This window comes from Falco peregrinus, chromosome 5 (genome assembly GCF_023634155.1).
Source record: "Falco peregrinus isolate bFalPer1 chromosome 5, bFalPer1.pri, whole genome shotgun sequence".
Taxonomy (NCBI): Eukaryota; Metazoa; Chordata; class Aves; order Falconiformes; family Falconidae; genus Falco; species Falco peregrinus.
Window position 1 is genome coordinate 27,193,827 of NC_073725.1, and position 288,358 is coordinate 27,482,184.

Consider the following 288,358-nt stretch of genomic DNA (forward strand, 5'->3'; position numbering starts at 1 on the left):
AAAGTGTCAAGACTGCAGGCCTAAGTTCACTCAAACCTTCTGTTTAAAATTTAAATACTGAATTTCCTGCTGCTGGGGCGTGCTGTTTTAAAAAATGCATAAACCTCTGAGAAACAATAACATGCCCAGTAATGGATGAAGTAATGTGCAAATCCCTGCTGCACAGTATTTTGTCATTCCCTTCTCTCTAAGTAAGAAAGTAGGCCATGTACCAAGGAAATATAACAAATGCACATGACTAAATAAACTAAAGCTGATTAACCTGGAAATATGCACTTGCCTTTAATTCCTTTCTCTGCCTCTATTTCCTTCCCTCTTTTTCCTCTCTCCCTTCATTCTATTGTTCATTCTGTTTTTCTGTCTTCATTTTCCTTTCATATATGTTCCCTCTTTCCACGCATAATTTTTACATTGTTATGACCTTCCTGTCATCCTGTGGACCAGCGTTGGTCTTCTTGCTTCACCAAAGAGTTCTACTGTGATTCTTGATTTATCCTCCTAAGTGGCTTTTGTTACATCTGCCTGAATAACAGAAATGGGTCTAGGAATACTTTTTTAGCCTGAGGCCACGTGGCATGACATGGCCTGCATTTACACACTTGAATTCTCCTTCCTCGAAGACACAGTGGTCATATACTGACTGCAAGGTGGTGGGCAAAGCTCTGACTCAAATTCATCCTGCAGGCCTTTGCATCTTCCTACTCGTTGTTTTTCTAAACCAGTACACATGCCACACTCTTCTCACTACTGCTTCATGTGCAATACCTCACATAACCCATTTTGTTGTAGGTATCACATTCAGCCCCTTCTCCCAAAGTCCTTCAGCCTCTGGGGATTGCTAGGTGATCCTGCATGTCCCATGCAGCTCCTGCCACAGTCCCAAATCCAGTGGTTCCTGGCACCTCTCCTGCTTGCTCTTCCACTGCTTGTGTTGGTGCCAGACAGCCTTTGACAACCTCTGAGGCCACCTTTAGTCTAGCCTTAGTAGAATACACAGAAGCATGTTCACACTAGTACAGCATACAACTACTTAGGACATTCATCATTTGCAAACCTTCCTCACCAACCCTCAAAAAAGCCAAGATTTCAAGCACTTGGATGGGGAAGAGGAGGTTGAAGTGTGGCTTGCTGGTATATATATGGGCCAACAGTTTAACAGGATAATGCTTGACAGCTGGGCCAGAGAAAGCCCACCAAATGGGCAGAGCCTTTACTAACAAGGATCATGCTATTCCCCCGACCCTGCCTGGAAATTGTTTTGGAGACTCAGGCTAGCCTGGACCAGAACCTTGCTGGGGCATATGCCAGTAATTTAACAGTAAGGGACAACTGCATGCCAGTGTTTGAAAATATGTTATGGCTTACTTTCATTTCCATAAATGTAGATATAGCCTTTTAGATTTGACTCCTATGAATTGCCTAGAGAGTGAATTAGGTGCTTCTCTGAAGTACTGGAATTCATGGTTTCTTAGAAAATAAATTCAAATAGGTGGAGGGACTTTTTTAGAGCCACACACTGAGGTGGATGTCTTGTTCCTATTCATTTTAATTAGGCTTCTGAGTCTCTTCAGTGGTTTTGAAAATCAAAGCCAATTTGTTCAGTTTGGCACTAGAGATAGCTTCGTGTTTCTCATTAGAAGTGTGATGTATTCTGTTTATATATAAACGAGAAAAGTTTTCATGATGCTTTAATTATGGGAAGTAACAGGCAACTTAATATGAAATCTGTCATCATTTCCCTCTGCATTCAAAGTCCATTTGTTATTTTTCACTCAATTTTCTTCTTTTTTAACTAATTATATGTGTTTACTGAAAAAAAATGTGGAAAAAATAAAAAATGGGGGTTTTATTTTAACAGAGCATTGGCTTGTTAATGTGGGTACCTCCTGAGTCTCATGCGTTATGCCAGCTGTGTGTTAGACTTCATCACCTGTGAACCAATATTAAGGGGTAACCAGATCCTGGGAATGTCCTTTTTCCTCTCTATACCTTCATTCAATGTGCTCTCGCAAGAGAATAGATCTAAGAAGTGTTATGCAGAATCTGTTTTGATGCTTCAACAGTGGGACTGCAAGGAGTGGTAATTTTTATGTAAGGCATAGTTGTCATGCAAGTGTGCCAGGATCCAAGAGATCTACACTGAAATTCCGACTGAACCCCAGGCTGAGGCATTCTTTCATTTCATTTCTGTCTGGTGTCAGTTCACTGCCTTCCTAAATCCGATCCCCATTCATTTCTGAGGGGGACTATTTCTTTACTGTTCCAGATAGTTGCCAGCTTTCCAGGTTGCTTACTTCAAAGCGCCAGTGTCTTTGCTTTAGCAGAGAACTGAACTCCTATGAGTGCCGTGATTGCCTACATGGATGTGTGCTACTGAGACACACCAACATCTACTTGAGATAGTTTATAGACCTTACTGAGTTTCTCAGATAGTTAACATCTGCCTTTCTGTTATCAGAGAAGAATGTATCTCTTCCCCACTTTCCTTCAGCAGCTAAGTCACTATAAAGTCTTGCCTCAGGAGTTCTAATCCTGGTGAGAGGAACCATTTTTCTGGTCTGACAATATTTATTGTCATACATTTGCTTGCATGTCTTACTCCAGACTGCTGAAAAGGCAAGGTGAGTAAGAAGGCTACTAAATGCAAGAACTAAGCTATGAAAATGTGGTTGCAGAATACAACAGGCACTGTGGATCTTCTATAGCACTTAGCATTTTAAAGGTGGCTACTGTGTGTTAGTAGCATGGTCAGGGTTTGTCCTAATTCTTCCTGTATCCCTACTGCAAAATGCTAGTTTTCATGCAGATGCATGTAGTATGTGCATCTGTTTGCTTTCTACCTACTGAGAAGGCCTGAAAACATCAGTCACAGTCAGTACTATAAAATTATATTGGGTCATACTATGTGCTACATACATATATAGTACAGGAAGTATATGTGGCACACTCGTGCATGTACTTATATGTACTGTATGTTACATTTATCATAGGCCATACTATACATAAAACCCAAAACCCACACTGCAAGAAGGGGGATCACTGTCATAAGAGAGGAAAGAAGGGATGCTGAAATATAGATTAAGGTGATCAGTTTTTTACCATACCCGGAGTTCTTTCTGCCTTTTTTTTCTTTTTATTCTCTTCATACTTCCGTTATTTGCAGTAGGTGTTGAAATCTGGCAGAAAGATCTTCTTTTTGTCTTATGAGACTCTGTTAGTATTTTGTCAAGAGGAAAAGTGACAGGAACAACCATTTTCCAGAAATCACTTTCAGATTCTGAGCAATGTGTATTTCTTTTTTATAAGATATATTTGAATTTTTACATTAGTTAATTAAAAAGGATTCATTAATAGCATAAATTCAGAATTTAACTGTAAGACTGCATAACACCATTAAAGCTGAATGTAAGAACAGAATTTATAATGAACACAGTTCTGAAGGTTGTGTGAAATGGAACCTACTCTTCCAAGAGTATTATAGGGTAAATTATAGCATAAATGTGAAAAGAAGTACAAATATACATTGAATGATTCTTAAAATACAGGTGCAAAATTTTCTACAAACCACTGGAGGAGTTAATTCTCCTTGGTTCTGAAAAAGAAGTTAAGATCACTTTATGCTGGAGAAGGCAGGTGGAAAATGGTTGAGATTTTTTGACCAGAGAGGAGGGAAACACAGATGGTGTGCATATGAAAGTCCTACTTACTCACCTTACTTTAAATGGTTCATTGAGCAAAGGAGCTGCTAAATGCCAGGGTCTGCCTCTAGAGAACAGGTGTTCCAGAGCCACCCATTTAAGCTGTTAAGGTCCAGGAGCAAAGACCTGATAAATAAAAAAATATGTGTGTGTGTGTATATAGCTATAGCTATCTATATCTCTGTGTGTGTGTGTGTATACACACATATGTATAGCAAAGGTTTGAAATCTCAAACATTCTAAAAAGGAAAGTGAAAAGAATGTGTTATTTAATCTCAAAAAAGAAGAGGGTAACACAAAAAAGTCAAGAAAATAAGATATGGTTTACTAAGGTGATGTGGAGCCTGAGAGAGAGTGGGAAGTGGGAGAGAAGGGCTAGGTGGATGGGGCAGGAGTCAGGCTGGAGCGGGGCAACATGGGGTATGAGGTTCCCCCAAAAATTATGAGTAGGACAAATTAAGCTATTGGACTGTGGCACAGCTGAAGAAACAGGGAGAAGCCATCCACGTGAACCTGAGATGTGGAGGGAAGCAGAAGAAATGAAAGCTGTGGTTGTAGTAAAGGCTCTGAAGCAGAGAGAGGAAGTACAGTCAAGGAAGAAAATGGAAAAGCAGAAAATGTGGATCTCATCCTCATCTTTTTTTTTTTTTCAACTCTCATTATACTTCTTCTCAATACATGCATTCATTGATACTAAAATAATGGATTATGAATTAATGCATGTTAAACTTAACACACACTTCTGGGTGCTTCTTTCCAAGCAGGAGGAGCAATATGTGTTCAAGAGCCTCAGAAGAAAACATTCTTTTTCATATGGTAGCATATTGAATTTTAGATAATTGACAGCAAAAAGCTACCAGCTGCTGATTTATGAGGCTAGGGCCCATATGTGGCAGTGCTCTTTTGGCATTACAGCTATCTCAGTTCTAACCTTCTGGAAGATCTTTGTGTTTCTTTTATCAAATAATGTCAACTGCTTGAATTATACAAATTTTCCACATTTTCCACAGCGTCTCTCTTAGCCTACTCTGGAAGTCTGCCTGCAAGACATAGTGGAAAGATACCTAAATTTGTTTTATTGAGAATGCCTGAACTAGGTCACTGATGGGCAGCATGAGTGTCTGTGCAGGGCCATGTCACAAGCCTACCCTAAGTCACAGAATCATAGAATCACAAAATGGTTTGGGTTGGAAGGGACCTTAAAGACCATCTAGTTCCAATCCCCTTGCCATGGGCAGGGACACCTTCCACTAGATCCAGGTTGCCCAAAGCCCCATACAGCCTGGCCTTGAACAATTCCAGGGATGGGGCAGTCACAGCTGGGCAACCCACACCAGTGCCTCGCCACCCTGATAGTGAAGAATTTCTTTCTAATACCTAATCTAAATCTACCCTCTGTCAGTGTAAAGCCATTCCCCCTTGTCCTATCACTACATACCCAAGTAAAAAGTCAGTCCAGCTTTCTTGTAGGTCCTCTTTAGGTACTGGAAGGTGCTCTGGGGTCTCCCTGGAGCCTTCTCTTCTGCACCCTGAACAACCCCAACTCTCTCAGCCTGTCTTTGTAAGAGAGGTGCTCCAGCCCTCCTATCATCTTTGTGGTCCTCCTCTAGACTCATTTCAACAGGTCCATGTCTTCATGTTGGGGACCCATAGCTAAATGCAGCACTGCAGGTGGGGTCTCAGGAGAGCAGAGCAGAGGGGGAGAATCACCTCCTTTGACCTGCTGGCCATCTTCTTTTGATGCAACCCAGTATACGGTTGGCTTTCTGGGCTGCAAATACACGTTGCCATGTCATGTTTTGCTTCTTGGCAACCAACACCCCCAAGTCCTCCTCCTCACAGCTGCTCTTAATCCGTTCCCCACCCAGCTTGTACTTGTGTTTGGTATTGCCCCAACCCATGGGCAAGTCTAAGCATCTTTGCAGGCCATGTCACAAGCTTACCCTAAGTCACAGAATCATAGAATCATAGAGTGGTTTTGGTTGGAAGGGATGCATGGACCTTGTACTTGGCCTTGTTGAACTTCAGGAGGTTCACACAGGCCCACCTCTCAAGCCTGTCAAGATCCTACTGGATGGCATCCCTACCCTCCAGTGTGTCAACTGCACCACGCAGCTTGGTGTCATCAGCAATCTTGCTGAGGGTGCACTCAATCCCACTGTCCATGTCACCAACAAAGATGTTAAACAGTGCCAGTGGCAGTCCCAGCCCCTGAGAAACACCACTCATCACTACCATTTATCTCAATAAATGCAGTCTATCCGAGACTGCAACAGTTCAGTGGAGGCAGTTCTTCCCATGAGTTAGCAGCAAATACATGAAGGAAAATGCTGCCAATTGCTTTGATGTGTCAAATTGAGCTTCTTCACTTTTAAGGCTGTTGAACAGTTACCAAACAATTTTTCTGTTTAAATGTCTGTGTGAAGTCCTGCCATGCATCTGCTATGCTCATCTCTAAGTTACCCTGAGGTGAGACACAGAAATGTACTTGTACACAGACATCCACATGCAAAAAATCTCAAAAAAAGAACTTCCAGGCTCAACTGCAATAATTTGCTCCTATTTATTGCTCTTTATTTTACTTAAGCATGATTCTTACATCTTCTAAACTTACAAAGATGGGCAGGAGTCTGGAAAGAGAGGAGGAAAACAGAAAAAACAAACACCACAAACCCACAAAAAATGAAAAGCATGTGATGTGAAAGCTTGACTTCTCACTACCATTAGTGCATCAACTGTCCTTTTCCCTCCTGGTTGTCTATTTTTAAAATAGAAAGCACAGCTATTTAAATGCATGGATGTTATGGTGGAAAATGAAGGTCACCAAATCAGTTTTTGACATGTGAAGAAGGGAAGAGATTTCCTCAGCTAAGAGTTCCTCAGCTTTTATGCTCAGTGAACACACCTGTATTTAAAAATTGACCCAGTAATTTGAATACTACGGAAGACCCAGATTTGCTAGAGGGGCTCACAGATGGTTGCACAACAGCTTTAAAAAGCTTACAACTCTTCCTCTATGGGCAAATCTCAGCTACCTAATCCCATTAGCAACAAACACTGAGATATCTTCCTTGAGATGCTGTAAACAAATAGCCTTTTAAACAGACAGGGTAATGCTAGAAATCCATTGAAATATTCTAGAGAGATTTTTTATTTTTTTTTTTTTTTTAACTACTAGACACTGTGACAATCCTGGTCACTTGGAGACTGAGAAGGACATCTTTGCGTTTTCAGCCTGAAGTTTGGTATCTGTCTTATCCCTAAATGATGACTGCTGACCGTGATATTCAGTCCTGATGTATTTAAAATACACTTTACAACTCCAGAGAGTCTTCAAGCTGCTGGACAAGCTGTCAGTGGATGCTAGACTTCAGCAGTAAGCAATAAGAGCTAGTGGAAGTGTGTGGTAGGTGTGGAGATTTCAATGGTAAGAGCATGCACTAAATTTAGGGAGCTAACGCTAACAGGCAGCACAATCCACTTTTCCTAAGAAGTTATTCTTAAATATTTCAAAAAGACTCTGAAAATGGAAAAGCTAACCTCCTCAATGTTGGTAGTGTCTGATTTATAATAGATGCTGCAAACTGTTCACAAATGGAAACGTGCCATGGTTTTGTTTCTCAGCAGAGTGCTTATTACAGATTACTCCTGGGTAGGAACTTGGCCATTTAACTGAACAACTTTATTCAAAAAGGATTTAATATTTAAAATAAGGGCAACTGCCAATTTTTATCTCCTTCAAAAAGACAGGAGACACTGAATAATAATGACCAACCAAATCATGCCTTACACTTAGGTTTAAGCTTAAGAGAGACTATGCAGTCAATCATTTTAGCTTTTCCTGTGGCCTGTTGGAGAAAGACAACACTAGCAGGCAGTTCCCAGCAATCGTGAGTGGCTTCTGCACTGAGCAGACTCTTGGAAGGACCTCTCCCTTACTGTGTCCTCCTACATGGGAATATTGAGAAACCAGCTTGCAAATGATAGGCAATAGATGAGTAGACAATTACCTGTCTTTGTTTATAAAAAGTACTACTGGTGGAGTTTATGGAGGCCAGGGAACGAGGGGTGTTGTGTGTTCTTAGGAACACATATCTACCATGGTCCTTTCAACCAATGCCAAACCTCACTCCCAAAGTGCCCAGAATTAACCCTCCCACACTCCAGAGTGATGGGTGCCCTTTGTGCACTACCACTAATAGGTTCCCTGGGGGTCTCACTGAGATTACATCTTGTGATGACATTACATTTGTTAAAGGTTTGTGTGTTTGGCCTCTTCCACTGATTTATCATGTATTTAAAAAACAATCTCAGAAGTTGTAAATATTACAGTCATTCCTGTAATGCACAATAAAGGCACACTGTTGTATGCTTTATGATATGGTACACTACATATAATAAATACACAATGTACACTGGCCTGTTGATGCACACACAGAATGACATTTTCACTTTATGCATGGTAACTGAGAGCCCTTATGAGGCATTTGTGTTACTGAAGAAACCCTTTCCCTTGTTATTGTGTGTGAGACTACAAGTGTGATGTGAGCTCCTGATTCCTCTGCAGATACCAGACTTTCTTACCACACATTGCTAGAAACATTCAAATACAAAAATGTAATACCCATCCAAATAACAAGCACCTTGTTTTGGGAATATCACCTTTAAATCATGAATAGACTTCCCTAAGTCAGGACAAAGTAATTTTTATATTTTGTTTGCTGTCATTTCCCCCCGTTTTCTCTATTAATCTATAAAACCATGCCCTGTATACTACAGTAGAAGAGTTCAGTAAAATGAGATTCAGCCCTTATGGTAGTTTAAGACATGCTATCACCACGATACAACCAAACCTCTGCAGAAATGTATCCATGTAACATGCATTAAATATAGTATATCACAACTGCACACACAATCTTTCAGCAGTGAAGAGGTAGGCTGCCAAATCAAAATTAAGTTTCAAACAAGGCATCTCAAGTCTCTAAAGGTTTTTTTTTTCTCCTTGTGGGCTTTCATGGAGTATGTCAGACCACTTTAAGCACCCAATTAGGAGTATTAACAGAACTGTTAATAATATATTTAGAAAACACCAGAAGCCAAGTCCTAAAGTTTTTATTTTTTTAACTTTACTTGGTTCTTCTTTGGGAGAAATAAAAAAAAACCAACAAACCAACAAGCAAATGACCCTCAGAGAAAGATTTATCTGAGGCAGAAAGTCAGAAAAGTGAGTCTGGACATCAAGCCTCAGCTTCAAAAAAATAAATAAATGGAACATGAGGATGGGCAATAGAAGCAGGGTCATATGAGAGTGTTCTTTTCACCTCCATGCAAACTAGGGAGCACAAGATTTTTTGCAGTCTGTCATTGTTACAAACCTCAGAACCCATAAGGCTGTATTTAAACAGTATTTGGTAGGACCTCAGTGCCCCTGAGTTTCTCAGGCCAAGTCACATCCACACCGCAGAGGCTACAGGGTCTATTCAAAATCAGCATTTGCACATAGTTAAAGGAATCAAGTACTCCTGCATGCCTAAATTGCCTCAGGAATGGAAGATTCCATAATCGGCCCATGCATCCTTCCTCCCTTTCCTCACACTTTCTAGGAATTTCTTGGTTGCTTTTACCCTTTCCCCTCCCACCCATTTTCAACACATACACAGACTCATGTGAAGGTCCCTGGTTTTAATTCCAGCCCAATTTAGAACCCCTACTACCCTCACAAAAATATATGTTCAACTCACATTTGAGATAGATCTTAGCCTAGAAGTGACATTTAATTTTGTCAGCACTGTAGGATCCGGTTTCTAAAATGTGAAAATTTCCTCTCATTCAGGAAACTCTAACTTTCAGCACTTCCTTTAGCCTTGTTCCTTTTGGCAGGGCTATTGGATACATGCCGGCCTTGCCAAAACACCACAGTTACGCCAGGCAAGTCAACTTTCAAGCCATGAAAAAGCTGTTAGTTACAGTTTATCTGTGGGGCAAGCAGTTTGTTGCAATACTAATAGGTGAAGAGGTTATGCAAGGGTTGTTTAACCTCCTGAAGCATTTCAATTAAGAAAAATAAAGGAACCATAAATGGTTTGCTTTGTTAATTCTTGCAAATGTATACACATACATATCAAAATATTTGCCTTTATGGGACAGATTACAAAAACAGTGCATGTACTATTTTGCAGTTAATCAAAGCATTCAGCTGCAAACACTGAAATTCTTATACCAATATGATTTGAAATTTGGCATTATTTTTTTGGCAGTGTGTATCAGGTTTTAACATACAAAGGTACACAGTTCTGCGTGGGCAGAAAGGCTGATACTTTTTTAAGGATTCCCTGGAGTTCCAGTTTCCTGAGCATATCGAAACTATTGATCCATGCAGTCTCCATGTTCATTAGATCAGGGCTGTATGTGCCCTGAAAGCTGACCAAATTCATCATTACAGCAGAACCAACTGCCTTTGAAATCAAAATGATTTTTTTTCTAACTTAAAAGAGAGTTTGACCTGATTTCCAGGAACTGAAATGGATCCAGAAGGAAAAATCAGACAAAAATTACATACAAAATATACAGACCCTCTATACAAAACAACAAACTCATTGATTTCTACATGATTTTGAACTGTCTTATAGTATAATCAAGTGTACATTATCAGAACAACATAAAATATGTATTTGAATCATTCATTCTTTAATTCTGGTGCTGTACAACAAAGAAGCTAGACCCAAAGTCACAAACACAATGAGAGATTAAAAAAGAGGGTAATATTATTAAGGGACCAAGGACGAAGTTTTGTCTATATCTGTAAGAATCAGGTCATGACTGGTTTGTTGTTTGTGGTTTTGTTTAACTCTTGCAAATAGTTTCAGTTTGATAGCTTTGATCATAGATCTCCTGCTTTAGATGGAGTATTGAGTGATGATGATGGGAGGGTTAGATAATGTCTGAGGACAGCATACCCATATGCTCATGGAAGCACCCCTTCCTCTCCATTTTAGTGCAGTGAAACTCAGCGTGGGATAGGTCTTGTAATAAGAGAATTCCTCACAAAGATTTATAGCGTACAATATTTAAGTAATCAAAGCACATTTTGTTACTATAGTAACTATAATCCTTCGCACACAATATGTAATTTGTCTAAAATAATGCATGCTATGTTCATTCCAGATGCTGACAGATAATCTTCTCAACCTTCTTCTTGTCCTCGTGTTTAGAAAAATTTTCTTTTAATTGTTTAAAGGAGCATCTCCTTCAGAGGAGATGACAGGGACTGCCTATTTTGCTATAAAATCACTATATGATTTTGCATGCTCACTCAACTGGTTAATGAAATTCAGTATCAACCTGGACTGAGAGCATATCAGAACCTGAAAGAACTTGTGTGACTTGTTACATCAAGTATACAACATCTAGAGCCTAAGTCGTTGTTTCTAATGTGCTTTTCATTATTATAGATTAGAAAGGTGCATTAAGGAAAAAAGATGGAAAGCATTGGGAGCAAAGAACTGTATTTCATCAACTACAGTTGGCACTTTCTCAGAAGCATGAGAAAATTAGGAGCTCAAACTGGAAGAAAATAGTGCCTTACATAAGGCGGGACTACTGGGAAATTAGTGAGATTCTGAATTTAAAATGCTGTAGCAATTCCACAATTCCCTATGTGGATATTCTTATTTTGCATTAAGAGTGCTAAAGACATTTAACCAAGTCCAATGCCACACTATGATGCTTTAAAACTCTGTCTATACTGCTCCCCTGATGCAACATTAGCAAGGAGAAGCCATCACAGAATCCTTAGTGGGGCTGGAAAACCTGGGAACATGAGAAGTCACAAAGCTTTAACTTTAAGACCCCAGTCTAAATTTTGCCTTGGCTTTCTTTCATGTCCTAGATCAGTGATCTCCAAAGTTGGGTGCACACAACCTAGGGAATGTGCAAGACAATCCATTGGGGTGTCAGAGGAAAATATTTGTTGTACCATTAATAAATAAGTAAGTAAAAATTGTAAATAGTGTTTAGTTAATATTTATCTCATCCTTTTAAATTTATATTGTTATGTATGTTCTAAAATGTACATGATGTATCAGTACAGTACTGAGTGTGTATAATTAATAAATAAATATACTTATATTGGGGTTGCTCATAGGGATGTACGAGCAAAAAAACATGGAGACCGCTGTCCTAAACTACACACATTTTCAAAAGCAACATAGAAAAACAATGTTTTAAAGTGACCCAAGATGATTCAGATGCAGACTGAAGAAGAAATCCTTGTTTCTTTGCATCACTTCCACTGCTATGACAGGACTGTTCTCTGTACAAGCACAGTCCTAGGTAGTCCTTGGGGCTATTTAAAAACAACACGCAAAACCAGCTGGACTTATTTCATCCGAAAGATGTGTTTATTCTCATGAAAGTCTTTTTCTGCAGGAGGCAAACTTAACATGTGTGTCACAAAAATTGCAGGGATGCAAAGCTGTGAGGTTTAAGGAGGTCTCACAAGCTGTGCAGGATGCTTAAGGACTGCATGGCTGACAGTGGAATTTCCCCAAGTCAGCATAAACTGGCAACTACACGGATACTTCAGAAAGCAAATGGTGGCAATAGTTTCTGCTTAGCCAATTTAGTTATAGAAATCTATGTTTCAGAAACATTGTCTATTCTTGCTTGAACACAATTTTGCCATTGTTAAATAGGTAACCACTTTGGGAAATCTGATTCTGAACTTTTATCCTATTTGAGAACCAGGCCTTCAGTCCTTGTCTGAAAGGAAAGCTGTATGAGGAAGATGCACTAGAACTGGATGACTTTTTCACAAACAGTAAGACTGCTGAAAAAGAGAGTTTTGTTGAACAGAGATTTTGTAAGAAATCAGATCAAACATTGCAAATATTCTTGGACAAAAAATCCCAAAGATGTTAACATGTTTGATTTAATTATGTCTTCAGCAATGCTTTGCTCTGTTCTGTAGGTAATTTTGAATCAAAACAAGTACCTCCTCCTTTTTAGCCTCCCGTTTCAGAATAATGGCTCTTATTTCAAAGTTGTCTTCCAGTTTCTAGGAATGGAAATGTTTTCAAAACCTAAATACTGAAAAAGCCTAACATATTTAATACCATGTTGAGATTATCTTTTAATAGACCCAAGCACATATATGTTCACATTATTAAAATTATCTTAGTTCAGCTTAAACCTTACCATAAATTCCCTGCAAATTCTCAACATGGCCAAAATCACACACCTCTAATATGTACCTAAAAAAGGCCCCATTTAATTAGTAATAAGAGCAGTTTAATGGGCTATAAATAAAATTCTGCAAGCTGTTAGTTTTCCAGTGGATGATATTCACCCACAAACTTGTTTCAGTGGTCTCATGAGATTCCAAAGAACCCCTCTCAATGAATATCTGCTTCTTGCTGTGATTAATAATTGCAGAATCAATTTTATATAGGTCTTGAACAAATTCCTGAACAAAAAAATTAACCTCTGGAGAACTTCCCATAATATACATACAGCAACCTTCAAAAATGGAAAAGGTATAATTCTGTCAAATGAAATATCTTCTGCTTTTTCTTATCCTTGGCCTTTAAAATACCTTGGATTTCTGTAGTTTCATAGCACAGATGAATACTGGTGTCAGGATAAATGAGCCTCATCAACATAATAGAATTTATGGGTCTCAGATGGGCTGTTGAAGAAAGATTGTCTGCAAGTATAGAGGCTCTGAGAAAAGCAATTGCACCCTGAGGCAACTTCAGCATCCCCAACTACCCTCTCTTACCTGGAGGGCTCCCTGAAAATTATTCCTTTTGACAGTCCATCATAACCCATGCATATATGGAACTTTCAAACAGATTTTACTAATTTTTTTTCTGCCTGCATAAGCCAGCACACTTTTTTTTTTGAGTGTGCATATGTGTGTGTGTTGCATAAAGCATCTTAGTAATTGTTATTAGTAGAAGTGTTTAAATATTCCTTGGGTTAAGGCTGGTTCTGGAGCTCTTAGCTTGGCTTAAACTTCATTAACCACACTCCTCAGTATAAGTTTGACCTATAAACCAATGTGGGGGAAAAGAATTTTTTTTAAAAAATAACTTTATAAATATTTTAAATATACCAGGTATTAATGTTTTAACACATGCTCTAATGCTGGTCTTTTCATGTGGGTGAAAGCTATTCTGCATCTCAGATGTACATCACAAGGCCTTAATTGTCTCAGGTGGAGCCTGCGTGGAGGAAGGACACAGTACCTTGCAGCTCCTGCTTTACCTAAACTTCTCCCAGGATGCTCAGAATGGGGACAGAAGCTGAATATCAGGGAAAAGAGGGCTTCAGCAATTCTGCCCGCAGCATGACCACCCCTAAGGAGGCAGAGAAAGGCTGAGTCTCTCCAAAAGGTGTTGCACTTTATCCAGCTTTGTGGAGGCTTCTGGTTCTGTGTTGTAGCAGGAGGTGATGATGGTGAGAAATGCCTACAGGGTACAACTGGATCTATGGGGCATGAAATCTTACTACAGCCACAGAGCATTAAAGATATTTACTCTTTGTCTGTGTAAATTGGAAATAGAAGTTATGGGAAAAAAACAATCCACAGGCTTTTCCTTTTACATCTGTAGAAACCAAGCATAATTCCAGAGTAAACAAACACCATAATCATGGTACATAAGTGATTACAGGAATGAAGGCTGACCTTAAATATCCACTTTCATTTACATTTTTTTGATTACGTATGTGTTTCATGATTAATATGATATGCTAGTGATGTTATTCTGAGTAATTAGGATTCTACTGCAAGACATTAGTGGTGAGATTCTTAATGAGTTTTCAATGGGATAAAAAATAACCTCAAAATACATGCTTACAATTAACTTCTTGCTCTTGGTTGCTAATTCATTAACTAATTCTAAATGCCCATCAATACAAATACAGAAAAAATGCATTTGGGAAGGTGGTAAAGGAGGAGATAGTAGTGGAGGTGAGGAGATCATGCTGTTTCCCTTGCTTGTACTGTGTAAGAACAAGAAACAAAACTTTTTCTAAAATCTATTTAAGTACAGGGACAGTCAGGATGTCATGGCACAGTGTGATAATCCTGGCATAGACCCAGTTAAGTTAAGGACCCAAAGAGCCTCTTGTTTTGGCCTGTCGTGAAATCTTATGTGGTATCTTTTGATTCTGATTTAGTTCTCCAAAGTCACAAAGATTTTGTCTTATTTTGCTTATCAGTATCAGCTGGGATTGTATCTAAGCAAAGTTTAAAAAGAAACGTACTGAGCAAAGTCAATTTTTTAAAAAAAAATTACTAAAAAATAATACCTGAACCACATTCTAGACTGTAGCCTCTCAGAAATGGATTAATTAATCAATATGGAATTCCAAGGCCAGATTGTGTAGGAAAGCTGGAAAACTGGTGAAATAACAGACATATAATGAGCAAACAAACAAAAGAGTCAAAACAAAAAAACCCAAAACAACAACAAAAAAACCCCACAAAAAAATCCAACTACCCAAAACCAAAACAAAACTCCATAAAATGATATGACTACTTCTATTATTTTATTTGTCAAAGAGCTTTATTAAATATAGCTCATTATTTTCCATCCATGAGGAGAAACTTGGAAATTAATTGCTACTTGAAGATACATCCTGCATTGTTTGTCATTGCTACAGGGTGTATTCTTCATGTGGATCCTCCTGGATTATTTCAAATATCATTAGAAATCGCAACTGAGTAAATGCTATATGACTTGTATGCATCCCTTCCTAAAATTAAGTACATTCTCAAATAAACCTTTACACCTTGCACGAGATACTCAGATTTTAGCTCTAGGGGAAAATAACCTATGGAAACAACATGTTCTCCAGGAAAAGATAAAACATGGCCTAAAATATTGGCCTGCATCCTTAGGCAAAACACTGCAGTTCAGAAAAAAAGACTGGCACAACTTCTCCTTAGTCAGGAGAAGAGCATCAGACTAATCTACAGATGTAACCTGAATCCTGCAGCAACACACAAGAGTGGCCTCTAATTTAAACTTTAGGTTTATGAAATATGCTTTATTACTCCTTTCTGACCGTTTAGTTAATAAGATGCTAAGCAGCAACTTCAGATTGACTTAACTGCTCCCAGCTATGTCTTGAAAAGCAATCACACACATGCTTCCACTCCCCAAGGAGCCCTTCCATTCTATCAATGACCAATCTGAGTCTCCAGCATCAAAGTTCAACAAGCACAAATAATGTGATGCTGATAGATTACACATAAATTCTGGAAGTAAAATAGACTAGAAAATTAATAATGCGTAGCTTCCCTTCCCAAAAATCTCCCTGACCAATGACTTCTGCCTCATTGAACCATTAAGGCTGATTATGCCCCTTCTTGTGAAAACAAATGCATTTCTTAAAATAACTTTTAACTGTATCTTTCTTCAAGAATAATACACATTTAGTTTTTCTTCTACACATGCATAAGAGGGACACCTCATTGTAAGAGGGACGTGTAAACAAAATAATACATTAAATATTACCAACAGCCTTGCTTGACTGTTGTAGAAAGATGTAATAGAGTTAATGCAGTAATAGCGACACAGAATACTCAGTTGGCCTAGCCATAAAAAGCAGAGGTGTGGGATGCAAAAAAATTACATTAATAAACTGCCCACAGATATTGCATTATTTCCCTAGTGATTAAACACTTAGCATATTCCTGTTATCAACAAAAAATGAGTACGTATATGTAGTCATTGTCCACACACGTACACAAGACTTCTGTAAAAAAGAAACATTTTTCAAAAGTGATTTCTCTAATACACATATCTCCTCTCTGTAGTATTCCCAATAATGGATTTTTTTTTAGCAATGTCATAATGTAGTCAATAGAATCTTTGTGCCTTTGAATGTGCCAACAGAAAATATTCTCATCTGAGAAAAGATAGGAGGAACCAATGCACACTTGCACAAGGACACGCAGATACAATTACGTCTACATTAAGGATAATATGGTGACAACAGCTAAACCAACCAGCAATCTAAGCTGATTTAACTGTCCTATCATGCAAAATTGTACCCATTATAAAAGAGAAATCAAAGACAGTTGCTAACATGATTAAGCTATGGTTCTGTAGAGTCAGAAAATAGTGATGCATGAGCAATTTTCAAATTATAATTAAACAGGCAGGATGTATAAAGACACTGCTGACCTGAATTTAAAGTATCTGGCACTGGAACTGTAGTGGCATAGGTATTGATCCCAGGCTGCTTGATTATTCCTCAACAGCAACTTGCAAACTCCATTCTATGCACTATGTGTCTGCTGCAGCAAAACATGTGCTTTATTTCCAATATGGTCATCTTTGCTGAGGTCAATAGACTACTCACTTCACAAGTACCTTTCTAAATCAGTCCTGGAAGATTGGGCGCTTGGATTAATGTTCTAAATATTCCCCTAACAGTTTCTCGCTAGTCAAGCAAATTTCTGTTCACTTTCATGGTAACAATAGCACTTAGAAAAATAGTGTAGTACTGAGGACATAATGTTCACTACATTACCTGATCTTTTACCTTTTGTCCTTTGTATCACTGCTTACGTATGCATGCTGTGTTACAAGATAAAATGCTTTTTCAACTGCAAATCAGAAAGTAAAAACATAACCTATATGGTTCATTGCTTGAAGTGAAATGAGTATCTGATCTATAAAATGAAACCCAACTTTAAGGTTAAAATTTTCAAATTTATTCATTATTGGTCTAATTCAGCTTACTCTTAAAAAAAAACAAACAAAAAAAAAAACAAAAAAAACCCAAACAAGGAAAGAAAAACTACTGTGATTTTCCCAATACTATCAATAACTACATTAAAAATAGCTTATAGTGTATCGTAATGTTGAATGCGCTGTGGACGGAGAAGATGCCTGATTAAGCTGATGCCTGACAGAAACAGAGAGCATTTAAAGTACAATTGTAAAATCTATGTTTCAATTTGATCTGTCATGATTCTAGATTATTTCCTCTATGCAGTTCTTGGTCCTGACCAGCCCTGCCTCTTTTTTAATTGTCCAGAGAGAGTTTAAATGTAATAAAAAGGGCAAGAAAAGGGCGATACCTCCTTTTCAGAAACTTTCAGCAATTCTGTAAATAATAGCTTCCAGATCCTACTGTTTGACTAGATTCATCAAAAGTCATCAACAATTTGGAGGTTGAATTCACATGTATTAGAGTCTTATTTAAAGACCAAACTTTGACCATTCCCCAAGATGACCTTCTGCCCTGTGTGCATCCACGGTCCTCAAATAACATAATGAATCTCCATAGCAGATTACTCTGGAAAATACTCCAGAACAAAGACAGTGATACTGTGTTCCTCTTAAGCATGTATTCTGAAAAGCTGGACAATACATGACATCTACATAAAATATCTGTGTCAGACACAGAGTAGCTGAGAGGGGGACAGCTAACAAAAGCTGAGCATTATGAGACGCATAAAAATGAAGCTTGTAACTTGGTCAATTTTGTCTTTCATCTTTGATGTGCTTAAAGGTTTTATTTTCATCCTGAGTTCACAGCATCTATAACACCCAGTCAACATAAAAACAAACTACTTGTCATTAAATATTAAATTCCTTTAGGGGTAAAGCTGTAAGACTTTCATATCTTTTTGTTCTTTTTCAGCCAAAGCTGGCACTACTCAAGGCTGGAAAAGCATTCAGAATCCATAAATCCCAATGAAACTAATGAAAGTGAAACTTGAGAAAGGACTGTTTAAGTAAAGCCCTGAGGATGCAATTACATGAGTATGCCTACATGAGACAACATAGTGTTATTCATAATGATCTGGGTTTTGCACCGGAGGAAAATCATAGAATCATAGAACCATAGCAGTTTTATGTTGGAAGGGACCTTTAAAGATCATCTAGTCCGACCCTCCTGCCATGGGCAGGGACACCTTCCTCAAAGCCCCATCCAGTCTGACCTTGAACATTTCCAATGATGGGGCATCCACAACATCCACAACTGGGCAGCCTGTTCCACTGTCTCATCACTCTCATTGTAAAAAAATTCCTCCTTATGCCCAATCTAAATCTACCCTCTTTCAGTTTAAAACAGTCACCTCTTGCCCCATCACTACAGGCCTTTGTAAAACATCTTTCTCCACCCTTTCTTTTAAGTCCCCTTTATATACCGAAATGCTACAATAAAATAAACCTTAGCTTCACCCAAGTATTCCACTGGCAGGTGTCTTTCATCTACTTCTTGCCAAGGAGTCTTCAGCTGTGCCTGTTGAGGGGTGTCTGCCCTCAAAGATCCTGCAGTAACTCCAACCCCACTGTCTTGCAGACTGACAAGAAGCACTTTGCAGCACCAGGGCTCCGTAAGCACATGCAGAGTTCCCAGGAGTCTCTCTGGAGACTTTTTTCTTCTGATTCATAGTTACCATGCAAGCAGTATTTGCTAAGTTCACCTGATTCACACTCTGACTCTACCACCTGACAGATGTGAAAAGCAGAAGAATGAAAAAACTTCTTCACCTCTTTAGTCTTAACATAATGGGCAGGAAGCAACAGGCTATAAGGAAAACCAATACAAAAGTGATTGTGGCATACACCCAGCTATGTGTAATGTGCGCTTCCTTCAAAGGTATCTTGTTTATAACCCTTTGAGGCTTTAGGCTTTGGTTTTGTTTGGAAAATGCTCATATCTTACACATGCTTTTTACCCTATGGAAACCAGTGCAATTATAGTTAACTTTGCTAATTTTTTAATCTTCAGTTATATTCACTTACCATTTTCCTTCTTTTTAATATCAAATGAACCCCTGATGGATCAAAATTTTTACTTGGATGGTGTTACAGACATCACTTCTTCTGTTGTCTGTCTTACCATGCATCTACCAACCTGCTTGGGAAAGCACACTAAGGATTTCCAGAAGGTTTAAGGAAGATTTCTTGAAGGTTTAAATATTTTGTATACTATAACAAGCAGCCCATGCATTGAACAGTATTGCCTGCACACATGTGTAACTTAGATTCCTCAGTGCTTTCTTAGCTTTTGACAAGTACTATATGTGGCTTATATACAAACTCTTGTCATAGACCTGCTTAGCAGTGTGTTATGTAGCTGTGCCCTGTGTGCAGTGAGCCACAAAGAGAATTTTGTTGTCATATTGGGTAAACTCAGGCTTGCAGCTTTCTGGTGTGGCATTCTGCGGTGAACTTCCTGAAATATCATGTCTGTTAACACACCTTAGCAGCTGACTATCTGGATCCCTTTGACTTAGCCATAACACATTTACTTCTATCTCACTATGACCTTGCTAATATTTCTGACAGAAGCTCAGGCATCAATAATATTGCATTTGACAACCTTTCTTTTTTATTTTCTTCCTGCAGTAATGTACTAGAAATCTGTTCCCTTATACAATAGGGACACATGGTTTTTTTTATTCTGAATATGATGCTAATGGGGCCTAGCATCATTTTCTCAATTAATACATGATAGCTGAGGTAGACAGCCTTGTAAACAAGGCTGGTGCAGCAGACAGAGTAGCCTTTTGAGAACAATTTTTGAAGGATTCTGTCAGAAACGAACAGTAGAAAGGCACAGGCTGTTATTATAGCTGCATTAAACATGATGAGAGATTTAAAACTTGATGATATGCTAATAGTTTAATAATTTTGTTACTGGTCAGCAACTACTGTACAAGACCCGAGGATCCAATTTAGTACAAGCAACACAGAAGCATTATCATCTGCAGGCACCTCTAACTCTCTGAGTGTCTAATAAATATACAGTGTCCAGAAAGAGAGAATATAGCTTCCAGAGTACAGGCAATCAATTATTGTAGACACTAAAAAGCACATAATATATTGCTTTAATAGACACCTTTTTTTAAAAAAAAAAAAAATAATGCAACGTTTAACAAAATACGAGGCTGAGTATTATTTCACCTCATGCAATCTCATATGAAGATACACCCAGGCCTGGATGGGCAAGCAGTTACCAAAAGAAGCAGGTATAGTTTTAAAAGAAATCAGACCCAACTCATGGAGTTAGCTAAGAGCCAGAACACAACATATTGAACTTTTATATTGTGAATTCTAATGTTTAAACTTTTTTGTACACACCTCCACTGATTTTCAAAACCCTCGTTGCCTTCAGCTATGAAAGAAATGCCAGTCAGGTACACTTAAAGGAAAGACTCATAGTTCATTCTAAATAGCCGCTAACGCGATATGGGTACATGCATGAGATTATTAAATTGCAGCCACAGTGTTTGCATGTCATAGCTGGAACATCTCTCTGCAGTACTGGGTCATGAGAAGGTTTGCACCAGGCCATAGCATTTCAGTTTGTGAGAAACCTTAACCCAGCATACTTCTGAAAAAAAAGAGACAGTACCAGTGTTCCCAGCACATAAGTAAGCCTTCTCTAAAAGTCCTGGGAATACCAATGACTTCAGTGCTACATGCAAAAGCAGGAGATAGGATTAAGGTCATCCTACTTTCCCATCCCTTGGTAGATAAACCCCACCTGTATACCTTAGCACACGTGTTACAGAAACGCAAAGACAGATACCAGGTTTGCTGCAAGCACTCTTTATGCATCTTAGATGAAAGCTGTTGAATAAATATAGAATGACTTCATGGAAATGTTACTGGAACCAAATTGCCTTTCCTGCAGGAGGTGGTTCTCACCACTGGCCGCAAACACACTTCCTGGCTCAAGGGCTTTCTAATTCTCTTTTGCCATGACCTTACTACTCAAGCCAGACTCAAAACTCTCACTATGCCACATGAAAATCCAACCTCCTCCCCAACAAACCTGATGCATTGCCTCTCTGGCCCTGCTTTTGGATAAAAGTGCTACTGTTTCATGTCAGCTCCAAACTTGCAGAGATACATCAGGGATGCTCCAACCAGACCCGCTAACTGGAGCCCTTTAGGTACAGCACTGCCTGATTTCCAGAAACAGAATGGGTACAAGCAATAGATAGGCTTGAAGACTGACAGGCTTCTAAGGACAGCAGAACAAGTCTGGAGGAACCCAGCTGATGAAAAGGTAGGCACTGACAAGGTGGAATGGAAATTTTAATAACTTCATTCTGTGACTTTTACACTGAAATTATACCTAAGACTTCCAAGTATATTTGAAAATGCTAGTAAGATAATTTCAGCCCTTGACTTAATTCAGTTAGAATTTCCCCTGAATTATTTTCAGTTACACTAGAGGTATTGCTAAGGGGACAGCATCCTCATGTATGTACTTTCAAAAATAACCAGGATGTTCTCTGTGTACTTCTACTTTGGTTAGAATCTAAAATTTCCTATTTCTTTCTCTTTTGACAGACACTGTGTCAGGAAATACACTGAAATAACTTAGGTGGAAAAAACAGACCCAGGAAATTTTAGTGGGTAGCAATACTCACAGCAATACACTAATAGTAACATCTTTTCTCAATACATATACATTGCCTGCATATATTTAAAAGTCTGCATGCACACACAGTCATACCACTTACATACTTAGCCATGTCCTTGTGTTACTTTTTTTTTTTTAATAATTTTTGACCTGATGTCACTAAGTGACTGATTAGTCATAAGTACTCTGTCCCCTCTAGATATTATTGTTTACTATGATGATTGTCTGGCTGAGACGACATGAACCACATGTGTTTGGTCATTATATGATAGTTGACATTGAAGGCCAACACTTAACTAGAATTCTAGAGGGTAAGGTTTCTGCCTTGATCATTAATTTAGGATATAATCTGGGGCTGCTCAATTATATTGTCTGTGCCCAGCTTCTCTATCTGCAAAGGCAGGATAACAGCACTGTTGAAAAACTGTCAGAGTGCCAATTCATGTAACCGTAGTGAGTACTAGGACCTGAAAAGCCAACTATCAACGGTGAATCAAAAATCTGCAATTAATTATGGTTTCAGTAATACCATTAACAGCAGATAAATGCTACAAGTAGGTCATGCAAATAATAGCCAATGTCTCACAAAATCCCAAACGCTATACTCAATATAATTCTTATTTCAGATAAAAAGGGATTGAGCAGAGAAGCAGATCAGAGCCATGCAGTGATGCAGTGATTTTGTGTAGTCATAAACACAGAATAGCAGTGATAAAACAGGATCCCACAAGCAGAGCAAGACTTGAGATAGTAAGAGTTTAAGTAAGGCTATAGTGATTGATCGCTGTAATTTCTGCTGACATGTTAACTCCATGATGTAAGACAAAAGAAAGAAAAATACTTACATTTGAGATGAATATTCAGCTATTCATAGAAACATTACCAGAAAGGATTGGTCTGTTCTGAGGACAATTGAAACCAAATTAATATCTCTTTCATGTTGAATGTTCTTGCTGCAGTTTTATAAGCTAATAAAAAGCTCTGTTTAAGCATTGTCTTAACATAAAAGGGATTAGTATGTGATCCAGAAAACACAAAAATCTAAACATGTGCTGATCAGCTTGTAAGCACACCAGCTTTTTAGCCACATTGTACATGTGCTAATGTTATGGCTGTTGCATACAAGCATCACATTATGGCTATAGCAGGCGATGGATCACATTAATCATATACTCCTCCTCTTTTCATCCTCAGTTATCTTTTTTCCACTACTCACAACTTACTGAAATCTGTATAGCTGGGAAAATCTTCCATGTTACCTTCTGCAAAAAATGCATAGCTGGGAGTCCAGGAACCTAATCAATGTACACTTTCTCTGTATTCTCTTTTTAATGGAATAAATAAATAAATAAATAAATAAATAAATAAATGTATCGTGAAAAAGGAAAAATACAAGGCTTTGGAGATTATTTGGATTTTTCCTCCCCACAAAAATGTATACTTTTTCAATGCAGAATTTTTAATATTAAGAAGATTTTAGCATGACAAAAAGTATTTTTTCTTGGGAACATCTTGCAAAACAAACTTACTGTAGGGGAAAGGTAGTTAGGTAGAAAGCAGTTGCTACAGTATCTTTCTTGGGTTTTGGCCCAGTTACCCTACATTTGGGAAAATTTAAAAGAACTGAATTGAAAACCCAGAGTAATTTTCAGGGTCCGTACCTCTTTGATAATGCAATAACTATAGAGTTGTTCCTGAAAACAGGCAGCATTCTTAAATTTGCCATTTCGCAGGCTGGAACACATGTTCCCTCCAGCATGCTGCAGTTGCACCGTAATGCTGTATACAGTTTATGATAGGTGAACTTCAAAGAGGTTACATATTTGGTTCAGATTAATTCAGACGCAATGCTGAAAATTCAGACTTCTCTGATCCAGACACCAGGTTGATAAATCATTTCCTTCATAAGATTTACAGCATGTCCTGGGTTTAAATGGCTCATAAATTTCTGCTAATGCATTTCCCACAGTCCATGCAGAGACATGCAGCTTAAATGATTTTGACACTACACAGTTCAGGTACAGTGTTCAGGGGCTGTACACAAACTCTCCTTGGAGAAATTTGAAAAGCACCTGTTGAAACTCAGTATGAAAGGTCTTGCCCTCCCAGAAGGCAGAAATGTAATTTTAATGAGCTCTTAGTGCAAACAGAAGATGACACAAAATGATTTTCAACTGCGATTATTCAAGATTGTCAGGTTGTGAAAGGATGAAAAAAAATTTACTCTTCAGAACTACCAGTCAGGCCAGTTTTGAGGTTAAGTCTCCTGGGAAATTTGAGAAGTGATTCAGCTTCCAAGAGCATTTATACCTGCCTTCCTTTGAACTAAGTATTTGCTAAATAGTACAGGAGAGTTATTGTCCACTGGGGAGCATGCTAAGATTGTCTAATTAATTTCTCTAGTAACCTAAACTAGATCCAAGTCCTTAGAGATGCAAACAAATCAAAGTAAAAAAAAAAAATGTGTTCTCTCTCTTTTTCGCTCTCTCTGCCTCCTTTTTAAGAGAAATTATTTAAATTATGAGATACTATTTTAGGTCACTGATGGAAAGCTAAATTTAATCTTCACAGTTAAGAATCCTTCTGTTAATCCCCTTTACAAGGCATGTTTTTAGCTTTCTCATTTTTTTTTAAAGAACCTAAAATTGCTAACATGCAAATGTTCTGCAATTTGGTACAGATTTTGCTTTTTTTTTTTTTTTTATGGTATCTAACTACAGCTAGCAGTTGGATAAATTTGTAAAAGAAAATGTGCTAAATTTTTTAACCTCCCAGTTGTTCTTTTTTTTGCTGAGACTAAAAAATTATCCAAAATGAACATGAATTTTGCTTTTATATGGAATAGAGTATTGTTGTTTGGAAACACTGTCAGGTGGGGTTTTTTTTAATTACTAGTATGATGCACTGATCTCTATGAAATTCAGGAAAAAACCCCTCATATTAAGACATTCTAGCTTTTTTTGTAGCTCAAAAAAGCCATCACATTTACGCTAAAGGCTAGATCACACATCAAAAGAATAATGAGAAGAATTGCCTAAAGATCCAAAATAACATATGCAAAAATATAAGCCTTCCTAGACACTAGTGACTGATAATCCTTTGCAATTCCGCACAGCTGTTTCCACAGGCCCCTGTGTTGTCCCAGGCAGCTCTGCCACCTGGCTGATTTGCCCAGATTTATATCAGAGATGATCCGTATTTATTTGATAGGAAGAAGGGCATCTCCAGAAAGTGGTGTAGATGGACAGTTGACTAACAAGATCACCACTGTGATCATCTGTGCATGCGCAGCCGAGGTGCTTGTGAATAACCTGCTGAAGCTGATTGCTCATCTTGAAAATCAGCTAAATATTTTTATTTTCACACCATTGCAAGTCTATTTAATTTTATATTAGCACAGAAACAGAGGAAATAGGAAAATGGTGTAATAAAAACTTCTTTTGGAAGAACCTCCGGATGAATCTCCAAAAGGCAGTCCTGAAGGGCCAAGGGGTCCAGGAACACTGGACATTCTTCAAGAAGGAAAACTTAAAGGAGCAGGAACAGGCCATTCCTATGTGCCAAAAAGACTAGCCCACAGGGAGAAAGGTCTGCCTGGTTGAACAGAGAGCTTTGGCTGGAACTCAGAGAAAAAAGGAGAGTTTATGACCTTTGGAAGAAGGGGCAGGCAACTCAGGAGGACTATAAGGATGATGTGAGCTATACAGTGAGAAAATTAGAAGAGCCAAAGCCCAACTAGAACTTAATTTGGCTACTGCAGTCAAAGACAATAAAAAATGTTTCTATATGTATACATCCACAGCCTTTCCCTTAGCCACTAAGTGTGTCATAGAAGGAGATCAGGTTAGTCAGGCAGGACCTGCCTTTCATAAACTGATCCTGACTGGACCTGATCACCTGGTTATCCTGTGCCATGTGATCTGAAAGCAGTAACTCTTGCTCCTTCCACCCAGTTGGGCAGAAATGTTGATCTGCGTGAGGGCAGGAAGGCTCTACAGAGGGATCTGGACTGTATGTGTCAATGGGCCAAGGCCAGTTGTATAAGATTCAAGTAGGCTCAGTGCTGAGTCCTGCACACGGGTCACAACAGCCCCGCACAACGCTACAGGCTTGGGGAAGAGTGGCTGGAAATCTGCCCGGTGGGAAAGGACCACGGGGTATCAGTTGCCACACAGCTGAACATGAGCCAGCAGCATGCCCAGGTGGCCAAGGCAGCCAACAGCATCCTGGCTTGTACCCGAAACAGTATGGCCAGCAGGACCAGGGCAGTGATCCACTGTACTCACACTGGTGAGGCTACGCCTTAAATCCTGGGTTCAGTTTTGAGCCCCTCACTACAAGAAATACATGAGCATGTCCAGAGACAGACAATGGAGCTGGAGAAGGGTCTGGAGCACAAGTTTGATGAGGAGCAGCTGAGGGAGCTGGGGGTGTTTAGCCTGGAGGGGAGGAGGCTCAGGGGGGACCTTATTGCTCTCTACAGCTGCCTGACAGAACGTTGTAGTGAGGTGGGTGTTGGTCTCTTCTCCCAGATAAGAAGTGATTACAACAAGAGGAAACAGCCTTAAGTTGCACCAGAGGAGGTTTAGATTGGATATTAGGAAAAATTTCTTAACTGAAAGAGGTGGTCAAGCATTGGAACGGGCTACCCAGGGAAGTGGTTGAGTCACCATCCCTGGAGATATTTGAAAGACATGTAGACTGGTGCTTAGGGACATGGTTTAGTGTTGGACTTGGCAGTGTTAGGTTAACAGTTGGACTTAATGATCTTAAGGGTCTTTTCCAACCTAAATGATTCTGTGTTTCTATGATTAAAGTGTACGTGTCAGTGTGATGAAAATTGTATGCAAAAGTATCTCTTAGGAATTTTCAGTTTCCTACCACATAATGATGTGTTGGAGATGGTTGAACCCAAGCAAACCAGGTTCCAGAGTAAAGAGTAATGCTCCCATTACAGAATAGGAATGTTGTCAAATAGTTGAAGAATCCAGACATTAACCAAGAGCTCTACCCCAGGAGCAACCATTGCTTTTCACTGTCACAACTGTCATAACAGTAAGAATAACAAGGGCCTTACTTGGCTTTTACAGTCAATGATGATGCAGCTAATCCCCCTCTCTAAGAAAAAGAGATGACTAGAAACATGTTGCAAAAACAACACCTGGCTTCCATCTATTTTTTCTAGATTATTGTATCATCCTTCTCACCACACTTTCTGAACAAATGGATAAGCAATAAAAATAGCATTTATCACATGGATTTTGAATATTTTTTTCTCCCCAGCCAGTCTGCAAAGAATCATATGCATGCAAAATTAGTTACCGTATGTTTCCATTTCTATATGTATATTTAAGTTGCAAGATACAAAATTAGATCTACTAGCTTTATGCCCTGAGAGAAGTATAATGCGGTTACTGGTGACTCTTCATTGCTGGAAGGAATTAATTTCCAAGTCTTGGCCCCCAGCCCAGCCAAGCTCTATCAGCAGCAGGGGGGAGCTGTCCTCCTGCTGCACACCTACATCATACAAACTAGAAAACAGCAACATGTTTGTTTTCTAGGACTGCAAATGAAACTGAAACAGCTGCACAAGAATTTCTTCCTTGTAATATAAAAATGGTTATTCTGGATAAGGCAAAGGATGTCTTTTAGACACTTTGTGTCTGATGGCCCAGGTGAGATTCTTAGGAGAAAAAAAATACAACAAAAAACAAACCAAACCAAAAAAATCAAGATGTGAAAACAAGGGAAGCATGGAGCAAACATTTTCCTTTACCTTCCCAGCACCCATTAATCAATGGATTGGAAACTCCTCAGCCAGAGTGATGCTGACACCATTGTTTCTCATGGAGAAGAATTTGAAGAATTTCCTCCTCTAAGATCTTGTCTCACTCCTTTTTCAAACCATTGATAATTTTAGTCTTTGTGACAAATGAACTCCAGAAATAAATTATTATATATGTTGTATGGAAAATTGCTTCCGTCTGTCTGTCTCAAAATTTAGAAGAATTCCCTGGAAGTATCCTAGTTCCTGTGGTATGCGGGGATTAGTAAAAAATCATTCCCTCTTTAATTCTTCAGTGCCATTCAAAATCTCTGTCCTTCCTCAACTTTTTCTTTTCCAAAGCATGAGTCCTAATTTATTTCACCTCCACTGGTAAAGATACAGGGTTTGATCTTTATTTGTCCTGACCACCCTCCTCTGTTGTTTTTTTTTTCTTCTTCAGCTAATATATCTGATTTAAGATAATTGACCAAAATCGCACAAAGTATTGAAGAAGTAAGGTGTCTACAGAAAAGGATGATACTTCCTATTTTTTTCCTCAATTACCTACCAAAAATACTTTCACATATAGCTAAAATTTGCTATGATTAAAAATCTCTCTCCTGAGGGGTAGTAACTCACCTAGAAACCATTTCCACATACTTTTTTTAGTATTTTTTCTATGTATATAACTATGCCTTTACTACTAGTTGATAAAATGAGGTGCACAGCAACCTTGGAGGTGCTTTGCCTCCAGCTGCCTGTTTGGAAGGATACAGAGCTCCCAAAGTCACACGGAAATGTACCAACTATGTGTGGATGCCTCAAATGGCACAAGACATCCATGTTTTGCAACTGAACTGAGTCATAACTACCATGCAAACCTGCTGCCACTCCCCACACTCTGTTTCGGCTGTGATTAAATAACTGTGTAACATCAGCAGAATTTGTCACCCAACTGTTCAGCTCCCTTTCGACTTACCATCACAAGTCCTAGAGCGGATCAGCAATGTGGGAATCCGCTCCCTGGTTGCCCTGCTGCTGGTTGGATTGGTGGGATGGGCTCTGGCTGTCCAGACCCTGCGATGCCATGCTCCTGGCCCCTGGGACCCCCCCCACCCCTTGCAGCACCCTGACACCAGGACTCAGGAGGGAATTAGACCATGCAACTTCCTTAAGAGCCCTCAGTCATTCTGCAACTCATTTTCAGTTGCCCGTGGCTTTTCCCTAGCCATCTTCTGAAGGGTCAGCTTGCCTTCCCAGAAAGCAAAAGGGTAGGTAGTTGGTCTAACATACCACTGCAAGGGGGGGGGGGGGGGGGGGGGGGGGGGAAGAGAAATACATTAGACTGAGAATTACACATTTGATGGATATATTATGAATAAAATGCTGTCATCACTCCCTCGTATAATTACATTTTTAGCTGCTCTTGTTCAGTACAGTAATGTCAACAGATGGCTTGCCAGCAGCACAGCTTGTTTAGGTTGCTGTGTGGTGACAATCAGGTCAAAACCTCAGCTTTTGCTCTTCGGTTTTGCAAGTGTCCCTCAATACTTTCTAGCTAATTTCAAAAGGAATTTGATTCGCTTCTTGGGAACCTACAGATCTCCAGTTACAATGCTGGATTTAATCTAGAAAAGTCTGTGTGCTTCTGGCTACATTAAAATTTAAAGATGATCTGATGAGAAGGTTTCCCCCACCTCAACAGTGAAGATGCAGAAACCAAACACTCCATGATATTACACCTCTTCCAACAGATTCCTGCCTATGCATTTTGTGGCTATACGGTGAGCAGAGAAACACGGAATATCTAAACACAAGGATGCATAAGGCTGAGGTGATGTTCTTGCACAGATGTTTCACTTACCACAAACAATATACATCTTGCTGTGAGTTAAAATTTTTAAACAAAACCTAAAACTAACTGGACTAAAGACATTTCACAAATCGCATTTTTTCCAGTATTATGATGTAATTTGAAATATTTACAGCCAAACTAAAACATAATCAGCTGCACTATTCAGATTCATTTTTTTCACCCTATGCCAGCAAATTAATTTTAGTGCCTGTGCACACTAAAAAAAAATCCCAATAATCTTCCCAGAATCTCCTTCCCTCTTTCTTTACACAAAGTACTCCATGTTGCTTTATTTCTGAGTGATTGTCAAAGATCACTGAAGGACATGCATACAGATTGCAGTGTCCAGATTCAGACTGGTGTCCTACTTCTCCAGCGCAAAAGGTACAGAAGAGAAGGCACATCCTTGGGAGGGTATTGAGAGAGTTGTCATTCCTTGTTGGTCTGAGTCTTTTTTTGGGGGGTTGGAAATAGCTAGACGGTGAAAATGGGGGCTATTGAAAGTGATTAATCAGACTAACATTACCATATCAGTCATACTAACATACAACAACAGTTGTTCATTTTTACATAGCTCTGTCAGTTTGTTTGAAAGCACATTACAAAAGAAGTCATTCTCATGTCCCCCTCCAACAGATAAATTGAAGCAATCCGGGTTACAAGGTACCTGTCTAATATCAGAATCAACAATAAAACTGTATTTCATGGATAATATGGCAGGGACCAACACCCTGAGCCACTTTTCCCCATGGACAGGGAAGACACCCCTTGAAATCTCACAGATTTCCAGATAAATTTGTGCTACTACATATTTATTAAAGATTTCATGTATTCATAATCACTTTAACATAAAGTTCTTTTCTGAATATCTGTAAGTCTAGAAACAAAGACTGTCAACCACAAAGAAAATCTCAGCCTCCCATACAGTGATCATCGTGCCAGAAAGGACTGGCAGTGCAATGGGAATGAGGACAAAAACTGAATCTTGCCAGGCTAGATAAACTGTATGGAAAAAGATATACCACCATTCAGTAAGGACAAGATCGAGATTCTGTAGTAAGCACCACAAGAAAACAGGTAGCACATGGTTGGGTAACAGTTCTGCAGTTCTCTTGGACTCAGAAAAGGTGTGAAACTATAAGGAGTCTAGGAGAGAACAGGAATGGCTGTGTATGAGAAAAGGCGGAAGAACAGAGTTGTTTACCCTAGAACAAATATGGTAAGTTGTTGAACTCCTCCTGTCCTAAGGAGTTGTTCTTATAGCATTCTCCTTCACAGCAACAGAGAAAACTACCATTTTTCTATCCCTATATGAGTAAGAAACAGGGAGTTGAAAGTACAGGACATTCTGATATCATGAACAGAGTTTACATTACAAACAAAGTAAGGACAACAAAGCAACTGAATAAGCTTTCTGTAGAGAGAATTTCTGCAGAATTTTCCATCACTGCAAAAAAGCTTGGAAAAAAGTTTTCACTGAAGAAAAATTTAGATACGTGCCAAGACATCGGTATACATTTCTGAAAAGGACCAGTGCTAAAGTGAATAAGTTACCAGCAAATCTTTAGCTGACAGGTTGCAAAGTCAACCAAAATATCATTGAAACTACTCAACCTTCACAGTTATTCTCAAGCCGCCTCCAGAAAACTCTCAAAGAGGAGAGCTGACTGCTTCTGCATCTTCACTGATGGTTTTGTAGACTTTTATGTAAATCTTTTATGATTTAAAATTTATTTAGGAGGAGTACAATTAGCCAAGGTTATATTTAACACAAGAGTAAATATAATGAAATTAGCAAGAAAAGATTCATCATAAATAGGAGGAGTCACGGCTACAGACAGCTGTGGCTGTAAACACAGCAGAGATCATAAATTAAATGCCAAATAAAGAAGCTTTGTAAAACACATTTTCACTACTCTTAAAAGCCACAACAGAAAGCAGTGGGTAGTGGGCTTATTTACAGACCCTGCAGAGCTCTCTGTATGACCTCTGATAACCTCTTCTCCAGCCTGGAACCTTCCCCCCCCGCCTGCCCCCCATGCATTCAATCATGCAAGAGTGCCTGAGTGGGTTTGCTATGTTCAGATTATAAATTTAAATAAATCAGTGTACAGCATATTGCAGCTGGCCTCCTCAGCCACCCAACCTACTTAAGACCCATCAATTTGTAAAGAAGAGGGAACAGTAAATGTGGGATGAAATGAAGAGGTGTCGAGCAAATGTGTAATTTATTAAGCATAAATGTGTCTCTGTTTCTAATCTTAATTTAGAATTTTTGAAAAAGAATTCAATGCTGTAACACAGCAGCTTTAATGCCATTGATTGGATATAAAGCTTCACTTTACTTGATGATTTTTGCATCTATGCTTTGTCCACCCCTATTCAGTAGCTTACCCGATGTACAAAGTTGGACTGCTAAGTGAAGGCCTTAATCAAGATGCCAGAAGAGTGTCTTTGTTCATTGGTGTTCCTCTCCATTAGACAAAAAAGACACATAAAAGATCCTCTGATGTATAGCTTTGCCTGAAGGAACAGAAAACACTTTAAGGGAGTCTTGTACATTTCCAGTACTAAAATAGATGGATCTGGCTCACTGTATTTGCATTTTCTGGCTTATTAGGTAAACTAAGCTCTTAGGAACCACTTGATATCTCCAAGTTCTTCTCAATTTAAATTGTCCATCCACATTTTGTCTTGCTAAAAGTAGAGACAGCTACCAGGAAGACTATCTATAATGGTATCCTTTGGCTGCCCCAAGGAAGATTGCTCTTTAGAGTTGGTTATCCATTTGTACAATTAGTCATTCAACATGAGATAAGCGATGAACATTTCAGGGTGAACAATGGGTTTAAGACTTAAACCAGAATTTTTCTATTGGGAATACACTCACTACAGGATGAAGACGATCAGAACTCACATGACAAAGGAAAAGATACTGAAACATTAAGATGTGTGCTTTTGTTACACTCAAAATCTTCTTATGGGTGAAAAAGAAACATACCGCATAAAGGCAAGAACCTAGTGTAATTGCAATCCAATAAAATAATAACAATAATGACAACAACATTATTATTACTACTGCTACTACTGAAGGCCTAAATATCACAGAAAATGAATATATGAGATAATGAACACACAACATCATTATTCATAAAAATTCTCATCCATAATAAACTTTTTATACTTCACAGTATATTCCCTTTTATTTAGTGTTAATTAAATTAATAATATGAACATAGCAAAGCCTGTCCTTCCCTGCGCCCTGCTCACAAGGTTAAGAGCACCGGTCTGAGTAGGGCTGGAAGCACAGCTTCAGCCTGCCTGAGCAGGTGGAGCGTACAGCAAGTTGGCAGGTACAGCGTGTTATCAGCATCTCAAGGGCCTTGCTGGGGATGCTGATGGCTCTTTCTTCCTCAACATGCAGTCTGCTTAGGGTTGCTTTCAATGTTTGCCAGCATACTCAGGCACCATGCTCTTTCTTTTTTGGCTGGCAAGTTCACATCACATATGGATTTACTATTTATGATGCATTTAATGTGCAGTAGAGGTTTTTATTTTGTTCTCTTTGTACCCCTGAAACGGGTTTTGCTCAGCTCCAGGCCTGCATTTCTTTCATTGACTACTGGTGAGTTGTTCATAGCTGTGAAGTTCCCCGTGTCAGCCTGTGTCATGTTTCTTGTCACCCCACCTGTGCTGCCTCTTGTGTCACCCCATTTCAAGGCTTCCACTGTCGTGCCAAACCTGTATTTCTCTCCATTGCATTGTTTGGCTAGAGTCATCGGTATTTCTGTGGACCTCTACAGCTTTGGGTATTCACGTTTTTATGTGATAGGGAACCAGAGTATTTTACCATTTCAGTATTTTAGGATAAAGAAAAACAGTGATTCATTTAAACAAAAGGAACAATTGCTGCTAGTTCCTGCACCAACTGCAAGAAGATTTCTATAGTTTCAGAAATAAATTAAATCTTTAGATAAACACAATATATTCCCAGGAGTATTCCAGGTCAGAGCATTTTTTGAACTATTACATGTCTTGCGGAAGTTACCAGGGGGTAAGAGAGGTTACTTTAATTCTCTCAAGCAAGTCTGTAAACAGAAATGCTAGAACTAAAAGAAATTATTGTTGTGTCTTGATTTACAAGCCCACAAACAAATTTTTGTGAGGAAATCAACACAAACTGTAATTTTCAACAAACTTAATGTGTTCCGTTACTGAGAATAGCCTCCTCACAGCTTTTATGTATGCTGAATATATTCAAAAACATGTATTATGTCATGCTTATATCCCTATGTTTGATACAGAGGAAAATCTTACTATGCTATCACCCACTTTGAACTTTCACTACTATCACAATCAGTAAAGAGAAATATTTTCTGTATCTCAGCAGAATGTCACTTTTATGAACTAGGAAAGGTGGCTTTTGCACTGCATATATTTTCTACCTGGAAAATCACACCAAACGTCATTTTAAATAAATATTAAAAAAAAAAATACCTTGACAAATCTTATAGTACACACTGTGTAGAATGTCATCAAAATTGCCTAAAATGAGACAGCCACAACGCTTTTCCAAATCAAGTCCTGATCTTGGTCTCAAGTTGCACGTAGAGCTAAGCAAAAAAGCACGTTGCCTTACAGGATACATAAACCCACTGCTAAATAGATGCAATTAAATGTGAACCACCACGCAAACTAATCCTTTTGTGCAATTCAAATAATACCGTTCAGTTTTATTTTCATGAGCTTAATTGATTAGCTTAATTTGGGCTATGAACAATGCTGGGATTGAGAAGGATTCCTTTTTAGGTCCAAAAAGGTTAGTCTGTCTTTTAAATATTTCTTACATACATGTTTTCACAGTTTCACAGTTACCTTCTCACTTCTCTCCTTCATTCAAATACGCACACTCTGATGAGTATATATATCTATATTTATAAAGATCTTGGCGTATGAAAGAAAGCTAAGTGGAGGCAAGTTTGCACATGGGGAAAAAACAGAGATTTTTCTGGAAAGTTCAAGGAGGTAACCAGAAAACAATCAACTTGGTGGGAAATCTTGTTGAAAGCCTATAAAATAATTGTTTATATACTTACAATAGGAGAGAGAAGAAAACTGTCATTAATAAAAGACACCAGAGAAGCAAAAAGAGCAAAAATGTTGGAAAGCCCTACCTGTAAACAATATAATTTGGGGTTTGCCTTGTCATTTGGCTGGGAACACTGATGTGCAAGTTATGCATGTAGAAAGCTTTTTGGCTGTGGTAGTTCAAGTCTGATCATTCGAGTGGCAATCTCAGTAAATCTTGATGGTAACACATATCCTAGGGGAAAATTCATCACTAATATCCATTTTAGCTTGAAAAAGACATTTTAGGACATACTGTGTTGCATGCCTGACTAATCCCAGGGTCTGAATAATTCATGGCCATTATGAGATGGACCCTTTTAAACTCCTGGAGTTCTACATCAGAATCAAGCACCACAGCAGCTTCACAGATCATTTTGTTCAGCTAGAAATAATCTGATGTTATGACTTCAAAGGAAGGTGGTTTTGTTTGTATCGCGGTGGTCACAATTCCATCTATTGAAACCTAGCATTATTGCTCAGCCAGAGACATTTTCAGTTAGCCAAGGAAGTGCTGAAATTAACAGAGCTTAACTGTTCAAAACAGTCCTGCCACTTCAGCTTCTCCAAAACCCTAAAAATCCCTGTTCTTCAGTGCTGTGACACTGAAGAGTAAAGCGTTAACCAAAGGGTGCAGACCCTGTCAACTACAGACTTCGTAGCCATCCATTGGTAATAGTCTTCTCCATTTGGAAGCTGTAATATCTGAGGATGCATTAGCATAAGGAAAATGAAAAAGGGTAATTGGGAGGCAAAAATAGATTAATTTAAAATTTCTTCACTTAGCATGAAGGTGAAGGACCCAGAGAAATTAGAGGTAGAAAAAGATTGTTCAATTGTGCATTCATTTGCCTCCTATGCAACATTCTCTAAAGAATTGTCCAGTCAAAATTTTAATGACTATCCACAACTTCTTTTACTTTTTCACATTGAAAAAAAAATCTTGATAGAAAATTACTGCAGATTGAACACATTATCTTCTTAATTGTATCCCCTTATTACTGCGTTTAAGTAGCATTAAGAGTTCTCCATTCTTGCGATCAGTTTCTGAAATATCTATAAAGAATGCCTTACACTGAGTTCTGTTAAAATACATAGGTTTAATTCTGAATTAAGACAACCCCATAATTAGATGTTTATTCAGTGCTTAAAATCTTATCTTCAATATTAAAATACAGGAACGCAAACCTGGAGAAAAGGGGAAGAAGCATCTGGCTGCCATGCAAATAATGACTTTTTTTTCCCTACTTTTTTCTCCCAACTCCTCATGCATGCAGTTTCTTCTGTTTCTTTACAGTGAACATGCCAGTCAATGATAATACTATGTGCTCACTGCATTTGAGGACTTCCCAGGTGAATTATTTCTGGGGTAATGGCAATTCCAGATTCCAAAATAGCTAAACTTGTAAAAAAAAAAATAATAAAAAAGGTTTAGCAATCAGAACAGGAAATGTCAGGCAATCTTATTAACAGGTGGCCTTATCAATCAGCTCCATTTGCTGTATTACTGCCTAATGACAGATCTTACTAATATGTGTTATCTGCATAAGTATAAACACTGCATACTGCAGAGTTACAGCAAAAGTGATGTAAAGACTATAATGGGCTAGATTAAGAAAGCAAGCTAGTGAATCTTGTAATAGGATTAACTAAATTTTATGCAATTTATGCCATTGACCTGGCTTAGGTATTATATTTTTGATTTTAAATAGGTCACTGATTTTTCAGACACAGTGCTTCATATCTTGCAGCACCCTAAATAATCTGCCATGTCTAGTGGAGATGTCTTTGAGAATAAAGTGTTATTTCCTATGAATAAAGTCTATGTATTCTGACTCATATTAATAACACACCATAATGGTCTGAAAACACATCCATTAAAGCTTTTCTGCAGTTGATGAGTTGAAAGCCTGTTTTGACTTCTTAATTATCATCACCAAAAATCTTTAGTGAGGATAAATTAGCGTACAGTTAATGTCTATCAGTAAATTTGTCTGCCAGTAGCAAGTCTGATTCTTAGGCAAGTTTAATTATATTAAAATTTTTTCCTATTGATAAATTTTGGCTTTAAGAATATCCTTCCCATCAGCAAGCATACCTGAATAGCCCTTCTAATACAAAACAACAGTAGCCATGGATCTTATGGTGCTAGACAACTCACTGTATAGAATTCAAGGTAAATTTAACTTGTTTATAAACCAAACAACATTACTTTTTACAGCCGCTTCCTAACAATACATCTGAAGATCAGCTGGGCAGCTTTACAACACGTCTGCTAAAATAATATGAAGAAAAACAGCTTTTAATGTTCTGTATCTTTACAAAAACTTAGTGATCCACCTGGATGATTAAATAGACCCACTGATGCATCTTGTTGTCCCTTAACCCAAGAAGCAGAAATCAGTCACACCCTAAGTGATGCAACCCACCTAGGAAGCCTAGAGTGAGGATACAAAGGTTACAGGTAGAAAGCAAATATTAATATCAAACATATGTATATGCATATAAAGGATCATGTATACTTGAAAAAAAACCCTGAATTAGAACAAAAGCTAATTTGAAGATGTTCCTTAAACTGTAACAAGTGGGTAAAAATGGCAAACTGACAGTCAACAGTCTATGGCAGATCTGATAAACCCCTGATTAGATAGAAAAAAAATCTGTTTTCTGCAGAGCATCTAAGAGGTTATGGTGAGTGACTGGTGAGGTGGGAGACTGAAGAACAGAAAATAATTTAAGGTCATATCCCAGCCTTATCAAGGAGCTGCATAACATCAAGTAACATCAGGAAAGCACTGTAATTAAGGTCCTTACAGGGTGGTTTTAGTTGTGATCAGATCTTGATTATTTTATGGTAGCAGGCACCCTTAATTGATACATCTTGTAAAGACTGTTGCTCTGTTCGTGTCTTGAAACAGCATGTGTTTCACTGCCTACCTCCTTGAAGAACAAACATGCAATGGGACCAAGTGTGTTCCTTCAAGGCACCAGTTGGGTGGGTGGAGAGGAGCAGTGTCAGTACGTGAGAGCCAACTATCAGAGACTGGCAGTTTGCTCTTTGTCATAACCTTTGGAAAATCCATTTCAATTATATGGAAAGAATGTTTGCTTAATTTTTGCCACTCTTCATAGGCTTAAACATTTTGTGGAATTTTTTTTAAGAATGGTTACTCATTCAAAATAAATTTAATTGAATTCTGTGAAGTTTTAAAACATTACTGTGAATACAAATGAAAATTGTTCAAATGACAATCTTCTTTTAACATTTACAACTAAAATAAAAAAATTAGTTTTACATGACAAAACTAAACCTTTGTTTTTTCCCCAAATCTGTGCTGTTCTAATTTTTAGTTTGATACTTTTTAGAAAATCCTACATTTGAGAATAGCTTCAATGGTGTAAATCTGATTATCAGTATGGATTTTTTAATTTATACTTTCTTCTCCCCTTCTCTGATCAGTACTTTTGTATTTGTATACCACCATGTTCTCTCAGTCCTTATGGTTTTATTAATATTCTGCAAGATAAATGTTCCCTATTCAATTCCAAACACTATTGATAATTGCTAGATATTTGTCTTTTAGTAGGTGACATCATGTTGTCAGACTAGACATTCCCACTTAAAAAAAATATGCCTTGCACTGCTCTTTACCGCGGATGGTTTGATTCTGAAGAAAGTCTTTGCCACTAGATGCTTTTATATACAGAGCTGAAACTGATAGTTGAAGTAGCAGATGTTGAAAGCGTGCATCTCCCATTAAACTCTTGAGCTTTTCATTTAAGTTAATTGTCAAAAACATATTTCACTTCTCTGTGGCATCCTGCTGTTTTCCACCCTGTTTCTCTAAGTTTCCATCCTGCTGTTATCAATCTTTTGACTAATAGCTAGCAGGCAGTATGCTGGACCAACACGTGCTGCAGAGCATCAAGCATTAGGCTGGGAAATACACCTCTCACCTGGGCTCCCTGTCCCATGAAAGGTTGGACAAGATGATCTTTCAAGTCCTTTCCAGCCTGGGCTGCCCTAGGATTCTGTGACTCTATGGTAACACGATGAACACAATATGGTATCTTTGGCATCACATGGAGCCAGATTTTTCACTGGTGTACTTCCACTGACTTCAACTGCAGATAACGAGACAAGGTATGCAATTTGGGAATAAAAAAATGCTTCATGTGTCCAGTGACTACTGGATCCTGCTCCATGACTGGGACTCCAGAGCCCAATTTCAATGCAGACAATGGTCACAGCAATCATTAGTATTATTTTTACTCTGTGAGAAGAAAAAATAAAACGCATGTGTGCTGTGAATAAGTATCTCCTTTTTCCTCTGCATCCCTTTCACTCCTCTTTTATAAAAAAAAATAAATAAAAATCATTCAGATAGAGAGATGATTCTCTGGTGTAAAGAATACTTCAAACATTTTTCAAATTGATTTTGCTCATGCTTAAACCCTGATACAGCATATCTGTATTTATATGTAGTTATACTTTCAGTTTCTCTAGAATTGATTTCCAGTTGAATTTTACCTTTCCACTCAAGCATCCAAACCTGTGTCATATTGCTGTCTGAGTATGTCAATAAGGATTAAAACTAAAGCTGACTAAGAAAATAAAAAGATAATGGCAATTCAGTCATTTCTTCCTTTTCAATTTTGTCTCCCCCTCCCACCCCACCCCCCAAAAAAAAGACATTTAAGTTTGAAGGACACATAAAGAGGCTTTTGAAAGCATGTCAGAGCTTTTAAGATTTGGTTTTAATTTCAAAATCAATTACATTTTTAAACAAAGTCTAGTAGAAATCTTCAGCTCTAAGAAAATCAAAATCACTAGTTTACATTAAGTACAGGCTAGCAGAGTCTTGATCAGTTAAAGATTTAATGCTCTTGAACTGAAAAAATTAAAATGAATGCTATCCAAGTGCAGAGAAGTTTTATTTAAATCATGGTTGTTAGGCTCAGCTTTCTGCTGTTTTTTCCAACATTTGAAACTGGTTCCTATGCCAATAATTTCCAGACAATAAATAAACTCATATCCAGGGGTACCTCAGCTAGTCTACCTGACCAGGAAAAGGTTATTTTTATTTTAAGCTTAACCCCTTTTTTCTTCCTGGAGAAAGATGAACAAATGCCTTGAGTGTGTGAGATCACACTGCAATATTTCTCCCTTTTTTTTTTGCTAACACCATTTGCCACAGTAACTGCCAATTTACTACAGTGAGTTTGCAGATTATCTAGAAATTGCTCCCTTTCTCTGCCCCCCACCCCCCACCAAATTAAAGCTGGTTGTGTCAATCAAGCTTATTTTTATTGGTTGGAATTAAGGCAGTAGAAGGTTAAAGAGCTTAAAAGGGACAAAAATAGAAAAGACTTTGGTGGTTGAAAAATGCCTCTCTCAATTTGCAGCTTAGCTTACAGAGGGTTTTAGCATGAGAAAACCCTCAGACTGGGTGGTTGGGCAGCGTAACAGCTGGCTCAGAGCACTGCTTTTGTGCTCTTCAGAGAAAACACTAATAATGGTTATACAAATAACCTAGGATAATATGATTTTGAGAGCTCTTTACATCCCAAAATATGAAAATTCCAAAATTGATTTACTATTGTGATTTAATTCCATTAAAAACCATACATCTGCCTAGTTTTATAATACTTTTCAGAATCAAAACCACAATTTGGACTTGGTTTTAAGCTTTTGAAAATACCTTTCTATGTGTATCATAAGCTCTTGATATTCATACTTAACAGCATAGTCTTTTGAGGCGTGATTGCTCTACTGTTGCTGCTCTGTAATCACTACCCTTGCTGAAAATTTGCCAATGGATGAGATAAATTTTAGTGCATTAGTTTATCATTCTACCTGATTTTTGCTAGAAGTTGCCTGAAACAGAACTACGTTAAGGTTTTAGGACATTAAATAAGTAAGGAGACTAAAGCACCATCAAGAAGTGACAGAAAGATGGCTCATGCTTAGCAGTACTAATTAAAGATTACGTGGAACTACCATGCAGACTTTTAGTTCAGAACATGTAGAATGGGAATAAATTTCTCAAGGAATGCATATGATTGGATGTGACAGCATAGTAACTTTCTTTTATGTAATTTTTAACATCAGAGCTGGTTCATCTGCAATAAAATTAGGTAATGAAACTAGGTAGAACTAGATGAAGAAGGTAAATAAGTAGAACCAGATGCATAGACATGCATCTCAGACCCAGTTCCCCAAATTAAATATGGTGTAAATCACATTCTCAAACAGATGAGTCCTGACTGCCAAGACATTAGAAATTCCTTGCTACATTCTTCCTTCATCACTACAGATTTTTCTTAATCAGTTGATTAGTATACACGATATTTTTATAAAAGAACAAAAGACTGAGCAAAAGATGATATATTGCCATTTAAATCAATATTACGCACACTAGTATTTGGCAAAACACAGTATTTTCCCATATGAAAACCAGGACAACAAATGTCACACTGTGCAGATTTCCATGGTACCATTAAGCATCTCTTAACAGCAGCAGCTCTTGATTTTGGCAACTGCAATAGCCATTCTTTGAATTCTTAATAGACCCTACTAGGTGTCTATTTTAAGGTTCATATATGGAAGGAGCAAGGTACTGGCCTCAGATCACAGAGTCTTTCTTCTAGACCATGGTATCTTACTGCCAAGCCCAAACTATTCACGATGTGGTATTGCTGTCTTTGGTCTTTTGTCTATCTGATCTGATTCAAAAGCAGTTTTATCATTCACCTACATTGGGTCAGTCACTCCCAGAACAGAGGAGCAGGGAAGCCAAAGCTTGGGGAGCTACAGGTGGGCACTCAACTTCTTCAACAGCGTTATAAAGAACGGAAAGGAGGAAAACACTGCAGAGAAGAAAAGCTTCACCATTCTTACCTTCTCTTTTCCAACTCAGGAGCTTTTCATCAAGAGCACTAGCATAATACAAAATTATCCTTAATTTTGCAAGTAATGCTAAGCCACTCAGCCCAAGAAACAAAAGTCACTGTAGAAAACCACCAAAATCTCATACTATTTTTCACTGTAAGAAATATCACACTGTGATATGAAACTTCCTGAGTCTATGTAGAAGATCTTATGGACTGTGATGTGTTTTGAGATTTTGGTAGCACTGGTTATAGATTCCTGAAACATTCAAAATAACTACCCTAAAACACCTTTCCTTTTTTTCCCCCTCACAGTCCTAAAAGAATATATTTTGCATAGTGTTTATATACTCACACATACAAACATACTCCTGTTCTTCCTATGTTACAGTCTGATAATGGCCATCAGTCTTGATACAATTATCATTGATGTGAACATAATGACAAACTGTAGGTCAAATAACAGATCCAGTGAAGTACAAGCAAATCAATTTTCTACTGCAAATAACTGAACTTGTGATTGTAATAGCTTATGATAAATATCTTTTTTTTTAAAAAAAAAAGTTGTTTATTTTCAAGCCAAATCCAGCGTCTCTTTGTTATTGTAGTGGGCCAAGCCCCACATACCTCAGTCCCTTGCCCTAGACCTCTTTCACATGTCTCTGGCCGCTGTCTAGCCCTATGTACATGCTTACCCACCCCTTCCAAATCACCTTTATCAACATATTCTGCACCTGCTCCCATGCTAGCTGGCATAACTTTGTCAGTGCCTGACTGCTTAATACTGAGAAAAAGAGTCATCTAGTATTCTACAAATGTGTAAGTAGAGATTTAGTAGTTACATCAGAAAATACAGGACATTCTTGGCAAAAAAATTGCTTAAAAAGGAGGGTTTGATTTCCCACCCCAACCCTCGCAGCTCCCTGGAACATTTTTAGTAATCAAAACAACTTTCCCTTCTAAAAATTAAAAGAAAAATAAGATCCAACCATGTACAAAAATTCCACATAGGCAAAGCTGTCTTTTCTAATTTATACTGTATTTAAATCTATCAGCTGGTTTTGTCTCTACACAAGTTTTTGGGCCCCACCAGAAACCAAAACCCAACACTGTCCAAGTATCCATAATCAAATGAGTTTAAAAACAAGCTACTTAACAACATTACATATATCTTGTGAAAAAGTATTTCAGTTTTTGATACTGGCTAATTGGACAACAACTGATATAGTTTGTAGTTGTGTGCTTTTGGAAGTTAGGGCAGAAAAAGATAATTTTCAATCAAATCCCTTTCTTAGACTTAATCTAGCTTCTCTACAACTGGGAAATTACTACAGCAGAGTTTTTAACAGGGCCAAACCCAAAAAAGACCATGGAAGTTAATACAGTATTAGTTTATTATCTGCTCAGTGTATTTCTCTTCTTACTCTTTCCTTTATTTTTTAAGAGCTGCAAAAATTAACATATTCCTCAGAACCATCACGCCTCACATACACTAAAAATTATTGAAAATGAGGAGAAAAGAGGTTAATACCTCCCCAGGGAAGTATTTTAACATGCTTGTTGAGAGCCAGCCTTTCTGAAAAAATCATCATATCTAATCTAACATTGCCCCCTATGCTCCAGTTCAGCTGCAGTTTGCTCAAATTTGTTCCTAGCCTGAAGTCTCCATAATCAATAACTTGCATCATGAATGAATTATGGGTATTTTCTGCCCTTGCCTGTATAATCTCCTTTGAAATTTGAAAACTATATTGAGAAGGGCAGAGGCCATTACAGATATTGATTCATTCATGACAATAATAATACATCTAATTATCTCTATAGACTTTCCCCTGCCTTCAATTCACAGAAAATAGCTCTATTCCAGTGAAATATGTTCTGGTACAGCAGACTCCTGATATTTCATGTTCTTAAAGAACTTCCTGTCTTTCTTATCTGTATGTTAAGGAAGAAGAAACTTATTGAAATAGAAATAATCCTGAACATCTGATTATGTACAGTGTACCCTGAAATTATGCACACAAACATTTATGCTACAATAGCAGTCCTACACTCATTAATAATTATGTTTGATTACTCAGCCCCTGTGAGGATTACTCTGACACCTCATTCTCCAAAACTGTTAAGACATTTGTAACCAGAATCCTAATGCAGCTTGATGTAAATTAGATAAGAAAGTTCTCTTGCCACGTTGTTAGCTTGTTTCATTAGGTGAGGCAGCACGATGGCATTAAATGAGAGCAAAGAAACAAAAATAGCACGAGAAAGTAAACGTGAAGTAAATACAGTGACAAGAAGAGACAAGCTTTGCCCAGCAAGCCTTAAAAAATCAATGTCATGTTTAGCTTAATAGTACTCAAAGGCAAACCAAACTCTCTTCCAACTATTGCCTAATGCTTTTCTCAAACTTTCTTGCTAATGATTAGTAGTCTGTACCAATCAAGAAAACACATCCTGATTTTGTGAATTGCAGTTGCTGAACATCAAATTGATGCATTTTTACAATAGAATAAGCAGATGCTACAAAAGGAAATTTCAATCATATTTGCCACCAATAGACAAAAACATATTCAGAAGTACTTTTATTATAACAACTCTTCTGTAATTGCTAATGGCTTATGCCACAGAGTAAATTATTGATTCATTAATAAAACAATGTTAGAATAAGAAATGAAGATAAAAACTGGTAAACCTAAATGTTACCTGTGCAGAGGCAACTAGTCTCGCAGACTTTCTTAGGACCATACCACATACAATTCAAGAGCACCAGTATTTCAGCAAAGATGCAAGAAGAAATATAAATTTGACTGATAATACCGAGAACAGGGAGAAGTACGCCCTGCATCCAGCTATATATCTTGCTCATTCAATAAGCTAGTTAAGGAGACTTTGGGACAGCTTGCTTTAAGCAGAATTACAAGCATCTATACCTGCTGAGAGCCTGGTTAGTTGGCTCTGACCTTGCACTTTTTTAGACCTCAGGATGTGGTTGTTTTCAAATAAATCATACTGGACTACAGAAGCAGCATCTGTCCAGCTCTCACCACCAACATTATCACTGCACCATTTCCAACGAGTCTCTCAGGCATCTTGAGCCATATTAGATGAGAAGGAACTGTAACATTGTAAAGACAAACAGATCTGACCAAAGCAGATTATGTGAAACACCTCAGAGAGCAAGAAATTCTTTTGCATAACTACAGGAGCATGTTTATCTTATGGGAAGCATAATGGCAACATCAATATCTCTCTTACTATCAGTTTTTTCTCTCTTGGCCCAAAACATTTTATAAGGTGCACTGGTTTTGGCTAGGGTAGTTAATTTTCTTCATGGTAGCTGGTATGGGACTATGCTTTGGATTTGTGCTGAAAACAGTGTTGATAATTCAGGAATGTTTCAGTTATTGTTGAGGGGTGCTTGCACAGCATCAAGGCCTTCTCTGCTCCTCACCCCACCCCACAGCGAGCAGGCTGGGGGGCACAATAAGCTGGGAGGGGACACAGCTGGAAGAGCTGCCCCCAACTGACTACACGGACATCCCATGCCGTATGACTTCATCCTCAGCATATTAAGCTGGGGGAAGAAGAGGGAAGGGGGGGACATTCAGAGTGATGGTGTTTGCTTTCCCAAGCCCCCGCTGGGCATGTGGGAGCCCTGCTGCCAGGAGGGGGGCTGAGCCCCTCGTGCCCATGGGAGGCGGTGGGTGAACCCCACGTTTTGCTTTGCTTGCATGCATGGCTTCTGCTTTACCTGTCTTTATTCTTAAACTATTTATCTCAGCCCACAAGTTTTCTTACTTCTCCAATTCTCTCTCCCATCCCACCATGGGAGGGATGAGCGAATGGCTGTGTGGTGCTGCATTGCTGGCTGGATTTAAACGACAACATAAAGAAAGACGGAATTGTCATTTTTTTTGTGTTAGACTGAGGCATAAAGAAATTATTAGTCCAATGCCAGCCAGCATATGAATAACATGGCCAAGATTTTGAGGGTCACAATCCTTGGCTCAGAGTGATCCCAATGTGCATTCAATGAAGTGTAGCTATGAACAGAAGCAGGAGGAAAGGATATATGTTTCAATATACGTTTCCTATGCCTACATGTCTTTTGACCAGATTCTCTCATGCAGTTTATTTGGCATCCCACCAATACCTTAAGTATACTCATTCATACCACCCAGCAGAGGAGACAGACAGCTTCCAAGATCTACCTTTCTGGAATCTCACAAGGAAATATCCCTTAGGAAGGAACACTGAAACTGAGATCGCTTAGCCTGGTATGCTAAAAAACACTGTTAGGACTCCAGATTACAGAAAGTAGCATTTGCTGTAACGGATTTGACTCTTTGGTACTCACTACAGCCTGGGGACTACCACAGGGAAGAGGACTGTAAGTGCAGACAAAAACAGCTGTAAGGCAATTCTTTTCCCAGTTAATGCTGTGGATCAACTAGTAACCATACCTAGAGCATTTTCTTCCATTTCTCCTCTTAGAGGAAGAAGAAGTAACAAGAAGTCATACAGAAATATTTTAGAAGAGACCCAATAAAAGGGGAATACTGGCAATAGTTCTCTAAAGAGAAGAAAATAAGTTTGAGTCATTCTTGGTATGGATCTCAAGGGCTGAGCTTCCAGCATTGATTTCTTTCAACAAAATGTACATCCATGGGAAAAGACCATAAAAATCCCCACATTTTCATCTCTTGAAGTTCCCCCTCTTCCTCAAAAAGAGAGTAAAATCTTCATATTGGCAGGACAACTTATGCATTTGTGTGAATGTTGATGAAGATCTTAATGGAGATTTCCCTGTCACAAGTTTGATTTCAACAACTTCCAAAATTTTAAGTCAAGTGATTCCACATGTGTAGGTAAAAAATAAAACACAAACAAAAACCTCAACCAGCCAACCACACAAATACACACACTCCCACCAGCACCCCATTTGCACACTTTTGTTTGCACATTAATCATGCTGCCAGCCTGGACTGTGGACAATTAAAACAGCAGCTCCTACTGCAAAGAGGATCAAATCCTCTTAAAGTTACATATGGCCCCATAATCTAAGCACTCTGTACAGAGGACTTAGTTCTAGTACTCACCCCACATGAATCAGCTCAAACTCTGTAACTGACCTCCTTTGGCATCTGTCAGAAACTAAAAGCAATAGCACCCAGCTGTTCACTTTAGTAAAACATACATTTGCATAAATATAAAACGCTAACTTTAATTGTTTGGAAACCCAGCATCACTGAGTGGCAAAAATTCAGTTGTTGGCCCTTTTTAGTTTTTGGGATTTTAATACCTTGTAAGCAAACCCTCTCCAGTTCCAATTCCTGCCCCAAAGATTTTCTGCTGTGTTTTCTCATTCTGTACTAAGAGTCTTTTGTGGCATGTGGAAACCTTTTCTTCCCTAAAATAGAGTCCATTTCTCAGGGAGAAAGAGCATGTTCAACGTCACTTATCACTGAGAAAAACATTCAGCAAGCTGTTTACCAGGGATTAGAAAAGGGACTTTAGCCCTTTGTACCATTTCTTAAAAGTTCCAGTTCCTTTAACCTACCTTGCTTCTGACCAGGAATGGTTCTTGCCTTCATCAGACACGAAGCACTGGTCAAGAAATAATAGATACAAGGGTCTTCCACTCTTGCCCTACTCTGGGCTAACCCACCCTAGAAGGAGCCTTCATAAATTCAGCAAGGAGTCAGATGTTTCCCACTGTAAAAAATAGGAATAGAATATGTTATCAGAATTGACATTTTGAAGCATTAAGACAGAAAACATCATCAGGAGAAAACAAAAGGTTAGGGGCAGTTAAAGAGGGCTGCAGGGATTGTACCAGGGAAAAGGAAATATAAGAGATGATAGTACTGCTGAGGGAAGCCGGGGCCCTTCTCCGCAACAACTGTGCCTGGCTGCAAGGGAATTAGATGCTTCATCAGCACTCAGGCAGGTCCACAGGAGGAAGTAATTTATTTCAGATACTAGGAAAGGACTAAGGGTGCGGTACAGACAGGCTGGTGGTATGAAAAAGAAAATAAGGGGCTAAAAGATGGGAATTCATGGCAGGAAAAGCTGCTAGGTAGGATAGGAGGGAAGTCAGACACTGACAGGGCAAGATGGATGAGAAGAGGGGAAGCCAGCAACAAGGAGCTGAGGTTTTAAAAGAGAAGAAGGATGAACAAAGCCCTGAATGGCAATTCATTAAGAAGGAAACTAGGAATGATATGGCAAACCCACAAAGTGGACTTTGAAAAGTGAACTGGTTTAAGAAGCCAGTAGTAGGACAGAGGCAGGACTGAGGCAGAAAAGCCTTTGGCAAGAAATGGCAGAAAAACAATGTATATCCTTAAAAAAAATCTACAGGTCACTACTTTCCAGATTGCAAAGAGGGATCAGAAATTCCTACACCTCCTGTCCACAAATCTCTCTAAAACCACTGTCAAAGCATGGCATTTATCATTAATCCAAATGGAGACTTTATATTAGCAATAGCTGAACTTTATATACTCAGCTTCAGTAGTAGGAATTTATTGATTCAGGTTAAGGGTGCCAAATCTTCTAAAGAACTCTGAAGGAAGAGTGCATTCAAAACATAAAATGGAGAAAGAAAAGAATGTTAGATTGCTTTTTTGCAGTGCAGAAAATTATATATAAGAATACAGAAGATTAATATGTATCTTATAGCACACTAAAAGAACATAACCATGATTGTAAAGACAAATGCTTCTGAAGACTAAAAAAATGCTAGAGCCCTTAAAGCAGTCTCTTGGTTAATATTATGTCATTGTATAGCATAATTTTTTACAGCCTTCCTGCCAATGTATTGCACATCCTGGGCTCCCTGACTCTTCTGATACTGCTGTAATGTCTTTACAGGTTTAAAAAGTGGTGACTATTTTAGTATGTAAATGTAAGCATTTATTTTTAGCTAATAAACTATTGCTACAGAAAGTACAACATGATAAAACATTTACTTTACCTATTACAAGTTACAGATACTTACACCAAAATTATCTCCACAACTCATTTCTGACATTATTTGCCAGCATTTATACTTTATTTTTAATGACCCATATGCAAAAATCAAATAAAAGCTGAATCACAAAAAGCAGAATAAAAATAGATTAGTTCTCCAGGTTCTGATAAAAATCAAACATGGCATCAACTTTACTCATAACAAAATTGGGGATGTTTTACTTGGGAAATCCCCTAAAAACAGTGAAGAAAATGTATATCATTATTTTAATTCAGTTTACCCATGCAGTTTTGGTATATTTTTTTAATCATAGCGTGGCTAACAATATAAAATATTCAGTTATAATTTCACTATGCAATGAAATTGCAAAGGAAGAGAGGCACTGTGAGCATAGATACCCACAGAGTGGTTTCCCTAGCAACAGGGAGCAGGAATGTGCTGACAACTTTCCATACCTTCATCAAATTACTGGTGGCTCACCACCACAGTCCATAGATGAGAAGCCTATTGCGCTTATAAAAGAGGCTCATTTAAAATGTAGCTGATGTTTCCCAGCCACATTCTCCTTAAAAATGTTTAAGAAAACACTCTCTGAGAAAGTTGTGCGCCTGGTTGAAGAAGCTTCAAGGGGCAAAATCTTTCAGAAAAAATCTGGGTTATTTGCTTGCAGAAAGTTGGACCTTACTTAAGCCTCCGACTTGGTGCTCAGAAGTTGTGGAGCTACCACACATGAATTAGCAAGGTTTACATGGCATAACGCAGACAGATCTGAAGGCACTCCACAGCGGCCACAATGCAGACCAAGTGCATCAACTGCACTGAGCACAACGCCAAACTCTAATGAGTAGGTGTTGCTCACCAGATGTATTAGCTTGGACTCTTGTGCCTCTTAAAGACAACCCCAGAGTTTTTAAATCAGAGATGGCTTGCCTGACACCAGGCTGGAGTGAAAACACCTTCTCACAACGAAAATAATTTTGGCTTTCTAAGGTATTTCGGTTTTACAGCGAATTTTCCTTACTCTATGCATACCTGCAAAGGGGGCAACACTTCCTTCTGTGTTGATCTATATCCATCTATTAATTTATGTTGTTCCCATCAATGTTTCATGGAAGCCTCACAACATCTCTAGGATCTAGAGGGGTCTTATTCTAAAGAATCTACAGCAACTGAATATGAAACAAAAGTACTAATCAGAAACAGCCGTCTATTGCCAAACCGTTCTAGCATTTTGCACTGCAAAACAAACTTGACCAGCAGCATCTCTTGTGTGCTTACTTATTTCACTGATTCTCAGTGTGGAAAGTAAATACCATACAGCATTATCATTGCCCATGAAAAATTCTACTAATAATTCAGGAATTTTTCCCTGAAACCACAACCATCATGATGGTTGCCTGACTAACTGCAAAAGGCAGCTCCTCTGCAGTGCAGTTGAGATGCTTATCTGATACCAGTAAATTCATGGAAAGCCACTCAGAGCTGCATTAAACTGAGCTTGAACTCAGTAAAGATAAATACATTTTTGTTACCGTTACAGGGATTTAATCTCTTCTACTTGCTGTTTTAGAACCAGAGTGCATTTTAAGTTTGCACCAAAATAATAAAGAGGGATGAAGAAAGTACTGTTTCAAAATGTGGTGTCATAATAGTAAGGGTCACAGAATAGGTTTGCCCCTCCTCCCATAAGCCAGACTCTCCATTCTGGATTTGCCCCACCCAGGGCAGCTAAATTAGGAATATTCCTTAATTTCCTCTGCAATTAGTGGTGAGACGTGCTTTTCTGGTAATCCATATTTTAGATGGGCTGAATCATCTTCTGGATAGGTCCTTCCTTCCAAACTCTAAGCAAACTGAGGAAATGCTTCATACAGGTGTACAGGTTCAATAGTGCTGCCACCACTTCATGCCTTTCTAAACCTCCATAAAGCTAGAAAAAATGTATGTCAAACCATTATGAAATTAATTAATGTTAAATTGTTTGCATTTGTATCCCTTTTATAGAGGGGCAGGCTGTGAAGAGAAAGTAATACAAGAGACAAAAGAACAATTGTGTTTAAATACTAATTTAGCCCTGGAATCTGTTACCTTCAAAGCGGAAGCTGGTGGCATTCAAGGCAATTATCCCATCAACATATTATGTTCTCTGATTGTGACAGTAACACAATGATGGCATTGCATTTGCAGGGATGGTCTCAGACAGGATGACAGATGGCATCTCCATTTCATAGGGGTGTCCCCAAAGAGATTTAAAAACCAAATGAGTAGTTTTCAAAGAAGATAATGTTAAAGAATAAAAAGTGATGATTATTCATGCAATTTAGACAGTGATAAGCTGCAGCCAATAGCAGTCAATCTTCACTGGAGCTCAATCTCAGTCCTTGAAACCCCCGAGCAACAAATCCATTTTGAAGATGAATCATGACTGTGAACAGCACCAATATCAGTGCAGCTAATATGTGAATCTATAAGACCTGAAAACTGAGATGTTTTCTCAGTCCCTTCTGCTCTCCAGAAAGTTTATACTTGCTGAAAGGCTTTTAAAATCTGTAGTAGTGGCGTGAATTACCTGGCTGTGGAATTTCACCCATGGAAAAGAGGAGTATGTCCGTCCTGTCTGAATACTAACTATGCATGGTGATTTGATAAACAGAAATGACATCATAAAGATCCATAGAGACCCAACATTATATTCAACAATAACTTATTGACAGAGTTGGCAAAAGCAGTATGAAGATCTTGCAAGGAATCATGCATTCAAAGCAAGTTTACCGAAATATTCCGCCTGCTACCCTTAGTCTAAATCTGTTATGAAGGGTTCATTTCAAAGCAAACACTTCTCTGGTTGATTTGGTAAAAAACTATAGAGGACTAGAAAAATTCTTATATGGGAAATATTTCCCAAATTTAACAGAATGTTTACTATTATACTGAGCTGTTTCCCTGTGATCCACAGCACTAACTCAACCAAACCCAGATGACTAGAGCAGTCTGGGACATTGCCACACTTTTGAGTGAAACTAGCTAGCTGGTTATCTCTGGGTAGTTCTGTGAGGGTAGAAACGGGCAATGAATCCCTTTTTTTCCCTCACATCTCAGCAACCTATACTCAGAAATAATTCCTTTATCTGCTGAGTGCATTTTTAGCAAGTCATCTGAAGAAACTACTCACTGGTGTGAATTAAGGAACAACAGTCCATTCCCTAGAAAGTTAATAGACTTCTCAGTGTTTTCATTCATTTCTAAATTGTGAGAAAAGGAGATCTAAAAACATCATAAATCAGGAAAAATAAAGATAATATCTTCCCAACAATTTTCAGCTTATTAGATTCAATATTCTTGATAAACTAGATATTTTCTAAGTAAGCAACAGGATATCAGCCAAGAATAAAACAATATTCTTGTCAGCATCTACCCAACACACCTTTAAAGGGTTAATACTTTGTACTTCTAATATTGCTCCTCTAATGCCTTAGGGAAAAAGCAAAGCATTAGAAAAACTAGTGAAGACATCTGAAAAATACTTTTAAAATCTATTTTGGTAAGTTTAAAAAATGCTTAACTCAACCTCATTGCTGTAGACTATCTACAGTTTTCCTACCCATCCATTCCTCTGTACTCAAGACTCTCCAGACTGAAGTTGTCTCACTTTCACTCAGTCATCTAAATGAGATATCTGAACTAGAAATAGGATCTGCTTTGATTCCCTTGACAGCTAGCAACATGCCCTTCAGCTGATACTGGCTTTCATTATTCAAAAGCTCCCTGAATTTAAAAATGTTTATCGTAACCCTGTCTAATGTCATCATTATTATGAAGTAACACTGATAATTTTAAGCTAATTCAAAACTACTTTAAAGCATGTAACCAATGGATTTTATGGAAAAAATCTTTGTCTTCCATAGAAGCAAGTAATGTTCAATGAATGCAGTTTATACCTCACTCAGTAATGAAATACAGAATTAAAGAAATTAGAGAACAATTACAGAAAGTTATCAAATGAGGCACTGGGGAAGAAATTCTATTTTGAAGCAATCTTTTTAATTGATTAAGGAAATATTTGTCATGAAAAGCTAAGAATCCACCTTAGTTCACTCATCATTTCACCTTTATTCTCGCTTACTCTTACCCAACCTCACAAAACATTAACTTCTTCTGAATTCTCTGAGATGATTTAGCAGCCTAGTAGTCAACCAGTGATGTTGAAGCCATTCAGTTGGAAGTAACAATAATCTAATGAAAACATGTTTTCCACTGTACTTTCTAAAGGACATGGCTGTCTTTGCTTAAAGCTGAAGGAGCTCAGTAAGAAGTAGCAGTGAGTAGCTAATCAGACATTCACTCACATGCATGAAGCTAAAAAGCATTATTATGATTCCACAACTAATTATTTTTATCTACAAGACTAAAGTTTTAAAAAATAAGAATCTCATTGCCACATCTTATGCAAGTCCCACATCTCACTGTATTTGACAATATATACTGAAAAAAAACCCAACCAAAAACAAACAGTGGAAAAACATCAGAAAATGTAACTGGGCTGTGTCCCTACATTATTTAGCCATTCTCTGCTGTACTGGCTATGAAGGTTTGATTACACTGGTCCCCGAGTCAGCTGGTGGGTTCCACAAGCCACCTAACTTCCAATGAAAAGAAATAGTGTATATGTCAAAGGAATCTGGTGGGTGGATTGATGAATGGAAGGAGGGAAGGATGGATAGATAGCAGCTCTGTGTCTGTATGCCCTTCCCATATTCCCAACAGCAGATGTTTTGCTCAGAACCTCAAACTCATTTTTTCTTTAGGATGAACATTTTCAGATCATGGTGGCAGTTTTCTGCCCATCAACTTGATTGAATAAATAATAAACATACAATGCATTATGTGAAGCTATGCAGCGGAGATTTCATGTGCTTATTGCTTTCCTTTTTAAGCTCTAAGCATTATTTTCATTATTTTAAGCTCAGTATGTATGAAAACAAGGCACTAAGAAAGGGTTTGTGCAACAGATCAGAGTAGACTATGATGATCCTTTCTCACCTTAAAATCTGTGAAGCAGTAAATGCTTGTCTGGTTGGTTCCTGTTCTCCCCATTGACCCCCAAATAAAAATGCAGGAAGTACTTGAGAGTTACCAAGCTATGTTCACAACATACAGACACTAGTATATCTTTTAAAACCACTGTAGCATGAGTTTTGCTATAAGTAGGATCAAACCCCTTCTTTTCTGTTTAGAGGTTAGGGTCTTTTAATAAGTGCTATCAAATCCACATCCTTATTCAGATTGCACTGAAGTCTGACATATCTCCTAAGGCTGTGTAACCACATTAGTGTTTCAAACTGATGGGACATTTCCTCCAGGGTGACTTAACCTTTACCCCTTGGGAAAAAGGAGAGGGACTCCACTATCCTCCCCACCCCTTTTCTTTGACTTTCCTGAAGCAGAGCTCCTGTCCCAGCTGTTTCCAGCAGGATTAAAGGGATCCTTTAAATTTACCTGGCTGCTCTGCCTTCTCAAATGCAAAACCCTCACATGCCTACCTCACAACTCCTACCGTTAACATTTCTTTCTGGGTTGGAAAAAAAAAAAAAAAAAGAAAAAAAATTGAAAAGAGAAAAAAGAGATTTCCATATAAAACATCCTGCACAAACACTAGTGACTACTCAGCTTTACCTAACTGTTGAAAATACCAATGGCAAGAAGAATATTGGGTACTGCTGTTAACAGCTTACTGGAGGACTAATACAGGAATTAGTAGCACTGAAGAGAATCCTACCAGGTGTCTTAAATAATGGACAAACTTCCTTTTCATGACATCAAAAGAATCAACTTCTTTTCCTAGACCATGTCATACCACAATCACTGACCTGAGATACAGGTGGGAAGATCTCCATAACTACCAGTACTTACTAGGTGCTGGTGCAGAAGGTGAAGGCAGGATGCTCATATAGTATGACAAGTGCTAAAGATAAAGTAAAACGCTGTCAACTATCAACAGTGATATAAAGACAGAGGCTTTTTGTTTGTGAACCTTGCAAAGGCAGGAGCAGCACAGGCTGGAGGCAACGTGAATTGTTCTGTAAGTCTTTAGTTCAGACTTTACTGAGTTACCAAGGGCTCTTCCTGTGAAAATATAGAAAAAAAGAGACTGTACTGCAGCCAGTGATGAACTGCTGTGGTCCACTCACAGCCAGCATGGGAACAGTGGTGCTGGTTTTGGTTAATGCTGAAGAATCACTAGGTGTTGTCTTTATTCTGAAAGGATGTAAAGGAGATTAATCTCTTTTCATTTCATTTTAAAGGAATGCTGACTGATGGAGCAAGTATTTTATAAAACAGCATAAAGCTTTCTTCCCTTCACACCCTTCTCCAAAATACTAGGGGGGAACAGTGAAATATTCAAAACTCAAACACTGAGATAACTCATTTTAAAACCATCACCATGTTTAAGAAAGGTTTTCCACTTTTTAAATTTGGACAATGACTACACATTGACCAAGAAGATTTTATTAAGATATACGATTTAAAGTCAAGCACAGGGGAAATGACCACTATTAATTCTTCATATTATGGGAAAAAAAATGCTTGTGCAGACCTTAGTTTTTCTGGGCTACAGCTTTCCTTGTACTACAGGTTGCATGATAAAAATCAATCATATGACATTTAGACACAAAGCTCTAAGACAGGCTCACCCTAGTTTTGAGTGGTCTGATAACGCCTGATTTTGCACCAAAGCTGCACGTGCAGTTCTAAGAAAAGCATGCAAACCAACACAACCCTTTCCCATACTGTCCTCGTGTGCTGTGCCAGTGATGGAACTGCTGTACTTGTTTGTTCACAGCTTATTGTGGGTGAATTTTAAGTTATAATTATTCAAAAAAACATGGCTCAACGAAAGAAAGTGATTAATCTTTCTTAATGGTATCTCAACAGGGAGGGAAGCCATTGAAGACAGGAGCAGATGGTCCTTCCTTAGAGAATGTGCTCATGTGGGAGAGGCACCTACACAGCAGGCTGGAGCAGGCAGAAATGAGGATGATGGCACAGAGAGTGCCTTCAGGATGAGGGCAGCTTGCAACTTTTCTGGGAGGAGCACTGCTCAGGTCTGCAAAGAGATGAATATCTACAAACCCCATCTGTGTTTCCATCAAGTGACATGGAGCCCAATGCCATGACCTTGCTGCAAGGGTTGATGGAAGAGGCAGGAGCAGATGTGCCACGTCCCAGTCACTGTTGCAGCACTCCAATGTCTCTTTAGTGCAGAGTGGGGTCTCCTTATATGTGACCTAAATAATGGCCATGTTAATCTGGCCTCCAGAATAACTTTGGAGCTGCTCCTCTGTTGCAATACAGCTGCAACTGCTTTTACAATGGCAGCATCTTGATGGCCCTGGAAAGTTTGCCAGGCAAGTTGAGAACCATCTAGTAGATTACAAGAGGATGAGCAGCAAGTTTATATGAGTTTGTCAAATACAATATCCAGTTCCTCCTGTGAGAGGAAAAGCAATTTAACCCAAATACCTTGCCTTCTGTTAAGGCTCTTGACTGTTTCATATGACTTTCTGGGAACAACGCAATGCAGTATTACAGAGGTTACAAAAAAAGTACAAAACTGGTTGAAAAACATCCCTTACTTATAATGATTACTGGCCATCATTATTCTAGAAATCCCTAAACGTGGCACTTCTCAGTACCTTTATTGAAAACTTGGATGGTGAAAAAGAATATCCTTTTTAAAACTGAAGATACTAAGCTGAGAATGACTATCAGGAATCTGAAGGACAGGCTTAGAAAAAGATTTTGTTAAACTGGAAAAATAAAGATTGCCCAGGAAAAAAAAAAGGAAGACACTTCTATATCATTAAAGATAAAAAGCCTATCTTACTAAAGAGAAAATAGGCAGGTAAACAACTGCCAGATAACACTTCTTCAGGGGAAAGAATGATATTATTTTAAATGGGAAGCTGAGCAAGAACCAAGCAATAATGTTGCAAAATATGCAAACAGTATAAAAAGCAAATAGATATATATACACAAACATATCAATAGGACACACAAAAACCTTTAAGCCACTAGAGCTTTGGCAAAGCCTCTGCTGGTATCATGCCAAGTTTTGGACAAGTAGAGAGCTGTCACAGCACAAACAACACTAGTAGTCTGCAACAAGGCTTTACCATTGAGCAGATTCTACTGTCCATGCTGTTTAGCCATCCTCCAGAGGCCAGACCACACTGCTCCTTATCTCTGCTTCATCCAGCCCCCCTCATCCAGGGACTCCCTCCCCTACAATCCTCAGTGTTATTTAACCACTTTGCAGGAACGAGCTACAGCTGCACATCATCCATGTCAATCAACCCACTGCCTTCATAGCAAGGCCACAGCTGCATATTATCAATGTTAATTGACCCACTGCCTTCACCCCTTTATAGAGAGAGAGAGCTAGAAAATGATAGCTGGGAACAAGGACTGAATTACAAAATTTCCTCATTTGTTCAAAATTCAATGTGGAGATGGGAAAAGAATGGAGGGGTCATTAAAATAAAACAGTGTTTTATGTGTTTCTATATAACTCTTACTAGAAGAGTGGCATTGTCTGTTCTCTGTGTTGTTGAGGAGTGTCAAATTCACAAGGGAATATTCAGATTTCCTGTCAGGAATATAAGGATATGAAGGGAAGGATAGAAGCTCTTTAGGAAGGATGGGCAGGGGAAAAGAGGAGGAGGTGTCGCCTTTTATGTCAACAGTCAGCTGGAGTGCATGGACCTCTGCCTGGGGATAGATGAGGAGCCTACTGAGGGTGTATGGGTCAGTATCAAACGGAGGGCAAGGGCAGGTTACATTATAGTGGGGATGTGCTACAGGCCACCTGACGAGGAAGACAGAGCAGATGAGGCCATCTATAGGCAGACTGGAGCTGCCTCACCGTAACATGCCCTGGTCCTCATGGGGTATGTCAGCCACCTCGATATCTGTTGGAGGGACAACACAACAGGGCATTAGCAATCCAGGAGGTCCTTGGAATACATACATAATACCTTCCTTCTTCAAGTGATAGATGAGTCAATGAGTAGAAGCGCTATGTTGGACCTTGTTCTCACCAACAAAGAGGGATTGGTGGGCAACGTGAAGCTCAAGAACAGCCTTTGTTGCAGTGATCATAAAATGGTGCATTTCAAGATCCTTAAGGCAGCAAGGATGGTAGACATCAAGTTCACTACCCTGGGGCTTCAGGTGAGCTGACTTTGGCCTCATCAGGGATCTTCTTGGTAGAGTAATATGGGATAGAGCCCTGGAGGGAAAAGGCACCCAGGAAAGCTGGTTAGTATTCAAGGATCACCTCCTCCAAGCTCAGGAGCAATGCAACCCACAAAAAGGAAGTCAGGCAAAAATGCCAGGAGGCTGCATGGATGAACAAGGAGCTCCTGGACAAAATAAGACACAAAAAGGAAGCATACAGAGGGTGGAAGTAAGGACAGGTAGCCTGGGAGGAATACAGAAAAATGTCCAAACAGTGAGGGATTAAATTAGAAAAAAACAAAGCCAAAGAGAATTAAATCTGGCCAGGGACATCAAGGGCAACAAGAAAAACTTCTATAGGTATGTCAGTGATAAAAGGAAGACTAGGGAAAACATGGGCCCTCTCTGAAAGGAAACGGGAGACCTGGTTACCTGGGACATGGAGAAAACTGAGCTACTCATGACTTTTTTGCCTCAGTCTTCATTATCAAGTCCTCCAGCCACACCACCCAAGTTGCAGAAGAGAAAGGCAGGGACTGGGACAATGAAGAACCACCCACTCTAAGTGAAGATCAGGTTTGGGACCACCTAAGGAACCTGAAGGTGCATAAGTCCATGGGACCTGATGAGATGCATCCATGGGTCCTGAGGGAACTGGCAGATGAAATGGTCAAGTCACTATCCATCATATGTGAGAAGTCATGGCAGTCAAGCAAAGTTCCCATGGACTGGAAAAGGGGAAACAATCCCCATTTTAAAAAATGGAAATGAGGAAGACCTGGGAAACTACAGGCTGGTCAGTCTCAACTTGGATCCTTCTGGGAACTATGTTAAGGCACATGGAAAATAAGGGGGTGACTGGTGACAGCCAACATGACTTCACTAAGGGCACATGATGCCTGACAAATCTGGTGGCCTTCTATGACGGGTTTCCAGTGCTGATGAATGAGGGAAGAGTGATTGACATCATTTACCTGGAATTGTGCAAAGCTTGTGACAGTATGCCACATGACATCCTTGCCTCTAAACTGGAGAGACATGGATTTCTCGAGTCAACCAATTGATGGGTAAGGAATTGGCTTGATGGTCACAGTCAAATAGTTGTGGTCAATGTCTCAAAGTCCAAGTGGAGAACAAGTGACATTCCTCAGGGGTCCATGCTGGGTCCAGAGATATTCAGCATCTTTGTTGGCAACATGGACACTGCGATTGGATGCACCCTCAGGAAGTGTGATGATGGCACCAGTCTGTGTGGTGCAGTCGACACACTGGAGGGCAGGGATGCCATCCAGAGGGACCTTGACAGGCTTGAGAGGTGGGCCTATGCGAACCTCATGAAGTTCAACAAGGCCAAGTGCAAGGTCCTGCACATGGGTCCAGGCAATCCCAAACACAAGTACAGGCTGGACAGAGAACAAATTGAGAGCAGCCTTCAGGGGAAAGACTTGGGAGCGATGGTTGTCAAGAAACAACATGACCTGGCAATGTGCACTTGCAGCCCAGAAAGCCAACCATATCCTGGGCTGCACCAAAAGAAGATGGCCATCAGGTCAAAGGAGGTGATTCTCCCCCTCTGCTCTGCTCTTCTGAGACCCCACCTGCAGTGCTGCATTTGGCTCTGGGGCCTCCAGCATAAGGAGGACGTGGGCCTGTTGGAGCAAGTCCAGAGAAGGATTACAAAGATGATCAAAGGGCTGGAGCACCTCTTTTATGAAGACAGGATGAGCGAGTTGGAGTTGTTCAGGGTGCAGAAGAGAAGGCTCTGGGGAGACCTTATAGCAGCCCTTCAATACTTAAAGGGGGCTTATAAGAAAGATCAGGACAGACTTTTTAGTAGGGCATGTAGCAATAGATCAAGGGGGAATGGTTTTAAACTAAAAGAGAGTAGATTTTGATTAGATATTAGGAAGGAATTCTTTCCTGTGACACTGGTGAGGTGCGGGCACAGGTTGCCCAAAACAGCTATGGATGCCCCATCCCTGGCAGGGCTCAAGGCCAGGTTGGACGGGACTGGGAGCAACCTGGGCTGGTGGGAGGTGTCCCTGCCTACAGCAAGGGGTTTGGAACTAAATGATCCTTAAGGTCCCTTCCAACCCAAACCATTCTATGATTCTGTAAGCATAAGAAGGATAAACAAGGCATTGCATTCTTGGGGAGTTTTGGGGTCTTTAAGCATCATTGATCTTTAGGGATGGGTTATGTAGAGGAGTGAAGGCAGTGGGTTGATTAGCATTGATAACATGCAGCTGTGGCCTTGCCTCAGCGGCAGTGGGTTGATTGACATGGATGATGTGCAGGTGTAGCTCGTTCCTGCTAAGTGGTTAAATAGCCCTGAGGATGGTGGGAGAGGGGATCAGATGGAGGAGGAGCAGTGTGGTGTGACCGCTGGAGGAAGGAGGTATGGTATAAAGCCTTGTTACAGTCTACTAGTTTGATTGTGTTGCAAGAGTGTTAGATGCCCCTTGTGAAGTACGATACAGCTAATGTTACACAAATGAGGCAGGGAGCAGAATCCATAGTCTTACTCTAGTCCTTCTAGACTGATATTTTTATGACTTATTTGGGGATGATTCTAAATTAAAAATGGTTAATACCAGTTTTTTCATCAAAAATCTAAAGCAAAGATTTACAGATTAGAAGTACCTATTCAAAGGCTTTAGGAGAATACAAGCACTATGATTTTTCTCCTCTGAAATGAGTCAGGATGCTAAAAAGACATTAAAGTTAATGAGATTTAAGCACTTCACTATCAAATCTCCTGAAAGATCTTCTAAGTTTCCCTTTTCTGTTACTAGTCAGTAGGACTAGTCAGCGTGTATGAGCTGTCCAAGAATGCTGTGAACCAAAGATGAATACATCAATAGAATAATGCATAATTCCATATAAAATCATCTTTTCTGTCTTAGTGAGGTAAATAGTAGATGTTTAAACTAAATGTCCTTAGCATATTGCTTGGTTTTCGTTGTTACTTCACTGTTACTGTAAAATAAACACTGAACTTGAATTTTATTGATCTAAAAGGATACTAAATACACAGTCATTTGTAATTAGCTTTCTTTCCAGGAAGGCACTTTACCATGTCCATTCTATAACTCTAAACCTGATTTTTCAATGTAATCTTTTAACCACAAACTTTTTTTCTAATTGTTGCCAAAAGTGTTTGGAAATGGCAAATGTATCTGGCTTGGGTTTATCTCTACCTTCCCACCCCCCCTCCCCCCATTTTCCCAAATCTACAAGTGCTCAGTATTGGTTTTTTTACCCTAAAAAATGTTGATATATGATTTGGATCAGCAGTGAAAATCAAAAATATTAGATAATCCCAAATCACTGAAAAATCCTGGTTCTTTTTTTTTCTTCTTATTATCTGTGCATATCTTGTTTTTAATATTTAAACACCAGTTTTTCTAGATATTGAGGTCAACAGAACATTTGCTAGTGAATTCAGTGGTATAGGACAAGGTTCTGCTTGTATCTTGCTAGGCAATCTGTCCTCTCCAAGAAAATTTGCACTATTGACACCAACAATAACAAAAACAAATCTTGAGGAAAATTCTCAGTTAGCCAGACTGAGAGTACAAAAGAAGTTCTGTTTCTAAGTGAGCATATAATGATTGAGCTTAAAATCTCTACCTTCTGAAGTCAATGGAAAATCTCTAGTAGACTTCAGTGGGACCAGGATTAGCCCTCCTTTTTTTAGGTGCTCAAAGATACTCTGAATTCAACTATCCTGAACACAGCTTCTCCTCAGAATTGCAAAAAAAGTTTTTTTACTTTCCTCTTTTTAATGAACAGAAACCTAAATATAGACATCTGCCACTGGTAAAGTTATATTCTCCTGAATCTTATCATTCACACACTAAAAAAGTATTTAATTTGAGCTGTATTTGGAAATAATCTCCCACAGTGATAAGATCACTTTGCCAAGCTTTAGCTCTGAGCCCATGAATACAACTGAATTATACTTCCTTGGAATAAAAGATCTATAATGGACATGCCGACTTAAAATTTACGACCCTAAACTACACTATCTCTGTGCAACTGTGTTGCTGTAATAAGACTTTATTTGATTTCTTGAGAGCTATAATAAGATTAAGGCATAATCATAAATTCCCCTGTGACAAAGGATAAACTACTTCTCATTGATCTCTCAGAAACCAGACCAATTTTTGGATATTAAATAGTCATTTACAGCAGCAAGAGGTATATTATTGTTCCAATAACACAACGTCAATGTCACTCTGATTTTCAGAGACACAGACTATAGTTGTCTCTTGAGAAGCCTGATTAAACTCCTGGCCCAGACAATAGGGAATAACAAGGATTAACTAATTGCTTGAGGGTTGTCTTATGGATTTTGTTTTGGTTTGTGTTGATTTATATAAACCCTTCCAACAGGCTTATTGGCATCTGTTAAGTGGGTCTCAAAGCTACATGGATTGAACGAGGACTTTTGTGTTTGTTATTATTCTAACATTCAGAGCAAGGTAATATTACTTCAGAAGTCTTTTGCAGCACCTTTCAATAAATTAACTCAATCCTTACTAATGCAGTCACTGTTTGTGTAGGCACAGTATCTTTATAATTAGATTAGATGAAAGGTATATAGCTTGGCAGTATTACTGAATGTGTCATTCCAGTTCACCCTCTTCAAGTTGTTAGGATGACTTTTAATGTGTAGTTATTACTATTAAAATTCCCTCTCCAGAGAGTGGTGCCATATTGTAAATATGATAAAAAACTTGCATTAAGAGTCAACCCATGAGCCAAACATCTTACAGTCTAAATATTCAGGAAGACAGAGAACAGTAGAGAAGAATTTCTACCCCATCTTGAGAATAAAGATTACAGAAATTAGCAGGGGAAGTGAGTTAGAAGCATTTGGTACCACTTCAGCTCTGGTGTTATTATGGTGATTTTCACCCAAAACAACTAGCCAATGTTCATACAGAAAGCTTAAGAACAACACCAGAATTAATTCCAAATTTCTTCCAGCTCTGGGCAGCACTGTAATGACAAGATCATCCTGCCCTTTCCTCTCAGATAAGACCATGTTTCCATCATAGCATCAGCTCTAAGTCCCCAAGACATATGTATAGATGTAGGGGATCATATTAAAATCTCAGAAAAACAAAATCATGGATGAGTTTAGTGTGATAAATTCTTCTCCTAGATAACAACTTGAGATAATGCTATGGAGTTTGTTTAGACAATATTGACAAAACACTTACTTTATTTTTAGACCAAGTGTATGTTTTTAAGGGTTGATGTCATTACTATTTCAGCAAAAGGCAAGAACTCTGGATTAGAGAGGTCACATGGCCATCTCTTTAAAGACTGAACTACTGAGCATGAAGAGCTTGAACTTCTAGAGAAATAAACTCATAAATTTGGAGATATGTTTGCAGGCATTCTGCTCAAAGGCTATTCTTTATCACTGAGGGAGAGGTTTTGCCTAAGGGAGACATTTGAGAATACTTAAGTTACTAAAGGTGGCTTCTGCATTAGTGTTTGGCTGAAAGCGAGTGGTATTTCACCCTCTTCTTTGGCTGGTTTGTGGTGCTCTGTCTACAGAGAACTTACAACTAGAGAATGCTGAGACAGTAAATGAGGTCCACTACCATGCATATGTCTGTAAAGCAAGTAGTAAAGTAAGAGCACATGGGGAAATGGTGGCACCAGACTGGGCCTTGTGTGGAATTAGCACAGCAAGTGTGACTCAGCAGGAGTATCAGTGCAAGTTCTGCCTCAGCTGCGTAATGCCTCATTGCACTAATTGAAAAATGGGCCTGCAGAAAGGCAACCCTGAAATGACGTCGCGTGGATACCACAGTCTTTATATGTTCAGAGACTAAACAGTAGAGACCTGGTGTTTTAATTGCAAACATGGAGTCGGTCTTCTCCAAAGCAGTCCACATCTAAAATAAACAAAGTACTTCTAAATCTCATTTCAGAGTGAAACTGATCAGGTGTCTCAACCTGAAACTAAAAAAAAAAAGTGTTTTGATGCAATCAAAATAGCTACCAAGACCAGTAGTGGGTGATTCCTTTGCTAACAGAGGAGTCATTAGCATAACATTGAACCTGAGTGAAGATTATGTTCTTAGTTCTTAAGTGGGATTCATTCCTGAAGTCAGATAGGAGATCTCTAAAAACCGATGATGTGATGAGATCCACACAGGGAATTCTGCAGCCTCTGTGAGCCACCTGTTCCAGTGCTTGACTACCCACACAGTATTTGATTTTCCTTAGATTTAATGGAAATTCTGCAATGCAATCTATGCACATCACCTCTTGTCCATCCACTGGATACCACTGAAAAGTCTCTGGCTCCATCTTCTTTACTCCCTCTGACAAGATTATCAATCCACATTAATAAGATCTCACTTGTCTCACCTCCTCTCCAGGCTGAAGTCACAGCTCTCTCAGCCTCTCCTGATATGGCAGGTGCTCCAGTCCCTTCATCATCTTCATGGCCCTTCAGTCAACTTGCTCCACTGAGCCCATGTCTCTCTTGTACTGGGAAGCCCAGAACTGGACACAGTGCTCCAGATGTGTCCTCACCAGTAGAGGGGAATAATCTCCTTTGACTTGCTAGCAACACTTCCTAATGCAGCCGAGGAGGCTGTTGGACTTCCTTGCCACAAGGGCACATTGCTGGCTGATATTAAACCTGATGTTCACTGAGACACCCAGAGCCTTCTCTGTAAGGCTGCCTTGCAGCTGGTCAGCCCCCAGTGTGCGCCAGTGCCTGGGGTTATTCCTCCCCAGATGCAGGACTTTGCATTTCCCTTTGTTAAACTTCATGAGATTTCTGTTGGACCATTACTTCAGCCTGTTGCTGCTCCTCTGATGCCTACAAAACCAACTGATGTATCATCATGGTATCTGGTGTATCCCTCCAGTTTGATATCATCTAAAAACCTGCTCAGGGTGTTGTCTGTCCCATCAACCAAGTCATTAATGAAAATATTGAAACACTGTTGGCCCTATAATCAACACTGGGGTACACTACAACTGACTGGCCTCCAGATGGCCTATCATAACCCTTTGAGCCCAGTTTTCTGTCCGCCTCACTGTTCACTTATCTAGTTTGTGCTTCATACTTTGCCTACGAGTATGTTATGAGATAGTGTCAAAAGCTTTGCTAAAGCCAGAGTAAACTATATCCAGCCCTCCCCCCTCATCCACCTAGCCAGTCATTTACTCATAGAATGCAATCAAGTTGGGTAAACATGATTTCCTCCTTGCAAAACCCATACTGACAATGCCAAATCACCTTCGTGTCCTTTATAAATTTTTAAATGGTTTTCAGGATCATTTGCTCCACCACTTTCCATAGAGTCATGGTGAAGGTGACCAGCCTATAGTTCCTCAGATCCTCCTAGCTCTTCTTCAAAGTAGGAGTGGCATCTGCTTACTTCAAGTCCTCATAAACCTTCCCTGATCACCATGACCTTTCAAAGATAATTAGCAATGACATTGGCCAGCAGAGGCCAAGGACTTGTGTCCCTTTTCTAATTGCCTTGTCAATGGCTCCTTCCCTAGAAAGTGATCCTAGCTGCTTGGCTTTCCTACCCTCTAATTCCAGGCCACTAGCCCCATTATCCCAGCATTGGAGCAGCCAGGTGATAATGTGTTCACCTGGACAATGGCGGAAATATTTTCAGATAACTTGTCACTCACTCAGCGACAGATTGAGTCATTACCTCGTGTTCTGTCTCTTCCTTCTGTTCTGCTTTGTGCTCCTTCAACTAAACGAGCTGGCTTTCCTGTCCATTTTTCCATGTGTATAGGAGCGGCTGATGCTGGCATGGCTTGGTTCTCTGGTTCGGCTGCAGTGCCTGTTGCAGGGTTGGAGTAGTCATGGTGTCTGTCACCTGGGTTGGGGTAGCTGCAGTGCCTGTCGCTTTGTCATCATATCCAGAGACCTTCTTATGCTCAGCAGGCATGGCCAGGCCCAGCACACAGCAGTGATTTGTGTCTCTGGAATTGCCAGGGTGACAGCATACTTTTTCCAAATATTTTATTAGTTTTAAATTCTGCACTTATTCAGAGGTGAAGTTCCAAAACACTGTCCTTACTTCTCCATACTATCCCATGCACCCTGCAACTCATAACTATCCAGGTAAATCTCTGAGTGGCATTCCTAAACAGTTTTTTAACCTTAAACAAGATCTGGGACACAGTCAGCAACTTGCTGGTTCCTAGCAATAGGGCCATGTTGTTACAACATCCCATGGATATTAAAATTTTTAAAATTCTCACGCTACTGTAATTAGTCTGGCAGGGAAGGGGGAAATGTGTAAGGTGTCTCCTCCATAGGTTGGCTCTGAGTGGAGAAGTTAAAAGGTGTAATTATTAATGGTTTCCAATAGATGGCTCCCAAAGAATGGAGATGACAGCTATGCTGACTACCAGAATAGTCTCACGACCAGCAACTTTACTGTATCACAAATGAGTGTTACAAATTACAACAGAATAAAAAACTCAGCCCAGCCCCCAGAGATGATAACAGCACGATAGGGAACATGTACAGCGAGTAAGGTGTTATGTAATGCAACTCTAAGAGCAAGCGCAACAACTCTGAGAGCAAAGAAATCAACACTGTGACCAGCAACTACTAAACTAATATAATTAAGGCTTATAGCAAATTTTTCTAACACATTCCTGTCAGATTTTTCATCATCTCAACCCAGTGAGCCCCATGTTTGGTGCCAAAAACGACTGTCAAAGTTTAATCCTAGCCAGCAGCTAAGTACCACGCACCTGCTCACGCACCTCCCCACCCCACTGGTGGGATGGGGAGGAGGATCAGAAAAATGGTAAAACCCATGGGTTGAGATAAGAACAGTTTAATAATTGAAATATAATATAATATGATGACAACAACAACAACAATTAGAATAATAATAATATCATGAAAAGGCAAGAACAAAAAAGAGGAATAAACCCCCAAAAACATAAGTGATACACAGTATAGCTGCTCACCACCTACTGACTGGTGCCCAGCCAGACCCCAAGCAGTTGGCTTCTTGGCCAATTCTGCCCAGTTTTTATACTAAGCATGTCATTCTATGGTATGGAATATCCCTTTGGCTAGTGTGGGTCAGCTGTCCTGGCTCTGCTCCCTCACAGCTTCTGGTGCACCTCTGCACTGGCAGAGCACGGGAAACTGAAAAGTCCATAACTTAGGGTAAGCACTGCTTGGCAACAACCAAAATATCAGCACGGTATCAACATTGTTCTCGTACTACATAAAAATCCACAGCACTGTACCAGTTACTAGGAAGAAAATTATCCCAGCTGAAACCAAGACAGCAGGCTAAATTCTAACTGATTTGAGCTTCCCCACTGGTGCAGGGACCTCATATTCCTGAAGGCAAATTCTACAGGTAGGGACTGAGCAAAGGTGGCATTGAGTGCTTCAGCCTTTTCCACCCACTTTGTCACTAGCTTCCCCACTGAGTCCAGCAAGGGGCTGGGATTGTCCCTAGTCTTCCTTTTGCTGCCAGTGTACTTGTAGAAGCCAATCTCATGGTACTTCCCATCCTCTTCAGATTCAGTTCCAAGTGAGCTTTGGCTTTCTTAACTCCACATCTCTGCACACTTGAACCATGTTTCTATATGTATCCTTGCCACAGTTACCTGAAGCAGCTTCGACCGCCTGTGTGTTTCTTCTTTAGTGCGAGTTTAGCTAGGAGCTGCTTGTTCATCTACGCAGGCCTCCTGTCGTCCTCTTGTACGTGGGGTTGGACATTTTTTTAGCTTGGCAGAGACAATCTGTGAAAATCTACCTGCTCTCCCTCTCCTGTAGTCCTTTTTCCTCCAGAACTGCCTCCCATGGCATTCCTTTAAGTAGATCCCTGAACAGACCAAAGTCTTCTCTCCTGATGTCAAAGCCTGTGCTCTTGCTTTTTGCTTTGTTCCCTCCTTTTCAGATGCTGAACTCCACTCCTGAACTCATGATGTCTGCAGCCAAGGCTTCCCTCAGCCTTCACATCCCTGGCCAGTTCTTTTTTTTTTTTTTTTTTTTGTAGGAATAAGGTCCATCTCCTGGCATCAGGTCCTTGGTCACCTGTGTCAGGAAGTTATCAGCAATGCACTCCAGAAACATCCTGAACAGCTCATGCCCTCTGTGTTGCCCCTCCATGAGACAACACTTGCCGCCTTCTTTGTAAGGGGAAGTGATTTGACCCTTTCTTCTCTTAACTTTTGTGGCACTTGAAGGAATTTAATTATCCTGGAGGTGTTCTTTCACATCTGTCAAATTTTATTGAAACTGTCCAAAGGGTTCACATTATTAGGAAGGACTTAAGAGGGTGACAAAAGACTTTTTACTTAAGAGACCAGATGGAAAATGTAGGAAGATTCAGTACTGCTCGAACACGGTCATTTGACCATCTCAAAATATGGTCACATGCATTGAAAGGTTTATCACTCAAAATAGCATTTTGGTTGTGGATTCCATACCTATTAAAAAGGATCATTTTGTCCTTATACAGGTCATCAAAGCTTCTTCAGCTACTGGTGTGCAAGCCCAGAGCCAAGGAAGCAGCCAACAAGACATTACCTTCCTTCAGCAATTCCTTCAGTGATGAATAAGGCAAAATCTCACTGGAGTAACAATATGTTCTGACCAGGTTAAAGGTACAGGATATAGTATATATCTGTCTTTTAGTCCTGCTAACATCCACCAACACGTGGTAGTCCAGTTGGGTACTGTTGATATCAGCATCTTAAAAGAATACTCTTATTTGCTGTAGAAGCTAAAGGCTATTTCTCTGAGCTGCCATTGTTCTTTACATCTGAAAATTAACAATGGTTTTACTGATGGGAGAGTCCTACTTGGTAACATCCACTAAAAAAAGAAACAGTGCTCAAAAAGAGCCAAAGGCAGTATATACACATACACCTGCCAAAGACAGGGAACTTATCTATATGATCAAGGGCCATCAAACAGTATCATCACAGAATCATGTTTTTCAGGAATTGGGATCTTGTTTCAAAATAGCAAGAAACAAATGTTCAGTACCAAAGACTGAATCTATACCAAAGGCAGACTAATTATTCAGCTGAGTAAACAGAACACATGGTACTGACAAGAATTATATTCTACACTTGACATTTTCTTCTATAATGTTTGCACGAAACAAAAGATGTTTGCATGGGCTGAAATCCTAGATCATTCTTCTTTCATTTGAGTCAGTGGGACCCAAAGAACACCTAGATATGTTCCCAGATTGGGAAATTTCCATCATATCTACTCCTAAGGTCCCTGACAAAGAGTATATGAGAGAAGGCTTCTGTAACGCAAGTATTGAAAACATGCCAGGCATATAATAAGTAAACAAATAAATAAATAAATTAACTTCAAAGAGTCATATTATTGGTTGTGAACAATGGTATACTGTCTTAACATTTACAAAGAATTTTCCCACACAAATATCTGAGATCTAATATCTCACCATCTTATTTTAAGTAATAGTGCCGCTTTTCACATTGTAATAAACATGGGAAGCACACACTGTTCCTTTGGACTCTCACACCTCTAGTTCCCAGCTTATCCACTAATACAGTAAGCTATGTTTAAGGATGACCACAAGTGTAATTACAGAGAAAGGTGTTATAGAAAAATTAGACTAAAGAACATATTGAACATACTGGGGTTTTTGGATGTACTGCAATAGTACAAGAAAAATACATTTTATGAAACACAGTTAAAATATATATTCACATTTGCAGCCTGAATTCTTCTTTAACATTTTTATTGTATTATTTCACTTCCACATTTACTGAGGGGGGAGGGGAGTGATCTTCCTAATGATAGGCAAAGGATACGTTTTTAAACTTCTTTTTAATTGCCTAGAAATAGCAGCTTTGGCTTTGATAGATGTAGATTCCCTGCTGTTTACCTTACCCTGGGAGACATATTTGAAATAAAACCACATTCTGCTATGCAAGGCACATCACTCACATTCTTTTTATGCATGCTGCTAGAAAATGTTTTCTGCAGTTCTGTCATAATCTTGGTTCAAACCCATTGTTTCTTTTCAACTCTCACTTAAAGAATATTGTTTATAAAGTAGTCTACTAAGCAGTTCACTTTAGTTCACTTATCCAAAGCAAGAAATGTTGTAAAAGGCTCCTATATCCAGCTGCATGAAATAAACTATTTTGATTAAAAATGCATTCTAATAAAATGTTTATCAGGATCTCTTCAGAGTTTGCAAGCAGGCTTTCAAAGCAGTGGAGTGCGAGACTTGATTAAATGCCTCTTATTGTGCTACATATCCATAGTATTAAGGTCAATTGAATTCTCCTCAGCAAAAGCTGGCAATTCAGATGAAATTCAGTGGGATTTAAGCAACAGCTCTTTGGGCACTGAAAGCTTACCAAATTCTGCTGACTTTTTCCCCCACTACAGGGATGTGTATATAGCAAGATATAGTAAACAATATGAATTAAAATCATGGAGCTTAATAGGCTTTAAACAGAAGAAGATGAACATGCAGCACCTATTGCCAAACAACATTAGTTAGACTGAGATAACCGATTAATCCCAACCACGTGTCAGCACCCACAAGATGCAATGCAAGCCATTGCAGAAATATCACGCCAGGTTAAAAAATCATTATGCTACGTTAGCAGTGCAATGATCCTAGCCCAACAAGCTGTGTCTCTGAGCAGTTGTAGTGAGATTTTACAACTCCATGCGACTACCATCTTGTTTCTGCTCCAAACTGGATAGCTGAGCCTCAGCAATGTCTTGTATTGCTCGAAACCCACCAGCCCTGTTAGTGTCCAGCTGCACCACCCTGCTGGGCAATAGACACATCCAGAGTACTTCTCCAAGGAAGGATCAGAAACAACAGCCTGATCCAAAAGTCCCTTGAAATGGCAAAGATCAGATGCAGGTCAATAATGGGATTTTTACTTTTTTCCCTAAGGCTGAGATTAAAACCATTTTGCTTTACGTTGTCCCTTCCTCTTTCAGCTTCGAAGGAAATGTCTGCAGAAAGGGTTGCCCAAGTTTGTCACCATTATTTTCAGCAATGTTATAAGGCAGAGAGTAACAGTAGAAGTGAATTAAGAATCCACACTGACATCTTGTGGGCACGGAGGTAGTGATGTATTCCTAAGCACTTGAACCCTGTCGTGTTGTTTAATCAAGGAGCTAAACTCGAATACTACAGGGAAAGGGAGAGGCTTTCCTGAAACTTGTTAAACCAGACACTTTATGGTGTGTACCGAGTCTGTACAGAATGATGTTTCACACATTAGATACTGGAAACTGGATCTTCCTAAAAAGATGTGCAAAATTTCATTTTATATTTTCATTCCCAATGCCCAAAATTTAAAAACAAAACAAAACAAAAACAAAGAAAACAAACCAGCAACAACAACCACAGAACCAAAGCACGAAGCATTTACAGGAATATTTTAGAGTACAGGCAGTGATTTAGCTAGGAAATTAAATACTATACTTACTTAAGAGCAAAAAAGGAAACCCACTGAAGCTGACATATGTATTAATGTGCAAAGTCTTCTGTTGCATGAACATTTGCAGACTGGCAGGCAAACACCACTAGTTTAAGTCAGGCCTGTTGTTAAACTAATAAGCTTTTATAGTCCACCAACTTTTTCAGAAAAAAAAAAAAAAGTAGTCTCTGAATTATATTGGAAAAAGCCAAAATTCTTGTCAACAGAAAGCAGAATTACAGAGGAACATGGCCTTATTTCCTGCCTTTGGAAGGAACAACATAAAGCAAAATGGCTTTAATCTCAGCCTTAGGGAAAAGCAATGGTAATTCTCCGTTTCTTCCAGCACTTCTCAATGCAGCTCATTTTAGACAAGACTACAGAGATGAGAAGGAAGCTTAAGCACTACTTTTTGCAGGACGTCCCATGAGAAAATTGCCTCAGAGAATAAATGACACAGAAACCAGCATGAAGCTGCTAGCAGGAAATAAAAACACATTGATAAGAGAACATGCCTCCGAGATCTTTTTTAAGTGATGATGTTCAGTACTGGGTCCAAGAAGCCCTCTAATATAGCTCAGTTTCATAAGAATTGGCTCATTTGATGACTGTAGATACAGAAAAAATCTAAAGTAATAATTGTATGAAGGAGAACATTCCAGGGAGTTACAAATCTTCAGCATCACCAAAGGCTTCACTCCAGAAGTAAGCATTTAATTAACTTTTAGCAACCCATCCTGGAAACCATGTGGTTCCAGTAATATTCATCTGGATCCCAAAAGACTGGTCTTCCTCAGGAGATCTTTATCAAATATAGGACTTGCATTTTCCTTTGAAAGACATTTGCTTTTTACCTTGGCATAGCCCAGGGGATCAAGACAAAACCGGGTCACTGCCCATTTGCACCATATTTAGACTATGTTAATCCCGTGCTTTTCAGCTGTCTGCAGAGTTCAGAAAAGATCCCTCCTATAACGTTCCTTTGATTATAATTATATTTATTATAATATAATTATAATTTCTAGATTTATTTTCTTGGGCGGGGGGAGGAGGGGTGGGTGGGAAGGGACTTTTCTGTGGAAATCACGTGCAACCGGAGACAGGATTTAAGATGATGGATCTGTCAGAGGCTTAGCAGATAGATCGGGCTCACTACCTCAGGCTTGACCCCATCACCACTTTTGGTATCTGAAGTCTCCAATTTCCTTGCTATTCTATTGAAACCTGACCTTTCTTGTTCTCTTCCTCTGGCACATTTCAGGTGTGGCTATTGTTTCTTGTTGCTTGATTTTAAACATTCCATAGCTGCACAATGTCAGGACATGAAGACAGGATGTTCCATGGATCCTTCTTGATTAAAGCTCTACTGCACAACTACCAGTGGGTGACCCAGAACTGGGCTGCAGGTCCCTGTCAGTTCCTTGTGCTTGTGTTGGTAAGAATCTCAGGTCTTCTCTCAGTTAGCATCAGTTCATTTAGCATTTGTGTGTGCAGCTCCTGCTGCAAAAAACAATACCCAGAAAAAGAAATAAGCACTTTGGGATTTTAACCTATCATCAAAGAAGAATGAGAAAGATATGGCAGCATTTAGCCTCAGATTATTGATTAGCTCATGAGGAAATCAAATTTCATTATATTAAACACAGCAAATATTCACTCCACTGGGGAAAAATAATGTAGCACTTGTCTTCCACATACAGCAATTACAGTTGACAGGGATCTTCATTCTGCACCATATGAAAGAACAAATTTAGCTTGTGTGTATAAAAAAAACCACAAATGAGTAATGAAGGTATTCATTTATAAATAGATGAAATCACATTTCCTATTTATAGCTGTACAAAGAAAAATAAGGGAAATAAGTTCTGCTCATAGCAATGGCTCTCTACATTTAAAAGTGCAATGGAACAGATTTGGCTTCAGCTTATCTCTGTTTTTAATAACTTAAGAGCCTGTGCTGCAAATAATTAATCTTTGGTCTCAACAGTTTTATATACAACTGTCTGGGCAATAATATGAAAGGATTCCATGACTTTACAACTAAATCTAGCATTTTCTTCAGATTAAATTATGGAATAATACCACTGTAGCAGGTTTTGCAGCCTCAAAAAAACTTAATGAGAGGTGCAGTGTTTCGTGTTGTTCCTTTTGCACTCTGAATGCTGCCTTTAAATATCTAAACAAGTAATTCTCTTCCTGTGCAAACATATCCATCTTGATTCTCCGAAAATTTAACCATGCACTAAATTTAAAGGACAAAAGCATTCCCATTAGATCCAATGGGGTTACTGCAGTGTTTAAAGCCTGGCATGTACTGAGAAATAGGTGTATGAGGAGATGAACTAAAATGATGGAAACTGAAGGTAGTCATGTTGAAAGGTTCAGTTAGACCAAGATATTACCTTCAAAAGCAGGTGGCTAGGGAAGGGTAAGACAGCACAATTAAGCTCCTCAGTATAATATCCCAGCTTTCATCTACTAAGGTTCATTTATAGCATTTCCCCTCCTCTCTTTCAATGGTCCAGACATTCTGATTTATTTTTTTAATTTCAAATATAATTGTAGATATGAATAATCTGGTTTCACTACAGTTTTTAAAGAAACCATTACCAAAATTTAAAGAAATGTATGGCACTATTAGCTTTTTATGTTTCTTTTTTCTCAGTACATTAAAGGTAAACATGAATGTGTATATGAGTTATAGCAGAAATTTGGTGTCTCTCTGAATTCTCCTCCCTCCCAACTTTTTAATTTATTTTATAGCTATACTTCTTACTTATACTAAAGAGCCAATCTCCCATAGACTTCATATGCAAACACCAAAGCTTGAAATGGTCATGTTTCATGTATGATAGCAAGGGTAAGCAGTACTTTTTCCAGGTATTGCATACACTGAGCAGTATCATATTATGATGTGTATAACAGCAGCTATGTGTAAAGAAATTCTGCTTCATTCAACAATGATAACTGCATGGGAAGAGTGGCAATAACAGAGCATAGTGTTTCAGATTGCAGAACAGACCACTGACTGGCTGCCTCTGCCTTTCCCTGAACTTTAAGTCTTTTGGCCAAATCATCACCGTGTCTGATTTTCTGAAGTTTAGATGAGGTTACAGGTTATTTGAGAGCTTATTTTGATAAAGCCCTTACTTAAAGGAGCATGGGTTATCAGAGATAGAGGATTATATATAAGAAGATAATATAAGAAGTATCAATAAAGTTGGAAAAGTGGTAGGTTTCCTCTGGCATTTTCCAGTGCTTCTCCAATGGACATGAAACATTTCCATTAGAGAGGATATCTCTAAGTGTCTGGATCAGAAAAACAACTGTATCATTTTACTCCACTAAAGCAACCATCCTACATGCAGAAAACAAATTAAAAAAAACCCACCTTTCAGCCTGTTGCTGATGACAAAGCAGCAGCAACATGCTTGGGTTCGTGTGATAAATCCCAAAATTTGTCATTTGCTTAACAAAAAAGCCTTGCAAAGATACAAATGAGACCAGCAGCACTGACCTGCTTACTTTTCCTTGTTTAAATCTTATTTGGATCGTAACTAGTCTAAGGAGCTTGGATTTCTGAAAGACTCCCTGCCTGCTCTGAAAGCATCATGCAAGTCTGTTAGCCTCCACTAAAAAACTAGTATTTCAGAGATATCAAAATCCTTGAAAACAAGATTATTCCAGTCATTCAGAAATTTGCATAGAAGTGAGTAGGCATTTAGGCACTGTCATCCTTTCTGCCTAGTAAAATAAATAAATACAAATATAAATTGGAGTAAAACAACAGTGAATTTTTATGTGTTTCACAGATTGTTACGCAAGTTGCAATAAAAGTCTTTCCAAAGAATCAGAAGGCTAGAATATTTATACAGCAGTGTACGGTTCCAGAATCACATTTTCAGAGAAGATGAAATGCAAGTCTGTGATATAAGCTAGCCTAACACTGAATGACAAGTCTCCACCTTCTTTGACAAGGAATACATTCAATTAAATACTGCCTACAAAATCAGCCAGATAATTTGCATTAAATGCATGGGAAAATCTAAGGCAGTCCAAATTGAAAAAATTCTGGGTGTCCAAGTAAACATAAGTAAGCATATCAAACCTAATGGTGATAAGGCTCATCTCAAAAAACGTAGACCCACCAAAACAAATATGTAAGAAAGCACCTACAAAGTAAGGGAAAAAAAAAATCTGAGATATTATTGACTTTCAGAAACTTTCAACAAATTCAGGTTGATTTGAATCTTGAGCATAGGATCTGTGAGAATCAGTAAAGAGAAAACTTGGCCTTTAATACCATGATTGTTAGGAAAAGCTGTTTTTCAAAATATTGTTATGTATTGCACAAGAAAAGAAAACCTGTACTATATTTTTTAATTAAATTTGATAGAATCAAAATGGAAAACCACAACATGATGCAAGTCAATCTCTGCTTTAAGTATCTTAACAGAAGAAAGTTTGTCTTACAATAATTCTAATGTGTTTTTACAGCTTATGAGAAGTTTACAAGCAACAGCAGAGGCTCATTAGACCATGACATAATGTCAGCTTCTTTTAAGAAAATCTATTTCTTAAATCTTTTCTTTTGTACATCATTATGTGAAATTTCACTTCAGTTAATTAAGATAGTGAGAAGCCCTAACTGAGATCTTGATAAAGGTAATGGGTCTTTTTTCTTTCAGTCTAATATTTTTCATTTGTGACATATGCTTAGTTAAACTAACGTCTTTCAGGAGTGAAATAGATATTTGTTACTGAAATATCAGGTTCATTATCCCAGGAAGAAACATTAAATCTTACATGAAAACATAAGCACTATGAATTTTACTCTGTTGCTCATGTTTAAACTACATTATTAGCTTATTATTGCTCATATGCTCAGGTTAATCAGATGTTTAAGAACTGTAGAAGCTGAACCTACAGGGCAGTTTCTTTGTTCGAAAAAGTGATCAGCAGAGCACATGGGACATATACTAATCTGAAACACCTTTGCAGCCTGTGAAATCATCTAAGGATTGATGTGGGCCACTGTCAATTGATATTTCCAAAGGTATCTGTGCAAAGTAGCTTCAGTATTAATTTCTGAATACTGAAGCCTTGGACAATGAGGAGAAAAAGACTTTTAAGTAGAATTTTTGCATCCTTCTGTCTTTCTGAGGCAAAGAGAAGCCTAGCAATCTGATGGACTCCCTGGCCAATGCAGAACGAAGAGGCTGGGTCAGGGGACATGGATTTAGCTCCGAACCACCAAGGGATGAAGTCTGCTGGCTCAGCCTCCATCGACGTGGCACTGCACCTCTTCTCCACCACAGATCTTCTGAGCTGCCTGAACTCTCATTCTTCCCATAAATGCTTTTCACCGCAACTCTGGAAATCTGCCTGAAACTCCCCGAGATAAGCTTTTGTTCTGACTCTCCCAGCTGATTCCCTTCATAAGATCAGAAATTAAGCTCATCTAATGCTAGCATAATTAGCAGGAAGAATATAGCTCTATGCCTTTCTCATAACTGGAAACAGACCTTCTTATCCTGAAACCATTTGCTTTATTCTTTCCCCTCAGTAATTTACTGCAGAGACAAAAACACAGCCAAGACATGGAATTGGGCTCTAGATCCACACAAACTCCTGAAACAAGATTTTCCAGACACTGGGGTCTTCACTGCAGGAGTTTGATACAAACCTCTTCACCCAGCAGCCATGTAACAATCAGCAGTTGCCTTTCTCCCCCCAGCTCCACCAGGAGAAGCAGGTGTTAAGCATTTTTTTCAGGGGATAGCTTAGTAACTCAGGAAGAAATTACTGAGCACAGGTTGTCTGGGCAGAACCTCTCTACCAGAGGCTTCCAACACCAGGCTTGATCAACAATTGCACAGCACCCTCTGAAGGAAACAAGAAAATTCCAATAGGAAGCAAAAATCACTTTAAATGTTTTCAAATTTTAAAAAAAAGTCAACTAGTATTTTTTTACAGCAGTCATTCAAGCTGTATTATTTTTATTATTTTAATAATTTTAATTTTATTAAAATCATTATTATTACTACTACTACTACTACTATTGCTACTGCTATTTTGGAAACACGCGTTGTGATATGCATGTGACGTTAGCAACCTCTGTGTACCACCCAGTATAAAATCTCTATGTTCTCATTGCTTAAATTGAAACACCTAACATTTTCACCAGCATGTAGGGAGCCTAGACACCCAGACCCAAGAGATGGCTTCCAACACGAGAGCCAGGCACCTAATTCGCTCTCACACATGGCCTCTATTATATTTTGCCCTTCAGCCTCAATTTTACCTTCTCCTGAAAAGAGGCAATTTTACCTTCTTTGCATGTATTCCCTACAAGGGATGGGGACAAGGAGCAGGGAGAGATCTTGGCCAAAGGAAAGCTTATGAAGGCTTTTAAACTGATGTCCTGTCCTGTATGAATTAAATTAGCACCCGCAAATGTGAGTGCTCAAGTCTCTGAGACAGCTTTCAGAGGAAATAATTTTACAGCCAAAGTTATTTTTGTAAAATGTTAATGTCTGTACCTATTGAAAACTTCGTAAGCCCAGACATATTCCCATTAATGGATACTATTAAATAGTCTTGATTTCTGTAATAAAAATATAACCTCCTGACATCAGACTTCATCTGGTCTTGACCTTTGGAAATGCACCTAAAACTGCAGTCATAGTCATGTAGGATTTTTTTTTTTTTAATCTTTATTGAAATGCCTAAGAAAGACCATAGATTTTTCTTTTTTCTCTAAGAAGCTCCTGAATAAGAATCATGTATCAGTGAAATTCTGAAATTGAAGTGATTGTATTTCTTTTCAAGAAAATTATGAGTACATATATTCCCCACATAAATAAGCACTAAAATGAGAAAATTATTTTCATAGCATCACTGCAAAAAAAAGTTGCCTTGGGGTTATTCTATCATAAGTACAGACATTCATAATTTCCAGACAAACACTCCACCGTCTGAATTAGAATTTAGGCAGAGAACACATATCGATAATCAAGAGGTTTAAAATCACTACTGGAAAAATTTAAGTTATCTGAAAATGAAGAACCTAGAAAACTGGGAATTATTTGGAATGGTGCCTTGGCTCATGGTAATGCTTCCTCACGGCCAGAGTGTGGCAGTGGATGCCAAGTTAATCACCTCATTTTCACCTTTCCGCTATAGCAAAAATCAAGTGACTTCAGACTCTCTTGTGCATGGTGAACACAGGTACAACATCAGAATCCACTCTATGATTTGTACCATTACATACATTTCATTTGAAGGACCATAGGTCTTAAAAATGGATGTACCTAGACCTAGCAAACACAAAGCTATAGATCGTAATAGAAAAACCCCATACCATTATAATCCATGCTGTTCAGAGGACTTCTGCAGAACCACATTGTCCCTCAATCTCTGTACTCCTTGCCACCTCTCTCTGAGCTTGTGACCAGTCTTCTCGGAGCCATTACTTGCCTGGAGCCACCGGCTCCAGTTTCACTTTAATCACTGGATGTTTTGCCAAGAATTTCAGTTTCAACAGTTCCTAGACTTTATCTAATATTCAGGCAGCTTTAAAGGATCTCAGAGGCTTTATCTTTTAATCTATGTATGATTTATGATTTGCCTTTCACAGGCACTTGACCCTCCATCATTACCCTTCACTTATTCATCACCATGCAGTGCTTAATGTTTTACCTCTTCAAAGGAAATATTTTATCTGTGATCAAGGAGGCTAAAATTAATCTGATTACACTTTACATTTCAACAGAACAGGACTGTAAGCATGACCACATATAATGTTCAACTAACAAAGCATCGAATGCTGACTGAGAGGTGGTAACTAGCAGATACAAGCCAGTTACTTAATCCATGCTGAAATGATCACTAATATTCACCTGACCATGCCTTTATTAACATTCATGAAATGTGCACACTTAGGAAATGAAGCTTTTGTGCCTTCAGGTTACTACGCACAAAATATTGCCTCAGTGTTGAAGCTGGATAAATTCCAAAATAAGGAAAGAGTATAAGTGAATCTACAAAAACTCTGAATATGATGTATGTCTCATGGCAGGTTAAGCAAGAAGATGATAACAAAGAAGTTAGCATTTTGGTAGGTAAATTACTTGATTCTGAAGGGAATAAAAAAGAAACAAAACCCCCACTACTGACCTCATGTTATTTCAGTTAAGCACTACACATTTCATTAAAATAAACGGCAAAAGGAACAACTCTGTCCTGGGACAGAGGGAAAAGGGGTGGAAGGTATTCAAAATGCACACAATCTCATTTGCATTAGCCTTGTAATTTAATGTATAGAATCATAGCATCATTTAGGTTGGAAAAGATCTTTGAGATGATCAAGTCCAACTGTTAACTCAGAACTGCCAAGTCCATCACTAAACCATGTCCCAAAGCACCACATCTGCACATTTTTTTAAACACCTCCAGGGATGGTGACTCCACCACGTCCCTGGGCAGCCTGTCCCAATGCTTCGTACACTTTCAGTGAAGGAATTTTTCCTCATAATACTTATGAGGACCAGGACCTGTGAACATGAGGCTGCTCCTGTTAGACCTCATTCACTCCCAGTTAGGTGACCTGCAGACACCCACTGTAATGTCACCTTTCCCTGTTCTCTCCTAGCACGTAAGCTCTTTGTCGGCTCCATCCCCAGACAGAGCTCTATGCTCTCCAGCTGCCCTGTCTCATAAAGGGCACCCTTTTCCCCACCTCCATTTTCCCATCCTGTCCTTCCTCAGAAGCCTGTATCTCTGCTATATCCCACTCCAGTAGTCATGGGAACCATCTCACCGTGTCTTGCTGGGTTCCCAACAATATCATAGCCCTGCCACCGCACACAGGCCTGGAACTCATCATGCTTATCCCCCATCCTGTGTTCATTTGCATACAGTTGCTCTAGAGAGGCACCCAGGCATGTTGGGGGCCTGGAGAGGGTTTGGAGGATTTCTCCATAATGGTGCCTTGTAGACACTTCTTTGCCTACACAGAAGTGCTGGAGGTGACCCCACTTAAGACCTGGTTTGTTGGTTTTGTGATCCCTGTCTGTCAAATCACCCCATGCCCTTTGCTCTCAGCCACCTTGTTCATCACTCCCTCACAGGACTTCTGGTTACTCTCTCCCTCCTCCCTCCTTACAAGTTCAGCCATCCTACTGGCAAATATAGCTTTGCTCTGCTTGTTGAGGTGAATCCCATCTCTCCTAAGCAGACACTGATCTGCAAACAGAGACCGATGGTCACAGAAACCAAACCCCTGTTGCTAGTGCCAGTTCCACAGCCATCTACTGTCCTGCCTTGTTAGTGCCCTTCTCCTCACACCCTTTCCCCTCACTGGCAGGACTGACAAGAAAACCACCTGGGTAGCCCATACCCTTGACTACCACTTCCAGAGTTCTGTACTCACTTTTGATACTGTCCAGGTTTCCCCTTGCAGTATCATTGGTACCTCCACAGGATAACAGCAGGGACTCGTAGTCAGAGGGCCAGACAAACTTTGGCAGTCCTTCCACAACATCCCAGATCCTGGACTCTGCTCAGCCTCTAGACTGTTGGTCAAGCCTCTGTCCCCTGCAGCAGGGATTCACCCATTACAATGACTCACTTCTTCCTGGTAGTCTTGCGTAGTTTAAGGTTAGGTAGACCAGGTTCTTTGCTTGTAGACACATTTGGCTCCCCTTCAGCATTGAAGGCAGTTGAAACTGTTTTGCAGTCATAAGCCCTCATGTGGTCATCAGCCTCCATCCTTCCTTCTCTCCAGAGGTTTTGCCTACTTTGATTATGACGGTAAATGTTGCTTGCTTCTTGCTATTCAAACCTATTTTAGTTGACATTAAATTAAATGAATTTTCCTCAAATCAAATCTGTTTTGATCATGATGGTAATCAGTAACTGATCCCTGCCTTTAGCTCAACCCTAAAGCTTCTTCACCTATTTTGTCCACATGATCTGTTGAGGAGGGGGACGGACAGAGCAGCTGGGTGAGTGGTGGCAGCCACCCAAGGTCAACCTGACAAAACAGTACCTGCAGAAACTGAATCTGATCATCTTTCATTTTTTCTCATTATTTCAAAGTCAAAATGAGTGCACACATGTAATGGGTAAGCTATCAAATTCAGAGCTGGCCTGTCAGCACCTAGCTGTAATTTGCATTTGCAGTTGTTCACTGTGGTACCTTATACATGGCAAGATGCAAATGCTTTAAACTTCATTTCCGCCTCTGGATCAAGTCTGTAAATCCTGGAACTTCAGGTCTGACAAACAAGTTAATCACTGCAAAACTAGAGGATTTTGTTGTCACCTCAACTCTGTGATTCACCAAATGACATGATTACATTTGTAGATCTTGAACCACTTCTGTGTTACGATGTCTGAAGAAGCAGATGAGTATATCAAGTCAGATTTACAAAATGACCAAAAATGTGCCTAAGACAGCATTCTAGCATTCCTCTCTACATGTCTAACGATGTGAGACTCTTCATTTCAGCTGGCCAGTGTAGGATGAATTGACATTCAGTAGAAAAAAAAGGATATTTTTTTTTTTTAAATCGTGGTACTCCATATATATTTTTGATATATGATATACATATGTGAGGTTTATTGCACCTTGAACCAAGAGGCACCCATTAGACATAATCACTGGGCATGGGTACTCTGAAAATGTCAGACCATCCATTGAATATCTGTTGGCATTTTCAAGTCCTATTGCACTTTTTCAGTGAAAAATTGCATCCTAGCTAAGACTGAAAGCAGACTGTGGAACTGCAGAGCAAAATCAGCGATCAATTTAAAATCACACTCCATTAACTTGAAGACATGTCTTTATAAATTGAATCTGAAGGAGAGAACTTCTCCACACTGCACACACCCCACACAACTGTAATTTCTATAGGACGTGGTGGTTACCTCTACAAACAAATTAATTAAACCCTGTAGACCCTGTCAGCTGCAGAATAACCAAAATAAGGTGGCTGTTATCCTGTGGCTCAGCTTCTGCATGAAGCTTACCAGCAGATGCCACTCTTACACAAGAGAAGTACAGTTACAACAAGCTGGTAACTATTTTAGGTAAGATTTAAAGCAAAATTATTTATTTTTTTTTTAAAGAGGTAGCCCTGAATGTAAGATAAACCCAATTTTGAAGAATCATTAACAAGGTATCCCAAATTATTCAATGATAACTTTGAATGTGTCTTTTTTTCTCTATATTGTTATTGCTTTGAAGCAAAAATTTTATCTGAAATCAATTGCTTCCTTTAATGTACACCACTGAACAGATTTAGGAATTTATTGTTTAAATTCAAAGTAATATCTCAGCTTAATCACTGGAAAACTCACAGGGATTCCTAGTACTCATAAAACAAAATTAGTGGAAGAGGATTGCAGGTCTACCTAGGCTTCATAAGGTAATGCTGAAAGTCTCTCTGAGTGAGTTCCTCTTGTATATGCAAATTGAAAGTCTAAACAGAAGGTGTTAAATGCAGCTTCTAAAATGTTCAATTTCCTATTTAAGTTTCATCCCCGTGGCTCTTACTCCTTTAAAGGACTATCTTTATGAGTAATTTTGCATGCTCTGATTTATGAAGATCTGTCTTGTACAACATCAGAAACACTTGATTTACACATTTTCACAGAAACACACAATTATTTTTGCCTTGAAACCTATACATAACATTGTCTCCACAGAAGTGAAATGTCATACTTAATTTCTTCCCTTTCAGTGCTGCAAAGGAGAGATTAAAAAGGTCCAGACAGTTAACTAATGCAACAAGTGAAACAAGTGAAGATAAAGAGCACAGTCTTTAATTTGCATAATTGATTAAACTACTAAAAATTAGGACATGAGATAAAGCAAAGATTATTCAACATTTAACTAAGCCTTTTAGTCTAAGGCAATTCATGCACATCCACTGTATGGTCAGGGAAGAAATGCACCTTGACAGAGTCCCTCTCCCCCAAAATGGAATACTGAAAGAGGCACATCACTGTGTGCGCAGAGACACAGGCATTATAGAATCAGGGAACCATGGCATGGTTTGGGTTGGAAAAGACATTTAAAGATCATCTAGTCCAATCCCTCTGCCATAGACAGGGACACTTTCCACTACATCAGCTTGGTCAAAGCTCTGTCCAGCCTGGCCTTGAGCCCTGCCAGGGATGGGGCATCCACAGCTTCTCTGAGCAACCCCTGCCAATGTCACACTGCCCTTATCATAAAGAATTTGTTCCTTACATCTATTCTAAACCTACCCTCCTTCAGTTTAAAACCATTGCCCCTTGTCCTGTCACTACAAGTCTTGGTAAAAAGTCTTCCTCTGCCTTTCTTATGAGCCCCTTTTATATACTGAAATGTTGCTCTAAGATCTCCCTGGAGCCTTCTCTTCCCCAGGCTGAACAACCCCAACTCTCTCAGCCTGTCTTCACAGGAGAGGTGCTCCGGTCCTCTGATAATTTTCATGGCCTCCTCTGGACCTGCTCTAGCAGGTCCACATCTTTCTTGTGCTGGGGGCCCCAGAACTGGATGCAGCACTCCAGGTGGGGTCTCAGGAGAGCGGAGCAGAGGGGGAGAATCACCTCCCTTGACCCAATGGCCATGCTTCTTTTTATGCAGCCTAGGAGATAACTGGTTTGCTGGGCTGCAAATGCACGTTGTCAGCTCATGTCCAGCTTTTCATCCACCAGTATACCCAAGTTGTCCTCCACAGGGCTGCTTTCAATCCATTCACCCCTCAGTCTGTAGTGATATTGAGGTTTTCCTTGACCTAGGTGCAGGACCTTGCACTTGGCCTTGTTGAAATTCAGAGGTCTACACAGGCCCACTTCCCCAGCCTGCTGAGGTCCCTCTGGGTGGTATCCCTTCCCACAAGCATACCAACTGCACTTTTCAGCTTGCTGTCATCTGCAAACTTGCTAAGGGTGCACCCAATCCCACTGTCTATGTTGTTGAGAAAGACAGTATTGCTCCGACTACAGACCCTTGAGGGACACCACTCATCTTTTTCTACTTTGACATTAAGACATCAACTATAACTCTTTAGATGTGTCCATCCAGCCAATTCCTTATCCATCTAACCTTCCATCCATTAAACCCCTGTCTCCCCAATTTAGCAGCAAGAATGTTATGGGGGATCATATCAAAGGCCTTACAGAAGTCCAGGTAGATGACATCCATAGCACTTCCCTTGCTCGCTTATGCAGTCACTCCATCACAGAAGGCCATTAGATTAGTTAGACATGATGTGCCCTTGGTGATGTTGGCTGTCTCTAATCACTTCCCTGTCATCCATACGTTTTGACATACCTTTCAGGAGGACCTGTTCCATGGTCTGTTCCATTGTGCCTTGACTGATGACTGACAAATTCTTGACATCCAGCTTAGGTTACCCATTTGACCTTTAGACGGCTAGAAATATATAGAATGATTACTATTAACTCATTCACTTAATGTCATAAGCTGCTCTGCAACTGAGTGTGGACAGAGCCGCTGAACAGAACGTGCTGGCCTGGATGTGAGGACGCGAAGTGACCTTACACAGCAAGAAACCTGCCCAAACACATCCACAGTGTTCCAAATGCATCTATTTATATTTGGCGTGACCAAATCTCCACGAATTAAACCTAATACATGGGGTTTCTTTTTACTTCTGTAGAACAGGGGAGAAATGATACAAGCTCAAAGAGGAAAGAGAGGTGCTAGAGGTGCTGTCTGGAGCAGATTCCTCGATGCCATGCAGGGGGCAGTGGGGAAGTTGCTGTGCTCTCTGCAGCTCCTGGCCGGCTGCGGGGTTCCTCTTCTCATCACAGCTGAACCAGCTGTGGGAGAAACTCAGTAAGAAGAAAGCTCCCAGCTGGGCACGTACCTGAGTTGCTTTATATGACTTCTATTAGACAGTGGTATTCCAATGTAGAGAACACCTTTAGTTGCATTTGAACAGTATCAAACCTGCCTGAAATCTAAAAAAATCTTCATATGTACCCTTACTTTTTAAAGATACTTACTATTAGTTATCTAAGTACAGACTTTAGTTAGAGACATACCAGAGCATAACAGCAGAATGTGATATAGGTAGTTAACAGCATCAAGCTTTGCTTGCAGTCAGACGTTTCTGACTTAGCCTCCATATGCAATTAAGAGAGACAGTTCTCTGGGAAATATTATTTTGCACCCAAGCTGGAGCCAGGCTCTGAAGTGCTCTTTGAAGCAGTTTTGCTTTTTTTGATTGAGCATAGAAAGCCTAGACTGCCAACTGGGGAACCTTTAATTTACGTTTCTAAAATAAGATGATTTGCATCTTCTTTTTGTCACCGTCAATAAAGCAATTACTTCACCACCTTGTTAGGTAAGATACCCTTGGGAGGAAACAAGGCAATTTCTAAGTAAATGTGCAAACCGTTTTGTTTTTTTTTAAAGAAGAAATTAATTTATTTTGAATGTGGCTAGAGCAGCCAAGGAATGCTTGACAAACAAACTAGATAGCCAGGGGTGGAACTCAAGCACAACTCAGTCAATCCATGGCCTTGTGAAGCCATCCTTATTCAGGAATGCACTTTAAAATTACTTTCATGAGTTAAATATATGGATTTTACAGATCAGTTAAACACACACTGAAACACTTGTAATTCTAATGCATTTCCTCTCTATTATTCAGAAGTTTCTTTGCTTTATGAACATAAATCTAAAGATTTTTATATGGAATAAAATTTATATGTCTGATGCTGGATCCTGCATCATTAGGCATTTTTGAAATAATCTCATTCAGCATAAAGAATCTGGCACAACACGCACTGTGTTCTTAACCAGAAGAGTACTTTCACAACCTTTTTTAAACTATGTTGTGCATATTTACAGTGGATTAATCTATCTCCCTCGGAAAATTTAGTTTATTCTTTTTCAAAACTGAAAAAGGATAAATAGATAAATAGACATGTGATGGGTCTTTCAGGTTTTTGGTTGGTTTTTTTTTTTTTTGGTGTTTTTTTGGGGGGTGGGTTTTTTTTTTTTTTGGTTAATATTGAGAGTTAATCTTTCAGTGGTTTAATTTAGTCTTGGAGAAATTTCTAACTAAGCAACAGAATATGACAGTCACTCGTGCATAACACCCATACAAGAAATGTGTGTGGACATAGCACATGGTGAAAACTTACTTGAAAATAACTTGATACAGTTGCTGTGGTGTTCTGTTCAATTACACACACAGTGAATGGGATCCATTTCTCTTTCCTCATTAACAGAAGTTCTTGTTCAAGTGCCAGTTTCTGCTCAGGGCTCTCTCTTTTTTGATGCTAACAGAATAATTATGTCAAATTAGTATCAATCTAATTAAAATCAGACCTCATACAACACACAAGAAAATACTTAGTATTATTCCTTTTTCTCATTTACCCAGTTGAATTGTGTTCATATCAAAATTTTAATTATGTTATAACTTTGCTCTGTGATGGGAGAGAGACTCTTGATTTAAATTGCAAAAAATGGCAGACCTATGGCAATTTATATCTGGATTTATATTAGCTGAAGATCCAGAGCTAGATATCAAGATGGCAGCGTTTAAGTACTGTAACCTACCCAGAGTCCTCAGAAAGCTGTACACTTGTACAGCGATATATTTGAAACTCCTTCTTTCCTTATTAACTACTCAGGTTGCAGAAATTGACCTCAGAGAGGTAACAGCGCATCTTTTGAATGCTAAAAGATAATTAAATATAGTGAAAAAAATACCTTTGGTACAGGAATTTTTACAGAAATTTTTACCAAAAGTGCAGTTTGGTAGGCTGGCAACTGTGCTCTGCTCCTTTCGGTTTTGAATCCATGTGCTTATTTACATCTGATAAATCATAACATGAGCAATAGATTATATCAGTTTTATGCCATTTTGTCTAAAGCAATCTTAGATAACATTAAATAATGGGTTTACCTGAACATCACAAGCAAATTTAGAGAAGGAAGGTAAAAAATTGTTATTCTTAAGGGTCTGATCAGCATAAGTAACAATCTCTTATGATATGCATAAACTTGCAAATTTGGTCAGGTGGCAATGTGGTACAGGGAACAGGATTCATGAGCACAGTTGATTAATATAAACATGGTCACATTCTGGACATTAATTTTATATCCTTCAGGTTGGGGAACATACTAATTTGCAATCATTTTCAATAGCCTAGACATTTAATTATTGTTTTGTTCTGTCCCTTCTCTATTGAATCATGTTTCCAGACACTCTGTACAAGCTAATATTTTGTCCAGGCAAAACCCATTCATTTTGAATCACACACAGACACACACACACACATTAAAAATAATAATAAAAAAAAAACAATCTGTAAACACTGTAATTGTGCTTAGTAATTTTGCTGAGCACTGAGACATTGTACTATTCATAACAGAAGGCCCAAGACCCTACCACAGCTTAAGAACATCACAAGAATGATCAGTGGCAAAACTCCCATGGACTGCAGAACTAAAGTGTCACCATCAGATATAAAATAACTACAAACAGCAATAAAATGGAAGGAATAATTCATGCAATTTTACACAAAAGTAGAAGTGGTTGCTAGAGGGAGGTATTGCAGTTTGCTTCCAATTAGATATAGCAGGTATAAAAACAATTTTGAAAAGCCTATTAAAAAATAAAAAGATCTCCCATGGCAGTGCTGGGAAGGAAGAAGGAAAAAAAAGTAACAAATAGCAACCAAACCAAAGGTATATGCAATTATTCATTGTATATTGGCTTTGTTTGTTATTCCTTTGTTCAAATTAAATTCTTTAGTAGATGGAAATTTTATTTGAAATTATCAGAAAGAAAGTTGCAGCCCTTCTTCATGTCCACTTCAGAGTCAGCTAGACCACAAGGGTTTTTTTTTTCTTCTAAGCACTGGGGTGAATGGTTATGTGAGATCACTGACACAGAACACTTGGGGAACAAATTCACTCTCAGCTCAGTTCACGGTGTTGACCGACTACTGTACATCAGCCCCTGCAGAAGCCCTCTCTCGCAGAGATGTGAAGTGGAACTTTGTCAAGCCTGCTAACCATGAGTAAAGCTGGAGCAAGGGTTGGCATTGCTGCACTAGCAAAGCTCTCAGAACCAAAGGGTAACCTTCTTGTTCCCAGATCCTCCCAAATCCAAAAAGGAAAACTCCAGCTTCCACCCTCTCTGCAACAGGTATGGAGATGCAACATTCACAAGAGGACATGAAGGCCCCCATACATATTTTTCAGAACACCAAAATTAGACCAAAAAAATGTGGTAAACTATATCCCATGATATTTGGAGGAGTGGAGGCAGGGCCAGCCCTGATTTATTCTGTTAGGTTTTTTTAATGTCTTTGGAAGGTACACAATTAATTCATCTAAACATGTGCACCATACATGTAGACCCTCCACAATTCTCTTGACTTCACTAACTCATGTTTTCAAGTGTTCTTCCTTTATAGAAATCTTCCACCAGTTGTATTTGATACAAAGCAGGTTTGGAATTGTTGACTTGGTGCCAGCAGAGGTGTGGTACAAAAGACTGCTAGATATTTCTCTAAAGGTTGAATTTCAGAAAAAAAAAAATAAAATATCTTAACATCCTAAACTATTTCTGAGGAACTGGGGTCAGAGAGCTAACCTTCAGCCTGCTGAATACCCCATAACATTTTCTCGCCTGTAGGCTGCTTCTGAAAACAATTCTATACTAATTAGGAGAAGCTTCTGAAACAGATTGATGTAACAGAGTATTTTTCTCCCAGATCTATGAGCACATACCTTTTACGTACTTTTAATGTATTACTAAATATGTGTTCATATCCACCTGCTATTTAATATTTAACCTACACTTTCATTAATTATTATGATCATAATGAAAATAATTCAAGAAGACTTACATTAACCTCCCAAAACAAATTTGATGATTTTCCCCAGGACAAAATACATGATTCATATGTGAGAATATGTAATGTCTGGGGTTTATTTCACTTGCAGACTCTGTTTTACAATAATTTCTAATACATTGGGGGGAAAGAAATGTTGTTTGAATTTCTCATTACATAGTAGCAATGCAATCAAACCTAAATTTAGAATAGCAATTCTGAATTCTACTCTCACCGTAATTTTATGGCAAATCAGTACAATACAAGTGTATCCACAGAATCTCACAGAAACAACATGAGAACATGAATGAACTAAAAGAAATTATTACTTTCAATTAGTCCCACTGTATATAGAAAGAGATGCTGCCACATTACTGAATAGAATTGTAGACTGGTATTGATAAATCATAAACCAGAGCTGTAATTGGGTGAGGGACCTGCCCAGTAATCGTGCAAGTGCGTGCAGCGTGCAAACAGGGAACAGAAGCATTTGGAAAAGAAGGAAGAAGTGCTTAAACAGCAGGCATGACAAAAGCCTTTCTGACAGCAACTTTGAGCTTTGCTGTAGGTGAGCCAGGGCTATCTGCTTTTTGTCACACTTCAGCACTGCTGCCATAGCTGCCTGGGGAGCAGATCAGTAAGCCTTTGCCTCCCGCAGTAGGATATCCCTTTGGCATACAAAAATGAGGTGGCTACAGCTCATTCAGATACTGGAATGTACTCCATATCTCACAATAACTGTAAGACTTAACCCACTTCTTTTCTTACTGGTGAGATGGCTTTTCACTAACAGTATTGCACAGAATTTCCTACTTTGTGAAAAATGCAGGGCCGTTTATTCCCAGGATTACTAGGAGACACCAGCTGGGAAAATGATCAGTCATGTTTGGTGCCCTGGTGAATGTAAGCCAAACAATTATATCTTAATAGATGCCCACTTACTATTAACTTCTAAAAATTAAGCCAATATTTGTATGTTTCATAGAAAGGAGAAATCTGGTAAAAGCTATTAAGACCATTTTACATAACACTTTAGAAGCTATGGGGTTTTTTTTACACGTAGGAAGTATGTGCAGATTGTTTTAATATGGCTCAGTTACAATACAGAGCTGCGTAATCTGCCTTAAATGTTCGACATTTGTATATTTTTTTGAAATATTTTCTGGCAAACCTGTACTGCAGCTGTCCAGGTCAATGGTGTTAGACACCATCACAGGGACCACAGTTCATGGCATGTAAACTCACTGTGAGCTGCTAAGAAAGGTTTTTCCCATTTTGAACATCCTGAAACAAGCCTTCTGGTTTCTCTGGCTGGGGAAGACAACAGAGGCTACTAGTCATGGCATCCCTTTCTGAAACTGTCTGCCCAAAAAGCTGTTCCTAAAGTGCAATAGGCCCAATGCCATCAACAGCCACATCAACTTCTGACTAGACTGCTGCCTGTTATTTAACCAGACTTGATTTGCTGATTTGTCTGCTTTGTTTTGGTTTCTAACTGATGCTTCCTTCGTTTTGCAGACTGCAACTTTCTTCTGCAATTACTATTTCAATAACAGTTTCAACTTCTTTACTTTCTGGCTAATGCTATGGGTACACATTGCATACTGATGTGCAATTCAGTGTTAAACATACCTTGCCTTAGTGCATGAAGTTTCACGGTCTCCAACACCTGCACCTCTAAATGGGAAAAATACACATGATTTTAAGCAACAGGCTGGCTACATAAAGGTTTCTTCTCAGCCAGGTATGTAACATTACACACTTTGGTCCACAAGGATACTGGAGACCCCAGGGCTATAAGCAAGCAGGTTTAGACTAATAAGTCTTTGATTGAATGTTTATGACTTCAACTACACTAACAATAATTTTTTGGCTTTGCTTAACAAGATTTGTGCACTTTTTGCCTGCAGCAAGACTTTGAGCATAATGAACAATCTGCATACCTAGTTATCACAGCTTGGAACAGCTGAAGTTCTTTGTTCTAAGTATGAGAGAGAAGAAGGAATTTACTATAGATGTGATGCAAAGTGATAGCTAGTGTCTAGTCACAAATACGGTGTTCATGCTATCTGCATCACATCTGTACTGGATTAAATGAAGCATCACTGGACAATTGTTTTGTCCATGCTAAAACATGTTATTCAGAATATATAACAATTTTCTAATTATACTATTTTTTCTCCATTCATATTTCAAAAATTAACAAGGGCACAAAAACAACTTTATATCTGAAGTTCAAACTAGTGGGAAATTGAAATCAAAATACATCATTCAAAAATAAAAATCCTAAATTCAAGAATTAACTGAAACAGAAAAATTCAGGGTTTGCATTTGCTGTGAGTGTTGCAACAAACATTTACTTTTTGCAAGCGTTCCCTGGGATACTCATTATTTTCATACTAGGAAAGGATTAGTGCTGTAACATGACGGGTGGCTTGAATTGAAAGAAATGGCAAATTGCTGCTGGGGTTTGTTTTTCACTTTGAATGTTAAAAGTACACTTAAACTACAGCCAGTGGACTTAAGTCAAAACCTCTATTTAAAAGCTGGTGTAAGAAGCATGCTCAAAGCTTCTGTCTGAGCTTTATCCAAAACCTATCGATGTCTGGGGGAGTTTCACCCCTTATAGCATTGGATTTTGGATCAGGCACTTGTAACAGCTACATATTTAAGTAGTACAGTGCCAAAGTAAAATGTTTATTATGTAAAAATGCATAACCTTATTCACAGAAATCATTTTATTAAACTTTTTTTAGGTAAACAAAATAAAATTTGAACATAAACTTAGTTTAGACTCAGGCAAAAAGGAATAGCACAGCTATTATTTGTGCTGATATATATAGGTCTAGGATTTATCATTTGTGACAGGTAAATGGGAAGAAAACAGTAAGGGCGAGTCATCAAATGATTCCATCATGCTTTGTTAGTGAAACTATAAGCCTCTCAGAAAGTTAGGAGGGTCAGTTTTCACCCAGGACTAAAATGCATACTTAAGCCTAATCACATGATTAACTTCAATGCATAGAGATTTTGGCAACATAAATGTATGCATCTTGAAGTAATGCAGGAAAACAGGCTTCTAAAATGATTTAAAAGAATAGTAGCTAAGTTCCTTAAGGAGAAAAATGTTCTCTCAGCTAAGTTTTCATTTATTGCATCAATTAACACATTAGCATAACATTGCTGGAATGGCATATCCTGCAACAACATCTCTCCCAGCAGGTCCAGAGAAATAAAACCATTCAAACCTTGCATTCTTTCCTGCCCACCATGCTCTTTTGTGTTTTACATTAAGGTAAAAATAGCCTGAACTTAGATCTTGAATTCCTTTCGATCACTTTTTAAACCTTATCAGATACAACCTTTGGAGTTAAGTTTACCATGCTATGTAAATAAAATTGCAAATATAGGAAACAGCCATGAAAAAGAACATTTCCAACATTTCAAAATGTCTCTTTTATAATCTTTGTACATATGGCTTCAGGAGCTTCAGAAATGGTGGAAATAGGGACTAATATTATTTAACATTCTTGATTTTATTTTATTTTTTTGAAATACTTAGTTTCAAGGCTGCTAAGATATTACACAAAGAGCAGAACTTTCCTGAGAAGCTGTCCACTCATCAAACCTAATTGCTTGGATGTAACTACTAGCATTTCACTTTGATTGACAGTATACAGAACATTTAACATATTTCTAAATAATTTCTGCTTATGAAGTTGATTACTCATGGGAATTTCAACAATGTTTTGTGAAAATCTTGTATAATATTAGCAAATGAACTGTTGTCTTTCTGTTCTATACACTTACATTTTCAGCTGTGGAGAAAGCTGCAAGGGAGTCTTCCTTGAAATAGAGATATATGCACACACACATACATATATGTGAGCTATATATACACACACATATATATATTTCTCTAGTAGAAATATTAAACATATAACTCTTTTCTCCTGTATCTTAGTCTAAAGAGTATAGATGGACAACTCCCCCGGATTGTCAAGATTCAGGTTACAAAAAACCCCTGTACTCTTACACTATTTCTTAGTCTTCAAAATTGAAGTTGAAGGGTGAAAGCAGCAGCAAAACATTGTCCTTTGAGAAGGCACTTTTGAATGACTTAATTAATGCCTGCTAAAACATTTCACTCTGAAAATCTAAAAACACATGACAGCTACAAAAAGCCTAAAACACATGGAGACATCTTATCTACTGAAAAAGGTCTACCACAGAATACATTGCTATGTTTATATGTAGCAGTATGAAGGCAAAAAGCATTAGGCAGATCTCTAAAAGTAGATCTTTTCCACTGGGGGGAGGGAAGTAAAAAATATTTTGCATTCATGCAGAGGGACCGGTTCCTTATGAGGTCTGGAAATATTTAAGAACAATCAAATTGTTACGCTGTGTAGTTTGGAGAGTTTAAACTCAGAGAAATCAGATTAGCCCTTGTAGGATACCTGAACTATTTGGATGAAAGAACCTGTGGAAGAGACATCAAAGGTTGCAGTAAACACTTCAATATAACAAGTCTGCTCTGTGTCAGACATTTTAGAGTGGTGCTCTATCAGTAACATTTCCACCACAAATATGCTATAGTTGCAACTCTTCCTGTTCAACCACTTGCTCCCACATTAAACAGGAAGGTTATGCAGGTACTAGGTCAGGCACCCACCACTTCCAGTGACAACATCTGATCATGCAAAATTTAGAGTGTGACATAAACAGGACATGTGGTTGCAAGTTTTCAAAAGTACTTCAGTGCTTGTACAGAATACATCCCATTGACTTCCAGTGAAACTTCACTCTCAAGTACCTAATTTACTACTGAAAAACACAATTTCATTTCTGAAATCACTTAAATGTTTTTAGATAGACTTATCCTACTTCCTTAATGTAAGCTGTTTGAGTCATCCTGTGGGAATAGACCAATGTAAATCTTTGAAACATAATAACATGATTATTCTTGGATCTCAGGAACAAAAATGAAAGTATATTACTTTATATCGACAAAGAATATAAAGAACTAAATGTTTAAAAATTATAGGAGAAACCTGAGTAGACACAAATGGCAATATCAAAATTACATTCTTAGAAATGTATTTCAAGTAAGCATTGAAAGTAAAGTCATATCACATACAGATGCAATTATTCAGCCAAGAAATATATTCAACCCACATCTATTGCATGAAAATAAAATTATTGGAATTTCCAAGACAATGGCCATGGATTATAACCAGCACTCTCCATGCATTATGATCAACAGCCTTGGGCTATGCTTCAACTAAGTACAGGTTCCTTTTAAATATTCATATGTGGCAGATTTTCAAAAAGCATTCCACCAACTAAAGTTGACTTATACATGTAAAAATATTCCCGATACATGTGGTAACAAGAAGACACTTTACTATGAGCAGTAGGACTGTAAATCACATGAAGGCATGAATCAAGTCTGTTTTAATTAACATATAGGAAGAAAATCACTAGGGAGAAACCTAGGGAAAAAAAAAAAACAAAACAACCCAGCCTACGAGGAATCAATTGAAAATATCTTTGGTGAAGCACAAAACAACACATCCTTTTTGGCTCTTACTTTTAACCTTCTGGGCTGAAGTAATCTTTAAGCATTAGATCCCAAAATGGTCATATGAAAATTCTTTCTGTCTTTTAAATTATCCTTAGGAATATGGAAGTCAACACGTACCAAAATTATACAAGAGGTTCAGTAGGTGTGCACACAGGCTGGCAATTACAGGAATACGAGCAAGAGCAGCATTCTACATAATCCAGGGCTTACATCTAATGAATGAGATAAAAATAAATGAAAAATGAGCTGGAAAGAAACGAGAGAATGAGGAAATAAAGAGAGGAAAATCCCCAAATATTTAAGTCCCAAAAATTTACTGTTCACTATACTGATTTATCTGCAAAATGGGGAAATCACCTCAATTAACCAACTGTGGAGTCTACAGTCCCTGTTCCACACTTGCAGTCCCTGTGGTTTGCTGCATGTTCATTGATCTTTCAAACCCAGGCATCAGTCAAGCATGTGGAGCACCAAGTGTGGCAAAGACAGCAACTTGCAGCAAAATCCCGTCAGTAGTTAGCAAATAAATGCAAATTATTTGGTAGCTATCCACAAAGGATTATTCCTATCTCTTCTTGACCACAAATCAAGCCTTGCTGTAGATAGAATTTGCCTGTCAGCAGATCTTCCTTGTCAAATGCAAGGGCTAGGACCAAATAACACATGCATTATAAGCATACTGCATGGCTCTAGAATATTTTCCTAATTCAATGTGGTCTCTGTTTTCTCCATAGTGGTTCCCTGAGCCTTTCATTTCCACTGTTCTGTTGGAACATCTTCTACCTCTACAACTCTCAACTTTCTTCCGTCAAGTTATTCACATACTACAGGCAAGGTTTTAGAATATGGCCTAGTAGATACTGTAAGTACCAAAGACAGCACAACTGCCTTTTTAATCTTCTTGATTACTCGGGTTTCTTACTATGACAATTTTCACCAGAGTTCATTCTTGGGGCATCATCCCACCTAAAATTGAACTGAGGATAAATAGCACGGGGTGTTTCTTGCTTTTTAACTTAGATTTGGTCATGTTTAGATTATCAGATGTGATCAAAAAAACAGCACAATGTAGAATCAATATTCCCTGCCATAATCCTAATTTTTAAAATCATGTTGGTTATACTACTGCGGCTGAGGCCATATGGGATTTTCCATGTGTTGCTGTGGGGTGTTGTGCAAAGAGATTACATAGATTTCTATGGTTTTTTCTGTAATAACATGTCTGTATTTTCTGGGTGGCTATTAGGCTTTAATTTAGGCCTTTGTCACATTTGAAGTTCTGTAAAAAGTGACTAATTTGCTCAGCTTCTAGCTTTAGCAGAAAAAGTAACTGGTACCCTGACCACTTTTGAGGTGCAAGAACTTCAAATGATAACTGGGAAAAACCAGTCCTAACTTTTTCCTGGGCCTTCTTGGAGTTGGGTTGAACTTGAAGAAGTTCTAGTGCAACAGGAGTATCGAAGAAAAGAAGTTCTGTCCTAGATGCCAGGTAGTTCTTTGAAATAATGATTTTTATAAGGTCTTGTTCTCCAAGTTGGATAAATTGCATGCCTGGGAAAAAACACGAATATCTTATGTCACCTATCTCATTGCATGATGAGAGCTGAACAAATCAAAAAGGCTGTGTGGTAACAATTTTTTATTTTTTTTTTCAGTATTGCCTCTGTCATCAGAAAAATGCTGCTGAGATTTTACTGGAAATTTTTCATGGTCTTCTCAGTTAAAGCTGTTTCAAGGAAAATCACTGCTGAGGCTGCTGAAGAGCTTCATCACTGAGTGAATCAGTCATCAGCTCTATCGTTACCTCTTTAAATGGCAACACTGACAGGTCTGTGTCCTTTTCTGCTTGTCAGATGCTGGCTAGTCAGGCAGAATGTCCCAAAGCACCTCAAATATGCTACTGCATTCCTGGCAGAAATAACACAAACCAGAGCACTCCCTCTATCTATACTGATCCACACACTTGAAAGCCCAATTATATTTCTTAGCTTTCCTTTCATTCCTCCCTTATATTTATTATTAATGATGCCTATTTTATTCTCTTTTCAAATGATTTTAAATAAAATAATAATAATAATAAAACCTGAAATCTGTCTCAATCAATCAATTTGGTTTATTCCAGCTATTACTCCATTCCTTTCTTTTTTTTCATTGTATGGGTTTTTTTGCGGGGCCAACAGGGCTAAAAAAATGTGTTATGAATTTTTGTTTCTTGACATATGAATAACTACAGTGTAAGAAAGGTAAAAATTCACCTTATTTAAGTAAGATTTTCACTTCTTTGAGGCCACTGATAACACACAAAGCAAAGTCAAAGGGAACTTGGTCATAATCTGCAGCAAAGGAAAAATTTTTCACTGTCTGGAGATGTAAGAAAGATTAAACATTAGTTGAAGTGCAGTTGAAACAAATATAGGCAAGATACAGCTTCCAAAACAGACGTTAAACCATGTGAATCTATGAATTCTCGAGGATAACTCCTTAAAAGGTTTCAAACATTTAATAAACCCCAGCATCTTAATACAATTACTTAAAGCAAACATTTAAGTTACAAATGGAAATGGTCTTGGTGATGACTACGAGTACTTATTTTTTGCCTCTGGTGAGCCTTGCAGATTTCAATAGCTCAAAACCAGAGTAATTCAGAAAGAACACAGTATTAACAAAGGACAGCATAGTGTAAGCAACGAAACATGTTTGTCCACCCTACACTGGCTTAATCATGCTTTTATAAACTACTACAAGCAAAATTAAGTGTGTGCTTATGTCTTGGGAGGATAAGGTCTGAGATTTTTGAAGTATTTGTTGCATTCTACTAATTCTCAAGCGAGTTTATTCCTTGCTCCAGAAGGGAATGATCACATTCCAGTGCATCCAATATAGTCAGTCACTGTGAGAGTATAAACAGACACCACGCTCTGTGCCATTCTAAGGGTGGACATTTTGCTGTCTGACAGTGAGGTATCCCAAGGAAGGGTGCTCCAAAACCTAAAAGTGCAGATGTCCCCCTCTTTTGCTTGGCCTTCTGTGGGTGTACAGAGAGTCTCTGCAGAATGTCATCCTCGTGATTCCCAAAATACCCTTCCATCTTGCTCGTATGGAACTTCACTGCTATGTTATGGATAAAACTATGTCGTAAACTCATAATTTTTATTTTATGCAAACTATAATTTGTATAACATATAATGTATTATACATTATAATAACAATAATAATATTATAATAATATATAAAATGTAATATAATTCATAAAAATAAAAACTTATAATAAAACACAAAAAGGGGACCTTTCAGAGTCACGCCTGGAGATTAATGCTGATCATATCTTAAATGCTACTGAAAGCTCAAGTGCGTAGAGAGGAGACGAAGGGACCATATTTCCAAAACTAAAAAAAAAAAAAAAAGGGGGGGGGGGGGGGGATTAAACTCTCCTCGAAAAGCCACAATGTTTCTAGATGCTCTTTTTCAGTGTAAATTACCTGAAGCATGAGCTTTATATCTCTGTCTGCCAATATTGCCTAACAATAAGCTCTGTATTTCACTCAAGTTTTTCCAAATATTATAAAAGGACTGTTTCAGGCATGCTAAACACCCATCCCCTCTATATTTTTACACGCACATCTAGTTCCATATTTACAAATTAGCTGCACATATAATGGAAAAAAGCCCAGTGGTTATTACATTAGAGTACTAAATAATAAATCAGAAGAACTTGGCAGGGGGTGTGGAAGAAGAAAACTCAATTCATCCAGAAAAAATAATCTTGTGAAAAATAAATATTTTTTATTGCGAACTACATCCCAAGACTCCTGAAGGTCTGTCTACTATGACAAGTGTTTTTGAGAAAATCCAGCATTTTTATGGCAATTCAGTTCTCCCAATATATTTTGGTTAGTACTGAATCTTGAAAGCAAACAAGAGAACTTTAGGATTTTTCAGGCAGTTTTTCCAAGAAAATTCCCCTGGGCTTTTGGACTACACAAAACCTTCTTCATAAAAAAAAAAAAAAAAGTCCCTTGCTGAACTATTATCTCCATTGTTACTTCTGTTTGGATGAAGGTGTGCTGTAACAAAGGAGTAAAATTCATAGTTGTTCTCTCTCTGGAGTTGATATTTACTCAGAGTGAGTTAAGCACAGTAATTCCCAATACTTTTTCATGTGCATATTTTCCCTTGCTTTTGCCTAGATTTTTTTTCATTCTTTCCCACAGCTTAGACTCTTGAAGCATTTTGTAGATACACAAGATTATGTCAGGGACACATTGCTCAAGCGTTTGCCTTCTACCCTGATATCAAGACAGTTTACGTATTTCATTTATAATTTAATTTGACTTTCTCCCATTTCATAACAATGCTTAAAAATGCCTGAAAACAAATCTCATGAGAAGACAAGGAGTAACAGCTGAATGGAAATATAGAGCAATTATGAGAAAGCTATGGTGCGGAAATTTTGGAGTGCATATTCCAAGCCCAAGAAGACAGAAATGGAATACACAGCTATCATTTAATTGAATATCAGAGAGTAGAAATGTAGCTTATGGCTAATGCTTCCAATATTTTGTTTATCCTTATTAGTGGAGCTTGTGAAAGGGCAAAGACACCATTAGGAAATTTTAAACAAAACAATACTATAATCCTTCCTCCAGTCTTCTGAATTATTAATATCTTTTATAGAAGCTCTACACAGCCACCCAAAATCACTAAGCAAAAACAGTATTCACATTTTAAGTCATTTGGTGCATAACAGCTGCTGTTTTCTGTAAACTGAGTTATGTTTTCCTGAATTTTCTAGACGTTTACACTACCCTGATGTACAAGAGAGATCATCCATACCCAACAACGTCATCAAAAGCAGTAGAGTAGATGTGTTTCAAAAAACGCCCAAACAATCCTTCATTTCTCCCCTAAAAAGATAGAGATAAAATTGAAATCTTTTGCAGAATTGAGATAATATTCTTTCTAAGGGAGGGAAAAAAAATCCATAAAAACCAACGAACACTCAGTCCCACTGAGATTTATTGTTTTATTTCTAATATAGCAAACTAGTTCAGATAATGCATATATATTATAATTTTTATATTAATAACTAAATTAATATTTATATAGAGATTTTATAATTTTATATAGATAAGTCACATTTGTGTGAGAGGAAACAGTGTTTCTTGACATTAAATATCCATCAAAGAGAATCACAAATGGTAATATTTTATTGGCTTTTGATCTCATCTTTCTTTCCTTTGCAATAGCTGGAATTGTTCCTTCCATATTTTGGAGGACTGAACAGTATGGTTATTAGAGTAATTCTAGGTATGAATATCTAGATGGGCAAGCTTCACTGTGTTTTCAGACACTCAGATATGCAAATTTGCTTTTACCAGTCTTGGCACAAAACTTTTCAAAGGTACAGGATTTTTATTTCATATTTTTATATTTGCTGTTGTCTGAAATTGTCATTAAAGTCAAATATGTTAATAAAATATTATTTATGACTTCTACACAGATCTAACAAACAAAAATACTAGGATATGAAAACATTTGATGCAAGTTCATTTGCTAGTACTTGTACAAATACAAGGTACTGGTGTGTAACATACTAAGACGTTGTGCATTGCCTATGATTCATGGTATGAGAAGTTGCAAGAGGCTGAGGACAAGTATTGCCTGACCTTAAGTAATTTCATTATTAGGTCACTAGCTAGATCTGTTATTTCCTGGAGAACACTGAAAAGGGAGTAATTGTCCGTTAGCCACAAAACTCCAAAAGACTGCAGTTCCTTAAAAAAAAGAATGTCTTTTACCAGCAGAGGTAAATCAGTGCTTGTGCAAAACCAGACTTCTACTGTGCGTTGTGCTGGAGGCGGGGTGTGTGTGTGTGTGTGTGTGAAAGGAATCAGGATACAATAAAGACTGATGATTTTGCTAATAACAGCCACAGACACTAGATGGGGATGGATGTCAAAACATAAATATTCCTTCTCAAATTTACTTTTGCTGCCAAAACCCTAGTTGATATTATATGTAAAGAATGATTTCTAAGTAAGTTCCCTGTGATTTCCACTTTCTTAATATTCATATCTAGAAATACTTTAAGCTGGGCTAATAAAAATTCATTATTTTCCTCTTTCTTTTTTCAATATACAGCCTCTACTTCATCCATTTCACACACAAAGCAAGAGGCTAAATAAAACCTTTGCAGACTTCCATCAGTAACTCTCCACAAAATATTAACAAGAGGTCCTCCGTTCAGCTTAGACCTCGTTGCCTAGTAGTGATGCTTGAGGCATTTTCTGCCTAAACGCAGTATTATCTTAAGCCAAGTTTTTTACATTTGAAACATAAGGCAGAAAGTAGCTTTAAAGAAAGCAAACCAAAAAGCTGTATTAATGGTTGGTAAACAGAGCAAGAGGCTTGTCACATGGAGGTAGGTGCTCATTTACCTACTTTTTGGAGAGGTTTAAAGAAGAGCTATGAAACAGGGTAGCAGGTCAACTCCTTGTCACAGGGTGTGGAGGTTTCTTTGTAGATGTTGGGTTTTTTTTCCTTGATTCCTCTTAATATTTGCCTACAGGCTCCAGCAAACAACCCATAGCAAAAGATCCCACTGTGTCCCATTGCCAGTGTACTTCCAGGTGCTGGGGCATCCCAGAAGGCGATATGGCAGGGATGTATCAGGGAACTAGAACAAGAAGGTGCTGCTTTTTGGGGAAAGTTCCAAGCCAAAGAGTCAGGGGAAAAGAATAGTTGAAACTTACCTTAAAAAAAATCTGGACTTTGTGTAAGCCTGTGTTAAATGTGTTAAATCCAAGCTGAATCCTATGCTTGAAGATGGGAAAAAACAGATGAGCTATAACAAAGACCTAGAACAACCATGAAAAGTGCATCATCTTGCATCCTGAATCTCAAAAAACCCTTCCCCTCTGAAATCAAGTCTACATACACAATAGACTAGATTGGTGTGACACCTTTAAAGCAGTGGATCTTGGATTTCTTTACACACATAGTGCAGAAATAACATCAGACATTGCTGAGATGAAAAAGTGTGAAACTTCAGGATAATTTTAGTACACAAGAGTGCATGCAATGCAGGTAGGATAGCTATCATAACAAAGAATTTGGAATTTTAAAAATATTTTTCCCTTAAATTTATCATGAACAAGATACCAGCTAGTGTCCAATGTCCAATGTTCTGAAACAAAAAGCATTGCAGAGAACTGAGCATTATTTGGATGAATTAAATCCCTACTCCAATGTTCAGGACAACAGTCCTTGAAATGTTACCAGTGAGCCATGACACATCCCATATAGAAAACACTTTGTATTTTCTGGAATGAGAGAAGGGAAGATTTGAGGTGGGTTGATTGTTGCCTCAGTGCTCACTGTCATCTGTGCAGAAGGTATTTTTGAGGTCACTGTCCAGTATACAAATTCTTGGCAGCAGAGGCAGCTTGTGCAGCCCCTTCTCCCCCAAGCAGCCATCCGTATTTCTCAGATATGCTAGAAAGGTGGGATCACACAAGCAACCATAAAGAAAATGGTTCAGATTAAAAGATCACCTTGGAAAACAGCCGGGGAAGTTGTGTTGCATAAACTAGCACTACGGCCAAATAAAAGTCAACATGTGTTAAGTCTGTGGGAAAAACTCAGGATACGCTGTTTTAACAGAGGTCAAATGTAAACAGAGCAGATCATTAAAGCTGTTCTAGAATAACTTCTTGGACTGAAAAATCTGGATGTGTATTTTGTTTCTAAGAAAAGTGAGAAGACAGAAAAATGATAAGCTGGCAGCTGCAGAAGCAACAAAGCATTTGCCACAGCAGCATGGCCTGATTCTTCAAAGGGAAACTTGCAAGGAAATGGTGACAAATGATTTGTCATAAACAGAACTCAACTAAATCACATTGTGGCAAACTAGTAAAAAAAAACAACAACAAAAAAAAAAACCAAAACCTGCGTTATATGCTTTCCTCTCAAATAGCAGGATTTGACTTTTTTTTTCTGTTTCAGAAAAAAAATAACGTTATCTGGTTTGGTCCCTACTATGCATTTTCAAGTTTACATCAGCTTTCCAAGCAGTGATAAGCCTCAGGAAAAGGTGAAACAACTAAATATGGAATTTTATGTAAAAAGTAATTCATATTAAAAGAGTCAATAGAAAGTGTATTCTTGTCTGAAGTGTCTGTATTAGAAAATGTTTTAGCATTTCCTTTTCCTAGTTCCATTCATATTGTTCTTCAGATTAATGCTGTGTGTTATCTGCATTAATGAATCAAATGCATATTAATAGTATTTTTCCGGAACAGGTAGACTTGGAAGGTTTCCAGGTTTCCTAAACCTGGTAATTTGTTTATTTGTTTGTTATTTGTTAAGGGAATTGGTATTCTCCATCTGCTGTTCCTAAAAATTACATTTTGACCCTTGGTGGGTGCATGCAAGTATGAGTACATAAGATTATAACTCTCTTTCATAAAAGATGGAGAAAAAGAACTAGCACAGATAGTTAATAATTCCTGTTTGAATCCTACTCTAGGAAAAACAGAAAATAAGGAATTGATGTCACAAAAAAAAAAAAATAATAATCAAACATGTTTAACTGTGCACATCATGGGATGTATGAAGATGTGACCCTGTGCAGCCTGCTCTAGGTGAACCTGCTTTTGCAGGGGATTGGACTAGATGGTCTCCAGAGGTCCCTTCCAACCCTGAACATTTGGTGATTCTCTGTTCATTACAGTACTTTATAAAATCATTACAAATTAGTCTTTTACATCCAGATGACTGGTTGGTTTTTTGGTTTTGGTTTTTGTTTGTTTGTTTTATGCATAAAAGTCCATGAAACCTGTGAGCTGCAAGGAAAAGAACCGCCTGCAGATGATCTGACTTTTTTGCAACAGCAACTGCACTTGCTCAGAGTATCATGCTACTGCCAAAACATCAAGACCATCTACAACGAAACAACATGAACAGGTCTGATTCCTTTCGTAGTCACAACAGAGAGAGTTGAGAGTAATGCCAACGAAGCAGACCTAGTTTATGTAAAACTTGGGAAGACTCTGCATCCTGATTTTCAGCTGGAGAAAAAACAATTGAGAAACGATGTCTTAAAGATGTCTCGACTGTTTTTTTCCAAGACAGTTTACAGTGGCAAGACTCAGATGAACACCACTGCAGTAACAGATCCAGACTGATTCACATCTATGGAGGAGCTGGCTCAAATCACTCTGTTAAACATCGTTAATTTTAAGCACTTTGCAGCTGTACTTTTGCTCAGAAAACTCAGACACCAGCTGTTTTCCAGCAGCTTTGGCCGCTGCCCTTTACCATTTCCTGTGCCACTCCAGGCCAACTGCTCACAGTTCAAGGAAAAACATTCAGGATCTAAAATTAGTACATTTCCCTAAAGACAGCAGAAACCTTTGAAACCATTTTCCCATAATAAGATGTGATGAAAAAAATATCCCAAGTTAATTTACTCTTCAACATTCATAATATGCCATCCTGTACTTATTGCATGCATTTGCAAAGTTCTTCAGTGACTGTCCCAGTGTCTCAGCTGTTTCTATGCCTTCTGCCTGGGCTGAGAGATGACCACTGGCTTAAGCTGGCTCCAAGCCTCACTCTGAATGTAAATCAACCACAGCTGAGTTACCCTGACGAACCACAGCTCTACATCTAACCCAGGGTTTTCTATCACTGTCAGCTATTTACTCAAAAAACATGTGAACAGCCTTTACCTCCAACACCTAATTTTTTAAGATCCTACACAGGACTTAAAGATTTATAGAAGCGGTGCCTGTGGGAAATCAGCCAGATTTACAGGGCATCCCAGGCATCAGGTCCTTTTATACAGCAAAGACTTTCCCTCTAGAACCTGCAAAGCCAGATACTAGAAAACTCCAAGCCATAACCTACAAAGACTGCATTGGCTAATAATAATAATAACAACAACAACAATAATAATAATAATAATTTCCTGTTTTACAACTGAACAGTATTATTGAAGTCCATGGAACTGCAGAAGTATAAGTGAAGGTAGAACACAAAGATTATGAAGATTAAGCATTTTTATTTGTATGGAATCTTTTGAACTGTAGGCTCTCTACATCTCATTTGATATACTTGCATCACCTTTTTGTGTACTATCCTTGCAGTATTTGTCTGGAAAACTATAGGGTTGTTTTTCAGGACACATTTGCCATGTGGCAGTTTAGTCTGCAGTAGCATTTTAATTTCAGGATTCCTGCACATTCAGCATTACCAACAATTATCTACCAGTATTAATTTAAATAAAGTACTCTTCACTTCTAAATCCATTTTTCCACTTCAATTTACTAATCTGTAGATGAATAAGCCCTGCTTTCTAGGGCATAACCAAAGTTTATCTCCATTTTACACATCAGTACCACTACGGTTCAAAAATTCTGAAGATGCCCAAGGGTAGGACAAATTTTATTGCAAGAGCTGACTTCCAAAATCCATAGTGTGACAAGCGCCACTTGTGATCCAGCAAATTTTCTTGGGCTGCAGAGCAGCTCAGCTCCAGAGCAGCAGCTGATCACACAACACTCTCCTGTGTCTCACAGAAACCTGCCAGAACCACAACAGACGTGTGCAGGTTTGTTGCATGTATAGGTATGGTGTATACACAACCCACGATGTAAATAGGAACTATTTAGTAGGGTTTTGTAATCCAACTACACCTGTTTCACATGTAACCATTTCTTATCTCTGAAGATTATTTTCATACGACACGCATAACTTTAAACCCAAGGGTTCAGCTCCAAACCCCCTTTAGTCAGTATAAATCACCCCCACTGATGCCAATAGACTTGAGATTCACCCCAGACACACCTTTCCAAGAGCTAACCCTATAGGATTACCCTCTAATGCAGCCTCAGGTCTCTTTTCCACCTTTGTGACACAAACAGTGGGTCAAGCTGATCCCATCGCAGAGTGAGGGCACTGGAGCAGAAGGAAAGTACCAGAATATCACCCAACACGTCTGAAATATGAGTTCAGCATTAGAGGGGATCTGAGGCAGGTATCAAAACCAACAGGGCTGTGAGTGCAACCAGGGGTCACCAGAACCCCAGACCCCTCTAGCGCAGGTACCCCATTCCTGGATACACTCCCTGTCTGCCAGCCAGTGATGTGACTACTTCTCAGCATGTAAGTCAAGACTACATGGGCAGAAAGACTAAAATACCACCTTTATGCTTTGAATGATCCCTTTACATCAGAACTGAGATGGTTTAGTGAGGATCTGTAGGAAATGGTGATGCGTTGTTGCCTAGCGTCCCTGTTCTGTGGATATATCTAAGGCTTTGATGTCCACTTCAGTTCCCTAGCACTAAAGTTTTTAAAAAATTAGCTAAACTCCACCTTAGCAAGGTGGCACTAAAGAACACATGATATGAATGTGAGGCCTATCCCTGGAAATTTAGCAATTCACAGAACATTTAAACATGACTCAAAGCTGCGGCACAAATCTGGAGGCACAACTAAAAGTAAATAGATAAATAAACAAACAAACAAATAAATAAATCCAAAGCATTTAAAAAACACCAAACCCCAGATACTTTTCTTAGCACAAATTTGAGACATTTGCATCAAAAAGTTCTAACATATGTAAATAAACATGCATAAGCAATTTGGATACCACTGCTCTATGTGCAAGGTTGCTCTATGAGATTGGTTGTGTATAGACTCTTCATAAATGAGAAAGAAATATTCATCTGTCTTTGGCTAGTTCCCCAAACACTTCATGCACAGTCTTAAAGCCTTCCCAGTGAGTTAAAAACAAATTGTACACTTGATGAATACCATACGCTGCTGTAAGTTATACTGATCCATCCCTGTTTGCACTGTATGGGCAATTTTTGTCAGGAATGGAAAGTCCCTGACTTTTTCAGTCCCTGTGAACACTCTTTTTCTCATATAAAATATTAACATTTTTCCCCTAATGCATGGAAACATTTCACAGTTGCAGATTACATTTTTTCTTAGCTTGTTTGGTAAAATAGCAGAAGGATTAATTTTCTCTTTTTTTTTTTTTTTAAATGACAAGCCTACTAGAAGCAACATGCCACAATAAGCCCTGTTTCTTTTTTTTTATTTTTGATGGTGTTAAACAGTAGTATAGAACATTTCATTATTGAAAGAATTGAAATTATGTGTATCTAAATATTACATTTATATTATACAAATAATTTTGATGCCTGTTTAGTTTTGATGTATTATTGTTAAGTACCAAACTGCCATTAGAAAAGTGAAGTTTTCAAATACTACCTATAAAGATATTCAGAAAAATACTATTACTGCTAATACAAGAGTATAAAAAAGTCCTCCAATTGTGCAGGACTAATAAATAATAAAATGACTGTATTAAACTAAGACCCACAAAAATTAACCTTTCTCTATTTAGACATCAGTGTCAGAAATCAGATCTGAAACCTGTCAGTAGTCATATATATACATAGATCTAAAAAACACCCAGTAAACAAGTAGGAAAACATCTTTAGCTCTGGAGAAATATATTGAAACTAAAATATTTTTGGGAAAAAAAAAGTGGACAAAAGAAAAGTGCATTGTTTATTAGTAGCATGAAAAATGGAAGTAAAAAAGATCCTTTTTATGGCATTATTTAGAATTTTACAAATGCAAAATATAAGTAAACATAAAATCATAAATTTGTTTGGGTTCAAAGAGTTCTTAAGAATCATTTAGTTCCAACCCCCTGCCCTGGGCAGGGACACCTCCCACCAGCCCAGTCCAACCTGGCCTTGAGCCCTGTCAGGGATGGGGCACCCACAGCTGCTCTGGGCAGCCTGTGCCAGCGCCTCGCCACCCTCTACAAATTAATTTAGGAATTCTAAATTAGAATTTCTTCCTAATATCTTATCTAAATATATCCTTTTTCAGTTTAAAATTATTCTCCCTTGTCCTGTCACTATATGCCCTTGTAAAAAGCCCCTCTACAGCTTTCTTGCATGCTTTCTATTAAAGTATTTTATGTGAATTTGACATATTACTTGAGTCTTTACAGGACTAGAAATATTTTTCAAAGATCTTTTTCCATCCAGGCCACCAGATATTACTGTGTATATATATTACTCGTCCTGACATACACATTGAGAAGGGGAGTTAATTTATGACTACATTTAGGAAGATAAATATTTGAAATACTGATATTTAATGAGTTGGGCATGCAAGAATGTGTTTATATGCCTTTTCTTGTCTGAAGAATGTCCTTCCAAAAGGTGTTTCATCTAGAAACTGTTGCATAATTGCATTTATACTGGGACTATAAAAGCTATTAATAAAATATATTTTGTTACAGTTTAAATGAAAGGGAAAAGTTGAGTTCTACCTTTGAACAGTCATGCTGTAGTCAGGACAAATAGCTCTAAGACTAGACAAAACCAAGAAATAACAAGTACATGAGTGACTGATACTGTAATGAGAGACAGAAATAAATCCAAAGTCTCTATTCAGAAGCATTCTCTATCCATTAGCCCCAAATTTGTTGCCTGTTAGGAACCTATGCAAATTAAGCAACATGGGCAGCGCTCTTCAAGGATGGTGAAAGAACTAAATGGAAACACAGGGTGAAAGTACAGCATGTTATATTCCAAAGAGCCACACAAAATCAGTTTACTTAGCTCTTTTGTTCTCCCAGATCTTTTGATTTTAAACATCAGTTTCAATAAAGGATCCTGTTTCTGAAAATAGGTTTCTATACTAGATAGTCTCTGCTAAAATTAATTTTATATTTCCCAGGACTGTAGAAAAGGTTGGTGCTAGATTCAGACTGTACATTGAGGAACATCAAGCTTGCTGTAGCAAATCTAATTTAATATTCTCAATTATGTAGGCTTTTCTTCTTTAATCCAGTGTTGCCAATACTGGGGAACCACTTCATTGAAGAAATTCCCTTTCTAGCTCCCTCTCCAGCTGCATCAGTATCAAGACTGGCCTGAATGTAACATTCATTGCTTCTAGAAAAGGGAAGAAATAGTATTATTTCACACTCTTTTTAGTTAGAAAAAGCTGAACTGCCTTTACACATCCTTTCCAAATTATTTCTCTTTGGGAAAAAAACAAAGCTAGTCTTTCCACTTTAGAATATCTAAGGACAGAATGGAAGACCTTAACCACAACTTGCTAGTGGTAATGTTCTGAATATTTAATATAAAAACGTAAGATATGTGCTCACAGATCCTTCACTGAAGTATTAAATCTGAAGAAAACAAGTTGTGTGAACTTTTCATTAGCAATAATCAGGACATTGGACTCAGCAGATGAATAAATTGAGTTATGAATTACAAAATGAGTTGGATATATGAGGAAGTTAACTATTGTACCAATACATGCAAAATACTGCTTGATGCTCAAACATATATGTTACTCCAAAACAAGTAAATAGGACATACAGTCTTGTGTTCGAATTATTTATTGAAAGTAAAACAGAGATAGGATTTTTTTTTTGTTTGTTTTTTCTTCTTTTTTAAATATATATTTAGGAAATCTAGATGAAATGCACGGTTCTGGTCAAATGTCACTTAATTTATGGGAAAAAAAAAAACAACCAAAAAACCAAAAAACAAACCCCCAAAACTCCCTGCTGTATATTTTTGATTTAACTAATACAGATGCTTATATTTTAAATACGAAGGTTGTATTAAACAGACATAGAAAAGTATCTATTTTATTGCCAACAGCAAGAATACAAACACTGAGCCATTAGATATATGAATTTCTACTGAAAGGTGACAGAACAGCCACAAATGACAACCTATTTCTGTAGAACTCTTTCGAAAACATGGAGAAAAAAATAGTAATTCAGATTAACTGCCTTCAGGTTACGCTTCGGAAGGCTGAAGTGTACTCAAGTTCCAAGAAAAGCAAAGACCATAACAAAGAATGAGGATGTTTTAACAAGCATAGTACCTAGTATTTCCAGCTTGGAAAATGTGTCAGCCTTTTATTTTGCTCCTCCATGGGATGGGTCTACTAGAGATTGCAGATACGACAGGTTAGTGACCCTTCTTACATTTCACCTGACTGGTTTCTCACTGGTGTGGATGTAACTGTGACTGTGGATAACTACTGAATGCATTGCCACAGTCCCATTAGGGACTGGGATTTTCTAAATTGCTATGAATGATCAAATATTTTAAGCTAGCCAAATAAAATATTAATTATGCCTCAAACAAATAAAACAACATGTAAGATAATCAGATATAAATTTTAAGGTTCAAATATATTATTAAAATTAATTTCATTAGGACCATCAACACTCAGGCACAGCAGCAACCACAGAATCCAGTAATTTTCATTCCAGTCTCCCAACATAAATATAACACGACACACTGTATCCCAAATATTCCACATAAAGTGCAAAAGAGATACTGCAGGTAACAGTACTGCTAGTGTGTTTGTTTTACAGAATAGATAATGCTTCAAATGTCCTCTAATGCTAACCCATTTTGTTATCATCAAGATAAAAGGAAAATTCTGTCATTACACAAAACTAGAGGTATAGTCATGTCTGTAATGCACATTAACTCTTACAGCAAATATGCAATAAGCTAGCTTTCACTAATGCTGATTTAAGGGATTATTATTCCACTGCACAGGAGCTGTTCTCCGTTGCACACAAAATACATCACATGTAGGAAAATACTATTAAAAGACAAGTCTATGTAATAATAAAAAAGGTACAAATTCTATTTTCTGAGCTGCCTATCTGTGCAGAAAGATAACAATGTCAGTGCATAGGAAATACCGCTCCATAGTGTAAGTATTTAAAACAATCGTTTAGTTACTGAATGACTGCAGTACTGTAATCCTCATTCTACTCCAAAATACATGAAAGGGAGAAAATCTAATCAGTACCTCTTGAGAAATACTCATAATATCTCTTTCCTGTTATAAGATTATGGAAATTCCTACTGAAAAAAACAAACCTACATTTCAAGAAACATCAAAGTCACACTTAAATTGGCAGATGGGCATTCATGAGATTTTTCTGCAGCCCAAACATCATGATTTGAAATTTTGTGGATGCTCTAGAGGAAGATGTCTAATCTTTCACAACTCTAAAAAGCAGCCTAAATGTCCCACTTTTCTGCTGGCTCCTGTGTCTCAAGTACAAAATACGTGAGTATTGCCTTCCCCCTCTTTTAAGCATAGAATGAAATGAAAGAAGCAAGTCCAAGGTGGACTGCCATGAAATGGGAATACTTCATATGCACATTCCTTTTTCAACCTACCAAGACACTTTAGGTTATTTGAAAAACTGTCCAATCTGAGAGAATCTTTCCAGCCCTATACCCAGGGTAACTGCATTTTGGACTACTTTAGTACTGGAAAACATCTTTCAGGTGGGGAGGCTGTTTGGTTTTTAAGATCAAAGGACAACGTTCTAGAAGACTGTGTATAAACAAAACTAAATTATTCCTGAATCAATTGCCTTTCATATTAGGGAACAGATATTTCTTCTCCCTTTCTTTCAGTAAGATTAATACAGTCCTACTATAATTTTGGGTAAGATTACAGAAAATGACAAATTTCAGAAAATTAATTCAGCTCTATTATAAGTTCCAAACAATGGCAAGACAAAAAAAAAATTGACTTTGAATTGCGTTTTCCTGAGGCCAGTGATGCAGGCCAACTTGGTATTTCAGGACTAACATTCCAGGTCTGTGGGAAAGTCAATGAGAACATACGACCTCTTTTTTGATGATGGTCCTGTTGTCTGGAGGGAACAGGGACTATTACAGGAGGTCCCACAGCCAGATGTTAATTTGGAAAAGAACAAGAAGGCAAATGTTGTGTTGTCATGTTCCTGTAGCTGTGCAAATTCATACATCCATAGTTATCTTCCCTTCTTTTTAATAACACATAATCTTTTGTGCCTCTCCTAAAGAGAAAAAATAATAGTGTCTTGTTTAGAACCCATCGAAAAACTCCCCAATGCAAGTCCTAAGTGGCAAGCAAAATCAATATATGCTTTCTAATAAATGCAAAATAATTGTTTTGTCTTTATGGGTGGCATTTATTGCTCCAAAAGTACAGATAATTAGAAGCAGATATTAAATTGTCCCATATAAATAAAATACAATACTATTGAAAATAATACTGCTTTCTTCAACATTATCACAAAATGTTGTTTTGCCAGTGGGCAACACACTTTGCCAGGAGTTGCAAAATGAAAAAAAAAAAGTAGTCCATTTGCTCTTTCAAAAAATACAGAAATTATTTAGCATATCATACAAATTAAAGGAATACATCGTGACAGTATTTGTTCAGCAAAATGATCTGACACTGAAACTGCTATCACTGGTAACAAGCTGGAACTGAATAATAAGTTGTAGCAGTCCAGTCTCATCCACTAGCTCTGTGCTTTTCTCTCATGCTATGTAACACTTATTAAACAAAGGGTTCAGATGATTGATTGTGTGATAACATTCATTAAAAACAGGAAGGAAAAACCAAACACCCAAACAAAAAAAGATATCTGTTAAGAGCAGTCTTCTACTCATGAGTCTTCCCAAGGCTCACTCAAAGTAATAACTATTTCAGCACTTTCTGATCAGAAGGACTCTGAGCAGCCACCCTTAGTTGCTTCATTTACTCCAGTGCCCTGCTTTGAGCTCTCAGCCCACTGGTATGGTACAAGCACAGCTTTTAGTAGAACAGTGTTAAAGCAAGTTACACACACCTCATTTGCCAGGTTGGCAAGAGAGCTGGGATGTCATTCCAAAACATGGAATGAAGGAGAGGAAAGATATTTCTTTCACAGAGAGGGATTTCTTTAATCTATTTAGGGGAAAAAAAAAAAAAAAAAAAAAAAGAAGTCACATTTGATTTTGCATTTGGAGCCCCCCCATTTAAATACCTGCCAAGCAACAAGTGATCATTTTATCCCAAGCTAGCATAAACATTTCTTCAAAGCCAAGCAGACTTTGCAGGTCTACATCTTGTAAAATTACAGATATATTCCATCTGGAAGTCTTCCACACATACTAATCGATCAAAATGAAAGTGATGAAACAGACCTTAATTCTGTTTTGACTGTTGAAGGAAACTTGTCATCACACCTGCCTTCCATTGCAACTAGGGAGAGCACTAGAAGTTTGGGCTACATAGCTCTTCAGTTTAGATCATTGACAAAACTCTCTCATGTCTGCTGGGAGTGGGATTAAATTCAAATGGAAAGGTTCACAATAATTCTATGGTGGCTTTCGTTTCTGTATCTTTGAGTTCCTGGGAAGCTGATGGTTAAAGACAGTTAAAAGCTTGAGGGTTTTTAATATGGTGTTTGCATTAAAAAACACACCAACATTTCATTTCCTCCCAGAGCTCATATCCATGTGTTGGTCGAGTGCAATATATTCTGTATCTGCCATGGGTTTTGGTAGGAATTATAATGTGGGAAAAACTGTCCCTCTCAGGATTCATTTTCATGCTTTCTTTTCTTGTGCCTACCCACATAAACTGGGTTTCTTATTGTTTCAAGTACAACTTTCAATAGCAAAATTATCAGTAGTATAAAATATGGCTAAGATATATATTGTCTCAACAAGCTGGGAAATGTCTGAAGACCAGATTGCATGCCAGTAAACAATCATTGCAGCCCCACTCTTTCAACTCAGATAGTCATACTTTCATCACCACAACCTAAAAAATATTCTAGCTCTCTGAGTCCACAAACTGTCCCAGATTTTGTGCCAGAATCCAGTTTATTACCTCTCCTTGAAGAGAAATCTCCTCTGCCTGTACAAACGGAAAATACAACCTTTTCTTCAGTTCAGGGACACGTCATCAGGAAGAGTTAGGAAGCTAGGGTTTTTTCTATGTCTGTCTAAATGTCTAAAAGATGAGTCTAAAATATTTGACAGTGCCATTGTGAGTGTTCTTAAAAATAAAGCCAAGAGGAAGATCACTTTTGCTTGCAAAAATCTCTCTCATTTAGTCTCCTTAGTGTCTTTGTAAACAATATCCAAAAGAAAACGGATTTTGCTTCTTTTTAATTATCTCTTTCATCTTACATAGCCATCTAATCAGAAGACATTCCTTTATACACATCAATAATCTGGGTGTCAATGCATTGCATAAGACTAGCAAAATCTTCAGACCTCTGGAAATTATCATTGCTGGGATCTTACCCAGACTTTAAAAAAAAAAAAAACATATATAACTTTTCTTACGCTAGATAGGCATGGAACGTGTCTTACCTGAATTTAATACTTCATACTAATAATTCTGAAGCATTATAAATGTACATTCTACAAGACAGAAAACTGTTCGCGTATGCTTTATACCAGGGGTCCTCAAACTACGGCCCGTGGGCCAGATACGGCCCCCCAGGGTCCTCAGTCCGGCCCCTGGTATTTACAGAACCCTCCCCCCCCACGGGGGGTTGGGAAACCAAGGAGCCGCAGATGACTGCCTGCCACTTCATCCGCACGCAGGCCCCCTGTTTAAAAAGTTTGAGGACCCCTGCTTTATACTGATCTGTTCCAGAAACAATGTTATTTGATTTTGAAAGTCCCAGTGTTTTGATGGAGTCTGGACATTATTCCCATTAAATCAGTCCCTATGTACCATATCAGCCCTATACACACTTATATTCACATGTATGAGTGTCTCCTTTAAGTTTTGAACTCAAAAAAACTTGTTATTATAATATTTATATAAAATTGCATAAGTGGATCAGAAAAATTGGTTTCTAAATTAAGCTGCTGCAATCCTGGCAGAAATTCTGTATATGACTACAAGGCTGCTTGACATACAGAAATCAGACCCCTATAAATTCTACTCTGTGTAATGTAAAACCAGCAGAAATAAATCCCATTTCTATTTATTTGTCTTTAAGACTTGGCAGTTAAGTAAAATGGATATTTCTTTGCTTTGGACAAAAAAAAAAAAAAAAAAAAAAAAGCTGGAGTTTATGACTTGCAAGTTTTAGTCTTTGTTTTAATCATGTGTCAGATGGTTTCTTGATACAACATTCATAAGCACCGAAGTTGTTACTCCATGTATTCTGCTGTTAATTTGTGTCTTAACACAAACTGAGTTCTTAACACTCAGTTTAACCAGGCCCCATTCTCAGTCACTACGAAGGATAGTACACAAGCAGCACAGCAGAACAACAGAAAGCCTACCCAAGATATCTTGCTCTGCTCTTATTCCTAGTCCCTCAAAGTAGGATTCTGGTGGGTATCTGTCATCACTTTTCCCCTGAAGCAAAAGCAAGACAATTCAAGGATGACAGGTGACATCTTAGGCTACTTAAGGGTGACAATAACCAGCACCTGTATCAGGGCTTTGGGCAGATGAATGATCAGAGGCAGCTCTGGTAAAGGTCAAGATGATGCTGCTATTCACAGGGCTCTGCTTCAGGAGGTTATCCTTGTTGGGGGACAGGAGGGAGGCCGTGACCAATGCTCTGCTGGATCACACCACAGACAGCTCTCAACTCACACCCTGGGGTTTTTTTTCTAGCTATTTAAAACTGGGATGTACAGCTGGAATAACATACTCCTTGCCATACCCCTTCTCCTTTTTGTATCAACCTCTGGCTGAAGAGCAAGGTCCAAAGCAGGAGACCGTAATACATGAATCCAAAGCTGGAGTTTATCTTTCCAAGCCACTTGCCAACTCTGACATTTTATCCTATGTTCTTAATATTAGTAAGAGTAAGAAGGGAGATTTTCTTTTTCTAAATCTCACAAAGGAGAGTGGGAAATTCAGCACAGACCCTGTAGTTCACCTTGGGGCTTGGCTTTAATGATCACACCTTGAGGAGGGAAGAATAAAACAAGAATACAATTGCTTCATTTAAATCTCTTATTTCCATGCTGAGGAAGCTCAGTTCTTTTTCCTCCAAGGCAATTTAACCGCTCCAGTAACCGTCCCATTCTATTGAAAGCTCAGGGGCTCTCTGAGCACGTCACCTGAACTCTGCTCTGGACCCAATACTCTTGCCTGACAAGCAAGAAACCTTGCATTTAATTTCTTCCCATGTTGCACTGGCTTTGGCTGAATGCTTGGACAATGCCAGTTTCTTCCACTTAAATAATCCCAAAATTTTTACATGTTCAGATACAATACCACTTCGATAGGATTTAGCAACCTGTCATCTTCTTTACACTGATGTGTCCTTCAGTTTTAAATAAATTTTGCTTATCCTTTCTCACTGCCCCTGAAGAGGCATTCCCTTTATAGCTTGGCTTCTTATTCCATCTCTGGAATCCTGTTCATGGTGCAGAAACCATATCAGTAGGTAACATTCTGCTCCTGAATTTTATAGTTTATTTACTCTGCAGAAAAACCTTGAACCATTGTATTCATTTGCAAGAAGACCCTTGAGGGATCATCTTGCAAAGAAACAAACATGAACTCATATTGTTGTGCTAATTACAGAGTTCAACATGAGAACTGCAGTGAGTGGAAAGCCTCTGTGTGGGCAAACCTCATTAAGATACAGCATTACTGATTAATTGTTAAATTAACTGAATTCAGATGGAAAGATAGATCACTTGCTAAAGCAGAATGAAGAACTCCTAAGAATAATTAGATGAAGTGGAAGAAAAATGACATTATTAGTTTATTTAAGTTTTATCCTTATCACTTTCATTTGTGTGTGCTATTGGAAGGACATGCAAGCAAACACTGAAGATTAAGAAAATTTTAGAGAATGCCAGTAATCACTTCCACACTTCCAATGTCACTGTTAGAGTCACATTTCTCATATTAATACCATTATGCAAATACAGTCAAAGCAGGAAAAGACACTGTCTGCAAATCAATACCAACTTTGGAAATTGAGCATTTACTATGGACTACGCATAAAAACTCAATGGTAAATGTTTTTCCTCAACTAACTCTTAATAATGAACAAGCTCAGAAAGTGAGCTGATCACAGATGATACAAAACAACAAAAACACACAACACCCAAACCTTTTAATTTTATAAATTATCCTTGATAGATCAGTTTCCAAGCTTTATATAGCAATTCCGCCAATTACAGTTCAGTAGGGTGTCTATCTATTGGAACCAAAGATACAAATGAAGGAAGAAAACAACATAATTTCAGTTTAGGAGAACACTAAAGTGCAATGGATGAATAAGCAACATGGTGCCCTGCTAGCTTGGATTGCTACAGCTTCACTGGTTTCTGCATTTATATCAGCTGGTTGTAGTTACTTTAGACACAAGATGTCACCTCTGCAGCCATCATTTCAACTGAAATTCAGATCTAGCCTTAGAGCAGAGATTTAACATTACCGCAACAGTGAGGTTTGGACAGTAAAAATCACTTTATGTTACTATAAAATTCAAAGTGCTTCTTTCTCTGTCACTTTGGTCAATGAGAAGACAAATAAGGACTTGCATTAAAAAGAATTTGGAAAGATCATAAATGAAACAGCCAACCTTCCACCAGAGCAGACATGAGTAACTACATCAGCTTCTTCCATGAAACATGAAGATGTATCTTACCAACCACTTTCCATCAGGGGTTTTGGCAGCCAAGGACTAAAAGTCAAAAGAAAGAATAAATATCTAGTGGAAAACAATTTAAATCCTTACATAGCAGCAGTGTCAAACAAAATTTATCCAAACCAACAATTCTAAAATAAGCCTTTCATTAGAGGATACGTATCCAGTTAACCCTCAGAGGTAGCCTCAGATTTCACAAGGCATCAGGAAGCCACCCCGCAGCACAGCTTCCTCACTATTTAAAGCCAGCCTGCATTAAAGGAGGATGTGAGTTCTTAATTCCCTCATTGCTGCATTATTCATTAATCCATCTAATACAGCCATTTAAAAACAAATTCTGTCTCACCTCTCCACCTATGATGTAACAATGCCAGATTTCTCACAGAGGTTTTGACTCCTTTGCAAACAAACAATATAGACCACATTTAATTGAGTTTTCTTTTGCTCTTAAAACAATATTATGAATACTTGTACAATCAAGAAAAAGAAAAAAAAAAGCAGAGTAAAGACATTTCTGCTTTCTCCAATTCATAGTCTAGGTCTCTAAACATATATCGAATGAGATAAACATTACACTATTTTTGTGGCCTCAGAGGATCTAGGAACCTCTTCATCCTCCATTTATGATCTATCTGTATTACAGTCATAAGAGAGGCATAAACTTTTGTGCTAGAACCTCTGTACTACTGTGAAGCTTTCCTACAAAAGAAAACAAAAAAGCCAATAGTCTAGCAAGTGAAATTTCCACTTTTGTCAAAGGGAGTATCCAAAAATGCTGCATGAGCTACCCACCCTGTTGAGAATGAAATCCCTTGCTAGTTCATTTTACTGAAACCACTATCAGCTGCTTATCTCATGTTCTCAGCACTTCTATACCGAAATTCTAGGGGCAGTGCTGGCTACAGCTTATCACCACCAGGAGGATCAATTAGTTACACAAACGTCACAGGAAACAGTCCGTTACGCAACTCCAAGGCTCCAAGCCCCTGCAAAAGGCAAGAACAGATTTTCAGCCCTTTGACAGAAGAGCTGAACACTTCTGACTAGCTGTCCAGTTGATCATCAAGTCTTAACAATAGGTGAGCCTCAACAATGCCCTAAACCAGCTCTTTAGAGATGCTGTGCTCTAAAGAAACAACTGCAGTAGCCGTATTTAAATATGTTTTAGAATTACTGTTCCTGACAGAAATGCAACAGTACGGTCAAAAGTATATGTGCTATGTTAACATGTTTAACTGAATCAAAACTCATTTGAAAGATCGTATTAGCAACAGCTAGTCAAACCTACAGAAGCAACCACGGTGGGAGAATATGGAGTCCAGACAAGTTTTTCTCCTACTCTCAATTTGACTCATACTCAATTGCATGTGTCACCATGCAAGGCAGAGCACCATGTGGTAATTTTTCTCAGATCTCCATACCAAATCCTATTAAGATATTCAACGGCTAACCTAAAATGAATAAATATATTTTTGCTTGGTGTATAAAATATTGTTTTCATTTAATAGCATTAGTTTAAATACATAGTTATAAACTTAATAATTGAGAGTGACTGTGAATTTCAGATAGGGAAACAAGACCTATGCTGCAGGGGAACATTTTATCTTTAAGCTATAGAATTACATCCCTCTAGCTGAAGTCTGAGTACTTTTACATATCATTTACCAATGCAAGGAAACTGATTCTTTACGTAGATTGTTAGGACAGTTATACAGAAAAGGAGAAGCAGGTTTTAATTTCTTTTTCTATCTGACTTCAACTGTAGATGTGATCCTAGAATTTCCACACCCCATGTATAACTAACAATCCTCTTTTCAGTTATGTCAAAGGTTTTGAAAGGTCTTGTTTTCATTCTGCATTCCTGTTCAGTATCAGAACACATGCAACCATTCCATATTTTTCCTTTTCTTTTCTTACCCTTGTTTTAGAAATCAGCAGCAGAAAAAATGGGGTACAGGAAAGGCAGAGCATCCAATTTTTTGTTTCTTTGTTTTACAGAAGATCTGCTCTTCACAAATAGCAACTTGTGCCACTTAAATGGATGTAATGATGTGTTTTCCACCTATAAACAATCATTTCTCCTCATGGATAATTTTTTCTCAGTCTTTAAAATGTGATTAGATAACTGTATTGCCTAGATGACAGTATAGCAAAGATGCTATGAAGTGGTAACTAGTAAAGGAATATGCTAGGTATCCTGAACTGTATCTTTGTATTAGGCCTGGATATATTACACAACATTATGCAACACCTCCAAGTTGTCAAACTGTACAAAATGGGCCAGAAACAAAGAGCAAGCAAATCAAACTTCTCATTTACCATTTTAAACCAAAAGTTCACTTCATATGGCAACTTTCTAAATCACAAACTACTGTTAAAAAAACTCACCTGCCTTACAAGGTTTTGCAGCAATTTAGTTACAAGTGAAACGGTCAAAAAAAACCCCATCAAATAACCATAAAATTGCAGCCTAATAGTTATATTTCACTGGCAATTTTTTGCACTGATAGAGTCATCCCTAGGACTTGTAGCCCTGCCACCACAGTGTATAAAGCAAAAGCAAATAAACTACACGTACTCTGCAGATAGGAAGAAAGGCTATCATGTTCCGCTCCCTCTGAGAAGGTTCAAGTCTATCATACATGGGAACCTTTAATTTAAATAGCAATAATTAAGTACGTATCAAACATTGCATGCTTGAGACTTAAGTTAAACTTCTTGCAGTTCCTGCTAGTTTTGATAAGTTATTTGTTTGTTACTGCATTACTTACAATAGGCCACCTACCTGCTTCTCTTGGGACCTGAACATGCGGCACACATGCCATTTTATCCATCACAGTTTATTATTAATTAAGAAAATACACTCATTTATATACACTTATTCCATATTCAGAAGATAAGGAGGAATCTTAGAATGGAATAAAAGAGGTGAGTTTGAAAGGACCTACAACGGTCATCTTGTCCAACTACCTAACCACGAGTTGAAGTGCAGCATTAAGGGCATTGTCCGAGTGCCCCTTAAACACTGACAGGCTTGGAGCATCGATCGCACCTCTCCAGAAAGCCTGTTCCCGGGTTTGACCACTCTCTCAGCAGCGAAACATTTCTTAATGTCAATGTTTGAGCCATTCTCACACCTCCTGGCACTGGCTACCCAGGGAGGTCAGCACCTCCTGCTCCATGTCCCCACCCCCCACGGCAGCCACAGTGAGCAATGAGGTCACCCCTCAGCCTCCTTCTCTCCAAACTAGACAAACCCCGTGTCCTCAGACACTCCTCAGAGGACATGCCTTCCAGCCCCTTCCCCAGCTTTGTGGCTCTTCCTGGGGTGCATTTCCATTTCAAATGGGGGGACCCAGAAGTGCACACAATACAGTGAGGCTGCACCAGCGCTAAATACAATAGGATAATCACCTCTTTGGATCGGCTGCTCATTCTGTGTTTGATGCATCCAGGATGTGATTTGACCTCCTGATCGCCAGGGCTCACTACTGACTCCTGTCGAGCCTGCTGTCAACCAGCACCTCCAGACCCCTTTCTGCAGTGCTGCTCTCCAGCCACTCCTCTCCAATTTAGATTTCTGCCTTGTGTTACTCCAGCCTAAGCACAAATCTCAGGTTTTGGCCTTCTTCAATTTCATGCCATTGATAATTGCACAATGCTTTCCAATATATCAAGGTCCCTCTGCAAGGCCTGTTTTCCCTCGAGAAAGTCAACAGCACCTCCCAGTTTATCATAGAATCATTTAGGTTGGAGAAGACCTTTCATATCATCAGTTCTAACCATGGACCCAGCACTGCCAAGCCCACCGCTAAACCATGTCCCTAAGCACCACATCTACATGTTTTTTCAGCTCCTCCAGGGATGGTGATTCCACCACCTCCCTGGGCAACCTGTTCCAATGCTTGGACCACCCTTTCAGCAAAGAAAATTTTCCTAATATCCCATCTAAACCTCCTCCAATGCAACTTGAGGTCGTTTCCTCTTGTCCTATTGCTTGTTACCTGGGAAAAGAGACCAACCCCCCTGCCGCATACAGCCTCCTGTCAGGCAGCTGTAGAGCACAGGAAGGTCCGCCCTGAGCCTTCTTTACTGCAGCCTAAACACCCCCAGTTCCCCCAGCTGCTCCTCAGAGTTTGTGCCCCAGCCCCTTCCCCAGTTCCACTGCCCATGTCTGGACACACTCCATCCCTTCAATGTCTGTCTGGAGGTGAGGGGCCCAACACTGAACATGGGGTTCGAGGCGTAGCCTCACCAGTGCTAAGTACGGGTGGACAGTCACTGCTCTGGCCCTGCTGGCCACACCGTTTTGGATACAAGCCAGGATGCTGTTGGCTGCCTTGGCCACCTGGGCACACTGCTGAGTCACATTCAGCCAGATGGCAACCAGCAGCCCCAGGTCCTTTCCTGCCAGGCAGCTTTCCAGCCACTCTGCTCCAAGCCTGTTGCGTTGCATGGGGCTGTTGTGTGTGACCCATGTGCAGGACCTGGCACTGAGCCTTCTTGAACTTCATACAACTGTCCTTGGCCCATCTCTCCAGCCTGCCCAGACCCCCCTGCCTTCCAGCAGCTCAACACTCCTGCCTAACTTGGTGTCACCTGCAAGCTTACTGGGGGTGCACTTGATCCCCTTGTCCAGATCATCAATAAAGATATTAAACAGGAGTGACCCTGATACCAAGCCCTGGAGAACACCCTGTGGTACCTGCCACCAGCTGGATGTAACTCCATTCACCACCACTCTTTGGGCTTGGCTGTCCAGCTAGCTTCCTACCCAGTGTAAAGTATATGCATCCCAGCCATGAGCAGCCAGTTTCTCCAGGAGATGCTGTGGGAAACAGTGTCAAGCTTTACTAAGGTCCAAGTAGACACCACCCACAGCCTTTCTCTCGTCCATGAGGTGGGTCATATCACCTTGTCATAGAAGATCAGGTCTGGTATCATCAGGAAACATGCTAACAGTGCATTCAACACCTGCACCCAGACCATTGATACAAATGTTGATCAGAACTGGCCCTAGAATTCAACCCTGAGGAACAGTGCTGGTGACGGGTCATCAGTCAGGTGTAGCCCCAATCACTACAACCCTTTAAGCTCTGCCCTTCAGCCAGTTCTTCACCCAGCACAGAGTCCACCTGCTCATCTCACAGCTGAACAACTTGTCCTGAAGGATGCTGTAAGGGACAGTACCAAAAACCTTATTAAAACTCAGTAAAACAGCACCCACTAGGGGGGCAACCTTACCATAGAAGGATATCAAATCACTTAAACAGGAATTTCCCTCTGTGAACCCATGTTGACTGTGCCTGATGATTGCATTCTTCTTTAAAAGTCTTTCAATAGCACCCAGCATGACGTTCTCCATCATTCTTCTAGGTCCTGAAGCAGTTTTGCACATAGAGTTGTATACCAGTTTTATATCTCCACAGTAAAGGAGCTGTTATAATGAATTAAGTGAGGTCTAATGATTCTATCAGACACCACGGATCACTGCACTTGCCTTTGTGTTCAGTGGATTGTTTACCATCATTTGAAATGATTGACCTGAAACCAAAAAACTCTGCAGATAAGTATTAGGTCCTCATATTTGAAGAAAAGCATATATTGGTGAAATCAGTTACATGAATGAAGCCTTTTCCCATAACTAAGAAATAGTACTTTTATTAAGTAATTACTTTGGGATTATAGGAGCAGAGTTGCAGTCTGTGTTTTCAGTTAATCTCCCTTTATTTAATTGAAAGAGACATATACCTGTTAAACTAGGAAGGAGAAATTTTTCACCAGGGCAGGGAAAGCAATCACCTCATATATTGAACCTTTAAATCTGATACTCCAGTTATTGTACTAAGCTATAAATCCTGTCAAGGCAGTAAAATCAGACATTCAGAGGACACACAGAATCTCACCTTGTTATCACAGACATTCTGCAGTCATTGCAGGAGCCACACTGGCTTTTACTGGGCAGCATTCCTGATTATTCTGTATGATTCCGTATGAGAGCGATATCTGTTTTATCTGATTAATCTGAAGGTTTGGATTATATTGGTGAACAACTCTTGATTTTGATAAGTCACAGCATGGTTGATTTCCAGTAAGTGCACCTCTCCAAATTCAGAATGGTGTGTTTGGCAACCACCCCATTCATAACTGCAATATAAAATCCGACAAAGAAATATGTCAGTGCAACTCTACAGGTGTGGAACTTTAAGGAAAAAGATACTACAGAGATACGAAGGAAGTCCTCTTTATTCACCTTTACATATGTCTCAGGTGTAAGAAATTAGGAAGTAAAGACTTTGATATTTAATACAATTCTCAGGGATGTCTGTCCTAATAGACTAAGTTACACATTTCCAAGTATTGCGTAACTGGTGCTAGAAACAGAGTGTTTTCCTCTTCACTAAATGACATCCAAAAGCTAGTTTAAACTAGCTAACTGCAGTTAAACCTAAACAAAACAGAGCAAAATGCTGAGAAATACATAAACACAGTTCTGAGCTACAGACAACATTAACACTTACTACAACAATATTAATTTTTATTACCTTTTGCTGTCCTCCGGCAATAAGAATTTCTCCTTAGTCTACACATGCTATGGTCAGCAAACTGAAAACAGATCTCATTTTTGTGGCCAACCAATTTTACAAGAATCCATGAGAATTACACCAAACAAGGTAAATACAGTTACAGAGGCTACTGTAAGGGAACCAATGTGTATCATCACACAGGACCACAGCAACCTGCCTATATTAATGCATTTTCTGATACTGAAGTTATTCTTTCATATGTTCTTGCAAAGTAAATGCTGTTAAGTCCTCAATTCAATTCCAGCTAAACTGCAAAAGGAGAGCAAGATACTCCAGAAATTTTATGGAAAAGCTCTCAGCTTTGATCTCTGCAGTGCAATAGAATCCACAGTCTCAGAGGAATGGCCTTCCTTTTCAGAACTGCCAATCTGTTACCAGGGAAATTTCCATCACATTGCCCAAGTACAAATGAATAACAACCACGGCATCTCTCTCAGCAAGCATTCAGCATACAACCTTAGAAACTGAACGTTAAAAATTATATCATAACTAACTACTGGAGATGGTCCAGCAGAGGGCTACAAAGATGATGAGGGGACTGGAGCATCTCCCATACGAAGAAAGGCTGAGAGAGCTTGGACTGTTCAGCCTGGACAAGACAAGACTGAGAGGGATCATACCAATGTCTACAAATATCTTAAGGGTGAGGGTCAAGGGCATGGGGCCAGGTTCCTTTTAGTAGTGCACAAGGTTCTTTTTAGTAGTGCCCAGCAACAGGACAAGGGGCAACAGGCACAAACTGAAACATTACAAGTTCCTTCTGAATATGAAGAAAATCTTCTTTAAGGGTGACGCAGCACTGGAACAGGCTGCCCAGAGAGGCTGTGGACTCTCCTTTGGAGACACGCAAAACCCATCTGGATGTGATCCTGTACAACCTGCTCTAGGTGACCCTTCTTTAGCAGGGGTTTGGACTAGATGATCTCCAGTGGTCCCTTCCCACCCTGACCATCTGGTGAGTCTGCGACAATTTTCACAACTACTGGTAAGAAAAGACCTGGTCAGTGATGGGATCTTCTGTTCCCTGCAACCTAAAGAACAGAAAAAAGGAGACACAGGTCTGTGTCAATAGAAACTGTTGGTAGTCTGATATCCTCTTTCCAAGTGACCTGTAGTGGGAGCCTGGAGAAACAGTACAAGAGCTGGGCAGATACAGAGTTTTTCTTTTCTGATACACCCTTCTACCAAACTGCAGCTCAGAAAGCTTCAAAGATACGTGTTGGGGTATCAAGAGCCACCTTATTACTTTCAGGCACATACATGGGCTTACTTTGTAGTTCATGGAGATAAACAAGTCACCAAGGCCACAGTTCACTTGTTCCCGGTATCTGTCCTTGACTTCCAAGTGCCCATGCCACTACCTTCAGGAAGGCTTGAGGCTGATCTAGATCTACTGCCGGTATAGGTCTCTGCATTGTAGGAGTCTTCATGTAGCCAAAAGTATCCAACCTTTTACACTGAAAAAAAGAAATATATATTTCATCTTTAAATTTATTTAATAATTTTCAAATGTAGTTTAAATACCTGTTGCGGGCAAAATTGCTATGCCTTTGCTTTTTAAGTTCAACATTTGGTACCCCTACGTTTTGTGCTGTGAGATGCAATCATTCCTTGTTAATCTTCTCCACACTATTCTATTTTACAGAGTTCAATTTCTCCTCTATGGTTTTATTTCTAGGTAAAAGAACCCTAGGGTTCTACAGTGCTTTTTCCAATATGGGCCAAAAATCTCCCAGATTTATAGCACTAAAAACATAGTTACATAATCACATTTTTGGAATGGCATAATTATGTTTTCTGTCTTGTTTACTATTAAATATTAAGCACTCTCAAGAAACACTCTTTTGACCTCCACTGAATATTAATCGCATATCTGTAGTATTACAGAACAATTTTATTGTATGAAATATGTGGTTTTCAAACTGATACTGAAAATAGAAATCCCTCAATCTGTGGGGTGGCTGGTGAACATCATTTTTATTTACATATCTAATTATATAAAATCATTATTTATCAACTAGCATTTTTAATTCTCTCACAGTCCACCTTTACAACAATCTGTTCTAACAAGGCAGCATAATCTTCAGATTTGAAGTTGAATACACACCATGCTTTTAAAATATTTGTATTTGAAGTTTGATAGTACACAAAGTGAACTCCATAATCATCATTATTATCCTGTATACTCATTTGGCCTGTTGTGCAGAGCAGAGAAAATGTCAGACTATTCCTGCTTGTCTGTAATTTCATAGTAAGTTAACGATAATGGCTTCATTTTTCACATTTTCTGTCATTAATGTGATTTTAAAGTGAATAATGAAAGAACAAACAACATTCAAACAGTAAGTGGTAGGAAAACTATTGGAAGTTTCTAAACTAATTCAAATTGTTGCTCTAAGTTCTCCTTGCTAATCTTCTGAAATGCTGTTGTCAATGCAATACAGTAGAAACCATCTCTGAAGGCTGCTCAGGGAGGTTTTGCACCAGGATCTCCTGGGATGACTCAACTTTGTAAAGATCTAAATAGCAACATTAGCCTTGCTCATCCAGTCACCTACCAGGCATTGCAAAGACATTTCTCATTTCCTGTCGCAGCACTCTCCAAACTATCAAACTGCAACAAAGTCTTTTACCATCTCATACCAACATACTCTTCGTACCAGTCCCTCTGCTGTCTTCTCCACATCTCTCCTCACCCAGAGCTCATATTCTCCTCTGCTTCTTCTTCCTCTCTCTTCTTTGGCTGCTCTCTCTTCATTGGCTCTCAACCCCTTAACAGAACCAGCCACAGCTGCACCTTACCTACATCAGCCAACCCACCACCCCTGAAGCCAGCCCACAGTTGTATTTTATCAATGCTAATTAACCCAGCTTCATTCCTCTACAATTTCCTGCATAGAAATGTCCTGAATCAAACACTTCTAGCTGACTCGGCACCTCTGTGAATCTGAGACCAGATACAAGAAAGCACTAGGTAAAGAGATTTTGTGGGCATTCAGGCTCTCTGTGTGTGGTTACTCCAAGGCTTACTGAAATAATTTCTGACTGAAAAGCTGCAACTGCACCTGATCCAAAGCTCACATATTACCATCCCAGAAACTCTTAAATAGAATTCTTCCTAAATTGTCATAAAAATACAGTTTCAAGATGGAAAACATAAGGTTGTTTCTTGAAGTGACAAATTCATTGATGCATAATATTACTATTTTCTATATAAATTAATAATCAAGGCGCTAGGATAGATGGAGCTTTGAGCAACCTGGTCTAGTGGAAGGTGTCCCTTCCCATGGCAGCAGTGTTGAAACTAGCTGATCTTTAAGGTCCTTTCCAACACAAACCATGCCACGGTTCTATGACTACATGAGTGCAGGATTATGACTTTTTATCTAGATTAGAATGTTACAGGGGAGAAGTATTTTTTTTTAGTTTTAAGTGATGATGTTTAACATGGTCAGATTTCAACAGAATAAATAAATCAATTCTGTCTTTAAAAAATTTGTATGTTTCCACACCTTTATGACTAGAAGGGATCACTACATTATTTTGTTTGATATGCCTGTGAATGATGGCCAGTCATGTAATTTCACTATATTACCTTTCCATTCAGCCCAACCAACTCATTACCTTACTTGGCTAAAACTTGGTCCCAGGAGGCATCCAGTCTTAATTTGAGGAGGTCAAGAAAACGATCAAAAAGATTGCAAGAAAAATTCATGCTACTTACAAGTTAAAAACTACAAGACAGAAAGAAACACTATTAATGTTCCGAGTTATTTATGTGTAATAAACAATACATGTCATTATATTGTACCACATAATTCAAAAACATTTGAAAAATCAGAGAAACTTGTTCTCCCACTCACTATACTTGACAGGTATTACTGGCGGCAAATGCTTGGACTATAATTCAGTTAATCCACAGAATGCTTTGCATTGTAGATGTAAAACACACATAAGGGATATTAGTCAACATCATTCCCTACAAAGAACTGTGTGCTTGCTTATGCTGATTTTTATGCTGAACTGTTTAAATAAAACACTCATCTTGCCGAGTGAAATTCTTTTACATATCAAGATAGTTTCACTTTGCCTGACTTTTTCTAGCGAATTAGCAGCTCAAAAGTCAAGTATTAAATTAGCGGAGCCGTATCTATTCCCCTGCTGCCTTCTTTCTCATACCTCCCTTGGGCATCTTTCTCTTTGACATACATCTTGCAACAATTTATTTTGCAAAATTGTGACTTTCCCCTTTGTATTTTTTTCTTAGTAAGTTTTTTCCTGACGTGTGTAATTTGATGACACATTTTTCCTGATTCTTTCCTGTCAAAATCAATCTGTCATCCTCATTAAAGGATTAATGGACCTTTGAGGTTCCATTTTTCTTTTCTTTTGTGTCTTAAACTCTTGTGCTTCAAACTGCCCCCCTAAGAGAAGCATATGCCCTCATTATGGCTGTGATTTTTATTAAGATGTGTGGACGTCATCTTTGCACCTATCCTTTTTTCCCCTCCCCCTACTCAGTTATTTTGACACTTTTGCCAGGAAGTAGAAGCTAAGGCAGTGTGGACCAACTCTAAATTGACAAACTTCCAGAATTTAAAATTATCTTAGAATAAGACCAATGTCTTTTATCATCGATTCTATATTTTAATCTTAGACCTGTTCACTAAGTAAAAAAAAATAATAATCTTTTGTTATGTTTGCAGCCAAGGCCATTTGTAAACAAATTCCAGCATGAAACACAAGATGAGTTCAGGATATTTCCTAAACATTATACAATATGACTAAGTGCATGACTAACCTATTATGGTTACATCCATTGACTAATAAAAATATACGATATGTAAAGTAACAAACAAATCAGTTGTCCAGTTAAAAGCAATGACACCTTGGCATCAGTTTAAAGGAAGTCTTCCTACAGAGATTAAAGTTTACAAGTTCAGCTACAGGTAAAGCTTCAGCAATGAAGTCCAGACAAAAACTGGAACTGTTCTTTATTGTTTTCATAATCTCTGCTGAAGCCATCATTCACGTTTGAGTTGGTGGTGGCTACCCATCTGAGAGTAGGGAGGTGTGCGGACAATTTCACACCTCAGTGGGTACTCACTGACTGAGTGTACTTCTTTTTTTAATCCCTAAATCAAGCAGAAACAGAAAAAAGCTAAAAATCTCCATAAGTGCATTGCCCCTTTATAGGCAATACTTCTCCTTCCTGTTCAACATTACTCCCTATCTTGATGTGACTATCAAGATGTTTTGGCTAGGATAGAATTAATTTTCTCAGCACCTCGTGCAGTGCTGTGTTTTGGATTTGGTGTGAGACCAATGTTGATAGCACACTGATGTTTCTAGTTGTTGCTGGGTAACATTTATACTAAGCCAAGGGCTTTTCAGTTTCTCAGGCCCTGCCAGCAAGAGGGCTGGAGGGGCACGGGAAACTGGGAGGGGACACAGCCAGGGCAGCTGACCCCAACTACCCCAAGGGATATTCCATACCATGGGACATAACGCTTGGTACATAAACCAGGGGGGCTTGGCCAGGGCTGCCAATCGCTGCTCAGGGACTGGCTGGGCACCGCTCAGCAGGTGATGAGCAATTGTATGGTGCATCACTTGTTTTTTATCCCTCCCCTTTGGATGTTATTCCTCTCCCCTTTTCCTTCATTTCAATAAATAATAATAACAACAAATAATTATTGTTGTTATTGTTATTATTGTTTTGGGCCTTTTCCTCCTATTTTATTTTAATTATTACATTTTTATTATCTCAGCCTCTGAGTTTTACATTCCTTTCTGATTCTCCTCCCCATCCATTGATGCCGGGGGAGGTGGGAAGGCTGGAGGGGGGGTGGGGGGGGGGTGGCGGTGAGCAGCTGCATGATACTTAGCTTCTGGCTGGAGTTAAACCACGACACAAGACTATGTTATCACTGAACATGACCACAAAATACTACTGAATTTTGTATTTTGGTTTTCTGGATATTTTCTTATCTCCTAAAATATATGACAGACCAAAGATACATACCCTGTTACTGCAAGAAAGGACATCATCCAAACGTATTTGATTTCTTGCCTCCAGAGCCCATCTTAGGAAACAGAGAATCCCACTATTCTGTTTCCAGCCTGTAATTATCAATGCTCAGTTTGTAACCATTTTTCCTCATGCCAACTCTCTTGCTTAATTTTTTTCCCTTCCTGTTGGTTACTTCCCAGATATATTTATATAGAATAACCACATCCCTTCTCCATACGCTTGCCAGACTAAACAACCCAAGTTGCTTTAGTTTCCTGTCTGCTTTCACCTGGTCATTGCAACAGCCTGACTCTGCAAGTCCCTATTTTGCTTCTTTCTTGTTTGGGTCCCACTATATCCAGATGACTATAAAGGCCCAAAAGCCACAGATTATGAATATACAACCTGAATACATTGCATTAGCATGCTTTATGTCAGATGAGTATACTTACATGAGGATGCATCAGGTGGAGGAAGCAGAATTAATAATTTCCTTTCAAAATAAATGTATCTCCTTCACAGAGGTTGAAGAGAAAGGAAAACAGAATCTGATTTCTCTTCTTGTTCCCATAGCTGAGTCTAAAGTCAAAACTCAAAGTAACTTGCCTGTATCTATGGCACTGCCGAGGTGGGACAGCCTCAGTTCAGTGTGGTACCACACAGAACTGAGGGGATATCAAGGGTATTCACATCCCAGTTTCATGTTCTCTAAAGGGATCCTACCGATATATATCACCTTGCACTCAGGACTGCTTTTTGTCGCAATTCAGATAGCAGGATCTTTATTCTCATATTGCAGTGAAATTAAAGCATACTCTCAAGGCTGCATCCTAATCCATGGCACCAGACTGATGTGCTAAGTATGAAATCTATGTTATCCTACCTACTTACATTTGAAAATCCACAAAAGTCAGCAGAAGACTTTGAGTGTCTTCAACAAGGTCCTGTGTAGAAACATTTTTGATCTTATATTTCTTGGCTGGAGTGACTACTGTTCAGTGACACCAAACTTCTCTATCTGAAACCACATTCCTGATTCCTTCTGCAACTAATCCTTACTTCCTAGTCAGCAAGTGCAAAAGCTGATTTTCAACGCAGAGAGCCAAGCTCAGAGCCTGTCCCCTGCACCAGACCAGGAGTAGCCTTGGTGGAGAGGCTATGCCAACTGGCACCATACTGCTATTTTCTGCCCTGGATTTCATGTAGGTTAGCTTTAGTTCCTTACATTTGTCCCAGCCCTAAGTGACCATACCATTGTGGGTCCTCATAGGGTCAGGCACCTTGCCATAAATCTCACAGGTGATCCAGCTGCAACCAGCCCTTCTTCCTCCTCCTGACTCTCTCCATGCTTGAAGTTTTTCAGGACGGGTAAAGCCATAGCTGACCTGGCGTACTGACGGCGACAGTCCTCCTTTGACGGGGAAGCTGGTCTAGGTGACCTCCAGAGCTCCCTTTCAACAAGGAGTTCTATCATTAAATGAACCATTTTCCTCCCTGCCCAATACAGCCCTGCTGTGCCTCTTGCTACAACACCAGTACTCATTCAAGTAAAGAGAAAAAATAATAAAGCAGTAACTCTGCAGCCTTTGTTAATGGTGTTTTTACCAGCATGTCCAAACCTGTGTCTGGTTTACAGTGCGCTGTGAGAGGCCATCTGTGTGTACTAGGCTGAACTGAAGGAATTGCATAAGACAGGGTGCAACAAGCACTCCCAACCTGGGCTGGACTTTGCCTTGGAGTTTTCTGGAAACATATTACTTGATCTAAGCAAAAAGCAGACCAAGGCTGTTCTCATAACTTCATAGTAGATAGTGGGCTTGGACCAGGCTTTGCTTAGTATAAATGTAGCTATTAAGTCTAGTTCCTTCAATAAATCTGTTCATGCTAAGGTTCAAATACACCTTTCTCTGCACCTTGTGGGATGGATATTACACTGAATATAAACAATGCTGTAATGTGTTTCGGGTGTATTCCACTGAGCTTCACTAGCCAAGTTTGTTTTCCAGCCAAGCTGGAGCTATTGCTGTACAGTCTCCAGCGCAATTACTCACAATGTTCTTGTGTTCTTTCCCCATCTCAGCGTGTTGCTTCCTGTGACATTTTCCATAACATCTTCAGCTAGTCCTTAGCCTTGTGGGAAACAGAAGCAAATCATCTCTCTGAACTCAGACCACACAAACAGAAGGCTGAAAACATTACAGCAAAAAGCATCTCTGAGCAAAAGCTGTTCAACATAAACATACTGCCATTCAGTTCCAGGCACAAAAAACTTCTCCTCCTCTTGCTCCTTTTCTTCTGTCCTCCCACCCTCTTGGGAAAAAAACAAAACCAAAACCAAAACAACCAACACTGTTATTTCTGGGAAAAAAAAGAACATATTTGGGTCCAAGACATAAGAAAAGGATTTCACCCAAAGATCTGCACTCTGGGAAACACAAATTACATTAGTGCACATAATGGAAACACACACATTGTAAATGTTACTACTTAGAGACCATACAAACTGTAACACTTGAGTCCTCAGAGCTGTCAGCTGGTGTTAATTACCAAAGCCCCACCAGTTCCAGTGGAGCTCTGCCGACTCACAGCAGCTGAGACTCCAGTGCTCAGCCACTGAGCTTCTCCTGGGACGCTACCCAGCTACAACATTAGGTACAGTGCTGGAAGTACTGGAACACGCTCCTGACCATGGCTTTGAAGCAGTACGGCTTTGGCTCTAAGCTGGTCAGAACTATTGTGTGTTCTGGGGAGATCAACAAGTGAGGCAAGAGCAAAAAGAGGCATTAGCACCCATTGACCTGCACACAAATAATAAAGTGGAAGGAATTATGAGATATAATTTTCCATGGCAGGATACTGGTCTTTGGAGATCAACTCACCTTACTAGTCACGCAGAATTTATGAGAAACACGGCACTATCACCTCTGGGCTTAAACCCACACAGTTATCTCCCTCTCCCAAAGTCAGGCAAGGCTTTTGACCAGGAATTTTGGAATAGCTTAAGAATTTTGCTGCTGTTAAGTTTTGTTCAAAAATATGGTCTCAGTGCTTGAAGTGTAAGGAAAAAATGAATTCTGCCACAGGTGGTGAGCTGTTTGCGTGCATTACCCAATTTTTACGGGTTATGTAAGTAATCATTACTGAGTGATACTACGCAGAAGGATGAGCCTACAGAAGGCAAGACTCAGGGTCATTGCCCTTCAGGGTAATCACCATCAGTGCTGTGCAATGAACCAGCCGTGCTGCCAGGTTAAACAGCACAGCAAGTCCAAATGTTTGGCTCTCACAACAGCAGGCTTGCACTTGTTCTGTAGTATCACACCAACTCCATCTAACTGCACGATTTCAAGAATTACTAAAAAAAAATCCAACAGTTGCCCATTTACCCTGAATCAGAGAGAGGAGAATTCATTTCATACATATCCTCATCATAATAACTCTGAGATGAAACCAAAATATAGTTTGAAGTAAAATTCATAGGAGGCACCCCAACAGATATTTTAAAATTTTGTTTGTAAACTTGAAACAAATATTTTAAACCCTGTCATAAAAAAAAAAAAAAAAATCCTGGCTAAAATGCAAAATCTTAGAAATTCACTGGCAATCATCCCTTTCTCACAACTTGTCCTCATAGAAGACTTAGGACATCTGCAGCCATAGGATGGTCACATTCATTCTATTCTGGTAAATACAGAAACTGCTCAGAATCAGACAACTGGCACTCAAAGTCATGTCTTATAAGCCCAGAAACAAGAAAGCTATTCAGGTAGGATGTGAACAGATGAAATTAAGTATAGCCTGCATTCAAGCGGCACGATTTATGAGACCAACCTATTATCACTTTTATTGGAACCTGTAAAATACAGAAAGGCAGATTTTGAGAAAAGAAAACAGTCTAAAAAGTTAACCTTTTTCTTTCCAGATATGATTCACAGAATTAGGTTTTCCTTAATCCTGTCAAAGGATTTGTTACCATGAGCTACAAACTCAGGTTTGCACCCCGGGTACCTGAGGGAAGCCACTAGTCAGGCCCAGCATAGCCATGGCATGGACAGCTACACAGTCCTAGCTGCTTCCAAATCCCACTGCTTGATATGCATACAGAAGCAAGCACTAATCCTGAAAAGAAAATCCACCCCTCCTCTTAGCAATGAAATGTTAACTTATCATGTTATACAACAAATTCTTAAATAAAAGTACTTAATTATGGACTCCCAGGTACCAAAGTCATTATACAGTTGATTAAACTTGTGCTTCTAAACATCTGGGACTGTTTGGTTGTGGCTTTTTTTATTTTTCCCTTGGCTTTGATCTGGCTCTATATCCCTCTGCCAAATTATTTTGTCTGAAGTTCCTTCAGTTTTGGTTCAAAATAATTCTTGCAGCTTTAGCCATTTAATCTTCATCTGAAATTTTCTTCATCTGACAAGACCATCAGTTATGGATATGTTCTTGTATCATTGCTCACAGCCTCTGCTGATATCTCAAAAAACTGTATTTTGCGTTTGCATGTATTTCTATATATTGCAATATATTTCATATATATTTAAATACTTAAGTTTTTCACTACCATTAGCAAAGGGGGTAAACCTACAGTAAAATTATTTTCATTTTTAAATAATTTTTTTGACAATACTAGTTCACATTTAAATAATTTCACTTAAAACAATTACAATTACATCTGAATCGCATTTAGCCATCTGTCTACTCCCTGTACAATTCTTGCTACACATTTGTAGTTAGTGGGGTAAGTGATATCCAGTCTTGCATTTTGTAAAAACAAACCCCCAACATAAAAACAAACACTCCTCCCATCCCCACCCCCTGAAAAAAAAACTCCAAACCCCAAACAAACAAATGGAAAAAAAACAAAACAAAACAAAAAACCAAACAGAGGAAGGAAAAGGTTTTGGATACCAAATAAAATTGAGAGACAAAAAAGGAAAGCCAGATGTTTAATAGGGAATGACTTTTGATTCATATCTATTTCTGAACTTGTAACTAACACTTTTCTTATTTACAGTAACTGTACTTACATTTTGGGTTAGAGTTTTTTTGTATGACAAGCCATGTCACCTACCTTAATCCTGTAAATAATAAATCCCTCAGAGCAAGGTTTACTGGGAGTAAAAAATTTATACCTTTTTTTTCCCAATGACAGACAACCTTTGGGAAGATCAGGTAACCTTATACAACATAAAATTTAGTAATATGTTCTACTGATACTTGCTGCATTAATGCAAACCAAAAATGGTAATATTGTCATGTCATAACTGTTAAAGGTTCCTGTTTTTCTATAACCCTTATCACAAATTTTTTTGGACATGAACAAGGTTGCATTCAGATATAGTCATTGATCTCCAGAAACAATTTGTATGTTCCCCTGAATAGGAAATCAGCCGTTCAGTAATTATGTGGACTATTGAAACAACATGTTTATTCTTAATATTACTCTTTTGAAACACTGTAAAAGTTTTTTTCCTTTTACAGCTGTGGATTTGCAGCCTGCTCTGTGTGGTGACCAACTATCTATTGAGGTAATAGAGAGGCTGAAGAAGTGCAGAATGCTAAGGCTTCCACCCGAGTAGCAAGAAAAAGATTTGAAAATTTTCTTTCACTGATTTTATGAATGAACATCCCCACCCTCCAGTGGGAGAGTTTTCACTCCTCTTTTACCCTGGCTAGTATCCCCATGATGTACCTACCTGCACTTGTGAATATGGATTGTGAGGCAGAAAGACAGGGCAGAACAGTCAAATGCTGCATGTGAAAAGGCTCAGGGAAGCTTGTTTGGAGTCAAAGCAGTCACGGGTGTTCAAATAAATTGGGAATTGGGCACTGATGGCTTGCTTTTCCTCCCGAGTAACTATTTGTATTATTCTGTTTTCCCAGCCACCAGAGCCCTAGTGCTACCCTGGTTTGGAGGAGCACTTAAGCTACTCACAAGCAACATGAAGCTCAAAAGCCACATGCTGCTTGTCTCTAGTCCTTAATACACACAAACCATGGAATGAATAGTCTAGACCTCAGTAACAAAGAGTTGATATGAACCACACCATTAAGAATTACATGAAAAATTAAAAAGAAAGCTTGCTTGCATCACAAGTATAAAAATAGAGGATTTAATCTTTACCTTATTGAAGACACAGAGTGTAATGATGTAAATAAGTTTCATCTTTTTACCTTGAAATTCCACTTTAAAAAAGATTTGAAGCAGAAAGTGATGGTCAAAATTTATTAGTTGAAGAAAAACGATCCATCAGACTGAAGAATGTTATTACTCTTAATCTTAAAATATCCATGAAAATAAAACAGAGGGGTGGATATTGTTTACTTTAAAAACAATTTCTTTTCAAGAAATACTTTCTGGAACTAATTTGCTAAAACAATGTGACCTTCTCTCATTTTTTCCTTCTTGGAAAAAGAATAAGAATTTTCAAATAGGAAAAATATGGGCCACTGAACTAGGGGACAAGACATGGGGATGAAAAGGAGGAATATTCTCCAGCCTAGCTTATGATGTCAAATATTTTCCAAAACCTAAAACCAAAGTTAACCAAATCCAGTCCTTAGGTCTGTGCACTGATATACTGCCTCAAACAAATACTTGCAGACCATTGAAGGCGCTTGGCTAACATCTTACAAAAACAAGTTTTAGCGTAAACTTTTTGTTTACACACATTTCCTAGTTTCAGAAACAAGCAAAGAGACCATTTTAAGTCTTACCTCCTCTGTAACATAAAACTAAATATCTATATTACTTTGTTTTTTGGGTGGTTGTTCTCCGATCATATAGTATATCTTGGGTTTTATCCAATCTTGACTGAATAAAACCAAAACATAAGAACGTAGTAGATTCTCATTCCCTTAGACATCCAGTTCCACTGATTAGGGACCTTCAGGATTAAATGCTGACTCTTGTTTTTCAATCTGGATTTGGCTTTTTTAACTTTGGGAATATTGGACCCTGTCAGGCCTTTTCTGCTATGTTGAAGTTCATTTAGGATCAAAAATTTCTTATGCACACAGATCAAAATACTTCACGTTTTTCCCTCTTGACCACACTAAGTTTGGCTGTAAAACCTATTTCTCAAATGCCCAATTGGTCCTGGCATTCTTTTCTGAACCCTTTTCACACTGAAGTATTTTTGACCTTTTGGCTTGCTGATATCTGTAATGACAAGGCCATAACAACACAGACAGATATAACATACCTTCGTGTTCCTATTCAATAGCCCCCTAATTATAACAGCTATGTTCCTTCCCTAGAAGATGGCATTGTGGTTATGTTTTCAGTCATCACCTGAAGGCCATTCTAGTGCACCTGGACTACAGGACATGGCTTTCTATCCTTTAAACATAGTCTACTTTCTCTGATGTATGAGCAACCCTCCATTCAAGTTAACAAAAATTTTTATTTTTTTTTCAAATAGTCCCAGCTAATGAAATTTCACAATAAGAATATCCTATAGAAACACAACACCCCAGTATCTTCTGACCCAACTTTCTGTCTCTTGCAAATTTAACCATCCATATATACAATTTATTAGCAAGAAAATATTGACACTAAAATGCACCTACAGACATCTACGTACGTGTTGCCTCTATCTGACATAGACGATTAACTGTACATGTACTGAACATGTTCTGGATCAGCCGCATGTGGTGCTACTTCAGTATCACATGGAGTGATGCTAAGGGCTGAGGAGGTGGAATTAATTTCCATATCTCTTTCTAACCACACTGTCATTATATATGTATGCTTGGGAATTAAAAACAACAACAACAAAATCATGTTTGTTTGACATGGTATATTTTCATTGATTATTTAAAGCTTATACTACCATCCCACAAGATTGTATTAAGTCCCATACTGCCATTTGCAGGATTTTGACCATTAGAAACAATACATAAAAGCTTCCTTCAAACTTCCTATGAATCTAAGTTGGCAAGGTTTAAGAACTGGGAAGTAGTTAGTATATGTAAGACATCAGATACAAGTTATGGACTAAACCCTGACTTCTCGCTCAAATAAAAAGCCCCATTTGTCTTATTATAGTTCCAAATCTTTTAAACTTTACCAACAAACTCAATGAAATTTGCTCTAATAAAATCAAGTTCACTTACTGCTTTTGGTGAAAGCACAGTTTTTTCTAGGTGTATTTGTAGCTTCAGATTCCCACAATTCCCAGAAAGTTTGCCTGTTTAAAAGTTGTTAATTGAACTAGAATTATTTCTGTTGGGTGGACATGGTGGACAGAATCACTGTGAGCAGCACAGATGGCCCATTACTTCCTCAGCAGTTTTAGGCCTGAGATTGTCCAACAGCTCTTCAAGCACCTTTGAATCTGGAACTGATCGTCCTGATGCTGTGACTCTCCAGCAACGTGTTATCACTATTGATCTTGGAGACCCTCCCCTATTATCTTGACTTTTTTAAGGCCAACAGATCTCACTTGAAGTGTCATTTACCCAAAAAACTTCCTCCTTTGCAACGAACCCAGACAGTGCATTTTCATTTACATTCAGAGGTGAGGAACGTAACAGAGGCCTGCTTCTTGCAGTGCTTAAGTACTATTTGAGAAATATCATCTGAGCAATACAGCTCACATTATAATTTTTCCCCAACCAAACAAAACTGTCAATGTTAACATAATACAGGAAGTCAAGCACACAAACAAAATATATGAAGTCATAGACCATTCAGTTTGTTTCAGGAATGTCCTGTGTTGATACACAGATGTTTGGAGACTGTCATCGTACCCTTCTGTTCTTAAAGGTCTGCATTACTTCAAGGCTGTCAAACTCAACTTTTCTGGTGAAATACTTGAGGTGCTAACCATAACATACACGGGGTTTGAGGAAACCCTGTCTTCCACAAACAGTACTCAATGTGCACATAAGCACATTCTTTCTTTACGGCACAAGCTGACAGATCCCAACAAACACCAGGCATAAAAATACCTTTAAGACTTCTTTCATTGCAAGTAATGATTTCTTCTGCTATAAGTTTAAAGTGGAGACTAGTCCTGTGGAAGAGGTCTTGAGTTTAAGTTTACAGCAACAACTCAAACTTAAATAGAAAGTATGTGTTTTTTAGTTCTGTTACAGCTGAACACTTGAAATTTGGTGTTCAAATGAACAAAATAATTACTATTGTGAAAACTTATGCAAATGGAAAACTTGACGCTTAGATTAGAATCTTGCCTTTAAAAAGTCCTGTGATTAAAATAAGTTCAATGTTACAAAGAGAATTAGTAAACATATGGCATTATTTAATTTGAAGCTATTAATTAATCCTATGAAAAACACACCATACTTTATGCTCTGTATCTGAGATACTATCATGCTGGTATATCTGCAGTACCTTGAGTACCTGGTGCCAGGTGCCAGGAACAGACAATGTTGTAGAACAGGTTTTCCTGCAATTTTAATGAAAAAATTATGTTTCTGTGCTGATTTTTTGAAGAGAAGACTCAATAGAACAATTGTGCCAAAAAAAATCTCCTTTTTTACTAAATTCAAGAAAAGCGAACTGAAGTCTCAGTCAAAGAGCTCCCCCACAATAATCAAATGAACAGTCTAACCTGTCTATGAACAAAACTTTGTGGAAGACTCCTGCTGAAGGCTCCTCCTCCTTTGAATCAAGCTCCTGATTCCACAGCTGAAAAATTAGTCAGTTTGAAGATTAGCTAATTGCTCGATAGATACTACAAAGCTGGTTGCAGCTGCCTTTGGGTATACAATTTATGTCCAGCAATTTTCATAAACTCAGACGTCCCTTTCCAACTTTGCAGTTGTGCACCTTATTGACCCTTGGCTGGCTGCAGACAGATACGCCTGTTCCACCCACAGTCTGAACCATCAAGCAGAACAATATGTTAACATGGTCTGGAGCCCAGCACCTCAAAACGTTCAGCACTGGTCTCAAAAAACCTGTTGAGCTTCATGACCTAATGTAGCTTATGTAGCCAGCTACTCATGAGTGGCGCCTGTCAGCAGGGACTGGTACAGGACATACTTTGAAGCACTAAAAGAGCAGATTTAAATTTTTTAGAGGAAATTAATTCACCAATCTATGTTGTATCCTCCTTCAGTAAGTTTGAGGTTAGTAAATAAATTTGTATTTTGAAAACAAACTGGAAGAAAAAAAAATAGCAAAGATTTTTGGAGGAGGAAGATATTAAACATATGTAACATCACATGGCAACATTTCAACATGGCAGACATGATGTTCAAGAAAGGCCAGTGTAGGTTCCTGCCCCTGGGGAGGGACAGCCCCACACATGTGCACAGGCTGGGGGTGACCTGCTGTGGGGAGCTCTGCGGGGAAGGACCTGCGAGCTCTGGTGGGCAGCCAGTTGCCCGTGGGCCAGCAAGAGCCTGTGTGGTCAAGAAGGCCAAGGGGATCCTGGAGGACATTAGGAGAAGCGTGGCTGGCAGGTCGAGGGAGGTGATCCTCCCTCTCTGCTCTTCCAAGGTGAGGCTGCATCCAGAGTGCTGTGTCCAGCACTGGGCTCCCCAGTTTGAAACGGGGAACTGCTGGAGAGGGTCTAGCAGAGGGCTACAAGGATGATCAGGGGACTGAAGCATCTCCCTTATGAAGAAAGGCTGAGAGAGCTGGGGCTGTCCAGCCTGCAGAAGAGAACATGCATACAAATATCTTAAGGGTGAGTGTCAAGAAGATGGGGCCAGACTCTTTTTGGCGGTGCCCAGTGACAGGATAAGGGGAAATGGGCAAAAATGGATACACAAGAAGTTCCTTCTGAATATGAGGGAAAATTTCTTCACTTTTGAGTATGACACAGGACTGGAGCAGGCTGCCCAGAGCATCTGTGGCTCTTTCTCTGGAGAAATTCGAAACCCACCTGGATGTGATCCTGTGCAACCTGCTCTAGGTGACGCTGCTTTAGCAGGGGGTTGGACCAGATGATCTCCAGAGGTCCTTTCCAACCCTGACCATTCTGTGACTCTGCGAAACATCAATATATGACATGATGCATCCATTTCTGGGAACCAAACCCAATACATTCAATTTTTATGGAGATACCAACATTTCTTAGTAACTAGACATTTCAAAGCACCCTACTTTTAAGATTCTGATTTTAAGCTGTGCACCAACAGTCAACTTAAATAATTCAAAAGCAATCTGAAAGAACATAGTTTCTGTTGCAAATTAATCTGATCAGGGAGGATGTTAGAGGATGTTTCCCAGAGGATATCCTATCTATTGTTCAGAGCAGGTGCTCTTTAGAAATCTTTGTTCAGAATATACACAAAGCTAAGATATTTAAAGTTCACTGAATACAATCATGAAAACCTGAACAAAACACAGAATGATAAATGTTGACTTTAATAGCTCTGAGTGTATAATTTTAAACTGGCAAGACCCATTTTATTGCATCACCTTATGCTGGTTTTTCTTTCAAAAGGATACTGAGTTTTTAATAGTTTCTGTTGTGCTACAGCAGGGGAAAAAACAAAACAAAACAAAAAAAACCCCACAAAAAAAACCATTCAGTAGTTACTTTGAGGAAAGATGATTGCAAACACCTAGAAATTTAAAAGTTTCAACAACATCGTTGTAGTCTCATTTCAAAATCTCAGTCAAAATGAAATATTGTTGCATACTTCTTCAGATCTGATGATCACAGCTGGTGGCATCTCTTCTCATTTTTGTTCTCAAGTACTAGAAAGAAGCTAAGTCAAAACCCACAATTTTTTTCATGGATAAAAAATGTCTCTGATATTTGGCTATTTTTTAAACTGCTAGACTAGGGGAAATACCTATGATATCAACATGCATGGACCCTTTCAACCAAAAAAATTTAAACGTGACCCCAATTTACTCCTAAGTTGAAAATTGCATCATTGATGAACAATGATGGACACAAATTAAAGTATGGTTTATCAGTATTAAACTAGTTATCTCTATTTAGCTTTCAGTTACCATCTTATGAAGTGGAAGAGCAATACAAAAGAAAGAGTTTTATAAAAATCCCATAGAACACCTTGTAGCATCACACTACAGTTTAGTACGGTCTAGTCCAATCCCTTACTCAGAGCAAGGCCAACTTGGATCCGTTGTGAAGGACCTTGTCCAAGGCAAGAATAAAATGATTATTTATTCAAGTCTCTCTAGCTTACTCAGAACCTAAAATCCAGATTTTTTTGTGAAAGACCTATTTATTTTTTAAATAAGTTCTTCACATTTTTTATCCCTTTTTTTTTCTTCTTTTCTAAGAAAAGGTTTAAAGAAATCATTTTAATTGAGTAAAAAAGATGAATGGGACAATCAAGAAATATTCAGTTTTAAAATACAGGGAAGCCCTAAGGCTGTCTATAGTATAATTGTATACAATTCAGTGAAACAGATATCATTCCACTGAAGATCTTTTAGAAAGTAAAGGAAGACTGGAGAAAAAAAAAATAATGTTGGAAAACATATGCCTTTAGGAAGAAGAAAAGAAAAAAGCCAAAATCTTAGTAGCAACAGTAATAATAGCTTTACAAAGAAGAGGATTCCTCTATGTAGTCTCTGTAGCCTCTCTATTTTGTAATTATTTTATTTCACAACTTTCTAGCTGTCCCATGCAGGTCATACTATTAGCATTGCTATGTTTAATTTTTCATGTGTAATAATGTTCTATTTTTGAGTCTACCCAGCTGTCTAAATCATGCTGTGTAGCTGGGAACTTTCCCTCATTTATTGCCTCAGCGATCATTCATACCAATTACAAAACTTCTGCCAAGAGAACTACATGTAACAGCAAACTGAGTGTGGTAGCAATACATTCATCTTTAATTAATAGCTCAGTAAGGTTGTAACTTCAAGATTCTATCTTGTCCTATGTAATAAATATGTCCTCTTACATGCTTGATACATGTGTGCTTCAATAACCAAGGATGTGCCTTAGAAAGGGAACATACAAGAAATAGCAAAAACACTCCACAAAAGATAACAAAACTGTAATTAAATATTAATTACTTGCAAACAAAGCTTTAAAGTCTTAAATACAAATTTATTTCTAAAAACATAAAATTAGTTGACACTGACAGTATAATTGAAAATGACAACACCAAAACACCAGTACAGATTTAAATCTGTTTGAAATATATATTGTTCTGTTTTGCAGGAGTGCTTTTTTATCAGATAGAAATCCTAAAATCCCAGTTTCAATAAAATCTGTTCCATCTTTCAATGATCACATGCAAAAAATGCTAAACATGTCTACTATACAACTTTTCTTTTTTTTTTTTTACTTAACCATAATAGCAGCATTAGCTTTTCCACTGTGGCATTTCCCAGATTCAAAATTAGTTCCTTTCTAATAGGAACATTCAGAAACAAATTGCCTGATAAATCAGATATTTGGCAATCAAAATAGTCTTTCCTGATTAGGGAGACACAGTCTTTTCAAGAGAAATAAATCACTCAGGCACTGAGTAGATGCATCTGCTCTTATCTAACTAGAAAGCAACAGAAAAAGTTGACATGAGGGTTGTGGACCTCTTGAGTAGAGAGGAACCAGCTGGTATTGTGTATGAAGAAACTTCAGCCACTGAAATTGTGGGAATGCATTTGCTTCAGCTAAGACATGTTTACCTTAAAACTCAGGAATATTTAACTGCTGAAGCTGCTGGAGAAGAGGGTCATGGCATTTAAACTGTGTAGCCTGACACACTGAGGTGCCTGTAATTAGCCAAGACCCTCTGAATAAGAAGCTTCACTAATACAAAGGGGGCCCATCTTTCATCCTCACTTTTTAGGCATCTAATTTTAGACTGGGTTTTAGCCTGCTGGTGCAACGCCTCCATAAGCAGCCAAGGATAGGAGGACAAAAAACTTAACAGAACACCCATTCCCAACTGAATTTCTGGCCTGTGAACAGAAAGATTGCCAGCATGTCAGGTAATGGCTACTGTGACTGACCTGATTACACTACAAACCCTAGTATATCCTTATGATTATCTCAGATAATAAACCAAAAGCCTGGACTTGTTTGTGATAACGTTACTGAATAAAAAGCAATATTAATATAGTTTTAATGAAGACATGGTATGTCAAGCTGATAAAGATTCAGCCTAAGTCATTACAGACATGGAAGTAAACAAGTTCTTCCATTTCAGTTCAGGTCATTTTCTCTCAGTTTTTCTTTGACAAATTAGTTCTGCCTTCTGGCTGTTGTGCATAGCTGCCAAGTCAATTTTCATACGATATATTATTGTACTTTTCAATATGTGCAGTGACTTACAGCACCAATATCTGGCAAAATACATAGTGTGAAAATAGGTGTTTGACCATCTTATTGATTGAAAGCAAATTCAGTATTCATTCATTTATCATTCCCAGGAGTCAATGGATATTGTGGCCAAAAGGCCACTGCATATAACTCACAAAACTCTGGTTCAGTTACAAGGTCAGTCCAAATCTTCTTTTGTGCTATGTTCTTTGAAATACAGTTTCATGACCTCAGAGGTGCTATGAGGACAATAGTTACAGCTCGTGAGGTCCCTAAATGCTGTAGTTTCCAAAAGGGGTCATGCATGCACATTTATACACAACCATGTATGTCTAAGAAATCTAGCTTTGAAACAGCTGCAGGTTTGTTCTCTTATTTTTGAATACCTTTTTCATTTTCAGACCTTCATTAGAGTGATACATAGTAACAATTCAACAGAGTCCCACTAGTTTATCCTAACTGGTTAACAGAGATAAGCGTACTACTGTGGTGACAAGAGAAGAACTATAAGTCACAATAACAAGTAAGTCTTACAAAACTCTTCACATGTGAAAATACAAGAGGGAAAAAGCTTGTTGCCTAATTCTTGGAGTGAATATTCATGTACATACAAATATACTACAAATACCTGAAGATTCAAAATCCTATGAATTCAGGTAATTCTGAATGAAGTCACTGCCTTGCAGAGACACAAGACCATAACCTGTTCTATTAAGCAATTTGTTGTTTAATATTTTTATTCTATATACTATGTCTTAGCTTTCACTGATAGCTTAGAAAATTTTTTACGCAGTTTATACATAAACTACGTGTAACAACAAGGAAAAGAGCCACATTTCATAAACTCTCTTGAAATCCCTCTTAATAAAAGAGAAAACATAAACAGCTTCCTTAAAAACTGGAAACCACAACTTGTAGGCTGACACATCCTTCATTTCATCTCCCTCCAACAGCTTTAGTGCAGCTCTGCTTGGATAGACAGAAGCCTGAATCTTGCTTCTCTGCAAATGTACATGTACTTTAAGTAAAGAACACAAGGCATCTGGCCAGGATTAAGCTTGTTCATAACCCAGAAAACATCTGTTTCAGTACTATGGTTAATCTAGCGTAGTTGCTGAGGGATGGTTCTGCCCAGAGCCCCTGCCCAAGTGCCCTGCATGATGCAGGCACAGTGCAGGGCAAGACTGATGAGAATTCCTCCCACCCTGAAGTTGAAACATCTCATCTCAAAGAAGTTGGGATATACTAGTGATTCACCTGCCACAATAAGTTAGTAAATGGCAACTTCAGCATTCATTGTCAGGGAGGTTGTTTTCCCCAGGAAAACAGAACCGAAGACTATCAGTTAAATTTAGGATACTTCACTTTTTCAACTAAACCCAACAGGATATCAAACACAATGCATAGAAGACTAGCTCATGCATAGGAATATTTAACTAATCTTTCAAAACCCTGATGTTTTGCCAGCATTTTTCTTTCTTACCAAAGACTCAACCTTTCTTCAGGGAAACCTATTACCTGCTATTTGAAAAGAGCCTTTATATAGGTACCCAATTATTTATTTGTTTTTTTTCTCAGTGCTTGCAGTTCTTAATGTCATAAACTGTGACTTGTGGTTCAAGACATTATTTTGTATGATAGTTAAATAAGAATGACCCTACTGGTCCCTTAAGTAACAGCATCAATAGTGGGAGGGGAAAAAGCAATGGACAAATTACATTATTTGTATCAAGGTATGGGCCATGGACATTCCTCAGTATCCTGGGTGACTCATTGCATGCAGTTGGCTAGCAAACAAAAATTTAAAGTTACAAAATCAAGTAGCAGCATCAGATCCTGCAAGTAAAAATAACAAAACATATTTTCAAAACTAATGATCCCTGAACTCTCTTTCCAGAAATTACTTAAAACAAATGAACTATGTGAAACTGCAGTAACTTGAAAAATAGGGAAAATCTGAAATATTAAATAGTGGAAGAGAAAGTAATTCTGTTTGAGAATTTAAAAAAAAATCTATGTAGTTTTTATCTTCAATTGTAACCAATCTGTCTCCTTTCCCAGTAAATAATTTTTTCCTAAAAGCTAGAAAACCAATGCCATTCACACACATAAATATTTAGCACACTTATATTAAAACTACCTCTACATACAATGGCAGTAAAACAGCTTCTGTACTGCAAAAAAACCTAACAAGAACTCAGAAAGGCCACCTCTCCATCTCCTGCTTTTTCCTTCTGAGCTGGAGTTTTAATGAGCAGGGGAATAAGAAGTAGTATGATCTGCCAACACACAAATATCTTCCTGATAAAAAAAATAAAATAATGTTACCTTCCTTCCTTTCATGAAGTACAGCAAAAAATCCACTTTTGATTAGTATTTCTCATACACTCTTTTCACATAAAGAAGGCATGAATATGACAATAAGTTTAGAGAGAAATAATGGTTTTGATAAGCAAGTCACACCAGAGCTGATAATGGCAACTAAACTAAAGACTTCAGTTATCAGCCTTCAGTTGCTAAGGAAAACCTGACAGATAATACTTTGGTGCATGTGAAAGCATGGAAGAGAAGGGAAAATAAAAAACCCAAACAAAACAAACAAGAGAATGCAGGGGTATTCCTTGAGAGTCAAGAAAGTTTTCTACTCCTTTGCACTCAAGGAAAAAATTTCAAGATCAATTCTATATTAAGAAGCGGGTAAAATTTTATGTGTTTGCAATTACATACTGTTTGTCTTTGAAACAAGGTACTAAGCCTTGATACACAATCAGGATTAACTTTTATGTGTGCTATCCAATCCAAAACCCTTGAGCAGTTTATTTAGTCCTATATGACTTTCCTCATCGAGGGTGTATCTTGATTTGACCTATATTAGAGCCTGGCCACTAAAATTTTTGTAGTGTTGATGCAGTTTGAGGACTCAGAATAATACAAGGAGCAAGTACAAACACAGTCATAACCCTAGGATAAACATGAAAGATTAGGGATACTCTTCTTCAGCTTTAACTTTTCAGAGCATCAGCCTCTGGAGAAGAGCAGATCAGAACGATGATAATGTGCCAAGGATATACTTTATGCTATCTCCGCAATAGAAATGAGGTTAACCAAATCAGAAATTTAGAAAACAAAAATTAATCCTGTGCTCTGCATAGATGCTTCCTAAATTTATTTTCCAAGTGTTCTATTTCCCAGCTCTCCAGGGTAAATTTATGTTTATCAAAAGTGGTTTTCCCACCTTCAGCACTCATAGCTCATGCAGTATGCATGAAACTTATTCCACAGCAGAATTCCTTTACTGTCAAATGTAGGTGTATGGCATAAAGGAGACAGCAATAATTCCTCTAAAGCTACTGCTGCTTTTGTTATGCCAGTGGTAGAGAGTAATTAGGTTGTTCATATATTTTACATTTCTTTCCACACATGAGGACTGATACAACTCACCACTCCTTGGACCGATTTTGCTGTGACCATATAGTTAGATATATTATGCCAAAGGTAAAGACTTACCCTAATCAAAGCCTGATAAGATGCACATATGCATTTTGTATGCAGATGGGGAAAAAAACCACCAACCCAACACAAATAAAGCCCACAAACCACTAGGTCATGCAACAGCCACAAATCAGAAGATAGCTGGAAACAAGGAAGTTAAATCCCAGCTCTGGATGTTTATTAGCCCTGTACTTGCTTTTTCTCCCCAACAGTGCAGCACTGCAGAACATGAGATATCTCCAGAAAAATGGCAGTTAATGCCCAGCCAGTCATTCACAACAAACATATGCTATTTAAGACATATGAAAGAGAAAAATGTAGCATAGCTTATGCAGTCCTGGAAGATTGGTTTAACTCAATGAAACAAGCCTATTTTTATTGCACTTGTTTTCCATGGTGTTATCACCTTTATTTTCTTAATATTTAAATAAAGTTAATTTAAAGTTTCAGAAAGGTATTTTTCTGTGTGCACCTAAAATTTGCAAATGAGAGGTTCCATATGCATTGCCATATCTGTCTAGAAATCAGTCAGCTTTATCACTGTTCAAACTTTTCTATTTGACCTGTCTTATAAGGTTCAAGAGATCATTTTCCCATCTTATTTCTACTTTTTTTAGCTGTCCAACATCTCAGCAAGACATTCTAGACCAAGACGAAGCTTGTGGGCAACCTGAGAACTGAACACAGACCCTCAAAGACCTTTAAAAGGATTCCCTTAAATGTCATCAAATATTTCCAAGTGACCAAGCTGAAGAACTTCTAGCTGGTTCCTTTGGGGCAGAGAGGATGCCAGGGCTATCACTTCCTAATAATTTTATTCCACGCAAGAAGGTAAAAAATTCACAACAATTCAGAGAGAGAGAGAAAAAAAAGAACAAAACCCAGAATCCCCTTGCTTGTCTTACTGTCTTGGCGGGTTGGAAACAAATGTCAGCAGGAAGAATAAAAGGTAAAATGTAACTAGATGTGCAAGTGCAAAACGACCATTTCGTAAGTCCACGCGCTATCACTTCTCAATAGCGAATGGCCAGACCAGCAGAACATGCTACAGGCCAGACACCCACAGACATTGCTGTGTAACTTATCAGGGGCTTGTTTTGCCTCCAGGCCCCTTCGTGACATGGGAGAGAGCCGAGGACCAGGACAGGGTGCACCTTCTGTATAACGCTGACACAGCCACGGTTTCCTGCTCCATTACTAATCTCTGTGTAATCTGAGGTTCTCTGCGTGCTACGAAAGATTATATATTCACAGACTTGACTAGAAGTCAGACTGCGAGGACTCTAAATCAAAATTGGGCAGTTACCTTGAGATGCCTCCCAGAAGCCCATCGTTCCTACACATCCAGGCTGCTGCTGGCTGGCTGAGCTAACATGCAGGCGATGCGGTTGCACACTGCTATTTCAAAGTGAAGTCAATGGGCAGAAGCCACTTTTGGAGTACCTGTTCTCAAGCTACCCACTATGATAACAGTCAAATACATCTTCATCCTTTATTCAAATCACAGGATTCACTGAACACAAAGTATTCTTGAAGCAGATTAACTTCAGTTTTTCTGAATTCAGGAAACCACTGTTCGCTCACTAGCAAGGCAAGTGTGATCAGCACCTGAATTTCATAGCACAGCATCTGTTTTTTCTAGTGCTAAGGATCCAGCCTGTTATGGTCCCAAGGTGACAGCAGGATGGATAAAGTCCTTTCACTTCTGAAAAGAATATGATTGTCTCCATTTCTGAAATCATGACACCTTCCAACAATAGTCAGGGTGCTGCTGACTCCAACAAGCAGACTATTTCAGCAGCACACATCTGAATGACATGAGAGTTAAAAGCACAGGGCATTGTGCTTCTTCAATTCCAGATGTAACTAGTGGTTCTGTCCCGTTTAAGTTTATTACAGTGGAACTAATAATGCAGCATTTTGTGCTCTTCCTTTCCCACAGGTACACGGCAAGGAATCCTCATTACATCATGTCCTTCCACCTACGCTGGGTGGGGGGAAGGTTATTGTTGTTCTGGGGGGAGGGTTCGTTGCTTGGTCTGCTCACTCAGTGCTCACAGCTTTGTGTGATTCTGCAATAGTCGAGCACATTTTTCAATGCCAAACCAACAGACTGCTTCTGTCTGCATCACGGTTCAGAAAAGAGGAAGGTAGGAGATAATGGGCTTGGAAATCTCTCCAGCATCCTGGTGTTATTCATGAGAGTCGTCTTAGCAGCAACTGCTGCACATCAGGCATAAGAACTGAGGAATGAGAAGTACACACTGTACCAGTACTAGTTTCCATAGCAACAGCAGTGAAACATCGCACTTTTCCAGTTTTGGAAAAACATTCCCAGTTTCCTCCCAGTCAGATGGTGCCATTAGAAATGACAAAATACTTTCCCAGTATCAGTTTGTTTTGTACAAACATTTCTTCATAATCATAAGCAGACAGTGTGGAGACTGTTCTATTTGACAAGGTTACTCTGGTGCGCTGCCTCAAGAGATGAAAAAGAAAGCTGTTTGAAAATGCAACAAGCAGACAGGCAAGACTAAAAGTGCCGTCATTCCCTGGCCTGCAGCAGGTCTGAGGGATCATCTTAGCACTCTTCCATTATTTTCACAGGCAGCAGTGAGGGTCTGATTTGCTTTGCAACACTGTGCTAAACTCACTGAAGGTTAATAAAATAATGAATAAATGAAACTGCACACAGCATTTTGTGTACTTCTGCAGACAAGGCTTGAACAGTAATCGTTCTAAATACAGAGGTTTATGCTTGAAGTCTCAATAATAATGTTGAAAACCAAGAAATCTGTCATTTTTCAAGAAGAACCATTGTGGGAAAACGTCTGAAGCACACAATCATCCCACCACTGAAAAACACCTGAATGCCAGCTGATATTTCAGCATTCCTGCTAGTGGTGTGGGATCTTGTAAGCCCCAGGCAGGCCTAACTCCTGTTGGATGGAAAGGTACTTGTTAAAGCAGAGTTAGAAGATACTGAGTGGAGACACCAGGATATGATTACTACTTGAAACCCTCAAGAAAGCATTCATCTTTCAGGTCAAAGAAAGGATTTAGCTTATACTCGGCCATAAAAAGGAGCTCAAATATACATGTGTTTCTTAGAAGCTATTCTGGCTGTCTTCTTGAAGAAAGGACACTTACCTCCTCAGGAAGATCTCCATTGGTTTTTTTACTGTTGTCAGTCACAAGCATAAAAACATTATCCATAGGAAAAAAAAAAAAACCAAAAAATGTAAACAGTTTTTGAAAGCAAGGATGCATAATCAGAACTTGATCCTTTTTAATGCAGATGCATCTGAATAGTCTTTTCTTTATTGCAGTATCAAAATTCATTCTGGGAATGACTCTTCCATCCCCTCCCCTCCTCCCTCCTGTTGGAAGAAGGGTTTGCCGGAGTCAAGAAGATGCTCAATATTAGTTATGCATCTTGCTCAACTTTATTAGTTTCTAACACTACTTATATAGAACCAATACACATGCATATTCGTAAAGCAGAAATATAATTGGTTATTAGTCTCTAAACGCACGCGGTTCTCACACCCCTAATTATCATGACTAAAATAAGCATTCTATCCATGTAGCTAATTGCTGTGCTTCAGCCTTGTAGTTTGTTACTCCCTATTTTCCCCTACTGCTCCCTATCTTTCTTGGCCCTGCACCTGCTTTCCCAGCAGCTGTAGCTTGTTACAGCCACGGCCTGTTGGCACAACATAATTACTTGGGCTCAGGATTCAAGAATAGCTCAAGGCTACCTTTCTTGTTAACTTCAGCACAGCAACTTCAGTACAATTCTGGTTACAGGCCTATTCTAATACCAGGCCTGGATTGTGCAGATCTTCAGACTCTAAGGCCGCACTTCTGCAGCTATTCTTCTACACCCTCCCAAATACTTCTTGCCATATAGTAACTCTGAATAAGGTAAGCATTATTCTCTTCTTTTCCCTGACCCAGACCATAAGACGATCAGCTGAAAAGTACAGATGAGTCTCAGTCAGGTAGGCTAGTCCAAATGTGAGGCAAGCCCAGAAAAAGTCTGAAGTTATCTGAGCCCTTATCTTAAACAACAACTGGACATCTTTTAAAAGGTAAATATCTGAATGTATAAGCAGTAATACCAGGAGACACATTGTACTGATATATAAAAATAGATCTGATTTCCAGCCTCTCAGCGTAATTAAGCAGTCAGATCAACCCACTTGGGATTCCCCAAACCTGAATAAGCTTTAAAAAACAAGAAAGGAGAGAAGAAAAAAAAAAAAAAAGAGAGAGAGAGAATCAACAGAAGGAAGTATAACCTGCTGTACTTTCCCCATATATACACAAGATGTATACACAAGTAGTGTCATTTGTATGACACTGCTGATATCATATGACCACCAGTAAACATGTGGGATGAAGTATTGTCTGACATTGACAAGTCAGTCCAGTTTTCCTGAAAATTCTTAAGTTTCACCATTGTAACTCCAAATACATAAATGGATATTTAAAGATAAGACAATTGAATTAGAACAAAAAAATCACCCTACTTCAACTGTTTAATACAAAGGGAGATTCACAAGTAGCAAAAGATTTACTGCTGCATTCAACATTCATAATAGACAACATAGGAAAGAAAACACACCTACCCTACTAGATAAGATATCTCCTATTACCCAAAATAATTGCACATGTCTGTATACCAGCTAATGTGGTCAGTCTCAGTCCGTTCCAGACTGAATCTGAAATCAAGTACCCCTGTTCAGCAGTAGAATTCCTTAAAGCCCTGGCATTACTTTCTATGATACCTGTATGTTAAATTTAATGTAGGCCACACTAGATTATAAAGACTTAAGACTCCACAACCAAAAGTGTCATGAGTGTACACATACATGAATCATTATGGTACTGTCCAAGCCAAAACTAAAACTTTTTCTTCCTTCATATCTGTCACATGACAGTGAAGCCTTCAGAAATTTCTCTGAACAAACTGTGGTTTACTGAGACTGGGCAGGAAAAATTTTGCTTAAATGAGCCTTCTGTTTTAAGCCAAGCAATATAACAGCCATCAAAATCCTAACAGATAATTTAAGGATTGAAAAGATCTTACAGGCAAGCTATAGCTCTTCTAGGTCATTGCGGTTGAGTGCTTTCAAATAACACAAGCTATCCACTTCCCCAAAACCAGAAATCTGGATTTACTTTGTGGATTCTGAGATTATGCACCCACAGACCAAAACATCCCAAGCCTTGTAAAAGAAACTATGTCAGTTTCCTCACTGGAGCTGGACAGAAAAATAAAGTTTTCATAATATTTCTTCAGTCTTCTAAATTAAATTTCTTTGATTCTCCATCTTTTCTGAACAAAGCCAGAACTAGTGAAATCTTCATACTTCATGATATTTGAAAGCCTGTACATGGCACATGCTAAACTACAGGCACAATCAGAGATGAAGAAAGAGTGTCTTTTCTTTCTTAATTCAAACAAATGGCAACCTTGTTGGGATGCGTATAAGCCTGAGCAGTTCCTGAGAAAGTGAACAAAAGAATTGCCAAAGGAAAATAACCCATTTCTAAAACCATATGGTTACCAAACCATTTTTAAAATAAGAACATTTTGTTACCATCAGCTAATTAGTAAGCCTATAATATCTTATTTCATTGCTTTTTCATATGCAGCAGACATTAAATTGGCTACTGGACCCCAGCACATACCAATTAAAAAAAAAAAAAAAGACATCATAAAATTTGCAAGATGACAAAATAGATTAGTCCATATGTTTACTGTCCTCACAGTAGTCTAGAGAGTAGCTGAGATACCAGTAGTTAAATACAGTATGTTTTTACACTTCTTACAGGTTTACCAATCGTTACAATTGGGCTATGAAATGGGAGAAATTGTTTCAAAGTTAGATACAGTGACTGCAAATCAGGTAACTCCCCAACCATCCACCTTACTGGTGTCCCACCACGGCTCATTTAACCATCCTTCCACTAACCATTGCCAGCACCCCATTTTTCTGCCATTCAGCCTCCACATTCACAAATCAAAGGAAACAACAGTAATAATTATAACCAAAGTGTAACTGTTCAGGGTAGGGCAGCTCTAGATGAAATATACGGTCTTTCATCTCTTCTTCCTGATACATGAGAAGGTGAAAGGAATCCTGATAGATTCCTTTCAACTTTTTGAAATAATTAAAAAGGTTCTTTGAACATATTTCAGTGACTGCTGTGATGAGAATACTCCAGTATTCTGATCTCAGAGGATTCTTCTTGGACTTCTGTGAGAAGAATTTTGCGCTCTTGATAACCAGAAAAAAATGCACAAGGAATGGTGAAGTTTAGACTACTGAATTACAGATAGAAACAACCCCCCAAATAATGAATTACTGACGGTTACAAGGAGCACTAAGAGTCGTTAGCAGTCCAACCTTCTGTTCAGCCACTCTTCTGTTCTTCAACTCACTGTAAATTTGGATAATGAGACAATGACTACACAAATAATTATGTTGGGAAATTGTTATCTTGTATTTGATTTTAGATGAAGTTATATCTGACTTTAAGAAGAGAAACATTTTTCCAAGAACAAAAAGATAGATGTGCACTATAGATTGTCTCACATATCATACGGCATAACACCATGCTAGCATAAAAGCAAAGTTCAAGATACTGTCTTTAAAACTCAAATGGACACTGAAAACAAGTGGACATTTATTCATACTATATTCAGATTGTGTCAATCAGATAATCTTGAGTAGAATGGATGTAAAATGTAAGCTTAACTGCTTATGATAATTTCCATTTGGATGAAGAAAGGCCAGGTTAATCAGGTCTTTCCTCTGATTTCCACATCTTTGAATAACACCTTTTAAAAAGATGGTACAAACAAGAAGAAAAGTATTTACCCAGCATTGAAACCTCACTTCAACGGTTGTGATTTAAAGCTTTAACAAACTTTTTTTGTATTCCTTGACATTTAGGACCCATCTATATGTCCATCATTTCAGAAACCCTGAAGTCAGCAATTCAAAGAGGGTTATTGAACAGTTATTTCCCTCACTCTGAGACCTGTTACAATCTTCCTTTTAGTAATACATGTTAAACTGCAAAAAATAAAGAGAATATATATTTACATGTACTAGGCCTAAGACCAAGATTCAGAAGACAAGATGCTTAGCATTCTAAATTTATTATTCCAATAAACAACCTTAAGGTAGGCTTGGTTGTATGGTTTCAGGTCTTCAATTTCTAAACTGATTTTAAGCTGACACCTGCAGGACCATGTACCAATTTAAAAACATGCAGCAAAGATATGAATACATCTCCTAGCACCCTCCCTTTGAATAATCCCATGCAATGTGCTGTGTAGTACAAAGGGCTTCATGTCAAGTAGCAGGTCATTATTTCTGATGGTTGCATTTGTATAGTAATAGCATAAACAAGACATTAGGTTAATTCCCTCTCCACACAAAGGCAGGGGTAATCCTTGGTTTGGTATCTGGATTTTCTCATTCCTGCCCTTCAGTAACTGCCATTCATCTGTTAGTCTTGATTTCAAGCAGAGATTGTTCAAATAATTGTTAGAGCCGTAAATAACTCTTGAGATAGAAGGTTCCATACCTGGCTGTTTCAACCTGTCCTCATATGACCTCCTAATCATGTAAATCTAAATCCTCTCTGCAAACACAAACAATATGTGATATAGAACCCCTGTCTTAAAAGACAGAAAGTTTTGAAGACACGTGAAGATTCCAATTAAGAGATTTGCTGACACTGCTTTCCATCGTGTTTGCACTGAACCCCTTTGTCTCGGTTCGCTCTCACAGAACAGATCATGTGAGCAAGGGAAAGGAGTGACATTTTTAAAACTTTGCACCGAAATCATGTCTGCTGGAACTTTGTGGGGAACAACCTATAAAAACTGATTGCTCATCAGAGTGAATTTATTCAGGTTGGATTTTGGAATAGGAAAGTTAAGAACCCGAGTGATTTATTACTTTACTAGAAAAATAGGAGAGTTAGAGAACACAGCTGCAAGACCATTCCCATTGCTTCCGTTCATACAACAGCTGAACGGTGTTAATCCATCTGAACAAACGCAGGTTTTGTGTGTGGGCACTAGGAAGCAAACAAGCCACCAATGTGAGTCTGGATTGTCAGGGTGAATGATGAAGGAAGCACTCTCCTAAAAAAAGGAGAGTTCATGGAAAAAAAACAATGTAAAAATAGATAAATGAAATTAACCTATATATATTTATCTATGAACTGGTTGGCGGAGAAATTTTTCCCCAAAATGTGTAATTTCATTTGGGATTTCCTGTTATTTGGGTAATAATGCCCATTGGATGGACTGAAAACCTTCTGTTCTCTTAATTATTCAGTTTTACAGTTACTATTGAAAAGGCTGTTTTCAGAAGCTAGTCAGCAGTTATAATAGTTATATAGTAACTTATGACAGGAACCTGCTCTTTTTAAGGGATTTCAGTCCTGGTTTTAGGCGCAAAGACACTGAGACATAAGAGGAAACTACACAAGAATTTTGAGACAACAAAGTTACACAAGCAAATATTTAAAACAATGAGAGGATGATAATTTTAGAACACAGCACAGAAAGATCCAAGTGATCTCTCTCAGGTCACATAGGTGAAGTGAAGCACAGCACAATGTTCTGCGCTCCTTAAATCCCAGGCTGCCCAAGATTTGTTTAGTCTCTTTTTTGCATTTTACCAAATTCTCATCTGTCCAATACTCCAAAGGCTGTATTTAGATTGCCAGTGCCAGCTGCAAATAAGAAATAGTGAAGTCTTAAATACCCTTTTGCCCAGCCTCAAGACAAATTCATATAGGTCAAATGGCCATAGTGGCTGAGTGGCAGTGTGTATGACAGAGTTGCATTGTCTCAGAGCAAGGAAGTGGGTTTTTTCAGACTATTTTTAAAATACTGTGTTTTGCAGAATTTAAGCAAGGCTGGGCTCATACAATTATCCCAAATAGCAGAGCTTATAATCTGAAATTTCTGTGATCATGTTTTGTATACTACTCATTAGCAGAGAGGCCACCTGTATTTGCTTTACCATACAAGTGGAAGGTCTTTAGAGCTCCTACTGAAGTGGGTATTTCTATCAACTTCTTTTATAACAAAGCACATCCAGTGAGACTCCACTGCTGTTTACAGGTACAATACAAAATGCCTTTGAGAAGACACAAGTGCAAAAGTCTGAGATAATACAAAAAAAGGCAGCACAATAATATCTCACAAGCATAAAGTCTGAAATAATATAGAAAGGGGAACAGTGCAACTGAAGTACATTAAAATTTACAGCTCAGCCCTCTTAGCAGTCAAATCCTCTGTTGCATTGCTGCTCCAGAGACACTCAGGTATGAATGAGGAAGAAAAAGTAACTTTAAAATGCAAGTGCTAATAACCAGCATTATTAATATCCTCTCTAGAAAATCAGGTGAAATTCACTGAACCCTCAGTTTAAAATAGCAAGCTCCACGAAAAAGATTCATGCTGGGTCAAATGAAACCACAAAAATAGTATCTTGAATGTAGTTTAGCTGTGCGAGGGTATGCCTAAGAAGGCCCCCCTGGGAAGTGTTTCACAGCAAGATAATATTCTAGTACACATTTTGCTAATATTTAATCACTTATGTAATTTAATATTTAAGTGTTTTGAATAAAAGGAAGAAAATGAAAAGACCTACTCTCAAATTCTCAAAAGGAATATTTTACTGTTTTTTTTAAGATAATCTCAAGTCTTACTAACACTTGTGAAAGGGAGCATGTTTCTCAGGTATATGCTACCTATTTTCTTCATGTTTTTTTAAATTACAGCCCCAATGTAAGTGTGACTCATTATTTGCCAAGAATGGCACCAAAGTAATTAATATACACAAAAAATAAGGGTATTAATTAAAATTGCATTTAGAATTTACAAACACAACAATAAATAAATCTTGCCATTCCCTGTTCTGGAGTAACTGAACGCAGGAAATGCATCTCCAGCTTTCTCATATAACACAGGAATTCTGACTCATCTTTGGGTTGGAAACTCTAGTCCAGGTCTATAAACACTGATGTTCGGTGCATTCTTTGTGAAAGTCTAACTCCTAGAATTTCCTTTCCTCTCACGTCTGAATAATACTAGAAGTTGGTCTTGTTAGTCAAGACAATATATGCAATTAGAGTTCATATTGCCTTATTTTCTCTTCATGAGGTGTCTGCTTTTGCTGTCTAAAGTTTACATTGTTCATGGGAAGGTTTATTATATTTATTATAATATTCACAGAAGTATTGCATTTCTTAGCAATCCAGAAAGAGCAACCTGTCAAGCAAAGCAACTGAGTTGTAGTGCTTGTTTTACTAAGTCAGTATGCAGAGATGACTCAGTTACATAATCAAGCTCGCATTACTGGTTTTAAAGTCACATACACTCACAACACAGGAATACATTGTTCAATACTAAGAAAGAGATATTCCTGGTAAAAAGCTTTTATGATTCCCAAGAACCAGAAGTCACACTGGGAATTTACAAAGGAAAAGCAGAGGCGTAGTCTTCAAGTTGTACATGCTGTTAAGGTATATTAGTGCTAACCACGTTATGGAAGACATTTGGCTGTCATTTCTTAAGAGGGAAAAAAATGCCTCAAAGCTAAATTATTGAGTGATCATCAAATTACCTACTAAGAATTATTATTTTGCTGTTTATAAAGAATGGACAACAAAGCAGAGATTTGCAGACTGTTTAAATTGCTTGGAATTTTCATCAGAGAAACAAGTTGAAAGAAAAAATAAATCAAACTTTTTCAGAAAAAAATTATGGCTGTGGTAAATATGCTGATAAACAGACCATTGGAAAACTGTTTTCAAAGTTGATTTGAAAAAAAGGTTTATCACTTTTGTTTCCAATATGTGTAACAACCAAACAAAAAGCAGAGGGATAAAGAGTTCTAAATCATACTGAACTGTGAGTTTGGTTTACATGGTCTCCACTAGCAGAAGGAGAAAAACAAATCAAAAGAGTCTCAAAGTACAGCCAAGATCTTTATCACCAGTAGGACCCCTTAGCTTATCAGTTTCTGCTCTCCTGTCCAGGCTGCCCAACCCCACAGGGGATTCTGGTCTATTCAGGGAGTGGGGAAAATAATAACTTTTGCAGCAGTCCTGGGCCATTTTACCTCCTCTGGATTAGAGTGAAAGATCAGGAGCTACCCAACTGCATCAGAGCTTCTCACTCTTGAGAAAAGAAGATATGAGAATGCTTTCACAAGCACAAGGTATCCATACTAACAGAGTCATCTCAAGGCAAAACTGTTAGTGTAAAGATCTTTTCAGGTGAGACCTCAGGTCTGGACCTTCAAAACTGATTGCCAAAGGATAAGACAATCCAGAATTTTACCAAGTTTGCATACAAAGTTTACTGCTTAACCAGAGACATACAAATTCTTACATGTTTTTATACTTGGTGTCTACTATGTCTATTCTGATGTGAATGAGATTGAGACATTACCAGATTGAGACAGGAATGCACAGCTCTTTTGGTTTACTTGTTAGACTTAATGACCTACATCCACAAAAGAACCCAGAACTAACCAGAAACAAACAAAGCATCATGACACACATTTGTTTCTCTTTCTTCAGAAATGTTTCATCTTGTGTTTATTGCCCTCTTCTCCCTAGAGTACACAGCATGTAATTAATCAAAGTTTCTGCATACAGAAAAACTTCAGGACTGATCTTGCAATATGTTTCCCCAGCTCAAACCCACATTAGCATGTACAAATCAATCCAAGGGCTATTTTATTTCTTGGTGACTTTTTATAAGTAAGTTTATGTCTGAGAACAGACGTTACCAAAGAATTGTGGACTGCTGTATGCTTAAAGGGAACGTTTTGGCAGTTGGTAGCAATAGTTCGGATCTGCTGTCACTATCAAATCACAACTGACTTTGCCAAGAGTTCTCAGCTACAGGTGAAGTTGTCTTCCCCAATTACAGCTGTCATTCTGTCAAATACAGATTGACCAGTGGGAAAATACTCCAGCATCAAGTGCACAGTTTATACAAAACTACCATAACACATACATGTCATGACCTGATGACCCCCTCTGACAAGAGTTGTATGTTGGTTTATACATATACTTTGCTAAAGAAAACCGGGGTTCAGTTGACAACTTTGTATATTCTTTTTTCTTATGCATAGTTTATTCTTAATTATTTTCAACTGCAGTAAAGGAGAGGATTAACTCAAAAGAAGTGAAAAAATAAATATTTTATCCTGTATTACTGTGATTAATTTTATATAGTCTGGAACATGAGATTTAACCTTTATCAAGTCCTATTATTCATAACCAATTCCGAAAAATATCGCACATCTGCATAGGATCTCTCAATCTGAGATTTAAGCTTCTTCCAGGGCTTCCCCTTTAGTGTAAATGCCATAAAGGTTTATCTCCTCATGTGGATATTTTTTAAATTAAATAAAAATCCTTTTGAGTGAAGTCCCTATTGCTTAACACTCTTTAAAAACAGAGAGTTGCTTTACAGAAGACTCAATCAAAACTAGCCACTGACAGCTGTCAGGTGAATTGCATTAGACTGAGGGACATTACTACCAAAGGTCCAAAAATTAAAAATCCAGCACTGTCAGTAAAGAGTAGTACACTCAGAATTTCTTGATCCCTCTTCCAAAGTCAGCAGAGTAACACTGATTAATAGTACTCCTGCCCATTAAGTTCTGTTCCAATTCAAAGACAGTGAACAAGACCAAAAAGCATTTGCCAAGGAGAAACAACAACAACAACAAAAATATCTGCTATTCTTCTTACTTTTATGGGGCAGAAAGAAGCAATCTTGAAAGCTGTATCAGGCCAGCGTGAAGAAACCATTACACAAATTATCATCATACAACACCCATGTTGTGGTCAGGCTTCAATGGGAAAAAAAGATTTGCAAGCTATTTACTGTTTTACTACTCAGAATAGCCTTTAAGCAAGAATCCAATTATTTAAGCAAGTCAAGCACATCTTTCCTGAAGAAAAGAAAATATGTCTGATATAGGCATGTTAATCCTACATTACTATAAATTCACTTAAACAAGAAAATCCTTAGTTGTCCGTAGCTGCTTCGTTTATGGGACAGTTATACAGATTGTAGCAGAAAGAAAGGCATAAATGTCCAACCATAAAGAACTTTTCTTGAGTAAAATTAAAAAAAAAAAAAGCTTAAATGTTTATTTCAATATCTTATATACAGAGTACTATGACGTGGGAGACCATGTTGTGAGCTGACTATCTCAGAGCTTGTTTACATGCCTGCCAAGCTTGAGGCAAAGCTACCCGGTGGTTTAACCGAACTCGGCACTCATGGACCAGAAAAGGAGCAAACAGCACCTGGAACCAGACATTGGTCAGGGTCAAGGAATGGCCACATTGTTTTGGAGGACATATCCAGACATGATCAAGCACCTCAACCTGCTGAGGCATGCACAGTCCATGACAAAGGACTACATGGCTGTCTCGTGTGCCCCTCGGAACCAGCATACCAAGATGGGGAGCATGCATGGATGTGTAGTACATGCTGTGTCAGGGAGACAGTCTCCCCAAATACCCTATAAAAGACTGCACCATCGAGCAGTAAGGGCATGATCCGGAGACCTCTCCTACCATTGGACAAGGAAACTACGGACCAACAGGATGCCACTGTGTCCATGGTGGTGACCACCTCTTCCAAACTCCATCCCGACTGCTTGCTAGGTTTCCTTCTTTTCTATTCTTTCCTGCCTTTCCTATTGCTCTTTGCTTACAAACACTCTGTTCAATAAATTTTCCTCATTGGTGGCATTTGACCTCATTTGCATCTTCATCTTATTTCGGGTATAACATCGAATCTCCCCATCTCAGGCTGTCCTGGACCAGAACATGTAAGTACTGGCCCAAGACACAAAGTATATTAGTATTTCAATTGTTTCCAAATCCCATAAGTATTCACAAGATTCAAACTTGCAAGGTACAAGCAAATAGCTGTATAATCTATTAGTTATCTCTGTGAGACTGTAACATTTTTCAAGATCCTCGAATTTGCCTGCTGTAGTGCAATCATCAGAAAAGTATCTCAACCTTCCTTGTCAGTGTTTGATGATTTTATACATAAATAGTATAATAAAATGATTTTTTACCTCCACAGGGAGAGGCAGTTTCATTAAACCAAATCCACAGTATTTTATCGCCCACATAAACCCCCCACATTTCTAAAGACTGGCATGGTTAGCTTACCATTGTTCTTATTATTTCATCTACTTGTTAAAACTAATTTGTTAATGCAAGAAATGAAGCATACACACATACGTTTCAGACAAATTCCTTTGGCACTAGAGCCTATGAAAAGCCGGATATAATTTCAAAGTAATAAATCTCTTTACATTTTGGCTTAGAATGATTTTTGCAAGCAATGCTAAATCAAACCTGCATTTGTTTTGCAAGATGCATATTGTAAAGTGCAGCCCAGTGCAAAAATACAAGGAAAAATATTATCTTTCATCAGTATATACATCTTCCTTAGGCTTCCTTACACCATATTGCTTTTCAGGAGACATGTTCTGCATTTGACTTTGAATATGTTACAGGAACAGTTTAGAGTTTAACATGTTCATATCAGCAGTTCCACATGACATTTTCCCTCATGTATAACCTATCTTCTATGTAAACCAACTGGTCCCTGCCTAACAACTGACAGTTATCTTCTGTAGTATCTCAGGACATGTAAAGAAACCAGAAAACAATTTTCAACATAGCTTGACCAGCGCTTAAATAGAGGAGAACTTCGCAACAACAAAAATTAGCTAATTATTTCTCTCATCAAACTTTTCACAAGCAAGTGATTTTCATAGAGTGACCCTGCAGACAGTCTGTAATTATGGCATGAGTATTGCCCAGAAATACTTATCTTTGAAACTTTATTATTCCCCTAGAGATTAGGAAGAAATACAGCTGGGAGGGTCTGTTTCAGATGTTCTAGCAGAAGTGTGGACTTGTCAAAAAAAAAAAAAAAAAAAAAAAAAAAAATCAAGCTATTATGAGAACAAATAAGATTCTGTAGATAAAAAAAAGCCCCACATATTCAGAATACTCCCAGTCAAGAAAACAAAATAGCAGATGTGTTTTTACTCCTCAATTTCAAGTGATTTGAGCAACCACTAAGAATGAGGAGACTCCAGTTCAAACGGGGTGCTCCCATAACCCATGTCTCTCAGAATGACTGTGATCACTAAGATTTTGGTTTCATGAAGTAGGGAGGTTCAGTCATACTCTCTGATAGCCAAAATCTCTATCATGACACAAAATGATAGTTGCTTTCAATTATTGTGCCTTTTCATTTACTGTCTTCCAGAAGCTACTCATACAGACAATAATTAGATAGCATTTTACTCCCATAGTAGTAATCTCAAGTTCTTAAATGTGCATGACACTGTGCATATCGAGGGCCTTACCATATGATAATAACTTGGATCCTACAAATTCTTGAACTGTTTGGACAGGCAACACATGAAGTTACGATCCTGGGAAATAAGACTTCTAAAAGAGTTACTGTACTGGCCTCATCCAACATGCTACATATTTGCTCCTCTTTTAAAGATTATCTTGAAGTACTTCATGTCAAGCTAAAGCCATTCAAAAGTGACAGCAGTAACAGTTTTATTGCTTGACCCATGTGGCTGCTGGTCCCAAGCTGTCAGGGCCACCTCATCTCTTGGCTTGGCTAACTTTGCCCAGCTCCTCTGTGATGCTCCCCAGCAGCTAATCCCACACACTGCTTGCAGGAATGTTCAGGTTTGGCTGGATAATGGATTATGATTTAGTTTCATAGGAAGGTTTCTAGGCTGTTTGTGGCAGATGGACCAGTTGCAGCTGCATCAAATGTCTGACCTCCTGCCCAGAGGGTGCTGCCACCCAGCTGTTTGCACAGAAGATGCTTGCTTTTCTGTTCCAGTGCAGGAGAAAATCAGAAGTCGCAATACACTTGTCAGTCTCAGGGCAGATCTGCTGGTCACGGATTTAAATTCTTGTGGAAGCTACTTAAAAGACCCAGAGTATCTGTCCTACCCAAAACAAAAAACTTCAAAAAATAGAATTTGCTAGGAAATTTAAGAAAAAATGGATGGGGATATAGGGTTGCATGGAATTCTTCTGTACCCAGGGCAGCAGCACAACTTAAGGGGGACAAACCAGCGCTGCTCTGCTGTCAGAGCCCTATCCACCACTCTCTTCTGTTTTATCATATCTACATCCTTAAAAAGCAAACCCATTTCAGAGCTTTTTAAAAATAAATTTCACACTTTATGATCCCAACACAGACACTTAGAGCCTTTTATTTTCATGAATTCTATTCAACTTAACATAAAATTTAGCCATTGAAAACTGAAACTTACTACCATCACATTTCTTGACATCTATGATCAATTATTATGCATGATAGAGGTCAGGATACTGCATAAGAACATGTAATGCTGTCATGTTGTTTTATGAGGTCACAGCGCAGTAAGAGGACAAAATGCAAAGCCAGAAGCCAAATAATCAGTCCCATCAGGGAATGGGACTATTGCCCCATAAGAGCTGTGCAATGGTATTACATTTGCTCTTGTACTGCAACATTTAAAATTAGGTTAAATTATTTTTTTTCTCAGTTAAAATTCTTTGTACTACTTTTCTGCACTTTTTCTCTTTTTAAGAGGCTTATACAAACATTGAGTAAATAGGCAACTAAGCTTCCAAAAGGGCAGCCAGGAAGGCTGAGTGTTCCAAAAATTATCTCATTGTTTGGCTTTACACTGTTCTAACCTATATTAGGAATTATGAACCTGAAATATGCTGAAAAAAAATTCCGAAAAAACCCAAGGAAAGTGCAGGAATGACATGGTCAAAGGCATAATACAATCCTCCAGGTAAAGATGCAAGGGACATTCACAACAGAAAGCAGCTCTTCAGCAGGCCAAGTCATTAATGTCAATGCACTGCTTGCATCATAGCTCCTGTAGAAGTTACCGGTTTATTCCTGAGTTCAATTCAGCAGCAATACCAGCTCTTTCACAGTTGCCTGTGTTCATTAGATGAGTGATTCAGTGCATGAAAATTATGGCACAAATCAGGAGTTTAGGGATACAGCTTCCTTAAAACAGGAGCTCTTTTTCCCTTCCCTCTTTTTCCCATGGATCTATGTAGCAGTTCAAAGAAAAAAGTTGAAGGTGTGATTGGGTTTCCAAGTACCATTTGGTTTCCAGCTGAGAAAGTCTGATGACAGCAGTTCATTTCCAAATGCTGAATAACAAGGAAGAGAAAAATGTTTTAACTAAGTAAGCTCAGCATGAAGACTAAACATGTAGCATAACAATTGGAATCTTCCATTAGTTTTCAATTGCTGTAAATTCAGGTAATTCAGAGCAGACTAGAGCAAAAGTAACACTTGAAACTGGTATAAAGTCATATCCTTTGCCATTCAGTCATTACTTCAAAAACTTATACATAAACAACACATTTCTGTGTTCTATATTACATTTGAAAGTCCTCTGTGCATATATCTGCTTTTGACACGTTTCATCTCTTAGTCAGCTGAGATGATGATTGACAGGAACAGAGATGCAAATTTTCCTTTGCACACAGAAATAATACTGTGACTAAATGCCACTCATTTTTTGAATCTGCGAAAGAAACAAAGGAATCTAAAGAAATAAAATGTCAAGATTTTGAGCTCATGTTCTGCATTCTCTAGAAACTAATTCCATTATATCCCTGCCTTTCACATCAGGAAGGAACAAGGAAACAAAAAAGATGACTGAAATTCTAACAAGAAAATCTTAATAACCTTGAGTCTTTCTGAGAACACTGGAGATGTACAATCATCCCAATTATTATGCAATAACAGGTAATTATAAATAGTAAACTAGTGCTTACTTGTGCACAAGTTCAGAAACTTTCACTTTAACAATAAATTACAAAAACATAAATTTATTTTTAAAACCTACATTTTTAAAAAATCATTTCCTAATTTCAAAATAATTATTACCCTAGAAATCTAAGTGAAGGCATGAGCTTTCTGGCCATTATGAGATACTGCAGAACTCACAGCACTTCCAATACAGCAAGAAAGAGTCCTCTGCATTCCCATTTTTACATTATAGACCTCGTCAGCATTATCCCATTAAAACTTCACTAACAAGTTCCAACCCTGGCATATGCATTTACAGACATGTTTGCAAAAAACTCTGCTATCACCTCCATATTCCCCTCTGCATTTTTAGTCAAGATCTGAAAACTTGCCCTTCACTCTCCTATATTTTCTCCTGTCCCTCCCCACTGTCCCAAGTTTCTCTCCCATGAAATGTACACACTGTTTTCTCTTCTGGCCAGCACTTGAGTACAAGGACAACACACACGAGATAGCAAAAGCCTTGTTGAGGACTCCCTAGATGTCTAAAAGATACAAAGAAAAATAGGTTTTAATGTCTTTTTAATGCAGGATTTAGACAGAACCTGTGAAGTCTCACAGAAAAAACTCTTATCACAAAGATTGTCACGGTCCACTCAGTGGACTCGTGATGGTTCGTTAACTATGATCTCGAAGTGCAAAAATCAAGGCGACCATGCCAAGGGGTTATGCTTCAATCAAACAGCACAATTTTATTGCTTGCCCGTAAAGCGGCGTGTGATAGGTAGAAAGACAGAAAGTGAATAAAAGTAAAAAGAAAAGGAAAGAGGATTATAGCTACCATCACGGGTCCAAGGCGTCCCTATGGTCCCAGGTCCAGGCTGCATCCCACCGGTCCTTACGATCATCATGATCCTTGGTGGGGAAGATCTCCAAAGCTCAACATTGTTATCAGGACCACGTGGCAATGATATAATCCTCTAAGAGGGGTAAAAGAGGACAGGGAAAGAAAAAGGGGAAAGGAAAATGACAGACAGGAAAAGAAGGGGAAAATAATCATCTTTATATCAAACAATTTACAATAATCAAATGCTATTCATAAAAATGACTAAACATAAATCTGTTTAGGTCTTATACAATTTTCCTTGTGTCAATAGATTTTGGGATGTCCACATTGGAGGGGATATTCAGCAAGTTATGTGCATTGATTACAGATGTCAGATATGTCAATAAATGGTCAATTTACCATTCTCCAATTTAAGACATACAATATCATTGACAAAACAAGACCATTCAAGACCAATATCAAAAGGATAACAATAGGGTGACACAACTTTTTCAAAATGCCAGTAGCAGTCGGTGACCATCCAAAAAGTGTGTCCCACCATCTATGATCTGCATCTTTTCTCACTCTTCTCAAGACACGGTGTATTTCTTCCACATTGTGATGGACAGTTATCAAGGTTTTCTGTCCATTTTCTCTAACCTTTTCCAGAATCTTGATCAAGTCTTGATGCTGTAACAGTTGTTTTACCAAGGTGAGATTCATTCCAATGGGTACAGGCTGCAATTCGTGAATCAGTGTATAATTAGATTTCAAGAGCTAGTGAGATGTAACTGGGTCTAAATAGGAGAAGTCACATCCAGTGTTGTTAATAAAATTGCAAACGCAAAAATTTGAATGATTCTTAGTATCTACAATCACTGTATCTACAGATACAGAATTACAAGCAGTTCTCAAACATGCACAACCTTTGCCAATATATACAAGCACTGTTTCACGGTTATCGTCAGGACGAATCTCAAAATGACAGATATTCTGTGTAGTGTCTAAACAAATGTCCTGAGCTCTGATTGTGTTGCCTTCACAGACAAATCCTTGTTGTTCCCGCACAATACAAGATTCCAAATCTACAGTTTGCCATTTCTCATCCACCTTTTGGGCCCGTACTCTATGCTCGAAAGGATAGAGTATGGTTCCATTGTGGTTCAATCCTAAGGCAATAATGGGGTAGATTACATTTATTGACACATGGGATATCGTCAATACAAAAGTGGTGGCAATGTTTGTGGTGAGGTTATAAGTAAAGTTTACCAAATTCCACCAGGATTGGAGTTTCCTCTCAAAGTCGGTGGCACTGTCCCAGACTACTTTCCGAATTTCAGTGGGAAAAGTGCCTCCTGCACCTTCTTTAATAATTGAGGCAGCCACTTATTGTATCTATAATTGAGCCTGGATACAACTAAGAGCCAGAGAAAGGTTATTTTGGATTATACCAAGTGCATCTACAATCAATTTGTGATCTTCCACATTCACCTTTTCCCATTTTGGTAGCACATCTGCTAACTGCCACTAGTTAGTTCCCAGAGCCAATAGAGAAGATTGCAAAGGTTGTTGCAATCCTGCCAGATCATTAGCTGTAGTTGCCAATTTTTTCATTAATATCTCTGAGTCAATGCCATTCAGAACCCCCGGTCCTGTTCCCAAAACACCAGTTAGGTCTCTCCAAGTCCATTTCCCAGGTGTCCGTTTCCGCATCCAGGTTATCCATCCCTCGTAAGAGGGTTTTAGGAAAGGAGAGCAGGCTGGCTGAATATCTGAAACATTAGCTTGCATTAACAACTCAACTCGTTTAAGAGACCATGCTGAATTAAACATTTGTTGCTGACCTGTATTTCTGATTATGTATGGTCCAATTTCAAAAATTTTTGGATTTGGTACAGCCATTGGTTGAGTGGTAGGTGTAATGACATCTATTCTGAGTTCCCCCCAATATCTCGTCTTGTTTATGCCACACAATCTTATAGGGGTACTGCATTGCAGTCAAATTCAGCCAACAATCTTGGCTTTGGTTTTTACATGACAAAATAGAACCACGGGGTTCAATTCCATAGCTGTTTGTTGGCACAATAAGGGATTCAGTAATTAATCTGCATCATATGGAGATGTTGTCACCCTGAGCCACCATAAAAGGGGGTAAAACTTTATTTTTGTCATTCAGCGTGAGGGTCATGTCCATGCCATGGTGTGTGACTATTGCAACAAACATCACTGGGGTTTTAGTTACAGCATTTATTTTGAATTTGAAGGTCAGACTCAATAGATCTGATTGGTTTGCTGGATTGCTTCGGCAATTACACACCACATAAACAGGTCTCATCAAGGTGAAGTTATACCAACAGTCAGTCTTGTCATTTTTACAAGATTTAGAGATCTCAACGTTGTTGGTACTTGGATCCAGGGTGGTATAATTGCCAACGTGCTTTTGGTGACAGCACATAAGGGATTCTTGCTTATCACATTCCCACTCAGCAGTATGACAAAGTTTTGCTGAAATACTGGGGTGAATTCTGGTTGTTAATTTTGGATCCAAAAGATTCCCAGAGACGGTAATTAAAGAGGCCTTTTCATAGAGAAGTCCTTCCACTTTTCTACATCCTACCATAATCTTTTCTCCAATTATTCCAGTTAAAGTTCTTATCCAGTCTTTCCTATCCCACTCCCATTCAAGTGGGGAATAGGCCTTATCATCATGCAGTACTACAGTGGCCAAATTTGGAAAGTGATTCTTGGGATACTGCCCGGTAAAACCAGTATACCCGACAATAGCTTTAGACCAAGGCCATTCAGCACCCTTTTGGTTATGCGTAAAGTGGGAAAATACAAAAAAGTAGTACCAGTCCAATTTTACTATTAGTCATTTTAAAAATTAGGGCTATGAATTTTCATCTATTTATAGTTCATGTTCTCAGTGCCCCTCAGAGTTCTCCTGTAAAAATAAAACAACAGAGCTTGCCTCCTGAGGCAAAAAGATTTAAAATGATGGGATTATCCAGCAGGTATTTATCTTATGTTCCTTTCCCAGGGCATCAGAGGCTACCCAAGCACGTGCATTCAGTGGAGTTTTCAGTACCAGTGGTACGTTTCCCACAGTAGGTAGTGCCACCAAAACGGGTTGTCCTGGGAAGTGAGCTGGTTTTTTTGAGTCATTTGATCCCTTTAACGAGGGAATCAAGGAAGGAGCCATTGGGCAAAAAGCGGTTATTTTGGGGCATCCGTTTACCCCCCATCTATCATTTACACCTTTAACAGCTTCCCACAAGCGGACATCCCAATTTCCCTCATGAGGTTTCAAAAGTCATTTTAAGGGACCATTGGTCCTTTCTACAATTCCATTAGCTTGCGGGTAATATGGGGTATGAAACACCCATTTAATCCCTTTGCTTCGTGCCCAATCCTGTACAATTCTGGCAGTAAAGTGGGAACCGTTATCAGATTGTATTTCTTGTGGTTTTGGAAAAGTTCCAAACCATTCAGGCAGCGCTTTCACGGTGTTCTCCCCTGTAGCCCTGTTAAAGGCTTCTGCCTGGACTAGTCCTGATGTTATTTCCACTCCCACCAGCACAAAATATTTTCCTCTCGATCTCTTAAAGGGACGAACATAATCCACCTGCCAGGCATCCCACAAGCCTTTACCCTCCCTTAAATGCAGAGGTTCATCCTCTAAAGGGTGCCTTTCAAGTCATCTTCGACATTGTTCGCAGGCTGATATACAGGTTTTACTTATTTCTCTGGTGACAGGCCAGCCTCGGGCAAGGGCTTCACAGTACAGATCTTTAGCTCCTGTGTGTTTGTGTTTTACATGCAACCATTCTAACAGGCATTCCTAGTCTTCTGAAATCTGGTCCTTCTGTACAGGAGCTAAGCCTTGCTAACTCATCAGCCCAGTTATTCCATTCTCCCGCTGACCCCCCATCTATCTGATGGGAAGCTACCCAACCTACAGCAAAGTTCCCTCAGCTAGCAATACTTAAGATGTCTTGCCATTTTTCCTTCTGCCACACTGGAATCTTATTAACCTGCCATTCATTTTGCTCCCAGAAAGGAAGCCATCCGGTACATCCCTTAAACACAGCATAAGAATCAGCATAAATGTAAACAGTAGAAGTAGTTTGTGCTTCATGTTGAATAACGCTTCATACTGCAATTAATTCACCAACTTGTGCACTACCCTCTCCCTCTGTTATAATTTGCTCATCGGAAGAGGTATGGAGCACTACTGCTTGGTATTTCCACACTTTTCCTTCTCGTTTGGCAGAAGCATCAGTAAACCAAGCACTAACTGACTGTTCACAGGGAAAAGGAGAGACCACCTGGATGACTGAGGCAGGTTTGTCTTGGCCCTCGTCCAGGCTCTCTACTTCTTGTATAGCTATTTTTTTTAAAGCTCCTTCAGATACAGAGAAAGTGTTACAATAGTGTTCAATCTGAGCATACCACTTTCGTACTGAGGCTTTCTGGGCCACCCCGTCAGGGGGAGGGGTCCCAGTAGTGACTGTTTTTATAACTTTAAATGGGCCTCTCAATATAATGGGTTGTTGTCATACGATTTTTTTCTACTTCTATGAAAGCCAAGCTAACCACAAACCTACCTTTCTCCCAAACAATGTATCTTTTCTCAGCATCCCTAAAACCACGGGAGTAAAATCTCTTACAAAGATTTTAATGGTTTTGCTCATATATCCCTAGCAGAGTTCTTAATGATGTTCCACACTTCAGTTGTTCACTTAGTATTCCTCTCACCCCTCACCTGAAACAGCTCATTATTTTATTTCTAAATAATGAGCTTATCAACACACTTTCTTAAACAGAGCTTTCCTTGGCAGAATAAAGGTAAGCCTTCCTTGCTAACGTGTTACTGTAATACACCGCACACTAATTTAGAGAGACACCTGCAGTCCTCTAAGCTGTTTTGCTATAGGTTTCACACTGCAGTCAGAATAAATACATCTGGAGTTTTATCATAGTGCATTAATATAACTTTAGGACATCTTATTTTTTTCCAGTAATCTCAGAGGAAAAGAAAACAGTTCCTTTAGGGTTTAAGGAGACCTGGGCTTGCTTTCCTTCCTAATTTACTTCCTGATGAGGATAGGTATTTTAGGCTTAAATTTATCTAATGAAAAGTGGGCCAAAATTTACCTACAGTTGACTGAAAACCTTGTCCATATTTTACATTTTGGTTAAAAACATGGATTAAATATACATTCATGTTCTAATTTTGCCAATATTCTCAATAAACTGAGTAATAAAATTGTATGTCTGCATTTTATTCAAAATAAATTTGTAGCAGCTAATTTTAAGGAATCCATTAAGGATTCCTTCCATTTTAGGAACCTGCAAAGCAGCAGAAAGGAATTATACTGAGTAAGGCTCATTCACCTCTTATGAAAAATCTCATTTTTTAAGAAGTCATTAAAAAACCTTTATGAAGTTTCCATGTTCAAAATACCTAAGCACAAAGTAATTCTCCTGTAAGTTGACTCTCAGGTATGTCACATATCATAGCCACTTTTCATTTCACTCTCATAAAATTATTGTCGAAAGGGTCATTTGCTGTGGTATTAAATGCAAAAGGATGTAAAGAAGACATTCTAAGAAGATGACTTTATTCACCACAGCTTTCAGGTTGCATGCACCTCAGTTTCCAAACTACTGTACACTGCACGTGCAAAGTTCAAATATACGAGGAAATTTCAAAAATGAAACTGGGTATGGTAAACTGAAAAGTTGATGCTGATATTTTTAAACTTGTTATAAGGTGGCCCAACATAACAAAATTATAAACAATAATGGCTCCAATTTTTTTTTTTCTTAAAGCCTGAGCAATCTAAGAAATCTAAATGCTATCATGTTTAGGCTTGTCACAAAGTATTGGAGCAGTGTTTCAAAAATAAAAATTTGTTTTAGAAAGAATTAGAGTCAAGTTCAAGTATAGCATGTCACCTGACATTTACAACAATTCTTTAAACTGTTTTATGACAGCAGGTTTCTTAGAGATGCTGTAAAAACATAAACCAAGATTGTTACCGACCTAAATAGCTCAGGATGAAATGCAACATGCAGCCCTGTTTCCTTTCATTCTTATAGAAAATGTGCTGGGAAAGCTAGATCAAACTGTTCTGAATCAAAAGTCATTGTAGCAAAATGCAAGTAGGCTTGGGTGAAAACACAGATGGCCAGACATTTTTACTATATTTTGAATCAACTGAAAATTAGTGGTTATATATGGATCTTAACTTTTGCATTATTTGTAGCCTTATCAGTATTGCCAAAGCAAGTCATAAACATCCTTATCTGCTATGCAGTGCTAGTGTAGACTAAGAGGATTATAGGATTTGCTTGAAGACACCTTCTTTGATCTACCCCAATGTCTTCTAAAAATTCTTTTCCCTCAGGAAGATATCATCAGATTCAACCTATATGTATTGTCCAATCTTATTCCTACTGAAGTCAACAAGAATGTTACTCATGCTAAGCAATCATATAGAAACAGAGAGGTATTTGAGGACTGTGGTACTGTATTCAGATATGGGTGGTGCAGCATTCCAATAGGTGTGAACTTCCAAGATGAAATGAACATAGGTGGTGGCCCTCATGCTTCTGCACTGTGAGAACATGCTTCCAGCTATTAGAGAAAAGGCACCTGATATTTCCAATAGATTTATTCAAAAGTTCTACAACAGTTACAGGCATTAGTAGGCACTGCAGACCAGGAAAAAAAAAAAAAAAAAATAATCAATATTTTAACTAGCTCTGCCAGACTTAATATTTTATACCGTTGCTGTCACATACAGTAACCGAGCATCCAAGTACAACTAAAACCTCACAAATTTGAACTATTTCTGATTAAAGAAAAATCTTCCACTGACTTTCTTCTGCACAGGCTGACAACAATTTAAACTCTGTTCTGCTATTATGTTTTTTCCCCAATATTCATACATTTAATTTGAAACCATTCAAAGATAAAATTACATAACTACATACAATTATTTGAAAACTGCAGAAGGCAGCAAAATGAAGAAAAAAAACTCTAATTGGGATTAACAAGAAAAAAGAACATATTTTGAAAAACCCCAAATGATATTTTAAGAACTTTTTCTCATACTAACCAACAATGCTGAGAATACTGCCTGATTACCTGTTACCTGATGTTTCTCATTATAACACCCTAATTTCAATATTTAATATTCGAGAATGTAGTGTCAACTTAGACTGAAATTTCTGTATCAAGCATCTGTCTGAAACCATTTTTCAATCAAATCAGGTGGGTTTTTTTTTTTCTAAGAATGAGACTATGAGAAAGCATAGTACTTCATGACAGGTTAAAAAAAACCCAACCTGCTGATTGTTTCGCTGAGTGACTGATATTTCTGCCATTTACAGTAGAGATGTAATTTTGATAAAGATGTCCTTTGAGAAGGATGGGTTTGTGTCACAGGCTCCACCGAGTCTTTCAGGAATGTAACACCAAGTTAATGCTCTGCTCAGCTATTCATAGCTGGCGTGCACAGTCCTGGACTTAAGCAGCAGTTTTCCTCCTATTATACTTATTATAATTTGAACTTCTATGGCTTCCTATGCACCCAGAAAACTTCTGAGACCAAAGATGTCTTTCCTAAAGACCCTCTACCCATACACCCAGCAAGCCGTGTCGGAAAAAGAGCACCCTGAAGCAGACTTCACCAGGAGAGAGAAAAACTAAGACAGCAGAGAGAAAGGAATCAGGACTGATGTCTGGTATATACGGAAGCAGAAACGGGTACAACGCATTACCAGAGCAGAGGACAGACAGAAGGGAGAACAGGGGTGCATCTGTCCCATTTCAAGGCTGGAAGTAACAGTCCAAAGAGACAGATATCAGGAAGTGGTGACACAAGATGATCAGAGAGCCATATAGGAACTGGTAATGCCACATAGTAAAACCAAAACAAATAAGGTCTTGTTTGGGCCAGGAACTAAGACTACGTAGAATATTTAATATGACACTGGATGTAAGACATATAAGGAGTCTAGATGAGAAGAGAAAGACAGGACTAAACAGATCAAACTAAAATACTTCTGTCCCAGGCTAGTACGTGGCCTACAAGAAGATGTCCCCCTCAAGAAACATCATCAAAACCCATGGTAAAGTGAAGGGGGTTATCACATTTCCCTCTGGAATAGGTCTGTGTCAACACTGTTATCATCAGTTACATCATTAGCTCAACTCACTGTGACCTGTGAGAGATCTGAAGAATCAGACCTTACTCTTATATGATGTTACATGATATAACTTCTGAGGGTGAAAGGCAGGTTGAAGAGTTTGCTTCTAAGGCTAGGAATTATCAGGTTTAAAGTAATCACCCTGCACTTAATTCATCCCCTTTTCTAGGTATTTTGTGACTAATACCACCTTGGGAAACTTACTTTCCTTCTCTGCTGTAATGTTCTCCTTAAGACTTCTGCTGGGGGGGGGGGGAAGGATTTTAATGCCTACATAAAAATGCTATTTCCAAGTGCAATAAGGCATTGTCCCATAATTTGTTTTCTTCCAGTCTAAACTATTTACCTCCCCTAAGGTGATTAGTCCAGCTGTCTTTACAGCCATATTAATCTCTTCCTGCTCCACAGTCACTCTTTCTCTAGGGGAAGAAGATGGTGTGTTTCTCTGACTCTCATTTTGCTAATTCATGTCTTTTTAAAAAGGCACCAACATGTGGTGAAACTGACTTTAATGAAGCAGAATTAATAAAAATTCCAGAGGAAGTAAAATTATAGTGAGCATGCATTTCCAACATAGGGGTTCCGATACAGACTTGTGACCTGCTTGAAAGAATTTTGGGGGGAGAGCATTAGATTAATAACATGAGAGAATGGTCGAAAGGGACCAACTAAAGTTTGTGAAATGGTAAGAACATACTGAGCAAGGCAGCAACGAGCAAGGAGAGGGGGAAAAAAAAAAGAATGGTGGTAGAAGTCTGAGTGGTAAGTAGAAAAAATATCATTGATGACAAATATATTCCAAGTAACATTATTGAAAATGTAAAAGATTATCTACAGATTGAAAATGTTAAAAATCACTAGCTGGAAATTATGAGAGAATGGATAAAAGATGTGAAAAAAAGGAATCACTGAATCTGAGACATTGCTGCTTGTTTTAGCAATAGCAGCCCCTCAGACCTTCACTGAATACAGCTGAAAATGGTAATAACAAAGGGCAGGAGAACAAAAGCTGCTTGTAATACATGGAAATCGTTGCATTTTCATGGGAGAGCTCAATTTAGCAGGTAGTCAGGAAGTCTTGCCAAGAGAGAGGTAAAATGTCCAAGTTACCCACCAAAATAGATATTTTTCCTACTGTTAATGGTATATTATGCAACTGTAACACAAGGTACCTACTTCAGATTTTTAACCTAAATCAGTTGACCAGTGGCCTGAGTATGTTTATTATGTGAAGTCAGTGATCATGACCTCACGTTCAATATGAGGAAAATTGAAGAAAAGTCTTTAGCAGCAGCAGGAACTGTGATTCTAAAAGTTGATAATCCCAAAGCGCAGGGAACGTAGTAGTGAAACAGATGATGAGGACAAATATTGATAGAAAACTGGTACAGATAATCAGGAATCCTTTAAGAAGAACAATCCAGTAACTGTGACTCAATGTACAGCTTCAGCAAGAAGCACATACTAATTAAGAATGGAGATAGCACTAAGAGGGCCTTTTGTGCTTTTCCTCATATTAAGATGGGTAGGGGATAGCCACGGGTACCGTTACCACCTGATGACCTGTATTAACACAATTCTATATCAGTTACCAGGTCTGAGGAGTTCATTCTGTTTAAAAACCAAACCAACCAAACAAAAAAACCCAAACCATCCACCTTTTGAAAATTGATTAAGGTCCTTGCCACCTTGATCTAGAATCTGGAAACTGCGACAGCTTAGGAAATAACATCGTATTTTCTAGGTATTTGATATTATCACCCAACTAAAACTGGTGTTCAAGTATTCTTTTAGGTGTCTCAGTGTTCTTTCCAATTATCAATCAGAAGTCTGCATTAAAGCTTGTAACTCCAGTAATAGGAGTAACTTGTTAAGAAGTTAACAAGTACTTGAGGAAGAAGCTTCCAAGCAAAGGAAAGGGAGGCCAAGCTTTCCGTCAGGCTGCTAGAGGTAACTGCTGTGCACCAAAGGAATCTGGTGTAACAGACATTCTCATTTGGGAAGCAGAGAAACCAGAACAGGGCATCCAAAAGAACAGCCCAGAAAGAAAGAGTAATTACAGCTTTCGACAATTTTGTAGATACTGTACAGTGTGTAAAGTCAAGCTTCAAATGCCTGACTGACAAGAAAAGAACCAAAAACCAGAAAGTAAATCACCACAGAGCACACCTCTTTCCAGTGAGCCCACTGACACCAGTGAAAGAGGAAAGATCCCATGGAAAAGAAATGCAATTGGATCCAGTAATAAAGAATTTACAGCTAGTTTGAAAATTTACAATTCCTCTCAAAACATTAAAATAGGAAAAGGTCAGCACAAGGAAACTGATCAGAAGGCAGCAGAAAGAACCCACCCAGCTACAAGCCCACCCATTTGGTACCTGCAGGTGTTCCCCCCCAACCTTGTGACCTCCTTCCCTTCAGAGTACAGCCCAAGGCTGGATTGCCAGACCAGCTTCCCCAAGGCACAGGAGCAGCCATTTTGATGGGAATCAAGTGTCGCTGAAGGACAACACGGATGGCCAGGGGACAAACATCTGAGGGAGCTCATATGGAAAACCAGGAGGTATGCAGAGACAGAGCTGGGGCAGGCTGCCCAGGAGGAATCCAGAAATGCTGCCCAGACTTGCAGCGGTGCAGTTAGGAGAGACAAAGCTCAGCTGCAGCTGAATCCCTCCCTGAGTTGCAAGGGATGTGAAAGGCAGCAAGAAAGATTTCAGTAAGTCCATCGGTGGCAACAGGAAGGCAGAAAAAAATGCAGACCCTGCTCCACATTACCACTGCTCAGTGGGATGGGGGACCTAGTGACAGAGGTGTGGAAAAGGCTGGGGTTGTCACTGCTTTTAGCCTGGGCTTCTATTTGATAGTCTGCTCTTGGACCTCCTAGTGGCAGAGCTTCTGGGACTAAGAGATCATGCACAGAAGAAAGATTATGTTAGGAAGGAAGTAAATCAGCTGGACAGAAACAAGTCCCTGCCACCAGGACACCAGATAAGATGCACACAGAGGTGCTGAGGGAACACTCTCTATCATCTCTGGAAGGTCATAATGACCACAGGAGGCTCGTAGGGACTGAAAAAAGGCACTTAATTTCAAGATGTTCAAGAGATTATCCTGAGGAATACAGGACCTCCAGTCTTCCCTCCATTCCTGGGAACATAATGAAGGAAATCCCCCTAGATGGAGGCACACAAAGGCAAAAAAGATTAATTAAAAAAAAAATTATAAGGCACTGCCACCATACATTTACCAAGCACAAATCACAAATCTTGCCTGACTCACTTTATACTGTCTCATAATGAAATAACCAGCTTGGTGGAAGTGTAGTGAACATTATTTACCTTGACAGTAGCAAGACTTTTGACCTACTCTCCAACAGAATGTTTTAGCAAACTTGTGGAATATGGATTGAATAAAGTGTCCAGTGGGGGAAAAATTTTCTGTACTGCCAGGCTCAAATTATTGTCACCAACAGTACAAGGGACTCAGTCACAGAATGGCTGAGGTTGGAAGGGATCTCAGGAGGTCATCTGGTCCAAGACCCCTGCCCAAGCAGGACCACCTACAGATGGTGGCCCACCAACATGGCCAGGTGGCTTTGGAATATCTCCAGGGAGGGAGACTCCACAACCTCTCCAGGAAACCAGTGACAGTGCTTGGTCACCCTCACAGTGAAAAAGTGTTTCCTCAGGGAATCTCCTGTGTTTCAGTTTGTGCCCATTGCCTCTGGTCCTGTCACTGGGCACCACTGAAAAGAGCCTGGCTCCCTCTTCTTTGCACGCTTCCTTCAGTATCTATGCACATCTATTAGATCCACCGCCTGCCATTGAGCCTTCTCTTCTCCAGGCTGAATGGTCCCAGCTCTCTCAGCCTTTCCTCCATGGAGAGATGCTCCAGTCCCTTCCTCAAATTTGTGACCCTTCATTCTGCTCTCTCCAGTACGTCCACGTGTCTCCTGTGCTGGGGAGCCCAGAACTGGACACCAGTACTACTCCAGGTCTCACCAGTGCTGAGTAGAGTGAAAGGATCATCTCCCTCATCCTGCTGGTAATATTTTGCCTAAGGCTGCCTAGGATACCATTACCCTTCTTGTGGCAAGGGCATATTGCTGGTTCAAGGTCAACTTGGTGTCCACCAGGATCCCCCAGGTCCTTCTCTGAAAAGCAGCTTTCCAGCTTTTCCACAACACTGATGTCAACAGTATAAATGGTAGCCAGAGTTAATAGTAAATTTTAACCAATTAGAAGTGTTTCTATAGATGCCAATAATACAAATTATTCTCTTTGAGTTCTATTCCCACATACAATTTAGCTCCCAGTGAGGAAGGCAGGGATTACACAGTCAGAACAGAGTTTGACCAGAAGCTATACAAAGGGGGTTTTCCCTTTTAGGCTTGTTAAAAACAGGAGTAAAATGACTGTGCAGAACTCTAGGACTCAACTATTTCAGTTCTGAAGTAGAGCAAGACAATTATGCAGTTTAGCACTAACAGGACAAATTGCCTGGCCAAGGCCACATCTTCCAAGTCATGAACCTTTGTGGTGAATTTTCTCTCTAATGCATAACAAAGAGGAGTGGACTGGGTCTCATGACAAGAGAGGAGGTCCCAACGTTGCAGTTTGCCTGAGGGCACAACAGCCAACAGGGCAGGCAGCAGGAATTTGGCTTTGCCTTCTCTCTGTGGACTGCATAGGCGGGCAGGTCTGGCAGCTCAAGGGGGAAGAAGTAATAAGGATTACACATTCACTCGGTAGCAGAAATCAGTCATGGTCTATCTGCCTGCAGCAACACAGTAAGTGGAACACGGTCCCATGACTTAAGTAAACAGGAAAAATTGGCATCTTTTAAATACTTGAGGATTAGGAACATTTCCAAGTGAAGTGGTGCTGCAGTGTGTTTCAGTGCTATAGCAAGTTCAATAGGGACTTTAGAAGTTCAAAGCTGAACTTCTATTAGGAGCTACATAATATGAAATATCCCTGCTGCTAGATAAAAAGAACTTTGGAAGAGAAAGGCAAGTCTGTGGGAAACAGCAAAAAACTTCATTTTAGGGCTGTCTGTTTGATAAGCCTTAAATAAGCCAGACTTTCAGATACGTTGAGTAGCTGTTCTGAAAAATAACCACATTTCTATAGAGTAGTTAAAAAACCAGAAGAAAATGAGAGAGATAATTGGGGTTACTAGCTTTTTTTTCACCTTGGCTACAGTTTCTAGATCCATAACCTTAAATTTAAAGTAAAAAACCAAGCATATCTATTTGCGAGTACGGAGCTAAGAAAAGCAGATACTACATCTTGATTCATCCATGGATAAAGCTGTTTCTACTCTCATTTGTGCTATATTCAAGCTTGCATATAATCTTGACCTTAATTACTGTGCGATAGTGCTTTTTTTCAGGCACTTCCAAGAAACCCTTTAAGCAGCTGCCAGGATTAAATATTTGTGGTTGTTTATTCTCCCCATAATTAACAGCACAAGATTTTTGTCCTCTCGCTCTCTGCTTCTGGGAAAGCCGAATGCCCCTCTCTTTGTCTTTCCCCTTTCTATATATAAGAAGATATTTTTTCTTAGGAACAGTTTGCTCCTGAAGTTTGAAGCTGGTGTAAAATTTTAATACATGAACCTACAAAAGTTTCCTTTGTATTAAATAAATGGAAAACAGAATTACTCCAAGACCACTGTTAGCATTTGCTTGCAACTAGGGAAAAAGTGTCTTGTTCTTGTAACTCAATTCAGCTACATAGATCCATGCATTACAATGCTCCAATTAGTCAGAGCCATCACAGTTATTACAAATTTTATTTGTGCAGTAGACCAGACTTTGCTCATACAATTTGCCAGAGACTAGTTCCACTTTCCACCAAACTAAAAGGAAGAATAGGCTATACATACTTCCAAATCATTGCTAGGACAGAGTGGATTTCATAAGTATATATATTGGTATATTTAATAAAAATATTTTAGATGCCAGAGTGGTAAAGCAACAGCATGATTGTGCATGGAAAACAACGTTTCTCCAGATATTTACTAATTAGATTAGAAGTCTGACTCCATCACTCAAAGGCTGCCATCAGAAACATCCAAAACCCAGTACTGCTACTGACCAGAGGGCTTTTGTTTTAAACTTCAGATTAAAAGCGCAAGTTCATTCATGGAAGACAAACAGAATCTGAAATCTTCCAGAAAGTTTCTGTGTTATAATGTTGTTACTATTCCTTTCCAAATATTTTTTTTTTCTTCTTGCAATTACTAAGACATGCAAGCTTGATGGAAAAATACCGCAGAAATGTGTATAAATAGGACATGTGCAATAATGGTCTTATGAAGTCTCACTGAATTAACAAGTAGGTGACGTGTTTTGTCTTTAAAAGTGACCGGAAGCTGCTGATAGGGGATTATGCATCACAGAAATAATTAATTGCAGAATAAAAAATAATAAATGTTAAGCAAAAGAAAACACAGAGTATAATAGTCTGGAAATTATACACACCAAGGAAAAAAAATGGTTTGACCTTTAAGACTGACTAACACCTTTGCAAGCTCTAAAACATCTAAGGTTTACAGTGCTGAGGCCATCAGAATGACTAGAAATACAGGACAGAGACAGCGTCTAAAAAATTCGGGAATTTCAACCACACACACAGTTTCAAAGCTTTTATCTTAAAAATATTCACATACTGGGTGCTGCTGCTCAGGTGCCAGCAAGGGGGTCTGCTGCCTCTGGGAGGGGGGATGGAGAGGGGAGAGAGCAGGGAGAGGCCGGGGCTGCCCCGAGCCACAGAGATTCCCCCAGAGAGCCCTCAGCCGGGCAGGGGGACATCTCCGGGGGGCTACGGGGAGCCCCTGGCAGGGCAGGGGGATATCTCCTGGGGGGCTGCAGCCCATGATGACCTCCGCCAGGGCAGGGGGGTGATGTGAAAGGGTGGGAGTGGTAGAGAGGGGCCAGTAGGAACTGATTGCAGCCCCCCATTGCCCATCCCCCTGCACCCCTCAGAGTATAGGGGTTCAGGTAAAGGAGCTGGGAATGAAGGAGTGAAGGTGAGCCTGGGAGGAAGGGGGAAAGCTGTCATTTCAATTTTGCCTTTGTTTCTCACCAGTAACTCTATGATTAGCTGGCAATAAATTAAATCAATTTCCCCCCAGTCACGTCTGGTTTGCCCTTCATAGTAGATGGCAAGTCTTTATCTCAATCCACAAGCTTTCCCTCTGTATTTTCTCCCCCTATCCTATTGAGGGAAGGTGAAAGGGTGGCTGGGGGAGGACATCTGGCAGCTGGCCAAGGACAACCCACCGCAAGCCAAAATGCAAACCCCAGTCACATACAGCTCCATTCATGAAAGCCTGCGAATAAACATACCCAAAGCATGCACTCTTTTGCCTGTTTTGCTTGGAAATCTACCACTGAAGTCCTGTTATCCCCATTGAGAACTTTAGAGTTGAAAATCCAGAAAAAAATATAATACAAAATTAGAATATTATTATGGCACTGCATCAATTAATGAGTACCACAGGTCACTACAGCTAATTAGATCTATTACATGATGATAGTTAGCACTGTTGGCTTAAGAAAAGCTAACAGAAAGAAAAAAAACGTAGTAGAAAGAAAACACTAGTAATACCTACTGTGAATTTCTTTTAGTTCACATTAATTTCATCACAGGGAAAAAACTGTCAATAAATGGCTGATGGAGTAACACAACAGAAATCAGCCTAAGAAAATTGTAGGTCATGACCTACAGCCTGAAAGCAAAGACAATCAGGTAAAACCCTCAGACAGAATAGTACTGAGTAGAATGCATTGCTCGTTTTCTGGAGGAGAAAAAGTGTTACTGTTTTTAAGCACACTGTCATTACTTGTTAACCCTGATCATCGGAGGCATCCTTTTTCCAAAGGGAGACAACAGCAGTGAAAATCTAAATGCAGCTCCACTTTTACAGGTGGTTTACATTTCAGACTTTTTTGCTAAATATTTGTCACAATATTTGGGACATTTTAATAATACTATTATAGCAACAGCAGCATTCAGAAAGCTTATAATTTCACCAGCAGGAATGCTGCCAAGATGAAAAACAATTCCTAAACTGTAATAATAAATATAGCTACTTTTATTAAAGCATTCTGAAAAACCCTTGATCTGTGTATCTTGACCAAAAGAAAAAACCCCAAAAACAAACAAACAAAAAAAAACACCAAACAAACCAAGTTTCAGATCTCTGCAAGATTTAAAAACTCAAACTTTGGTGAAGTAAAGTGGAAGGTATGGCTTGAGAGGTTTCTGTCAGATTAACATTCTCCAGAAGCCTCTTAAGTAGGAGAATATACTTTCTAGGCAAGTCAAACATGGTCCATAGCTCACCTATGGTGAAGCACTTGCTTCTCCACAGCACAGGGTCTTATTAGTAAAACTGAAGAATGCTAGAATCACAAAAGGGATTCCAGGATGAACAAATAATAAATTTGCTATAAGTAAATAACATGTAAGGGAGTTAGGGAAAGAAGAGGTATTGAAAGGAAAGGTCTTGAACTGGAGGAAATCATACCAGCTGAGTAATTTCATAACTTGTTTTGAGATTGAAGCTACCTACCATTTTCACTAACAGCCCTGCCAAAATAATAGGCAAGTGCTAATTACATGCAAGTGAGAAATCACTGATAACACAGACGAAGAGTAGAGCAGAATAAAAATTAAATGGCCTTAAGGAGAGGAATAAGGCATGCTGAACAGTCAATTATTTGAAGTGGAAGTCTTTATTAGTAATCAATATAAAGGGACTTCCTACTGTAAATGGTAATCTCCTCAATGGGAAATAACTGAAGAGGAGATGGGTTTGCATGTATTGGTTAGCCAAGGAGAAGTATGAGCTACCAGAATAATATAGCCCTGAGAAAGACAAATACAGTGCTAGAATGCATCAGGTGAAGTCTTCCTGGAAGAGGTAGGGGTATGTTCATCCCCACAAGCAAGGCTTTTCAGTATTTCTCAAGGCTGAGTTTGTATCATTACGGCAGATACTTTCCAACGGATATCAGTATACAACAAACCAAAGGAAACATTCCTTGTCTTTTCCCTTCTCAAGGTGAAAAGGGCACAATTCACTGTGACTTTACAAAAAATACACATGCAGAAGTAACATGTATGTAGTGTCCTCCTCTGGTACTTGAAAGACAGGAAAAAGTTACTGCCCTGTGTCAGGGAGCATTGACATACTTGAGATCAAGCAAAAAACCTGCAAGTGCAGTTTTGCAGACACATTTCTCTCATCTGCCTTCCTCTAACCTTTTAGTTCTGCTCTGCGTCAGTAATTTGCTAGTACTTTTGTCACAGTGCAAATAAAATTCACAAATACTACAGTTCTGCGAGAGCCCTGCTTTGTGATATAAGTGAAGGGCTTCTGAAAACAAAGCTATGTAGTGTACACGGGCACAGTTCAGAGACACATCACAATTTCTGCTCCAAGTAAACAATTTTCAGCCATGTCATTGCAGTCAACAAGTTATATTTAGAGAACCAAGCTTCAAGTAGTTTCCAAGCCGACTTACCACCTCTAAACCATGACAGGGGCTCAGCTAGGAATGTTCTCCCTTCTCTTGTTAGACAAAAGCCATTTTTTTTCGTTCAGGTTCGGAGCCTGCCTACCTCCCACCCCCAAAGTCTTACAAACTTTATAAATAAGGATGCACCCTACTCCATAAAAATCACAGCTAATTTCAGATCCCAAGTGGTAAACATCTCAGTTAAGATTATATGGTCCCATTTAGCATTATTAAATGTTGCACATGATACAATATTGCCATGGAGATGTGTCTGAAATACCATCTCTCTCCAATATTTACATGCTTCACTGCAATCCTAAATTCAGCACATGCTTAATAACAGCTCAGGACCTTGACACAATTTTGATTTACAGGGGCCACAATACAGCTTTGAGCAGCAGTTTCCAAAGCCGCTCATAGTGCTTTCTCCTCTTGCCAGCCTCTCACCTTACTGGCCTCCTCAGCTGGTGTTTGAACCACTGCTTGCTCCTGCCTTTATCCAGAGGCTGCGGCTGTTGCCTGCTTGCTGCTTGCACCACCTCTGTCTTCTCGTGCTCCTCAGATGGTAACTCACTTTACCTCCCAGAACAACCTGACTACTGAGAAGCCTGCCTTACTCCTGCTAATGCTTTTTTCAGTGTCTGTTACAGCACCACAAAGGTAACATACATATCGCAGGGAGTGAATAACACCAAGTGCAGAATGACACTATAATCAAGGGCACTTAGTTCTGAAAGAGGATGTAACCTAAAAGAACATTGAGTTATACTCAAAAGTGCATGACCCATCAACTGCCAGAAAGAGCTCCAGCCTTTTGCTGTTGAACACTCATTTATCTCAGAACTGTATTTACCATTGACCTAGGAAAATAACTTTTCTCTCCCTCCCATTTCTGAATTAACCAAGACAATCTCAGTACAGCTATAACCACTTAATAGAATGCGAGTCCAGGGTCAGCAATAATAATTTACTCATAAAGGTGAGCATCAGACATTTCACTTGCAGGAATTATATAATGAAGGAAACTAAGTTAGTAAGCTGTGAGACAGTGTTAGAAGAGAGCATTAAAGATCCCTTAGGACAGGATTAATTAATGATCCTTCGTGCTTCCCCACTGTGTGATACAGTGTGTAGGAGAGTTCAGCTACAGGGCAAGTTAAGCAGGGAGGTTTAGTGATTTCAAAGCACTTATCAACACTCCCCCAGCTGCATAGTGCAAAGAAGAGATTATAAGGACAATCACGTTACAGGTGTGCTCTTTGTCCTTTGAGCAGAAAGACAATGTCTCAGACATTGTGGTGTATAGATCTGATAATTTTTTCTGCAGTCACAGTGCATCAGCATCAGGACTTTCATCAACGTGGCAGGTAACAAAGAAGAAGCTACTGACAAACACCTTGCAAGCTGCAAACTATTGCCAGGATGTTCCGTCAGAGAAGGGCAATTGTACATCCAAGAGATACAGAGAAATGTGACAATTCTGCAGACCTCTCGGATGTCCAAGCGGAAACATGCATATCAAGTATTTTCTAGTTGTTCAGTGTGCTTGGCAAAAACTGCTCACAAATAATTGGCTATCAAGATAAGAGAATCACACTGCGTAGTAGGTTCCCATAACAAAATCAAATCCAACCAAACAAAAGTTCCAGAAATTATATGGTCAGAACATTTGTGTTAGCAAAAGAAGATCTTGTCCTGTCCCTGGACTTTACAATCCCTCTGCTTCACCATCACCACTTGAACTAGCAGTATTTCAAGTATACAAAATCGTGAACTGGACGATATGCACATCTTCAACCCTAGGTTTTGAAAACGGACACTCAGTGTAAATTTTGAATAACAGACATTTAAATCACTATACATGCATTCAGCTTACACAGTAAATGAGTTATGATGCTCAAGCATTTTTTCTCAACAGAATCCTAAACTGCACAGTTTTACTGGTCTTCCTAAGCTCAAAAGTAGAACTAACATTCATGGGGATTAATCTTGGTCTCATTGTATGAATTGGACTTCTTCTGCCTCCTTTATCTTCCTCAGACTGTAATATAATTTCATCAGTGTTCTGCAGGAAACCATTTCTGTGGGTAGAAAACCAGCATTTTGAAATCTCTCTCTTTCCAACAGTGAAACTAAGATCTCATTTTTTTAAACAAAAGGCAAAAATCACAAATGAAAGAGTGAATGAAACTGAGATGTTTACACACACACGGAGTGTTTCTTCATACCATGGCTAGTATATTCATGTGGCATCTTGCCAAAGAACATCATACATGTTAGAAGTTCATGCGAGCTCAAAAGAGTCTAGACTAGTGCTGTAAAGAGAAAACCATTGAAAGCTACTAATAACCAAGAAACATTCATCTCAGGAAACCACTGAACCTGAGAGTGTATCACATCACCAATATTTGCCTGTCTTGTTATTTCCCTCGGTGTCTGCCACTGTTAGAGACAGAACGCAGCACCAGACCTGATCTCACACAGGCACTGTGCTCTTCAGCAGTGCTGACAAAGTAACCAGGACATTCATCTACTGCTGGGATTGCTGTGCCCAAATCCTGCGCTGCAAACTATTTTTCCCACATCTGCAGTAAATGTTCTGACTACAAGAGTACTGCCTATTCTGGGACAAGTCTCCCTCTCCCCTTTGAGTTAGGAAAACTACCCTGAGCTGACGTTTTGTAGAAATTACTTTCCTGAGGAACATTCCAGTTTCACTGAAAAATTCCTGTTCAAGTTTAGTGACAATACCACACTAAAGTGTAATGGGTAACGCATGAGGCTGTACAGCACTTAGCAAATCCATATTTAAGTTTATTCTGCTCATATTTCAGACTTGTCTTTCCCTCCTTGTGGAAATAGCAAATAATCAATACATTTTTCATTCAAGAGGGCCAGTTAATGTAACCTGTGTATTACCAATGCCTTGATATTACCTTGGATCAAGACAAAGGAGCCTCAGACAAGTCAGTCTCAAAAATTCTCTTTACAGGCAATTCTTTATTGTATAGCATGTAGCTTCTACTTTTAAGGTAGTTAAAGTGAAAAAGTAGTTCAAAGATCAACAAGTTTCTAAAATGTAAGAGTTATGAGACAAGTGTTCAGACATAAGATTCTCACTGAGAACAATCTTAATTATTAAAAAGAAAAACCAAACCAGCCTCCGACAATTTTAAAAATAAAGGAATTCAGTTTACACTGGTTACTAATGAACGCTGAAGTATTTGCACTTTTGACATGCTGGGATTAAATGATTAAAGTAGGATATTTCACATTGTCTTTATTGCATCCATATTACAGGAAGTATTATTTGCTTTGTGGTATTGGTTTGTTCCACCCCACTTTGACTTAAACATGACATCTAATGTAAAACTATTTAAACTGAAACACTATGAACTTGTCCTTTAGTCATCTCATTTTCCTATGGAAAGGAAAAAAATATTATTTAGAAGCTATACTAAATGTGGACTGCTCAAGAATTAACTTACAGTGTTAGGGAAAAAAAAAAAAAAAAAAAGCCTTAAGGTGATATCCTGCCACTTTCAGATCCCAGCTCTGAAAAGGAAAAGAATTGCTGCGTACACAGTATGAAGCTAAGTGACAGGAGATACAAGGAAGAGGACTTTTCTTCTCTAGCAGATGAAAAAAGATGCTGAATTAGCTCAATATTTAGCTCACAGCATTATCTCATGTCTAGCCAACATTGACTTCACCCATGGTATATCCTCAGGAGCAGCTGGGCTGCATTATGTTGAAGACCATAGGATATACAGTCTTAATTTTGCATGTGAGTTGTCTTTACTTTTGTTTGTACTGTTTTAAATACATCTATTAATATCTATTTGTTTCCAGCTTCTTTTGCCACACCGCAGCTTATGCTGCATGACACCCAGAAGTCCCATTTCTGGAACTTACTTCAGATTTCTTAGTGTCTGCAGAAGCAATATGAATTATTAAAACATGGAGTAATTGCAGGGCAGAAATCAGGTAATAAACTGATAGCCTAGTTAGAAACACATTCCTCAAAAGAAGCTGAAAGAAATGTGATGGAATGTACTTGGTTTTATTTGATGTATTTTCATGCACAGCTCTCTTAAATTCCATTATGAAAACTGGGTGAGACCAGTAATGAAAGGAGGAGAGATATTCCTTCCCCTGTGTATGCTAGTGAGGTAGACGGCCAAAGAGGTGATGGGTTGCAACTAGCTCAAGAGATGCAGCACAGATCTGGAAGCTGCTATTCATGCAGAGAAACCAACAACCTGTTGAATTGTCAGGAAGGTCCCAGCCAGGCCTCAGAGAAGTCCAAGAAATTTTTTTAAGACTAAAGGCAACTAAATCTAAGAAACTGAATTGGCAGGAAGAAAACACTTTCTTGCAAGAACAGAGTGGGCATGGAGTATTCCAGCTCTTATTTAATAAAAGTGGTTTACAGAAGTTTAAAAACCTTTTCTTTGATATCTCAGTATAATAGTTCAGGTAAACTGAACTCCAGAGATCAGACCAGCTTAAAGCAAGTATGTCTTAGGTTTCTTTCATATTCAGTTTATTCCAGTCCATCAGCAACTCCTTCAAACTTAGCTCTGATCACGGAGTAGATGCTTTGAGCCTAAACTTGGAGTCAGACTACATCTTTACTAGACCAGAAAACAGATTGAAAGCACAAGGATCTGGCAGGCTTACATTCTACCTTTGCCTCCTTTGGGCATGGTCATAACATGCAGTTGACAGTAGTCTTGGGGCATCTGGATCCAGCAGACCAGGAGTAATATTGAAGTTGCCTACAGGAACACACTTGAATAAGTCTGCTCAATATTTTTTTTCTGTTAGGATGAAATTAAATCAATGCTCCAGAGACATTTGAAAGTGAGCTCAAGAAGAAAATAAAATGGTCTTTGGGATGGGAAATGATGGTTTCCTCAGGACTGACTTTAAAGATAAAGGCAGTGAGCAATACTGTGCAATTCAGTTTTGTTTACCTAGGAAAACACTGACAATGGACATGAACACTGTGGTTAAGTGTTTGAGTGCTCACAAGTGCTTCATGGAAAATGATCAAGAGGGTCATTATTCCCTGGCAAAAAGGCTATCTTCAGGCAAAAAACAAGTCTTCTAACCCTGGGTCCAACAATGGCATCTGCGTCCTTGGAGGTGTACTCAGTGTCACTACTCACATCTGCAAATAGGCTTACTACTCACTTTTTACAAAAGTGATGAAAAGCTGTGTTTGAGCAGACACAAACTCCAAAAAGGCGAGTTATTACTTCTCAGTACAAAAGTGCTCAATGACATCAGCATGTATTTTAAGAAACAGTTGGGGTAACTTTTGTTCTTATATTACAGCACACCAAATTGCCCACAGGTTTTAGGATGACCCAGGATAGCAAACAAGCCTGGCCTTAGGAGAGGCAATTATAAATCAAGATATTTATTCACTTGTTTATGTTTGTTTCCTCACAGCAAATAAAATACTTCATTCAGCAAGTAATTCAGTACTCAAAACTTTCCTTCTGAAACTTAAAAGCCTTTCAGCAAAAGCACTCTAAATTTCTGCTAAAGCAAGGAAGTTCATAAATCATCCCTATAAACAGGAACACCAAGCAACTTCTTAGAGACTAAAGTTGATGTTTCAGTTTTTTCCCCTCAAAAACTTACTAGTAAATATCCATTTTGGATCAAGTGCATCAAACCATACGCACAATATTGTGGTTTTAAAGATGAAGGCAGGGTATCAACAAAATTATATGATACGAGATATTTAAATGCACCCTGAAACACAAACTATATAATGAAATGTTTTAAGTGCAGACAGCTTGTAAATGTAATCTGTCTGAAGTACCAGCTGAAGTGTACAGCTTAAGGCACTGCACCACATTTACAGTTGGACTGAATCTCAAAGTTCATATAACTGTAGATTATTGCGTGGACGCAAGCTAGGCAGCAAATTGTATTTGCTATGGGGAAAGCTGTTTACATACTTTTAAAAATTCTGCAATAGTTCATGATAGCCTTATTATTTGAACTGACAGATAACAAGAATTTTAACTCAGATGCCAATAGCTGGAAATGAACAAATGAAGTTTTAAATGTTTTTCTTCTCCAACACCTCTAGAATTTTTCCAGTGGTGTCTTGGACCACTGTAAAGTAAACATAAGCCAGCAGCAATGTTTTGCCTCTCTTGCTGTTTTTCTGCAAGGAAAACAAGGAAACTGCTCATCATGCACTAGGATATCAACAAGACGAAGGTCAAAAATACTAATTAAGGTACAGAAGAAATCAGAATATCCCTTCTGAGAAGCAGAGATAAATCCTGAGAGTGACAGCTAGGAGGGAAAAAAAAAAAAAAAAAAAGTAGCGGTGCAATCTATCTATAGCTGTCAAAACTCTTGGATTTTAGGGCAGTAACTACATGGGAATTTGCAAGAATAACTGTTCAGATGCAAAGTGATCCTCAAGCCTATGTATAGTTAAAGTCAATGTAACAAAAGAGACTTACAAAAATTAATACAAATGTTTTACCTTTTTTATTTTCACTATACATTTCACCAAAGAGTAAAAAGGCAGGAAAGCCAATTATACGTAACAAGAACAACAAAACAAAACATCTGAGGAAAAGGACACTACAGACCAGACTGATAGGTGGTACTAGATGAGCGATGTTTAGGTTTGTCCCCTTGTAACAAGACAAATGAGTACATAACCAAATATGCAAAATGCAGCAGAAATTCAACGTGATTATTACTAGTTTGGGAAGGAATCTGGATCAGGTAAAATTATCAGACCTGTGACTAGGAAGTTATAGTGTGATATTTTTTACACACAAAAGATTAAATTGCAAAGTCTAAGGAAGTCGCTTAACAACATTCCTGGAAAAGCAAACCCACAAGAGGTTATGACCTCCAGACATTTTTAAGGAACATTGTGCTGTTTCATGATAATACTGTTATAAAAAACTACTGTAACACATTGATAACTGTATTATAGTCCTTTATATGGGAGTTTACATTAAAGTAAGGACGGCATGCTACAGTTGAACATTTTGGGAACTCCTGCATTGTAAAAAAAACCTTGGCTTTATTTGAGTAAAACCAAATTCACAGACCTGACAGCTGTTTAACCCTATATCTTAATCTACCTCCGCACAAGACCACAAACAAATTGGTTGCATGTGTGTTTGGTCATGTTAAGTTGTGAATTTCTGAATTGTATAGATGTCCAGCACAACTAGATTAAAAACTTTTCTCTGCTGAGAAGAAAAAATACCTTGAATTTTTTCCTACCAGAGTTAAATATATATCGTGTAACAGTATGTTTCTAGCTGACTAAGGAAGATGTAAGCAAATAAACAAAAAGTGATTGAAGAAGTAAGGATGCATAGATTAGAGTTCACAGGCAAATGTCTATTTCTTCCATCTTTAAATACATCCACACACTATACAGGAGACATTGATTTCCTCCCTCTTCCAGCTTAGCTGGAGTCTCAGAGGAAGGGTTTCACTCTGTCAGGAAGGTACATCAATAAGTCAAGAACAGTGCAAAAACCCACTTTTTTTTTAGTTATGTCTAGCTCTGTCTTTAGACATAAAGCACTGGAAGATGTGTTGCAATGCTATAAGCACTTGCTAAGCATGATAACTGCAAGATCTAGCTTCCTGATGGGCAGTAAAGACCACAAAAGCAATATTTCACCCACTATTGGTGTGCAGCCACTTTAAAAGCAAAATGCAACCAATATTTCCATAATAACAGTAACATCCATATGCTATATCCAGCTTCCAACAGGGGAAGAGAAATTCAAAAACATCAGCAGAATATCACGGACAAATGTTGCAGAATCATCTCCCTTCAGGAAGTCAGGATGTGCTGCCCAAACAAGTTACCATGACACAGCCTAGCGTACATATTTACAGGACATTAGCCATTCTGAAATAAACGTCTGTAAATTGGCAGTTATACCCGAAGCAGTCACCAGGGAGTGCCACCACCACTGAGGCCACCTCCATGGCACAGTACCTTCCAACACGAAAGCTCAGCAGACGCTTCAGCCACCACCACAGGTAATGAGCCACCCTGACATGACAAGTTTTCATGCATCTCTGACAAGGGACTTAGTTCTTCCCAATCCTATTCATTTTAATTTAGCAGTACCAGGTTTGTTTCTCAAGCTTTCATGCTTCCACAAGGCTACCAAACCTTTATAAGTCATGTCGTCCAATTTTTGGTAATTGGAGGGCCTTCAAATTACCTGAAGAAACAAACATCTGTGAATGTCTTTCTTCTGCTCCTGCATGGAAGACAAGCCTTTCGAAACAGACTCTAAGCAAGCCCAGTACCAAGGTTCTTTGCTAGTCAAAGGGGAAAATAAAACCTGTGCATAAAGATACATTAGCCTTTAAGTTTTTCAGCAAATAAGTATTACAGCCATATTTCATTTCATATTTCTTATATGTTTCTTTGAGTATTCATTTCTCTACTGACAGACAGTGAACAGAGTTCTCAGGAGCCATACGTTAGTTTCTTACTTCCATCTGGTTGTTTAACACCTCTATGCTAAATTTCATCTTAATTATCATCAAGACTGGTCAAAACCTTTTATTACCATCTACAAAAAAAAAATATTTCCCCCTTTTGCACCACTGTCATACTTACTGCCACTGCTACTATAGGACTAAGTCCTTTATGGATTCATTTAGTATGACTGTATACCTTGGCTATTCACGTTACTGGAGCCTTCAGAAATTACTTCTGTTTTGCAGGTCTAGATGCCTACAGCACAGTGGAAAGAGAATCAGTCTAAATGGGAAAACAATGAAGTCTTGGCAATATAGCAGGAAAATTATAGTTCATAGTGTTTACAGCACACCAGTTTGCAAAGCCTGGCTTATCTTGGCATAAGAACTTAATTAGAAAGGTTCCCTGGATGAAGCTAAGCAAACAGAGATGCAGGTGACATACTGACCATCACTAGGTTGAATGTAGGATGCTCAAAAAAAGGGAACTTGGAGCTTGCAAAATCCAATAAATCAAACAATACAGGCTTCCAAACATAAAGAAAACTAGCGATGATGTTACAAAGAAAAATAGATATGCTGTGCCTAGAAGAGCTTGACTTCCTATCATACATCAAAAACATTCCTGGAGACAGATCTCATTGTCTTCTTCTATGCTTGTATATTAAAATATTGTTCTTTCCTTTTAGAAAGGTATGTGCTATTCAGACTGATAAATTATACTATTTCCATCCATTCCCAGCAAGGCAACTAATTTGTCAACATGGCAGGAGGGAAGGAGAAAAAAAATAAACAAAACAGAAAAGCAGAAGCAGTTAAAAGTAAAGGATTTACCCTAATAATGTCAATGGTTTCAATAAAATGCATTAAAGTAAGTACAACAAGCAGAATAATAGATAGATAGATAGATAGATAGATGACACACTAACCTTTTTCACATTAAATCCTTGAGGTCACTGCAAGTATTTTCAGCCCAGTTCTGATCCGTGTCATCTGACTGCCAGCTCTCTTCAAGCTAACAGCTGAGTGAGGAACCGAGGAACACCCTCAGCCCAGACCTATAAAAAGAGGTAACCACTCATTACATTCAGCTGCTCTTCCACCTCTCAGTCCTGGCACCAGCTTTTCTGTGATCAGAGGAGCTGCAGAATCAAGAGGAGAGACTCCATCCTCAACTTCTCTGCTGGGGAGCACCCAAGGTGCTCAGCAGCTAGACCGTCAACAGAAATACCATCCAAGAGAGTCTGGGAAGCAGGAGGCACAGCATCATGCTGCTTACAGGCTCTGCACCGCTGGCAAGGTTGCCCTGTCAGATCATGGCTCTTCAAAGATGATTTCTTGTGAAATTTTTCATCATCTTGAAATGCTTCTGTTTTAGGGGATTCAGAAGGAAACTTCTTCCTCTATCACCACCCTAACGTTTTTATTTAAGGAAGTCAGAAGGGTTTTTTTCTTAATAGGAGAGCAATAGTAATACTGCTATCAAAAAAACCCCTCTTTTTCTAAGAAGATGATATTATTACAGAAGAAAACCCACCTTCAGCACCAAGAAACAAACCTCCACTACAGGTAAGGGGAGCCAAGAAACCGTTGCCCAAGCAAAGAACCTCAGAGCTGTATGTGACCCCCTCCTCACCATCACAACTGCTTCTCAAACCACCAGCCCTTTCCCTTCAGCAGAAGCAAAGAACTCAGCCATAAATGGCTGCTTTGCATCTTCATTGCCAGAAACTCACCACCTGTCAGTGGCATGGACACGGGAGATGCACCGGCAGGCCAAGGGCGGGCAAAGCACAGGCTGCTTCTTGGTACTTGGAAGTGAATCTCGAGGATGGAGCAGTGCCCTATCAAGTAGAAATCCAGGAGAGTCCTGTGCTATTCATTGCTTTGTTTTGCATGGAGAATGGACATGTGTACAGCAATAACAACCACCAGACTTGGGGAAAAATGTCATTTTCAAACGTATTCTCCTTTTCCCCAGTGGGTCCCGTACTGAGTGCATTCACATCACCTTGTTACTCTTTCATTAACACCTTGCAGAGCCCAGAAACTCTTTTGAAGGAATAGACACCTGCTTTTGAAGATGCTTAACCACAGAATATCTTAACGAAAATCAGCTATACATTGTTACAGACTACACAGTGGTTCTGTAGTGATGAGATCCAGCCCATCTTCCTGAAAAAAGCTAATTAGCAGCCTGGTTAGATTTGTGACAGTTTTATCTGCACACACACCTTCCATAACAGGGCACAGGGGCAGTGTATCACTGGATTCTCAAGATGACTGAAAAGGCAAGACATTGTTGCAAGCAAAATTCCAGCTAATTAATTTGACCATCTCTGTTTTGATGTGCAAAATATGGGAGGGGGGTGGTGTTCAAAACAGATGGCAAGAGTTATTTAATAAATGAAATGATTGCTATTGGGTGGCAGTCTTGACAGAGAGGAGGAAGAGAAAATAATACAAAATTCTAACAAAAAAGTCAGCATGTAGTAGTTTTTAATCTTAGAGCTGAAATCCAGCAGTGGTTCCTTTCGTATACAACTCTTTTTCTGAAGTGAAATATGCTCTCCTTGCAATTCATGGCAAGTACTGACAGATAGACTCTAATGGTCCATCAAGCCTTGTGGATACTGAAGGTGCCTCCCTCATGAAAAGGGGCAACACAGGAAAAATGCTGAAAGAAGTGTACAAGTCCTATCCAAAAGCTGCAAACTCTGAAAATCCCACCTGTAGGGCAGACCAGATGTTAAGACCAAAGTTCAGCTATGGATCCCAGAAGACCTAAGCGCTTCCATGTGAGAGAAAAATGCTTTTGGATTCTGTACTAAATGCAAAATTTTCAGTGCTGCAAAATTTCCATTACAGTTCTTTCCCAGCTACCCAGCTCTCAAAGCAGGAAGGACTGAAGCAAGCTAAGAGGCCAGCTCCCCAGGGAGCCTGGAATCTCTTTGCTCATTTTTTTATCAGGAGAACTGATAAAAATAATGGCAGATACTGAACCTCAACTGTCTTTCATCAAAAAGATCATAACAGTGTAAAATACTGAGATCCCTTCAAAATTTTTGATACTGGAATAATATTCCCCCTGAACTATTATAACCATCCCAGAAAAAGATTTCCAACATACAGCAGAAGAAAATACCCCTTGAGTGAAGAGCTACAATAAAATTTCCAATCAAATCCAAAAGTCTAAGAGACTGAGTGGAGAGCAGATACCAATTTTACCATTTGGGAAGCAAAAGAAGGCAGGTTCTGTACAACTAACTGATTTGTTTCTTCTAAAACAATCAATAACGAAGTAGTGCACAGAAATTGGCATGTATAGATTTCAAGCTGAAATCTCTCACTGGGAGGAGAGGACAAGTGCCACTTCACAAAGCTGAGATCAGGATGGTTTCTATATGAACTCAAAAAGAAAGTTCTTTTAAAAATAATCCTAGAAAAATCTTCATAAGAGTGAAACAGGAGTGCCAAAGATTCTTAGAGTCTTCAAGTTGGAGTGCAAAACCACCCCCATTCTTGCTCGGGAACACATTCAAGGACACATCCAAGATATTTCTCACTGGAGCAATTTGGAGATCTTGCTCACATATATGCTGCAATCAAGCAGAAAGGTGTGGGAAAACACAGGCCACTGAATATTTTCAACATATTTTCAGAGCAGGAAAGTCTGTAAAGCAAAGGATATGATTGTAGCAGCAGGAAAATAACTTGTCATTTTAACAATACTGCAAACGGTGCAAAGAAAGGTATTCATCATACATAAACCTAGATACCCATCCATGTTTTTATCAAGCTTGACATGCCCAATCCCTCCATAAGATTTATCCTGACAAAGATAAAATCACAGCTATGACAAGGTCCTTAAATACAATGTCATTAAAAAAAAAAAAAAAAAAAAGGGAAAACAAAAGTTAGTTCAGTTGCAGATTCCTATTCCTGAATGGGTAAATACTGAAGGCTGTGTATTCCAGTCCCATTACAGTACCTTGAAGGCTCAATTCACCTGCTTTAGACAGTTACTAAGAAAAGGGATTTTGCAAGTAGGAGGGAAGAAATTACGAGGTGAATAAATAGATAACTCCCAGAGATTTGCAGGAGTAACTCTGGAGATGCCTCACAGATACTCTTTTGCCTTCCTCGTGAGTAAGGATCCCTCCCTATAGGGAACTCAGAAATAAAGTATGTTTACTGATAATGCAGAAGTATGGGTTTAGCTCTGTTGGGAATAGTTCACACCAGAGTGGGTGAGTGCAGTAGATTAGCTCTCAGGCAGGGTTAACAATGTAGGAGGCTCTGTACATTTGCCTGCAAGGGGGGACAGGTGAGAATCCCATACCAATCCAGTTCTTTATACTTCTTGATACATATCTTCATTACAGTATGCATAGTCTCTTAGGCAGACTTTGCTTTTAATCTTGTACGCTTGGGCTGGTGGCCTTTCCACCTGAAGGAAGGGGGCAGCCTTTACTTTATAACAGAGGGCAGCACCACGAAGACTTAAAAAATGGAAAGGCTAAGCCAAATGCCTTTCACTTGGGCTAACTCCGTGGTAAATGCTAGAGATGTCACAGCCCTTGTTTTAAAACACTTACCCTCATTATGATGGATTACAGAGAGAAGAAACTTCTCTTAAAAAAAATACCTAGAAAGGTCAAAACATGGAGTTAATGCAAATATTTTTTTTAAGGAAGCTGGAAGTCTCTTGAATGTAACGTTCACAAGTCAAAGGTTACATGCTTTGGTATGCTGCACCGATGCCCTTTACATTCTTCAATTGACTGGTTGTGGGAGGGCTTCCCGTTGTGTGAAACATCACCGGTCAGATTTTTCTCCTTGTTCTTTCCTATGCACTCTTCTGTAACGCAAAGGTATTATCCAAACCACACTTTAAATTGGTAATACCTGGTCAATCTAACCAAATATCTAAAGGCTTCTTCAAAGCAGAAAAAACTGATATGGATATTTCCTTTTTGAGGTAAATTATGCAGATCTGCAGTTCAATGAAGCACTTGTCTGAGTCTCACTCAAGCCATTAGGCACTGGAGAACATGCTGAAGAAATAAACATAAGCCTCTGGTTCAGCTGAGCTGGGCACCACTACTTTATTCCTGCTGACTTGCCTGTATCCTTGTGCAACTGGAGACCTTTGCAGGGGTAAGAGGTCACTGTTCCAAAAGAAGCAACCACCTCTTTTTCTCCAGTGAAAAAATTTAATGCAATGGCTAAACAACAGGAATTTGGAAAAAAAACAGGAGAGTAACTTTTTGCTCTGCAGAGGACTTTCTATACAAACCTATCCAGAGCATAGAAAAGGCGGATTTGCAGAGCTGTTTATAGGAGAGATTCAGCTTGCTTATTCAGAGGCACACTGTGCTTTTTGACAGTGCCTAGGGCATCCCAGGCACCCACAATGTGCATGACAAGGCTTCCCAATCATCTGTACTCTTCTGGAGTGCCGGCCACACAGGCTACATGGTGCCTGAGGTGACATCAGGTATCTTAAACAGTTGGCCTCTGACTTTTTGCAGCCTAGTTCTGCCCTAGCCACTCTGGGTTCCTGAATGAGACACAGATTCTACCTGAAAACCAAAGAGAATGACAGCAACCTCATCTGTGAGAAACTTGCTAGAGCTGACCAAAGCCAAATGCATTGCACGAGCATGTGTTAAAACTGGTCCTTTCCTGGCTCAGTAAAGTATCTAAAGTGTGTGGAATCTATAGAGTTTTGCAAAAGATCAGTGCCCCTGTTTTCTGTCTCAAAAACCACATAGGCTCACCTTAAAAAAATGCAGTTGAGTGACAGTGGGTAATAGGTATGCTTCCCTTTGATATGTAAACAGTGTAGTTAAGATAGCTATACAGGGCTAGTATCCAGATCCAGGGTTTGGGCCAGGGCTTGAGACAACTTATGCTCCCTTTCTGCTTGTGATCACTGAAGCCTAATGAACTTTCATTTCTTTCATAAGCAAAGCTACAGCCCTGGGCAGAAGCACTTCCACCCAGTCAAGCTGGGGTCTCGATATGCAAGCCTGCTCCCCAGGCAAGTGTGAAGGTTAGAGAGAACTGCACCTGGGTCTCCCACATCCTTTAAATTGCAAGTTTTTTAGAAAAAGCTATGAACCTTACTTCCTCCCCTATTGTTGTTTGTTTTTTTTTTTAAAGGGGGGAGGGAGGAGAGGGAAGCACCTGCATCTTGTCCAGGAGAATGCTTTTTGACTGTGTCCCTCAAGTGACATTTGCCAAGGAATACCATTTCTAAACCCAGACCAGACTTAGATGTGAACTAGGCAAGGAGCAGATCCCTTTGGTCCCTATCAAACCTCTGCACAAACCCCAAATACCAACTTCTCACTTACAGAGAATAGGAAGACCAAACCCCACAATACGAACAGGATATTTCTGGCAGCAAAGCAAGATTTTCATGATCACATGTTGGGATTCAAATAGAACACAGATGCTTAGATGCTGTCTGTGTGACTGTTACTGGAAGCTGTGAAAACAGCTAATTGGGTTAAGTACCTATCTCATGTAAATGGCTCTGGAAAATTCATCAGACATCTATCAGCATCTTTAGGCAATTAACTGACTTATTGAATCTGTCTTTGTTTATTTAGAGAGAAGAAGGAATAAGAACTTAACTATGCTTCCTTATGTTACTGAAGTGATCTTAGAATAAATGTCTTAAAGATTTAAAAAAGCTATATAAATAAATATGAAGGGTAGATGACATTTATTTAGCTATAGAGGATAATCACTCTATGAATCAACATGCTTATTTAACATCATACTTAGGAACTCAGTTCTAATTGTTTACACTTTTAATCAATAATTGACTAAACTAGTCAAGATTCATTAAACCTCTGATAGAGTTATTACCACAGAAAATACAAACTAAGTTTTCACTGGGAATAGCCTTCAAAAAATAACAGGCACTTTCTTATACCATCAGTTATAAAACAATATGTATAAGCCCTAGCTTTAAATCAGCAGCCAAAACAAAAAGCATGAAATGGGAAGGACTGCTATAATCACTCTTCAGAAAGTGTCACTCTTGCTCACTAATTTCTCCTCCTGAATTTATGAGCTTTCATTGCACAAGAGCACAGATTGTTCCACTCAGGCCTCCTTGCTTCCCAAACTATCATCTCAGTCCTCAGCTGGAAACTGCCCAGCTCTTGGTTTTCTACAAGCTCACAGACCCAGCTAAGCCAACTCAACTTTGACCAACCTCAGTTTAATACAGCAGAATTGTAATGTAATTACTGTTCTCACTGTGCTCCAAGAAGCTTACAGAGAAAGACTGATGGGTTACAGCTCACCTATGTGCATGGATGGTTGCTGTTGTTGATAAAGGGAGGTCTAACACTGAAGTTACTTGGAGTGTCTTTGCTCCACCTGAAAATAAATTTTTGCTCCCTCTGAAAATAAATATTTCTCAGGCTGTTCTAAGGGGAAAAAGCAGGCACAACGCTAAGAATTACATTAGAGAGACTAGGTGCACATACAGTAGAGAGAGTCAGATTTTAAGGGTTCTGGATTAAATGTATTTAGGAGAGAAATTGTAAATACTGTGGCAATTAATAGCTAAGTTTTGTCTGATAAAAACCTAAAGTGTGCTATTAATTTAGCCCAAGGGTATAACGCAGGCTTTAATTCCCTCTCTGCTCCATGCCATTGTCCAGTGGGTCAGAATAATTGAATTAAAACAAACTTATTAACAATTAAAATAAAATAAAACCAGGTGTTGTTTAAAGAACTGAAAAAAGAATGTAGCACCATTCTTTTTTATGCCTAAAACCACAAATAAGAAACGCAACTATGCAGACAATTAACATCCTTCAAGTGCAGAATCAAATACTTAGCAGTGGTGGAAGTAATGGTGGGGCAGGGGAAGACCTTCTAAACAGGTATAACTGCAAGGAATCTGACACTACAGATAATAGCTAACACGTCTTTAAGAATAAATACTGCCAGAACACATCTCTTGATCAAATTGTCATACAAGTAGAACAAAAATATATGCCTTGAAGGATAGAATTTGCTTGTAAGTGGATAAAGGATTTCCTGTGTTCCTTGTAATACATTAGTGAAAAATTAACTCCAGCTAACAATAGTATGTAATTTATAACATGAACTGTAAAACCTCTAGAAGGCTCACCAATGTTCTAAAGGACTGATAAATAATAGCCCAAGTCCCAGATGAAAAATTTGTACAAAATGTCATAAAATTTGTTACCAGCACTTCTGTAAGTCGTTTTATGGAGACAGTCATTAGAAACAACCTAAATTCACTGATGATAATCTATGGTTTGCCATGGACTAAATAATAATGCAAAATGCCTGAGGACAGACATATGAACAGGAAATGAAATAAAATAAAAGTCAGTTTAGAAGCCGTGTCTAGCTCAAAGAAACTGTATACTCAAGGATAGAAGAAGTACCTACTTGGATAATGGTAACAGCTATAGCAGCCTATATGCTTTAAGGTACTATAAAGATAGAGTGAGCTAAGCGTCTCAGCACAGAGCAAGGAAGACAGATGAGAGTAGAAAGAACTTAGAACTTATTGAGGACCAAATTTTCAATCATCTCTCCACTACAGTAAGGACAAGATAGACACTATTATGCTTACTTAGTGCCCAGTAGCTTTTGGTTCATCAGTCTGGCCTTGCTCTACCGTGTAAACACAGCCTTAAATCCTACAGGAGACCTTAGTCTGAGGTCTGGGCTTTGGTGTCTGTGACACCTGTCACGGCTGACAAGACACTCAAACCAACAGTCTCATTGCAAAGCAGGGACCAGAGCATCTGCCTCTGCCACCTGGGGAAACGGCCCGAGCCCCAGCAGCGGGGCTGTCACCTCTCTCCAAAGCTGAAATCAGAGCTCACCTCCTGGACTGGTGAAAGACCACTCCAAGAAAAAAGTGAACTCTGAGCCCAGATGCACCTATGTTCCCTTTTCAGCCTGTTCCTGGGAGGTATTAATGAACAACATCCCTCCCTTGCTTCAGCCCACAGTTTCCCAGGAGTTGAGCTGGGCAGAGCAAGCAGTGAGCTCCACCCGCAGCTGAAAAGCATAAGCAGGACCTTGGGGCTGCCCAAGAAATGCAGGTTCTCCCTCAACTTCTGTCCAAACTGGACATCATTGTGAATAACCCTTAATAATAATAATAAATACAGAGCTCCCGAGGTTACCACCTCAGCTTAGGGCTTCACAGTCCCACTCCAGGGTTTTACTGTGAGACAACAGTGAGTTAGGATCAGACCTGAGCTCTGACATACCGCACAAACAGTTTTTGCTCAGCTGTAAGTTATCCCTAAAAGAGCATTCCCTGAAGGCAAAACCAGCAATACATGCAGTAGTTCCGTGGCAGGAGGGTGCCACCAGCCGCTCCGCTGGCTCTTGGAAAGGGCCACCTTAGGGAGCCCTTCTGAAGAATCCAGAATTTCCTCCACCCTGCTCCTAAGGAGATGATTAGACCAGAAATATGGGTCTTTATACTGTAGGGAATCTGGCATCAAGCAATTTCAGAGGAAGACAGGAGCTCGTCCATTATATCTCAACTCCCAACACAACAGACCACACTTTGTTTCCCATATTTGAAGGCAACACAGCGTGGAAGCAAAAAAGCAAGAATTACAAGTCACCCAGGACTATATACAAAAGACAGCATGCCCTGCGACAAGTCCTCTCTGCATGACCACAGGCATCGATTATTGTCTGCAATTCTGGGAGCATCAATTTGAGAAACATGTTTTTTAACAATTTGCTCTGTAGAAGCCTCTGTCACAAGAAGCAAAAATTTCTGAATTACATACACTACACTGGGTGGCACAAATGAGAAGAGAAACCACTGACAGAAATGAAAAAAACATGCCAGCTCTTATTGAAGCCCGTCATTTGGCTCCAGGTCAGGTTGCTGGGCAATCAGATGAAGTAAGTAAAGGAGCCTGACAATGCGAAGCATGTCCTGTGGCATCCACAACCAAGGACATACTGCAGCTTGCTCCTACACGCCTGTAACCACTGCAGTTTCTTGTCTTGCCTGACCGAGGCCATAGGTATTCATACAAAGCAGTACTTATTCCTCAAACAGTGCAGTGAATTCAGCAGGAAAAGGTGTGAAATATGTGTATCGTTTCTATTTTTTTTCTCTAAATGCAACAACAAAGGCCTTTACATCCCTTCTACTCTTATTATTTCCCCCCTTATTGCATTCATCTGGTCTGATAAGACCTTCCTTGTTAGGCGGGCTGTAATTCAAGTTTGTCTTTTCCTTATTTCTACTATTCTTACCTCTTAATATTCATATTTCTCATCAGGTCATCAAAGAAAGATGATTCCCATGTCAGTTAGGGAATATCACATCATTTCAACCTTTGTTCTGTTCAATTACTGTCACCTTTCCCTCTTCCCACATTTCTCAAAGTCTTGAGATAGATATCTATCATTTTGCATAGTGTCCTATCCATATGACATTGCACTAGATGACCTCTCTTTTGGCCAGAGAGAGGGTCTTCTAATTATTGACTTACTTCAGACCACCTGTGAAGGCTTGATTCATCGTCTTATTGTTCTCTGATTATTTAGCCATTTTTCCACCCTGCAGATAGCTATCCACCACTGCTTTAATGCAAACTGTTAGTATACCTAACACCCATCACTCCTGTGTTTTGCATTTCACAATTTGACTCACTTTTCAAACCGTTCTGTGATGGCAATTGTCTTCTTTTTGTCTTCACTCTGTGGGTGTTTCCCAGGACTCTTCTGTCACTTCCTCACTCTTTTTCTCTTCATCCTTGGCAACCAGCATTTTTATCTCCATTCACGGTACATGTTATCATTTGTCAGATGACAAACCATTGTATTCTGCTTTTCATTCTTTCCCCTTATATAACTTTAATTTTATCTTTGCTTTTTTATCACACACACACACATTTTTCTATGGATGAAAAAAATGGCTACCATAATTTGATTTTACCTAAAAACATGTATTTTCATGGCATATTGCCATATGGCATAGAGAAACCTGACTGACCTCTGAACAAGCCATCTCAGGACATGGGAGAAGAGTAGCTATGCAAATGCAGTTATATTGGTCCTGATACCCAGCTTAACTTATTAAGAACTAGGTACATGTCTACAAAACATTGTGCTATATACATTCATGGACTCATGTAAGATGTAGATATCTTGTTCCAGACTTCTCCCATCCCCCTGTGGCTCATGTATCATCACAGATAACATCTCTAGGTAATGTATCTAGTTAAACTACTACTAAGATGATTGATATAGGACAACAGAGTAGAAATCTACACTCTATTCCTGAATGAAAGTACTTCCCACAAGACTCATTTACTCTATTCTGTCGTGGTCCATCATTTTTAGTCAGAAGTTAATGTTATTCAGAATGTTATCAGAACAATTTAAACATCAGACAGCTGGGAAGACCTGGGTAAATTATTGCAATTGTGGTCATTTGGCACTTGAGCTTTCTCCAGTGAGGCTTACTCCCTGCTTACTTTAGTAGTTAAGGAAACCACACTACTCAGGCAGGTTTCACACCTTTGTTACAGTAGGTTGCTGTCTGTAGAGTCTATCTCACATCTTTAGTTAAGCCATAGTAACGACACTAGTTTCCTTCCAGCTTGGCCTTGTTCTTTTCTTCACCATTGTCCAAAACATCTGTGTAATCTTTTCAGTTTAATATTGTTGCCTTCCTGTTTACTTTTTTCACAGTTGTTCTCAGTCTGCTTATAAGGTTTAATTATTCCCATGCCATTTGAAATCACCTCCCAAGAGCAATAACTAGCTCAAAGAAACAGCATGAGCTTCATCAGCTGTGATTGTTGAAAATGACTCAGTAAAGAACTAAAAAATATGTAACAGAACAGGTTTCTTCTGACAAGGGGATGCTTAAGAATGACATTTGAGTTTCTGCCCCAAGTGATTTCTTGAAGCGATGTTTTAAAAGATGCATTGGCTAATGTATCCTTACAGAGCCAGTAAGCTTCCTCTCCATTCCCCCTTCAATGTCCCCTTGGTAAAACAGGGCTAACGCTAATCTGCCCACATAATAGAGCTAACAGTGACATTAGATGCTGACATGAATGCTTTATACTGACAATAGTTTGACCCAAGAACTATGTGAAATATTATAATAAGTACAACTGCCAGTCTCTCCACTAAGTTTTCTGTGCCTTTTCAGAAAGACAGATGTCTGTCAGGTTATATATCCAACACACACATCAGATAAAAGTCATGGCAGACTGGTGAATTTCCCAGTGACTGAAAAAGGAGAAACACAACCCCTCTTTTTTTTTTTTTTTAAAAAAAAAAAAAAGGAACCAAAAAAGATGACCTAGGGAACTAGACAGGCCACCAGTTTTACCTCTGTGCCTGGCAAGGTCATGGAGCAGATCATCCTGGAAATAATGTTAAGGCACGTGGAAAACAGAGAGGTGATTGGTGACAGCCAACATGGCTTCAATAAGGGCAGCTCATGCCAGACAAATCTGGTGGCCTTTTGCGACAGGGTTACAGCACTGGTGGATAAGGGAAGACCAACTGATGTCATCTACCTGGACTTGTTTGATACTCTCCCACACAACATCCTTGACACTGAAATGGAGAGAGATGCATTTAACAGGTGGACCATTCAGTGGGTAAGGAATTGGCTGAGTGGGCGCACTCAAAGAGTTGCTGTGAACAACCCAATGTCTGTGTGGATACCAGTGATGAGTGGTGTCCCTCAGGGATCCATATTGGGACCAGTATTATTTAACATCTTCATCATGGACATGGAAAGAGGGATTGAGTGCACCCTCAGCAAGTTTTCAGATGGCACCAAGCTGAGTGGAGTGATTAATACTCTAAAGGGAAGGGCTGCAATCCAGAGGGACCTTGGCAGGCTTGAGAAGTGGGCCCGTAAAAACCTCGTGAAGTTCAACAAGGCCAAGTGCAAGGTCCTGTACATGAGTCGGGGCAATCCCAAGCACAAGTACAGGCTGGACAGAGAATGATTGAAAGCAGCCCTGAGGAAAAAGACTTGAGGGTGCTGGTGGATGAAAAACTGAATGTGAGCCAGCAGTGTGTGCTTGCAGCCTGGAAAGCCAACGGAATCCTGGCCTGCATCCAAAGAAGTGGTGGAGGCGGGTGATTCTTCCCTTCTACTCTGCTCTTCTGAGATGCCCTCCATGGACCACTGCCTCCAACTCTGGGGCCCCCAGCAGAACACAGATATGGACCTGTGTTAGATTGGGTCCAGAGGAGGGCCACGGAAATGGTCAGAGGGCTGCAGCACCTCTGCTGTGAAAACAGGCTGAGAGAGTTGGGGAGAGCTGAGAACTGAGTTTAGCCTAGAAAAGAGAAGCCTCTGGGGTGATTTTATAGGAGTCCTACAGTTCTTAAAATCACCTACAAAAAAATGGGGATGGACTTTTAATCAGGGAGTGTAGTGATAGGATGAGGGGTAATGGTTTTAGACTGAAAAAGGTTAGATTTAGATTAGATATTAGGATTAAATTCCTTATTGTGAAGGTGGTGAGGCACTGGGACAGGTTGCCCAGAGCAGCTGTGGATGCCCCATCCCTGGCAGTGCCCAAGGCCAGCTTGGATGGAACTTCGAGCAATCTGATCTAGTGGAAGGTGTCCCTGCCCATGCCAGGGGAGTTGGAACTAGATGATCTTTAAGGTCCCTTCCAATCCAAACCATTCTATGCGTCTATGATATTTATTGAATTGAGTAAGAGACAGCTAAACACTATTAACCACTATTTTACCCTACTTTAAAATCCCAAGTATTTTTTGTGTCCAATTGCAAAATGGAAATTTCCTTACTTGTTCAATAAGCTATGACCACTTAGTACAATACATACCATGTCTAGATATACATAGATGGAAAAAGCGCTGCCATCCAGAATCATCAGTTAAGTAGTAATTACTTTTTGCTTAGTAAAGAAGGAAAGAGAAAGAGAGCTACTGGATATGTAAGAGAACATGCAGATTAAGGAAGTAGAAGACTCTTCTGACTCTATTACAGGTTTTCCTGTGATGGTGTATTTGTTGGGGGGTTGTTTAGTTGTTTTTATTCCTCCCCTAAAACCAAAATGAGGTTTTTGCAATATTTCATTAATATTTTTGGAGCATATTGATTAAAAAAATCAAAAAGCAATTAAAGATACAAGGTCCCATCAGCAACATTCAACGTGAAAAGAGCCAAAAGTGCATTGCAATTTCAGTCAATGTGGTATACCATCACAAAAGATAACAATTATGCATTTAAATGCATTAAAGATATAGTAATGAAAATGGGAGTCTTAGAGTTAAAAATGGAAGAAGTCAGGACCCATCTGGAAAGGGATCATCTGCACAGCACAGCGTTACTTTGGTGAGTCATGGTCCCACTGTGAATAGCTGATGCTTTGCATGAATGCATAATTTGATGCTATCAAAGCAAAATTATGTCATGATAATTTCTTATTTTATCATGGTTTTTCATCAAGTTTCTTATAACTGTGCCCCTTTAAGCCTTAATCGGTGTGAACGGATTTCTAAAAGAGGTTTTATAAACAGCATCTTAAAATGACCAAGTAGCGGATTATAAAGATGGGGCATGATTTAAATATCTTTGTTTTAAGCATGTATACAGTCATGAAGCCTGTATAGAAACTGACCTGCCTAACAAAAAAAAAGTTTCTTCTGCACATAGATACAACATAAAGCCTGACGTGTTATGTCAAAAGTAAGTGCTGAACAGAGAACTGTTTCAACAGTACAGAAGTTATTTTCAACAGCTGGAGCTCGGTGTTCTGTTAAAATCCATATTACCTGGTTACAAGCACCACACTTTTCAGCACAACTTACTATCTTCAAGAGAAAAAAATGCTGGCAGCTTCTCCGTGAAGAGGAATAGATCAAGGGCTTCTAATTAACTAATATTTTCGTAGATAACTTGCTGCTAGTGACCAAGTCAGAGTGCTAGCCTTTTATCCCCCATGTAGGCAAAAGTGTTGACATTTCTGGTATGTAGTACTTAAAGAGAAGAACCATCAGGCTTGGACGCTTTTCAGCAGAACCCAGGTCCGACCCAGCTGCTCCTCACCTCCCATCTCTCTCTTGCCTCAACAGCAGAAAGATAGTTTACCCCTCTCTGGAGTGACCTGCAATGAAAGATCACATAAAAAGCAGATGGTTCAAACAAGTAGTACAAAGTCCAAGAGTCTAATGATATTCAGCAGTGTTTATAAAGGAAATGTGACTCTAAGTAACATTCTGTTTCAGCAGGACTTGCAGTACATGCTCGCCCCAGATGACCCACTAAGATGTGATGTTAAAATTAGGACAGCAGATTGCAAATATTCTGATTAAAGATTTTTCCACGAAGTTTGGGGGTTTTCCCTCCTCCACAAAACCATGTGAAAGCACCTGCTTCCATAAAGAGTCTTGCTAAAAAGAAACTCCGAATTCAATTTATTTTAAACAAAAAGGATTTGGAAGTTTGTGTGAAATGTTTTTTCATTTTCAAGCATTTTTTCCTAGATGGATTTTAAAAGTATTGAAACATTAAAAAAAAAAAGAAAAAGAAAAAGAAAAAAAATGAATGAACAATCCACAAGTCAATCTGGGAGCAAAACATTTTGACTTTAGGGGTTGAGGAAAAACAAAAGTGTCAAAAACTCTTTCCCACTTAAGTCTGATAATTACAAGATGATTTAACTCAATTTGCTAGCAAATAATACTGAGTCACTTTTAGCTCTATAATTACCAGCAAACTGCATGCACTTTCTCTGAATTCTACACACACACACGCAGCTCCAATCACTTTCTCCCAGAAAATCCTGGGTTTCTGAGCCAGCAATGCTCTTATTTCCATTGCTTTCCACTTCTCCAAGTGCTTCCATGTCAAAACTCTTTGTCAGGTTGCTTCAGATTCGCAAAAGGGAGATTTATGGCCCAGTCCTTAGAATTCTCCAGAATAGCCTCCCATCTCCACAGCCACTGGCCAGTGTGGTGTGTCAGCCCAGGTAGAGCTCAGGGATCTACCTCCTTTTAACACCACAGACACTGAGGTTTCCAGCACACACTGCACTGTCTCCTATATGTCTGTCCTGGTTTTTGGCAGGGGCAGAGTTAATTTTCTTCCTAGTAGCTGGTACAGTGTTGTAGTTCTGGATTCAGTATGAGAATAATATCGATAACACACTGATGTTTTAGTTGTTGCTAAGCAGTGCTTACCCTAAATCACAAACTTTTCAGTTTCCCATGCTCTGCCAACAAGAATGTGCACAACTAGCTGGGAGGGAGCAGAGCCACGACAAAGGGATACTCCATTCCATACCATAGAACGTCATGCTCAGTATATAAACTGAGGGGAGTTGGCCAGGGCCTGCTGGTCACTGCTGGGGCTCTGACTGGGTCAGCGGGCGGTAAGCTGTATTGTGCATTACTTGTTTTTTCTTGGGTTTTATTCTTCTCTTTGTTATCTCCCTTTTCATTACAATTACTACTATATTTTACTTTATTTCAACTATTAAACTGTTCTGATCTCAATCCAAGGGGTTTACCTTTTTGCATTTCTCCTTCCTATCACACCAGGGTGGGGCGGAGGAATAAGTAAGGACATGCACAGCACTTAGTTGCTAGCTGGGTTTAAACCATAACATCCCTACAAAAATAATTTCTTTACATATTTTTCAATTATCTGTAAATTGCTCTGCTCTTTGCAAGAGGACGCAGATACAATGACAACCTCTTCCGCACGAGGCACACCCAGTGGCCGATACCATAGGAGGAGCCTCTCCCTCCGAACAGACTGCCTGGTGCCACCAAAGACAGACAAGCAACTTTCTTACTAGCACAGAGATTATATAAGAAAATGCAAGCAAGTTAAAAACTAAACTAAACTAAAATCAACCAAAAAAACCCAACCCCAGGTACTGTAAGACAAGAGTTGTGCGTTTTCAGCTTAAGTTCACCCCAGTACCACCACCCGTTTCTGATGTTCTAGTGCCTTTCATGGTCCAGCAGGTAGCTGAGGGTTTCCACCAGGAGAAGAGGTCCTTAGCTGACACGGAAGCAGCCCCCCTTGTGCCTATGGCCATAATGGCTTTTCTGGGTATGAGGGAGAGGTGCCAGCTGGCAAACTTGGGAATCGTGGGCAACTGCTTACGTGGGTGTTATGCCTATCAGCACCTAGGCACATGCAAACTGTGAGGGTGGAATTCATGACCACCTCTCCTGGGGGCCTCTCCGGTTCTGCCGCAGTGAGTTGCCTTTAGTCAGCATGCTTGCAACAATCCAGTCTGATTGAAATTAAATAAAAGGCATGCAAATGTGCTGAATTACAGAGAAGAGCAGTGCTGAGGAAGTATGCTTCCACTGAGATATTATTTATTCAGATAAAATCCAGAACCCCAACTCAAAACTTCTTAATCCCCACCAAGCACCCTGCAACTAAATCCTTAAATATTAATTTATGAAAGTTTATGTTTAGATTTTAAACCCAAATTTATATTAACAACCTGTTTTGGATTAACATAGCATATGAACACTTGCCACTTCATTCTTCATTCAAGGAATTTTTATTCATTAAACATATTTCAAATAAAGCATGCTTCTTGGCTTCTTTTCCACTGTGGTAGCTTTACAGTCTTACAACAGACTATCATCACTAATGGCAATAATTCAGAAACTAAAATTAGTGCCTCATTATTCAGAAAGCTTTTAATATTCTTCCCCGTGCTACAGCAAATTGACTTGTGGAATGATTAGATTATTCTATGGAATATCAGAGCCAATTTCTGCTTCACTGTACAAGAAGTATTAAAATATAAATGGATTTTAGCCTTCTGAAATACTTCAATTTGTGGTTTCCTCCCTACTCCTCCAACTCACTCCAGGCCACAATGTATTTAGCTATCGACCTCCCTAAAAATAGTTTGTTTTTCCAGCCACAAGTATTGCATATACTGGTAAATCCATGTGTTTTCTTAATTTCTTAATACTGCAGAATTACCTCTGAAAGCAGCATACAACAAATGACTCCTCCACAAAAGATAACTGAGAGAAAGTCATTTCTGTTTTTAAGATTAGACTTAATGTGTCACTCCTAAAGATCAAAGTTATTGAAGTTTATAAGTGCTCTTTATTCAAACTAAACTCTCTGGTTACCTTCGTATGTCTCAAGTTCAGAAACTCAGGATTTGAACATGCAATTTATACAATAAAATACAGTAAAATCCAGAATTGAAAATTGTTGTAGGCAGGACAGCAGAAATCACACAAATCTTTATCTTTCTGTCATCTGTTAGAAATCATATGAGATATATCGAAGACTCTTAGTAATATTATGCATTTGCAGTGTTTATAACTCAGGCAAGGCAGGCCATCACTGAGGAAGAAATGGTCTCAGGCTGGCAACAGGAGGTTTAAAAACAACTAGAGACTGGTACATTTGCTTTAGAAGCACAGGTTGCAGACCAAAAATATGCTGTGGGATGAAACTTCCTTTTCTTTACAGCATTAATAATATGACAATTATTTTATTCTCCGAGAATTCTTGGACACTACAAGACAAAGCAATAGTCCTACCTGCATAAAGAAAAAGCTTACAGAGGAATTGCATGCCAGCCTCAGAGGGAGGAGAGTAAATTATCCTGGTGTTATGATAATGGTTCCCAGGGTTTGCCATAGGAGAGAAGGGGAGAATTTTTTTCACTTTGTTACAACGAAAAATTTGTTCCCCAAAAGACAGACAAATAAAGGCCAGAGGCAAGAAATTAGTTTTCCTTTGACCTTCGTCACAAAATCCCTGGAGACAAGTCCTTATAATGACCTTATAGTGTCCTCATAATGAAATCAAAGCAAAGGTGGTCTCTGGGTAAACAGGACATTTTGTATGGACATTTGCCAGGAATTACGTCAGGAAGGGTCAGGAATACTTGGCAATCAAGACACTATAGGAAAACAGATTTTCATTTGTATCAAATCTGGAATTCTATAGGCCAGCATATTTTCCATTTATAGTTTTCTTACTATAACATAGGGAGAATGTTTTATAATATGACTTTCGGTGAGAAACTCTCCTAAGCTCATGTGGAGTGTACTGCTAAGTACATGTGGAAATTCAAGGTGCATTATATTCCAGGTGCATTATATCTGCTAGACCAAGGCATAAGGCTCTATATTCACTTCTGCAGAATAAAGACTGGAATTTTTCAGGTTTTTTTATTAAAAAAATCCACATATATAATTGCACAATGGAACTTTTGGCTGATCTGGAACAAGTCATTCACTATCAGTGTTGAAAGACCTATTGTAAGAACATACCTCCTATGGGGTAGCCCTGAAAACTGGTGTTAAGTTTTTCCTAGCTTGTCTTCACCCTGGTTCCTCTCCAAACAGCCAGCTTATGTTTTTCTTTCAGCTTTCAGGAAAGAATCCAGTCTGGTGGTAGCTTCTCTCATAATCAGACTACAGCATTTTCAATTTCTCCAGCTTTGTGAATGATCAGTTTGCCCTGGCTTATAAATAGCTATACATGAGGAAGCCAAAAATCATTTTTTTCTTACTATATCATGTCTTCCTCTCTACCTATCCTTTATTTTGTGCTTTTATATGTACTGTATATCATGCATTCGAACTTCCTTTCACCACAGATGCTTTGTCACAACCATTTATTTGATCTAATCTTGTTTGCCCTTAAATGTTCTCTTGACCCAATTCATGTTCTCCCTCAAATGCCACTCATTTAGCTACTCTTACTTCTGCTCTATCTTACCTTCCCATGTCTGAAATGTCTCCTGCAACTGTTAGAACCTGCTCACTCCTATGACTATAATGACTATGAAGACACTCCTAGTGATATTTTTTGTGTGTATACTAATTCTTCAGTCATCAAACTAACTACATATCTTAAATATTAACTCTCTGATTAAATCCCTGAGCCTGTGTTTCACGGAGCTTTTGTATCAGGCACCCAAAACATTACTGGAAGTACAGCACAGAAAAAAATGTTCCCTGTAGCTGAATACCTACTTATATAGGGGTACATGTTTGATGATATATTTTATTTCTCTGAAATTTATGGATAATGAATGTTTCATTATCATTAAGTCATGGAACAAGAAAATAAAGCTATTAGGATTCTATAAAACTTTGTTGTCTGGCTTTTTTGAAGTTCTTTTTCCCACTTGCAATGGGACATCTGAAGCTGAGGCCCCCAAGAATCTCAAACCTAAACATTAAGGCAGAAAGACATGCTTATAATCATGACAAGAGATTAGGATTTAGTTGGGGTTGGTTTTCTGTCACAGAAGAGATTGTAATAAAAATTCACCTGTAATACAAATGGCATCAGTAAATGCATGCCAGTCAATATTAGACAGGCCACTTCTTGAAACTGAGACACACGGAGATCCCATCTCATAAGGAAGAGTCATTCAGCCCACTGAGTTTGAATTTTGCAATTTCACTGCTACTAGAAGGCAAGGGAAGAAGAGAAAAAAAACCACACCACCACAACAAAACAGAACTTTAAGACATGTTCCAAAACATATAATTACTATATGACCTATTAATTAGTTGAGTAATCTGTAACCTTATCTGTAAAGAGGAAAAAAATCACTGAAACTAAACCACTGATTTAACAATAATCTTGCACATCTAAATAGTTATGAACCCTATATCAAACATTAATCATGTCTCGAAATTACAAGTATCCTGACAGACTTCATACTATTATGAGCTAATAATATAGATGAGATTTAAAATCATTTTAGTACACAAAAAAAGAGCCTCCAACATTCTTCCATAAATCTCTTCCCATTTTCAGGGAAGGGCTTTGATCAGGGTTTTCTTTTCTTTTTCTTTTTTTCTCCTCCAGTCTAAGTAGGAACGTATTTTTCCTGTATTTGCTTTGTTATAGCACAGCAGTTTCATCCCAAATTCAGCAATGTCTTGACATCATGTGGAGTTATGTTCTTTAGCTGGAGGTTATCAAAAATACTAACTCATCATGACTATCACAGATGCTGCTCTGTCAGGAAGCCCAAAAACTGGGACAGAAGCACAGGATGAAATGTGACCGCAGAGCTGGCACCCATCCCTGAATGATACTACTGACATGATACCCCTGAGAACTCATCCAGCTCGTGCCTCCTGAACTCCTCACTCTCAGCTTCCTCACCTGTCTGTTTAACAGATAATTGGTTTATCCCAGTCTGTGCAATGATCTCTGCATTTTTTACCTAGAGAAACTGTGAGATCCACTTCTATCCCAGGCAGGATCCACCACAGAAGTGTTTCTTTTGACTGTGAAGTGTTCAGCATAGCCTGAGTTCCTGTTAACAGCACCTGAAGACATCATAGCTAAATCCATCACAAGAATAGGGGATGCCCTCAAGGACTTGAAATTTCTTAGTCAAATATTTACATCACATTTTAATTGGTTGTGCTTTCAGTGGCAGGACTTTGGAATCTTGCCATACACGCTGCTAGAAATTTTAGAAACTAGAGGCTAGCAAAATATTTAATTCACTATATTTCAGAACTTCAGAACTGTTCAGTTTTATGTAACCAATATAAAATCTTTCATCAGTGTTCATTTATAGTAAACTTTAAAGGGATTAATCAAGTTTATGAGTAAATCAGCACATATAGGAGGCAATGAAGGCTGTCCTTAATTCTTGAAATCTTGTCCCCACCCCTACACAAAATGTTATTGCAGTTGTCTACTTTCCTCTGTTTAGCTTTGTAGGTGTTCCCCTCTTCCTGGACCAGAGTACCTACTGCATATACATGCACTGGTGTCCTTTCTCCTTTGGAAAATTTTCAGGCATCAACTGATCAACTTCACTGTGGGTTTTACAGTTATTTTGACCAAGATACCATATCCACTTCCCCATGAGATGAGGATGTGCCGAATCTTTCAACTATGTTCCTTATCATAATTAAGAAAGCTCAGCATATGCATATCTAATATAGTACCTGTCAGCCTGGATAACCTGGCATCAGTTGCAGTTCTGTTTACCGTATTTGCTTCATTGCTGCTGTAATTTTTAATTAATTCCTCATAATGTATTAACACAGAACTTAGGAATCTGCACTTTTCCATCTAGTTGACAGAATCTATTAAAAAAGCCCCAAACAAATCAAATTTAGTGATCGATGAGGCTAATTTCCTTAGTGTCAAAAATAAAATATATTCTGTACTATTTATTGGACAAAATTAAATGTATATTAGGGTATAAAATACACATATTATTTGTCTCATTCTAAACTCATTAAGGAATTAGCACAGTTAAAGTCTGAAGTGAAATCTCCAAAAGGCATTAGAACTCTTAGTTTCAAGCTGTCTTATAAAGGCTGGAAAATATCCAGAGGGGGGCGGAAGGGAGTGTGTGTGGGAAGATAAGACAATTCTCTTTATATCTTCAAGGGAACTGATCACAGAATCCTTTGAAAGATCAAGTTTTAACACTTCAGGTGCACACAGATAATGCATGTTCTGGTGCAAACACTCCACGACAGATGTTGCAAAGATGGAGGATGAAAACGTTTAGGCCACAGTATCTCTGGTTTACAGTTAAAATAATATTATTAATAATAATAATTAATTTTTATATATATATATACACACACAGACCACAGTATCTCTGGTTTACAGTTAAAATAATATTATTAATAATAATAATTAATTTATATATATATATACACACACAGACATGCTTCACGTGACCTCTGGAATGAAGCAACAGATCAACATTAATTAACTGCTCAGGAATGCAGCATTATACAATGTGGGATTACAAGGAAGAAAGATCATGTCTTTCCTTTCACCTTTCCAATCCTAGGAACCCTGTAAGCAAGCCTCACTGAAGTGGCACTGTGTTGTAAATCAGCCTTGTACTACTTGTACTACAAGTTACCGCATGTTGGTTTTTTTCCAAACCCATTTAACCCAAAGTCAGAACCATAAATAGAAGCAACTATTCCAGGTATTATATTGTTTTTAAGGTCCATATCCATTCTTGCTGGAAACTGGACTAAGAAAACTCAGTAGCTTGCCATAAGATACCAGAAGTTTTGAAAAGCTGATGGTTTAAAGAGCATTAGAAAACTATGGCTGATTGGTCCCAATAACTCAGGAACATCAGCCTAATGCAGTTCCTTATGCTACATGACCTCCCTGCTGTTCCTAAGAAAATATGTTTGTAAAAACTCTATTTTAAAAAGTTTCATGCTTTTTGCAGTGCAATGTATGAGTTCATCCCAAAAGGCCAGTTAGAAACTAAATCAAATACTGAATTCAGCTAAAACATTCTCACAGCCTCACTGAAATGAAGTGATTGGAACAAAGACATTCTTGACATACCTTTAACTGCTCTGCTTTATTAGTATGCAGGATATTTGGATTTCCCCAACCTGGTCCAACAGACTAAATATGAAGTAGGATTCAATCTAGATTTGAACTATGATGATAAAAAAGTAGAGGGTGCTATGACGTCGTACTTGTGTCTCATCTGAAAAAAAAAACCCAGACCAACTAAACCAAATACGTTTGGGATTGAGGCAACTATTAGGTAAATAAATTGTATTTCTTTTCCCTGATCTTCTTCACATTGAATCCCATCACACCCAACCCAATTCTTTACCACAAGCTGAAACTGACTTTTCATGCCGAGATCCCTGAAGCAACAAGAAATGAGCTTCACCACAGCATCTGTGGTTCGAGCATGTACACGTAACTGGAAGGACAAAGTCCCAGATTAAAATGAACAGCCCAGAACTGATACCAGAATGAGTAAATAAGGTACTAGAATAAAGAGTCTATTTGCACTGTCTGCTCACATTTGGTGCCTTGAATATTAGAGAGTTGCTAAATAAAAACAGATAAACATTACAGGTGAAGCCAAAACCAGAGCAGAAGTCCAATAACATTGTTTCGAAAGTTTGAAAGAAACATGTTGACAAGTCGTTAATTTCAGTCCTTATCTCCACGTGGGTCTGGAAGCAATAATTTAAATCACTCTACCTGGTTTTCCACAATCACAGGCAACCACTTGGTATTATACCATGTGCCCTTATCAAACTATTTTTAAAAAGTCACACCACTGCACCTCTCAGGCTGGAAACTGGGAAACAGTTGAATTTGTTCGCAGTCATGACCTTTTAGCTCTCCTCCACCCTGTTTACTTCTTCAAACTAAGCCAGCTGTACACTTTTCATCTCTTCTCACCAGCCAGGGTCTTGATGACTGCCCCAGCTGCTGTTCCAGGCTGAGCAAGCACTTCTGGACTGCAGCAGATTAGATTTACTCAGTATTCAAGCTAAGGTCTCACCAAAGCACTGTACTCGGGAAATAATTGACTTAAAGCTGCCCTAAGATTGTGTTTGCCTTTTTAATGGCCTTAAAAAAACAGGTAGTTTATAGTTAGGAGCTTAGTAACGGGCTTTTAAAATCCATATTTCAAAGCTAGCCAAGTCATCACGGACTAACTCTGACTCTTCTAGTTGCTTGATGATACTTTGTCAGCTGTTTTCTTGGCCACATACCCATAATACTGTAGTGCACATTGGTTTAGGAATGTGGGAAAATTTACACTACCACTAACCATATGGTTTGTGTTCCCTGAAGAAAAAAAATTTGTCTCCAGAGTGGTTTCCCACTTTCTAAGAGTTATGTGTTTTCCACTGAGAGAAAGTCTATCTATACCCTTTCATCACAACTACTTTACAACTAGGCAGAAATTACTGTGCTGCAGTCACAAATTACAAAAAAAAATTGATTGAGGACATTATTAGACACCCCAATTCACTAAAAGTTTGCAGTGTCTCGGTCTTTGTGCTTCTTTAAGTGTGCTAAACCCATGTTTGATTATGACATTTTAAATCTCAGAACTTTTTCTACTAGTTGGTTTATTTAGGAAGTACTTTTCCCCTTCATTTTCAAGAATTTTCCTTCAGTAATTACGGTTACATGTGTCTTTCCTTCAGTTATAAGATCAACATTCCATAGGGGATTTTTTTTAATTTTGTCTTAGAATTTTAATTATTCTCAATGGAGTAAGTCTTTCTGGTCTTGTGAATTTTTCATTCTGTTTCACATCATGTGATGATTCAACTAGAGAGGTGAATATTTCTTCAATGGAAGTTCTTCTCTTCTGTAAGTTTGTTCCCTCGAGGCCAGCAAGAGCCAGGTCCCATTTCCTGACCAGTTTTTCATCTTAATCGGTTAGAGAAGGTGTGGGAGACCATCTCTTCTGAGCATATTTTAAGGTAAAAAAGGAAAGAAAATACACCCCAAAAGGCAACCCAAGCAACCAAGACCAGGGAACCCACTTCAGACTAGCACGGCAGTTCACATGGGCTCCAATCCCAAAGCTATTGCTTCCCTCCACAGTCAGGAGGGAGCCCTGGTTTCTGATAATAATTGCCTATAGGCTGTTTTACTGCCAGGATTGCATCCCTGTCTTTTTTCCCTGCCCTCCACCTGTCTCTCAACTCTGATGAACCTCAGGCTGAGCATCACACCCCTTCCTGCTCACATCACTCAGGACCATGTGTGCCAGGTTGTGAATGCCAACTGCTTACACGTGCCCCAGTACTCTGTATGCCACTTTTTAGTGTCTCTTTTAAACATGGAGTAGTTTCTCATTCCTTGAACACCCCCAGCAAAGGTGACAACATGCATTTTCATAGCGGCCTGATGCATACCTCTTCAGGCAGCAGGTATGCAGAACGCTATGGGAAGTAGAATGCTTCGCCAAAGACACAACAAGCTGGTTGTGTCATGGATCACCTTGTCCTCACCTGTGACCTCTATTAAAAGTATGCAGGTATTCCAGCATCTTATTTACTCATTCTGGTTTAAGTTCTGGACTGTTAATTTTAATCTGTGACTTCCATTCCAATACAGTATAATAGTAATGAAATTAATAATAAATAACTTCCTCCAGCATTTTACCAAAAGTCGTGTCTTGTGTGCAAAGGTATTCAGGAGGTCTAGAGGCTGCTGTCATCCCTGTTGCAAGTCTTATGTTGGCCATGGAAGATGATGGCCAGAAGGTCTGAATCGGTGAAATGCCACTGAAGTAAATAGAATGATAATTATTTCCTCCAGCTAAGAATTAACCTCAGGTTTTTGTACTGCATTTCTTCATCTGTGTTATAGGAAGAATCATATTTCCTTTATCTTCTTTACCTATGGAAAATCCAAACTGTGGAGGATAGGTAATATGTCTTACTAAGTTTTAAGATGACATCGAGCCTAGCACAATCTTTACATTTGTAATTTTCTCATAATAAGGCTAGCAGAAATTGTAGTTAGGAAAGTATTCCCATTCACAGGAAAAATATGAAATTTTAAGCATCTGTTTATTCCATAAATCAGTCAAATACCACTTTATTTTCCCTAGGAATAAGAACTGCAATTTCAAAATGAGATTTTTTTTTCTTGGTATTTTTAGTTCTTTTTTTTTTCTTTACATATCTTTAAATGAGATGTCTGGAAATCTGACAGCCTTTTGGAGAAGACACACACTGCAGGAACACAGAGCTGAGCACTTAGAAACTCTGCAGCAGCATCTGTGTAGAAATTCCCTGAGATTATCAGCCTGAAAAGAGCTTTTGGAGCTATATTCCATTAAACTCTAAAACATCAGATTTAACAACAGACCACAGAACTTTACATCAAAGATGTTCCACTAAAAACTGTTCCTTTCTAAACCATCAAAATAGGTTACCTAGAGTATTTCAGCTTCCATAAAGTAACAATTTCTTATTATTTTCCAAATTGAATAATATCCTCGAGATTCCTAAATGACCACAATCAGCAAAATAATTTCATAAAAGTTATCTGTAATACATCACTGAAAATCCTAAAAATATAAGCATATATTTGCATTTACATGGCAAAAATTCTTCAGATAAAGTCAATGAGCAAACTAAGTCTGGCAGTACTAATTATTTTGGTGTGGGACTTGACAATTAAATGTATCTATAAAAGTCTGATGCTTACTAATGAAGCAGGGGACAAATTAGTCATTATGTTTTTAATCCAAGTGAAAATATTACTGAGCAGAATGTAGCTCCAAAACCTCTGTGACATTCAGATTACCATGCACCAGAATATCCTTGTGGCACTCTGATGTAGAAGTAGCTGGTGTAGAAGTCCCAGCTCAAGAATCTATGACACTCCTGGTTCTCTGCCTGCTAATACAGTGGTCACAGAATTACAGGATTAATTAAATATAATGTCATGAGCCCACCAGGCAGCAATAGACCATTGCAACAAAAGAGGCCAGCAGTGCCCTGGGCTGGAAGGAGAGTAGTGCTGCCAGCAGGTCAGAGGTGATCCTTTCCTTCTGCTCAGCACTGCTGAGGACACACCTGGACTGCTGTGCCACTTTCTGGGCTCCCCAGCACAAGAGACACATGGACACACTGAAGAGAGTCCAGTGAAGGGCCATGAAGATTATGAGGGGACTGGAGCATCTCTCCTGTGAGGAAAGGCTGAGAGAGCTGGGACTGTTCAACCTAGGGAAGAGAAGGCTCAGGGGGATCTCATCACTGTGTATAGATACCTGAAGGGAAGGTGCAAAGATGCCCCCTCCTCTTGAAGACAAAGCAAAATAAATAATAATAATAATAAAAAAGCATTAAAAAGTTTGGATTTTCCATAGATAAAGCAGATAAAGGAAATATGATTCTTCCTATAACACAGATGAAGAAATGCAGTACAAAAACCTGAGGTTAATTCTTAGCTGGAGGAAATAATTATCATTCTATTTACTTCAGTGGCATTTCACCGATTCAGATCTTCTGGCCATCATCTTCCATGGCCAACATAAGACTTGCAACAGGGATGACAGCAGCCTCTAGACCTCCTGAATACCTTTGCACACAAGACACGACTTTTGGTAAAATGCTGGAGGAAGTTATTTATTATTAATTTCATTACTATTATACTGTATTGGAATGGATGAAGATATTACTGCAGCATTCTACAACTACAGAAAAAAGGGATTAACCATTGAATGTATTGCTAGGGCTGCTTAATTGGCTTATTTTAAGTTCTGAATGTCTACATGTTTTGTTTGACTATCAAAGTAATTAAAATGAAAAATAATTGGATTTACATTTGGTTGATTTGTCTTCTAAGCCTTTATGTACCAAAACTATCAAAAAAGCAATAAGTTTAGACTAGAGATTGCTTCCAATGGTGGGGTTCAAATGGGGCTCCAGACTTCTTGAAAGCCTGAGCATTTAAGCATTTTTGCTCAGACAACAACTCCTACAGGGCCATAATGTTATTTTTTTTCATTTACTAATAACACATCATATGCATTTTGTATAATAGTTTCCCTTAGGCCTCACAAAGCGAATTGCATTTTTGCAGTCTGGCCCTTATTTATAACTTTTTTCCTTTTATTTAGGCTAAGGTACATCTGACTCGGCAGTTCATTTTAGGTGAAGATCTCATTCTGAAATTTATGGATAACTTAATAAAACAAGCTGTAATCCTTGTTGGGAGTTGAGTTTAAGTAGCAGCCGGTGCACGGCTTCATCAGATAAGAAAGATCTCTGTGGTTTAGAGCCATCTTATCCACTTAGTAAGAAAGTTACTTAACTTGCTTTCCTGGAGCTTCTTTCTCAGGCAACAGGAATGAGAATTTAAATCACACTCCCTACAGGCTTTCCAACATGACAAGAAAACATCCTTCCTTCCCAGTCAGAATTAACACGTGGGACAAAGCAGAACCTTTCTTTGCTGTAAGAAAGCCCAGCCTGGAGAAAATTTTTGCATATTTAGCTTTGAAAGTAGTGTAAACAAAGAGATTATCTACGACTTAAGAGCTTTATCTCCAGCAGAGAGTGGCATCAGTTAAAGGATCCCTATTGTACAAGCACCTTCAGGATTCACAAGGGGTTAATAAATTGGATATTTTTTATTATTTTTTTTTACTCTTGCTGAAACTTTGTCCAACAATACAAGAAAAAGTCCATACATGAGTTGTTCCCACTGCATGGTTTGTAGACCTTCTGTATTTAGAAGGGTTTATTTTTATGATACCTACATCCTGCACATGAGCCAGGAGGATATCTGCACAGGTCAGTCACTGTAGATGTTGGAGATAAAAATGGATCAGTATACACAGTTCTGACACAGGAACAAAAGGGAAAAAGAAGGGAACTTATGGAGCCTTGAAGCTCAGACTGAAGTAGGCTGAGACTAGGCTTTGTTTGAAGTCAATCATATGAAATATCCTGCAATTGTAACAATTCAATTTATAATGCTTTCCCTCATATTATATTAGAGAATAAGGATCACTAGATTCATGTGATTGTGCTAATGAGATACTTGGCCTCTGTCTTATGATTATCTGCCATCAGAACAACTGCATGTAGGCATCACGCATCCTGTGGCACAACTGACATCTGCTTTGCCTTCATCTGACTGAAGATCCAAACAGCACAGAACTTGCAGAAGGCAAGGCTGGGGTATATTAAGCACTCACTTGTGTTCATGACAAAAAATTGCCAGAGGTGATAGATTTTTTATTACTCTAAGTAATAAATAAATAAATAAATAAATAAATTATTTTGTAGCTGTGGCTATGAACTCTCTAACACACAGTCTAGCACGAGATGAGAGGTAGCAGCTTTTATAATCTTACAGTGATTTCAGCTGCACAGCATCCTTGAAAACCAGTATTTTAATTTTCTCCTCCTGCAAGACGATGCCATTTCCCTGCACATAAACAAGCCAGCACTTTGGCCCAGGATACATTTTCTCTTTCTGGATCTAACTCCTGTGCTTTCTCCTTGTTCCAGTAACCACCACAATTTATCTATCCTTGACTGAGTTGTAGTGGATACACTACTGTAGGGATGGGAAGACAAAGCTGGACGTTATAAGCTTTCTGTATTTAGAATAGTTTATTTTTAATGACACCTACATCCTGCACATAAGAAAGAGGATATCTGCAGAGGTCAGAGATAAAAATGGATCATTTTTACCCACACATATACTGGAAATTAAACTGGCTTTTTCCTATCCTTGCTGTAAACTGATTTATAGGTGAAGAATATTAGATACAGTTTGTGTAGGAACACCATATGGATTCTAAGTCCTCATTACCCTCCTGAATTTGATATAGAGATTAAAAGGGAGTTGACCAGCTTTCAAAGCATTAACTAAAATGTGTTCTTTCCTTTCTAATTTTTGAAATTTCCCTACATATTAGAAATGGAAAGGTGTTCCAAAGCCTACACTGAAAACATCACAAATTTTAATAAATTTAGCAAAATACAGTTATGACTGGAAAATGCTGTAGAGTTTCCATATACTGTATCTTGGACTAAAACATTTGATTTCAGTATTTTACAGAATGTACCCACAAAAGTGTACAATCATGATTTGAATAGAAAAGCATTAAAGTCTTTTTTTGTCCACAAAATATCAAGCTTTTAACTAATGTGTACATAATTTTCCTTTTCAGCTCAGATTTCTCTGAAAAATAAACCAACCAAACAAAAAAACCCAACCAGAATAAAATTCACTGCATCCTTCTATTTTGTGGACAGATAGATAAATTATTCTGAAAATCTTACAGCTTCCATACACAAGATGCAAAAAACCCATCGCTCTCCATCCCTTGGACAGCTGAGGCATCCAGAGCCGTATCTTTGAATATGGATAGGAACTGATTTCCCAGAGACGTGAGCAACAGGGCAGCATGTACACATCTTCAAAGATCTGAGCCTGACTTAACCAGTGCCCCAGAGGTGGAAACACTGGCATCTCAAACATCCATAGCACAAGCTTAAGTTCTATACAGCCACTCAACACAGCACTCTGTGCTGGAAGACAGCCTTCCTAACATTGACGATTACCTTTAAATACCACTTTATATGCTCTGCCAAGAACAAGACTGAAGCCAAGAGCAAGTGGGAAATGACTGATTTAGCTAAATCCTCAAGCTGGGAGTATCTGTGCTAAACTACTATATTGATTTGATCATCTTTTTCACCCCATGTCAAATTTAACAGATTTGAGAGTGTACTGTGGATTAAATACTGAGAGAGTCTTGAACCCAAGCTCTACTCCTCTTTCAGCCAAGTATTTATACCTAATAGCCCTTTACTCAGAAACCCGGACAAAAGTTGGAAGCTATTTACATACTCATTCAAAATCTTATGCAGTAAGAAAGAGAAATGGTGGTTTATTCTATTAGCTGAAGCAACCAGAATGGGAACATCCAGAGGGGAGCAGGAACTCCTTTCATAGCCTCCATGAGCCCTCCAGCAGCCCAACAGACCTTGAACATCCTCAGTCTGAGACAGCAGCACAGTTTGAAAGACCACCAGCGGACCAAACACTTAGCAAACCCCAAGGGATGAGGGGCCACATCCCTCTCACTCATCTGCTTAGGATCTTCTCTCTGTGCCTCTCTGCTGAAACAGCCGGGGAAGTGTTACAGAAATAATTTATGCCCGAGCAGGGAAAGGCAATAGATGAAGAGAGTGAAGAGGGGAGCGCAGTGGGAACTGCAGTTTCGGAGCTGACACCCCAAAGGAGCTAATGTTGTTTCATGGAGGTGAATTGAATCGAAAGCCTGGTGCCATCCCAGCTCAGACTAGGTTTTATGAAGGAGGAACTTTGCCCCCTGAGCTCCCACCACTTATTGTCATTGACGTTTCAGCTGTAGAGGGCTCCCAGTGCTGAAGGTGGGGATGTGGTTTCCTCATGGTTCATTCATGCCCTTCTTCAGCTGTCATTCTTCCTTGTATAAACTTGAGATCTCTAAATTAGTTTGTTCCTTTTATTTTGTGTATTATCATCATTATCATTTGCCTCCCTAATTAATTTTCCTGTGCTAAAAGGGACTATGACATTCTCGAATAAATCAGCAGAAAAATATCTCCCTGCTGCATGTAGATTGCATTTCTGAATTTATGAGAGTGGGTGATGTGGAGAACTATAAAGAAAAGCTGAATTGTTCTCAAATTTGAAAATAACTGGCAACTTGGATCATCCCTCCCTAAACTGTCTTTTTACCATTTCTTTTTTTTTTTTCTAACAAATCTGACAAGTATTACAATACTGTAATTTGTTACAAAACAATAAAATATAATTAAACTCCCATAAGCTTTGTTAGTAAAATAAAACATCTTGCTCCAGAATTAAAGCCACAGGATTTGATTTGACCCTTCAATATGCATGTGCACATCCTTTTGTGCACTGCCAAAATGAGCTGCATGCAGAAAATCAGGGGTTACCAGGCAGAGCACGTGAGGAACCTAGCTCCTCCAACAAATGAATCAACATTTCCAAGGTTTCTTTATTAAATTTATATGTTGCCCAGATACACCTTGTTCAAAAGTCAATGCGAGTTGCTGCATGGGTGCATGGGAGGGAGTAAGCCTCTCCCCAGCCCAGTGGATGAACTCCATATTTCTCCCGCAGATGTGCAGCTAGCGCATGGGACTTGGGATGGGAAGATGAACTCATGTTTATGCTCTCCTATACCTTCAAGCTAGCTTGAGAGAATGGGGGACCACGACGCATGATTGGGGGGAATAAAGCAAAGATTATGCCAGAGAGAAGCATTCCCAGCAGGCAGCAGCTGGGAATATAAACCACTGCTCCAACTGATCCTGTTGCTGCAGAAGGATACTGCACAGGTGGGACATGAGGTCAGCACAAAGAGGAAATAACAGCGTGTTTGAGTTGGCCAGAGGTTTGCTGAAGAGAGGGCTGCACTCTCATCCTCCACTTGTTCTCTCGTTTCTTGAGGCAGATTTAGGAAGGCAGCATGTCTGCCCTCGGGTGAAATGAGCAACTCACATTACTCTTAGAGGAACAAACACTGGCCAAGGGTCCCTAATCAAAGTTTATGGAAAATATCGAAAGTTGGTGTCATTCCAATTGCATGCTGCATTAATTTGAATTGTTTTGTTTTAACTTATGAACGCCATTTAAGAGATTTATATGCTTGGCATTATTCATCCTCCTTGCTCTCATCATTTATATGCGTCAAGAAGAATACAGAACTCTTTTGATTACTATACTCTTAGTTTACTTAATGCAATTAATATATGTTCCCAAGAACCTCAGTGAGTTTTCATTTATGACTCCTGTGCCAAAGGCAAGGCAAGAATAATTTTATAGAAGCAAACTGATATACTGAGATCAAGATTCACAAACTGATAGGGGAAAATTTCAGACAGCGCTAACGACTTAGTGGCATAAGCAAGCTGTCTACTCAACAGCACCTCCCTAGCACAGATGTTCCTTGTTGTACACAGAGGTCAGATTTTTCTCATTACACATTTTCAGTGGCAAGGAGGGATCCTGGCTGCAGACCAGGCTGTAAGAACACTAACTGCTTGTCTTCTCTGAATGTACATCCTTTCCTGTTGCACAAACCACTGTCTAACGCACACCCAGCATTTTTGTGATGTTATGGCATATGGTACTTCAAACTCTTGAGAAGCTTATGTGATGGGGGCACTCTCTAGCAACAAAATAGATAACACCCCTCTTGCACTCCCTCCCCGGCTTCCAGATATTTCCCCACCACTTCTGAATTTCACAATCTTTGCTTTGATTCTCCCTTAGGTGGGTCGCTGCCCCGTTAAAACTGATATCTGTGCTTCCTTTGAGGCTGAGCCTAAGGTAGCTGGTTATCCCAATCTACCTATTTAAATGCACAGTGTCATCAATCGCTTCACAAGAGTTTTCTAGTTTTCTACCTATTGCTCCCTTATCTTATTCTCTCATGTTTATGTCTCCCTTCCTGTGCTTCACAGCCCCTTCTGTTTTCCCTTTATTCTCACCTCATTTATCTTCAGGTCCCAAACTGTACCTTCACCCTGGGTCATCTGCTTTTCTGGTTACTTTGATTTTGACCCTTTTTTGCACTTAATTGATGCTTGCCTCTTTCTGACATGATTCTTCATTTTTGCGCCATCATGACAGTAGAATAAAGAAATGCCCCTGACAGGGTCCTTATGAGACTTATGTCAACAGAAAGTCAATTTCTCTGCCCCTCTTTCCTTCTCAGTAATTTTTTAAACGTTTCATCATCTTAAGAGCAACAAAAAACCTCTGTGAAATTGTTGCACTGCTTATCAAGGTCAAAGTGACTGAGATCAGGATACAGCTGTAAAATTAGCTCTTGTGTTTCCTAATATAACATTTGTTATTAGGTCTAATTATTTTTATTTCCAAATGTGTTCATAAATCAAGCAAATGGCACTTACTAAAGCACTTCTATATAAGGAAGCTGTTTGCCAAGCTACTTGTTTCAAATTTCTGTTGTTCATAAGCTCTTTTATTCAGCATTTTAAATGCAAGTGTTTCTAGTGCTTTGAGGAATACACGATTCAAATTGTTGGGCCAGGTTCTGAGCCCTTGGTTCTTCCTGAAAAATTCTTGACATTGCAAATGCAAAGAGAGCTACTAAAAGTTACGCTAAATAAAAGATATCAGAGCACAGCCCAATAAATTGACCTCACAGTGTTTGCCATCCACAGTTATTATTACCAACCCAATATAAACATACTCTATCTGCCTGGACAGAAACTACATTTAAAGTGTCCTGTTTATATGCTTTGATTTCAAGAACAAAAGAGCATCCGTGTAAATTCCTGTCTTTGTTTAACATATATACACGCTAAACAAACATACTGGTACTTACAAAGTGAGGCTATGCAGAAAACAAGAATTAAGAAATACTTAAGCAGACATAATATTTCAAGCATGCATCTTCTCTCTATGCTTCCAGTCTCCAAAAAGCAAATAACATGGGCTGGAGACTTGATCATGTAGTCCGGTGTTGTACATCACAAGCTGCTTTGAATCGCAAGGGGGCAAATACTAAGCCCCTTGGTCCTCTCAGGGAAAAAGCTGGGTGTGATTCATCTACCTGACGTGGTATATATGTTTCCAGCTCAGAATAATCCCTACAGAATTCTGTAGGAGGTAAGGGTTGTACAGGAAAGGAAGTGATCTTTTACAATGCTGAAATATCCACAAACGCAGATGGGAAAACTGACACTCCACATTTCAGTGAAAAAGCACTTGCCTGCTGTGCTTGATATGGGATAAAAGCCAATTTTTTATTCCAAACCACAAAAGCTAGCACTGTCCTTTCCTACCCACTTTCCCCAACACAAGAAAAATACTAAACTGTTAAAATCACCTTTTCTCACACCACTGAAAATACAGATTTTTGATCAGCTGTCACCTATATGAACCAGAGCGGAAGAGATTCAGGCATTTAGGCACCGAGAAGTTGTCACAGTTTTCCTAGTCTGTTACTCAATGAAGGGACAGATGGGGACAGTGGCTATTGGCTAGACTTAATGATCCAGATTTCTTCATTAACGTCTGACAAGCTTTATAGTTTAGTCACGCCTTTCCCTTCCTAACGGGGATAATAACCTTCCCCAATGGAGGAACTCACCCAACAGTAGCCTTCAACACACCAGTGAAGCATCAGTGGCACAATTATTGTAAGGGCTCCAATCAGCAAAGGTTGACAAGAGCGGATGATGCATTTTCTCCTCCACAAGATACCAGTGTGGTTTAATGAGAGCAGATAGCTCAGCATGAATGTTACCAGTTTTATTTACAACACTCATCGAAATGTCAGGAGGGACCCAAACCAACAGAGCTAAGCCAATTCAAATTCATTATCAACCTATCCAAGTTTTCTGGTCTTTTTAATTAGTTAATTGTTTTCTGTATTACTGGAGTTTTGAATAGAGTGCTTAGTTTAATATTTCATCCTCTTGACTTGAGTCTCCCATGGCCTGCAAAATAGCTGTATGTATTTTCTATATATTTTAAGAGTGGTGAGTAATCAAAAAGACAAAAATCAGTGAAAGACCTTGTCCAAATGCACTGAAACATTAGGAGCGATGCAGTTTGTCTGCATGCTATGTATTTCTTTTCAAGAATGTAACCATCCAAAATGACCCTTACTGGCACCCAGAACAAATAGTAACCCCCAAATATCTGTCTTGCTGTACTCTATGAAAAATATTTTTTGCTCACCCTGCTTTATTTTTTCCATTTCTTAATTTAGAAAATATTAAATATCATTAAGTATCACTAGACTTAATGATACTTACGTGCAATGTAAATTTCAGGCATTACATGTCTGGTCTGTATGGCATGCCAGGATGTCATAGCACTGTGGGAACTACACCAACACATGCCAAAAAGCAAGTCCCCTGGGACCAAAGTCAAGTACAAAGTAAATGGCTTCCCACAGTCAGAGTTCAAACAAGACAAAAGAACAAGGTTTCCTGGACATTAGTACTATTTCTGTTGATGTGTCTGCTGCTCTGTTTGACCACTAGAAAGTGCCATGAGACTTCTCAGAGATAGATCATGGTTCAGTGACAGATCTGATAGTCAGTCATCATTTGGCAACGTAACCTGGAAGCAGTGAGCTGAAGAGAGGCAGACACTGTCTGTTTTCAGGAAGGAAAGCAGGAAAATTGATTCCTTTGCAGATGAAACGTAGAGAATAAAAAGAGTTAGCAGGGAAGTTAACACTGATCTGCTCATGCCAGGCCCTGACTGCAATCCCTGTGCTGTTAATGTACATCAGGAACAATCGCGTCCTGACACAGATCAGGTGCTCGAAACTGAGTTAAAAAGTTGGCAGCAACCAGCTTGCTCATCAGTGCTGTCAAACAGTAATGAAAACCTTCCCTCACACTGGAAAAATAAGGCTTTTTGGTTCAAATTCCATTTTGCCCATATAACAGACCCCTTCCTTTCAAAGCTCTGTAATGGCCAGTGTCTCACACCGCACATCTTTGCCTGCTCCTCTTTGAACACGAAATGACTAATGCAGACCACGCAGCAGCTAAAGCAGCTGAAGAAGGTATCTCAGGATCTCCATGTTTACTGTAGAAAAATTTCAGACCTTAGTTGTTTTGTCTGAATTTAAATACCATGAAAAGGTATTCACCATGGATGCCTCATAACAATAAATATCGTTTTGCTGGAATATAACAAATATATTCCAGACTTTTGGGAAAAAAAAAGAGATGAAAATTTCCCTGTTTTCTCTGTATAATTATACATGTGCATTGGTTCCTTCTACCTCATATCTAAACAATAATATTACATAGGCAGTTTCACTGGAGGATCTTAGGTCATTTTGGGAACATTAGGAGGTGGTACAAGTGAATTTCATCCCTGTATAAAAAGTTAATTGATGGAAACAGCACTGCTATTTCAGGTCCCTCACCAAGTCTGCAGCTTGCCCACATCTTTCTCCTTGATCAGCTGTTGCTTCAAATCTGAAAGCAGTGGTAGGGCCAGGTTTTTTTTTTCTGAACTTCTAGTGAACTAATAGGAAATTTCACTAACAATGACTTTGACTCATTATGTTGGATAACAACCAGATGACTTACTCAAAGGAAAATGTTTTAGTGTAACATTAAATGCCAACTCCATGAGCATGAAGAAATAGATATTTTAGCATCAGTACCAACTAAATTATTTAGCAGAATACAGAATTGTAGCCAGTTACTTTGTTCTTGATTCACACCAATGAAAGCTTAGTCCACTTTTAGCTTCTTTATAATTTTCCCAGATATTTAATTGCTATTCTTAAAAAAAAAACAAACAAAAAACCAGTTAACCAGTCTCATGTTTAGATTTATTTCTAGCAAAACCAAAGCAAATCTTTCACTTCCAACAGAAGCAAAGTCAAATTCATTATAATATGTATTTGTTCTAGAAGCAAAGAAAATGGTGGTATATTTACATCCTTACAAATCAAACAGATGATCAGGAATTAATTTTATTATTATTATTACATTCATATGAGTAAACCCTAAATATTTGGCTAAACAATGATTATCTGAATAAATAAGATGCCTGGTTTTAGTTACACACAGGAGTTTTTTCTCTGATTTAAATATATTGGTCATACTCCCAAAGAACAGAAATAGTGCTGTGAGTTATGTGACTGACCAACATAACATGAAATAGCTGAAGTGAATATAACAAACATGTCTAGAAAACATATGTCTAGACCATTGATCAAATAGGGCAAACAAATACAACAGTTTAGAAACAATGAGCTGTTAAGCAAAACGGGTAGCTCAATGTACTCTCTAGGTCAAGCTGAGCTGCACAAGGTAAGACACATTGAGAAAAAGATACTCTCTAGCATCAAGGCAGATAGGCAAGTCTTGGAAGGACTCTGATTTATATCCCACTGGAGATTAATGCAGATTAGCGTAGTGTTTCAGCCAGAATGTCCTCCCTCCACCCTACTCAGGATCAGAAATATATATACAGCTCATTCTACTTACTATTGAGTACCAAGACAATTCCTTTCATGCACAGTCCTTTTGGCTTTCTGGCAAACAGATGCAGCAAGGGTATTCCAAAAGCTTTGACCAGTTCTTATTGTGGCAAAGGGAGGTGCAATCACTTCTTATGCTCCTGACTCTGCTTTCTTGCCTACAGAATACAGATATATATCAGCTTTTCTCATGGTGTATGGAAATTTCTGGCTTTGTTTATCTTCAGAAGCCAGGAATCGACTCCTGTTCCTATAATTTCATTTAACAGAAAAAAACATTTTTCCTTTCATAAAGCTCTGCAAAGTAATCAAGAAGGTAAATCTTTCACATTATGGTGGGCTAGTCCCTCTTATAAACAGATTAATTTCATTTCATGGCAGTATAAAGCATTTCTCTAAAATCTTTCAAGATTATAATTCTCTCAGATGATGCTCCAATGATCTTCCTAATATGCTGAAGTGCTTTTCGTTTTTCAACACATTTCCAAATATTGTGCAAATTAAATTGCAGATTCTTGTTAATGCTTATCCAGTCATCAGTAAATGCTTTTCTCTGAATTCCCACTTAACAATATCAATGTTATTTTTTCAAAGCACAGCATTTTAGAGTGAAAATTCAGAATTTTTTACTATTAATAACCCTTTATCATCACCATCTTTTTAGCAGCAAAATCTGAACCAGATATGTTGAATTTTGTGGCTCTTTTTTCCTCCAAACATATTCCACAGGGACAAAAGCTGTTTACTGCACAACAGCTGGAAGGCTTTCATTTCATTTTTACTTCAGACTGCTTCTGCATCTCCTTAGTCTTAACACATACTGACCCCTCTTTTCTTAGGCCATAGAGTGTAGTACCTACCGCAAGCCTTTCAAAGCCAAGATGCAAAGGTACTTCTCTCTGTGACCAGCCCCCAGCCCTTGCCCTCAGAAGACCTGGTGGGAAAGTTGCTTTTGTGGTGGTCACCAGGTCCTACACCAGCCCCATCTCCCAGCTAGCACAGCCATGAGGAAACAAGACAACAGCGTTTCTCAGGTCTAACCTCTCGTGTGCATTTTCAAAACAGAAAAAAAAAAAAAGCTATGAAAGAGGACAGTGTGAATGTTGTCCAGTCATTATTTCAGATCCAAGCCCTGCTATATTTGGTAAGGTGAACATCAGGGAGACTCCTGCCCTCTCTCTAGGCAGCTGCGTAAAGCAAGATGCCCATGTGTAGGGTCCTGAGACAAACAATTTGAGAATCAAAATATTTAGGGATTTTTTATGGTTAGTTGTCTTCGGCTACTCCCTCTTGAAAAGAATGGTGTCAGGTGCATTGTTCTTCAACTCATTCCTCTCCAGAAACACTACTATGGCCTTCCCAGCAGCAGAAAGCTGCCTGTCCACCTCTGGCCATTAAGCATTTCAAATGCATTGTTCAAAACTCTACCTCTAAATAGTGCAAATATGATATTTTTTTGTTTTAGTCTCAACAGTAAGCCAAATTTGTTTATTCCTCTCCCCTTCCCACAAGAAAGGAAGTCAAAGAAGAAAGAAGATAACTTCAGTTAGAGTTTCTTTTTTCACCTTGTTGCTTTCCTGTTATGTGAGAATGTTTAAGCTATCATTTCAAATGTGTTTAGGAGTCACAGAAAATACCAAAAAAAGGACAAAACTGGGGAAACAAAAAATATAAGCGTAAGTTTTTCCCTCATCTTGATGGCCCTTTGTACTCCCACTAATACAAAGGACGAGTGGCTAGCAACTCCACTGGTTTTACTAGCCATTATCACATATTATGAGAACATACCAGAATTTTTCTGCACAACCCCTTGCCCACTGCCATCCATTGCCACTGTGCTTAACTGTATAAAACAGATGCTAAAGTCTACCGCTAGCTGAGCTATCCATTCCCTGATTCATTGGAAGTGGTGAACTTGCCTTTGACCCTCATTTATTTAAAATTTCAGTGTAAGGTTGATGTTTATCTGGTATTTTTTGAAAGGAAGGTTAAGCATATCCGACACAAGAAGTTTCCGGTACACAGTTAAGCTAGATTGCTGTGCTGGTGCTTGAGTATTCATTCCCAGGAACGGACATGTCAACAGAACTCAAGCACTTAAATAACTAGAAGATGTAAAATTCATACAAATTGTGAATATAAGTTCATTTATACATGGGAATAAATATTTCCAGAATATTTGTGCAACTGTTACCTCTCTAGTTGTTAACTGTTGTCAGCACAGCAGTCAACACGTGAAAGAGCGAAGTGCTAAGAATAAATTACCAGCTGAATTCTTAACCAAGAAATCTTCACTGCTCTTTGCATTTCAAAGTAAGTGCATTGCACACATTTGACATAGCAGTTAGAAAAATTATCTCCTTCCTTGGACTTTTAGACAAGTTATGAAAATCAGTCTGAAATAATAATATGAAAAACTACACTCTTCACAGAAACTGCAAAACAACAACAAAAGGCTATGAAATAGAGTATCTGTACAAGCCAGAAAACATAAGCAGAAGAGTAGTTAAACAGCCTGTTTCACAGGTGGCATTACATTTTACTATGTTCATCTTAGGTAAGAATACCCCTTCCTAGAAAACAGTCTAATCTTAGACCTCCATCCAATATATTGTCATCAAGTTTTCATGGTTGGCTGCTGGAAAGGAATTCAGAAAATACAGTCATGTCTTCTCTTACAAAAGAGAGGCAATTTGTCAGTCATTCTTTAAATCAATCTCTCCTGGTTTCTCTCTACATATATATTGAAATGCAACCACACAGAAACTGCTTTGAAATAGCACTGATGTGACCATTAAACTGCTCTGAAACTTGTGTGAGGTCTTGGCAGTAGGGGTCACCTGGACTCCTTAGTCACAGCAATCTCAAATTCTGTGAACATCACCATTTTTTTTTCTTCCCACCCCCCGAACCCCCCTTAAGACATTGTGTAGGAGAAGCTTTTGCTCAAACCCTACCAGCTGACCTACAGAGAAAGAGTATTTCATTCAGCCTGATGTCAGACCACAGCAAGACCACGCTTTCTGCTTGCAGGCTGTAGAAACATCTTTGTAATCATCAAAGAATGCTTGCCTGTGATATAACTATCTTGGCAACTGAAGCAAAATATATTTTCCCCCAGCCAACAAGTCATATCTTTTTCCACATATATGCTAAAACTAACAGCATGTGTTTAGTCACATATGTAAAATCAGAACTGCTGAACGTGTCAGCTGTAATTTCCCGACCAAGCTCCAGTACCACGTTGGTCGGGTGGAGTTATCGTGCTCTCTTCAATTCACCCATTGTTCTTAATACAGGCCAGGTGCATTGAAGGTTTACGCAGTTATGAAAAATATCAATATGCACCTTGACCCCAGCCTTCAAATTAAGGCTTCACAGGGTGTTTTAGCAGAGAAGGGCCTCAGACATATTGCAAACACCGACAGTATTTCCCCCCTGCTCACCCAGCTGGAGATCCAGAGGATACCCCCACTTCCCACTGGTCACAGGAGATGTCGCGCCTGATGCCTCTGTTTTTCCTGGCACTCGTCTGTTCTTTGGCTTTTCCTACATCAAGCTTTCCCCTCCTCCCCAATCACTTTGTAATTCAACCAGTTTAAGAGTTTAAATTCTCTCAGCCTTTTTGCAGGTTGTACTGGAGTAACCATCTTTTTGTAATATTTCATGGAGTTGTCATATTTTTACATTTCCTAATACTTTAAATTATTGCAGCCCTATCTCTCAGGTATTTAATAACCTTGATTCATGAGAGGAGCAAAGAGAAAAAGACTTAACAAGTACAGTTTCTTTTGGCACAGCACCCGGTTAAGATATTTGCACTGGATTTATACATCCAAATTTCAATGGCAGCAAGACAAAGTGGCAATGCTTTCCAGAAAGGAGTAGCAGATGATCTTATATGGTGCAGTCAATGCCTTCCACCCTCTTTATCCCATCAGGTGTTCTCACTGATCATCTCCACTCACATTCAACCCCTTGGGGCACTAAGAAACAGCATCATTTCAGCAGGTGTTTTCAGTCAAATGAGAAGCATCTATTAACTGTTTCCATGTCCACTCCTGCTCAATCCTGACCAAACACACACAAATAATAATTTGGCTATTACTCCCCAGGATACACTGGAACCCATTTCAAAAAGCACTTCCTCATTACCGTGTACAACACAGCTTTCCCTGAAATTTTCCCACCTCCTACCAAGCGTCTGTGGATTATACCAATGTAGTCTCCCCTACATGTTGAAAAAGAGGGCTTAAGAAGATCCAGCAACAAAGAAGAGAGTCTTATTTATGCTATCCTACACATTGCTCCTGAATTCTACAAGAAGAGTAAAAAAGTACTATAGATTTAAGAGCATTTAGCCAAGAATGAAAGAACTGTAGGTCAGCCAGAGGCTCAATTTGCAATTACCTGTCCTATTCCCACTGAACTTTGCCAAAAGCCACAGGCAATTCCAGTTTCTCAGACTAGAATTACCAAACTAGAACACAATAACCCTTCAAAAGACAGGGTGCTCAGATCTTTCGGGTAAAACAGAAAACTAAAATGTTGGAAATTAACACCACCCTTGCTTGTTGTACTTCTGGGTTCCCCCCTTTCCTCCAGAGATTCCCACCTGGCCAGCCACACAGTAGCCACAGCAAGACCAACAAAAGGCCTTTGATTTACACTGCTCTGACATCCCGCTACAGCAAAGCATACTGCATGACACGCCTCCACCGCCTGCCAGCAGTCCCCTAAGTAACTATAACCTGGGGATGGGGAGTAGCAGTGCTTGCCCTGAGAGTAATGGCAGAAGGTATGGCTAATGATGTCAGATATGTTTACAATTTAAAGGAAAATAGAATGTGAACCAGATATTGTCCGGTTGGACTGTCTCTCCTTGCTCCCTCACAATGGGCCACCTCCTGTGGTCTCTGTGGCCACACAGCTGGTGGTTTTGGTCCACAGTGTGGGGTGGGGGTGTGCAATCTTCATAAATGTTCTCAGATGTGCTACTAACAGGAAAAATTCTTTTCTATCAGCAGTGGATCAGATTCTGGCTCTTCCATCAGCCGCTTGCTCTCATTTTCCTGCCAAAGGTTTCCAACCCTGCAGCTCATCCATCCCCACTTAGTACACTGTTTGCATGGCTGTGCTTTAAGTGAGGGTAGTGGAAAACCTCCAGCAGGAACAGAAACAAAATATCATACAATGGCAGGAGAGACAGAGACCTCTTCATATGCCACAAATATTATGAATCTGTTACTTCTGAAAAAAAATCCCTGAGCTAAATGCTCCTTAACAGCCCTTTCCAAGGCCTTCAGCTCCATTTAGTGCAGCTGCAAAACAATTACAGAGGAGAGGCAGTAGCTGCAGTTACTCATCAGGTTGAGGAGATGACCTTGTTTTGTGCCAGAGGATGATTTCCAAAGTTCTGCAGTAAATTTAAATTTATGTGGAGCCAGGACCACCGTTAACCTGGCAGTGATGGTGTCTCTGTATCTACCACAGGCAACGGGAGTTCATTTTTGAGCAAATGGATGTGCAAGAAGCAAGGGATTCCTCAGTGCTCATAAGCTATTGAAATAAATGATTGCAAGGTGTCCTTTCAGCTGGAAGGGATTACACCAAGTAACATCTCAGCTTCCTAGTCTGCTTTCTGGTTGCAAAATTGTCTTGCCTAAGTACAGCTTGAGCTCATAATTCTTCCAGAAAATAACATCATCCAACCATTAAGCCTTCTTAGAAGCAGTGCTGCAGGCACAAGTGGCAAGAGTTTGAAAGAAGTACGAGTTTTCTCTGGGTGCTATTAAGCTCACTGAAGGAAGACAGTAAAAGAACAAAAGCTTTGAAATAGCCAAGTAGTTTCCACCCATCTCTGTTTGACAGAGAGATACAAGTAATTAATCCTAAAGTCTTGGGCTTTTACTCCTGGCAATCTAAGCGTGCTCGTCACTCTCAACCATCGGTCTGGGGACTGGGGAGGGGAAACAACTTTAAAGAAAACCATTATTGCTAACACTTCTAGTACAATTTCTGTGTACTCTGCAATCAACAGGTTTTGGTAAGCTGGTCATAAGAATATATAAACCAGTATCATGAGAAGAAGCAAAAACTTTTGTCATAAATCTTGCTTAAAAAAAGATGAAAGGGAAATATATTTCAACATGACTTGTAACATCCAAAAACCACCCATAAAAATACATTTCTCTTTTCATTGATTGAAAACCTTACTGAGTGCCGCAAGCTGTTAAAGAATTTTAGAGCCTGTTTATTATGGGCCAAATGTTAATTCTGTTCAACTGAAAGAATAAACTTCCAGCAAAGGGCAGAATTCGGCTCTACGTATATGCTTGCACAGTATATCCCAAGTCACTGTCATCATGACACAATACCTCATAGATATGATGAACTGGATTCCACTCTGATTTATTACTTGATGAAATGTGATTCTTCTCTTCTGCATCTTCCTTGATTTCTTCACGCTTCCTCTTCTTTCAATTATTTCATGTATGCCTATCTTTTTCTGCATTTATATTCTTTTATTTTGCATTTTTGTGGAGATAAATCAGCATAGATAAGAGCTAAATCAGAATTATGAGTCTATTTAAATGCATTCAGCTTGCCAACAATCTGATAAGATTTGTATTCTGTACCCAGTTTTGTCTCTCTGCTTGGGAAGGTCATTGAGAGCCTTAGGAGAATGCTGAGAACTGCTATTTCATCTTACAGTATATCCCAGATCAGTGGCTGTTCCTCATGTCTGTATCAGTTGTGTGGTTTAAAGCAGCTATTCAGACACTCTTGTTTTTAAAATACAGTCAGAATTTATAGTTCAGTTGTATCATGGCAGCAATGCTGCATTCTGATATTCTGAGGGAGGATTTTATAAATGTTTTTAAATCAGTAGCTATCACTTGGATGTAATCCAGAACAGCGCAGGCTTTAAATCCAATGGCACGTTCTTAGTTTCACCTCCATTCTTACTACAGCTTCGTCTGACCTAGGGGTGCCTTGGTGTTCTCAGTCATGACACTGTTCGGAATTTAGCCTTTCTGGAGGAAATCAATTTTACCATTGCACAACCACTGCATGTATTTGATATGGTATTCATGTCTTTTATCAATGCATATCTGAATTATGTGAGTATATGCTTTTTGCAGATGCCTCTACAAAGCAGGTGATTGCTCCATTTGACATATATTTCCACCACCTGTGCATGGATTTGCCTCAGCGACGTACTGTGTGAAAGCCAACCCTCACCAGGTGCAGCCAAGTAAACAAGTCTGGTCCTGAACTGTGATCTAGGTCGGTGGGTGTTAATCCACCGTCTCTTTGGTAACCTCATCCCAAAGGCAAGGAGTCACTGGATACAGAGACCAAGCAGCCCCTGTACCTGTCACAGTCTCTCTAACACATGACCACAGGCAGAGGAAATCATTGAAGTGTCTGTCACAGCTTTCCAAGTCCAAACTGAGAAGTTTGGGATTCAAACCTCTGACCTTAACCCATTCCACATGAATGAAAAGTCCTTCCCAAAGGAAAAAGGGGAAGAACACCTAATGCACACTGTCAGCTTAAGGAACTATACCATCTTTACGAAACGTTTTACAGATATTGTCATCCTTTAGAAAGAAAACAGAGGATAAAGAGCTCTTCTGAAGATTAGAACAGATGACAGCTCTGAAACAGAAAGAAACCTCATTTGATAGTCAATAGTGTCTCAATTAATTATCCTCTTTAAAATACCAGCACCCTCTAACTCTGTTCTGATTTAAGTGACAGACCCACACCTGCCTCCAGAAACTAAATACCACTTAAAAAGCTAGCACTTTTACTAATTAGGTGGAAGCATGAGAAACAGGAATGTACATATGTACATCCTTACAAGGTAACATCATAAATATACTCAGCAAAGACAACTCTATTTCAACAGATGTTTTGAAGTATTTACAGCCTGTTGTATTGTTTAAAACCAGAGAGTAACCTCAGTCTGCTTTGCAAAATTGTTATGCTACTGTCCCAAATACTATTCAATTACTGTAAACATTTTTTTAAAATCTTATATTTAAAATGAAAAGTCTAACAATAAATCTGTTCACATATAATAGTTCTTCAGGGCCATACTGTTATTTTCTATTATCTATTAGTTTATTTTGGTTGGAGGACTGCAGTGTGCAGAACAAAGAGTACGGTACTTCAGACTAAGAGTTTCGTTTGAAGAGCTAAAATTCTGGATGGTCCTAGGATGCTTTTTAAGTAACGGAATGGAAATATTTTCCACCACAACATCCCTGAATGTGTTTTGAGTTTGCCACAGTGACAAGGAAAATGGAGAAAAACCCAGCCTATGACTGAATGGGGAAAATCTTAATTCCTTAATTTGTTCATGATCAGACCCTTTCTATTTTATTTTTTTTAATTACAACTTTCTTTCAAAAAAATCAAGTACAATTTCATAAAATTAAACCAAACGTTAAACACAAATGCATAATTCCTTTCTTAAATAGGCTGTTTTTAAAAGAACACATTCACTGGTGAATAGATTGCAACCCACTTAAGAGTTTAGCAGACAGACTGAGATTTATTAAAATATCTCAAACCACTGTTGGAGAATTTACATTCCTCAATGAGCCTAAGAAATGTTAACAAGATTCAAAGAAATTCTTAAATACAAGATACTTTTATGATACCACTTCTTCAATGTCAGGAATTTCCATATCCTGTCAAAGGATGATGATCCTAATCATGATCCATTATCCTACAGACACACATATATTAACTTTCCCATCCTTCAAGCAGCTTCTTCTCTGACTAAAATTATGCAAATCATCAAGGGCTTCCAGAGAAGGGGACGACTTAGCACATACAAATATCCCTTTTTTAAACTTTGTAACTGTCTTTGAGCTAAGGAAAATACATATACTATTGAAGTGACATCTTCAAACACTTTCTTTTATAGTAGTGCATAGCCAAGAAGCAATTGCTATACTTCAAACCTGTTAGATCAGAGATCTACATAGGAGGTTTTGCAAAATGAGAGTGAGAATCTATAAATACCTATATTTGTGTATGTGTGTTCATATGTATGTATATAAAATATATATATGCATTTATCTATAGTACCAGCACAGTACACACTTTTCCTCCAGATCCAATACTGTCATTGCTATGAAAGTCAGTCTTCTCTATGACTGGAATCTATTTCAGTTCCCTGGAAGCATTTTACTCTACATCATTTCATCCATGCAGTATGTAATGAATAGTAGTTTATTAGCACACAACAAAATATATTCTCTCTGGAACAGTTCCATGCTTGTAAAATATCTATTTTCCTCTCAAACACTACTAATTCTAGAAATATAAAAGCATAGTTATACATGCATCCTCCTATTTCACTTTAATGAACCACAAAGGAAGCAATAACACTAAATAGTAAAAGCTACGAGCAAAATTTCTTACTCGGAAATTTTGATCCCAAACTATAAAATAGCAGCAACGATATGTGCACCTGCAGAAGAGTCATACTTCACTCATACTGCTGTGTGTAAATACACAAACATTTGTTACTGCAATGATAGACATATTTAGTAGTATATCCAATGACAATTATCTTTACAAATATTGCAAATTCAAGTGAAAAACTCTCAGATTTAGGGTTTCCTACAAGGCAGACTATTTCTTACTCTGGGAGTATGTCTGGCTGTGCAGTGGATGAAGCTGTTCCTGCTAACTGTTGATGCATTTGATGTGGGTGTTAAAGCCAGGGAGACGGGTGATAGGGCTCAGGACAATCTCATATTTAAAGCAGTTCAGAAATTCTGTCCCCGATTTGAAGCAAGCATCGAGCTAGCCACTTTCACTACGCTCTTCCAACCTGGGTCACTGGGTGATAGCTCTTTTATCCTCTAGGTTCCCCATTTCTGGTCTTCAGAAGCTCTGAGCCCTCACACATGCCCGTTCCACACAAGCTCTCCTCTAAAGTTACAATCGCTGGGTGGCATTCAGAGTGACTTGATCTATCTTAACATTTCTGCTTTCTCTCTGCTATCTAAGTGTTAATTGGGGTGGATGGCCGCTGGTGTTGGACAAAGCATTTGATTTGCCAGGTTGTCTCACAGGAAAGACAGCAAAGACATTATTAGGATGTGCAGTACTTGGCTTCATTTCCACGTGCTAACACTGTGATGATTTCAAACACCTCCACTCTCACCCAGACTCTTCCATCTCTTCCTCTAATTACTCTTTACTCTTCAGTAAAAGTCTGTCTCTTGCTCTTATCCCCAGGGGCCCCTGCCCTGGCTTTCGATCTTCTTAGCTTCTCTAGCCCCCAACTTTTTCACCTTTGTTGTCCCTCTTCTGTGTTCTTAACTATTCTGCTTTTGAACTCTCCCGTGTCTGTCTGAAGTCCTCTAGCCTCCTCTGACAGTCCTCACCTCTGCCCCTGAGCAAACTTGACAGCATGGAGAAGCACTTCCATCATGTCAGAAGGTCCCCAACAACTGGAAAAAAGCATTTGTGAGGAGAGTACCACTCAGACCCCAAAGCCCAGGCCAGCTGCAGATTAAGTTGTGTTGAAGAGCAGATGTGCTATGTGATTGCTACGGAAGCACCAGGGGAGGCCGGAAAACTTGCACTGTATGCAGGCATAACTGAACTTGCAAACTGGTATTTCTTGGATGGGTATGCTTTAGCCAGGCTGGACAGATTTTTAAAAGCTCCACCAGGATATCTGAGCTTACTGCAAAAGTTCAAGCTCCTACTCCAAATCACTTAGGCAGTAGAAATTCACAGAATAATTATCCTTTTACACGTGGCAAAACAGGGCTTGTTTTAATCCAATCTCCATCTCAGAAACAGATGGGCAATCAAGCTAAATTCCTATCATCTCACTGTTGGAAGAAGGGAATTTGGGGCAGGGAGCTGCCATGGAAGGCTTCAGCTGACACATGCAGCACAAATTGAGTGAAAAAACAGGGTCATAGGAGAAACACAACCCAAGATCTTGGCCACAGTGCGCACCCAAAGATGGCATGCTGCAATGGCCTGGAGCCAGCACAGCATGAACAGCAGCAGGGTGAGCTTCAGGTCAGGTGGTGGGACAGATGTTTCACGTGGAGCAGAGCCTAAAGGGAGCAACGGAAGCCTGCTTGGAACAGTGAGCATGGGACCACGTGCACTCAAGTGCAGAAGGAGGAGATGCGTTCTATCCCTTGTGGCAGCAGCTCCTCACGCAGTCAGTTCAGATCTAGTAGTGTTTAGTACATTGTTACCTGAACACTGTGTAAGTGCAGCTGCCTGGTGCCTCTGCACCATGCTGTGCTCTCAACAAGGGCATATCAGATCAAATCTGGTGCTTCACTGAACCTAGGAGGGCTTTCCAGAGCCAAAGTTCTAGAAAACACAGTCACTGAAAGTTGCAATTTGAGTTAAGATAGACAATAAATATTACAATACACTCATGTCGATTAGCTGTCAAACACTCACCTCTCACAGTGTCTATTAGGGGTCACAGATTCTCCCGCTTGTCTCAGCTACATTGGGCACCAGTTGTTGTAGTCAGAGTACAACTCAGTCAGCCTCACATGGGGCAGCAATTGTTGCTGCACACACAAGCTTCAACAAGGCTTTACTGCTAGTCAGATTCTACTGTTGGTGCTTTTTCTCCTTCCTCCAGAAGCCAGACCACACTGCTCCTCCTCCATCCAGCACCCTCTCCCACACTCCTCAGGGCTATTGAACTACTTAGCAATAAAAGCTACAGCTGCACATCGTCCATGTCAATCAACCCAGTGCCGCGGAGGCAAGGCCACAGCTGCATATTATCAATGTTAATTAACCCACTGCCTTCATTCCTCTGCAACTGAACAGGTCCCCTGGGTACAAATCTTGGCATCTGTGCCTTAGCTAAGTCCTGTGGGATCCAAGTTATTAATACCCTTCGGTGCCCTGCAAGCACCTCTGCTTCATAGTGACAGTATTGTGACCCTCTCCTGTCTTTTTGGTAGCACCAAAATTACCCAAGTTTTTCCACAGTCCAGAAATACCTGATTTTTTTCCTCCTCTATATCCCAACACTCTGAATAATCATGTCTAGATTCTAAAATCAGTGCAAATAATTAAATCGCCATGCAATATTATCTAAGAAATACACTTCTTTATCTCTAAGAGCTTGTTCTGATCACACACAGTTGCTGGGGTTTTCTTCCCATTCACAGTATCTTTTCACTTCCGGTTCTACAAGGTAAAATGACAGTTCTGGTTTTCCTCAGCTCATAACTGTAGGACAAGGCCTCAAGGACAAGAGTCCAAGTACTGATAGCCTGATGAATAGAGACTTGTTAGAACTTGTAGGGCACAAGCCCTGGGAGCAAAGGAACAAGCTAACAGCAGACCCCTGAGCCGTCACAGTTGAGAAGGCAACCAGATGGACAGAGAAACAAGTAGCCAGATAAGGGAACGGATGGCACCAATATGTAATTAAGAAAGCCGCATAAAAAGAAACTCCCTAACCTTGGAATAGAAATTATTGCTAGGTCACGATAAACTAGTAAGTTCCTATTGTTCTAACGGTGTGCCTTAAATATCAACCAATCAGTGTTTTTTACGCTTAAGATTTAACCAATCAGTGTGTAATATGTAGAAGGTAGAAACGTATATAATTGTAAGAAAATCACTAATAAATGGACAATTTGCTTGCATCAAGCTGCGTCCTGTCTCTTCATTCGCCGCAAATTGGTGACCCCGACGTGATCCGGTGAAGGATCTGACATGGAGGGACTCTCGAATCGCCTAACTGAGCGACATGCAGCGAATCCCACAGAACTTTGAATGATCTGCTGAAAGGAAGCAGGAGCCGGCCGGCCATAAATCCCTCCGGAGCTGAGAGGTGAGCTGTGGGAAATCTGTAACGGGGAATCAGGCTTCGTCCCCAGAAAGAGACGTATATGGACTCATAAAGGGTCTTCTAGTCAGATCAGGGAGTCCGTGCCTCAGTCTCCTCAAATGGTGACCCCTATGGTGGTGTTCCGAAGCCTTGGAAGAATAAGGACGGAAAAAAGACAGCTCGTGGAAGAGGGCTGCGTTCCGGAGGAGACGGCTTGGCTGAACGATCGTCTTGCTGTCTGGACCAGGCGGACAACCTAAACCCCAAGGATAACACCTGTATTCATCGATACAGGTGAGCAGCCAAGAAACTTTAGAGACTTTGAAAGAATGAAAGTGTGTACATACAGCAGCCAATTGTATGATGCTGCCGCGGAGGGGAACTCCGTGTCGGGAATGCATTTAACATCTTGGTGGCAAATTCTGACTACTCTTTGCCAAGTGTGGACTAATTCTACTAACGGTGCTAAACCAGAGGAAGCTGTAAATTCCACCGACAGCGCGACTCTTCTCAAGACACCGTCAGCGATGGCGATTCCGTCCACACCTCCTCTGCCCCCAAAGCTTCTGTCACTGATTGCAGCGACCCTCACAACACAGGACCAAGCACGGGAACAGGACAACTCGGACAATGATTTTATTGACACTGATAAACCTTTTGATCCAGGTCCTATAGATCTAGAAAAGGAGCTAGACCTTTCCCCCACCCCCTTGTCTCTCCTGATGCATTGATTGTATTTTGGGGGAGGGTGAAAGGGGGTCTGAGGGATTGGTGGCAGGAATGCAAGTGGGAAACACTTAAGCGAGGGGATTTGGGAGTCGCTATGGCATGTTCAGTATTTTGTCAGACAAATCAACCTGCAGAATGGCAGCCTGTGCAATACGAGGCTGTTAAAGGGTTAAGCAAAGCAGTGCAGGAAGGGAGGATTTATAATACATTTGCTATGTCCCTTCTTGAAGTGATGGCAGAGCCTTATACACTCACACTGCATGATTGGAAGTTACTGCTTTGTATGGTACTAACCGATACAGTATATGATGTGGTTATTTGATTTTTGTGAGCTATGTGTAGTGGCCTTGATTGAAAACCTTAATCGGGGAACTGCTGTTAACTATGAGCAGTTGGCTGGAGAAAATTAACTGTGCCGATTCTGTGACTCAGGCAAGGTATCCCAGGGACAACTGTTTGCAAATGAATGAGATGGCTATTAAGGCAGTCAGGATGCGGGAGTCTTGCCACAGTCTTGCAGGGTCCTAGAGAGTCACTAACTTTAATACTAACTTTATTGATTGGCTTCAGAATATTTTGCAACAAGTCGAACATCAGGAAGCTCAAGGGTTGCTTTTAAAACAACTAGCTGTGATAATGTCAATGAAAATTGTAAACGGGCAACTTTCACAATCACAACCCCAACATGTGTCAAATGATTGTAATGCAGAACTCACAGCAGACTGTAATTCTCAGGCTGAGTTCTGGAATGCAGAATAACAAATTTTTGCTTCTCTAATCTCTTCTGTAAGAATAGTACACGCTCTTAACTTGCTTAGTAAATTAGGCTGCTAGCTCGCTAAACAAAGTAATACTACAAATACTATATTTTTTTTCTGGCTTATTAACAGATGTTGATTCTGTCCATCATATGTTGCTACAGAACCGAGTTGCTATTGATTTTTATTATTAGCACAGGGACACAAGTGTGAAGACTTTGATAGGATGTGTTACGTGAATCTGAGTGACCACTGTGAATTAATTTACAAAAGTATACAAAACTCAAAAGCCTTAAAACAAAGATCTGCAACAGAGCCAGGGGTGGGATGCCTTTGGTCTCTTCTCACGGCTGGGAAACTTTGGGCCATGACTCAAAAGTATTACAGGATTTATTATAATTATCTTTAACCACCTTATTGATGTTTGCCTTATGTCTCCCATGCTTTTTTTTTTTCTTTTCTGTATTCAGTGTTTAGTTGATTGTAACATAAATCAGGTCATGGTCACCCAGCTACACACAACCTTTGCCTTGTCGTAATTAACAAGCAAAAAAGAGGAGGATAGAGAATGTCTGAAGAGAGATATAGGAGAAGAAGCTGGAGAATATTTGACCTAACAAGAGATGAGAGAACAGCTGGGTATTGTGAAGGAGACTAGGAAAGATAAACATGGTTATCTAGTGTTTAATAGGTATCTGCACACTTGTAGAGATATATAGCTATGTAACTACATGAATGATTTCTGCCCTGAGCCTGGTGGAGCATACAGCTGCGGTTTGTGTCCGGGCTCAGAGATGTAAATAGGGGCTTCTCTGTTATGGTAAAAGTGTTTCTCTTTGCATAAAAAAGAGAGGGAATGCAAGGGAATGACCCCGAGGTATGTTCAGAGAAGGCATGCTATGTTTCGAACTTTTTGACTGAACCAGTTCTTGTTTGGTGTGCCCTTCCACCTATGTATAATGTTAATCCAAAAGAAGCTGATATTGTTTACACTTTGAATGTCAATAATTGTCTTTCTGTAGATACTAATGTAGTAGGAGGCTATGATGGGAACGTGTCACAGCGGTTCTTCTCTTATCCAGAGTAACAGCAGGGAAAGCATTAAAGAGTTAAATCACCTTGTTTGGTAGGCAGTTAAGAATGTGAGTCAAAATTGCCACTGCTTTTTGTTGTTGGTTCAAGGACACGGCTGTGAGGATTTTGATGGTATGTGCTGCGTGGATTTTAGGCGCCCCATTGCAGCAACATGTTAACAAAATCTGAGAAAATTTCAGCCTTTTTTGGCATCCATTCACTCAATTGGCAGTATTGTTTGTTTGCTATTACCTTGGTTGCTGTCATGTTTGCAAGGGCCCTGCAGAACATGGCAAACCTGGTACTAGCTGTTCAAAAACAAAAAGGGGAAATTGTAAAATTGTACGGAACAAAGACAGTGGGTTATTTTGACATTGATAATATGTCTTAGTTGGTTTTTTATTTGTTCTATTACTTGTGCCTTGTTTTTGCTCGATTTCAGGGGTTCTTTTTGTGCAACAGGAAGGGGGAGATGTAGGACAAGGCCTCAAGGACAAGAGTCCAAGTACTGATAGCCTGATGAATAGAGACTTGTTAGAACTTGTAGGGCACAAGCCCTGGGAGCAAAGGAACAAGCTAACAGCAGACCCCTGAGCCGTCACAGTTGAGGAGGCAACCAGATGGACAGAGAAACAAGTAGCCAGATAAGGGAACGGATGGCACCAATATGTAATTAAGAAAGCCGCATAAAAAGAAACTCCCTAACCTTGGAATAGAAATTATTGCTAGGTCAAGATAAACTAGTAAGTTCCTATTGTTCTAACGGTGTGCCTTAAATATCAACCAATCAGTGTTTTTTACGCTTAAGATTTAACCAATCAGTGTGTAATATGTAGAAGGTAGAAACGTATATAATTGTAAGAAAATCACTAATAAATGGACAATTTGCTTGCATCAAGCTGCGTCCCGTCTCTTCATTCGCCGCACATAACTCTATCATTCTTTTGTCCTTCGTTAGGTGGATTCTAAAACCACTCAGAGTTCATCCTAACTTAATACACTATTCTTCATATCACAAACATCATGGCAATATTTCTTCCCCATCAGCAAAGTTATTTTCTTCCCGATACAAGCAAAAGCAATTCCCTGCCGATTTAGTGAGACTGTGGTATCCATTAGTGCCAAGTCTGGATAAACGCAGCTTTTGATAAAAAGATAGATGAAGGCTGCAAAAAGCAAACAACGTGAAGCATACTGCAAGCAGAGATAGTAACAATTGGGAAGCAATATGGACTGTCATGAATAAAAATTGAGTTAGTATTTGGTTCAATCCTGTTATCAGCTATGGTAAACAGCCCAACTCAGAATAAGTAGATCAGTTCAGCTTTTAAATAGAGTATGCTGGTGAACAGAATCTGAAAGTCTGGCAATAACTGGCAGCCACAGATTCCTTTTCAAAATTCAGAGCAAATGAAATGTTCTTTGAAGAAAGCAAAAGAACATTCCCTGAAGTATGTGAAACTCCATATTATGAAAACATTTATTCTGTCTACCACATCTTCCTGGTACAAACTTTCAGAAACAGGTAGCACAAATGGAAGGAGGAGAAAACGAATACTTTTTGGAAACCAGTGGAAGATTTTTGTACACTGGATGAAAGAAATACATTTAGATATAAATAAAACTAATGGCGAAATGTAAAGAAATAGGAAAGCATAAGCTTAAATGTTTTTGGTCCCATTAGGCAGAGAAAGATGGAAAATACTTCCGTAAGATACTCAGGGAAGTCACAAGTTATTGTAGCTTGTGGATTAAAAGAAGGGAAAGGGAAGGTAGTAATAGCATGGTTAAGGTCAGCTGTTCTTGCAAGAATACTCCCAGAAATTCACATAAAAATGATTGCATTCATCTTATTTCTTTCTCTTTTGATAAGAGAGGAGGAAATTGAAGATGAAGAACTGAGGTTGGCAGCAGCTGCTAATTGCTTTGTGCAAGAAGTTGGGAGAGCTTCTGAACTTAGGAAAAGTCTAGAGGATGGAAAGAAAATAAGATATAGCATTAGCATAAGTCTACTACCTTCAAGGCAACCATCCTGACATGTTAGCAGTCCCTGATATCAATGGAATAACATACTAAGTGTTTCTCAACTCAGGAAAGCAAATAATTCTTAAAAAGTATTTTCTCTTCATAATGAGATATAGGCTGTAAAAATATAAATCTTTTCAAATTCGAGTTTCAGGCTGCTTATCTTCTTTGAAAGGGGTTTTGTTCCTTTTCCTTTCCTTTTTATTATATAAATCAGCTGGGCTTAATTAACAAATAAGAAACATTTGTCTTAAGTTTCTATTTGCATCACCCCCACCTCTCTGAATCCTAAAATCAGGCATATACATAATTTTCCTGTCCAGTTCTTCACAGGTGGGCTTACACACATCATGCAGAGACCCAAATGTGTTACGTGCAGCACTGGTGACAAGCAGGAAGACTAGTACAAGAGCTATCTCTTTTGGTCCACAGATGATCCTGAAGAATCCCTGTGCTTTGAATTCCTATCAGTCTCTACCTAGAGATTCACACTCTGGTGAATAAAAAGTCTGAGCAAAGTTGGCCTAGAAATCCAAAGCTTTTTTTGCTTTGCAACCAAACTTTAATAATTAATTTCATGTGATTCTCAGCAAAGTAGACTCAGTTAATTCAAAACATTTGTGAACCTTAGCAACCCTTCTAACAAATGTGGTTAAATTTGTTAAGAAATCTAAAACCAATCAAGTTTCACATGATTTGTTAGCAAAAGTTTGGCCCAATCTCAGATACAGCATCATGGTTCACATGGTAGTAGTGACAGTAAGAGATATAAAACACCAGGGCTTTACTGTAGTGGCAGGCTCTCCTGTACTCCTCAGTTTCCTCATTGTTACAAACTCAAACTTCATAGCAAATCTTGAAGATCTGCCCTTTCCCTGATCTTCAAGCACATCTTTTCATCTTCTCAGTTTCAGCACAATATAAGGTATTTACTCCTGCACATCTCACAAGCCTTATCTTATTCTAAAAATGTTAACATTTCAGAGCATTTAGAGAAGCACCTTTATCAAAACCGATTAGACAGCCGGCAGTTCTTGCAGCTTCATTAACGACAACTTCATGAATTCAATTAATTTTTCCAGATTGTTTCTTGCTCTTGAATCTGGGAGTATTTCCCAGTCACATTTTAGGTACTAGTCCAAGGATGTTAAAAAGGATCTGAAAAGTTACCACTAGGTCCAGTTGTTCAAAATACAGACATGCACCTACTGAGCTACCAAAACGTACCTTTGTATTTGTAAGATATACGTAGGTGATTCATACAGAAAAACTGGCAGGAATAATTTAAAAAATTAATTTGTTACTGTGATTTCTGTACCAGACCTTGAGCTTTTCTCATAGTGTTGTTCAGTGACTTCTGAGGACACTGTAAAGTAGAGAGCATACTGTAGGGTAAAAAATTAGGCATAAAATTAACTGAGGCAATATGAAAGACAGATGTTCATGCACAAAAGATAGACTTTCCATCAGTACTAATATTTTCCTTAGAGTTAATTGGTGAGGTTTTGTTCAATCTTGTTGTTGACAATAGTCTTTGAGTCAAAGAGGTTTTTGACTTTTAAGTGAATGTTTTTTAATTGAAAAATGTAGTGTATTTCCGGTGTTCAAACAGTTCTTTCAAGAAACATATAAATTTATTTGAAGAATTGCTCTTCTCTAGTGACTAGATGTGGCATTTATGTCTCTATAAATTGTAAAATATTGATTATGGTGCAATATAGCATTGGACTGCTTTATGTCTGAAATGCATAAATATTTCTGCCATTCTGGTGCTGTTAATAAAACTGTCTTTCATGTCTTTTGACTACCTGTCAGCCTCACTGGAAACATTTGAAGCTGTAGGGCATTTTCATACAATTTAACAGACAGGTAGCAGCTCTAAGAGTAAGGTTCAGGAAGAACTGGTAGCTGAATATAGGTCAAAGACACAAAATAGTACCTGAAGGATGACCTCAGGTTCCCTCTGTCCAGGCAAGAAATGTTTTGGTTCTGTGTCGTCAATATTTAGGATACATAGGAAATAGGAGATAGAAGTTTGAAGATAAAGTTGGAAATTAAATTACTATGAGGTTGAGGGAAAAACTTTGCCCTTTTAGAACATAAATATCCTTATACAGATATTGCTTCTTTCTTCAGTTATTTTTAGTAAGCACTCCCTCATCAGCTAGGGATGACTGCAGACAGGGAGTCCCCAGGCTGATGACAGCAAGGGGGGAAGGAAGGAAGGATGCATTTATACAGAAAACAAGAGATGAAAGAAAATAGATTGCTTAGATTAATCTAAGCCCTACGGCATGTGAGCTCCAATTACCCAGATAATCATGTTAGGAAGTAGTTTTTATATCATAATTACAGGCTGAAAGTTTCCCAGTATTTATCTGTTATATGTGTTTGTGTCTGGACAACTTATTAGTCTAAGAACTTGCACCTTCCCAGCATCTTCAGCACCACCACCATGACAGAACATCCCATACCATGCACAGAGAACTACAGCAAACTGACCCAAGCTGTTTCCTCAAGTTTTTGCACAAAGGTTTCGCAAGTCCCAAACTAAGCACTTGAATCAGGAAATCATGCACTTCATATAGGTGCTCCAGTTAAGTCCCTGAAGTTAAGTGGAATGATTTTGAGCCACTGTGAAAATGCTTCATTTTAGCATGCATATAAAAAATCAGTGCATGTGAAAGAGGGAGCAGCCAACCCCATATTGACCCTGTCTGTGGTAGCTAGACCCTACCTTTGGTTCACATCACTCCATATTCCCCCATCGTCGGGTCTCACTGAAAAGCCTATTACACTGTACAGCCAAGTGAGGTTCTGGAGGCAACGCTGGAGGGTTTTCTGGCTGACACAATCAGGAAAATAGCTCCTGAAGGAATACAACAGCCTTCTGCAACACCTGCACTGCTCTGCAGCACAACTAGAGAAGTCACAGTTCAAACTGTTGCCATTCACAATAGGTCTCACTCCAACCCTGATGGAGTAGCAGTATTAAACACCACCCAGGCAGTCTGGCAGCAGAGCCTTGTGGTTTTTTACTAATATTATTTTTAATTGGTTAGAAACAAAAGTGCTGAGGTACTAACAGACTGACTCCTGTTCTTACCTCTGCCATCAAGAGTGGTTCCAAAGGATGTTTATCAACATGGTGATAGGTGCTTCATATATATAAATATATATATATATGAAGGAATAGTGCCGGAAAATGAGGAGGTTGGAACTTCAAATATTTGCTAATTAGATGCTCCATTCTGGCCAGAGTTTGTTCTACTTTAATTATGATAAACAGCGCAGATCTCCACTCATAAAAATCAGCAAAACTTCAGGTAAGTAGGGGAAACATCCAAAGCAAAAGGGAAATTCATACTTTATAGGCATTAAAACTGAATAAATATTGATAAGCCACTGCCAAAGAAGCATGCACAGTGATTGCATTTGAAACCCAATCTGTTTCACTTCAAGAAAGCAAGGGAGGGCCTTATGGAAAACTTCTGTTGTGGGTTAATAACACATCTAGGTTCTGTAGAGGTCAGAGACTTAAAGCAGTGCCCTTGGAGCAATTCCATGACCCGTAAGGAAGCATTTGCTGTGTTTCCCTGTTGCCCTTATTTTTTTCTTTCTTCGTAGCCATCATCTCTTTGTTGTACAGAGTCATCTTTTTCCCTGCTCCTCTAGCACCTAAGTCACGCCTTCAGATCAGTCAGCCTCTAAAAACTATTAATTTTCTACTTCCCTTTCTGCACCCCCTCCCTAATCTCTCTAATTCTTCAAATAATTCTTCACTTAATTCTTCAGCTAATTCTTCTGAATTCAGGTAAATACCAGGGCAGTTTCTCATGCCTTGAAAACATTAAGCAATGCCCTAAAGTAGTTTCTGCAAAATGAAAAGGAAAAATCTTGTAACATAACAAACTCCTGCAACCATAGACAGAGAACAGGCAGTCCCTGGATAGGGCTTGGTCTTGATCATCAAAATGTGGATTTATAGTTTGTATCTATTAATGTTAGGTGGTGGATTTATTACAGAAATGTACATTCTTGTAAGCTAGATTTGTTGAGAGTATTTTTTGCTTCACAGAAGTCTCAATGTCTTTGACTTATAAAAGCAAGCCACATACTTCCTGCAAAATGAACACATCTCAGTAGGTATCATATGCTGCACATTTGCAATGTGAATGTTCTTCATAAGCAGACCCACATGAAAATATACATACATGTACACGTATGTATTTGATTTTTCAAAAAATGTCTAAACATGCAGATTTTCCCTAGTTTTATCAGACACTTCTCTGGATTCCTCTGGTGGCTTTTTTCCCCAGCTTTGATTCCCATAAACTTTTCTACTAAATGCTTGAGTCATCATCACTCATATCACAGTTTGTCTGATTATCATTCATGCACAAATCCATAGCAAAAGTCAAAACAAAATACTACTTTAATCTTTAAATGTCAATAAACAAAAGGACACAGTATATTACACAGCCACAATTGCATGTTCAAAGGTCAAATAAAATATCATTGTGTTTCTGTTGATTATTATCTGCATACTGTCTGTTGTGCTAATGGGAGTGAATTATGTAGTGCAACAGATCCAAAAGCTGGGATGGTAGTAATGGTTCACAAAGCTCTATCGTAATGCAAACAACACTTCTCACCAGATCTCCTTGAAAACCTGTGTGTATTTCTGAACACATTTACAGTTTCCTGAGTATGCCAAATGTCTTAAATGGAGAAGTGATGTTATTTGAGGCCAAAGAGACATGGGCATTTCTTTTACAAGAGTTCCTGCATAAATTACCTTTCCTATCAGAGTCTGCTTGCTCTTCCATAGTTCCTTCATCGTTTTGGCTGTTAGGGTAGTTACATCATCAATTGTACAGGCAGCTGATCTAACAGGAAAAAAAAATATCATTTTTTTTCCTTCTCTGGTTTACTTACGTTTCCTATATGGCCATACAAGTGCCTGTCCAGCTTACTGAAGGGGACAGGTGAGATGTGAAGAGAGAACCAAGAATGGGGCAGCAGAAGAAATTTAAATGGGGTGATCACCAAATATTTAATCACAGTTCAATTATGCAAATTATCTGAATACTTCTTTTCAAGGAACAATAGCTGTGAGAAGTGTGTGAAATATGTCACACTCAAAAATACAGTAGGCAGTTCGCAGCTGGAGGTTAGGTTTTTTTGGTTTGTTTGGGGTTTTTTTTGTAAGAGTTTTTGTATTGTTTACTAAGAATAGCTCATGTTGTTTCCCAAAGATCATTTCTAACCCAAATTGGAAATTTAGAGGTTGGGAAATTATGCTGTTATTTCTTGGAAAACTGAGTGTTTCTTATAGAGTCAATTCTCAAAAAAAAAAAAATTACCTGAATTAGAATGTTCTTGTTGGTTCAATTTATTGGTCCCAAGCAACTTCCAACACGCTGGAGTAACATTTGATGAGTTCAGATAGAGCTGTTTGGCGTAAAGAAGTCCTGTTATTACAGCTTGGAAAGAAACCATCAGGCTTTACTTGGCTTGACAGAACACACCTGATGGGCTCTGGAGACTTAATAAACCAAAGTTGGAAAAGCCCCGCAAATAGGATCTTGGAGACCATGCATACAGCTTATACAACTCGGCAACAAAGAAGATAATGGCTCCAGCATTTAAGCTCTATACAAGTATTGAAATATCTCCAGTTTGTGTAATAAATGGTAGATCTTTTAGCACTGTTGCAAAATGAGGATTCGGTCAGATACAAATGGTGGGTTTTTGCAAGCACTTCCATACCTGCAGAGGGGAAAAAAGAGGGAATGCACAGTAGCACACTGTGGATGAAGAGAGAATGCTATTTATAAGTATTCACCAACTGTGTGAATCCTGTGCCCAGGAATGCCTGGGCTCGGTGGACAGGAAGGCAGGCTGTGGGAGACGAGGGACCGTTTGCAAACAGCTGAAGTCGGTGCCCATAAAAAAGAATGTCAACAGCTATTTTCCTGACTGACCTCACATAAACCAAGGATGACATGGAGATTTTCATGCTCAGGACAGAATTCCTGGCTCCTCTTTATTATCCTCAAACACTTGTTTTGAACAAGTCCTAAAGGCCGTAACTCACACAAAGGCCGAAGTTTTAAAGGGGGCAATTACACATGGCTGTAAACTGGTTTAAATCCTTTATCTGGCCTTCAGGGTGAGTCTGTGCCTTCATGAAGGCTCAGGGCACATTCATAATCTAGAGGCACCACCCAAGAAACAACCAAAGAAATGCGGAGACTTTGCCAGATCCTGGCAAAACTAGTGTTGCAATTTGAAATGTTCCCACACGGTCTACATCTAGTTGTTTATGTAACAGAACTTCCAGAAAAAATTATGTGCTAGGAGATAATTGTTTATCATTAACTTGGAGAACATCTTTGTGCTCAATATGGCATTACCTAACTAAATGATAACATGAAATGGGAATATAATTCTATCAAGCTTTCTGAGAAATAAAAAAATTCTGCATTTATTGGCCTATACATGTATATCTAAGGCACATGAAGTTTTGTTCTTCCACATACGCCATTGTCTTTAATGCATCAATATTTTTAAAGAATACTAAAGTAAAGAAATTTCTCAATATTACAAGCAATACATAAAATTGCACATAATCAAAGTGAATTAGATCTTATTAATAGATTAAATGTCATAGTAATAATGCTATTATATTTATACATTATTATAGTAAAGGTGTTGAGTTTTTCAAGCTTTCTTCAACTTTGATGCCTTAGATCCCTTAGCTCCTGAATTGGTAGCTTAATTTACAGAAGAATTGATCATTTGAGTTTCTTTCTTTTCTGTCCAAATATATAGATTTCCATCAAAAACCTTTTAAGCTTTCTTTATAAGTTACAAACCTAATCAGAAAGCTGAGTATACAAAATTCTGACTAGAAGTTAACTCTTCCATTTCAAAGAACTCTTGATTTCCTTTTTACTTTGGTCAGAATTACAACAAACATTCACAGGAAAATTTTATAGGACTTCAAGAGAATTTTTAACAAGCTTCGCCACTTTGATGCAGAAAGAGAGGAGCATGGGGCAGAGGGTGAGGAAGCCAATTCCTACTGCTGATGCAGAGGTCATTGAGACCTCATGCCAACCTGGGAGCAGAGACACGTGGGACAAAGGAGCAGGTTTGGATGAAAGGCAAATAATGTGAATAGTGGCACTGCTGTAATCATGTGGTGGCCTGATCTTACGGGTCTCACTTGGCACAGTGTGCAGTAGCACACACCTCTGTACGCTTCCTACACCAGCTGCAGAACAGACTGGTGCCACCATTGGAGTTAGAAAGGCTGCCTGTGAGTTATGAGTGGGAAAGTAGTTCTCCTGTGGCGGAGGATGACAGATTACAGGGAGAGCACACACCAAGCTGCTGGGAGAGGTGTGGTGCGGGAGTCCAGCGTCTCATCACAGAAGTATCTGCTCAACTGCATGACAGGAGGCACAAGTGCATCTATTTTAGAACTTGAACTTTAGGGAAAGTTACGTACAATAAGCTGCTTTAACTTATAGTATTCTTTGCCTTGTGTTTCTAGAACTGTTCTTAGTATTAGGTGCTTTATCTTACACAAATTTTAAGAACAAAGAATGGTTTAACTTCCTTTTCAGATCTTCAAAGATATGCAAGATAGAAATGTCAGCACCTGAAACAAGGTTAAAGTAGGCTACTCAAAAATAGTCAATAAAGAATAATGCCTTTGTGACAAACTTAGTAGAAGTTACGCAAAGAACAGAGAACAACCCCCACCCCGACCCCCAAACAGAAACCAAATCATTTGTCACAAAAGAAGCTAGTCCTAAACATCTGAAAGATATCTTCAGCATCTGCCATCAAAGGATTAGGTGTGTTTTGGAAATTCTCAAAGAAATATTGAAATATTAGATCATCCTTATGTGTTTCTTCTGTATGCTTCAGGGCCCATTGCTAACAGCTCTTACACAAAGCCTTATCGTTTGTTGTCAGTGTTGTGTTTCCTTAATAATGGTACAACATGATGCAATAAATGACAGATGTCAAGACCATTGAACACAGGGGTATGACGACATTCCTAAGAAACAAAATCTAAGTAGCTGGAGAGTTTAAAATGCCTCTTTTTTTTTTTTTTTTTGCCTAGACCTTTGAATCAGGATTGCTATTTAAAGTAAAAGTCAATACAATTTGAATAAAGGCCAGATTTTTTTCACAGTTATTCAAAACTAATTGGTACTTTATGGTACTTTATGCCACCGCTAAACCCAACTGATTATGTGGGTAAGCGCCACCAGGAAGGAGTGACAGAATCCAAACCTGGTCATTGAACAGGTAGCTTCCCATATGGTTTTTGTGCCAGGTTCACTTACCCAGTCACACAACCCCAAGCTAATGTTCATATCAGATATTTTCACAAAGCAATATCCAGTCCCATTGTTTTTATGTAATAAACAGTGATATTTAACATATATACAAATTTTTTTCTTTTTCTAATGTTTAATCTTTAAACAAAGTGACTTTTTTCACATTCCCAGACTTTGTGCTTTCACCGATAACATACTGTACCCAGTCTTGACCTTTTGCCAGACAATACAACCCTGTGATAATAACAAAGCTGGGAATTCTACCAGGCTTCCTGAGGCAGAGGTATTGCCATCCATCACTAATATTTGGGATGATGGTTCCCATGGCCCTGAAAGAAAAATCCGAAAGCAATAGTGCTGTTTTTTTCCACAAAGATAGGCAAAATTAAGAATTAACACAGACTCTGGATCTTGCACGTGACACTGGTAGGGCACTTTTACCACACACGTTTGCGAAAATTGCAGCTCCAAGACAAACTGATAATGAAGCTTTCATGACTGAAATACGAAGTGTTTCGCAATGCCTAGCATTTTCCCGTTCCCAGTAGCTACAGACTTTGTCTCCCTGAACTGATTTGCTTCCCACTTCATTCCACTCATTTCCCCATCCCACCTCTTATCATCTCCATTTACTCTCTCCTTGTCTGTGTCCCTATCCTTATTCATTGTCTGTTTGTTCATACCCTAACACTATCACCCCTTTCCAACACCCCAATATTCAGTCTTTCCTTTCTCCTTTCTGAAGTTGCCGTAGTTCCCCAGCTTTTAACATATACAGGCACAATGATCCTCTTTCTCACTAACACTAATTACAGGGGTCCACTGCCCCAAACAAGGGGGCAATAAGTGTTCATACGATCACAGAGCATTTCAGGTTGGAAAGGTCTCACACTTGTTCACAGCAGGCTCATCTCTGAGATCAGGCTGGGTTGCTCCAGGCTCTGTCCAGCCACATCTAGAAAACCTTCAAGGACAGAGACCATGAAGTCTCTCTAAGCAACCTGTTCTACTGCCTGTTTTGCCTCATGGGGAAAAGCATTCCCTTGCATCCACTCTGAAGCTCTCTTCTTTCACCTTATGCCTGTTGTCTCACATTCTCCTGCCCTGCATCACTGTGAAAAGCCTGTCCCCATCTACTCCATGACATCCCCATAGGCCCTGAGGGGCTGCTCTCATGTTCCCTGAAGCCATGTCTTCCCCAGGTTGAACCAGTCCTGGTCCCTCAGACTGTCCTCACCGGGAAAGTTCTCCAGCCACTTCCATCCTGGCGACTTTTCCCACAAAGCTGGTCCCCAAGCAGGCACTCTGCAGCACTGGAAGAGGTTCGTGCATGCCAGGGATACGACTTGCCATCTGTCCCAGGTGAATTTCACAAGGTTCCTGTCAATCCACCCTCTGACCTGACCACGTGGTAGTGCGGGGACACACTGAAGTCAAGGACACTGGTAACAGAAGGAGCAACACCAACTGGAGAGCAGAAGGACCTTCAGGGCAAGCATGACATCAGCCTCTCTAGGGGCTGAGCTCCACACCCAGCCCAGCATCTGAGATACAGAAAGGTACAGAATGCCAAAATTTTTTCTTGTAGACTTCTATCAATCGAAGACTGAAACTCACATGACAAAGCCAGAATAGCATTGCTCAGACAGATTCGATAGCAGTCAGACCCTTCCAGACCTCAGGGAGGCAGGAGAGCCACCGGATACCTTTGTGCAGGAGATCTGCACAGGGGATCTGATCGGCAAAGCCATGCAACCAATGCAGACTTAGGGCCCAGTTTATGACAGATCAAAGAGATGCTGGGAACATTCAAAGCCCTGTGTAAGTAGCCAAATCTTTAGCTAATTTGAAATATTCACTGGGAGAAAACATCTGGAAACTGACATCAGTGCCCTGTTCCAAATAAATAATTAGCAGGAGTAAAATAAAAGTCAGTGGCTATTTTTTGAATGTGTGCATTAAAAAAAATCGACTGGCAGGTTCTAGGGAGATATTTTGGAAGAAAAGAGTGGTTCATCAGTCATTCAGAGCCAGAACTTGCTTTAGCACAGCTGTCCTGGTTGTGCTTTTCCTACATGAAGAGCTTCACCCCTTCTCAGATAGATAATGACTTGTTTGTACTTTATTTATTTGGTAATCACAGGTTTCAAAATACATACCATAAAGATGAGCAAGTCATATAAACTTCCTGCTAAGCTCAAAATTGAAAACATGAAAGTAAAACAAATACAGACAATGGGATATAAACCTTCATGTCTTCAATAACAATTCCAAGTACAATGTCATCTGTTCATGTCAAGATAAGGTTAATTTGATCTTATGACCAAATTGATCAAAGCTTCATATGCCAAATTGTTTGCATGCATATTTATTTTATTTTTTTCCAACTTCCGTACTTTGTTCATGTCATTGTACCTAGCTCTATTCAGTAATTAAGTCACTAGTATTATTAGTCTGTTGGCTGTTCAGTGAAGGGAATACTTCTTAAAGAGAAAGTTGCTGTGAAAGATCTGATACATAATTATTATATAAACCAAAATATTTTAGTATTATCAGTTCTTCTATATAATATTACTGTGTATTTATAAATACATTATATTACAATTATATTATATACATTTTAATACAAGATACACAAAGCTCTTTAAGTTAAATATTTCTGTACAAATACAACACCAAATGACTACTACTTAATTAAAAATTATAATCTGGACATTCATATGGATGAGAACATCTACAGTTACATCAACCTGAATTTTTTCAGAGTTTTGAGTGGGATGTAAAGTAACAAACAACACCCTAAACAATATGGTCCCACTATCATGTATAATTTAGCAACATAGATTTACATGTTTGGAGCTTGCCCAGGCACATGTATGCTTTTGAAAAATTGGCTAAACACCTACATTCACCAAAAAATTTGGACTACTGTATCACTTCTATTTTCAAAGTTCATGCAAGCTTCTAAACTCTTTATGATCAGATTTTCAAAAAGCATTTAAATGTTTAGGGATGCCCAGCAAGTGTCTAATCATATTTTGAGAAGTATTAAAGGGATCATGCACCCAACACATTTTCCAAACTGAACCCTCCAGGATATTTTTTTTGTCAGAAACTTACCCCTGAGCAAGACAGCCTGTTTCTGCCAACTGCTGAAGCACTGTGGCTGTTGCCACAACAGGGTAAGAGGCACTATGCAAAATGATTTCTAGTTTGATTCAGCAGGACAAGGACTGTATTTCTTTGGAGCAGGCAGAAGAAAGTGTCTGCAGAAGATCTGCCTGAAATTTTTTAAATGGACCAACAAGAAGCTATGAAGTCCTTTATCCAGTGCAACAGTCATGATGAACACTTCACTGCGCCATGCAGACTCTATCCTCATGAGTGGTATTATTAATGTCATTATCAATTTATTGGTATTGGTATTATTTCACTGTAGTGGCCAGAAGTAAGGAATTAAGAGATATAAAAGAAAAAGGTGGCAGGAGGAGCTGGGAACCTTGCTTCTGCTCCCTCTCATCATACCAAATCCTAGGAAGGACAGGTTGCATAAAAGGAACTGCATTTGGAAGCTCCTTCCCCCATGGGGGACACATCCTAACCAGCACTAGCTAGCCTTCCATAGCTGCTGGCACCACTGTCCTGAGCTGCACTCCCAAGGCATTAGTCCTTCTGACTGACTTAAAGCTCCAGTGCAATCTCTTGCCCTCAACATGGTGTGAAGTTCTTTGAGGGCTCATTCATCTCTTTTCCATTGTTTTCTGTTTATATTACAGCTAACTAATGAGCAGCTTGCAATGGCTCGGATGGCACTCAAAGCTCTTTCCAAGAGGCAGAAGCTTCTCCGAAGAAAAGCCTATACTACTGTTTTATAAATTATTTTGCAGTGATGGCAATTGCTCTCTGAAGACTGAGCTGTATAGGGCCAACAGCAGAAATACTGAGGGGTCCCTAAAGGGTTTCCCAAAGGGGTTTCCAATCTCCCCATCTATCGCATAATATCTATTTGCTTTACCTTTGAAACTGGTTACCCACCTCACAATCCCAGAAGCTTTGAGATTCCCTATCAGCTGGGATAGGATGGACAGGAAAATCCCTTGGACCAAAGCTTCTATCAGCAACCTGGCCCACCTGAGAAAATTAAAGCAGGGCAATTGAGGGAAAATGAGTAAGGGCTTCTTTGCCCTCTTTCCCAGTCACCTGGGGAGCCAAGGAAGATTTTAGAAAATTGCATAACATTTTTACCTAATGCTCCACAACACCTTTTCCTTGATGTTATATAGGCCCTGTCTTACTGTTCTGTCTATTGGATGCTCAAGGCTGAAAATAAACACGTACCAGAGATGCTGCTGGATTCGTTGAATAGATCTCCGTTCATAACTACGAGAGGATATAACACAAAAAGTGTGCTGTCCCACGTCAGAGTACTCCAAGAGATTAAAGAATTTGTGCTTTCCAGAAAAAGGGCTACTCTGTTTGGGGGAAGGTTGGGAGGGATGACATAAATCATAAATTAATCTAGAAAGTACTTTCATCTTTTGCGCAAGACAGTGATTTAATAAAGAGCCTCAGCAAGGCCCAAGGGCCTATGCGTGAGCTGAAATGGGGCTCCTGGGTCTGCAGGGAGGGTGTAGGCGGGGGTCCCAGGTGGGGCTGCTCAGGGCCTCAGACATGTTAGAGCCCTCAGGGTCCTGAGAGTTTTCTCACAGCCCATGGTATTTCCATTGCAAGTTAATAGCAGTATTTCATTCCACTTTTAATATATTTATTTGGTTATTAATATTTATTGGTATAATCGAGAAATTATGCAGACTTTGAGTACCAGAAAACGACTGTTAATTCAGAGCTTATTAAGTTAAAGAAACAACAGGAGAAAAATGGGCTAAGTGGGGTGTGCACACCTCAGTGCATGTGCAAGACAAGTCATCAAGTTCTAGGAAGGAAATATTTTGTACCATTAAGTAAAAAAAAAAAAAAAAATCCCTAAAATACATTTTCAAAATAGTGCCTATTTCATCTTTATTAATTTTCAATTTCTATCTTGTGTGTTTTATAAAGTACATAACGGGAACATATTGTCATTTATTGTGATTTGCCTGGTAAAAATAGCCAGAGCAAAGCCGACCTGATCACTACAAAACCCTCTGTACCCGATCCTTCTTCCCTTCTTAGCAAGGCAGGTTAGGAGTGAACTGATGAAAATCTGGGTCATTTCAGTAATGAAAAAAAAAAAAAGTCAGTGTAATGGAAAACCCCTAACTTGAATCACAGAATCATAAAATCATTTAGGTTGGAAAATACCTTTGAGATCAAGTCCAACTGTTAACCCAGCACTGCCAAGCCTACCACTAAACCATGTCCCTAAGTGTCTCATCTATGCATTTTTTAAACATCCCCAGGGATGGCGATTCTACCACCTCCCCAGGGGAGCCTGTTCCAATGCTCAAGCACGCTTTCAGTGAAGGAATTTTTCCCAATATCCAATCTAAACTGCCTCTGGCTTAACTTGAGGCCATTTCCTTGTCCTGTCACTTGTTACCTGGGAGAAGAGACCGACCCCCCCCCTGCCTACAGCCCCTGTCAGGCAGTTGTAAAGAGTAAGGAAGATCTCCCCTGAGCCTCCTCCCCTCCAGGCTGAACCCCCCCAGTGCCCTCAGCTGCCCCCCATCAGCCTTGTGCCCCAGCCCCTTTGCCTGTCTCTGGACACGCTCCAGCACCTCAGTATCTTTCTCATAGTGAGGGGCCCAAAACTGAACCCAGGGTTCCAGGGGCGGCCCCACCAGTGCCAAGCACAGGGGGACAGTCACTGCCCCAGCCCTGCTGGCCACACCGTTTCTGATACAGGCCAGGATGCAGTTGGCCACCTTGGCCACCTGGGCAAGGGTTCTATGATTCTATGGCTGTAGAGGAATGAAGGCAGCAGGTTGATTAGCATTGATATTATAGGGTTTGTCTCTCTGTCCACTTCTGATTGTTCTAGCAAATCTATAATCAGTCTCCATGTTGTTAACAAGGCTGTAGCAATTTTGTCTCCCCTCGAGGCAGCCTCAAGAAGTACCTTTCCAATGCTTTGCCGTGTCTGAACACTGAAATCTTTTTTCACCGTAATTGCCAAATCATACTTTTTACACCACATTAACAGAATTCTTATTGAAGTTTTATCATCTTTTACACCTTTTTCAAATATATCTATAAGCATTGCAAATATAGAATTTGTCTTCCTAGCCACTTCTAACTGTTCTAGCAAGTCTAAGACTAGCCTCCATGTTGTTACCGATGCTGTTGCAATTTTATCCCCCCTCAAGCCAGCCTCAAAAAGTAATTTTCCAGCATTTTGCCATGTCAATGCCGGAGCCCTTTCTCGGCGTAACTAACACATCATTTACTTTGCACCATCCTAGCAAAGTTCTTATTGCCTTCTTGTTATACTTTATGCCTCTTTTTTCAAATATATCTATAAGTGTTTTTAACATAGAATTTTCTTCTTCTGCACACATGTCAATTAGTCCCCATCTACACTGGGCACAAAAATTTGCAATTTGAGTTAAGATGGACAATAAATATTACAATACACCCATATCAATTAGCTGTCAACAGCTCACCTCTCACAGTGTCTGTTAGGGGTCACAGATTCTCCCGCTTGTCTCAGCTACATTTGGCATACCAGCTGTCATAGTCAGAGTCCAACTCAGTCAGCCTAACACAGGGCAGCAATTGCTACTGCACAAATAAACTAGTAGACTGCAACAAGGCTTATACCATTAGTCAGATTCTATTATCCATACTGTTTCTCTTTCCTCCAGAGACCAAACCACACAACTCCTCCTCCACTCAACCACCTCACCCACACTTCTCAGGGCTATTGAGCTACTTAGCAGGAACAAGCTACAGCTGCACATCATCCATGCCAATCAACCCACTGCCGCGGAGGCAAGGCCACAGCTGCATATTATCAATGTTAATTAACCCACTGCCTTCATTCCTCTACAAATGGCTGCTTGCATAATTTCTTTGAGGGATCAGAGAGAACCTTCTAGTGAAATACTAATGGCCTGAGAACAAACTGCAAGAAGAGGTTTTTTGTCAGTGTATCAGCTGAGTCATCTTGAGAAGAAATTGTTTGCATCACTTGCCACTTCATGTTTCTGCATAAGATGGTCTGGGTTGGAATCAGCTCCATGTGAAAGATTTTGCTTTTTTTTAAGGAAGGTCTTTGGGTGTGTGTGGAGAGGGTGTCAGGTCTTGTGGGCCACTCCAAAATAATCCCCAGTATAAATAATGACAGGACTGCTCTTCCAGTTCAGATTTTGTCTAAGAATCCAATATCTACCATTTATTATATATTTCCCTTTTAAAACTGAGTCCTGGACAATGACAAAAGAGTTTCTATACTTGTCATGTCATGATGTTGTTCTAGCTTTTGGCCTTTACCAGGACACACTGAAGAAGCTTGAATACATCATTTGTTAAATATATGTGCTATGAAGTTACTGTAAATCAGATGCAGTGGGTTTTATGGGTTATTTTCTATCCGTATCCTAACAACCCAAAAAGTATAAGTGCTATCTAAGATCTGGTGGGTTTTCCTGCTAAAAGTTGTTACAAGTAGATGCCTAATCCAAAGTTTAAATGAGTTCAAAGGGGCTCGCCTGAATTTGAGATCAGACACAAAAAACTTTCCTTAAAATTACTAAACTGATGAGCTCAGCTAAGTTTTATGTCATAAAGGCTTTATAGAACAGTTTGACTAATACAACTGTTCCTCCCAGGATTTGTTGCTTTTATTGCTTTTGATCTTCTTGGTTGTTTTGGTAGGGTTTTTTCTCTTAGAATAATCAGATCTTCCCATCAACCCTCAGAGGTCAGGAGTATACATTGCACATTCATTTTCAGATTTTTGTGCTGCATTTGCCAGAACATCTGACGCTTTGGTACTCTCAGGCAGTGCTGTTGAAAATGATGACATGCTGCATACAGATTTGAAGTCTGATTTCCATGTTTGCTTGAGAAGAGAGTTGGTGATCCACATTTTTTTTATTTTAAATAACTATACATACATATATGTAGTATTTTTCAGAAGTCTCAAATGAATAAGCACCATTCAGGTGGCTAAAGCATTCCCTGGAGCTGTGAAAGACTCCAGCTCAGCCTCCCTCTACCTGATCCGGTAAGCAGAGGGCTTCTGTTTTCCACACTCGCTTAGCAGTCATGACGTCTCGGCCATTCCAGCTGGAGAGGTCTTTTCAAGTGAACTAGTCTGCACATTTCTGCTTAATGGTTTCAGGCCAATTAAGTGTATTTTCCAAAAGAAAGCAGTTTTAGCTGGAAGTGCCAACTATCTATCATCTCTGTTCATTTCATTACTAGAATTTCTTAACCATTCAACTGATACTACAGAACCAGCGATTTATAGTGTCTCTGGAAAGACTTTCCAATTACATTGCAGAAAGTCAGCCAGGCAATGCATATAAGTATGAAATGAAATGTTAAATTTGAAAAGAACATCCTAGCAGCCATGAAAGGGCAGCTGCATTTCAAGAGTACACTGAAAGATGAAAACAGCTGAATGAGAGCTGGGAAAATGTAGCCAAGAGATTCAGCAATGTGAAAGTCCTATTATGCCATTCTCTTTGGCTGTTTACAATCTCGGACAGGCAAGAGAGTTCATGTGAAACTATTAAAAATGTTCATAAATCTCACCATAAGGAATGTTACCATAATGATCAAACTAAATTTTTAGTTTGTGAATGCCATCCCACTGCTGTTAACAAGTCCTCCAAGCACCCTCAGTCATTTCTTTGTGGTTTTATCCTTATTACAGATATTTTTAATCTCCACTTAATTATTACTAAATTAACAGTATAAACTTATTCCTCTTAATATGCTTCATCAAACAATTTCTCCAATCTTCAGTGACTGCATGAGACTAGAAGGGGGGGAGAAAAACTGGATTTTTTTCTCCCACAGTACTGTGAAAATCTTCCTGTCCTAGTTTGGAATGGGAAACTAAAATCTCAGCAGAAATATTAATGGTGAAATCTCTCTGAATTGTTTTGACATGTTGCTATTTTGCAAAAATATTTTTCAAAAATAAACAGTAAAAATCAATTCAAATGTTTAAACCAAAACTTCAGTTAGGAGTTATCTGCATGGTCTTTTCCTGTATTTGAGCATTAAACAAACAGTTGTTGAAACAAACCTTCTCCTACAGGAAATTGACTTCAACAGCTCAGCAGTTCTAAATGAAAAAAAGCTTTACCCAGTCCTGTCCCAGGTCAACATTTACACTCGAAATGAAACTTCCTTTCTTGAAGCTACCCTGATGTAGAGAAGCAGACACGAAATGACATCAGGAAATAGCGTCAGCACAGCTCCCGCTGGTGCTGAGTGGACTATCAAGTGTGAGCTGATAATTTTGGCAGACAAGTGAAATGCACTCAGAATTAATTGGAATAGGATTTGACACAGTAGAAATGATGTAGCTTTCCTCAAAGTCTTTCAGCACAAGTTTTAGTTACACAGCTAACAAAAACAAACCTCAAAAATCATTGTCAGTCTGAATACAAATGCTGTAGAAAGTAATCATAGGAGTGAAATAAAGCTGTTGAAATGTGTTTAAAGATCTAGAGAAAACTCAGCTCCAAGCCTTGTAAATGCACCAATAATTTTGCCACCCAAGACAGGATATCAATATGACGTTTTCTCTCTTCACCTGCCTGTAGAATGATTCCTTGTATGAAAAATATTAAAAACAAAATTCCTGATATCACCTCATGGTGCTGATAGACCATCGTACACCATCTTCATGCAATGAAGCTCTGTAAGTTACCAGTAAATTTATTCCCTGTCATCATTGCTTTTTTTCAGGTGAGAGGAACCCCGGTTATTCCTGTCAGACACAACATGTTCCCATCTTCCCTGGATTTTTTAGTTCAGTTTCACAAGCTCTGTTTCAGCGTCGGTCAAGAAGCGTGCTTCCTTGCATGCCCCTGCACAGCTGTCCCAAGCCCTGGTTCAGTGAGCTGTCTAGAGTACATTATTAAATGTCTGTCGTCCCATTAGCTTCACTTGCTTGACATTTTAAAGCTGTGTCAGTACTCAGACAAGTCCACACTTAAGTGATTCAGGGGGGACGTATCTTTATTTTGGCTCAGTGGTTAGCTTTATTTTGAAAAACTATCAGATGCATGGGATTAACTAATGTAACATACTGGTTTAATCTGACTCCACAAATCATACAGTCCCATATTTTAACAACTTGCTCTGATTTATTGTTGCAAACAGAATAAAGTCCAGTGTAGTACATATGAACTGTGTGAATATGTTCCAGGCTTTTAAAGGGCTAGCCATGCAAAGCAGGGAACAGCTAGGTGCCATAACAAGCAGCAGAGAGACTTCAAAGATTAAAATGTGAATGATGATAGAGAACTACTTAGAATCATTCTGCTAGCTACACAGGTAGCCTGCCAATGAGGAATAGACCACACTACTTAAGAAACTCAGGTTTGTCTGAATATATTCAGAAAAAAATGAGGAATTCTTGGTGCATTACGAGATGGAAGTGGCATAGTTGACAATCACATTAAAGACAGGGTGGAGGCATACACAAAAGGAGTGTGATCTAGTTACAACATACAATGACATTGAAGTAATTTTGTTTTCTGTTCTGACAGTTCCTAGTTTTACATGACTACTTAAAGGAGGCCTTCTTCAGTTAACAAGTCCAAGTACCTTGCATCTAAGAGCTTACAAATGCTGACAAGCTCTCTGAATTGCTGTTGATTTTCAGTTTATCTTGATCATCAGAGAAGCTCCAGAGGCCTAGAGAGAAGTAACACGTTGATACATAAAGGACGTAAAAAGCTAAAAAATCAGATCTAGTTAAGTGAGCGGACAATCTGGTTAAGTGATATGACCTAGTGGATTCTGTACTGTGAATGTTGACCCTCCACAATTTAACATTTCCATTCATAACTGAGAATATAGAAAATCATTACATAAATTGTTTGCTAATGTTATACAAATTGTAGGAGACAAAAACTGAGAAGGACCGTTAACATGTACAGAAGGAGTACGTGAGTCAGTTGTACAGCCAGAGGACAGAGCCAGCTGGGAAATTGGATGCAGGCAAGCAAATTTTTTTTTTTTTTTCTAAAAGGCTACATTAAATGTTATGTATGTATAGGAATGATAAAGGAAATTTGTACTTAAAAGAAGGACTCTGTGTTAGCAGCATTTAATCAAATAGAAGCAATGAATCAGAAAGGATATTTTGAAGCCATGACTATTAATTATCTGAATACAAATTCCCAGTGTGATATTGTTGCTAAAAATGCAAAATCTGGTATTAGATACACACAGGGGAAATACTGAGTAGGGACAGAAAGCTTCTGATCTCTTTATTATCTCTAAAAATATTAATTAGTATTGCAAAATTATGTCGATTAACTGGAAGTGGCTCTGAAAAGAGATGAGAATGCTTACAGGTTAAGAAACATGACTCTTGGAGAAAGGCTCAAAACCACTTTAAGTGGACAAGACACAGTATGATCAATCTAAATCCTAGTAAAGGGAACATAAATTTGACAGTGTGAAGCTCTGCAGCCAAGCATTGACAAAAGCCATGTGGCTGGATGCTTGACAAGTTCAGGGGTTTTATTTCATTTTTTCTGAGAGTATAATTAACCAGGAGAGAAATCTGCTATGGTCTTTCCCATGTTGTCCATCACCAAACATTTTTAAGTTAATGTTGGGGATTTTTTTAAAAATGTATGCCATGGCTAAAAAAGGAATGAAAACCACAAATCCTATAACCAAGGGCAGATCTGTGGGGAAAAAATCCAACCAACAAACCAAACAAAAAAACACAGCAAAAAAACACACCTGCAGATTAAAAGCAAAAGAAAAATATGGGAACTTGACACCCTGACTTTTTCCCTCCTTAAAAATTCCATGGAGGTCAAAATTACTCCATCAGAAAATCTTGCTTTGAAACAAACCCCCAGTATGCTCAGAGGGTCTCTCCCAATTCTGAACATCTTGAAGCTCCTCAGCTTGCATTACAAATTGCAATATAAAATACCAAGAACATGGAAATACTGAAAAGTTCAGAAGAGAAACTGTGACTTTTGCCACAGCCTGACTGGCTTATTTCCAGAGCCTTGACAGCATGATTTTCAGTGAAACACACAAACTGATGCACAGAGGGATATGCTGGAGCCTCAAAATACCCACCAGGACAGCCTCCCTCTGTATTTGGTGACTTTTCAAAGACGGTAAGTTTTTGCTCAGGGAAAGCTGCCAACTGATCTAAACCAAGTTACACAGCAGTTGAGCTCAAGTGATATTTCCTGCTTGAAACACAATCATTTAAAAATAATTGAATTTTAAGAACATATTGCTATAAATATCATAGATTAATGCACTTAAAAGCTGACAGAAACTTTGTCCCCACCAACTCCTCTGTGACAAGGACCAGAATATTTTATCACCCGTTCAACAATTCAACACAATCACTTGCATCAAGCGCCCTAATACAAAGTACCAAGTTCTTTTGTAACAAGAACGTATTTGGGGGCTAAAAGTTACTTTTTTTTCATGGTGTCCTGGATATGTCTACAGTAAATGCATCTAGTGAGACTAGAGGGACTTATACAAGGATCCTATTCTCCTTCACACAACATATCTCTACTTCTTACCTTGGCTTTGCTCTCAATGACAGCAAATGCTCCGTGCAAAAACTCCAGATGAGGCTAATGAAGCAAAGCTGATTTTGTGTCAGGAGGGCTCTGTACTCCAACCCACCTTACTGAGCACAAATTATTACTGAAAGATCCTAAACTCAACTCAGAGAACCTGCAATCAGATTTCTGAGCCTATATGCCTAATACCAGTCATTTGCATGTTTCATTAACATCAAACTGCTTGTTGGTGAGACATTTTCCTACTAGATTATATGATCACTCAACAAATGCAGATAGAATAGGGCAGAACCATAGACAGCATACCTTAAGCACTTGGTGAACAGGGAAACGTGAAGAATATGCCTCTGAGCTGTCTTGCTGTTTTCATTTTTAAATTTCTGCCTCATTCTTTCAGCTTTATTGAAAACTGATTAATTTCTATAGCATGATTCTTTCTGTTTCATCACTCAACCTCATTTTCCTCTTCTGACTTACAACAGTTGGTCAGAGAGATCCATTCTAGCTTCCTTTCCATCTTGAGGGTTATCTGCAATCAATTTTGAAGTCTTTTTTTTCCTGAAGTTGTCCAGTTTCCTAATTTAATAAAAACTGGTATTTCCTTTTTTTTTTTTAAATATCAAATCATTTACCTCAATCAAATGAGCACTCACAATATTAATTGGACTGCAGAGGCATTAATGGATTTTATTCCTGTTAGTAATATTTTTCCAAGTTATATCATCCACTTAAAACAACAACAGCAGCCTGCAGTACAAACGTTGGGAGCTAGAATTCTACAGAAACACCATTTCATGTTTTTGTGTTTGCATACAGCAGAACCGTGCCTTTTATCATGTTGAAGGGAATCATACTTTCTTTTTTTTGCCCTCAGATGTCGCAAACTGTATGTTCTCATTTTTCATGTTAAGAAACCCACTACTGCATAAATATTGAGTACACAGAATCACAGAATGACTGAGGTTGGAGGGGACATCAGAGGTCATCTAGTCCAATATCCCTGATCAACCAGGGTTACTGAGACCCACTTATCTAGGAACATGTCCAGAAGGCTTTTGAATATCTCCAGGGAGGGAGACCGCACTGCCTCCCTGGGAAACTTGTTACACTGCTCGGTCACCCACACAGTGAAAAGGTGTTTCCTGGTGTTGAGAGGGAACCTCCTGTGCTTCAGTTTGTGCACATTGCCTCTGGTCCTGGCACTGGGCACCTCTGAAAAGAGCCTGGCTCCGTCTCCTTTACACCCTCCCTTGGTGGGATCCCCGCTGAGCCTTCTCTTCTCTAGGGTGAACTGTCCCAGCTCTCTCAGCCTTTCCTCAATGGAGAGATCTCCCGTCCCTTCATCATCTTGGTGGCCCTTCACTGCGCTCCTTCCAGTATGTCCATGTCTCTTTTGTACCTGGGACACAGAACTGGACACAGGACTCCAGGTGTGGTCTCAATAGTGCTGAGTAGAGGGGAAGGATCACCTCCCTCAACCTGCTGGCAGTATGTTGCTGAATGTAGCCCAGGATACCATTGGTCTTCTTTGTGTCAAGGGCACATTGCTCGCTCATGGTCAACTTGATGTCTACCAGGACCCCAGGGCCTGTTCTGCAAAGCTGCTTTCCAGCTGGGCAGCCCCAGCATATACGGTGTGTGGGGTTGCTCCTCTCCCAGTGCAGACCTTTGCACTTCTCACTGAGCTTCACGAGGTTCCTGTCAGCCCATTTCTGCAGCATGTCAAGGTCCCTCTGGGCAGCAGCATGAGCCTCTGGCATATCAGCCACTCCTCCCAGTTCCATGGTGTCATCAAACTTGCCTAGGGTACACTTCGATAGGCTTCATTCAGCAGTGCACCCCCATGTTCCCCAGTCTTCCTTTTGTCACCTATGTACTGACAGAAGCCCTTCTTGTTGTCTTTGATATCCCTCACCAGATTAAGTCCTACTTGGGCTTTGGCTTTCCTAATCTCATATCTGCATGCTTGGGTAGTGTCTCTGTATTCCTTCCAGGTTAGTTTTACGTGCTTTTACCCTTTGTATGCTTCCTTTTTGTGTTTCAGTTTGGCCAGGACCTCCTTGTTCATCCACACAGGTCTCCTGGCATTTGTGCCTAACTTCCTACTCATTGGGATGGACTGCTATTGAGTATGGAGGAGGTGATCCTTGGGCCTTCTTGGGCTACTTTTCCCTCCAGGGCATTACCCCATGAGACTCTCTGAGCAGATCTTCGAAGAGGCCAAAGTCTTCTCTCCTGAAGTCCAGCACTGTGAACTTGCTTTTTTCCCTATTCCCTGCCCTCAGGAGCCTCAACTCCACCATCTGATGGTTGCTGTTTTTTGCCTTATCATCCCCAACAAAACCCTCCTTGTTATTGAATATGAGGTCCAGCACAGCACCATCTACCCATTGCCTCCTCTTTCACTTGAGTCAGGAACTTGTCATCAGTGCTCTCCAGGACCCTCCCGGATTGCTTATGGCTTTCTGTGTTGTCCCCACAACAGGTACGAGAGTATTTGAAATCCCCCATGACAGGGGAAGGTAAAGCTGCTTCTAGCTGTCTGTAGAAGACCTCATCCACTTGTTGTTCCTGGTAAGGCAGCCCATAGCAGACAGTCTGTCACCAGTACTGATCTGCTTTTTCTTCTTCACTCATAAGCTCTCAGCTGGCTCATCACCCGTCACTAGCCAGAGCTCCATGCACTCTAGTTGCTTTCTCACGTGAAGGGAAATTCCCTCTCCTTGTCTTCTCAGGCTGTCTTTCCTAAATACACTGTATGCCCTCCATGCAGGCATGGGACTTCCCTGGCAGCAGAAAGCCATAGCTCAATTCTTTTCTGCTCCCCAAGCCATCCATATACAGAGTATCTCAGATACAATGGCACATCCTTTCAAAACTGGGGAAAGCTGCAAAGAGGATGCTGACTCTCATGCATTAGTACCACAACCCCCTCTTCACCAAGGCTGGTTGATTAATTTCAATAATCAAAGCTACTCAGGGATAGTAATCTCTGATGAAGTAATATGTTGCTCTCACCCTAACACCTAATTTTGCTTCTTCAGCAACTTAGGTCATCTTGACCTTTATGGTGGCAACACTCACCTTTGCTAGCATCAGTCAGAGGCTTTGAGCCAGATCAATGGGTGATTAGGACTTCAAGTCTCTGACTTTATTATTCATCATGCCATTTATGTTCTTTTTTTTCCTAATCCACTGATCACAAAATTTTTTGCAAGCGAAGTAAAAAATAGCCAGTGAAGGTGTCCATACAGCTAGTATCATAAGTGTCATTACAGAAGGCTGAAAGCCATCTCTTAAAGCAATTGAAAAAGCAAACTAAAAAAATGCCATTAAGGAAAGCTTGCATAGTACTGAAGGAACTTCTTTGGGGAAAAAAAATATTTAACTCCCACAGAAGTGGGAGGAAAGGAGATGTGCAAAGTGTGTATTTTTTTTCATTGTCACTGTAGAGAAACTGCCTTTGTTTGCTAAACAATGGAATAACCTCTACCATTAATGCAATGGGGAAAAAATATCTGTAATTCTACCTAAAAATATTAATGATGTCACATAACTGCTAAAATAATTTTACATCTTTCTTCTGTTTCTATATTAACTTGGTTAAAATAAAATTACTTTGAAAATCTGCAGATTTAGTTATAAGTAAAACCAATGCATGCTGGTAAGTATATTGCATCGTGAGTAGCATTGCTGCAATTGTACATGTTGCAAGAGCTTACAGATGCTGTGCTTTCATTTGGAAGTGAAGCTTTCCAAGAACCAGGGAGAGATGTGGGCTTCTCTGGCTATGATCAGATATACTCAAGTGGGAGCAAAACTAAGTTTTGCAGAGTATTAATTTGAAGTCACAACTGATGAGTATGTTGGCTCACCCTTCCAGAACAGAAGTCTCTGGGGTGTAAGTATTTTTCTATCAGCATTATACTGCTGCTATTGCCAGGGTCAGAGTGCCTTACCTTCCATGTCCCCCTAGTAAGACAACAGTTTTGTAGGGCATCAAATACTCTTTCCTCACACTGTTCATAGAAACTGAGGTCTAAGAATTCATTTCAAATTGTCTAGCTATCTGTGGTGCAGCAGACATGTTTTTATCTTGTTAAGTCAGTGTCACAGCTACTGAAATTTTCCTTTTTCTCCACAATCGCATATTCCATTATTCCTACTCAGATCAGTTCTCCAGTCATCGAGCTTTCGTTTCATGCCTGCATGCCTGCTCAGCTGGAAAGTGCATGACAGAATCTTGCTGGGCCTTTCTGAATGATGGAAGTGGCATCCAAATACACCTAGTAACAGCTAAAATGCTTCTTCTCACTTACAATACAAAGACCAGTTGTTCACAACTGAAAGAAGACTAAAGAATAGCAGTATTCATGCTCCAAAGGTATTGCAAGCAGCTGTAATTTTTTTCCCTCTCATCCACCCCATGATTTTTTTTTTAGAAAACGCCTAGCAAGGAAGCAGCTCTCAGATAAATTACAGGCTCCAACACCTTTTCATACAGTCGCATAAATATATACCATACCAACAAGCCTGTCACCTGGTGGTTTTACATGTCATTTTTTAAGAAAGTTTGTAAGTGTCACCTGAAAGCAGTAATCTAAACAAAGATCCTATTTGTACTTTAAGGTGCCTTTTATTTAGGCTCCCTCTCTTATTTAATTTTTTCCACTTTGTGGTTGCTCTAGCCATGCTGTACTCTCCTGATAAAACCTGATCCACTCTCAGACCTGTAGGTTTTGTGAAGTTATACTATATGTTTTTGGCGTGTAGCAGGTCTGATTACATGCTCACTGGTCTGCAGTGGAACTGACATATAGAAGATCCATGTAGATTATTATTTAATTCCTAACCCATCTAGTAAGTCAGCCTCTGCGGAGATCTACACAAACAGTAACAAAAATACACCACAGCTTTTTTAAGGATCCCCTCTGGGAAACAAAGGGTGTTTTTCTGCTCAAGACAACTCTTGCAATGTGACTAGGTTCGTGCAATCCTAGCGGAAATGCACAACTAAGCAACCGGGCTGTTTTGTGCTGCATATGTTATCAAACCGAAACCAGCAGAGTTCACCCTGTCTTTGGTCTTTCCTCATTTTGATTTAAAGAAGGGAACCACCATTGCCATCCTTCAGTTCCCAGAAGTTTTGAGGGAGCCAGGCAACTGGCAAGGAAAGTGCACAACAGAGCCTTTTGTTTGCTGTTTGGCAGTCCTTTAGTCAGGCACATCCCAAGAAACAACCAGCAAAAACAATGGGCTTTCCAGTTCGCTTGGTTTTGCCTATTGCTTTTCTTTTTGTGCACGTATATACGAATAACAGGTTTTATACAGAACAAATAACAATTTTTGGCCTATATTCTAATCTTAAAAAAGCTAATGCTGGTCTACTCAGTTACCCATAGAAGTAGTTCTCAGCCTTTCTTTTGGAAAGATATTACAGGATTATACTGTATCATACACTTATTTCAGGAGTGCTACACATCTCTCTGAGGTGCCTGGAAGCAAACAGCCTACTGCAAAGCACTTTTACAGTACCTTCCATTCAAAGAGAACAAAACATTGTGCAAACATGAGTTCAGTCCCGTGACTTGGACAGTTACAAACAACATCCAATATTTAAATCCTCCAGAGTTTGTTACAGAGCCGCCTGCTTCCAAAGCCTGTGACTGCTATTAATGGCTCATCCTCACTTCTCAAAGGAAGAAATACATTTTCAGTTGGCAATGTCACATAAGTCAGAGGTTTTACACTGTCTTTTACAAAAGAAATTGATAATATCAGCTGAGACATCTTAACACAGGCAATGCTATCTTTCCTTCTTTTCAAAGCAAGGACTGATAGCTGTGTTGGGACTTAGTCCTTTGCCTTGGCGTGGGTAACACAACTTTCTAAGTAATGTACCTCTCTGTGTGGGGAAAGAGAATCAGTTCCTGCACATGGAAATATGTTCAGTAAAGATGGTGACAGACATATTTCTGGAACACAGAAGAAACTGAGAAGACTCATTGCTTCCTACACGGGCTAGGAGGTAGGTGCCAAAGAAGCCTGCCAAATGGAGGCAAAAGGAAGGATAATCATGGAAGGTGTGGGGGGAACAGAAAAGGAGGAACTGGCATTCATTTAAGAAAGGACATAGAGAAACTGATCTGACATCCTAGGAAAGAATGGAAGAGCAAGATCAACAGCAATGCGCCTGCCCTCCCTCATATCTCACCTTTCAAAACCACACGGTTTTGCTGAGCAGAGCTTTTTCCCTTTCTTCCTATCTGCTCCTTGCGGTTTGATCCCCAGTGCTTCCCATGTATCTTTTAATTCTAGCCCTCTTTTCCACTGCTCACCTGCCCCACTTCATTTGCTTCCCACACTCATCCCTGCAAATTTCCCAACGGTCCTGCAGAAGTGAATGACTGTGAGATGCCCTGGTTTTGGATGGTGTCACACCCCCTGGAGCAGACTGCCTGCAATGACTAGTAAAACTGCATAAGCCTTATGCAGACTGGCTGCTTTTCTGCCTTGGCTCTCCCAGTTTGTTCCCACAGGTTCACTTGGGAAGTATTTCTTAACTCGTGGTTTCTATCTCCTCAGTTCCTTCCTTCCTTCAGAGGATTATTCTTGTCATATTGACACCATAAAATACCTTAAGATCTTGAACTCATGGACATATTGGTGCTGCCCATGATGCCTGCTAGCTGAAAAGCAGGGCACATACAGGCACACATCTTAGATCTGATGGCAGCCAGCTCTTCTTACACATAAAACTCAGTGAGGCTGGTCCTACCACACTACTCCACAGGGATGGAGCCAGTGGCTTCAGGACTCTGTGTTCGTGGCCTGGTTTAAGGTCTTCGTGGTATAGAAATAAGAAAGACAAGGCTCAATGTGCGATGTAAGTTTATCCTTAGTCTTGTAACAGTTACTCTAACTCCTTTTCCACTGAGCTTTGTCACATCCATAAAACATTTGCAGCATATTCAAAGTCTGACTGCCTGATTGTTTATCCACTCCTATAAAATGAACCTTTTCACTTCTGTATTAAAAAGTCTTCCTTTGAAATCACCTTCCCTTGAAAACATCTCACCTAAAGGGATTTCACCAGCTTTAAAAAAAAAAAAAAAAAGCTTTCTTTAAAGAAAAGATTAGTATGTGGCAACAGCCATTCTGTGCTTTATAAAGGCATTTGCAGTATTGCTGACCTCAAGTTTTAAACTATCACAAGCAAAACCTTAGAAAAGGTGATATAAATAAAATTAACCTGTCATTCTTGTTATCTGTCATTCTCATTTACCCGCTTCTTAGCTCAGAGGCTAGAGTAAGACCAAACAGGAAAGCTTTTTCTTCAGAGCAGCAGCAGCAACAACAGAAATGGTTAGAGTCTTCTATTTCTGGGGGCTATTAGGTTCTCATATGTTTATGTAAGATCAGTAGATCATTAATTTAGCTGTATGAAAAAAAAACCAAACAACTGGGAACTCTGCCCTTTCCTGTTACTGTACATGTTTTTTCCTCTTTCCTACTTGTATGTGAAGTACCCAATAAACCAAAAGGTGACTTTCATCATACCAGGGAAAACATTATCTTAGCTACAGTTAGCCATTTTGAATGCATGAGGAATCCCATCCTGCTTTAAGACCACAGTATTATAGTGCTATAGTGTCCCTTTCCCCTCTAGTTCTTCTCAGGCAAAGCAATCTTAAAACCTCCTTAACGTTTAAGCACTTTTCAAACCGATTCCCAATACCTTTCCACTCTCTTCCTTTTATCCCTGTCTGCCCTGCACTACTTGGGATGGTTCTTTTTCTTCCCAGCATCACAAATGTTTTGCTTCCACACAGCTCATAGAGCTTCACTGTCCATAGAAGAAAAGAAAGAAGAAAAGAAAGAGGGAATATTTTCAAATGGAACTTTTGTGGGTCACTTGAGACATTATTATTAAACTTTCTTTCTATGTGCAAACAGCTTTCCTTATACTGCTGAAATCTCGGGCAGTTAATGAAACTTTTGCTAAAACACTTCTGTCCTTGACTAATCTCTTTACACTAATGAAACCAGCCAGATGCAGAACAAGACCTGATCAATCTTTATACTCATGCTGGAGGAAAGCATGTAGTTCTGCCTCTTGAAGGATGGCTCACTTCTTTTCGAAGGATTGATTTTCTTTTCATGTAGTTAAACTCTGATCTGATCCCAAGGAATAGGAAGCAGTTCAGAGCCCAAGATATGCAGAGCAATGGAGAGAGACAGAGAAAGAAAAAATGGGCCAGCCTGAAACAGTTGGTTTTCTAATTAAATAGCTGTTTTATAATTAAACAGTTGCTGTTATAATTAAATAGCTCTGTGAAGGATGGAGCTATGTTATCAATTACAGGGATTTCGTGATTTTACAAAATCCTAAGTCCATTCACTCTTCCTGGAAGTCATCAAACTCAGGTTTCACGAGTAGCATCTGAGTGTAAACACTAGAACTTTGGGAGGGAAAAATACTGGTGGAAAAGGTGGAGGCTTATGCCTTGCAAGAGATCCACGTGAGAAGGTGGTGAAGGATCTGAGATTCACCAGTGTTCTGTTCTCAGCATTATAGTTCTCAAGCTAATGAAGTGTAACAGCTGAGATAGTAAAACTTGTTAGCTCAGCTGACATTACTGGAAGCAGTAAGGTCAATGAAGAATTAATTGCAAACAACAGAAATTAGTTCAATTCAACAGTTAAACAGAACTTAAACCAGACTTCGCTACTCAGCAAGACTGACAGTCTGAAACAGCAACTGCTCTGCAGGAGAGAGTAAGCAATCAGATGATATAGCAGCTGCCTTTCCAGAAGGTAGTGATATGGTTATTTGTTACACTTTAGGAATTCCTTTCTTCCCTTCTGTAAAAACATTGCTTGTTAGCAATAAGATTCATATATTAAAGTGGTAAAAATTGTCCTGTGGAGCCCCAGAAAGTTTATTACAATTTCCCTAAGTCTCTGGGTGACATCTGTTTTTCTTCATAACTATTAATTTTGAATCCAAACCTTGTAGCTGCCCATCAAGTCGTGACATTATACAGATAACTGTAAGGGGTTTAAGCTTGACTAAATATCCTGGCCTTCATTCCTTGGAAGCCATCAATACATCAACGTTTTGATACAGGCATCGGCTCCATAAGTTCACAGAAAGAAAGACACAGAAATGAAGAGAGAATGGGAAAAAGATATCTGGAGCATGCATGTAGAAAGCTGATTTACAAGAGACCTCAGGTACCAAAGCTTTATGTTCTTTTACATAAATCGGTACCAACCTGGAAAAAAAACCAAAAAAAACAAAAAACCAAACAGTGTGAAACTCTGATGGTAACATGAATGTTGCCCAGTCAGGCCCATGATAGTTTGAATATATTATCATAGGTTACAGTAGTAAACACAGAATTTGTGGCTCTGACAGAAGATCCTACCAAAGACTGATAGGTAAATTTTGCCAAAGTGTATACTTTTGTGACTTCTACATACGCTGAATAGATGTCTTCCTACATAAGATAACATATTCAGCCTTACTAGAGCAAAACTAAACACAGTGTGAGAAACCAGAAAAAGGAAATCTGTAATGTGTAAATTTTCAGTTAAAAATTACAACAGAGATGTCTACCTTCCCAAATATTCATTGCTATATGTAAATTTCCCAATTCAAAAATTCTCAGTCTAGTTAAAAAAAAATAGTATTTACATATGAATGTCAGAACCTATTGTCTTCAACAAACTCCTTTACAGTCATCAAAAAATGGCACCTCAAATGTGCTAATATGAACTTATAGAAAGTATAAGTCCTGAAACAATATTATATTGTCCTGAATATCCTGAAGTATGTGTGCACCTTTCTGAAGTTCTAATATGACACAACCAAGTTCTTTTTTCTTCCATTTTACCAGTAAGAGGAAAAGGTGCAGCCAGAAATAGACGTACAATGCACATCAAATTCTGACTTCATGGCTGGTGCTGCTGTTAGGATTTTGGCTTCTATGACAATGGAAGGTGATGACCCTGGGGAAAGGTGATGGAACAGCTCATCCTGGAGGTCGTCTCAAAGCATATGGAGGAAAAGGTTATCAGGGATAGTCAATGGGGATTCACCAAGAGGAAATCATACCTGACCAACATGATAGCCTTCTGTGATGGAAGGACTGGCTGGGTAGATGAGGGGAGAGTGGTGGTCATTATTTACATTGACCTCAGCAAGGCTTTTGACACCATCTCCGACAACATCCTCATAGGTAAGCTCAATGACTGTGCACTAAATGAGTGGACAATGAGGTGGGCTGAGAACTGGCTGAAAGGCAGAGCTCAGAGGGTTGTGATCAGTGGCACAGAGTCTGGCTGGAGGTCTGTAGCCAGTGGTGCTCCCCAGGGGTCAGTGCTGGGTCCAGTCCTGTTTGACTTCTTCATCAATGACCTGGATGAAGGGACAGAACAGACCCTCAGCAAGTCTCCAGATGTTACAAAACCAGGAGGAGCAGATGATACCCCAGAAGGCTGCACTGCAATTCAGCGAGACCTGGACAGGCTGGAGACTTGGGTGGAGAGGAACCTCATAAAATTCAACAAAGGCAAGTGTAAGGTGCTGCACCTGGGGAGGAATGACCCCACGCACCAGCACAGGCTGGGGCTGACCTGCTGGAAGGCAGCTCTGCACAGAAGGACCTGGGAGTTCTGGTGAGCAGAAAGTTGCCCATGAGCCAGCAGTGTGCCCTTGGGGCCAAGGCAGCCAACAGTAACCTGGGGTGCATTAGGAGGATTGTGGCCAGCAGGATGAGGGAGGTGGTTCTCCCCCTCCACTCAGCCCTGGTGAGGTCACATCTGGAGTGCTGTGTCCCACTCCAGACTCCCCAGTTCAAGAGAGACATGGAACTACTGGAGAGGGTCCAGATGATGAGGTGATGAAAGCATCTCCCCTATGAGGAAAGACTGAGAGAACCAGGCCTGTTTAGCCTGGAGAAGGCTGAGAGGGATCTTATCAATGTCTGCAAATATCTTAGGGGCAACGTGTCAGAGAGGATGGGGCCAGGCTCTTTTCAGTTGTGTCAACTAACAGGATAAGAGGCAATGGGTGCAAACTGCAACAAAGGAAGTTCCTTCTGAATATGAGGAAAAACTTTTTTACTTGAAGGGTGACAGAACACTGGAACAGGCTGCCCTGGGAGGCTGTGGAGTCTCCTTCTCTGGAGACATTCAAAACCTGCCTGGACACAGCTGTGTAACCCGCTCTGGGCAAACCTGCTATAGCAGGGGGGTTGCTAAAACTAGATGATCTCCAGAGATCCCTTCCAACCCTGACCATTCTGTGATAACCATTCATTAGATCATCATACATATGAGCTAATTTCAAACTGAAAATTCTGGTTAGAAATTTCTTTTCATTCAGAACTGGATGAAAGAAAATACACGAAGAAAAGTTTCAAGAAAAAAAGTTCTTCAGATGGATTGAAATACTTGTTTTGTTCCATTCTTATTTTTCCTTGTTTTAGTGTTGTAATCTGTAATAAAAGTGTGAAGTGAATGTCATTTCAGTACAAAAAGAACTGTTTGACATGGTTGAAAACTATTTTTTTCCCCTAAATATAATGTTGTCACACTGATATGGAAAACTTATTTCAGAAAAACAGCAGAATACTTCTGAGCAAGAAAATAGCCCATCAGAAATATTTTGACCGCTGCAGAGCTGCAGCAAACCAGCTCGTCCTTCGTCAGAGCCTAAGGGAACAGTGACTTGGGTACTGTATTGTAGGGCTCTTTTGGAACACAGGATGGAACCACCCATACTTTCACTAACAATTAAGAACTGGTAACGAGCAGAAAAGTAACACATTTCTCCCGAGAGAAACTGACTGCACAGAACTGAGATCATTTCTCAAAGAAGAATAAACAGGAAAGAAAGAATTGAATACAAGAAAGGTGCCCATACCATAGCAGCATAATTAAGCATGAAAGCCTACAGGAAAGAAATGAATTGAAGAAAGAACAAATGGGCAAATATTTGGTACTCACAGAAACACATCCACCTGAACTGCAAAAATTCTTAGCTAATTACACCCCTGATTTTTCAGATAAGTATTGCATGTTCTTAATTTTACATGGACAGATTTTCAAGGAAATAATTCAAATGTATTGACTTAATTACTTATTTAATTGCTTAGACAACTATAGACTGAGTTTGGGATTTTTTGTGAACCCAAGGGATTTGTTAGCTCAAATCCCATTTATGACTTTGGGTTCTTTTAAAAAAACTTGACCTAAATATATGCTTCAATTAGAACTCAAATGAGTCTAAGAAGTGTGAGAAGTTGAGAGGTTCACAGACTTTGCTGAAATTCCAAAATCATAGAGCTAACCTCTGGCTCCAGAAATGGCCTGGTAATACCGGGAGAACCAGAGTCTTCCTGTGAGAGTCTTTCATTTGGGAATGAAACCAAGAAATGCAGAAGAGGTGGAGGTTTGGAGTGATTCAGAAGCAATGCCTGATTTGATCCTATGCTTTTTTCCAAGAATTTGGTCATTTCACCTATGTTTGTCACCTATCACCTCATCCATATGCAGGACACTATCCCCTCTATATAGCTACCAATTTGACACATTTTCCTGATACAAACAATTACAAAAATCAGAGGACTTACCTGATCCTATTTTTTGGTTTGCTAAATACCTACTCAGCTGCTTAATGTGGCTTTTCTCTAAGATTTCACAAAAAAAAAAAATCCAAGTAATCCTTAGTTGCTTTCATGATGGCATCCTTCCCAGCCCCAAACTCTAGTCTTGTGCACTATCATTCTTGCAATGGATTTTTGCTCTAGACCCAGAGGGCATAATAAGTCTCAGCTGAAACCTTAAACAGGCTCTGTGTGTCCAGCTACCTGCAGCTGCCTACATCTGTTTGAAGCGATATTTAGATCTGCCAGTAAAGCAATGTTGCTAGTAAACCCTCACTGGATTTTTCCTCTATCACATACACTGTTGTGACAAAACAAAATGACTTTTACAAATCGTTTCACCCGGCAACAACACCTAATATTTTCTTACTATAACATTGAACATTTTAATGCATTCAGACTTTGGTGGTGAAAATGTGATACGGCATACATCATCTGGAAGAGAAGTAGGATGTTACCAGGAGGCAGTAACTTCTTAATGCCTACCATTGGGTCTGTCAAGGGTACCCTGCCAGCACAGTAGAGCACCAAGACAACAATCGTAGTAGTGAGCTCTTTAGAGCTGCAAGTAAAAGGTGTGTCTGATTAGGCAAGCTTCTAGCTACACATACCAGAGCTGGGAGTGACAGGGAAATATTTTGTTAATTTATTTCTGCCCTGGGTTGAAGCCAGCCTTAAAGAACTGCTCAGGTAAACAAGAGTTTGACTGCATCTGCTCAACTCCAACTAGCTGAATCCAGTAGTAGCTGAAAACCAGAAACAACAGAACATTGCAAAGTCAGCAACAGCTACATAACAATTTCCTGACACATTTGAAGTGGAAGACCAGAAGGGGATAGAAAACTCAACTGACGCTGCTGATTGGTCTTTTATATGGAGAAGATCAAGGGAATTGTCCTGAACTATGTAGTGAGGCAGTTTGTGTTAATAGTCCAGTATAGAAAGTAATAAATCATGGAGACGGTAGCCCCGTGGGGAGGGGTAAGAGGAAGAGGGGAAACATATGCACAGGTACACTCTGGACTCAGCCTTTTGCATGATGTCAGGTAACTGCTACACACAGGGGCCAACCTGCCAGTCAGGACTGTGCCACATCAAGTAGTTAGAATAAGTGGCCTGTCCCCCAGGGTCCATGCTGCCAGGCTACTGGACCAGGAGGGTTGAGACTTGATTTCTGCAGCTGAGTGAGAGTGTTACAGGACAGAAAACGTTTTCCTGCAGTACCCACTTAACAATTTGGATTTTATTATACTCAGTGTTGATTCTGTTCTTGTGTCTACTCCACCTAAATTCCCTTTAGCCACTTCTTTATAAAGTACCATTTTTTCAGACTATGAGAAATAATAAGTTTAATGGTTAACTCAGAAGGGCATTGAGTAACATCCTTTGACAAAGGAAAACCTTAAATCTTAATATGCTTGTTAGGTGAAGCAGGTACTGATATTCCTGATAGAGCTAGTTAGAAAATGTCTTTTCCCTGGGTAAATGTCAATATATCCTTCCATTTCCTTTTGCTTTTCTTCCAAAATACCTCTAGAATAGGCTGGGAAGGGGAGCAGGGGGGAGAATTTAGCAATTGGTTTTCCACTCAAATGTTTTCACTTTCCTACCAAAAGGGGAAAAAAGCCTTCCCAAAAAAGCCTAGAGAGTTCTCCCATCTGTCCCACTAGCTAGTGCTGCCCAACCATTACCACCCAGGTGTAATGGTGCAAATGCCTCATCTAGGAGGTCAAGGTCCAAGATGACTCACACATGCTAGGCCATTGCTGTTTCCATTCAAATTGGATTATTACTGAGGCTCTGCATCTTATTGACAAAAACTTGCCCTACTATTAGTTCGGGAACCAAGTTCCCTAGGGAACTCAGGAACTGTAAACCTGTTTATAACAGCCTATCTGTTGATTACACCGGTTTTAGACCTCTTTGTTCAGGTCAATATGTTCCAGTGTTTTATTTTACATGGTTTAGTTGATTTTGCGACACTCACACCCAACCCACTCACATGCCTCCCCCCCAAAAAAGCAAAAACTATTGGAGGAAAAAGCGGCTTTGTTTCTGAATTTCATGGGAATCCCCACAGCTTCCAGTTCCCAAAACACAATGAGAGTGCAACATTGTCATTGTTGCTTGTTAGTATTCTTGCTGGAGTATAAAGCCCATGGGAATGAATTCCCCTAATCCAGGGAAACCTGGAATAGCAGCAGAAATTGCAGCTTTTTTTCTCACTTCTTTCACAAGTCTGCCTGTATTACGGTAACTACTGGAAAGGATCTTTTCTAATTTTTTTTAGTATCTTTCCCTTTGGATTGCAGCAATAATGGCGAAGACTTCTCCATCAGTGTTGTGTACTCTCCCCTATGACAAGGGACATAATATGATCAGACACAATCCTTTACCACCTCAAAAGATGTCAGTGTTCTCGACCCTGTAGCTTTCTTAACCCCTTGTAGTTGTCTTATCCCTGTATCCCCAGAAACCAAACAAGTAGCTCATGTAGTTGACACCAAAACGACAAATGTTGCAGTGGATTTGTTCACTGTTGTGACTGGTCCACACGATAGTAACATTCAAATTGTGTTGGCAAATCCAAGGAGAGGCTTTTTTAGCTTAAGATGTTGTCTTATCTGTTTGTAGTTTTTGCTTTAAGTTTTGTTGATGACTCAGATGTTATTTCTTTAGGGGTGACATCTGCGTGCAATTTAAAGGGGTACATGCAGTGTTCACATCAGAAATTAAGTTACAATTTGCTCACTTGCAGATCAAAAAGTTTGTAAGGGACTTGAATTTACTTTTAGGTAAGATTTTTAAGAAGGCAGAGTTTTGTTATTAAGAACCTGAAAAGGTTATAATACTATATCTGTCGAAATGGTAGAAAAAGCAATCAAATAATTTCATCAATTTACAATAGCAATAGATCATTTAACTCCAATTTAGTTCTCTTCCCAAATTCTTCAACATTTAAAAAGAGAAAAAAAAATACATTCTTAAGACTCATGGTAAATGTTTCATTTTCAGGTAATTGAATTAATTGTTTAGCATTTTAGAAAACTATTTTTCAGCCTGGGAATTACTGGCTTTTTTAACTGGATCACTAACATTATGATTAGCCAAGTAACCTCTATGTAAAAACACAGAAAGTTTACTCTTTCCAATAAGCATATACACCAAGATGATCATCTTATGTTCTGAAATAGCTCTCTTCAAGCCAGCAGAGTGGTAGCAACGTAAAACTAGTGCAATTCAAAGTCCTTAGCTACCTCTTCAAAACTGATGTGGATTTCTCTTTCCTCCCCCACCTCTAACAACCATTTTTTTCAGACAGGTACAATACCAGTCACATGTGAGGCTGCCGAGTACCTCACTACTGAAGTGACTGAGAGACACCATACCAATAGTAACTGTTTATAGTTGCATTTCCTAGCCCCAGACTACCTGCCTCTAGAGAATGCTTGACGTTTTCTACCAGCTTTACCACTTCTAGTTGAACTCTTATTCTCCTAAATTGAAAAGTTGATCTGCATCGCTCATCTTCTAAGTCTTTTTAATCAAAAACTGGTTGGGACATTCATTTGGAAACCACAACAGCTTTACTTGTCTTTAATTTCTGGGTTCTATGTAGATGCTGAGATAACACTAATTCTAGTTTTCTGAAAAATCCCCAACTCTTCAAAACTTCTGTGGATAAGGTACAATTTCAGTCCCTCATGAGGAACTGCACTGATGTTTAGATCATTTCATATGATTACTGGACTCAGGGCATCATTCAAGGATCTATAGGAATTATGCACAATTTACCTAGGACAATGAGATGCTTCTCTTCCAAAAAAAAGCTCTTGGATGCAGTGATCTACACATTATGTAGATCCTCTGCTCAGAGGTAAACCTTGAGCTACACCAGTAATGATGAAAGGATGTTTTCCTGACACTATCTTGGAATTCTACCAGAGGAATGTCACATAACTGCTTTTTTCCTCTCAACTGAAGAAGGGACCATTATCTGACTGCAGTGCAAAAGGCTAGGTAGCACCTTTCCATGTCATCTCCAGGAAAAGGGCGGTCTCTCTAAAACAGAAGCATATCATATTTTGAAAACACAAACTCCTTTGCAACAAACCCTTAGACATAGCAGAGCCTCCACTACAAATTCAAACAGTTCTGAGTACAAAACATTTGATCAAATAGTTCCATTATATCCTAAAAAAACATATGGCAAGCAATTACTTTGAATATTTCATTTCAGTAACAAATCTAAATATCTGGTATGCTCAGCATACCCTAACTGCAAGGTTAAAGGGAGTAACAACTCAAAGACAAGGAGATACTTTAACTAAAACCTTTACAAAGCAACACTGTGGTATCAGCTTTACATCAGGCGCTCTAGTTTTATTTAACTATCCTCATTAAAACAAAAATAAAGTAGGTTCCCTGAATTAACTTTTCAGTGCCTCTGGATGAGGAACAATATGAAGACTTTGCCAGCCTGCAACAGATCAACAATTTTTTCTTGTCATTCTTCCACAGTTCTAACAAAGACTTAAAAAACCATCAACAAAAAAAAAAACGAACAAAAAACTCTCATGCACCCTTAGAAGCTTTCATAAGCCAACATCACAAAAGTTACAAATCCCATCTTTGGGACATGATCATTCTTTAACCTTTTTCTTTTTTTCTGGTTTTCAATTTTATTTTAAAATAAGGTTGTGGTTTGGTGTGTTTTTCTAAAAAGAATTTAGAACAATTTTTATCTACTAAAATGAAATATAACGAAATATTTCCTGCCTAAACTTGCTTAGAGCTGGATATATAATTTAAGTGCTTAAGTATAGAAAAGGAAACCAAAGAAAAAATAGAAGGAACAGAGTAAAATATGGACTACACTACTACATACACTGAAACAAAAGAAAACACTCATGCTGACAGTAACAACAATACAGCTCACATGAGGTTTCTCTAGCTTTAAGATGAGCAGGGACACATGAAAAACAAGGTTTCTACTGATAGTTAATCAATTTAGAAATACCTCTTTTTTTATTAAGAAACATTTCCCTACAGGTGTGAAAAGGTTTGCCAGTTTATATCAGCAGGACCATAAATAATGACTCATCTGCAGTGCCTGACCTTTACAAGTCCCTGCTCCCAGTCGATCAAATGAATTTGAGCACTGATTTTTAATTAATGCTTAAACTTTTTAATTTAACCTTCATTTTCCATGTAGCCTTACAACATTCCCTTGTGATAGAGCCAATATCACCTTTTGATTCATAATTTATAAGGGCTTCTTCCTAGATCAGAACAGCATCAAAATTGTATGCAGTGCATCTCTTGATGTGAGAATTCATTTTCTTGAGAAATACTATGGCTGGGCAGTATTTCTTAACTTCATAGATGCAGAATAAATGTCAAGCTAAAAAAACTGAGAGCTGGTTACTGCAGCTCCTGGGCAGAAATGGTGGTGCCATTACATAAGATAATAGCTCATAAATATCTCCATGGAGTACCACTCCCAACTTTTTCTTTGGGAAGGCTACCATAAATATTGGTGGTGGCACAATGTCTGTCCTAGCAGACATCTTTTCCAGGTACAAACTTAAAAAAAATAAAGTTGACAAAAAATTAATTAAGAGCAGAGTTCTGGCCAGTATAAACTGGTTTTCAGTTTACTTAAAATAAAGCAAGCTGCATTATCTGAGGTAACAGCGTGTAATTCTTAGTGTGTCATTCTGACTCATATCATACAAGATTTACTGAAGCAAACAATCTGATTTGGAAGACTTCCATGACCATGTCTTACATGAACAAAGCCTATGATGACTCTCTGCTTAGAGTGACTCTACCTTGATTTTACAGGCTGCAATTTAAGCTAATCTTAGGACAAAGTCCTCAAAAAGGCTGAACAGGGAGCTGCTAGACAGCTGATTTTCTCATTTTCAAATGAATTGATTTACAGAAGCAGGAGAGAGGGGGAGACACACAAAACCCTGCATAAAGGATAAATAATACCCATGGAAGGACATACTGTGATACTGTTCTTAACTCTTAGCCATTTGATGGAGAACATACGTGTC